General features: G+C 33.7%; 2 protein-coding genes across 14 annotated transcripts; both read left to right on the forward strand.

Moving 5' to 3' along the window:
• Window positions 1–1,812: 1,812 nt before the first annotated feature.
• Window positions 1,813–53,834, forward strand: LOC143252106 (protein phosphatase Mn(2+)-dependent 1K-like). Of its 11 annotated transcripts, none has more exons than XM_076503740.1 (7): window positions 1,813–2,307; window positions 10,878–10,966; window positions 12,647–12,949; window positions 18,435–18,643; window positions 31,473–31,636; window positions 40,452–40,601; window positions 51,868–53,834. In XM_076503740.1, exons 2-7 carry the CDS (start codon window positions 10,947–10,949, stop codon window positions 52,135–52,137), a joined length of 1,116 nt encoding a protein of 371 aa, XP_076359855.1. In that variant the 5' UTR covers window positions 1,813–2,307; window positions 10,878–10,946; the 3' UTR covers window positions 52,138–53,834. The 11 variants fall into 11 exon arrangements, with proteins under 11 accessions (XP_076359855.1, XP_076359862.1, XP_076359856.1 ...); XM_076503747.1 differs by having other exon boundaries at window positions 12,734–12,949; XM_076503741.1 differs by having other exon boundaries at window positions 1,813–2,150.
• Window positions 53,835–65,261: 11,427 nt separating this feature from the next.
• LOC143252107 (Ig-like and fibronectin type-III domain-containing protein 2) lies at window positions 65,262–229,170 on the forward strand. Of its 3 annotated transcripts, none has more exons than XM_076503754.1 (27): window positions 65,262–65,327; window positions 107,990–108,030; window positions 109,778–109,878; window positions 113,533–113,638; window positions 122,392–122,502; window positions 123,682–123,732; window positions 132,363–132,494; window positions 134,703–134,858; window positions 138,998–139,164; window positions 139,395–139,472; window positions 141,836–142,107; window positions 151,219–151,512; window positions 152,840–152,971; window positions 161,401–161,587; window positions 169,490–169,702; window positions 172,105–172,290; window positions 185,508–185,670; window positions 189,164–189,730; window positions 190,051–190,232; window positions 197,966–198,116; window positions 199,794–199,922; window positions 204,095–204,241; window positions 209,523–209,674; window positions 222,352–222,481; window positions 226,065–226,094; window positions 226,624–226,790; window positions 228,333–229,170. In XM_076503754.1, the coding sequence occupies exons 4-27, from the start codon at window positions 113,533–113,535 to the stop codon at window positions 228,468–228,470; spliced, it is 4,041 nt and encodes a 1,346-aa protein (XP_076359869.1). In that variant the 5' UTR covers window positions 65,262–65,327; window positions 107,990–108,030; window positions 109,778–109,878; the 3' UTR covers window positions 228,471–229,170. The 3 variants fall into 3 exon arrangements, with proteins under 3 accessions (XP_076359869.1, XP_076359867.1, XP_076359868.1); XM_076503752.1 differs by having other exon boundaries at window positions 65,287–65,395; window positions 107,990–108,502; XM_076503753.1 differs by having other exon boundaries at window positions 65,299–65,395.
• Window positions 229,171–231,324: the final 2,154 nt, after the last annotated feature.

Here is a 231,324-nt window from a genome sequence, read left to right on the forward strand (position 1 = left end):
CCAAGTGTAAAGTATAAAGTTTGTTGTTAATTACAATATAGGCCTAAAAATTTTTATTATCGTCTTTAGGATTGTACCTATGCCATTTATTTTCCTCTTAAAAGACGCTATTAAACACTACCTTTAAAAAATTGGGGTTTGATAAGTTATATTTGTTTGTGAATCTCTATTTTTAACAGCCTGATTATTAATTCGTTATGATGAGAAAACCCACTTGTAGAGAAAAAAATATATGTAAAAACGGCTGGTATGGATAGAGAAAACTATGTAGAGGAGCGAACAACGTTTCGACCTTCTTCGGTTATCGTCAGGTTCAGATGATCGAAGGAGGTCGAAACTTTGTTCGCTCCTCTATATAGAGTTTTCTCAATCCATTCCAGCCTGATTATTACGTATCACGATTTCAAATAGCCTGAAACTTTTATTTAGAAGTTGACTGAATGTTGATATGTATCAGATTTATGATATTTGCCAAAAATATTGATACGAACAACAATAAATTTCTAATAATTTGTAACAACTAGTTATTACAAATAATGATTTGGATACAAAAGTTTTACAAACCTACAAACAATACTGAGTGTTCTAGCTGGTCTAGAACCGACGTTTTTATCGACAGTTCATCGAGAGCAAATTAATTCAATGTTGATACGCAGGTACACTTCTCTTGACAGAAAACTGCTTCACTGAGAAAAGGTAAGTTTTCACGGACGAAAACATCTAATGATATCTACTTAAATTTCTGTAATTTTCTGATTAATAAGCATTTGTTGCAGTTATAGCTTCCGGGGTTTATCGTATACTAACTGTAGCAAACCAATAAAAATATTAAGCTGTTTCTCCACATGTTGCGCTTTATAAACTTTAAGACCAGGTTCTAGAAAATTCAGCTGGTGATAATTATACTGGCAATCACTAGTGTTTTTAATACACGCATTGTACATTGTCGATTCTTACTCTCGAGAACCTTTTACAAATTTAGAGAAAAGGCAGGTATTTCTCAATACATATTTAACAATATTAGTGGCATGCATTTCTAAATATATATTTAACTGTAACAAACATCAATATTCAAATAAATATACATGAGTAAATCTGTTACACTGATGAATTATGTAACGGCTGTACTTGAGGCAGAAAGGATGAAAAGCTCCCCGTTAGTACAGCGGTAAGTCTACGGATTTACGACGTTAAAATAAGAGGTTCAATTCCCCTCGGGGGGCTGAGCAGATAGCCCGATGTGGCTTTGCTATAACAAACACACACACAAGAAGGAAGATAATCTGCTTTCTCTCGTTGACGCTACCTTGCCTGATTCACTCCGAGAATGCACCGCAGTGACGCAGCGGTATGTCTGTGGACTTACAAAGCTAACAACCGGGTTTCGATACCCGTGGTTGGCAGAGCACAGATAGCCCATTATGTAGCTTTGTGCTTAATTCAAAACAACAACCTTCGAGAATAAAAAAGTGTGTGTGTGTGTGTGTTTTCGTATAGCAAAGTCACAAAGGGCTATCTGCTGAGCCCACCGAGGGGAATCGAACCCCTGATTTTAGCGTTGTAAATCCGAAGACATACCGCTGTACTAGCGGGGGGCGAGAATAAAAAAAAAAAAAAAAGCTGTTCTTCTAAATGATGATAATGTTTATTGAAAATAAATAACAATGATAAATAGATAATTAGTGTTAAAAATAAAACAAAATTAATTGATTATAATTGCAATTCACTTACTTAATCTTGTTCATATCAAAACAGTTTTGATTTTTACGTGCATTGGCGATACAACATAAATACCGCCAAGACCACTTCAACTAACGCTGTATGTGTTATAGTTCTTTCATTTTTAATTTGTCGAACGCAGTACTGTGAGAAAGGCATCGTTGGTACGATAGATATAGTGCAGTTGATGTATTTTTCATTAGTTTAATTTATAAGTCAGGGCAATAGTTTGTGCCTTTTAAACATTATAAAAGAAAGTTGTTAAAAGTTAAATATTGACAGTTATTAAACACCTATGACATAGAGAACTGTTCTATATTTAACGGTATTTGCAGTATAGTTCCTTTGACAAACTTGTTGACTTGCCAAGGGAGATATTACGCTTGAAAAAAGAGGTGGGATGTTTATGTTAGCAGACAGACAAGAACAAGGTAAATGTTTATACAGTGTATGTGATATATGATTCAAATATATATGGTATTGTTAGTGTTATTAAGGTGGTGAAATTTCAGAGCGAAATGTAGCAATTGTTTGGCTCTTCAACTTTTGCATTCATTCCCGTGTGTATGATTCGTACAACTACCACAGGTAAGTTGTAAACTAACTAGAACGTAATTGCTGCTCTTAACAAGATTCAAAATTTCAAACGTGATCGATCAAGTGAAATAGTTGATAAACTCTCTATCTTTTTTTTTTTTTACAAATTTAGTACGAAATTCATTTAAAGTTCTGTATACTATTATTACTATTAGTATAAGTGTATATTTCACTGTACTAAGCCAGTTTTTTATTTTGTTGCAAAAATAAAATGAAGTTTAAAATATGTTAACGTTCTATTCTTTACATGATTTTTGTTGAAATAACGCTACAAATGTACAAGTAACAAAACGCTAATAATTGCTAAGCTACATTTTTGATGAGTGACAATGAAAGATTTTAAGTTGTGCCCTAACATTAGGCTATAAACTCATTTTAAATACTTGTTTAGTAGGGTGGAGTGTAATTACAGCAGTTGTTTTCAAATTGCACAAAATTATTTAGACCCATTTGAAATATTAAGATCAGTTTCCTATCCTCTATTTTAGAAAGTTTACAATCATAAAGGAACTAGGCTTATGAAAATTATTTTTGGTTTAAATTAAAATATGAATGCTAAAGCATTGCCCTTTAAAGTATTGAAAAGAAATTTTCTCGTTTAGTGTGCTAGCCTTTATATTCCAAAAGTTTGAGCTGCTATTTTAGGGTACAACAATTCTCTGCAACACATTCTTGGAGAAGCTGGAACCCTCTGTACTACTTTACATGAACCTCAGTTTCTTGACTGGCATTTTATGAGGCGGATGTGTTTCTCAGTTGCTTTACATGTTTGGTAATTCTTTTTTCAAATCTTTCGAAATTTGTTTATATTAGTTTTGATAAGTTTGCTTTTCAGTTTCTTTGGTGTGTTACTGACTTTAATTACCATTTTCATGCAAATTATTGCAAACTATGAATTTGTGATATGTTGTGATTACCACCATGGCTCTTGCTGGTACTTGTTATACACAAACTTCTATTACTCAGGCCTCACGATCAATGCCTGCTAAGGAATCATGAGGGTTGGTTCATCAGGAGTTGCTTTCTTACATAGGATTTTCAAAATGTCTTGTGTCTTTGCTGGCTGATGACCTTGTTCAGGATGAGGATGATTTAGACAGTTTTTTCCTGCTCTTTCATTTGCTATGGAGCCACATCCTGCATCTTTAGAGGACGTTCATCCTTCTACTCATTTCCTCCAATTAATTACCAGTTTTGTCACATTTTGAATGTTTCTTCTTTTTCCTGCTATGCCTCTTCTTCTCTTTGTGTGACATCTCTAACTTGGATTATCTGGTATTTCCCTCATCACCTAACATTGAAGTTTATGCACAATATGTTTTATTGCAGTTTGAGGGTTAGTATGCCTAGACCCACTCAAGTTTTTAACTAACATGCTTTAGCATTTTATCACACATCAAATCCTTATTAGATCTGAGGTTTTAATCCTTAGGGTTCTGCCTTATTTTCACAGGCATAGTTTTCATGGAATTGTCATTTGCTTATTAACATTTTGTGTTACTTTTTCCTCTTTGCACATTTTGTCATTCTCCAATGATTTTTAAGAAAACCTCAGATCTTTTTGTAGTTGAAGTTTTGGAGTTTTTCTTTAGCCTATTTCCTCCATATCTGATTGCTCTGTTGATGGGACTTATTTGGGAGAGATGTATTGCTTCCTCTCAGGATGGTTCCATTTTGGCATAACTGTTTTTGGGGTTAGTCCTTATTTTTTGAAGTTGCATATTGATTTGGCTAAGTTGTATAATTCTGTGTCATCCATTGTTAATTATTTATCGAAAGCTTCATCCACCAAAGGTGCTTATCCTCATTTTTCACATGCCTATTATGAATGCCAAGCCAGTGTTTCTTGTTCAATTGGGATCTTATTCTCAGCTTTTTGTTTTCCCAAAGAAAACCAGGGATTGCAGACCTGTCATCAACCTGTTAGTTCTAAATTATCAGTTTCAGAATTGTCCTTATTTCACCATGGAATCATTTCTGTCCTTTTGTTGAGTTTTCATTCCAGGTCTCTGGATGACTAAGTTTCATTTCTAAAGAACAAACACTAGATTCTTTTCCATCCACTTCTTAACTTGTTTGAAGGTTCAATAACAGTGCCCCTTAAGACTGCAAGAATGGATTTAAAATAAACTGAAAATATTGTAATCAGCACAGTAAATGTGAGGGATTTCATTCACTTTATGTGACAAAGTTACTTTCAAACCAAGGTGATTCAACAATACTCATGCAAATCTTGTTTTTATACTTTATTTAGTTATGTTTAACTTTATAATAACAACAGATAAGGAATCCACATGAAAAGCAAGAAACAGAACAGTTAGATGGGCCTTTTTTTTATTATTATTACAAATGATGATACTCTAATTTATTTGTCACATCTCCAAGAAGTATAAAATTCAAAAAATAAATATTTTTACATGATTAAAAGATGCACCAGAGAGCATAGAATAATATTTCAAAAGCATATAATATCTCGTAACTATCACAGTTTTTCTGCTTTTCTAACTATGTGACAAGATCCATTAAAAATTTATTTAATCTAGTCAATGCATTTCCTGAGGGAATTAATATTGTACTCAAAACAATATTGAGAATTATATTGACAATACAGAAACTAGTGTAATGCAATACATCATTTGATACATTAAAACCTTGGCTTTCTGTTGGTTATATTTCATATAGTATTCAACATCAGAGAAAACTGTTGACTATTTTTAAAGGGAAGATATAACAAGTAGGCATGGGAAGAGGAATCTGATATTTTATTTTACTGCTGTGTAACCAAATAGATTGAAGTTTTGGAAAAATGTGTTGGCTGAGAGGTAATGATATAATGTTGAATACTTTTCATTGAATTTCATACTTCTTGGAGATGTGACAAATAAATAAGAGAAAAGAAGATGCCAAAAGAGAGAATTTTACTATTCTCACAATATGGGCAATTTAGGAATTTTTAAACATTACCTTATAAAATTTATGGACCATTCAAGTAGGACCCAGTATGGCCAGGTGGTTAAGGTGCTCGACTAGTAATCTGAGAGTTGAGGATCTGAATCCCTGTTACACCAAACAAGCTTGCCCTTTCAGCTGTGGGGACATTATAATATTATGTTCATTTCCACTATTCATTGGTAAAAGAATAGCCCAAGAGCTGGTGATGGGTGGTGAAGACTAGCTGCCTTCCCTCTATTCTTACACTGCTAGGCCCGGCATGGCCAGCTGGTTAAGGCACTCGACTCGTAATTTGAGGGTCATGAGTTCGAATCCCCGTCACACTAAACATGCTCACCCTTTCAGCCATGGGGGCATTCTAATGTGATGGTCCATCTCACTATTTATTGATAAAAGAGTAACTCAAGAGTTGACAGTGGGTGGTGATGACTAGCTGCCTTCCCTCTAGTCTTAAACTGCTAAATTAGGGACAGCTAGAGCAGATAGCCCTCGTGAAGCTTTGCATGAAATTCAAAACAAACCATTTAAATGTGGATTATTCACTACATTTTTAAGCTATACTTTAAACTTTTTATGCGAGTACAGCTAAAACTGGATATTAACCACAACAAAGTCAGCTTAACGTTTATGTGTGTATATCGTTAGTAACATATTTGTAAATAATTTTTTAATTAGACTTGCAGCACAAAATTAACAGTTCTTGAACAGTCACAGTTATTATAAGTCTGTGTTAGAATTTAAGTTTTCTACTCCTTTTCTTTTTTGGTTTTTGTTCTGAGGAGAGAATGAATTTGCTCTTCTAAGTAAGTCAGGAAGATCAATTTGTAGCTTTTTTATCTTTATTAAAAAGTATGGCAGGTGCATACCTTCATATTCCCTTCTTTTCATCCTCCATATTAATTTATTTGCTTTATTCACAAGGAGTGGGTTTTAAAGTTCTGGTCTCTTTTGTTTGGGTTGGCCTAAGTGCAGTACATGTTTAGTTGGGTAGTCAAGACATTTACTTGTCATCTCCATTCACTGGGACTCCAATTTCATCATTATATGGACTGCTGGGTTTTTTCTTACCCTTTCCTGTTTGATATGTTCCAACCATACCTCTTTGCTCCTAGAGGCAGCTTTTGTAGGATAATTGATCAAAATGGAGAAGTCTGTCCTTTCCCCTACACAGTACCTAGTTCACTTAAAGAGTTTTCCTCAATTCCCACCTCAGTTGGGCCCAACCTTCTCTACTTTGTCTTTGGGATATGGAGCAGTTAGACATCAAGGTCTTATCTTCTTATGCTAGTGTGATGTGGGCCTCCTTGGAAGCTCATATATCTTTCTGTTGTGCTGGATCAACTGGTTGTCCTTCCTTCTTATCGTCAGATTAACCTTGCTCAGTGATTGGACAGAAGAAATACTGTGGTTGATGTTCCTCTTCTATCTTGTCATCTAGATCTGCATCTTTTTACACATGCGTTTCTTGTGGGTTGTGGGAAATATCTCAATTCTCTTATATATTCCTTGACTTATGTCTCCTTTCTTTCTACTTCTGATAACAAAAGTGATTACGGTACATTGTGAGATCTCCACAGTGGTTTTATACGTCATCAAGCAAAAGGGTACCACATCTGGGCCCCTATGTATTTGGACACCAGAGCTTCAATTTGGGACCCACAAATACAGGATGCATCTCTCAGCTTGTCATCTTGTCAGTGCTTTGACTCTTGTTGTGCTTTTGTGATCTCATCCATACAATGTCATTCCCACAGAGTGGTCCCTAAATCCTGAAGATTTCTGCTAGTTATGCTTTTTCTTCAAAACCCTTCACACAGATGCATTTGCAGACATCTAAATGATAAACTACCATCTTTCTGATTCCTCATCCTATGGTTTTAGGGGTAGGTTTTTCCCATGAGGAATGGAGAGGCCTTCACATTTATGCCTTCCCACTTATACATTTCTTATCAAAGTCCTCTCCTTCATCAACTTCATTCCATGTCTAATTTTTGGTGGCTCTGTTTTGACCAACTTAGCCTTGGTTCTCTCTTCTGAGACCTCAACAGTTGTCATAACCTGTATCTCTCCCTTTGTCTCCTTCTGTTTTTTGTCACACTTATTCAGATGTCTTTCATCCTACCATTCCTATCCTCTGCCTTCACAGGAGATAGGGTCTGATAATGCATGTTACCTCTGTTTTGTTCTTAGTTTGGTCTTGCACCTTGTCAGTTTTCCAATAACACTGAACTACTTTTCATCAATGTTTTTTTTTTTTCTTTTATCCTTCTATTCTTCACCTTTTAGCAGTTCTTTGCTTGGTTGTTTCATAAGATCTTTCTGTTTCAGTGGTTTCTGGATATAGAGCTGCCTTGTTAAACACATTTCATTTTACCAGACTCCACTGGGTCTTTTCCCATGTTTATCCTCCTGTTCCAGCCCTTCCATGCTGTTCTTTCTCCATGTGCTTATCCTGTGCCTGATTGGCATCTCAATGTCATCCTTTTTGCCTTTTCCAAACCTCCATTTGAACCTTTGGCTTCATGTTTCCAGTATTATTTTTCCTCAAAATCTATTTCCTTTTCTTTTTGGCATACAATCATAGGTCTTGATATATATTTAATACCCTTTATCTTAGTACAAATATTGTGCTCTATGTGTAATTTACCTTTCCAAGAGCCCTGCTGGAACAGCAGTAAGTCTTTGGATTTACATTGGTAAAATGAGGTTTTGATTCCTCTCGGTGGACTCAGAAGATAGCCCAATGTGGCTTTGCTATTAAAAGAAAAAAACCTTTCCAAGACCTAACTGCCAATAAGGTTGGCTCTGTCCTCATATCTATCTCCTTCTATTTCATTTTCCGTATTTATTTGAGGTCAGATCCAGATCACCTCCTGTATCCTGTGCAAGCCATGCAATGCTCTGTGACTTGTATGGGTTCCTGTTGTAGTTCCTATTCCTGTTTGTTTATTCCCTGGAATCCTTCTGTTCATTTGATCTTTTCCCCATCGCCATTATGGGTTAGGTTTGTCCACTTATTAGATTGGTTAACTCTTCCTTCTCCTTAAAAGGGCATTATCTTTATCATGTATCATCTCATCAGATTCGACATATCACCATATCTGTAGTAGCTCATTTTTGTCATCCTCTGGAAATCATCTAGGCTGGAATGTGAACTACTTCTTATATCATTATCACTCATTATGTTCACCATCTAGCTGTGTTCTTCTGTGGGATGTTTCATCTACCTTGTGTGGTGATTCTACAAGCAGTGGTTTGACTAATTTGTAGGCCTTATTCTGTTATCTTTCTCTTAGGGTCTTCCTTTAGTTTGTTATACATTGTGACCTCACATAGTGGCTAGAGTTGCCTGCTCAAGTATGTGTTCCTATAAACCTATATAAAATACCTTTACATTTATGATGGCGTATTCCACAAGATCAGTAGTGGCTCATCTAGTGGTATATATGTATATATATAAACACACACACACACACATATCTTTTTCAGTGTGTAGAATTTAATTCTGATAAATATATAGTGGACTCATGGACTATGATAAGTAAAGCAGAAAGGAATTGCTGCCCATTCCTGCCACTTCTTTGTTTGAATGAATCAGGCATGGTATGTTTCTAACATAAGGTTTGCTGTGTAATCCATTGCACTTTTTCCAATGGGATGTTCCTTTGGACTCATTCGTGTCTTTTGCCATTCCAATTTCCTAGTCTCTGGAGGCTTCCTCATGGGTGTGGAGCACATGTTATAAAGTTCATATTGATTTACTATGTTGAGAAATGGGCAAAGCTGGGAACCATTTTTCCTTACACTACCTGAAAGGTTAATTCCAGATGTGCTGATGTTTGTGAGAGCTAGACCAGGCAGTGCTGGATCATCCTCTTAGTTATATAGCACCCTATTCATACATTTAAGACTAGTAGGTGCTCTCTATCTTAGTAATTCTGGTTCCAGGACATTTCCTTTCTCTGCTCTTACCTTATTCACCTCATAATGTCAGATGTAGAACGTTTGATGCCTTGTTCCTACAATTGGGCAGGAGTTTGGCATTCACCTTGTACTGCTGAGTGTATGAAGTTTTTTCATTGCTCTTATGGTTGAGTTAGAATCAGTATTTTCCTGCTCATAATTCCAGGTACAGGATGGTTACCTGTTGTTATGGTGGAGTTGAAGCTTACACACAAGTGCACAATTCCTGGTTTAGAAGACTGTGATTGAATTAGAAAGTTTGTCTGATAAATGCTATTTGCATACTTCCTCATTGTTATTCTGGTTGCTTTGCAGCATAGCACTCTGTTTCCTTATGAGTGGAGTTGGTGCAAGGTTTACCAAACATCTACTTTTCCTGGCCACCATACATTGTATATTTTTATTTTGATATTGCATGGTCTTCCACTTCATAATTCCAAGAATGTAGTTGAGAAGACACCTAACAATGTTTAGACGAATACCTAAATCTTCATAATTCTGAAAACTCATCATTGGTTTTCTGTTTTTGCTGTGGGAGTCTGGAGTTACCTCTTGCTATCAATTTTTTTCTTCTGTATAATTTTCATGACTCTTCTCCATCTGGAGTCAATTTGTTTCCAGCCACACTTGTACAATTGAGTACTGAGTGTACTCATGTTCATTATTTACACAATTCCATATTTTACAGGGCCTTCCTTTTAGTAAATCTAGACCTCATTTGTACCTATTTCACAACACTAGACTTTTTTAAGGGTAAAAGACACCTGTTCCATTATATTGCAGGGGATCTCTTGTTGTAGCCTACATCAGTCCCACCACCTACTCAGTGTAGAATTCTAGCCATTGTGTGAAATAAGGTGTGTAATGTATCAGAAGACATCATTTTCTTGCAATGAAAATATATTTCAGAAAGATATTTACCAATTCTCATGCACTTCCTATCCTTCCTCCCCATTTCCAGTTTTTTTATCTCTGTTTTTCACATTTGGGCATAATCTCAAAAGTGAAATTCACATAATGTAGTGCAGAGATAGCCAGTTGTTCTAGAAGAGTGTGTTATGTTACTTCTGGTGGAAGATTGTGGCATGTTCTGTCTATGCTAAATGAATGGGTTAAACTTGTAAGGTATAAATGAGTGCATCAAGTGAGAAAATTTTATTTTCAGTGCATTAGAGGTTAGTGGAAGATTGAGAATAGCTGTTGTGTCAGAGGATGCAGTTATTTGTTGGAAATATATTTTCAGTGTAAGAATATAACATTCAATTATCTATAATAACAACAACAGATCACTGCTTTGATTGTTTGATTGACTTCACTACCACTATTCTAAGACTGTTTTCTTCAGTTCTGCTGTTCAGTGAGTTCTTATTATGTTGAATGTGTAACATAAATTACAGTAGAAATGCATTACCTTACATTTACTTTAGTTAAAGGAAATTTGTAATAATTTGCAAATAATTGTGTAACTTGCCAGTTGATCCAATTGAGTATGTAGTACATTAGTATTTTTAATACAGATGAAAATGCCAAATAATTTAATGCTGTGTCTCTAATTTCACTGGACTCCATTAATAACAATCATTTATTTTCTTTTATTTAACCTTCCTATGATCCTGTTAATTCGTCTCTTCTCCAATTACTACCAGTGATCTTGTAAGCTAATCTTGTGTGGTGTGTTATCAATAACCATTTATAAATTCAACTCCACTTAATCCATGGACTTTCCATCATCCAAGTAAGTAATATTCTCAAAAACATTTAACTGAGTAATAAGGCAATATTAACCTATAGTGGATCCATGTTGACTTTCTTTTATGTCATAATATACTAAATGAGTTTTGAAAGCCTCTTCTATCAGACTCAGTAGAATTTTTTTTTTTCCTCTGCAGAAAAGACTTATTGGGTCTATAATTGCTAGGCCAAATCTTATTACTTTATTTAAGAGTAGCATTAGTAGTTACTAATGTTAAGTAAGTTAGTTGAAAAAAAATTAAAATGTGAAAATGGTATTGTAAAATATTATGAAACTGTTACTTTACATATGTCCCCCACTAGTACAGCAGTAAGTCTATGGATTTACAATGCTAAAATCAGGGGTTTGATTCCCCTGGTGGGGTCAGCAGGTAGCCTAATGTGGCTTTGCTGAAAGAAAACATACACATACTTCACATAGTTATTTGAGAATATTTTATTTTTAATTATATTTGAAAATATCCCAGACAGTTTTTTGTATTTTTTTGTATTTGTATTACCTAATGTTAGGTAAGATGATTGAAAAATTAAAATGCATTGGTAGTATCATTAAATATTATAAACAAACTGTTAATTTATGTATTTATTTTAATGTTAGTATGTGCTTTAAAAGGGTTTTTTTCTTAGCAATGTTTTTAACTGTTGCAGGATACAGAATAGAATGTGTGAACATGTGTAAATCCATTCATAATAATTTATGTCCAGAACAAACTACCTGCTTAGATTAAAAACAAAAATCCATCCACTAATGAATATATCTGAACATTTATGTTGTTGTTATTTATTGTTTGTGTTTTAAGTTGTATTTATAATGTTGTAATTTGTTAGCTATAGGGCACAGCATGCATAACATACTAATGAATATACCAAAACATTTTTGTTGTTGTTATTTATTATTTATGTTTTAAGTTGAATTTATAATGTTGTAATTTGTTAGCTATAGGGCATAACATGCATAGAAAGTTCAAAGGATGCAGCATCAAGCTTTCCTAATATATTTGAACATAAATTATAAACATGGTATTCTGTGAATTGTCTTTAGGTTAGTTAGAAAATGAGTTGAAAGATGAAGATTATAAAGTGATTTCAAGATAGAAAGTGACCAGTCAGTGTTTTGGATATCACAGTTACCTTCTATAATTAAGTTGGTTTATTTTATCTTAGTTAAAATTATTTATATCATAAACCTGCAGCAATTTACATCAGCATACAAGCATTCAGGTTTGTAGAAGCATCAAAGGAGAAAATTAACTAATTTATTATTATTGCACTAATAGTGTAAAAAAGAAAAGTCTTAGGTAAACTTCAAAAAAAGTTAATGGGTTTTTATAGTAATTTTATTCGGACAACTCTTATGGAATGTTAGAGTCATTGGTATGTGAACAATTTATAGATGGTTTAATAGACAAGAATATGGGGATGAAGTTCAAGTAAAATAGATGTATGCCCTTGAATAAGATGCTCTGCACTTTATAGCAGGTCTGAAATCCTTTAAAGTTGCAGATAACTAAAAACACCATCTTGTTGCTATGAAACTGTTAAATCAAGTAATGTTGAAACATCGACCTGCAGTCTAAACCTTATTTCTTATAAATTTTCAATTTTTAAATGTGATGTATGATACAATGTTGTTAACTCTTATACTCTAATTTCTCTTTTCAAGGATGTATTCTTTGATTCATAAAGTTAGAAATATTTTTCTGAGATCTTTGAGAATTCATGCAAAAATTTACAACCGTACATCTTCAAGAACACTGGCAAGGATGCTGTCTGATCCTGAAAACAAAGGAGAACGTCAACAACATATAAACTTCGATATATTAGGTACCTGGGATAACAGGATTGATCTTCCAATATTGATGCAGCAAAGTATCAAACTTGGAAAGCCAATACCCCAAATATCAATTAAAAATGTAGGAGTTGCTTCTGTGACAGGAAGAAGACTAACAAATGAAGACAGAGTGTGGTAAGTGAACACACACACTTTTATAGTTATATAAACTTAAATATTCTAACAGTAGTAATAGATTTGATCATTAAAATTCAAGATGTGGATGTTAGCTTTTGCAACATTGATTTTGGTGATTTAGTATGTACAATGAATTTGATTATTAGTTTAAACTTTTGTTGGAATGATTTATGGACACAATGACATAAAAAAAAAACATATTGATGAAAAGTAATAATTTTTTACATTTCTGTGTCACTTGGTTGGTTATAATTCCAGGAATTACTTGTAAAATATATTGCCAATGATTTGATAATAGTTTTCAATTACTAATATATACATATATGAACAAATCACATGTGAGGTTTTCCTCTCAAGGTGAATTTCTGAACATGTTGTGGGGACCCCCAGGGAAGGTTCTGTATCTTCAGTTTACTTCATCTGGGGCCTTAACATCAATATACATGTTTGCTGTGTGTGGCATTCTGTGAAGGAAAGGAGTTGTTTGTTTGTTTTTGGAATTTCGCACAAAGCTACTCGAGGGCTATCTGTGCTAGCCGTCCCTAATTTTGCAGTGTAAGACTAGAGGGAAGGCAGCTAGTCATCACCACCCACCGCCAACTCTTGGGCTACTCTTTTACCAACGAATAGTGGGATTGACCGTCACATTATACACCCCCACGGCTGGGAGGGCGTGCATGTTTAGCGCGATGCGGGTGCGAACTCGCGACCCTCGGACTACGAGTCGCACGCCTCACGCGCTTGGCCATGCCGGGCCCGAAGGAAAGGAAAGGATCCTGGTTTGGGAGTTGTCATTGATGGGTTACATTATACTAGTGACACTAAGACACATCACTTTGGCTTTTAATTTCTCTAGATGGGTGGCCTTGGAGTGGCTCTCCAAGGTTTAGTTGGGTGTTTCTGTTGGACTAGGGTCAACTAACTGCCAGTATTGGATGTTCTCAACAGGTGTTATGAACATGTTTTAATGCTGGTATTTGGGTATAGTGCTCTTGAAACCCTGGCATATCTACAATGTTATTGTTTAACATTGTATTCCATCCCTTCTTAGGGCTTCATGGTGGGTGAAGACGGTGGGCACTGGCTTTTCTCCAATTTTATGCATCCTGCACTCAGTGCCCCCCCTCCTTCAAAAAAAAAAACAACAACTCATTTATAGGAAAGCAACCATGTTTGGAAACCTTTGATAAGCAGTCACTGCCAAAGGCTGCTCCTGTACCTTATTTTTCTTTTCTTTCTACATTTTTTGTATGGTAAATATTTAATCAAATGTCTCCCTTATTATTACCCAAAAGAGGTTAGGGGGGCTTGCTGGTTCTCCAAAGTCAGTGAAGGACCAATTTTGAGGTGGAAATATCTATATCAAAACTCATTGAACTCATGATATCAGAGGCCACTGAGGATATTCCTATTGAATGTACTACCCATACTACCTTGAATTCTTCATATGGAGTTACTGTGGAGAGGGATTTAAAGAATATCCTTGAGTTTGATATCCTTGCTGATTTCTCCAGTCAAGAAGTTTATTTTATGTAATGTAGATCTACTCATAATTTTGGAAATATGCTGCCTATCAATGCTCTTGTATCAGTATTTGCATCACCATATTTACCTACTACTGTCAGGGCAGATTATCTTATCTGTGAGGTACAGTCTTATATTCCTAATACTATCGGGTGTTTCCAGTATCATTGGTTCAAACATGATGAAGCATTTTGTCATTGTTCTTTGATATGTGTTTCTTTTGGTAGCACAGACCTTGAAACCTGTGAATGTTAATTGGACCCACACTGCAGCAGTTGCGAGTCCCATCTTTCATACTTTCATTCTTACCATAAGTAGGTGGAGGAAAAATGGTTACAGTGTTTATGCACTATAAATAATATTTCTTATCTAGAGGTGTAAAAATTGTTGTCCCTCATTCCATTTTGGATATATGCTACTGCACATTGTTCTTATGCCTCAGTAGGAGTGTTGAGTGATCTTTCCATGCCTCCATCAGAGTTTCTCTCACACGTGAAGAGTCTTTTACCCTCCAAGGTACCTGGAGTTTAAAAGTCTACATCTGCACCTGTCTTTGTCTTTGTATTGTCGCATTCAGTGGTTGCTCAAGTCCCTCAATGTCAGAACTATTATTTGATCTTGCCTTATGCACTAGTCTTCTTCTTCTGACTTTTTACCCAGAGGTAAAATCTGGCCTTACACACTATTCAAAAGAACTCAGCTACAATTAAAGTATTTAGTATGTTAAGAGAGGAAGATACGTCAGATAAATTACTAAACACGCTTAATTCAAAAGACATCAAAGCCAGTGGGAACCTTGGATTAAATTCACGACCAACATCTCTTCTACTGCCATTTCCAAAGTCATATGGGATAAGATTTGGAAGGTCGGTGGGCAGTATACTTTTGTCCCCCTTTCAATCTTACTTTCTGTTGGCTGGGAAGATTCTGATGCCCAGGGTATTGCCAATACTCTTGGCAAAATCTTTTGCAGAGTATCTAGCATTCCTGCTTCATCCCCATCTTTTTAGCAATCAAGACTCGGACAGAGCAATCACCTCTTTCCTTTCAGGCTAATCATCTATATGATTATAATTGTCTCTTTACACTGTTGGAACTCAAGCTTAGTTTTCATTGGTCTGGCAGTATGTCAGTTGGACCAGATAATATACACAGTGAGATACTGTGCCATCTCTCTCCTGCTTTTCTTACTATTCTTTTAGTTGTTTTTAAATGGATGTGGCAAGAAAATGCTTTTCTTGATGCTTGGCACTAGGCTATTGTCCTCCCTACCATTCAGTTGCTTTGACAATCTGATTCGAGGAACCAAACAAGATGAACATTAACCATCCTCTGTAAGGTCTGTCAGAAACAAACAACCTCCTCTCGCCCATCCAATGTGGTTTCCAACAACAGCACTCCATGGTGGACCACCTGATTCAGCTTATAAATTTAATCATAGAAGTCTCTCTCTAGTGACAACATCTTGTGTCAGTATTCTTTGATCATAAGAAAGCAAATACTCCCAAATGGAAATAACATCTTTTATTTGTGGAACATATTTCAAACTATCCTTCCATTCCCATATATACGGATGGTTCAAAATCAGATGACTCTGTGGGCTCCGCCATGGTTTGTTGTGGTTCAATGGTAGCACACAGAATTCTCTCTACAGTTTCTGTGTTCACTGCCAAATTGTATGCTATTTCTATTGCCCTGGATCACATAGGAGCTAAGCAGTAGTCAAATTATACTATTTATACTGACTTGCTTAGCTCACTTCTGGCCCTGGAATTACTTCATATTAGTTCTCACCCTGTTCTCATCTATATTCAAAACTAACTGGCCCATTTCTCTTTAACATGTATTTCTGTCCAGTTTTTATGGATACCAGGCTACTTTGGTGTTCATGGGAATGAGCTCACTAACACTACATCTAAGTCTATCTGTTCTGGCACCATCATTGCTGTGTTTGTTCCATATGAAGACTATGGTCCTGTATTTAAGGCTCAGCTCTGCATCAGTTGGCAGTTGACTTGGAGTGAACAATGTGAGAACAAGCTTTTCGAGATAAAACCTTCTGTTGCACTTTGGCCTTCTTGTTTCCATAAAGAAGGAGTCCTAAGTAGACTATGCATTAGTCTTAGTTTTTTGAACTCATAATTATCTTTTATCTGGGACTGATACACCACTGTGTGACACTCAAGTCACAATCTTCAACATTTTACTGTAGTGCTGTCATTATGACTTAGAACGATGACAGACATATTTCATCTGCTGGTTTACCCTTGATGCTGGATTGTGTCTTTGATGATGGTGACACTGTCCACCTCAGAATTGTTTTTAATTTTTGAAGAGCCATTAGACATTTTAATGCTATTTAATTTTTTAATTCGAAAATTGGACTTTGTTTTGTATTTTGTTCTTCATGATTCATTTTACAAGTTTTAATAATTTTACTTTAATATTTTTTTACCAGTTTGGTTCATATAGTCTAGCTGCTTTGCACCATAAAATGCCACAACCAACCAACCAATGTAGAGGTTTTATATATATACATATTTGCATGCTGACTTTATTAACTGGTTGTATGACTTGTAATTTTGTATGTTTACTTATTATTTGGTTGCTAAAGGTGCATACAAATAGAGTTTGCATTGCATGTTTTCTGTTTCCCAATCATTCCTGTAAGTGCAATCATACTTATTATTATTATTTATACAATATAAAATACAATGTAGAAGAAAATGTATGAATATATGTGTTGTGCTTTTGTTTCACTACTGTAATGAAGTGATAAATGTTTGTAAACTTTAATACTATATTAACTTATCAGTGTTGTTATTTTTCATTGAAAAACAATGAGTACATTAACATTTGTAGTTTATCAAATGGTTATAGTGCTGGTGCAACTAAATGGATAAATTAAACTTCTATGTAAATATTTCAAATGTACCAGAACTTTTCACAACTTTAACTGGGACACACATTCAACAGGAAAGTAATAGATGTGGTGTTACAAACATGCAGAAAAAGTAATTCACTCTGAACTCTTAAAAAGTATTATGTTATGGACAACTACCATAGGATTTCTTTCACATGCCACAATCCTTGAATACACATCTAATACTCTGCTAGTTTACAATGCAATAGTCATAATGCTGTTGCCATTATTCTAATTATTCCTGATATTTATATACAATGAAACATTAAACCTAATTTATCAATGATTACTTCACCCAGGTGTTTCCTGCTCTTCACCATGTTGGCCTTTTTTGTACTGGAAATTAAAAACCTGTAATAGCATTGTTCCTAGTATATTTCCCTTACCAATTGGTGAATATGTTTAAGTTCAGAGTATTTTTCTCTTTCCTAAATTTAAAGCTACAGACCAAACATTTAGCTTTCAAACTAAAAACCAGCCAATAATTTGAGTCATTTTAGACTTAAGTATGTAAATTAAAAAAACAAAGATAGTACTATAGTCTGTAGTTTCTAGCACCCTCCTAAGTTGAAACACATACCATGACTAATTGAGAAAGATATTGAAATCATTATCAGCTGTTATTTCTGAAGTTTAATTATATCAACTATCAATCAACAGTTTATGGTACATCTGTTGTACATTATACACCTTTAAACTTGTTGTTGTTATTAGTAACATTTTAGCTGAAGCTTTGTGTGTTTGTACTTCTGATCTTGTGAACTTTGGTACAGGTCAAAGCCCTTATCAGCAGCAATGTGCAGTATGAAAAGTGGGCAGATTTGAAATGCAATTAGATATTCTTACAACTCTTGTGCAATGGAATTAAAGATGTGATTAAAATTATTATTGGGATTACCATCATTGTATTATATTAAATAAAACTTTTTTTCACTGAGCATTTCTGTGTACTTTTTTTAACTAACATTCTGTAGTTTTGTGTAATTTGTTTTACAATGTGAAAAATGTTTCTTTTGGATAATTTTGTCTTGACAGTATCAAAGAACTTCAACCAAACTTGTTATATTTTGCTGTTTTTGATGGTCATGGTGGAACAACATGTGCTGATTTTTGTAGTCAGCATATGGAGCAACATATTCTTCATTGGCTGAGCAGGAATACTATGGACTTAGAATCTATCCTGCAGAGAGCATTCATTGAAGTCAACAATGCATTTGCTCGTAATATTATTTTCATGTCCTCAAGTAAGTAAAAATGCTTTCATATCAACTACTAAGAAATATAGTTACAAGACACACTGCAGTACAAGAGAAAATGTTCTTTCAGTACCATGAAGATTTTCACTGAACACTAAAAACATTGAGATGTTACTGATTTATAGAATTTGCAAAGAAGTAAAAGTAAAAACATCTTTCATCAATGTAAATAAAAACTTTATTTTAATATATAATTAGTGTTTATAGCGTGTGTGGTTTCTAAAGTTGATGGAATAGATTAACAAATTAGACATTAACATCTTTTCATGTGCTGTGACATACAAAATGTTTCCACATCAACTTGTAAAACATTCATTTTATTCTAATAACATTTAAAAGAATTATTTTGTTGTATAGTAGTATGTTTAATGTGAAAGCCAAAGAAAAAAATGTTTAACATTCATGTGAAAGTTAATATCAGGTGTCATAATAATACAGAAACTGATTTATAATGTAGGTTTTTTTTAAAATAAATACCATTATGAACATGTATATCAGCCCATCATAACATTTTATATAAATACATGAATGGATATCATATAGTACATGTATGTTTTGATATCAGTAGATTTGTAGCTAATGATGGTATCACACAAAGTAATTTGATTTAAGATAGTTTACCTGTTATATACCAGAGGTGGAATTAACTGGTGTTTATAACTTATCTTTTGATTTGAGCTTTTGTTAAAGTTTTGAGATGTGCTTTGTTCAAACTGAAGTCGTAGATTAGTCAACAAGATTAAATCATATATAATATATTTAATTTAAAGCAAAGATGTCTGGGTTTATGTAATTTTCAGTAAACCTATTCTCATAAAAATAAAGACTGATAAATGATGTGTGCACACCTCAGTGTGGGTCCTATCTACACAGTCACTTCCAAAACATAGGAAACATTGTGTATCTGTCATTATAACCTGTACCCATGGGATGCTTTTGATTTGTGTAACATTTCTGATTTGACTTGTTTTTGTTTATTAGAAATTATCGTTAACCAGAGGTTTGGAGTTGTTGTATTTAAAGCAGTTCGTCCTTTTGGTTTGATTTTGCCTGACTGTTAATTATCAATATTTTATATGCATATTTAATGAATATGACTTGTTGCTGACTATGTCACACTTCTCCATTACATTGTTCAATCTTTATCATCTTAGTTTATGCAGTTAAGTGTAATTGCCTTAACTAACAGACAAATTGTGTAAACTATAATTTAGCCTAGCGAGCTGATTATAGTAATTCAGAGATGCCAACTATTTCAAATGACTGAGCATAATGATTGTAGACAGAGCCCGTACAGATATAGTACAACCACTGGATACAGTTTTGAGTCATCCATGTCTGTGGATCCATCTGTGGCTAAACTGTTAAATACTGTTAGTAAGTATGCTTGAAATCATTTTGTCATCTTCATAACCCAACATTTGTACAATGTCTGTAGTTTTGGTTCTAGCACAGCCATATTTTTTTGCTATATTAGAGTCTGGGAACATTTTTCTGAATAGATGTCCTGCATGATCGGCTACAGCTAGGCGTAAATTATGAGCAATGACGAATTGCGTGAACATCACTTCTGCATTTATGGTTTCATATTCTGAATTCTTACTCATGAATGTTGTTATCTGCATCATATTTGTCTTCGCCTCAGCCTTCTGTTGGTGAGATGCTGATTTTATATGTCTGGAACAATCGTTTATCCCGCCATGCACCACAGAAAAATCGATGTGACAAACTGTACAAAATGCATGACTGTCACTGACTTTTGATGCAATGACTGGATATTTTGCACTATACTCTTTCTTAAATTTTGATTCACAGTTTTAGTCCTTTTAGATTTGCCAGAAACAAGACAATCTGGTGAACAAGGCCTCTTTTTTTTCCATCTTGTGAACGATTGCATTGGTGTTTCTATGCCACTTAGAAAACGAGAAATACCCATCTATGCGAGCGCTGATTGGCTGACAAGCACTGATGATGTAACTATGGATTTCCCCACGTACCCAGTATGGAGAATCACCGTACTCAAACTATTGGTAGACATCGGAGACAACTCAACTATGAACTTGTATTTCTAAGACTACATAAGACATTGACATCCTACAGTTGGAATTGTCTTTTTACTGTTTCAATGACAACTGGAGACATTATGATGTTCTTTATGTTGCCACCATTTTGCATCAGGTGGTTAATTCTATTTTAGTCTTACATCCATAATTCACAATTAGTAACTTATTGGGTTAGATAAGTTGAAGTTACACACAATAAAGAAAAATATAATAATAAATATTCATGATGTCTGCATGTGAGTCATCTGTTAGTGATGGAATTTGCTACATGTTCACCAAGTGATTTGCAACTTGTGTGTCAGGATTATTAGTTAGACACAGTTCAAAAGGCAGTAAACTCAAGTATAAATAGATGTATATTTTTACAAGCTACTTAAACAGTTGTGATTTCCTGTTTAAATTTGTACTCATTTCAGAAAGAAAGAAAGGGTAATTTTGAATTATTTCCTATTCATTTTATGGTGGTTATGAGGTTAGTCAAATCAAACAAGACTTTTAAAGTTTATGGAAATTTTGCCAAATTTTGTGAAAATGCATTCAGTACCTTAAGAGCTGAAGTTTGTGTTTCCCAGTGACCTATCACAAGGTCACATTGTGATAGGGTTAAGCAAATAAACAAATGTAGATAAATGAAAAATTAAATAAGAAGAATTTAAATCCACAACAAACAACACCAAGGAAAACTTATATCTGCAGTAATTATCTCTTTAAAGATGTTCAGTCTTGATGTTAAACTTTTAACTACCTTAAATGATAGATGAAATACATACATGTATTGTTATTTCTGTTGTCACTATGATTCATGAACAGTAATCATCACTTTCTTAAGTCATTTTTAACATGATGTTGACCTGAGGAGGTCATAATGTTGTTATTTGTTTTGTATTTTAAATAACACTTTTGAATGCCCATATCAGCTGTCTCCATTATATTTGTATATTTATTTGAAGTAAGTTCACTATTATCATGAATCTCATGACTTTTGCCTCTAGCTGTTTCACTGAATGAGATCTTCAAGATGAAGTTGTGAATGATTCCTAAAAATTTGTCATTCTTCATTCACACCATGTTAAAGGAGTAGCAATGGATATAAAGATAGAAATTAGGAGAGTGAGATGTTAGTACTCAAGTCCACAACATTCCACATACATGCCACTCTTCACTGTCTGCTTATCTGCAGTGTGTTTCTGTTTATTGCTCTTGAAAGTAAAGAAGAAAAAATAAAATTAAAAATAATAAGAAGAAAAATAAGGTACTACTATTTGGGGGAAAGTTAAAAACTTACCTCTTGAAGTTAGCATTCCAGTCCCTATTATGGTAGAAAGGCATTAATTGGTAGCCCAATAAACAAATTATACTAGTATGAAGAGTCCCACCCAGTTATCTAAATAAACTTGTATAATGCCTAACCACCACCCTTTAATTTAGTCTACTATCTCACATTCTGGGTTGTCTGCCACTCCTACAACTGGTTGTTGGGGAATACTTGTTCTTTCATGTATTTCATATAGACTTGCTTGTTTTTCTTGGTTCTTCCCCTGGATCATTGGCTCCTCTATTTTTGGGATATCCTGAGTAGGCATGCAATTTTACCTAATGTGTGCCCATCTATGTCTTTTTTTTCTGGCTCTATTTTTACACTGAATAGTTTTTGGAAATATTCCTGACTCATTAGAGTCCAAGGTGAGGACTGTTTGTCAATACTTCTCTCTTTCCTACTTGGTTTTTTTATAGTCCATAGCATTTACCTGCTTCCCTTCCTTGTTTTCTCTTTCTCCAACTTTTGTCCCTTTTTCTGTTTCCTGCTTCCCTTCCTTGTTTTCTCTCTCTCCAACTTTTGTCCCTTTTTCTGTTTCCTGCTTCCAGGTCTTGGCAGCCTCTTGTCAAATTACTTATTGCTAAGTAACCCAGTGCCAATGATACCAGTAACTATATTGCAGATTCTGAGGAGCTCAATGCACATCTATGGTGCAATTTCATTGTTGATCTATAGATACGTCTAGGGTTATCTGAAGGGTTTCCCTCATGTTTTTTTCACTCTAAATCCTTAGTTTTCATTTCTTATTCCTTTCACTCTTCCTTGGGAACCAGTTTTTTGCTATCATCTCTCTGAAGTACTTCTGACTACTCATCTCAATGCTACTACATTATTCATTTGAGAGAGTTTTTCAGCTCCTATCTAATTGAGACCCAGCCTTCTCTTCAGTTGAAATTGATAAAAGTCTTGGTTGTCAACTCTTAGTCCTCTCCTTCTCTTACTAAATGTGAAGTTCCTTCTTTTTGGGAGAGTTCGACTAAGGTTGTTCTCACTTGCACAGGGTGTTGCACATCAAAAAAAATATTGCTTAAATTCCCCTGGACTCGGTTCTTCTTCTCCTTCAATTTGGTGGGTCAGACAGGGTCATCATCATGGTGGGTGTTTTTCTTTGACCATATGCTGATGGGTTGAATCTATTTCCTAATGCTTCACTTTCAGATTTGGGATTGATTCTCCATTCCTTGGATATCATAAGTTTTTGGTTGAGTTGACTCTGCACCTCAGTGTTCTACAGCTTCTTGCTGTTCATTGAGTCATTTCTGAATTTTATATGAGACAAATTAGTTATTATCCATGCTGACATTTTGACTATTGTACCTGCTATCAGTCAACAATGGGGCACTGAAACATGTTTGTTTTTAAATGATAGAATTCCTATTCTGGGCCCATTCACATCTCACACACTTAGTAAGGCATCATGTTCTGAGTACTCTTAATCTTGTTGTAAATCAGTTATCTTATCCTGACAAAGTTTCTTCACATGTGCCCTGTAGATTATGCCAATTCTGGATATATTATCCACCCACCTCAGTTTTAAACCAATTCTTTTTTAGTCTCTGGTTTTGCATCCTATGGTTTTGACAGTAAACACTTTCTTGACCAGTCAAGATTGTTTCATCCTCTACTTTTATACTTGTACTTCTTTGCTTCTTCTTCCTTGAGATTTATCTAGCATCATACTATTCTGTTTCTAGTGCTTTTCATTGCATCTTTCTGACCCATTTGATCATTGTTTCCTGTCTTTATCCTTTTTTCAATCTTTTTCTCAGTTATGACTTCTTTACTACTACTTGTTTTGACAACCTTGGTCATCAGTATATTGCCTTACCTTTCCTGCTTTGTGTGTGGCATTTGTTTGGATTCCCCACCAGTGTAATGTCCCATCTTTCCCATTCAATTCATCATTTGTCCTTCCCTGTGTATCACAGTAAATAGCACATTTTTCATTTTTATTCTCTACATCATGATTACCCCCCTTCCTATCCTGTTGTGCCTCATGCCTTTAACAATTTTACCTTGGTGTTTCACAGTTATCTGGCAGATTTTTGTTTTTATTATTTTATTTCCATTTTCCCTTTCTAACAGACTATTTTCCTCTTCTTTTTTTTTTTTTTCCTTTTTGCTACTTTCACCTTCTTTGTCCACCTTGTTCTAATACTCTTTTAGTTTGAGATCTTCAAGTAGTTCTCTAGGTCCTTATTTAACATCTTGACAAACCCTTGTTTACCTGCTTAGTATAACACTTGTCCTGTACATCCATTTTCTGCTTCTTTTTTCCTGTGGTTGTTGTAGGTTGAATGTTTTTTGCTCTCAACATTTCATATATCTAGTAATGTGCTGTCATATTCATAACTGTGTCCTTCCTTTCAGTTTCTTATTTTTGCTATGTTGCCCATTTCTCCCATTCTCACCTGTTTATCTATTGGACTCTTTCCTCTTCCCAAGATATTTTTCCTATCATCTTTACAGGTTGAATCTACCAGCAAATGGGGTTGGCTTATTCTTTTTCATCTCCTGTCTCACAATGTATTTTTCAGTATACTTGCAAGTTGCATCAGATCTGGCTCTTAACCCTCTCCCTAGTTGCCCACTTCTGTCACCCACTGGGTGAGATCCTCCAGGTTGGCATGTGGACCATGGAACACATCTTCAGACCTCATTACCTTTGTTATTTGACCAATTCCTCTTGATCTGGATACCAAATGCTGCCTGTTACCATTGTCCACAACTCAGTTCAACTTTGAGTGGATAAATGTTTTTATATTTCTTTATTTTTTCACAGTGACTCAGTTTTATGTGTTGAACCCTATTCTGTGGCAAGTGGTGCTTGTCCAGTTATTGTAATCCATAAACTGCACTGTATGGTCTTTCAAGTTTATAACACCCACTTTTGAGATGGGATGCTCCACATGACCACTAGTCAGTTCATCCTCACTGTATAGTACATCCTATATTTGCCCACCTCAGACTCTACTAACACAGGGTCTATTATAATAAAACAGTGTCAGGATAGTTGCTTATCCCTCTGATCCTGATTGAATAAATCTGGCCCATCCTGCTTGTAAAATATGGCTTTGTTGTCACCCATTGTTCTTTCTCCAGTCTTGCATTTCTGAAGATTTCCCATTGTGTCATTTCCTTCTTTAAGAGTGGAGTATGAAAGTCCTTACCATTTTCTAGCTCCTAGCCACTGGGCTGGTGGACCATGAAGTGTGCTCAGTCCCATTCATTTGTGAGTAGGATGGTGGTGTTCTGTCAGTGTAGATGATGTGAACCTTTCTCCTATCATGAACCAGAAGAAAAATACCTGAAACTTCCTGTTTACAGATTGGAAATGGTCTGTCAGAATTCAATTCATCCCTCCCATTATGACCCCTCATCTTACCTCCTATGTATGTCTGTTCTCAGATCTCTGGTGTTGAATTATGGTTGGACCAGCCAACATAAGTCCTCTCATAGACTGGATGATAAATTCCCAATACTACCAGATTTTGGATTTGAGTAAACCACCACATTGCAATACCCTTTCTTACCATTGTCTAGATGTTGGATTCCAAAGTATCCTGGTGCTAGGTGTGTACTGGATTTATACACACACATTTTCCCTGATCAGGATAGCAAAATGAAGCCCATTTTCCTTAGTATTTCTTCATTTTGAGATGAAAATGGTAAGGATCTTCCTTATATTGTGAACCAGAATGATGAATGCCAATACTTCCTAGTTTTGAACTGGAGTTGACTTACTGATTATGATTGGGCACATCCTTGAGCATGTGATGTACCTCTTATCTACCAGAATTAGTGACACGTACTTGCACAACATGCAAAGAGTATGCATGGTTCGTATGTATAGCTGTTTCCCACGAGTGTGTTCCTCCACCAACAGATGTCACACTCCATGGGCATTGTCAGATATCTTCCAAAGGGTACTGCCCATCAAGTTAAATTTTACACTGGTCCCTCTGCTATCAATGTCAGATTCTGAGTATTATGTGAGAGGAAGTAAAGTATTGTATTGAAAATTTAAATTTTTCTACACTGAAGTATGCCTTTGATAGAGATATGCCTCTTCTCACACTTCTCACCTTAAGTCTCTATTTCTGATGCTTACTCTTTTTCCTAATCTCAGAATGAAGGTTTGGTTCTACAGCTCAGAGGAAGCCAGGTATGACAGGAGAGAGTGTCACACTTCTGTTGAGGTCAGGTTGTTACATGATTATTTATTGGATATAATATAGCTGTCCCACATCAAACATTTGAAATGTGGGAGTATCAAGGCTAGTTGTAAGTGCTGATTTATTAAAGAAATGTGAAATATATATTTCTGAAATTAAAAATTCTTTGTCTTTATCATTGAATCAAAGGTATTCAAAACCAGATGAAGATATTCAACCATTTTTGATCCTGATGATAATACATGCTCATTTTTTCATTTTCATTATTAAAAACTAGAAACTCGCAAGCAGTGTCCTCTCTACTGTATCTTTGTACTGGATGGACTGTAAACTCTTCTGAGTACTACTTTTCTGTCCAGCACTTTGTTTTGAATGGCTGTTGGTGCATAGTGTTTGTTCTACTGCCTTATGTAGGCTTATGTCTTCCGTATGAGATGTTACAAATTGTCTAAGTTGTGGCCTGTTGTTCTTTATATGCAGTACTTTCCAGATTGCTGAAAGGCTGTCCATGTGTACCTTACCTGGAACATTGCTCACAAATGCACACATGAAAGTATTTGTAACACTTTAAACATAAAGCACAATAACTATTGGACAATTTGGAATATCAAGTAGAATATGTGTGGTAAATTTGGAATTTACAATGAAATGTAAACCATTGCTTGTAATAGTTGCATACTGTACAAATAAGCAATACGTAATCATTGACATGAAACCCAAGTTTCACTTTTTCATTTTATCATTTATTCAGTCAGTGATTTAGTAACTTCTTATCCTAGTCCTCTTTGTTGAAAGTAGTTTTGCAATACACTATTTTGTAGGTTCTCAAAACAAATATAAACAACGAATATTTGTATTGTTATATTTTTAAAACTTATTACTATGTTCCTTTTAAAAACTATGTATAGTTCTTTCAAAAAGAGCTTCCACCTTAATTTCTAAGTTCATGGCATGGGAAAATCTGTTGTAAGACTGCATAAGTTCACACTAAAAATTACAGTTAAGAGGCAATGACCAAAATAAGAGTTGGCAGTTTTGAATGTAATTTTTGTATTTTATTAAAACAAATATGAATAAAATGTACATCAAAATAAATGTATAAATATATACATTTCAGTTATATTGATTCGAGGTCAGAAGGTCAGTTATATTGGAAGAGGTCAGACAGAATTGTAATAAGAATATACTCATGTACAAAACACAAAACACTGTGCAGATTAGAAAGCAATGTATAGTCCAGTACAAGAACCGACACACAATTCAAAACGGAAATCCACCGAAAAATCACCCATACTGGACTATACATTCCTTGGGACTCAGCACATGAAACAAAACAAAAACTCAACATACTAAGAAACCAAATAAACACAGCCATAAAACTATGCTCACCAGATAAAATTAACGATGAATTAGACAAAATAAAACAATACTTCATCAACATCAATAAGTTTCCTCCACAAACCGTAGAAAACATTAAAATGCACACACCTAGACAGAAAGCAAAATCAACCAACAAAAGTAAATATATCTCATGAATCAAAAAATCACGAAACCATATACTGCTGTATACCATATGTTCCTGACATCAGCAGACAAATAACCAACATTTGGCAAAAATTAGTAACAAAATATGACATTCCAGTTAATACCAAATTTACTCAAAAACCAGGCACAAAACTGAGGTCTACACTGACAAACACCACACCAATATTATTTACAAAATACAATGTGATAACTGCCACGACTTCTATATTGGAGAAACAAGTAGAAAAATGGAAACCAGATTCAAAGAACATAAAAAGTCACCTTCACACGTTTTCGAACACTGCAAGTCAAATAAACACAACATAACCATAGAAAACACTCAAATACTAAATAAAGAAACAAACATAAACAAACGCAAAATTAAAGAAGCCTTACTTATACAACAACTTAAACCCAAAATAAACCAATATAAGGGAACGCCTTTACACCTATATTAATATAAAAAATAAATAAAATTATATATTCAAACATCTAATACCGCCCTCTACGTTCCGACACTCAGTTGCAAAACCCCTTTCAAACATGTGGTCAGCTTCCGGTCAGTTACCTCTTTCTTTGTGAACCTGACGATGACCGAAGAAGGTCGAAACGTTGTTCACTCTTCTATATAAAATATTTTCTCAACCCAAACGAGCCGTTTTTGCATATATATTTCTCTATAAGTGGGTTTTCTTGACATCACTGAGAAGTGTTAATTGTATGTATCTAATATGTTCTAACAATTATTTGCAGTTTCTTAAATGAGAAAAATATTACAGAATAACTTTATAATCTTAAATCCAGTTTTTATTCTTCATTTATTCAATATATTATTCATGGTTAACTTTATTATGTTATTCATTATTTTGTTACTATTTAGGTTATAGTTAGAATGTAACTGATGTACTGAAATGTAAAATTATAATTATAACCTAAATTTTTCTCTGTGGAAACTGAAGATATGAAATTTAATAGAAGTCAATTAACAAAAGAAAACTTAAACAGCCATTCATTAAGATTGAATTTTGGTCAGTGTGCACATAAAATGTATATATATATATTTTGACTACTTAAATAAACTATTAGTTTCTATTGTTGTATGTTGTTTGATGTTTTTATATGTATAAAGATTTCAAATTTGAGGAGTGGTAAATCATAAAAATATTAAATTATGATTAAATCAGCAAATTTGACTTGGTGTTACAGTTAAACACAGTAATTCAGTACTACTTCCTCTTACCCAAAAATATCTCAATCCTTATAAATATTGTTGAAAACATTTTACTACAGCTCACCAGTCTAGACCTTGTCAGTTTTTCATGATTTTATTACATGCTGATCATGTGACTACTCTCTACCACTCATATTGCACCATTTATACTGGAGCAGATAGCTTCTACTATGCTAGAACAATCCTCACTTTCTCAGTTCAAATTCTAGTGTGTAAACATGTTTTAAATCACTCTACATTTGAATACTTTGAGTAGCCAGTGGCTTTTCCTCCACAATGTTACAGAGTGTTCATTCCCTCTTGAAGAACAGGTACAATGTTTAGTCATCCTAACAATGTCTGTGGATGTTTTTTCCAGATGTCAGTATGAGAGGCATCTGCCTCTGCTGGAGCCTACTTGTAATACCAGTTCAGATTTAAGTACACTATCTCATTGGGGTATATGTAAAGCTCTTCTTTCTGATCAATGTCAGTCTAGTATATTGTTTGTAGAAGTGGTCCCATCCTTGGTCCATGGTTAAGCACAGTGTTCCACATCCTCTTTGTGAATTACTATATTATCAGCAGATTTAAGTATTATAATGGAAATATATTTTCAGTTTAGGAAAGTGTTAAATAGTCAGGCTCTTCCTTTGTCACCAAAGTAGTAAAAACTAGACCAGTTGTTCCTCATTAATGGTCCTCAACATGATGAAAAAATGTTTTAAAATATAGGTAGTGAATTATGTTGGTTTACATTGCAATTTCAAATTACTTTTTAAAAAGTTATTATGGTATGAAGCAGTCTACCAAATTTTGTGGTTGGAACTAACTAGATATCTGTTGGAAAATTGTTGGGAACCATTGTACTACACTATGAAATGAACAATTACAGGCCAGATAAGTTACTTGGATGTTTATAAAATTAAAAATGTGGTAACTTAATAGAGGTTTGTAGGTAATTATAAGTTACCTATTAAGCAAAGCACTTGAGTGAAGTTTACTTCTGTCAGGAATCAAAACAGGTTGAATAATTTGATCTCAAGATAATAATAACCATAATCATTACAATTATATGTACATAAAGTCAGGATTTAGTCAGCTGTTACATAAAAGCATACAATGCCCTAAAATTATGTTTTTTATTACATACAACATTTGAATGCAAACAACTAGTATAATTCATTGAACTAAAAATTTCATTAAATGTTAGAATAGAAGAAACTCAGTATTTACAAACAAGATATGTCATGGTTCAGTAATGCTTTTGTGACTTTTCTGTGAAAGCCTCATGTCTGAGTGAAAATCATACATATATAGTTCACACAAGCTCTTTCTTTTAGGATTGGAGTTTCTTTTCAATTGCAGTAATGTTTGTTAGAAGCTGTACTTTCATTTATTCGTAATATTAATTATATATATTTAAACAATAAAAGTGTATATATGGAATTCTAATCGTACTCATAAAATTTGGTACTTGCCTGTGTCCAACAACAGAAAGTAGTAATAAGTTTCATACTTTAAGTTAAAATTCTTTGTGAGTGATGAGAGAGAAGGATGGTTTGTACTCAGTTGGACGAAGCATTGGCTTTCTTAACCAAAGGTCCTGGGTACAAGGCTTACTGGCTTTTTCACTTATAAAAGTGTTTATTAAAAAGTCTAATTAGAGTAATAAACAAAATATCTATTATACAAAAACTGTACATTACAAAATGTGTGTGAATATTATATATATATATATATATATATACACATATATACATACAGGGGCGTAGATCCTGGGGGATGGGGTATACATCCCCCTTCATTTTAGGTGGGGGGTATGGTGCATACAATCAACTCCCCCTACAGTTTGGTATGTTGAATTGTTTTATTACATCACAGGCCTACAAATTGTGTGTTTGTTCTTGTGATTCTTGTGTTCTTACCAATTGAATTACATAATTAGGCCTAGATGTAGGCTTTTCCAGTAGTTGAAATGTACATCTTTAATATAGGCGTGCTTCTAAGCTTTTCGATCTAAGCGATAGTTCATAAGTATCAGTCAGCAGGCCTAAGTATACATGCAAGTATCGTGGCAACAAGATTACTCTGTGACTGCATGTTTACAGCTTTCAGGTTCATGTAATCAGACATTTCCAATTTGCAAATTGAACAGTCCACATAAGTGGTTGCAAAAATCATCCCCTCCATTGGGTGAAAAAAATCCACTCCCCTGTATATATATATATATATATATATATGTGTGTGTGTGTGCACATGCTATATAGAATTTCAAAATAAAGGAAAACTGAATAATGCCCATTTTCTTGCAAGAAGCAACACTGTGGTAAAAGTAATTTGTTATACCAGAAAGTTGGTGACAGTTTACTTTCATAGTTCTGATAATATATAATTGCAGCTTTAATGTGTCTTTAGTTGCTAATTCTTCTAAGAGTTATTAATGACCATTATTGATCATTTAAATACATGTTTCAGTAGACCTCCTTTTAACCAATACTGACATTGTTATACTGTGTCATTTCAGGAGAAGAAGCTGCAGTTTCAGGAACAACAGCAACAGTATGTCTTCTGAGGAACAGCATAGAGCTTGTTGTAGGTCATGCAGGAGATAGTAGAGCTTTACTCTGTAGAAATGGTGATGTTCAAACATTGACAGTTGACCACCATGGAACTTTAAAGTCAGAAAAGGTATAACTGTTGTAATAATGTTTCAGAAAACAGTCATTTAAACAGTGGTAGTATACTATGGTGGCTATATTTAGTTTTATTTTTCTTAAAAGTAATTTCCTTATCTTTTTTCCAAACGTATAAAAGTGCAAAGAATTGAATATATTAGAGTTAAGTGTTTAGGTAAAGAGATAAAATAACTTGGTTAATTTTAACTTCAAAATACTCTGTTGTTTATTTATGTTATTATCTTGGTCATATTTAGCTGTAAGAATAGTTTCAAGTGTTAATAACATTAAACATTACATATGTTTATTTACTTCAGAGTGTGTTTTTCATTCATCATTAAATTTTGATAAAAGCAAACTGCATATATCGTACATAGATTGGAAATTAAACATTTAATTAAGTAATTAATACAACGTATTTAAAATATATTGATATACCACATGGGTACCCTTTATGTGAAAATTGTTTTTAACCATATTTCAAACAATTATCCATGAGATTCGACCAGCTTAAAAGATTTAGGTTAGTCGTAATTCCACAGAATAATCTAACAAGGCATATCACTCATAACAATGCCTTGCATTTTGTTTGCATTATTTAAATAAATATAATTACAACTGGCTAGCTTACTAATGAGCTGTTAAGAAGGTTATAGTTACTATAGCATTAATATCTGATTTTTTGAGGGCTGCAAGCAATTTCCCCAACAGCAGGTTATTGAGATAAGAAAACCTATTAAGAAAGCAAAAGGATATTTTGTTGGCTAGGCTTAAAAATTATTTAATATTCTTGTGTCAAACATGTAACAGTTATGTTTAGAGTAAAGCAAGAGAAAAGCATTAAGTTGTTGTTTGTTGTTTTTTTTCCAACCTTAACAAACAATTGCAACATCAGAACATGTGTGATTAGATATTTTAGAATCTTTGCATATTTGGTATTCATAGATTTCTCACAATAGATATAAAGATATTCACTTTTCATATTGAAAACAAAAGAGTTAGCTAAGACCAATGTTCAGTTTGTTGCTCAAAGTAATAATAGCTTTGTGTTTTGAAAAGTGTGGAAGGGAGAACAAATTCTACTTATGAAATGGATTAAGCCTTAGTAACTTTGAAAACACACAATTTTGGGCTTTTTTTAGTAATAGTCTGGTTTCATAGGAACATATAGTCAAAATTAATTGTTTGGTGTTGTGTTTCTTTACTGTTTAATGAGAGAAGGCTGGAATATTTGGTTACTGTTATTCTTTTCCTAAGCCAAACATGTCTTATAGGAAGGGTGCAGTAGATTTACCTGAATTTACTTTTTCTTTTTCTTTACTGTTTAATGAGAGAAGGCTGGAATGTTTGGTTACTGTTATTCTTTTCCTAAGCCAAACATGTCTTATAGGAAGGGTGCAGTAGATTTACCTGAATTTCTGGAATGGAAAATGCTAATGTTAGATTTACTAATTATTTACCTTGAATCACAGGTGAATATGTCTTTGTATGATACATATTTCAAAAGTAGGTAGAGCTTTTTTTTGATTCATGCTTTTATATGTAAGAATTTTGCCTTACCAATTTTAGTTATAATTAGAGAATAAAAAATGAAAGAGTCATCAGCATTAAGTCTGAAGAAATTGTAAGTACCAGAAGGATTAGACTAATATGAGAAATGGCTGGTTTATGAAAAATTAAATTCTGTACACAGTTTGAAGAAACGATAAATACTAGATCAATTAGACAAATATGAGAAGTGCTACTTCCTACAAAAGTAAACTGTGTTTTATATCAGTAAAAAAGACCTCATTACCTCATATGGTACATTGTAAACTGTTACAATATTTTTATATCAAGAGTATGCAGTAATGTTTTTTAACCAAATATTTAGTGTAATAATTGGTTTACTTGTATTATTCTCCAGTCATGAGAATTGTTCTAGATGTTAAAAGTAAATAGTATTTCATATTTCATTGAATTTCTTCTTTTTTCCTTTACATTTGTTAATTTTTTAAAGTTTTTTATTACTTGCAAAGCATAACTATACTGAAGAGTTTACAAACTCACAAGCCCTCCTGTACCACCACTGTAATAGCAAGTTATTCTAAAATTACATGTGCATTTGAAAGGAAACATCAAGATATCTAAGACTAAGTATTTTGAGTGTATTGTTTATTTCTTGTTTGACTTTATTACAATGTTTCAGTCACTCATGTGGCAATCATCAGGTAACTGTCATCTATTAATTGAAATATTGCATGAACATATTATTTCAATATAGATAACATATATGGTAACACCTGTGTTTTAAAGTATGTTAAAGTTCGCAAAAATTAATGGTTCTCTTGTTTTTCTTTTATTAATGTTGTTTCTGTTGCATAATAATTTAAAGATGCTATTGTTATGTGAATATTGATTCACTATGTTCATAAATGTATGATTGGGGATTATTATGTTCTATAATCTAATGTGTATGTTGCATCCCACTTTACCAATGCTGTTGCATTCTTAATTATAGATGATGCTTCTATCATTAAAGTTGTCAGGATAAATTGTCCTGTGATCTTTGTTGTTAGTGCTTCCTCTTTAAATAAAAATAGCTTTACTATGTATATTGTATATATGATGTGTTTGATTACATGGTTGTAGTATGATAATAAACGTGCTAGTGTGTCTGAGTTTGTGCCTTTTCTTTCCTAAATAAAGTTTTTTTTCCCCTTTCCTTTTTGTTATTGAGTTTGTTTTATACTGGAAACATTTGTAGTGACAATATGTTTAGGAAAGTGAAATTTGTCAATAAATGTATTGGATATTGATTCTAGTTCTTATTGCAGCTGGATGTTACGACTATATATATTACATGCTGTTTTATAAATACACTATAACATGCTAGTTTTTTATTGATTTAAGTAGACTGAGTGGCACTTATATACTTCTTTTATTAGCAGATGTGTGGAAGATGTTTGTGTTAAAACTGTTGGAGTTTCTTTATGTTGTTGTGTTTATGTTATTTAAACCCTGGTTTTCATTCTCTTCTCCAGGAGTGAATTGATGTTAGAGTGAATGTTGTTTACATGTTGTAAAAATGACTGTTGATGATTGTTGTCTTCAATTCCACAAAACAAATCATTGACGTACCTAAACAAGTGTTAATCTGGGTCACAGAATGTTGCCCTTGCTTAGGCAGTTTGTTTGTTTATGAGTTCTATTTTGACGGGTGAAACATGTTTTCATTACAAGGTGAAACAAGTTTTTCAAAGTTTTTAAGATAGGTTGTAATACAATTTTTCAGAATTGTTTCATATCATATTTAGAGCTAGATTTATCAAAGTGTCTACAAGGTCATGAAAAATTAAAAGGTTATAAAATTTAGTTATGTCATCAAATCAAAATTTATTTGTCATTATTGCACACTTGTATTTGTTAGAAATTCTGAAGTAACAACAAATATGATAAGATAGTGGAAAATGTATAATTGAAGTATTGACTTAAATTTAACTTCCATAAAGCCTTTTAGGTGAAGGAAGTGTTTTATTTTGGATATTATATTGCACATGTTTTTCCTTTTTGAATGCATTTATTCTACATTAATTCACTTCTACTCTGTTTAAGGTTTTAGATATGATTCTCTGTGGTAAATTCATATCTATTGACCATACTAAGTATGCCTGGCAAGTGTCATTTTCAAATGAAGTGACATTCTCTACCAGATTTTAATGAGTGGTTGTAAACTGGTTGTACAAAGTTTTCTACAAAATGTATGTTTTATGAAAATAAGTTAAGTGTTCATAGAAGTTGTATTCGTTGAGTTAAATCTCATGCAAAGAGCTAATCATCCATTGAAAGCCAGAAAATGAGAGCTTCTCTCTTTAATGGCCTAACTTCAGATCTATGATCTAAACACAAAAGAATGATCCTGTTACTTTATAAGAAGCTTGCCAACTCAACAAATCTGATCCATTCAGCCAACCACAGTTTACATTTCTAGATACTGGGTTATTCACAATTACTGAGAGATATCCAGACACAGCAGAAATAAAAATATTTGCTTTGAAGCATATTAATTCACGTTGTACATTGCATTCAGCTAATCATTCTGAACACATGTTCAGAGTAATGTTTTCAGATAGTGAGATAGCAAAACCATTTAAAATTGTTGAGTATAAGTCTTACATATTACAAACTTTGGGCTGGCTTTTATTACCAAGAAAAAGGCACTTCAAATACTTTTTTTGTTGTCTTTCAAAATTTATAATACATACTACATGGATTTACACATTCTGATAAAAATAAGTTTAGGAAAAAACTTTTACACTCCATATACATATATAAAATATATATTTGTTTTTATATTATAACCAAGATTTCATCTTTACTATTTCTTCACTGTTCATATACACAACTATTTGAAGTTAGAAATAATGAGACATTGCAATATTTTTGTTGCATACTTTGATGAATCTTTTTATGTTAAAAATAGTTCATAGAGAACAAATAGATTTGCATATCTGGTACACCAGTAATATCACTATAGTTGCAAAGTGCATAACCACCTCATTTTTGAGTCATGCAATTGCCAAAAGTCTTTTAATTGTTATCAAAAACTGTTTTTCCAGTATTACCAGCTTGGTAGAGATCTTTTCATTAGGCATGGATGGACCTTCAGTCAACTGGAAACTGGCAAAAGTAATGTAATTGAGCTTTCAGACAGTATTGTAAACCTTTACAGATTGGATCATGTTGTTCATAATGCATTCAAAACTAGTTTTCAAAAGTAAGGATGAAAGATTGAAGAGTTTATGAGGACATGCTACTATGCCTTCAAAAAAGACTCTCCAGCTCAACATGCTAATTACACCCATGTCACTAGCTGCATCAAATTTCATTTAAAGTTTGTTGGTGTGCAATGAATCAAAAAACTTTCAAGGGGTTAACTGGCATATTTTATGTGTTACCAGATCTAAAAAATATGTTGAAGTGATAAAAACATATTAAAGCTAGTTCATCCAAGATTTTGGCAATAGTTATTAGTAACTTTCAGAATTTGAACCTTTTGCAGGCCATACTTCAGTTCTTTTTTTCTCTAGCTGCAGATTTTGAACCATTCCTCAGATAATTCCAAGGCAATCATCCCTTGGCTTTTTTTCTGTATCTGGAACTTTGAACAATCCAGAAAAATCAATTAAATCTCTGTTCCCACAAGTAGTAGAATTGGTGAAATCTGGATTAGATTTTCTCCAACTTGATCTGGAAAAATCAGGTAATTTGCATCCAGTTTGTAAAGTTGAAGTTCTTGCTAAGAGAGCTCTTCATGGAAGCAAACTTCCAAAACAAACAGTGAAACTTCTTGAATTAAAGTTTTACTATCGAGAAGTTTTGAAGAACTTTGTCAAAAAATTATGAAAAAGAGTCTTTTGAGATTCCTTTTAACAAAATCCATTAGCTGCTTAACCTGGGCCAATCCAGCACCAAGTAGAAAGAGATTTAACTTTTCTTTTGTGTGTATGTGTGCCAAAATAATTGGTATTGGTTGACTAACCTCTACTTTGGCTGATTTAATTTCCAATAGATAGAATGATCTGTTAGGCTCTTACATTTTTCTGGAACAAGCAAAAGCCATTTCCAGATGCCCTGCATCTGCTAAAGATGTTAAGAGTAAACCATTCTGTTTGATTATTTATGTTGGAAAACATTGGCAGTCTGCTCTGGCATAGTGATCTTTACAAAGCAATTCAGTTGGTCCTTCTGATTTTATATAGTAATGTAGAAGTTAAGTGAGGTTTTTCAATTAATAGCAACCTGTTACAGGGTAACCTGAATGAAAAACTTCATCATACTGTCTAGTGCATCAAGCAATGTGCCTGGAGAAAAGTTCCCTGAATATTGAAATTGACAAAAGTGTTATTAATCATATATGTTCTGCTTTGCAAAGGTATGTACAGTATCTTTCACCCTTAAAACAGCAGCTTACAGAGGAAACTGATAAGGCTGGAGAAAGAAGAAAGCTGCTTAACTGATCAAGGTATTGGAAGAAAAAAGGATAAACTGCATTCAGAAACCAATGTAGTAATTCCTCACATTGACAAATAATTGAGTACCTTAAAAAATCTTTAAGGTAGACTGATATTTCTATTGTGTGAATGATTCTTTTCAAATATGTGGTACATTTAAAGGATTTCTTATATTCTGTCTCTCAAAAGATTTATTTTGTCATCTTGGTCATTATTTCTTTCTTTAGCTTTGACAGATATGGCACTCTTGTTTATCATTTTCAGGCCCAGCATGGCCAGCTGGTTAAGGCATTCGACTTGTAATCCAATGGTTGTGGGTTCAAATCTCCATCACACCAAACGTGCTTGCCCTTTCAGCTGTGGGGGTGTTATAGTGTGGCGATCAACCTCACTATTCATTGGTAAAAGAGTAGCTGAAGAGTTGGCGGTAGATAGTGATGACTAGTTGCCTTCCCTCTAGTCTTACACTGCTAACTCAGAGTTGGCTAGCACAGATAGCTTTTATATAGCTTTGCATGAAATTCAAAACAAAACAATTTTTATTATTTCTAGTTTTTCTCTGATTATTTACTGTACTAATCTTGTTAAATTTTCTGTTCTAGCTTTGATTTCTAAGTTAGGAATATTTTTGTGTATTATTGTGTTGCTTTGGCCTTTACTTAAATTTTTTTCTTGCATTGGTATTGAGGTTGTTTTTGATAAATTCACTATATATGTGCATATTTTTTATGTTGTGTTTACTGTCTTATTTTGACTAACTTGAACAGTTTGTTGTACATGCCATCTGAAATGGCATTGGACTAACTGAACAATTTTATTTCAACTTAAGTTTAAAAATTTTGAAAGACTTGTTTCACCTGTCATGGTAAAATGTATGGATAAATTGACAGTCTTAGCACAGGCAGCCTTATGCCTCTTACATTATGTGAATTGTTTATCAACAAAACAAAAAGTCAGACTATTAACATGGCTTTACAACTTCCCACACACTGGTTTAGATATATAACAGTGTATTTTGTGGATATAAAAACAACATCTATCAACAGTCATTTTTAGAACATATAAACAACAATCACTATATTTACTCATTATGAAGAGAATGAAAACCAGGTTTTAAACTGCACAAACATAGCAATAAAAGTGGGCTTAGGATGAAATTCTTCCACATAGCTGGTAATGATAACAACTATATAAAAACAAAAATAAATAATAAATCCATTTGAAAGCTGTAACTTTAGAATTTTAATTTAAAGTGTATTGTGTATTTCTGAGAGACATCCCAATGGGTTTTTTCTTCAGTTTTATACTATTTATTTAAGAAGTGTTGTAACAATTTATTGTGTGCTTTTTTATAAAAAAAGCATGCAATGAGAACAACATTAATAGAAGAAAAAAAAGGTAATTTTTATTTTACTTTTATATTATTCGTGAACTAATGTTTATTTTAACTCAAAACACAGGTGTTTTTGTACATTTTTTCTAAATTGGAACAAAATGCTTGCACAATATTTCACACAGTTGGTTACAGTTATTTGCTAATGGTCACATGAGTGCTTGAAACATTGTAATAAAGTCAAACAAAAAGTAAGTGATCCACTCAAAATCTGTATATCTGAACTTTTGTTTGAAAGGTATAGTGAATGTCCATTTTTCATAACAAATATCAAGACATTTCTATGTGGTCTCAGATCAATGTTTTTGTTTTAAGTTTTATATTTGTCTATTTAAGTAGTGATGTAATAAGTTATTAAGTACTTTGTTTTAGAATTAAAGCATGCAATATAAAAGAATCACATAAATGAAAAGGCAACATATCACTGGTTTCAAATATAAATGTTTCTTTAGATCACAGTTCTCAGCTATTTATAGGGTCTAAGTTTAACAGATTTCTGTTGTACATTTATTTTAATATCTACATTTGTTTCAGTTTAATGCATGAAATATATATTGTTAACTGTGCATTGAGCAAGTCCCATCTGTTCTCTAAATTTGTAGAAGATTCTGAATTTTCAAGAATCTCGCCTAATGTGTATAAAAGGTAGTTGCCTGAAGGCAAAGGGAGACAGTAATAGAATATTGTTGGTCTGTACAGTCAGTAGAATATAAGCCTTGGAAATTATAATTGTGATTAAAGCTTATTAATTGGAAAACTACAGAATTTGAGCAGGAATATTTATAGATTTCGAACATTACAAACTGCTTAACTTCAGTGAATTAACTTTGGACATATTTCTACGAGGACATTAAATATCTTCGTCAGTAAAAAGTCAACTTGTAAGTGGTGTGTGGCCAGCCAAGAAAAGGAAGCTAGCTAGCTTAAGCGAGGTGTAATAATATGAACTCAGAACTAATTTGCTCATTGTAGATCTTGACCGTTGATAAAATATTCAGTTCTAGACTAGAAAGGAAAACTCAGTATAGTTTGTAAAGCTTGTATATAAATATATATTTGTAATAACCATTATTATAAATTATATTGTTGTTTGTATATTAAAATATATTTGTGTTAAGAAGGAAAATTGTGTGTATCAGTCTTGTATCATGAATTTGATACACATCAAAAATTCAATTAACTTCTAAATTAAAATTAAAATTTCAGGGCATTTGAAACTGAAATGCATAGTGCGCATAACATAATAAATTGGAGACTCGTCTGATAAAAGTTGTAGTACATAACAAAAGTCACATGGGAACTTAAAAATAGAATGTTAAATGTAATATTTTCACACAGATTTTATGTCAGAACAAGGTTACATCTCATTTTCTCATTTAAATCATAAAAATATATTAATGCAAGAAGATATGTTTGTAATTATGAGTATATTTCTCAAACAGGAGAGAATTGTAAAGTCTGGAGGGTTTATTAAAACAGACAGTGTTGGAAGACACTTGGTAAATGGACGACTTGCCATGACACGTAGTTTAGGAGATATGGATCTTAAACCATATGGAGTAACGGCACTCCCTGATACTAGGTCAATTCAAGTAAGTAAAATTTGAATTTTAAACTAGTTTACACCAGTATATTATTAGTATATCTGCCTGACTCTAGTATAAAGAAAAAATTACTTTAAGAGATATCTGCCATTTTTGTTGCTGTAGCTAATAATGTGATGTGCTCTTGTATATTTGCTTGTTGTCACATAAAATGTTGTGATGCTCATTACTTTGTATTTTTTATATGATGACCAAAAAAGGGCATTGCTATACAACTCTCATCTTGGTCAGGTATAATTCTACAGAGACTTTCAGTTTCAGTGTTGTCAGCTGTTGCAAATACTAGTCTTTTGTGATATAAAATTTTTAAAATACAAGGTATTTGGAAAGTGACTGTGCACTTATATATTTATTAACAGACATGTTTCAATATAGAATGCAGGAGGTAAATATGAACGACAGTTATAAACAATGTTGAAAGTGACCCCCATTGGCATCAATACAGGCTTGGATCCTTCTTATTTTGTTTCTAAACACTGCTATCAGTTGCTGGCTTGAAATAGACTGAATGAATGCTGTTATCGCTGCTTTCAAGTCATCCAGTGTGCAGGGACGATCTCGATACATTGCAGATTTTCCTGCTCCCCATAATAAAAGTCTGGTGGATTAAGATCTGGTGAGCGTGGAGGCTACACGTCTTTGGAAATAATGCGATCTCCAAAACATTCCTTTAATAACTGCATAGATCTGTGAGATGTGTGGGCAGTTGCACCATTCTGTTGAATCCATGAGTAATTGATTTCATCACTTGTCATCTGACCAATGAAGGTGTGAAGAATCTACGAACAATAGCGCTCGCTGTTTATTGTGTTCATAAAGAAAATAGGGCTAACAATTCAACATCTGTAAATCGCTACCCACACACCAACCTTGAAATCATGTATGGGTGTTTCATGCAAACTGTGAGGATTATCGGATGACCACAATCTTGAATTTTGTGAATTAACGTAACCCGAGAGATGGAACCATGTTTTGCGGTGAAAAAGGTCACATCCAACACATTAGCTGTATTCTCTTTGATAAGTCGGTTAAACCATCTGCAATATTCGTTTTTCATTATCAGTTGCTTCCAGTTCTTGTACTGCCATTATTTTGTATGGGAAGAGCATCAATTTCTTTCTGATGACCTTATGAGCAGTTTCAAGACCAATATCATGCTGCTGAGCTAACTTTCATAATGATTTTGATGGACTCTGCATCACACTGTTAGAAATATCCAACAGTTTCTCCTCTGTTAGCTTTGCTGGCCTTCCACAGCATTTGGCATCATCCACTGATCTTGTTTCCCAAAACTTATCAACAAGGTTACGAACTGCATTGCAATGTGGAACAGGTGTATCTGGGAATTTTTCAGCAAATCGCTGTCACATCACATCTGTGTATCCACCACCTTCTCAGAATACGTGTTCAACAAGCCATACACGTTATTCAGTTGTTAAAACTATACTGGGATCAAAATCTGAAATATAATAAAATATGATTACAAAACTGCACATTGACTTTCCAAACACCCTGTAGTACAGTAATATGTTTGTTTTAGAGTGTTTTTTTTAAATAAGGATTTAAAGCAGTTCTTCAATAATGAGATTATTTTGAGAAATATACCAAATTTTATTTTTTCATACATTTTACACATCATAGATGAAAGTGAAATGGATGGAAATAATACTAGACCTGACTTCTTGTTTGATATATTTGCTTACAAATTACATACTGGCATGGTTAGAAGTGATGCTGGATTTACCTTTTCTGATACAATGTGCAGTATAGTAATATTGAATCATGGAGAAAACATTCACAACTAAATAGCACCTTGTGACTGATTGACATGCACAATTATGAAGTTTCATGATTTGAAAGAATACACTGTACATTTGAAATAAATTAGACATTGACATGTAAGCTTTAATTAGATGATGCAAAATATAACTATTTGTAGACTATATTTTAACCCTTTTGCAATAGGCTGAGTATAATACACAAGAGTTTGTCTACATATTTGCACAGAATAAGTATTTGTGCTATAACTTTTGATAAAGCATGTGTATCTTCACAACGTTTGATAGACTTTTTAGTAAAGATTACAAGTATTATGTACACAACAAATCAGATTTTTTAATAGTTTTACTAAAGAGTTATTTTTGAAAATATTGAGTCTATTTCATTACTGGTCTGAATGCAAAGTGCTTTTATGTTGTTATTAGAAAAATTGTTTGTCAAAAAATATTATTTGCATAATCTCTAAAACCTTTTAAATACATTTCAAACATTTGTTTTTAATAAGGCTTTATATTTTGTTATTTTCCATACTGTAACCATGTGGGATCTGTCGCTTGACCAACCTCACAATCATCATAACAGAAAGGGGATAAATATAAATTATGCTTTTTTCATGCTAGAATGATTAAATATTATAATACAAATATTCAGTCTAAGTAGCTAAAGGTTCATAATGGTTTACACTTATTATATTTTATTACATTGACCTTCCAGTCATGGCCAGCTAACATTACATAACTCAAAATAACACAGTGCATATGCACTCATGTTACTTATCTAATCTGACCTTTATTCTTTCCTTTCTTGGTTGTGTTTTAGTGGACTAGTATTTTGTAATGTACAGTAGCATATGAATTATGTTATATATATATGTAGGTTATTACTGTTTAGATGTAAGTTATTAAAATTGTTTTTCTTAAAATATAGAACAATAAATAAAGAAGTAAAACAAAGAATTGTCTCTTCTAACTATGACCTTTGAACTGAGTTACTGGTGGACATAGGTTGCTAAGCCTTTTAAAACAAAATTTATTTTTAGTTTTATATGTATAGTTTAATAACCAAAAATCATAAATTACTATACTGATACCATAGAATTACACTATTATTTATTAAGTTCAGTAACTAAGATGTATTTAGGTTGAAAAAAAAACACTTTGAGCAGATTAGAGACATAACCTACCTACCTTAAAATCTAGGTTCAAAACAATGTGCTAGTCTTTATACAGATTAAATTGGTTGAGAAAACCACTAAGCTGTCGATTGGTTACTCACATGTCATATATTGAATAAAGTGTATGTAAAGGACTACTTCCAAAAATGGAATGAGATGCTGTGTTTCATTCAGTACATAAGCCGTATCTTAGCAAAATAAAAAGATGTGAGGTGACGTAACCTTTGACCTATGACCCATCAGGAAATGGTTAATTTTCAAAGTAATTCATACCAACTGGAACTAATTTTAACAGTAATTACTTGTCCTTTTTCTATACTCCTATTGACAGCAAGAAAATAAATGGTAATTGTCATTGCTGACGTTAAGTTTGAATTAAGTAAGTAGTTGAGACAAGAATGTGTTTTCTGTAGAATGCCATCTGTAGTCACTGCCTGATGTAAATATATCTCAAAAGAGCTTGATTTTTAATTTTTGTAAAGTGTTTAAGAACAACAAGGATAGCTCATTGCAAACTGTATGATGCAAAAATTTGACAAGGAGGTAACGCTGGTAAAAATTCCAACACAACATTATAAGGAATTATATCCTGTTGAATACATTGATTAATTGGCAAAGAAAAATAAAGATACAGGACTGGAGAGAAAATAACCCATGCCATATTGACTGTTCTTCATTCAAGTATTGAAATGTTAAGAAGAAACAGACTGTGAAAATCACAAGATAAAAGAAATTACCAAATGTTTTATGAAATGTATAGCTCTGGAAGATAAGCCATCTTTGGTTGTAAAAGATGCTGGATTCCACTGTCTTATTAAATGCCTGATGCCTTGTTAAACATTTTTGAGCAGATTGTTTCAGATACTGCATTGCCAGAATTGTACACTGCCATCTTCAAACATGCAGGTGCTGTCTAAAGTGTTACGTTTTACAAGTTTTATTTAGAACTTTGATGTCTCACTGATGTCAATGCTGAATATAATTGCAGAAGAGACAGACATTAATTTTGGTATGATTAAAATTGGCATCAAAACTTAGTTAATAAATCAACATTTGTTATTATATATGGTTAAAGTTCTGAACTTAAAGGGATTTTTTTTTTTTAATCATCAGTCTCCCCTAGTATGGGAACTGAGACATTTGCTTTTGACTTCTCTAATTTATTTACAAACCCTCCAAGAACAACAGAATTTAATGTAAATTACATATTATAATATAGTAATTATTCAGGCAAAGCATAATTTTATAGCCATCAATCTTATTTGGCAACAGAGCCTTGCCTACCTGTAACATTTGCTTTCTGTGTCTGTCATTCCTCTTCTGTAATTTATTTACCAACTTTTTGTAAAGTATGGAATTTAATATAATTTACTTGTGATAATATAGTTATTACACAAGCAAAGCATAATTTTTATAGCTTTCAATCTTTGGTTTCAGAGCAATATATTAGAAAATCAGAACTCTCCTACCATGCACACCTGTTTCACAAATTCCCAGTAGTTGTCTCAAATGTTTAATGTAGTATTATTTATAACCAACAGATAGTCAAAGTTTCAATTTATCAAGTGACTTCTTATATTACGTTCTTTTCTGTACAGAGAATAGTTGTCTGTTTCACTTCCAGGTGAAACAATATTTCAACAGGAAAAACATCATCAAACTTAGCTGAATTTCTAATGGCTCTTATTACGTAGTTAAAAGCTCAGAATAACTGTGATAGTTATGGGACTTTCTCTGGTTTTATATATTATCATTATTCTGTTGTTAGATGTCTTATTAAATTAAATAAAAAGTTATTTACTGAAATAGTACTATTAGTACAAAAAGTAATTATAGTGTAGAAAATAACAGATAAGATTTAAAGTTTTTCTGTAAGAAAGCATTTGATGTTTATTTAGGAGGTTTTAGGGATTATGCAAACAAAATATTAAAATTTTCAGATAAGGAAAAATTATCGTTAATGTACAAAATCACTTTCCACTCAGTGTAACCAATACTCTGAAACCATATTATTACCGACAGAGTTATAGTAAAAATAATTAATATTCTAACTTTTTGTGTACAAATGTCTTAAAGTTTACTGAAAGCTTGCCAGATTTCATGAAGATAAATTAAGTACTTTCAGAATCACAGTATATATACCTCCATGATTATGTGGTGGTTACAATATTTTGTAAAATTTTAAGAGCCATTGTAATGTAGTTAATAAAGTTTTTGCAAAATGGAAACTTTTGAGATGGTACACACCTCATCACACATTTAAGCTATTTTCCCTGTGTGTCTGCTTTAGAGATTTTCATACTAGTAACTTTTAGGTAACCCAACTTAATCTTATGATACTTCTCGTGAATTGCACTATTACATTGCCAAATTATTATGCAGCAAAAACCTTTGACCAGTAGGAAGGTGACACAGCTCTAAGCTCTTGAATTTGTAAGTTTTCATTCTTCTACTTGGTGCTGAACACATCAGAAGTTTAATGAGATTTGTGATGTATAAGCAACCTAAATTCTTTTTTTTCCCTACATGTTATGAACTCATAAGTTCATGTAAGATATAACTACTTGAATAATTTCCTCACACAGATTATGTACCAACTATAACTTATGGAGGCACATTCCTTGGTGACATGGTGGCCATTGTGCATGGGATAGTGAGTTCCTTCATGCATCCAGGACTTTCAGCTCCAGTCTTTCAGGCATTCCTTGCCTTAGTTTTGAGGGGGTAATAGGCAGGTCTGATTTGGTTGTTTCCTAATCCTAACTAATTTCAAATACCCTTTTCTTGACCAGTTACATTCCCACAACTGCAAGCCTTGCCCTTCCAATCTGTTTGATTCTTATATCATTCTAAATCCATTTTTATTGTTTTTACATTTATTACTGCTCTTGCCTGTGTTGAAGGGTGGACTATTTGGTGTCATGTTTGCCTCCAGTATTCAATACTCCTATCTTTGTCTGACCCTCTTGACTATGTTTTACATCTCCTATCTACACCTCAAGTCTAAGGCATTCCACCATGTCCCACTATTTTTACCATCTGGCTGTTTCATTTCCTGAAGGTTTCTCTCTGCCTCTGTTTACAATCCTATAGTCTACTAGCTATCTTTAGATAGGTAAGTTCATTTCCTTTTTCTTATTATAGCATTCACTTATATTTTTTTGCCATTTATCTGGTGGTGTCTCCAAGGGTATATTTATTTTCCAGAACTCCATATTGGGCAAGGCCAATGAAAAACACTCATACCATTTGCCTTGACTCTTTATATGACCACTGTTGAGATGGGGTGTTCCACAAGGACACTTTAGATATTTTCATGGTGTATTTATATAAAGGACTACAGTCCAATCCGACAATATCTATTTCATGGACTATTATGGAAAATACCAGCAACAGGGGGGTGATCTGCCCACTTCCCTGGCTCATTTTTGCTGGTTTTTTTGCAATAGAGATATGTGATCATCCATTGCACTGTCTCCAGTAAAAGACCTTGTAGGCTGAAACAGGATGAGCAAGGATTCAGACATTTTAACTAGATCTCTCTACTGAAACTTCCCCCTCTTGCTTTAAATGGAGCATGGGAGCCCCTTTCGTCTTACCAGTTTCTAGCTGCTGATTGACCTAACTTGGATCTAACTGCTGGGGCTGGACCCAGGGTTACCAATCAGTGGGAAGGAAGTAGGGTGGTGTAGTACAGGTTACCCCTGATATAACTATACTTATAACATGTTAATTGTACCCTACTCCTGCATTTTTCCGTTGCTTAGTTGAGTTAAGTTGAACACATTTCAAGATTCTGCCCCCCTCCTGCAGCTTGCAACTGTCCAATAAAGTTGAGGTGAACATGCACCACTAAACTGTACCCTTTTCCTACAGCCTGGGTTTGCACACTACAGTTGAGGAATTTTTCCTATGTTAACTTGAATTGAAACAAAAATAAACTAATAAATTTTGCCCTTCTCCTACAGCTGATGTCTGTTCAGTCACAATGAGATGTGCACACACATACACACACACACACTGTGGCATAAATCTGTACCCTCCTTCCATAGCAGATATTGATCTGATGGTAGAGTTGAGATAGGGTCCAAACATGCCCCAAGTACACTACATATATTGACTCTCCAACCTCTTGAGTGAAAGCTCTTGGATGACTATTCCTTTTCACTCCTCCCTGCAAAAGATGGAATGTAGTCATCCATGGGTGTACCCCTATGGAGCCCTTTCCATCAGGTGTCACATTCCATGGATTTCCTTTTGGCTGTTTATGAAGGTGCCTCATCTACATAAATCTTTGCACTGACCACTCCACCTTTTCAACATAGGACTCTAGCTTAATTCTGTGAAGATGTGTTTATAATCCCAAAAGTTAACTATTTTTGATAGATACTTCTTCACACATCTTCCTGTCTACTTCCATTGCCCCTTAGTATTCCATCCTTGTTAATGAATGAAGATTCATGAGTGGAAAACATACAGGGAATAAGTGTCAAATTCTCTTGATGGCTATGTTTTGGCTGGTTCAGCCTTGGTTCCTTCTCCTGAGATATTTATAATTCTTATTTCCTCTGCCCCTCTTTCTATCTTATCCTCTCCTTCGTCAACCTCGTTTGAACATCTTCTATCCCAACATTCCCACTGTCCAACTTCACATGTGATTATTTTCAGGTCCTTTACAACAAGACAGGCTCTAACACTGCATGTTACTTCTCTCCTTCTTGCCTTGTTTCAGTTCTCCACATTGTCAGTTTACCAAGGATATTGGAATACTTTTTGTCTTTGGTTTCAGACATGGTTTCCACCATCCTCTTCTTCTGTTCCTCACATTCCCTGGTTTCTAACAAGGCTGTTTGATCAAGATCTTTCAGTTTTGATAGTTTATGGTTATAGAGCAGCCTTGAAAAACACAGTTGTTGTTTTTCTCCAATAGATACCATCAGGTCTTATTTTTTTCTCCTGTTCTGGTCCTTTCCTATTCTTTATCCTCATTACACCTTTTCCTCTGCCACAATGGAATATAAATATTGAGTTGTTGCCTTTTTCCAACCTCCTTGTGAACATTTAACTTCATGTTTCCCATATTGTCTTTCCCTCAGGACTTATTTCTTCTTGTCCTATCTTGCAGTCATCATAGGTCTGACCTACTTACAATGGATTTTCCTTTACTCTTTATCATATTACATGTATTGTACTTTATCAGGACCATTCCTTCCTTCCCAAGATCTGTGCTGCCCATCTTAACCCCTTCTATTTCCCATATTTTTTCAAAGTCAGGTCTGGATCACCTCCTATATCCTGCATAGTGGATCACCTCCTATATCCTGCATAGTGGATCACCTATATCCTGCATAGTGGATCACCTATATCCTGCATAGTGGATCACCTATATCCTGCATAGTGGATCACCTATATCCTGCGTAGCTTCTATGATATTGTGTGACTTGCACAGCTTACTTTCATAATTTCTGTTCATGTTGTTTATTCCATGGAACCCTCAACTACTTGAGAATGATTGCACTAGTGACTGAAACATTGTATTTATTCCAAAAAGAAATTTTCCTTACTGTAAAAAGTTGTAATTCAAAATATTATATATAATCAGTAAGTAATATCTTTTGAAATGTGTTCATTTGCTTAATGTCAATCACCCCACAACTCCTCCTATTCAATTCAAAATACATTTTAATTTGTTTACCCACCCTTTCATAAGTCATATATGTTTAGCTGCTGTATTAGCTCAAATATGATGCTGCCATTTGAGGAAACCTCCCACAATATGTAGTTTTTATTTCATTGTCATATACAACTAAGTAGATATGCAATTTGGCTGCAATTTTAGTGGCAAACTTCACACTCAGCTTTGTTGCTCTTGAAAGCATGTAAATAAAAATGAACTCTCAGATCATAATTATCACTCTCTTTGAAGTTCTTGTAAAGTACTTAAAGGTCTTACCTTAAAAGTTTTACATATTATTTTAAGGATATCCCACTCTTCTTATGTTCACTTAAAAATGCTGGAAACACAAATTTGCTAATAATGGGTGAAATCTCTGCAAGGATTTTTGGTAGTGTTTATTCTTGAAGAAAATTGTTGTAAGACAGTGGAAGCGAGTCAGAAGTGAGAAGGTGCAGCAGTCATGTTTAAAAACTTGGCAAAAATGGCAAAGCAGTTGCATTTTTGTTCATAGCAGTACATTTTACAGTAGAAATATGTTTAAGATTTCTACTCTCTGAAGTTTGCACATTTAATGCAATAAACTTAATAATAATCTTGAGTTTTGCTCTTACAGAAAACTATATTTTTACATCAAGAAGTGACAAATATCCTAAAAATATTTTACTTGGTAATAAACTTAAACACCAGCAATATTTTTATTCTCCACATTGTGTGTTTTAGTTGTTATGGGAAACAAACCAAAATGGTAAAAACTCTGTTTACAATCATTGACTTTTAGAATTTTATTGTAATGCAAGTTTTGTTCAAACTCAACTATGTAAAGTAGCTACTGCAGTAATTGTAAAAGGGTTATTCTATAAAATATTTTTATCTTTCAGTATGTGGAAAGTTTAATATGATTTTGGTTTGTTTTGGGTCTACTAACTTAGCATTCCAAGTTTGGTCTGGATTGGTCAGTTAGTTTAGTAGGAGATGTATCCACAGTCAGACAGAAAGTTTTCCTTGTTGTTGGATAGTTACTACATCACTATGGGTTAATATTTATAGCATGTATCTACACAAAGTTTTACGTTCAACTTGCTTGGCAGAGCTGGATGATAGTGAATATTCTTTGGTACTTGCTTAAATTTAGCACACAGTAAATGTGTGGAATTAAGTGAGAAAAGAACCACGATAATGAAACCAAAACTTAAATTGTCAGAGTTATTTGGTGAAATGTACTGGAAATAGAAAAAGAGAGATAATATGAAATATATCTTTCCTTGAAATGTGTCATCATATTGTTAAGTACAAAGTATTAAAAACACAATTGAAATTATAAAACAATTTGTATGTGTTTAAAAATCAATGTATCTAACTGTTGTTAAAAAATATTTTGTGTTCAATGAAATAAATCTGAAAAACTGAACATTTAATGCATATATTTTTTATAGAATCCTCAAGCATGAGCAAGAAATTTCAAAATGCTTGCATGAAACATAGGTACTTGTATGTATCATAATGTATGTTGTATAACAGTTTTAACATGAAACATAAGTACTTGTATGTATCATAATATATGTTGTATAACAGTTTTAACATGAAACATAAGTACTTGTATGTATAATAATATATGTTGTATAACAGTTTTAACATGAAACATAAGTACTTGTATGTATCATAATATATGTTGTATAACAGTTTTAACATGAAACATAAGTACTTGTATGTATCATAATATATGTTGTATAACAGTTTTAACATGAAACATAAGTACTTGTATGTATCATAATATATGTTGTATAACAGTTTTAACATGAAACATAAGTACTTGTATGTATCATAATGTATGTTGTATAACAGTTTTAACATGAAACATAAGTACTTGTATGTATCATAATATATGTTGTATAACAGTTTTAACATGAAACATAAGTACTTGTATGTATCATAATGTATGTTGTATAACAGTTTTAACATGAAACATAAGTACTTGTATGTATCATAATATATGTTGTATAACAGTTTTAACATGAAACATAAGTACTTGTATGTATCATAATATATGTTGTATAACAGTTTTAACCCTAAAATTATTTAAATTAATGGATAGGTTGTTAAAATACAGATTCTCAATGTAGTGATATATTTTTTGTCATCTATGTGTTTATATATATATACATCCCTTCCCCCAAGTGTGATCTATGTGTTTATATATATGTATACATCCCTCTCCCCCAAGTGTCATCTATGTGTTTATATATATGTATACATCCCTCTCCCCCAAGTGTCATCTATGTGTTTATATATATGTATACATCCCTCTCCCCCAAGTGTCATCTATGTGTTTATATATATGTATACATCCCTCTCCCCCAAGTGTCATCTATGTGTTTATATATATGTATACATCCCTCTCCCCCAAGTGTCATCTATGTGTTTATATATATGTATACATCCCTCTCCCCCAAGTGTCATCTATGTGTTTATATATATGTATACATCCCTCTCCCCCAAGTGTCATCTATGTGTTTATATATATGTATACATCCCTCTCCCCCAAGTGTCATCTATGTGTTTATATATATATATATACATCCCTCCCCCCCAAGTTATTCATCAGATTTATTCAATTTGTTATCTAGATAAAGCATGGGAAGGATGCATTTGTCATACTAACAACAGATGGCATCAACTTTGTTATGAATGATGAAGAAATAATTAATGCAGTAAACAGCTGCCACTATCCACAAGAAGCTGCTAGCTTCATTACTGACCAAGCTATGCAGTTTGCCTCAGAGGACAATGCTACTGCACTGGTGCTTCCTTTTGGAGCATGGGGAAAATATAAAAATGGAGGAAACATTACCATGTATAATTTTGGAAGAAACTTATCTCGTAGTAGTAGGTTTTAATAGTGGCTGATTATAAAACACAATAAACTACTAGAAAGTTGTACTAAACTGATGTTATTAAAAATATGTTCAGTCATTTGTTTTGTCATTATAATTTATGTTTCTCAAATATTATAGTTACTTTAGAATGATTAAACTTGTGTGAAATTTGCTTCAGACATGTATAACGTAAACACATTCATTGACAAAGTTCAGTATAAAAACTTTTGACACATATACTTGTACTTAATACATATATATTAAGTATTCTGCTTGTAAAAATATTTCATTTTAAAATACTTTGTTTAATTGTGTATTAGTTTTGGAATGTGAAAAATGGAGTTACTTCAGAGACAATTCAAAACACTAACATTTTATATTGGTTTCTTTATTACGTTGTTATAAAAGTTAGATATTTAATTTTATGTTATCTTGTATATTTTTATATATATTAGAAACATTTGTGTTTTAAAAGCCTTTAAACGTGTATTCAAGGGTTAAATAAAAATTACAATAATTGTGGCATTCTAAACATTAAGATCCAATTTAAGTGCACTTAAACTCTTAAAATTTTCCATTATATATATAATGGAAAATTTTATATATATGTATATACAGTAGAAAAGACTGCAAGGTGTAGAAAAATAATGATAAAAACTGTTAACAATTGGTGAAATGTACATCTATGACAAAATCATTATTATTATTATTTGTAACATCCTGGGAAGAAGCCCTTCCTTAGGCACGTTAAGTCATGCTACATAGAAAAAAGACATAGAAATGTTGAAGGATTAGAATACAAAGATATTCTAAATTACGTATGTATTTTGTATATTCTCACCCTTCAACAGTTCTGTTTCAGACATTTTTTTTTTCTTTTCTGTGTAACATAAGTTAAAAAACCCGATGGAAGGTTTCTGTATGAAACGTTTATGACTTTATGACAATGCTGTAATTTCTCACACACAACTTTAGTGTCTGATGGTATTATCCAGTAACTGACTCAGTCAAGAGCGCAGCCAAGATATGCATTTTGTCATAAGAAAGTGCGTGGATTCATTAGTACTTGGAACAAGTGTCATGAAATCGTAGTAGTAAGTGCATTCCTCATACATAATGTAAGTAGTGACATATTTTCGAAATTGATTTTAACAGACCATTACGTCTTAAGGGTTGAGTCATGGTCCTGTTGTATTATTTAAATGTTACATTGTTGAGTGAATTTCTGACCAGGTACTGGTTGAATTAACTTGGAGTTTGCAATTCTGATTTGTTCATGAAACTATAGTATTGCACACTGTTTGACAGTCTACTGCACTCATGAGAGGACAAGGATAAACTACCCATCAGCATTAAGACTAGAATTTCATACATTAGAAGTGTACATCCGTGTGAAGTAACATCAGGGGTGATGTATTTCTTAGATGTCTCCATCAACTATTGATGTTATATACTCATCATGATCAAATACATGATGATCTATCTACATAAAGGGTTCAACTCCAGAGGAAATAGTAGAAAACGACTACCACATTCACAGCAGAAATACTCAAAGCCATGTTGAAAAACTGTATTATTTGTTTAAAATTGCGTTTTTGTTATTTGAATATCTTTATCTAAAATGTGTATTTTGTGTTGTACTTAATAATTGATAATGTTTTCTGTTCAGTTTTGTTTTAATCTTCTGTACTGTATCTCTTAATAAATAATTTATCCAATGTAGTGACCTTATTTTATCCATCGATGTGTGAATGGCAAGTTTGAGGGCCTAAAACCCAAAACTTCAGGATTTTGAACTTGAACTAAAAGTAAATTATATTATTTACTAGTGATGTTCCTGTTCTGAACACTAATAATTTACTTTCTTGTGTTCCCGACTCATAATCTGAAGGTCACGGGTTCGAATCCCTGTCACACCAACTATGCTCGCCCTTTCAGCCGTGGGTGTGTTATAAAGGTACGATCAATCCCACTATTCGTTTGCAAAAGAGTAGCCCAAGTATTGGCGGTGAGTGGTGATGACTAGCTGCCTTCCCTCTAGCCTTACACTACTAAATTAGGGATGACTAGCGCAGATAGCCCTCGTGTAGCTTTGCGGGAAATTCAATCCAAACAAACGAAATCCGTGTGTTTCTTGTAGAACTTACACATTCCTCCCTAACAACGTCATGTGATGAATGAAAGCCCATTAAATGGATTCAACATTGTAACTTTCTCGTAGCCCTATACTGAATATAAAATACTGTAATTCGTGTTATTGTTGAGCTATAGAATCAGTTAATTGTACTTATCATACATACAGTCTATTGTATTAGATATATAAAAGTTCGGTTATAGGTAAGTAAAGATAATAGAGCAAAAAAAAGACAAACTGATGTTTCCAAAGATATGAAAAATAAAGAAATGGCATACTGCTAATAGATTTTTCAAAGAATAACAAAAGTATTGATACTGTAATCAACATATAACAAGGTTTAAGAGTAACACAACTAATAACACTTTATAAAGACTGTTTAACGCAAGTAATCCAACTTTAGCCTTTGACGTCATACCCAATATTTTACACACTTCAGAATTGGGTTCTTGAAATGACCTACTTGACAATGTAGACTTCTTGGTGATCCAAGTTGTGCTATTAAAAAAAAATCAAAATTGTTTGTCGAAAGTGAGAGTCACACTAGAATATAATGAAATAATGCCTTTTGATTCCAGTACATGACAGTTAAATATTATTTTTAACTCATTACCTCAGATGAATGCCGAGAGTCGCGGGTTCGAACCCCCATTGCATCAATATGCTCGCCTTTTCAGCCGTTGAGGCGTTAAAATACGACGCTCAATCCCACTATTCGTTGGCAAAAGAATAGCCCAAAAGTTGGCGGTGGGTGGTGATGACTAGCTGCCTTCCCTCTGGTCTTACACTGCTAAATTAGGAACGGCTAGTGCAAGTAGCCCTCGTGTAGCTTTGCACGAAATTCAAAACAAAAACAAATCCTTCACCCAAACCTTAGATAAAACCAAAACTATTTATCTACAGAAATACAACACCAATCAAACAGACCCTAAAAATGAAGTCAGGTAGAAAGAAAAAAAAAAGCTCTTAAAAATTTAAATCTCAGACTTCATTATTACTTAAATGTTTAGATATATCGGAAATAAGGATATGACTACTGTTATGTTACATATTGTAATTTATCTCTGAGGAGCTCCCGATTTAATATGTTACGTATTACAATTTCAAATAGCCGTAAATTTTAATCTTAATTTATAAGTTAATCGAATGTCGATATATATCAAACCTGTTATATTTGCCAACAACATTAATACATACAGTTTTCTTTCTTAACACAAATATATTTTAGTGTACAGAAAACAATACAATTTTTAATGATGGTTATTACAAATAGTAATTTCTATACTAATGTTTTACAAACTTGAAAACACGGAGTTTTCTATATGGTCTGGGACTGATTATTTATAGTTCACGAGAAGTGAATTACAGTGGAACCCCTCTAAGCGGCCACCCCTTGAAAGCGGTCATTCAATCACAGTCCCATTTTTTGATTGCATAATCCCTAATTATGTACTGTGGAACTCCTCTAATCAGGCCAGTTTGTCTCAGTCCCGAAGGTGGCTGCTTTAGAGGGGTTCCAATGTACTTCTATGTTAATACACGAGTACGCTGTTTTGAGGGGAAACATGCTAGCTTATTCACATGTTAATTTCTTCTTTCCCAAACTAAAATATGTAACGTCCTCGTAGAAATAATAACGCCCAAAATTAATTCTCTGGAGATGAACGGTTCGTAATGTTCGAAATCTATAAATATTCCTAGACGAATATCTGTAGTATTCCTATTAATAAGCGTTTATCGCAATTATAGTTTTCGAGGTTTATAGTGTACTCACTGTAGCAAACCAACAACACAAGCTGTCTCTTCGCGTCGATTTATGAACTTTCTTAAGGCGAGGTTTTCGAAAGATCACTTGGCAATAATTTGAAACATGTATTGTTGGTTCTACACTTTGGAATTTTATGTACATTTAGAGAACAGATGGGACTTGCGCAATACACATTTCACAAAAAAAAAAGACGCGCATTTCTAACTCAAACATTACAATTACAACAAATATACATTAGTAAATCTGTTACCCTATTCTTTAATAATTTAAACAGCAACAAAGCTTTCTATCAGTGAAATAACTTGGAAAAACATTTTTACACCAAAATTATTTGATAATTTAAATTGTTTTATGCAAACTATAACGCTTTGGTTATTAGCTTTCCTATATTGGAAAACGTGTTTCTGCTTCAGATATTGAAGATAGAATATGTTTAAGTGTGAAACATTTATCCGAATATCCCTATGTTATAAATAAACAGTTTGTCCTAATTATCATTATTAAAGACATTTGTTTATCACTAATAAAAGATCTATTATGGCCAGATGGTTAGGGCGCTTGATTTGTAATTTGAGGGTCGCGGATTCGAATCCCAGTCACATCAAACATGCTCGTCCTTTCAGCCGTGGGAGCGTCATAATGTGATGGTCAATCCCACTATTCGTTGCTAAAAGAAGTGGTGATGACTAGCTGTATTTCCTCTAGTCTTCCACTGCTAAATGAGGGGCAGATAGCCCTCGTGTAACTTTGCATGAAATTCAAAAACGAACCACTAACGGATGTACACATACAATGCAACTTTGGAGGCTTATAAAGTTTTATATTCTATTTTAGATTTTTTTATTGTTGTTATAGAAAAGCAACATGTAACTTAAAAACATCTGACTTAATATAAATGTCTAATTAAACAATGTGTGAAAAGAAAACGAAATCCTTCAAATGACTGATGAGATTTGAAAGCAAAAGCAATTGTAGTAATAATGTTACCCCTCACCCCGTGGCAGAGCAGATGTTGCGGATTCACACTGCAAGAAACTGGATTTCAACACCTGTGGTGGGCAAAGTACATAAAAAGCCTATCGTGTAGCTTTGAGCATAATTACAGGTACTAATATAAGTAATGCTTATATTTTTGTTCTAAATATGCCTGTAATGGTTGAAGCTATATATTTGTTGTTGATTTATTGTTTCGTATTAAGCACAAATCTATCTGTGCTCTGCCCACCACGGGTATCGCAACATGGTTTCTAGCGATATAAGTCCGCAGGCATATCACTGTGCCACTGGGGGTCAAAAGTATATGAACTGTAAGTATATCCCATGCAGGAAGGAGGAATCTAAGAAAATCTCACGAATAGTGGCCACTCCCACTGAATGATCTATGTTAGTCATCACTAAAGCTATGAAATCTGTATACTTTAAAAACAAAATAATATCTTTTTGCCACATTCTGAATCATTTCTAATTGGTTAAAGCGTATTTAACAAGTCAAAATGCAAAAGCTTAAGAGATTTAAAGGAGAAACAAATAATCTCTTTCAAATTATAGTAGATTTTGTGCTGTTTCACGTTATTGTATAGTTGATTTAAGTTGCAAAATTTAATTTGTAATGAATTTATCTTATATACTCTTTTTTTTTCTTGTAGTATATTAGAATTTTGGTTTTAGTTTTGTCATGTAAGTATAATAACTGATCAGAATTACAACTTTAGTTTTTAATAGTTCAACCAAATTATTGTGCTTTTTGAATTGTAATTCTGAATGGGCTATTCTAGTTATTTTGAATATCTTATATTGTGATTATTTTAGCTATATTCATGTGATTTATCCTAAAACTGACCCTTAAATCCTTTTCATTCCATATGTAGGTGTCATTGGTTTGTTTGTTTTGAATTTCGCGCAAAGCTACTCGAGGGCTATCAGCGCTAGCCGTCCCTAATTTAGCAATGTAAGACTAGAGGGAAGGCAACTAGTCGTCGCCAACTCTTTCACCAACAAATAGTGGGACTGATCGTAACATTATAACGCCCCCACGGCTGAAAGAGCGAGCATGTTTGGTGTGACAGGGATTCGAACCAACGACCCGCGGATTACGAGTCGAGTGCCTTAACCATCTGGCCATGCCAGGCCGTGTAGGTGTCATGACATCTTGTATTCCACCTTGTGTTCCTTTACTGTAAAATCAATTGTAGAAATTAAATATTCATATAGCAATAACTAAATAAGTTATGAAAAAATACTTCCTTCTGACAAACATCAAAAGCCTGCAATAATAACTTTTGCAATTGTGTGGAAATGTACAATGATTGCACAGCATAATACATTATAATCTGCAGGGGTCAACAAAATGTGCTAGTCCCCAGCTGGTACAGCTACAGCAATAAGTCTGCGGATTTACAACGCTAAAAGCAAGAGTTCTATTCCCCCCGGTGGACTCAACAGATAACTCAATGTGGTTCTGCTATAAGAAAAACACAAATATTATCTTTGGCCAGATGGTTAAGGCACTCGACTCGTAATCTGAGGGTCGCGGGTTCAAATCCCCGTTATACTAAACATGCTCGCCGTTTCAGTCATGGGGGCGTTATAATATGACGGTCAATCCCACTATTTGTTGGTAAAAGAGTAGCCCAAGAATTGGTGATGGGTGGTGATGACTAGCTGCCTTCCCTCTAGTCTTACACTGTTAAATTAGGGACGGCTAGTGCAGACAGTCCTCGAGTAGCTTTGCGCGAAATTCAAAACAAACCAAACCAAAATGTGCCCCCCATTGAAGGTGTTATTAATCTGTTATATCGTTTATTAGATAACAGAAAAAAAATATGTAAAACTATATGTTTTAGAACAGATTCAATAGGACCTGTTCAAATACGACCTCAAATCCTAATTTTAACACTGGCTTTTGAAAATACATGAACTTTTCATGATTTCTAATTACATTTTCTCACAAAAAGTTTCGTGCACCTGATGAAGTTTCTTAGATTCTCTTATTTCATTTTGTCTACAAAATGATCAAACAAGTTTATCTGCAATAATCTAACGTAAAAATTGAAACTAAAAATAACACAAACCAGTTTCACAAGTTATTATTTAGTAACATACATTTTACTTCGTGGTGTATTATATGCTATAGATAATGGACAAGCATGTTTCAGTTACGCTATGCTTCAGATAGCCTTCTTATATTACCCTGTAATGTTTTCTGAAATCCGACATTGAAATTCATCAAACACATTTTTTTGTTCGTGAAAATAAGGATTGTTTACTACCCATGGTAACAACTTACATACTTGTTTTTGATTTATTAAAAGCGTCGACCCCTTTGTTACAATTATGTAAGTGTGGTAATTTGAAAGTGCATTTGACCTCTTCTAAGAGGGAAGTCAAATTACAAGGTTTTTTTTTTTTCAGTGCTAATTTTTTTCATTCCACGACTAGAAAAGAATGCAAGAAATCAAATTTTGAAGTTTTGAACATATATGTCTGTAACGTTGAACAGTATTTGTAAAACAAGGGAAAGTGTAATTGCAGAAGGGAAAATAGTTTAGAACATAGATTAATTTTCGACTGGCTACTCGTGTATAGAATTGAATGACAAACGTAAAAACGAGTTTGTTATTAAAAGCGCGCGAAAAATACACTAGAGAACCGCAGCTACAGTATAGAAAATACACTAGAGAACCGCAGCTACAGTATAGAAAATACACTAGAGAACCGCAGCTACAGTATAGAAAATACACTAGAGAACCACAGCTACAGTATAGAAAATACACTAGAGAACCGCAGCTACAGTATAGAAAATACACTAGAGAACCGCAGCTACAGTATAGAAAATACACTAGAGAACCGCAGCTACAGTATAGAAAATACACTAGAGAACCGCAGCTACAGTATAGAAAATACACTAGAGAACCGCAGCTACAGTATAGAAAATACACTAGAGAACCGCAGCTACAGTATAGAAAATACACTAGAGAACCGCAGCTACAGTATAGAAAATACACTAGAGAACCGCAGCTACAGTATAGAAAATACACTAGAGAACCGCAGCTACAGTATAGAGGAACCTTATTTAAAACTATAAACAGGGTAATTTACACGTGTCACGGTTTATAAAAACGACAACAGCAGCTACAGTATAGAGGAACCTTATTTAAAACTATAAACAGGGTAATTTACACGTGTCACGGTTTATAAAAACGACAACAGCAGCTACAGTATAGAGGAACCTTATTTAAAACTATAAACAGGGTAATTTACACGTGTCACGGTTTATAAAAACGACAACAGCAGCTACAGTATAGAGGAACCTTATTTAAAACTATAAACAGGGTAATTTACACGTGTCACGGTTTATAAAAACGACAACAGCAGCTACAGTATAGAGGAACCTTATTTAAAACTATAAACAGGGTAATTTACACGTGTCACGGTTTATAAAACGACAACAGCAGCTACAGTATAGAGGAACCTTATTTAAAACTATAAACAGGGTAATTTACACGTGTCACGGTTTATAAAATCGACAACAGCAGCTACAGTATAGAGGAACCTTATTTAAAACTATAAACAGGGTAATTTACACGTGTCACGGTTTATAAAATCGACAACAGCAGCTACAGTATAGAGGAACCTTATTTAAAACTATAAACAGGGTAATTTACACGTGTCACGGTTTATAAAATCGACAACAGCAGCTACAGTATAGAGGAACCTTATTTAAAACTATAAACAGGGTAATTTACACGTGTCACGGTTTATAAAATCGACAACAGCAGCTACAGTATAGAGGAACCTTATTTAAAACTATAAACAGGGTAATTTACACGTGTCACGGTTTATAAAAACGACAACAGCAGCTACAGTATAGAGGAACCTTATTTAAAACTATAAACAGGGTAATTTACACGTGTCACGGTTTATAAAAACGACAACAGCAGCTACAGTATAGAGGAACCTTATTTAAAACTATAAACAGGGTAATTTACACGTGTCACGGTTTATAAAACGACAACAGCAGCTACAGTATAGAGGAACCTTATTTAAAACTATAAACAGGGTAATTTACACGTGTCACGGTTTATAAAACGACAACAGCAGCTACAGTATAGAGGAACCTTATTTAAAACTATAAACAGGGTAATTTACACGTGTCACGGTTTATAAAACGACAACAGCAGCTACAGTATAGAGGAACCTTATTTAAAACTATAAACAGGGTAATTTACACGTGTCACGGTTTATAAAACGACAACAGCAGCTACAGTATAGAGGAACCTTATTTAAAACTATAAACAGGGTAATTTACACGTGTCACGGTTTATAAAAACGACAACAGCAGCTACAGTATAGAGGAACCTTATTTAAAACTATAAACAGGGTAATTTACACGTGTCACGGTTTATAAAATCGACAACAGCAGCTACAGTATAGAGGAACCTTATTTAAAACTATAAACAGGGTAATTTACACGTGTCACGGTTTATAAAATCGACAACAGCAGCTACAGTATAGAGGAACCTTATTTAAAACTATAAACAGGGTAATTTACACGTGTCACGGTTTATAAAATCGACAACAGCAGCTACAGTATAGAGGAACCTTATTTAAAACTATAAACAGGGTAATTTACACGTGTCACGGTTTATAAAATCGACAACAGCAGCTACAGTATAGAGGAACCTTATTTAAAACTATAAACAGGGTAATTTACACGTGTCACGGTTTATAAAACGACAACAGCAGCTACAGTATAGAGGAACCTTATTTAAAACTATAAACAGGGTAATTTACACGTGTCACGGTTTATAAAACGACAACAGCAGCTACAGTATAGAGGAACCTTATTTAAAACTATAAACAGGGTAATTTACACGTGTCACGGTTTATAAAACGACAACAGCAGCTACAGTATAGAGGAACCTTATTTAAAACTATAAACAGGGTAATTTACACGTGTCACGGTTTATAAAACGACAACAGCAGCTACAGTATAGAGGAACCTTATTTAAAACTATAAACAGGGTAATTTACACGTGTCACGGTTTATAAAATCGACAACAGCAGCTACAGTATAGAGGAACCTTATTTAAAACTATAAACAGGGTAATTTACACGTGTCACGGTTTATAAAATCGACAACAGCAGCTACAGTATAGAGGAACCTTATTTAAAACTATAAACAGGGTAATTTACACGTGTCACGGTTTATAAAATCGACAACAGCAGCTACAGTATAGAGGAACCTTATTTAAAACTATAAACAGGGTAATTTACACGTGTCACGGTTTATAAAATCGACAACAGCAGCTACAGTATAGAGGAACCTTATTTAAAACTATAAACAGGGTAATTTACACGTGTCACGGTTTATAAAAACGACAACAACTTCCATGTAAATAAGTTTCACCTCAACCCAGACACTCTAAAGCTAATTTATTGTAGTAATCCCAATTATTGAGTTTGACAATATGGTACAGTGCCTGCCATGTAAGTTTTCCCACGGTGTTTGCAGATTACAGATAAACAGGTAGGTTTAAAACATCCAAAGTCGAAGAAAATGTTAATCTAAGTTAAACCTACTATCATACTTATGTGCTGATACCACTGTACCCGAAAAAATACCATCTTTCTTTGTATGGAATGTATGTTATTAAAGTGTGGTCTAATGGAAACACACGCTAACCAATGACACAGCGGCATGTCTGAAGACTTACACCGTTAGAAAGTTATAAACCGGGTTTCGATACCCGTGGTTGGCAGAGCATAGATAGCTATTTGTGCTTAGTAACAACCTTAAGACACTACACTTATATAATGGAAATTACAATGCAGAGCAATAATTAGAATTGTCATATAGAACTGCATCAGTGACACAAGGAAAAGTTGTATGGTCAAAGCACCAACAGATGTCGTTGCAACATATAGTGAATACCACCTTGTGCCCTGTGCTATACCACATTAGACAATTACAATGCTAGTCTGTGTTGTATTCTATGGTACAGACATGAAACAAAATTTATTTCCACTGATAGCAACATTGGACAAGTGTATGCTGAATGGTGAATATTATTTTAACTAACAAATATTAGATAAATTTGAAACTTTAGTTTCTGTTGTATTGTACGCTACTTAAGATCAAGGAACCTTACATCTTACTATCTTGCCAGTACTACACACATTGAATACCTCTGGCATCTATTGTTGTGGCTTATTCTACATATGATGTGTTATATTTTAAGATAGAGACGTTAAATATATACGATAATTTTTTAAAACATTTTAATGCTTCACATGTTGTGTTTTGTTTGTTTGTTTTGGAACTTCGAACAAAGCTACTCGAGGGCTATCTGCGTTAGCCGTCCCTAATTTAGCAGTGTAAGACTAGAGGGAAGGCGGTTAGTCATCACCACCCACCGCCAACTGTTGGATTACTCTTTACCTACGAATAGTGCGATTGACCGTCACATTATAATGCCCCTACGAGCATGTTTCATGCGATAGGGATTCGAACCCGCGAATCTCAGGTTACGAGTAGAACCCCTTAATCCACCTGGCCATGCCTGGCCTAATATTGTGTGTCGTATTTACAAACATGACTACTTACTTTGAGATGTATCCGATCTTCAGTTAGCTATGAATATTTTGTGTCGTATATACAAACATGACTACTTACTTTGAAATGTATCCAATCTTCAGTTAGCTATGAATATTTTGTGTCGTATTTACAAACATGACTACTTACTTTGAGATGTATCCGATCTTCAGTTAGCTATGAATATTTTGTGTCGTATTTACAAACATGACTACTTACTTCGAGATGTATCCGATCTTCAGTTAGCTATGAATATTTTGTGTCGTATATACAAACATGACTACTTACTTTGAAATGTATCCAATCTTCAGTTAGCTATGAATATTTTGTGTCGTATTTACAAACATGACTACTTACTTTGAGATGTATCCGATCTTCAGTTAGCTATGAATATTTTGTGTCGTATTTACAAACATGACTACTTACTTCGAGATGCATCCGATCTTCAGTTAGCTATGAATATTTTGTGTCGTATATACAAACATGACTACTTACTTTGAGATGTATCCAATCTTCAGTTAGCTATGAATATTTTGTGTCGTATTTACAAACATGACTACTTTGAGATGTATCCGATCTTCAGTTTTGTTTCCGTACACTGTGTTGTCATTTTGAGACAACAGTTTAATGTTACTTTATGATATATTTTATAGTCCAAATATCGTATAAGCATGATTCATAGTTTTGTGATGTATTCTATGGTTGGACTAGCACTGTGCTAAATTGAATATAAAGTACACGAATAAGTTTATGCAATGAGAGCCATACCAGATTGGTTTATTTTGTTGTGTTTATGAGATACCATCCACTGTTTGTACTAAAGCAAAATTTAGTTTTCCATGGATAACATGTTTTATTCAATATTCCATGTACAAACATAGCAAAGCATACTACTTTGTGATGCATTCAACTCCATAAACACTAAGCATATATGTAAACGTATCTTATGAGTAAAGTATGACTTTTAAGTTTGTGTTATATTCTCTGGTTCGTACGATATACTAGTCTGCTCAACAACTGTTGAACAACTGAGAAGTTTTTGGTATACAAAAGTCTGTGGAGGTTAAACCAGCAAAACACTTTTGATGAAACATTTACGGTATAAATATTTGGCAGTCCTGACACCATAGTTTGCTGTATCATCTATTGCAAAAACGTAAACAACTCTGATACCTTTTCTCATGTATTTATCGTACAGTGGATGTGGACAAGTTTGAAACAGGTTTGTATATATATATATATATTATGATATTGATGCTTTACCAAATTACTTATTATTATCCTGTTACTATTATCGTTTAGTTTTCAGAGTTAATCTTGTTATTTTTATCGTAGCTTCGTTGTTTACAAATACACCTAATGTGTATTTCGTAATAGTTGGTTAGTACATGTTCATGTTGGTTTCATCAAAAAGGGTTTTGGAGGTGTCTAGAAGAATTTTTTATTTTATCATAATCGAAATTCTAAATTAATGACAACGTTTGTCTTCTATTTTGTTTTTTAATGATAAAAAAGTCACCCTAGCCCCTACGTTCACCTGGATATCCTTGGAAGCTCACAGAAAAAAAAAAAAATCATTGACTTTCACCTTCTACAGCATCAACTCGTCAGCTGAGGCTTCGTATATTCAGGTTAGATGGGCCCAAGGCCAAATCTGTAGCAAACGTCACGGCCACAACCAAGGACAACTGCATCTGCCTCAATGATGCACACAGGTAAGCCACGTTAGAATCTAGCTGCTAGAGAGTTTGTCTGGACGCTTCAAACCACTACTGTGTAACAGGTAAAACATTTATTCTATGTTTTGTGTTGCGGGTCATAATAACCTAATATGTGTAAACTGAATTAAATATAAATCATCCGGAAAGCAACACCTCTTCCAAAATTTAAGATTGCGCATACTGAGTGTCTTAAAATGCAATTGCGTAGCGTGTGTGTTATATGTATAGTTTCTTCTTTTAAGTAGTTATATCCGACTTATATCTCTGCGATAATGGCTGATATAACTTTCTGAAAGAATGTTCCCAGTATTTAATGTAGATTTGATTAATTTAGTTATACATATAAGATATTATAAATACCAGTTTCTGATATATCTATGTTCTAACAAGGGTCTTACTTAAAATATTATAACAATATGACTGATTGAGCAAATAAATATTTATTTATAAGTTCTACAGTTTATAGCATTGTCGCTTATTTTCTGCATATCAGAAATATCTGTATATTATAATATGTATGACTCGCTAGAACTACTGCACAATCTTAGATAAGCACCGACCGATGTACAATAAGACCGAAACTTTGTGCCATTACTTAAATAACTCTCGCTCGTCATATTATAAATATACCCCCTTGACTTATGCACCCCTTTTATTCTCTCAGTTCGACGTGCTTTAATCTTATTTATAACAAATTGATTTAGTTCAGTATTTAGACATCCAAAGAATAATTCTCCTCAGCTGTTATTTCAATCTTCTGGTTAGGTTGTACTCTTTACTTTACTTATGGAGATTTAAACCAGAGATCTCAGTTTGTGAGTAGATATGACATTGCGTATTTTTCCAAAAATTCACGAAGTAAGCGTAGGAGTGAGAAACAAGGTCCAAATGGAAGATTTGAAATACCTTCTGTATGTCACTGGAATATTCTCTAACAAAATGAATAAGGTATGAGCTGTTCACACAAAGTCCTAGTGTATTTAATTTTGAAACTAATATTTGCTATAGAGTTACGATCGTGCTGTTGTTACGTATTAAAATTTATTTTGGACGAGTCTCTAACTTCTTATGTTACTTAAGTTACGTGTTATTATTTCAAGTAATAGAAATCGAATTTGAATTCAGTAGTTAATTAAATGTTGACATGAATCAAAATTCTGTTATTTGCCAACAAGATTGATCAACACAATTTCCATTTTCAACACAAACATAGTTTAATATACAAACATAAAAACAATACAATTTAAAATAACGGTTATCACTCATAATTATTACAAATGACGGTTTATATACACGAGTTTTACAAGCTTACAGACAAAAGTGAGACTTATATCCGGTCCAGAACTGAATATTTTATGAATGATCCAGGTCCACGACGAGCAAATTAATTCTGAGTTTATACAGTTACACCTCGCTTGAGCTAGCTAGCTTGAGTGACCTCACACCCTTGCAAGCTGACTTTTTCCGGAGAATATATTAAATGTCCTCGTATAAATTCTAACGTCCAAAGTAATTCACTGAAGCTGAACGGTTTGTAATATTCCAAATACATAACCTTTCCTGGTCAAAATCTGTAGTTTTCCGATGAATAGGCGTTAATCACAATTATAGCTTTTGAGTCCTTCAGCACACCGACTGTAGCTGAACAATAATCTTCTTCTGTCTCTGTTTTTAAACCAATCAAACGAGACTTTACAGCGCTCACCAAAGTTCACTTAGCAACAATACTGTCAATCACTAGTATTACATACGCACCAGTACATTGTTGATTCTTATGCTCAAAAAAATCTACGAATTTCGAGAACAGGCGAGACTTGTGCAATACACAGTCAAGAACATTTCATGACCGAAGAAGGTCGAAATGTTGTTCTGTACTTTATTTTAATTAAAGTTCTAATACACATACCAGCCGTCTTGATAATACAGCTGTTTGTTATTATAATCAATAACACATATAATTAGAAATAGCTTTTGTTTGCTAATGGTAGCACGTTACTGTCTTCCTTCCCTTCTCTCGGTTAATTCGTTCTGTCTCTCTCATCTTCTGATCTTATCTTTCTTTCCTTTATTAAGCTCCTGTGTTTTATATTTCTTTCTGAAACCCACGGCAAACCGTTTCCATTCTATGTCACCTTGCACCTATTTCCCATATGTTGGATAAAAACGTTTAATAATCATATAATAAACTTTTGTCCTCTCTATTCTGGAAAAATTGTGGCCGATCACTGCAATAGATTTCAACACCCTTAGAGAGTGGCTAAAGCTCAGGTACTTTCTCACCTTGTTAACCCTAATCAATATTCTTTAGACCTAACTTTGTATCACATATCTCTTCCTCTATTCAACAGTGTTGGTTATGTTTAATCTTAGTTGATTTTTGTTTATAGTTTTGATGTTATCTAAATTTCCAGCGTATCGTCACATTGTTGTTAGACTGTTTTACCATTCACAATATTTTATGAACATAGATAATTTCACTATCCATAAGTATACTATATTAAAGTTCACAATATTTATATAGATATAAATTATATATATATATAGTTTTCTACATATATACTTATATAGACGGCTGCTTGCTCTATAATCGTTTTCAAATTATTTACAAGTAATGCAATCCCCTAATATCTTAAAAAAAAAAAAACACTGGCTAAAGCCGGCTGATTTCTTGCATCTCTCAACTCTGATGTTCCCTACACTTAACTTCATAACAGTATGAATATAAATTAGGTGTTAATAGAAAACGCTTCTTTGGAAAAACCTTTGCATTGCACACAAATGCTAACACCAAAATTTTTAAACTGAAAGTTAAAAGCTACATCTTGAAAATTGGATATACTTCATCATAGCATTATTTTGTACTCTGCTAAAGCCGTATCATGAGCAAGGATGTGATAAAGTTGTAAGTTGTAGTTATCTTTTTTTACAATATCTTAGATATTTTTAAGCACTATCACTGATAAATATGGTTATTAATGAATCTGTAAAGGTGGCTTTTTCGTATGTAATGTGAAAAGTTCCTGACTTTCAAGTGCTAGTTTCAATTTTTAAATATTTAGGTCCTGTATTACTTTCTCTTCCTTGAGATGAACACGCATTTGTAATCTGAGGGTCGTGGGTTCGAATCCTTGTCACACCACACATGCTCGCCCTTTTAGCTGTGGGGGCGTTACACTGTTACGATCAATCCTACTATTCACTGGGAAAAGAGTAGCTCAAAAGTTGGTGACGGGTGGTTATAACTAGTTGCCTTCTCTCTAGTCTTACACTGTTAAATTATGGTCCGTAAATAGCCTTCATGTAGCTTTGCGTGAAATTTAAAATAAACAAACACACATTCACGTTCGTAGTATATTTTTGTAAACACAAATAAGTATAGACCTGTGATTTTCATACAGATTTAGAAGTAATGGTTTATTGTTTGTAGTGCTACGTAAGATCACATTATCTTCTAACAATACAATTAAACAAAAAAAGCACAAATTATAATAATAAATAAGCAAAGCAGTACTAGTTCCATTAAAAGTAAAAACAGCCTACCTTATATACAGATACCGAAGTTTATTTCGTATTCTTTGGCAAAGTCACAGTGCATTGTTTTTGCAAACAATTTGTTCGTTAGCCTAAAGTAACATATAGAGAAAAGTAGCAAAATTATTATTAATGTACCTATACACATTTATGCATATGATTCTGTATATAGTGGACTGGGTGTGGCCTATGAATTATTGTATTTTGGTCGTGAATTCAATGGTTCATGACTCGTGTCCGTTGTCACAGAAACGCACTCCGCACTTTAGGATTGAGAGTGCTTTATAACAGCGACGATTAAATTCAAATATACGACTAGACAAAAGGAACTCACACGTTGGTGATGAATATTATGGACTAGCTACATTTTCTTTATAGTTTTATAAGGAAATAGCTTTTATGTAGTTTTGTGGGAAGACCCTTAACAATAACAAAACATCTGTGTCTGTTACAAGTTAGTGCTCTATAAAAATGTTCCTTTTATTTAAAAAAATATTTTATAAAAGTTTTGATATAAATCTTAAGAAAACCAATCAATAAGGTCATAAATGCTGTGCCTGAACGATATTAAAGTTTACGTTAAGCGAATTGGAATTGTCTCCTGAAAAATGCCACATTAGAATGAAAACCAGTTGAATTGGAACCGTATCCTGAATGACGCCACATTAGAATGAAAACCAATTGAATTGAAATTGTATCTTGAATGATGCCACATTAGAAATAAAAGCAACTGAATTGGAACTGTATCTTGAATGATGCCACATTAGAAATAAAACCAACTGAATTGGAACTGTAACTTGATTGATGCCACATTAGAAATAAAACTAACTGAATTGGAACTGTGACTTGATTGATGTCATATTAGAATGAAAACCAGTTGATCTGGAACTGTGTCCTGAATGATGCCACTTTAGAATGAAAACCAATTGAATTGGAACTGTGTCCTGAATGATGCCACTTTAGAATGAAAACCAATTGAATTGGAACTGTGTCCTGAATCATCATTAGAATGAAAACCAATTAAATTGGAACTGTGTCCTGAATGATGCCACTTTAGAACGAAAACCAATTGAATTGGAACTGTGTCCTGAATGATGCCACTTTAGAATGAAAACCAATTGAATTGGAACTGTGTCCTGAATCATCATTAGAATGAAAACCAATTAAATTAGAACTGTTTCCTGATTGATGACACGTTAGAAACGAAAACCAATTGATTTGGAACTGTGTCCCGAATGATGCCACATTAGAATGAAAATCAATTTAACAAACACCAGTAAACCTTCTAACCAGCAACATTTGTTATTGTCCTTAACCTATTTGTTAATTTGAGGAATGTTTCGTTGTCTGGAATGTGTATTATCAGACACTGAGTCAGAACAGTCTGTTAGAAATATAATAGTAAAGATCACAACTGTTAAGCACAATGAATACATTCTGTTTCCTGGTTGGATATTTTTAAATCACACTAAACCAGTGAAAGTAAATATGTTATTAATACTAACAGCAAATTTTCTTGCCCACCATCATTGCTATTTTAAACTGTACTGATCTAAGAATATCTATAAGCTCTTAATAACAATGATATTCATTTTACATTTCGTTCTTTTAAGTTAAAGATATTCACTGCTTAATAAGAAAAAAAACAAACTGAATCACAGGAAGCTCACAGGTAAAACAACAACAACAAAACGGAAAATACATTAGTTGCCAGAGGTTAATGTACACTACTCCCACCTAGTTCCTGAGAACATAGAATTTTTCTTTACAATATTACACCTACTATTCTTTACAACACTTGACCTACATAGTAGTAACGCTATTGTTTCATTACTTTTTCGTTTCCTTCGACGAAATAGGTCATCATGCTCTGCTTGATTGTCCTCGTTAGTTGTGTAACTACATCGACAGTTTTATACAGGTAGAACAAAAAATATTTCGCTAACTTAAGATAAATTTCATTCAAAAACCCTTTTAAACAAAATACTTTCACACACATACGTATAAATCCTTTTCTTGGTCGTTTTCCTGGAACTGTTATTTGTTACTCGCCAGAAGAAATGTTTACCAAGATTTAGCAAAAAGGAAAAAAATGCTTAGAGGAATTTTAAAATATTCAGAACAATTATTATTTTACACTTATGGATTGAAATAATTCAACACTCTGATATCGTTACTGTACAATTTCCAACTAAACGGAGATATAACATGTTACCAATCACGAAAGGTCAAACATTATGCACACTGTAAATCAAACGCTATAATTTTATATACATCATCAATACAAAAAGACTAAATATTACATACAACGTCATTACGAAAGGCAACAAGTTACACATACCTTAAATCAAGCAAATAATGTATTACACACACCATCAATCACAGAATATTACGCATTACAAACATCTTGAATTAAAATAAGGTATTGCATATAAATAATTTACTTTAAGTTTCTCTGTATAATTCTGTTTATTGTTACTAGCTAATTAACCGTGTCGCCAGTGCATAAGATCCGCGTGTGACGCATTCTTGACATCATATCTGCACCCTTAGAATGGAGAAAAATAAAGTTCCTCGTGACAGGAAACTGAGGTGAAACGAGAAAATCGTGATCCCTTTCGCAAATCTAATTGCATACAGGACACACATTTTGCGAAGCTGGTGACTGCACAGCGTGTATTAAAAACGTTTTTTCAGTATCATATAAGCAAGTGTTCCATTATAGTATGATCTGAACTTCTAGCTGCTTTGTAGGTGGCTATTTATTATCATTTAAACTTAAGACAGCTTGGCTATACAAAAAAGCGCGTTCAAGATAAAAGTTATGTGGTATATAAAAACGACTGAAGGAACTGACATCAGAATGTAGCCAAGACAATCAACATTATTGGATACATACTTTAGAATTCCTTGCTAAAAACGTAAAATCTATAATTGATTTCAAATTTTATCAGTTTTGTTAACGATATCATAAGTATGAGTTACTTATCACTTGGCGACTTTTTTGTCAATATGAACATAAACAATCATACAAAAAACTACATTATTTCATACTATACGTCAAACAGAACTCACCATTAATCATCTACTTAGACATTTCTTAAGTAATGGCAGTACCAACAGGCACATAATACTTTTCAACCCTTTGCTAGTTGATAAATTACAAACAAAATGGTCCACTGCATTGTAGTAAAGCACAAGAAACATTGCAGATAATCTGTAGCAAATAATAATTATGAAAACAAATCATTTCTACTCCAGTAAAATTAGTTCACCAAGCACGCACTAAAAATGTTTGCGTGGATGGTATACTATACTTTAATCGTGCATATACTCTGGTGAACAAACGTATAATATATGTACACTTACTTGTATTGTATATTTTCTCGTATAGTTCTGTCTATTCATTGATGGAAACATGAAATCCAATATTCACGCATGTGAGAGTTCACCACTGTATTCAAAAGTTGAGTGAAAACAAAAATCTCAAAATCGATTCCGCATGTCCCATCAACAGTCAACAGACTGTGTGTAATATATTGCTCACTACTGTCATAGCTATCACTGCGTCAATTTAAGTAGTTTGTTAGCTATCAGCCCCTATACGTACCTCTTGCTAACTCAGATATGCTTAGCATGCGAGTAATCATTGCACTTTTAACTTTAAAATACTGCTCTGTAGAGCCAGTTAGTATACAAAACATAGCTCTAAAAAGGCAATTCCATAATCTCTAACGCATTCTATAAATAGAGCATGTGGTGAATAACGTCAGAACCACCGGAGACAAGTTGACACACAAACTTCAGGCCTAGTACAATACAAACTTGTCTCTAACATTCCTCATCAACAGAAAAAAACCTGTTATAATAAGGCTTTTAGAAGAAAAATAGTCAACTATTCGAAAGCTCTCGAGTTTTCAGTCTCGTTTGAAAACGCTATAATTAGACCATTCAGTTATCGGCACAATGAGTATATTAACAACAGTTTCATAGTCTTTGTAAGTAACTATAGTGGATTATGGTACTATACATTTCCCCTTATGTTTCATATCCAAGGAGTCTTTTGCTTTAGAATAATAACATCAGATACTACCTCAGTTTGTAGTTTATTTACAGGTAGAAATATTTAATAAATAGTTCATCTAATTTTTGTTTGTGTTTTTTTCACAATTAATTGATCCTATAAATTGCCCATTTTAAAGTTGCTACTAGCCTTATTTGTGTGTATGTGTTTTCTTATAGCAAAGCCACATCGAGCTATCTGCTGAACTCGCCGAGGGAAATCGAACCCTTGATCTTAGCGTTGTAAATCCGTGAAGTAGCCTTCTTTTAAAGCATCATTAGTTATTGGAAATGTTACATTACTCAATTTAACACATTATGAAGATACTGATAAAGAGTCCATAACAATGCTATAAGTGTTCTCATAAAATACCAAGCACAAATCGTTTGCCTTTTGGTACCAAGATGCAATTGTTAAAGTTTGGTATTACAGTGAATGTGAAATCATTTTCTATTCATTGAAATGGCAGTTGGATAAGCAACATCGAACTTCTTGTTTTTCCTGCAATGTACATTTAATTTTGATTTAAACAGACGATCACTAACCTTTATTTGACAACTACTGTGTACGAAGTCGATACCAGTCTTTCACCTTATCTTCTGTTGTTTTTTTCTAATCATCAAATTAAAATACAATTAATTGTTGACTACTACTGCACTGGATACACATCTTGGGTGGTGCTTTACAACTGTAACACAACTTACTACCTTGCACTGTCCACTCTTGAGCAATCTTAAGCAAATCATCCATTCTTATGATATCTTGAGTATCAGAAAATATTAATCACTCTTTCTTCTTTGTCTATACTCTATAGCAATAATTTTGTCACATTTAGTGCACACGATTTCTGTAGTTAACACAATGGTTTATCATAAAAGACAGGACAGAATAATGGTACACAGGTGTGTGCTGCCATGTATGTCCTATATATGGACTACGGTACTGTATTCAAGGGTCGACTCTGCGTGAGCAATGTAGATAAGCTTCTCCAGATCAAACATTCCGTTACTTTTTGGCTGTCTTGTTTCCGCAAGGATTGGGAGGAGGAAGTTGTCCTGGTTAAACTGCTCATTTGTCACAGTTTTAACCCATTGTTTTATTTTATCTGGGAGTGATCCACAAATGTGTGGCCTTTGTGACACTCAAGTCATAATAACCACGATTTTACTGTCGTTAGGACTCTGTACGACGGAACCATTTTTCCGCGGGTTACCCCTTACGTTAGGCATTGCCACCATCGCTACTTGCCTTTTTTTAATTTTTAAGAGCTAATGGCCTTTTTAATTTTATTTAAGTTTTTAGCTGCTCTTTAACTTTCTTTTTTTACCTTAATTCATTTTTACATTTATAACGATTTTACTTTTACGTATTATTTTGCTAGTTGTTTGGCGCACATAGCCTAGTTGCTCTGCGCCAATAAAAGCCAAACAATCGACCAAGCAACCACAAGTGTTTGAATAAAATGTACAGCATTCTGTTAATAGTGTTGATCAACTGGTTCACCAAGCACATTAAAAATAATACTGCAATCTATAGTTATGCGATCAACACTTTCATAGTTCTTGATCCACCGTTTAAAAGATCCATTTGAGACACTTTATGTCAGATGGAAGATGTTTTACCACTTATTTTATTCTTCTACACATGCTGTCGTCATTGAAACACAAACCACACTCTTCCAGCATCCCTAGATCATCAGTAGTAACATGACCAACATGAAATACGAATAGCATGTAAAGAAAGCCTTAGTCTTTTTTTCCTGTTGTACATTTGTCATATTTCTCCACAATTTTACAGCACTCACACAAACAATGTGGTTTTGAGCCACCTCTGATGAAAGAGGAGTACACACTGAACCTACAACCAATGGCAGTACCTATAAAAAGGTCCCTTCCACCTCTTGATTTTTTTAACATTTTTAAGAACCATCTAATGGTCAAATTTCCATACAGGCAAATAACTATTTGTTTATAATTCCACTATTATATCCACTGCTGACATATGGTAGCATAATGAGATGGAAGAAAAGGAATTGCTGATTTAATTTAAACTAAGTAATGCATGACTGTGTTTTAACATTGTCTGAATCATCAAGCTGCTCTTTCCTTCATTGATGTTATCCACTTTCACCACACGATAAAAGATCTGAAAAACATAAGACATCTAACTGCTTGTAGCATGAATCTAGGAAGTGTTCATTAATACGTACAATTTAGTAAATATCACTTGCCCTTTTGTTCTTCCTATGAACATGCAGTACCTGTGGTTTTGATACACTTCTACTTTGTCTTGTTGTTAAATTATTCTGACTATAGATTTCTGACTATTGGTTTCCTGTCAGGAAGTTCTTTACAATTCCTTTAGCATGATTCTCCTGGTCTATGACAATTTCATCTTTATTGTATCTATGATGATTTCCACAGTAACAAATTCAGTTGCAACTAGGTATGCTGTGTAACAGTACAAATAGTTCTGGAATAGGTTCTTTAGGCACGGGTAGCTTTATAAGGTCTGTTGCAAAGAGTGGACCATGTGGCTAGAAGGTAATCATTTTTCAGTTACAACCTGGAAGGTTTTTGCCAGCTGAATTACTACTTTTTATATTGATTCAGTTGGGTAATTGAGTAAAATTATAAACCTTTTTATATGCAATGCAGTGGAAATTTTCCTGCATGGAATTACTCTTCATAGTACCCACAGGTGTATCCTGTAGACAACCCATCATCAGGAGCAGGATATTGTTCTATGTACTTCAGCAGCCATTACCCAAGTATCAACAGTAGTCAGTTGAGTGCAGTAGCACAGTTGTATACATTCACATTTGTAAAAGAGTTTGTTACATGACACGCAAGAATATCAGTATGCTCTAAACACTTGTTGTGATACAATCTAAAAGTTGTTTTGCAGGTTTGAAGAATTTTACTTATATCCAAATTTACAAATCGTGCAACATAATCTAATTTTGCACAGTCGATGCCATAACATTTGTAATCAGCTCTTCTGACCCTGTATAATATTTTGATTATTTTCCTGATGTTAGATTAATAAGGTGCAAAGTGATGTAAAAATAGCAGTTTACAGCCACAAACATTTGAATCAAGGTAATATGGTTTGTGTGCTCTTCTAGATGTTGATCATATGTATCCAACTATGTACACTCACCCATTTGCCGAACATATTGCTTGGGTTCTAGTTCAGTTCACTTACTATTATTGGTGGATATGGTTATTTCACCCATAAAAATTTTTCACCATTCATAACTCATTCAAGTATTAGTTTCACTCCCACAAGCACTTTTGTTGGATAATAGAAACTTAATCTAAAGAGCATTTCCATCTTTACTAAAATCAGAACTGAAATAAAGTGTCTGGAAAAATAAATGTTAGAAGTGTGTAAGTTTTCTTCTCATACAATTTTATGTTTGAAACTCCTTCAAAGGGTTTTCACAATGATACCAACATTACATTTCTTAAATGTTCAAAATATGCAATAAATTCATGATGGTTAGTCTCGATATTACAATGAAGATGTTACCAAATGTTGTGTTGCAAGATGCTTACCTGCAAACATTTTGTCATCCATCTTTCTAGCTTTGATAAATATTCTATTATGACTGAAGGTATTGTATATCCTACTACATTTCTTACAATTTTAATTTACAAATAAACTCATGATTCAATGTTTCTCTACTAATTTTTTATACGATTTTTCTACATCTCTCTTTTCTTGTCTCTACTAATCACATGGTATCTGTAATAAGCTTGTAATATTTTTCTACATCTCTCTTTTTTTGTCTCTACTAATCACATGGTATCTGTAATAGGCTTGTAATATTTTTCTACATCTCTCTTTTTTTGTCTCTACTGATCACATGGTATCTGTAATAGGCTTGTAATATTTTTCTACATCTCTCTTTTCTTGTCTCTACTAATCACATGGTATCTGTAATAGGCTTGTACATCTCTCTTTTCTTGTCTCTACTAATCACATGGTATCTGTAATAGGCTTGTAATATTTTTCTACATCTCTCTTTTCTTGTCTCTACTAATCACATGGTATCTGTAATAGGCTTGTAATATTTTTCTGGCTGCATCGTTTTTTCATAACATATCACTTGTTAATCCTTATAGTTGGACCTTAATGGCACGCTAGCTTCATTTCAGCACGTACACCTTCAGGATTAGCATTATACAGGGTGGCCCGTAAGTCCCTACCCATCCATATGTTAGTATGTTATATTCAATTACGCATGTATTATAAATTTGTTTGTTTGTTTCGAAATATGGGCAAGGTAAGACCATGTTTAGGAAAATGTCTCACAGAACATGGCGTCGCATAATATTATGCAGCGAGAATGAGGGACAGCACACAGATACACTGGATACATAAGATATATGGATGGGTAGGGACTTACGGGCCACCCTGTACGTATCTCTAGTACATCCTGTCATGCGTAATAGATTAGTATAATATTTATCTAGTACCTGACGCTTTACCAGGGATGGAATACAACATCTTGCTCATACACGATTTAGTTTTGGGCTTAAATTACCTTAATAATATTTATGTCTAATACTTTTATAGGAAGCTGAAAGTAATAATACTGAAATCATCTAAGCAAGTTTGTTTTGTTTTTGTCGGAGTTTCCTGTATGCTTTTACTTTCTACTACTGTTTACCACTACACTGTGATTCGTGCACTTGAAACATGTTTGAAAAAGTTAGCCTGAAGTATGCTCATGTGTTGGTGATTGTTTGGTTGCGTCATTACGACAAGGAATCATCTATATTAACAACCGCATGTCCAGTTGACGTATTACAGCCTGGGGATAAACATTTTGTGTCAGTTGGGCTTTAAATATTAAAACCACTATCTTTCTCTGTGCTAACTAGACATTCAAAAGACATATTAAAGGTAAAACGGTTTTGTAAAATTGGCAGGTATATTTATGTTACTACGTATTTGTTTACTACTTTTCTCGAATAACATATTTACATGAATACTGATGTTTTTAATATACATATTGCTCTCACAGTTAGGACACACTGGACCAGGATTACTCTAAACCCCCTCAGAACAATGAAGGAACACAGCACCATCAATAACGTATTTGCTGCTATATTATTCCACGTACTTTGCCGTGTGCTTGTCATACAGTGATGATCAGCAACGTATAAAGCTGAAAATACGTTTTTAATACCTGTATAGTGGACCGTACACATATAATTGTTATAAATGTATTTAACAACAAAATTTCCTCAACGTTGTGATGATAGCTCTAGGCACACACAATACATTATTCCTGCACTTCAGTAGCGAGTAATAGTCAACACATTTCTGACAATAACCACTTACAAAGCTTTTATGTTAGCAAACAGGTATGAATAAGTTGTGCAGAATAATTACACATTCTCGGATAGTGAATAGTGAATAATACTGGAAAACAAACAAACAAGCCTTCTGGTGGTATGGTTAGCAAGCTACAGTGCACAAAAATATGGGCTTATGTGTATGGTTTGTTTGTTTTTGAATTTCGCGTAAAACTACACGAGAGTTATCTGCGCTAGCTACCCCTAATTAAGCAGTGTAAGACTAGAAGAAAAGCAGCTATTCAACACCACCTACCGCCAACTCTTGGACTACTATTTTACCAATGAATAGTGGGAATGACCGATACATTGTAATGCCCCCAGGGCTGAAAGGGCGAATATGTTTGGTGTGACGGGAATTCGAACCCGCAACCCTTGGACTATGGGTCGAGCGTAACAAACACGTCGAATACATGAATCTTGGGAGTTTAAACAATCTAAATTCCATCCACTGGCGCTGACGATTTAAAATTTTACAAAGGTGCGTGGTATACGAAAAATAAAAAGCCAATCACTTTACAAAATAATTACTCATCAGAATTTCACTAATGTTGCACAAAGACAAAAATAATGGTAGTGTTTATCCCTATAAAATTTGAGGAAAATTTAAAATCCAGACTTTGTTTTAGCTAAAGCTAGGCCACAAAACTTATGGCTTCTAGCCATAAACACTTGCCAGTAGTGTAAGCAAGATGAAAGTAGTGATATTAATTTTGAAGTTATCGGACCGATATTTAGACGATGGCTGAGGTTTAAAAATTATACACATGTGCCACAAAATTAAATAGATCTTTACAGGTTGTAAGGAGACGGAGAAATAATAAAGAAAATGAAACAAATAATAATATGGTCAGATTCGGCTGGCAACATTTCGGAAACGGTTCCAAGGATTCGTTTCATTTCTGATGCGCTAACCCTTAATGCTTTGATAGTGTATAGTCTCGAATATCTAAGGTGTTGCTGTTATAACGAGTACGTTTCAGAGGGGCTGATGTTCGTACACCATCACGTCTTGTAAAATGACTCGATAGCGGTCGCCGTTTTTTGGCACGCACGTGCTTACTTTTACTCGGACTCGTGACCCATTAGCTGTTCTATATGTGGCTATTCATACTTCTAGCTCTGTTGTGGATGGCTAATTATTGTTAATTACAAGAAATATATAACATTAAAACAAACAATTATCTGTTCGATTTTAATATCTATAACGAATTTTAATACGAGTTCGATATCATAAAATATATATTACACATACTTTGCTTAAAAATATTGTTAATTTGTAAGAAAAAAATAAGTTAAAGTATATGTTTTTAGAACGCATTCGACGAGATCTGTTCAAATATGATCTCAAATCCTAATTCTAACACCGGCCTTCGTAAGTACCTGAACTTTTAGTGATTTTAGTTAGATTTTCTCATAATAAGTGTTGTGCACCTGTTGTAGTTTCTTGGCTCTTCTTATTTCAATTATCTCTCCAATAATCGAACGTAAAAATGAAACTCAGAATGAGACAAACAAGTTTCACAAGTTAATATTTAGTCGGATTTCAGCATTGCAACATATCGACGAGGTATGGTTTCAATGATTTTTTACAGATATTTCTGAGTGATTGACTGAAAATATTCCTTGAATATTTAATAAAGTTCGTCTTCCATGTTTGGTTTTTGGTCTTTCATTAATGGGTTTAATTAGCTCGGCTCATAAATTTTCAAACGGATTGATATCAGGTGATTGGCGTGGCCATTCCATAACATCTATTCTCTTATTTCTAAGATATTTTTAACGACTACACAATTGCAAAGAAACTTGTTTTATCATTTTGGAATTAGATGATCCAATGAAAACTAACTATTCTATTTGTATTGCAAGTTTATGTTTTTATTTTTACGAGGATAGGTTTATTGAAAATTACAAAAACCCAGACATCGTTGCTTTAACTTACAGATTTATAGGGGATTTAATTAGTATAAATATTCCTGAGATAAATAATTTGTTAACGCTATTTATCTGGTAGAATTGAAAATTGAAGATATTTTAAAAAAAGAAAATAGGAAAATGAAACGAATAATATAGCCAGATTCATTTAATGCATATTTGTAAACAGAACTGTCCTATTAATGAATTCATAACAAATATTAAATATTTTAATGGAACTATGGTGTACAGTGTAGTAAAATCAAATGTTTGAATATTATTTACTTGTTCACAGTATCTTAAATATTCTAGAATGAGTTGATTATTTTTATTATCCTAAACGTGTGTCTTTTATTACTAACACTTATATTTTTAGTTTTATCCAACAAAATATTAAGTCACTTATTTAATGAAATGGCCAGTTGTTCGTAATGAACTAGAAATAAATCTAAATTTCATTTGAGATTAATGGAGTTTAGGAATAGCATATAGAAAAGGTAAACCTACAAAAGAATTTGATTTAGGATAAAGTTTTTATTAGCTTTAATGAAATTATTACTTTCTGCATGTTCAGGCTGCTTAATGTGCATTTACTGTTGATTTCTTTCATCATGCTTAAAATAATAAATAAACATTTTACGAATGAATCCATAATTACAGTTAGTTTTAGCAATGACAATTATAACATTTTTTGTAAGTCTTGTATTTTAACTGATCAAACGATAAATCTATATGATATTGTTTAACATTTTGTACAGGATAATTTAAATTATTATTTTTTAAGTAGATAAAATTTCCATTTCAAAATCCATCTAGGTGGATAAGTTAAATTTCAAAGTATATTCCTCAATATTGTTTTCAATAGATCTTAGAATGCTTTGCTTATTACATTTTGTGGCAATTCTGTAATTAATTACTTTTTGTGTTTTACATAATAGTTTATCTTTCGTAATTTCCAAGTTACCAGTAATAATATATTTATGAAATGTATCAAAGAATAAACTACTTTCAACTCACAAGTGTAAGTTATTAACTTCATCTACATTTAAACTAATTAAACAACTTTAATAATTTTATAATAGTGAACTAAGTGGAATTTCGTACTTATAACTAAAGGTAGTCTGTAATTTTTACTTGGAAAAATATTGTTTTTATAGATTAATGAATAATATTAGAAATCTGCAAGAACTTGAATACACTGTGTTTAAAATGAATTACTAAACATAAAGTTTTGCTCAGCAGTTTTTCATTTTCAAAAACTGATAGATCATTCACATTTAACCGATATTTTATAACGCCTAAAAGTAAGTACTTTGCATGATCGTTTCGAAAATAAAATAAGTTATTATATAAATTAATGTCATCTAAATTACTACAAAAAATCAACACATTTTCATTACTTGTCTTTTATCTCTTATTTTCTTACTTTTACGAAAAAGTTATCTATAAAGAAAAAATAATATATATAATAATCATGACTCAAATTATTAAAATTTCGGTTTAATCCATAAAGATATAATATTCTTCATTTCAAAATATAGAAGTTCTCTTGTTGAGTTCTATTAGTATTTTCATTAATAATTTCTAATAAAGCTATCTTAACAGAGGTATAAGTATAAATTTTAAACGCATTAATTCTATGGAGTTGTGTAAATTGTTTTTAACTTAGGATCTGTACAACTTTATATGTATTTGTAATGGATTTGAATTTTTATCCATATATTCCATATTACGTTTAGTACAAGTTAATAAATAAAGTACGCTATTTATTTTACAGAATGAATTTGTATAAGTAATAGGATTAAAAGTGCTTAGAGCAGGATGTGAGGCATATTTTTCTGTAACATTTTATAACATTAGCAGCAATATAATTACCTAAACCAGCTCGTTATTCTAAATTATAGTTTGCGCAATTTGTCTATTAGTTAAGGCAATGACACCTAGCTGTCGAACGCCTTAACCACCTGGCCATGCCGGGTCTCATCATGTTACAGACATTATCAAATGTATTATGTGAGATTGAAAACTATATTGTTATCGTTAAAGATGTCAATCTGTGAGAAAGATACGGAAGAAACAATTACTTCTGATAGCTCTCCTCTTTTGGGTTGAACTTTGTTAGATGAACTCCTGGAAATAATGTGATAGAATGAAAGGGAGAACATTTTTCATTCACATTAATTTCTTTATTACTCGTTGTTGCTGTGTCATAGTATTAATTATGAACATTTATTTATAAATATAAAGAAGTGGCTAATTCCTTAGCTAATTAAATTTAGATTCAATTTATTGCTTGTCAATAAATAGCAATAATCTTGTATATCTTATACATAATGAGCTAACTGTTTAACAACAAAGACTACAGCATTATTTCATATCTTATTCATAATGAGCTAACTGTTTAACAACAAAGACTACAGTATTATTTCCTCTTCATTTTTATCTTGACAATAAAACTGCCATTTTATTTGAATAGTAAACTATTTATAAACGAGATTATTAAAAAGCGGTGAAGAAACATTTTTCGGACAGTGGAGTGTAGAGGTAACTTTCCTTGCCGTGTGCATAATATACGTTCTTTACTTTGAGAACATATGTGTAAACATACAAGCATAACAACATAAGTACCAATTGTGTATTTTAAGATATACTTTTCAGTTTCTGAAGTACGACACTTGCTGTTAATACCTTATTAGAAATTATTTTAATGTACAAACTAAAGAATATTCTTGAAGATACAAAATTGGTATTCTTATTATGTATGTGTTTATATTTATTTGTTTCAAATGAACAGTAACAAATAGTTTTTAAAATATTTAAGTATTTTTATTTTATTCCATCTTATCAGTCATTTCCTTTAACAAACTATATTTGATTCCTTGTATATGATGTTCTTCTTCATTGTATATTTTCTTCTTTGATATCTGTCGAATCCAATAGTAACACTAGTTGTGCACATCTCGATGGCTCCACATGTGACTTTGCAGTCCAACGCTGAATACACATAGGTGGTTACAAATAACAAATGGAAAGCTAAATCGTGGTAGTAAGATTATGAGTCGTGGTATTTCTCTCCTACGGTGTCAAGACATTGTTGGTGGTTGTCCTCTAGTTTTGTGATGACTTTGTTGGTAAGTGAACATCAGGTGGTCCCAAAGTCTTCCAGCTGGCGAGGATGTATCTCCGACCACTTGAAGTTATATTTTAGAGTAGCGTTATGGAGGTTCTTGGAATGTCTTCAATTGTGTTTGCCCTGCTTCTGCTCTCCATAGATGGATGAATCGGAACTCTGATTTCCTCCACCCAGATAAAATTCCCAGTCTCTCAAGGTTGGGCTTTCAGTGACTCAATGCTAGTTACATCTCTTCTACTTTGTTCTTTGTTGGTGAGCTCATGAGGAATTGCTCAAGTTTTTTCACATATGTGTGGTAGAGGGCCCATGTTTCATAACTGTAAAGCAGTGACATGAAACTACTGCTTTGTATTCGTTTAGTTTCATAGACAATCGGATATTTTTTTATCTAAGACTCTGATGCGCAGTCTTTCTAACGATGGTTAATGAGATATAGTCAAGGATCCAATAAGCCAACCACTTAGGTAAAATCCTTTGCGTTTTTCAGCTGAGCTCTTCAATTATGATGGCTGGTTTTGGTGAGTTAGTGTCCTTTCTATGGTAAGGATCCAAAGGTAAACACATTATTCCTAATGTGAGTCAACATATGACCTGTATAATGAAATTTTAACATCTTTAGACTTGCACTTAATATTTCTGTAGATGCAACCAAAATTTCTATTTGCCTTAGCGATAGTAACAACACATTGCTTGGAAACTGATCAATTAAAACCCCAAGATCTCTTTCTTTCATAGTACTGTTAATTCAAATGTTTCTGTAAAGTAATGTCATCCTCCTGACAGTAAACAACACCAAAACTTTAGTATCATCAGCAAGTTTGGATAACTTATTGATCATTTCTTCATCTATGCCATTCATTAAAATCGAAAAGAGCAAACGTCCAAATACTTAAAATACTAAACAAGGAACACACAACGTTAAAATCCATACACCATTAAAAACATTTTAATACAGGACAATTTATGGACTCTACATGCTTCAACATTGACAATATCATCATTGGGAATGAACATGCAACATGTAAGTGTCATGTTTATCTATTTTTAGATAGGTCATGTGACCTGTGTGTAAGTTTAAGTTTTTGAATAAATGTCAGAGGAGATGCCCGCCACATTCTTACACAGATACTTTTCCAGACCTTTGTATACATTTAATAACTCATTATATTTTTTAAAAACTTTATTATTTATAAAGATTCATTAATATTATTTTTTCGAATGCCCTTAAGTACAGTCAATATTACTGTCTTTCCCGTAACATTTTATATTCTAGTATGGCTGAATGTTCAGTTTTTAATTTTTTACACATCCATTGTGCTCCGCTAAACGACATTTTAAATTAAGTTTTTTATCCAATATAAACGCTTCCACATTCACATTCAATTTTATAAATTCCATTAGTGACAATTTATTTTTCAAGTCTTTTTGTTTTGTACAAATCTCAAAAATTTTATGAACATAAGTTTGTGTGTTTGTGTTTTAGCAAAGCCACAAAGGCTATCTGCTCAGCCCACGAAGGGGAATCGAACCCCTGATTTTAGCGTTGTAAATCCGGAGACATACCGCTGTACTAGCGGGGTGCTTGAACATAAGTAAAGTGCAGACATATTTTGTGTTTCAATATGATACGATTCCCATGTAGTGGAATAAGAACAGATTAATGTTCCCGATAAATATTTCAAAATTCCTTTTTTCATTCCAAATTTATTGATACATCTATAAAAGGCAAATTATTATTATTTTTCTTAATTTCGTAGATGAGTTGCAGGGAAAGCTTTATGCTATTCAAATAGCTCACAAACTCTGTTAACGCCTTCTTACCATATCTTCACACACACCAAGAATGTGCCATTTAGAAACCTTATCCAAGTATCAGATTCATATTTTGTTTCAAATGTTTCACTATATAAGTGGCATAACAATGGTAAAAAATTGGGATCCCACTGTTAACTCATCATTTTATTTATTAAAAGTTTTGTTTGGTTTGTTTTGAATTTTGCACAAAGCTACTCGAGGGCTATCTATGCTAGCCGTCCCTAATTTAGCCGTCCCAGTGTAAGACTAGAGGGAAGGCAGCTAGTCATCACCACCCACCGCCAACTCTTGGGCTACTCTTTTACCAACGAATAGTGGGATTGACCATCACATTATAAATCCCCCACGGCTGAAAGGGCAAGCATGTTTGGCGCGACGGGGATGCGAACTCGCGACCCTCGGATTATGAGTCGCACGCCTTAACACGCTAGGCCATGCAGGGCTATTATTAAAAGTACTTTCACGAACAAGGCACCCATGATTTGGGCTGTAGGCAGACCTTGATATATATCACCGTTATGGAATGAGCTAAAATCCTTATTTTTAGCGTTTTCAGGTGTAACTAATATTCCACAGTGTTTTATGAAAAAATCACAAAATTAGTGATGCTCCCTTAGTGCACAATAGTAAACTTAGTCTTTAAATCACAAAATTAGTGATTCTATCACAAGTTGTTGACTCCCATAGTGCACAATAGTAAACTTAGTCTTTAAATCATAAAATTAGTGATTCTATCACAAGTTGTTGACTCCCATAGTGCATAATAGTAAACTTAGTCTTAAAATCACAAAATTAGTGATGCTATCACAAGTTGTTGACTCCCATAGTGCACAATAGTAAATATGTTTTTTGGTGGACATCCACCTTTGAAGATGTACAGGTGGTGTTGTGTTGTTGACCTACTCCCTTGACCTCCTGGCTAAGATCAAGCATAGTTTGTTATGTTATTAGATATTTCTTGCTCTTTGTTTTTAGAGAATATACAAAGGCCTTGACCTTGGAGTCATCCTGATCCAAGGTAATCTACTACTTTCACTGCAACTCAGTTAGAGTAACGTTGGACATATCGTACTATAGGTTCTAGCTGCAACTCAGTCTTCAGTCGACGAAAGCGACATCTAGCTGTTTCAAAAACTTGTTCTCCATTCTTCAGTATCTCTTTCACTTATTTTAATGCCTTCATACTAACGAATGTATAACTTTGAATACGTTGCTTTGGCAGAGCTTGTTGCACATCATTGGCAAATAAGAACAGTTTTGTCTTATTAGTTTTTTTTTATAAATGTCGTTTCCCATCATGTTCGTAAGACCACCTAGATCTCCTGAGAATAACATGGTGCACAGAATCCGTGATACAATCGTGCAGAGCACATGCAATCGATTGTTCTTGTCAAAAACACTGAAACGTGATGCCTTTTGTCCAATCGATATTCTTCATTTGAAAAGTTTGATGCTATTGTGGATATCAAACAACTATCGAATTAAATGGACATCAATCCTCTGACCTGTTGGAATACTAAAACAACGCCTTGAATGCCTTTCTTTCACACTCTATTCTTAGATGTCTTGTATCGTTTCTTCGTTATTACAAAATCCAAATGATCTTCAGCAGTATTAATACATATTTCCTCTTTATCACTGATGTTTTCTTTCTTTAATTTGCTATGCGGCTGTTTCCCACCTGCTTTTCGTGCCATTTTGACCTCTGGGTCTAAACCGTTGCATGCATGAGTACTGCATATATGCACATTGAACTTACAAGCTATTTTCGTCTTTTTCTGTATCAACATTGCTTTATAAATACAAGATCAGTATACTTATTCACTGAAATCGATAGCATGTCGAAATTTATTCTGTGGTCAGCCGTGGATCTGGTTTCCACGAAGAGTACAGCAATCGCCTGCTTTTTGTCTAATCAGGTTTTGGTTAAAGTGTGTGCCAATAAACAAATGATGCGGAATTACTTGAAAAATTGGGTTCTGTCAAGTCTTGGGTGCCTGGCCCGTGGAAGCGTTGCTAAACACATCGTTTACCTGAAAAAAGGAATTTTTATCTACACCTATGTTATTTTAATTATATCTATTATTTCAGCTGCTACAGTTTTTTTTTTTCTTTGCTTAGCGTTATGTTTGCGGACTTACAACACTAGAAACCGAATTTCGATATTCGTGATGAGTAGAGAACAGATAATCCTTTATGTAACTTTGTACTAAATAACAAACAAAAAATATTTTGTAACAATATTTTTAGAGAAAGATCTAATTAAATTCTACTGGAACTTTCGTAAATAATGACACTAAATCAAACAACACTAGAAAATTTTTCTTATTCAAGTTTATATTCTTGATGTTCTGTACAAATTCTAAATAATTGTTAATTGTATATTTATGTTTATCTCGAAAACAAGAATATTTCTGTACTACTTATTTGGCTATTTGATATGATGATGCACCTAAAGTAGTCATTAGTTTTATGGAAAAATCTGAAATCTATAAAATAAAATTTGAATGAGTTTATATTAGACAGATAACTGAAAATAACGTTCAGCAGAACATAAGGGATGGGTGTAAAAAATGAAAGAACTGAAAATTCAATCATAACAGAATATATACAAAAATGAGCATAAAATATTCTGCGAAAAACTAAATTTCTATCCAGTAAGCCAACCTATTCCCGACACCAACAAAGATAACTTTCAACAAGCATTTTTTCACCAAACGCTACTTGATAGTCCAGATATATCAAACCCACATCTTTACCCTCATCTACAAAAACAGTAACCTCTTCAAAAGTGTTGAAAAATTAGTATTACAACATTTCTCCCCTGCGAAATCATGCTGACAACCAAATGTATTCCTGGAAGTGATGTTATTCTAATAGGCGCATAATTACTGGGATAAGTTTTATGACTTCACTTGAAAGTAGACATAAGATCAGTAAATTTCCTATCACTATTTAGAAGTTAAAAAATAGTAGGAAATAGCACATTTACACAGTCCATAACTTTCTTCTTAACTTCTTTGGCAAATATTATGTGGCTCAGAAGCTTCTTCATTTTTAAACTTTACAGATTTTTCTTAATAAGTTCTGATTTAATGTGCTTATCTTGTTTAATATTGCTTCCATATAAAACTGTTTAGAATGAATAATTTGCTCAAATATTCATTTGTAAAAATGCTAGAAAAGTGAAATTTAACAACCTAGGCTTTCTTTAATAATAAATTGTTACACTTCCTGTGTCATCTTTCCGACTCCATTCATACCCCTAACGTTTTGTTCAGACTCCATTCATTCCCCTAACGTTTTGTTCAGACTCCATTCATACCCCTAACGTTTTGCTTTCTCATAATGTATTGAAAAAAATCGTTAATATTAATTTTTACATTTTCAGCTCTTACGTATTATAATTTATATCGAACGAGCCTCCAATTTATTATACTATTTATTGCGAATTAAAATATCCTAAAACTAAGTTAAATTGTAATTTAAGTTCACAAGTTAATTAAGTGTCGAGATGTATCAAATTCATGATATTTGCCAAAAAGATTGATACACACAATTTTTTATACAAATATATTTTAATTTACAAACAATAATAAAATTATAGCAATAAGATATACAAATGGTTATTAGAAATAATGATTTATAAACAAAAGTTTTACAAACTTACAAACAATATTGAGTATTGTATTTAATCAGGAACTTCTCTGATATCTTATCGAGAATTTAGGACTAACGAACTAATTCTGAATTGGCATAGGTACAATTTACTTAACGGGGAGCCAGCTAGCTCTTCGCTGATCATACGTTGACTTTTACCGTTGAAATTACATCATGTCTTCGTAAGAATACTCTTGTCCAATGTTAATCCGCTGAAGCGAAACAACTTATAACGTTCCTGGTCAAATATCTGTAGTTTCCCGATTAACAAGCGTTAATCACAGCTATAACTGCCGAAGTTTATTGTATACCAACTGTAGCAAACCAACAATCTATACTGTCTCATAACATTACGTTGATTACATTTTATATACTTTGAGAGAAGAGTTTCTAGAAATTTCAACAATAGTGGTAATCGTCGTATTTACATAAACACATAATCCATTGTTCATTCTTACACTCGAGAATCTTCTACAACTTTAGTGGATAGACGGGAATTTCGCAATACGTGATATAACAGTATAAGTTACATAAATTTCTAAATATATATTTAATTGAAACATCGATATTAAAATAAATGTAAATCAGTTTCACAGCCAACCTTTTTTCGTAACTTCTTTGTGTTCCTACTTTCCCGTTTGGTATATTCTCTTGATCTTCTATAATTTTCCAAATCTCTTATCATTACTGTCAGTTGAAACTTCTTAAAATTATAATACTTTTCTTTAGTTACATCTACCATACTCTTTATGACTAAATCTGGTTTTCACTTGCAGCCACTCTGTGTTATAAGAAACATATCTATCTTCAATATTTAAGAATGTATTTTTCAAACCTTTTTGCCATTAATGAGTGTCATCAATATTAATTGTCCATCTCACATTAGATTATTATTGTTTTACCCTTTTAACTTTTTGAAACTTACAACTAAAATATCATTTTTTTATCTTCCTAAAGAGCAGAACATCAAATTTAATTGAACAATTACTATTTCCACTAGACTTCCCTCAATTTCTACCCTATCAACCATTCTTATACAAGAAGTTAACCCTAAATCTAAAATATCATTGTTCCTAAGCAGGTTTCCTAACCAACTGCTGAAGAAAGTCACAGTGAACACTTCATAAAAATCTGCCTTCCTCATGATTTGACTCTAGCATTTCCTAAGTTATTAACCTGAAATTAAAACTTCTCGGAATTATAGCTTCATTAAGAGTTGCATTATTTTTATCACCGCAATTATTACAAATAATATTCGAAATCTAGAAATATTCCTGATCAAATATCTGCAGTTTGCGAATTAATAAACGTTACTCACACTTATAGCTGCTGAGGTTTGTAATATACCAATTGTAGCACACCAACAATATATACTGTGTCTTGGCGTTCTTCCTTTATAACTACTAACAAAGACACCAGTTGATTCACTCACTGCTATTAACTTTGATATCCTCAACTTGAACACTTCTTCGCTCTCTTTTAGCATTCTTTGTATTTCAAAGAAATATCGGTAATGAAAATTTTCTAGATTTAGCCAAGTTTCACTTATCACATCAAAATTTCCTGTTCCGACATGTTCTCTAAAGTCAATGATTTTGTTTCTAATATTTGTATTATAATAACAGTAATTTAACCTATCATTAAGACTATTTTGGTACTTCGTAACCCGTACATTTCTGCACATTTTATTTTTTCTTCATTTTTCTAGCCCTCTACAGTGTCCAGTCGTAGTTTACAGCTTTTCTTACAGGTTAAATTAATAGCACTTGCATATAAGCCAGTCCTTGTATATGCAAATCATACATTCCAAAAAGGGTTGTTTTTTTTTCCCCACTGAGCGGATCTAACAAGTCCGAACAGCCAATCTCCTCTCACTTATACATTAACCTAAGTTTAGCATTTAGCTCTAGAAGCCTATTTATGATTCCAGCCCTACAAGTAAGTCTTGTTAGTATCTCAAACTGAATTCAGTTTTATAGTCACTGTCTTCGTATTTATTCTTACCAATACCTCCTCTGACTTACCTTTCCCCAAACCATCAGATCTTATGTGCAATATGGATACTTTATCACTGTTAACATTCTTTACTATAACATTCTGATCTGTCTGCTTTATCCTCCATCACCGCCCCTTGATAGCGTAATCTTATTATTCTCTCCACGTTTACCCCACAGACTATCCTATCTACATACAGGGGCGTCGAGAGGTAGTTCGGGCCCGGGAGACAGTTATGTCTCCGAGCCTCTTTTTGAAATCTTCATAAATTCATGGTACATTCATGGGCGTATGATTTTTTTCTCTGGTGAGGGGGAAGCCAAATGTATTGAAAATTTACATTTTTTTAGGTAAAGCGATTTCCTGCAATATTTTATGAAGTATATTATGGAAATCAGAATGCATTATTCTTTATCCCATATTTCCCCGGGCCCCCTAATTGACGCCGAGCCGAAGGACTGTAGTCCCGCCTGACCCATCCTCTCACCAAGTCTGTCCACACACCTACCAAAGAATCATCTTTAACAATAACCTCCTTACGTTTTCTATTCCCATCCATTTGTGTTTCTTTTGTTACTTTTCCGTCCCACAATTCATCATCTGCACAAGCTTAAGGCTAAGAACTGTTACTTAACATAATCGGTTCATCATAATTAAAACCACAACTACTATTAGTACTGTTTTTAATTTTCTGAAAGTCATTATTAGTCACCGTAAACATAGATGCATAAACTTAAGTTATTTGAATCCTCTTGCTGTTTCCCACAGTTTACCCTGGTACTTATCACTGCCGTATTGAGGAGTTTAGGATTCTTCCCATTTCTTCTCTAACCTAAAAACTCTGCATACAAATTTTTCACCTTCAGAACTAACTTCTTTAAGTTCACATGCCAATCCAGAGGTCCCAAATAAAATCCATTCCTGGCACTTGTCGCATCTTACAAACAGTAAGTGCTTAACATATACAATACTTTTAATAATTGTAGCCTCGTGTGTGGTTTGTTTTGAATTTTGCGCAAAGCTAGCCGTTAACTTATTTTGTGGTGTAACACTAAAAGGAAAGCAGCTAGTCATTTCAGTGGCTCAGTGATATGTCAGACGGGTGAAAACACTAAAAACTGGATTTCGATACCTGTAATTGGAACAGCACGTATAATACATTTGCTGGCTTTGTGCTTAACAAAAAATAAACAAAATCACTAACTTAATCTTTTCACTAACGTAATTACGTTTACATATATATCCATTCCTTTCCAGTGGTACAGCAGCATGTCTGCGGACTTACAACACTAGGAACTGGGTTTAAATAGCCCGTTGTGTAGGTTTTTGTTATGTACAAAAGATAGGAAGTTATCACAAAAAATAGATGTTCCCAAAACCGACTAAGCCTGCCATTTAAAACACTTAAATAAAATTGACAAAAAAACAAAAACTGTTGAGAGGCTTAATTTCTTTGGATCTCCAATAAAAGTCGCTGCTCATATATACACTGCACAACAATTTGTTTTGAAAAGTTTTGCTTTCTAAAAGGTTTTTGCTGATTGTGACAGGTATCTGGTGGATATGCACAAATATAGTTTTGGTTTTGCTTCATCACGTAGGGAGAAATAGACAGTTAACTGTTTACCGGCAATAACGTATTTAATTGCGTTTATGTTTCTAATACGTTATTAAGTTCAACATAATTAAAAGTGTTTTGCTCCTGATTTTCGTTTGTATTCAATGTCCGGTGCATCACGTTGCAGAGTCCAACAGTAATCAGTAAAGCATTGACGGATTCCAGTTGCCCTGATATCGTTTTTCCATTCTAGCAAAACTGAATATTTCGATGAAACGGTACGTGATGGGCAAATTTGGATGTGAGTTTCGTGATCAGCAGTCAAAACTCTATAAGGAACACCCAACAGTGTTCAAGAAGCAAAACATTTGTTGTGCAGTGTATATTAAAATATGAAAGGGCGATTTTACAGAAAAGGACAAATAAGTATAAATCAATAAAGTCGATCCTTTGATTAAAGAATGTGTGTTCGTGACAGTTTTTATGTTCATCTATAAAACGTATCTTAACAAATTTTTATTACTACTTTATTACCAATTTCTTTCTGTTTTTTGTCTTTTATCACCTCTGGAAGCCTTGCTTAAGATAATAATATAAGAATTTGGCTATCTAACACTTGAAATAACATAGTTATTTAGGTATACGCTGTGTTGTTGTAGTATTCGGATGTTACTACTAAATATCATACTTTGCCAGTTAAGACATTTTACATCCTATATTTTTTATATTGGTCCGGCATGGCCAAGTGTGTTAAGGCGTGCGATTCGTAGTCCGAGGGTCGCGGGTTCGAATCCTGCTTGCACCAAACATGCGACCTTTCAGCCGTCGGGGCGTTATAATGTCGCGGTCAATCCCGCTATTCGTTGGTAAAAGAGTAGCCCAAGAGTTGGCGGTGGGTGGTGATGACTAGTTGCCTTCCCTCTACTCTTACACGGCTAAATTAAGGACAGTTAGCGCAGATAGCTCTCGAGTAGCTTTGCGCGAAAATTAAAAACAATGGAACTTTTTAAATTGAGGGGCTTTGATAGTGAAAACACACAGATATAAACATTTTGACTCTACTCAACGGAAAATCCATTAGTTAAATATATCAGTCATTTTTTAAAGTGATATTTACATGCTAGAATAAAAAAAGTTTAAACGTAAGAAACTGTAAGGAAATACAGAAGAAGTAAATGTCAAAGTATTTGAAAAACCTGTTTCTCCAGTGTTATTGTACATTAACGTACAGCACATGCTCCAAGATTCGCTGACAGGTAACTTCAAGGTCACTCTTACTTTCCTCGGCCACTGATCCAACTTTGTTGGTTCTTAAATTTCGTTCTCATAAAATGAAATATTAACTTCATATTTTATCGAAATATCGCGTAGATTGAGCAAAAAAAAAATGTCATGTTTAAATTTCGTTACGACCTCTATATTGGAGAAACAAGTAGAAAAACGGAAACCAGATTCAAAGAACACAAAAAGTCACCTTCACACGTTTTCAAACACTACAAATCAAATAAACACAACATAACCATAGAAAACACCCAAATACTAAATAAAAAAACAAACATAAACAAACGCAAAATTAAAGAAACACCTTTATACCTACATAAATAAATATAATCAAACGTCTAAGCACGCCCTCTACATTCCTACACTCAGTTACACAACCCCCTTCAAACAGTTTATGTTTGAGTGATGTAGTCCACATTTAACGTATCATTGTACAGTTATCTATTTTATATTTCATTTTCATAACATACTTTTTACAATGGTCGTCCTAAAAACGACACTTAATAAAAGCTTTAAAGTCCACGTAATAAATTAAAATAGAAACTCACAGTTTCACTTATTTGGCTTTATTATTTAAATACATATATTCATCTACCCATATAAATATGATTTTTCTTGCCAGAATATTTCATTTTACATATATTACTTTACAATGTTCATTTACATATGTTTTACAAAGACCATCAGTGCTTTTCTGGGCAGATGATGTTGTTATTACAAGGTCTTACAAGGGATAGTGTTATTTTATTTGAAAGATTTAACTAAAGATGTGTTTCTACAGTTTCATATGTTTGTTTGTTTTGAATTTCGCGCAAAGCTACACGAAGACTATCTGCGCTAGCCGTCCCTAATTTTGCAATGTAAGACTAGAGGGAAGACAGCTAGTCATCACCATCCACCGCTAACTCTTGAGCTACTCTTTTACTAACGAATAATGGGATTGACCGTCACATTATAACGCCCCTAACGCTGAAAGGGCGAGCTTGCGACGGGGACTCGAGTGAGCTCCATGAGACTTTAACACATTAGATGTTTTGCTTTTACAATTAAAACCTTTATTTAAACGAGACAACTATTATAACACTGTTGCACACAGTACTGTGCAAAAATGTTAAGACAAAACAGAAATTAGATCTCACGCTACTTTCAAAGAACAATGAAAGGTAAATCACAGATAAAGTATCAACATTATTGTAATCTTCATGTTTAGTACATTAGAAACTCAGTGGAAGTGCTTGAGTTCAGTAAACAGTTAATATTTTTTGTGTCCCACTTTTTCCTTTAATAACTGCAGACAGTCTTTCAGGCATTGTTGCAATATATTTAATCAAAATGTCCTATGAGAGTTTACTTCAGATGTCTCTAATACACCCCCATAAGTTTTCTTTGGAAATAACTTTGAGTTGTCAATTTTGTTTGATTTACCAAACTTCAGATCGGCTCAATTTGATTTAGATCGAGACTCTGGACCATTGCATCATTTGAATGATTCCAGCAGCTTCTTTCTTAACTAAGTAATTTCTTCATAGGTTGGATGAGTTTTGGAGTCAATATCTTGTTAACAGTAGAATTATTTACCAATAATACAAAAACTACTGAATATGTGATGACGGATTAATATCTGATGGAACTTGCGCTAGTCCATTATTTCATCTGTTTTTCAAATACCTCCTGTAACCTCAGTAGAAAAACAACTTCTCCAAACGACCATACTGTCTTCCCCATGCAACATGGTAGGTGATATGCGTTCAAGTTAGTATGTTTTACCTTTCTTTCACTGAACGTACAACCTACGTTTTGAACCAAATATTTCAATCTTGGAATCACCCATCTATAGCATCATTCATTTTCCAATGATCAACAGTCCAGTTTTGTACTTTTTAGCAAAGTTAAGTTCTCTGGACAATATTTAGAGATAGAAATAAAGGTTTTTAAGCTGCTACACGACAAAGTGTTCCATTCTCATTTTTTCATGCTGTAGATTTGGACACTTTTCTATCATTTAATCATGCTTAAGATCAGTCTTCCTTCTGTCCCTAAAGCTGTACAAACGAAGATATTTAACATCAGTATTACCGTGTTTAGGTGTTCTGTTACTTTCTTTCCTATTTTCAAATCTACTTATCTCGGTCTCACCATCCAGGATGTATTAGACTGTTTGTGGAGCATTTCAAGTCTGCAGCAATTTGTTGGAGAATCCAACCAGAATCACTAAAACTTTCATGTTAACTCTCTGCTCTACTGACAATTCTTTTAGCTTTTCGGCCGTGACATGAAAACAAAACTCAATATATAGTGTTAAACATTGTTTTTAGCAAGGGATTTATTTGTGGAGTGCTAATAAGTTACTTTTTTCTAGTATATACCGGTACCATATGCTAGCTTCTCTCTATATAGTTAACACACTGCATAGAGTACCATGACAGTTATTTCAGACACTAACTTTGATCAGTACGGCTATACAAACAGAATGCTCATAACATGCCCTTGGTACAGGTATATATGGAAATTCCAAATAATGACAAGTATTCTCACCCTGGCTCATTCAGTTGTCAACAGGAATCAGCAAAACATTACCATTGTGTTGAAATTTACATTCTGTAACGACATGGAAGAATTAGGCCCATAAGATACAAAAAATGTTTGTCTTAACCCTTTTGCACTGTAATGTATGTCAGTTTTTATTATACGTATTATCTGTTATTTAAATGAGGCAAATATTATAATTATACATCACTTTACTTAATGTTAATGGGCTGGAAAATAATCAGGTTAAATGAAGTGAAGTTTTGAAAGACACAGAAGTAAAATATCTGGTTTGTCTGACAGTATTGTAGAAAAGAAAGCATTTCTTGTTTTAGTCTTAGGTGAGAATAAGGGTCAACGTAATTCTTGATGACGAGAAACCCACTTGAAATAAAAATATATCTCATAACGGCTGGTATGGGTATTAACACTTTTACTGAAAACCTGAAGATGACCTAGGAAGGTCGAAACCTGTTAATACCGATACCAGCCGTTCTGAGATACATAAGGGTCAACGCTTATGCCATTAGTTAGTATGCATCAGTAATATGTTGAAATAGCCAACTTAGTTTGAATGTTCGTGACACTGTTCATTCAGTATTAATGACAAACATACAGTAGGAACCATGTAAGAATATTATCTACATAGAACAGTATATGACCATTTTGATAATCACAGTTTAATGAGTTTTTAGTCCGTATACAAATAGTTTCAGTCAGGAAGAAACGGGCTCTGGACAAATGTTTGTGAACATATTTATAGTGAGGTAAGATTTCCGACAATAGTAAACCTTTAAATTTTAGAAATTAACTTAAAGTTAAACATGATATTTAAATAAGCATTCTTTATAGGACGATAATTAGATAATTGTAAAAGTATGTAGGGTAAGTTATTGGCCGTGATATTTGCCTAGTTTAAATAATGAATAATACTTATGATGAAACTCATATGTGTAGCAATGTGATAATAGTTGTCTTAGTGAAATAAAGGTTTTTTGCTCGTAAAATCAATACATTTAATGTGTTAAAATCGTATGGAACAACAGAAACGCTGTTTTTAGTTACACCTTTCACGTAAATATCACTATCCTTATTAAGACCATGTAATGACAACATCATCCGCCCATTGAAGTTTGTTTTGAATTTCGCGCAAAGCTACACGAGGACTATTTGTGCTAGCCGTCCCTAATTCAGCAGTGTAAGATTAGAGGGAAGGCAGCTAGTCATCACTATCCACCCCTAACTCTTGGGGTTAGTTTGTTTTGAATTTCGCGCAAAGCTACACGAGGACTATCTGTGCTAGCCGTCCCTAATTTAGCAGTGTAAGATTAGAGGGAAGGCAGCTAGTCATCACTACCCACCCCTAACTCTTGGGGTTAGTTTGTTTTGAATTTCGCGCAAAGCTACACGTAGGCTATATGCCCTAATCGTTCCTAATTTAGCAGTGTGAGACTAGAGGGAATGCAACTAGTCATCACTATCCACCCCTAACTTTTGGGCTACTCTTTTACCAACGAATAGTGGGATTGATCATAACTATATAACTCCCCAACGGCTGAAAGGGCGGGCATGTTTGGTGTAACGGGAATTCAAACCCGCGATTCTCATATTACAAGACGAGTGCCTTAATCACCTGGCCATGCCGGGCCGCCCATTGTCTTAGTCTTTGTAGAACATAGGTAATTGACGATTATAAGGTAACATATAGGAAATATTTTGTCAAAAATTGTTTTACACAATGAAAATATAGATAGAGGAATATAGTTTGTTATAGCCAAAGACCAGCTGAAACAAAAAGAAAAACGCTGTACCAACTGAAAGCATCCCAGGGTACAGGTTATAATGTGGGATTATAAAATGTACCTTAATTTTGGAGGTTACTGAGGAAGTAGGACCCCAAATTGCGGTGGGGATACACCGTCTATCAGTTTTATCCTCTGTTTGCCAGTCTCAGATAAAAAAATAATGTAAAGGAATTACTTTAAACCATAAAGCAAAACTAATAAGATTGTAAGTTTATATGTAAAATTATTACTTAATAGTCAGAGATGTAAATAAACATTCTTTACAGTACGATAAATATGAAAGGTTTGTTGTGAAAATCAATGATAGAAACTAAAATTATACTCAAATATGTTAAATGTGTACTAAATCATAAAAATATAAGCGGTTACCTCTTTTAATATTTATAAAAACAAAATATTTGGTGTGATAAAACTTTTGAGTAGTAAGTTAAACGTGTTATTAACATATTCACCTATAGTAACACACATAATGCTGATAAATATATAAATGAAATATATAAACAGAAGGTGGCACAAGCTGATATCTGTATACAGTCATACAGGACTACCTGACTAGAGAAACACAATCCACTTTGTAAAACATACGTATCTAGTAATAGCATTCACCTATAAAAAACCTTTGTAACATCATCTTTCTTTGTAAAACACATATAATACAGTTAAATATATAAGTGAAAAATATAAACATAAGTTGATACACATTGAAACTTGTACATAATCCAACAGAAGTATAGTAACACCATCCATCTTTAAACACACACAATATGTTTGAGTCCAGTAATACCGCTAGTTTAACAGAACCGTCTATAGAACTTCAATAACACAACCCACTTATTTACATTATCCACCCATAGAACTTTAGTAATACTATCTATCTTGAAACACCATCCACTATATAATTTGTTATCTTATAATGTTTGACGAAGAAAAACATATTTAAACAAAATTAGGTTACAATACCACACAGACTTTGTCAAAAATGTTATAAAAAAATCTGAGAACAAATTTTCGGAACAATAACCACCAAACATCATTTGAATATCAAAAGTAAGTAATTAACGTCAACTAGAATATTAATATTTAGGCTTTAGGGAAATATCTGAAAACTAAATTTAAAGTTGTTTATAATTATATCAAAACCATACAATTTTTTTAAACTTCAATCACGCCTGACCACAAGTTAAAAGAATAGAATTTCCTCTGACAAGTTGTGAAAAGGTTTATGTCAGTAAAATGGGTTCAAATTTAGGTATCATTCTCTCAAAACATAAAAAGGAATTTAAAAATATTAAAAAACAATTATGTATTTACACAAAAGATCCCGCTCATTAAATAAACTGGAAATCAGCCACATTACGTGTTAAACAGGAAATTACGTCAAAAGAAGAAGTGTGGAAATCTCGTAATTTGAAGGTTGCGAAACTTCAACAAATTTGAAGGTTCACTTGAAGTTGTACTTCTTCCTGATGTCATTTGGGACTTGGAACTCCTTAAAAACAACCGTTAAATTGAAGAGGTCACGTGAAAGTACAAAGTTACATAATGGATGATTTGTATTGTGCTCACTAGGGTATCTCTCCTCTATTATTTTGACAAAATATCAGGAACACGTTATGATTCTTTATCATATTGTTTCCAAGAGGCGCCAATTTTACAATTGTAATTATCTTTAGAAGTCTTTACGGGACATTTTGTGAATAAGACTCTTCCCAACCCCAAATATTAGTGTTTAATAGTTCCTTGTCTCTTCCCCCACTGAACTGTTATCTTCTTTTCAACATTCGGCGTTTTTTCAATCTCGAGTTAAACATCTACCAAAACCAAGAACTGCTCATAAAATTCTGAATCCAACATAACCTCAGACCCGCATAAACTTTGATACAACAATGAACTTGTCTTTCCAGATCAGTGACACCACTTCACTGGGTATTTATCTTCTGAACTAAATTAAAACAAACATTTTCTTTAGCTACACAAATAATCCAGAATTATCAGAAAGGTTTGGCTTCAATATTTGTTTAATGGTTTGGTTTGTTTTAAATTTCGCGCAAAGCGATTCAAGGGCTATCTGCGCTAGCCGTTCCTAATTTAGCAGTGTAAGACCAGAAGGAAGGCAGCTAGTCAGCACCACCCACCGCCAACTATTGGGCTACTCTTTTACCAACGAATAGTGGGATTGACTATCACATTATAACGCCACCACGGCTGAAAGGGCGAGCATATTTGGTGCGATGGGTATTCGAACCCGCGACCCTTGGATTACTACTCGAACCCCTCAACCCACCTGCCCATGCCGGGCCATTTGTTTAATTCCAGTGCACCTGAGCTTTCACAAAGTGTTATAACACCAATTTAATTTAAATTCAAGACATTTGCATTGGCAAGAATGTTTCCGGCGATAAGAAAATTTATAACAAAATGTATTATTGGTAATTCAACGTAGGAAATTACGAATTCTATGTTCACAATTTTTTACTCAATATGCTTTATTGCATTTTGTATTACTACTGGTGTAATTTCCATTGGTGCCGTTACTGTAAGTGCTATTTTTTCAACTTTGCGCGGGTTCGAATTCCTGTCACACCAAACATGCTCGCCCTTTTAGCCGTGGGGGCCTTATAAAGTTAGGTCAATCTCACTATTCGTTGGTAAAGAGTAGCCCGAGAGTTGGCGGTGGGTTGTGATAACTAGCTGCCTTTCGTCTAGTCTTACACTGCTAAATCAGGGATTGCTAGCGCAGATAGCCCTCGTGAAGCTTTACACGAAAATAAAAAAACAAACAAACAATTAACTTTGCGTTATTTTTCTTGTCAAATATTGGTTAATTTAAACCCAAGTTTAATTATGTTTATTGCAGAAAAGTGTGGAATATCATAGGAGTATGTTAAGTTGCTTAGTTGTCTTCTCTCTGGTCTATCAGTTGAAAATTACGAATCACTAGTGCAGATAGCTCTTGAGCATCGATCATGAATACCACGTGAAACAAACAACATGAACTTTATTATAGGGGGTGCCGAAAAGCCACTAGATTTGTGTTGGAATGTTCTTGAACTTTATCAAAATGAGTGACACTGAGTTATAATTATTTCTTTTTTTTCATATATTACTATGTATTCCTTTGCAGTATTGAAGTATAACTCAATTCTGTTTTCTCCGTCTACAAAGTGTGCCCTAGCGGCTAGTGTATCCAAACTATAAACAGAATGATTTATAGTTCATGGACAATTGCTACAAGGTGCGCTTCTTATTTTAGGGCTGTGTCAACATTATAAGAATCACAAACAAATTCAACCACTAGGCAGACAAGATTAGATCGTGGTGGATGCTATTGACAAGCTGCTTTCATTTGACTCTGTCAGCTCAAAATTATGGATGGCTATTCAATGATAACTGTATGTGTTATTTTTTGCGATAATTCTGGAAAACATTTTCTGCTTAATGAATATAGTGCACTTGATTATAATTGAATTACGCTCAAGATTGTTATTAAGTAGTTTAAATCGTAATGGATTTACTAATGTGTATTTATTTTAACACCTATATTTGTTTCAGTTTAATATATGTTTAGAAATGTATGTTATTTATATTGTTATATGTGTAATACACAAGTCCCGCCTGTTCTCTAAATTTGTAGGTGATTCTCGAGAGTAAGAATCAACAATATATGTTTTACAAAAATAATAGCATATCGTTGAATATTGTTAAACTTTTGAGAATGTCGCCTTAAAGTTTATAAATCGAAAAACCAGAGTATAGTTGACGAAAATATTATTGTTTGATCGCTAGAGTCGGGTATACTAACAAGCCTCGAAAGCTGTACTTGTGATAAATGCTTACTAATCGGAAAATTACAGATATTTGACCAGGAACGTTTGTAGATTTCGAACATTACAACCAGATTAACTTCGAACGTTAGTATTTTTGTGAGAACATTAGATATTTATGTTCTTCTGTAAAAAAAAAGATTATAAACCGAGTTAGGCCAAACAAATATAGAACTACCTAGCATTCCCGTATAGTGTAATGTATCAACATAAAAGTAATTCGCTCGTCATGGCCTTAGACCGTCAATAAGATATTCAATTTCAGACCAGATAGAAGACTGAATATTGTTTGTGAGTTTCTAACATTTTTGTATATAAATAATTATTTGTAATAATCAATATTATAAATTGTATTGTTGTTTGTATATTAAAATATATTTATGTTAAGAAAGAAAATTGTGTGTATCAATCTTATGGGCAAATATTGTAAATTTATTGCATATTAACAGGTAATTAACTTCAGTGATGTCGAGAAAACCCACTTGTAGAGAAATATATATGCAAAAACGGCTCGTTTGGGTTGAGAAAATATTTTACATAGTTCGCTCTTCTATGTAAAATATTTTCTCAACCCAAACGAGCCGTTTTTATATATATAGGTAAATTAACTTCTAATTTAAATTAACATTTCCAGCTATTTGAAAGCCTAATACCTAACATACAGATAAATTATAATGCGTAAGAAAATTGACATTAATTTGATAGGAAATTTCATTAGTCTAGTTTCTAAATGTGGCCTTCACAGAAAATCTTACGGCATTAGTTTTAAATACAACCGAATGAAACTTCAGGCATTCAACTTTCGAATGCCGTTAACTTCAGGGTATATCTTCGGCTTGGAACTCTAAATTTACGATCTGAACACGTCTTTCCGATCTGAATATATGGATATTTTGCTTTGGAATATTGTATCGCACATCATTCTAGAAAGCGATCTATTTTTTGTGGCATCATATCAAAGAAAGTCATTGTAGTTCAGATACGCGGCGTTCATCGAAGCATGCGACTTGTTGACTTACAATTTAGATTATTCTCTGTAGACTTTATTATTTGTCAATTTTAGTATTTTAAGCTGTACAAAGTAAACCATACTTTTTCTATTGCTATTAGAGATTAATTATTGATATAGAGTTTTTAAGATTCGTACATTTAAACATAGTTACATAAAGTAGCCTATTTTGTGTCTTGGATTGTTTGTTTGTTTTGGAATTTCGCACAAAGCTACTCGAGGGCTATCTGTGCTAGCCGTCCCTAATTTAGCAGTGTAAGACTAGAGGGAAGGCAGCTAGTCATCACCACCCACTGCCAACTCTTGGGCTACTCTTTTACCAACGAATAGTGGGATTGACCGTCACATTATAACACCCCCACGGCTAGGAGGGCGAGCATGTTTGGCGCGACTCGGGCGCGAACCCGCGACCCTCAGATTAAGAAGCGCACGCCTTAACGCGCTAGGCCATGCCAGGCCCATTGTGCTTTGGCAAAAAACAGCAAATGTTGCAGAACGAGCTTATATTGCGGGCACGTGTCAGAACAGAAAAGAATCTTATTTTTGTCGTTTTACATAGATTGTGTTCTCATTCAGTGGATATTTATAATGTATTTTAAAAGCCTTCATAAAACTCCGTTCCCGTCATTGTCATTATAAGGTTTTACAACTAAATTCTTCATGGAACTCGGATTTTTTTACAAGAGTCTTTTCGTAAACTCTTTGTTCTAATAATTGTTTTCTGTTTTAGTTAGTTTTCGCAATAATTACTTTATTAATGTTTAAGTTGTTGAACAGTTGCCTTTTTTCTTTGTTATTAAACACAAAGTTTTACAATTGGTTGCATGCGTTCTTTACACTTGAGAAATCGAACCCCAGATATTGGTATTGTAAGTCCGCAAACAACTGCTCACCGAACGTGGAATACACAATTGATCAACGTTTAAAAGATTAGCAGCAGACATTTAGAGAGTAGTGTAATATGTTTATAAAATGTAATATTTAGTGTCGTCTTCGGCATTTATTTTCCAAACTTTAGAGGCAATTCCGTGGTTTTTATCTCCAACAAATACTGTAATTAATAGTTAACTTTTCTGGACCTAAATGCACCAAAGAGTATGTGAATAGACAATAAATAGTCACTTTTTAGGTTTGGGAAGTGATGTGATAGGTCTATAAATGAGAATAACCACTTGTAATGAAAAATCATGTAAAAAAAATTAGGCCAAGGAAAAGAACTGTAAACGCTGGTTACAGTGGCATATAGAAAAAAAGGTTTAACAATTACCGTGCATGATGTCATCACGAAATACGGTGTTTCTCACAAGATCCGTACCAAACGTATTTAGGTTAATACTTTTAAATACGAAATGAGAAAGACATTTTGCCACAGAAAAGACAACACGAAAACCTGAAACTTTTACAAAATGTAATAATAAGTTAAATAATAAAATTGTAATCAAAACTGAAATAACCTGATAACAATTTTAAGCAAAACAAGCTGAGGCTATATTTTATTTTTGAATAGAAGTTGGGAAATTTGGGGGGAAAGTGTTTGAATTTCGAAAACTACTGAAATTTCTGTAATAAAACTTGGAGGTTCTGCATGATTATAGATATTTTTATTTTATTCAAAATGTTAACATCATAACATTTTTCATTATAATAACAAAGACACCCTTGTACAACAAGAAATTATATACTAACATAAAACATATTGGTGTGAGAGACGTGCTTTGAACATTAGTGAAACCAAGAAACTGTAACTTTAATGTAACGGTCGTGACTACAGAAATAAAAGTGTCTGTTTCAAACAATGCAAGAAGTAAAATCGGCATGCTAATGTTTTTAGTGTCAGGGTGTTCTATTCATTTTGTCAACTTTTGTAACGCGACGCTTTATTAAGAAATTTTGAAAGCTATCAATACAGTATACAATAATAGTTCATTAACATGTGTTGTGGTGTTTTAAGCAGCGTTACATTCATTATTGGATGTATAATATGATGGGAATGCAGCTCTAAAAACTCATGAAAACAGTAAATGAAATGCAAGTAATCAAACATATTTGTTAACTGAAAGAATGCTCAGTTGTTCTTTCTGTCGCTGTATTAGTATTGTAACTTACTAAGGAAAGGTAAAAAAAAAGTTAGACAGCAAATTACACAAAAAACTGAAAGTAGCAAACATGGTATACATCTATATAGCTTGAATATTTCCTAGAACCGATATATCATTAGTTACGTGTACGTGTACGTGTCCTAATGTTTGATAGTTCAATTGGACAATAGCTTATGTACACAACAAACAAACCAAATCAAAGACCCGTGTTTGTTAGACTTAGATATTTATAATTTTAAACTCGAACCACAGGAAAGTTAACTAGACAGTAGCATCTGCCACCTAAATCAGTTATTCGTAACAAAATAACGGGTTTGACGTTATACAAATGCGCTTAAGGACAATTATATCGAGTCAGCCATCTTTGTATGCCTGTATGTCCAAAGTTTATTGGATCGGCTTCGAAATATATACTTTAACAAACGTTTTCACAGGTTCAGATTGCAATCTTATTATTTTGGAATATTTTCATTGTAAACATTGTAGGACACATAAGCTAATAAATACCACGCCTCAAAGTAGGGGTCAAGTTCGCTTATTTTTGTGTGTATGTTTTGTCGCCTTTAAGTGTATAGTATTACCGTGTCACGTAAACAGTCTTCTAATGACACAAGCGGCTCAGCATGGTCAGGTGGTTAAGGCACTCGACTCGTAATACGAGGGTCGCTGATTCGAATACCCGTCACACCAAACATGCTCGCCCTTTTAGCCGTGGGGGCGTTGTAATGTACGGTCAATTCCAATGTTCATTGGTAAAAGACGTCCCTCTAGTTCCCTCTAGTCTTACACTGCTAAATTAGAGACGGCTAGCGCAAATAGCCCTCGTGTAGCTTTGCGCGAAATTAAAAACAAACAATGACACAAGTGGCGATTTGTTGCTTTATTTTCAGCACGTGTCTACTACAATCCTTGACAGTAAAATAAATTACAGAAAATAAATGTAAAATGGTTAACAGTTCAAACTCTGAATAGAAATACTTTGAAACTTTGTGACCAATAATAAATCAAAAAGACACGGCTGACTTATCCCTGAGATCTCCTGTTGACAAGTTTCTCTGTTATGGCAACACGAAACTTCAAACAAAATGAGGAGCCATAAAATTTCAGAAGTATAGTGTACAACCAATGTGGAATACTACTTTAGTTGGCTCATATTTTATATTAAAGGTACCTTGGTATAGAGAGCATTTGGGCACAGTCACAAAGGTGCCCATAATGTCGAGGTTCTACTGTATATGTTATGCCTCCCCCTGTCTCTAGGAAAACGGGGAAAGTACTTGAATTTAATCATCAGATTTTCTCATTTCCTGTTCTTGTATTCCTTTGAAATCTGATTATAGTTTCTACAGGGTGGCCCTTATGTCCCTACTCATCCATATATTGTGTCTAAACAACGTTATAATACTAATGATGAGTTGAAGGCAGCTGTTACCGCGGCATTTGGAACAATAACCCTGCTATGTTGAGGAAAATGTCTCACAGAACATGGCGTCGCATAATATTATGCAGCGAGAATGAGGGACAGCACACAGATACAGTGGATACATAAGATATATGGATGGGTAGGGACTTACGGGCCACCCTGTAGATAGTTGTGTCAGGTTGTTACTTGTTTACTTACTTGTAGCAGATGAAAGGTGACAGAATAACAACTGTCAAAGTTGTTCAAAGTTTGGAAAGTCAAAAAAACAACAACAGACAAGTTATGTAGCTTGAAGAGGGTTGTGAATGGTAAACTATGTAACATAACCGAACCGCTATATGGCCATAAGGAATCGGCAGTGTGCTGCTGGTTCCTGATAAAAGCCGTGTAATACCATCTTTGAAAATGATTGTTACACTGATCATTCTCTTTTTGGATTAGGTTTGCTTGTTTTGGAATTTCGCACAAAGCTACTCGAGGGCTATCTGTGCTAGCCGTCCCTAATTTAGCAGTGTAAAACTAGAGGGAAGGCAGCTAGTCATCACCACCCACCGCCAACTCTTGGGCTACTCTTTTACCAACAAATAGTGGGATTGACCGTCACATTATACGCCCCCACGGCTGGGAGGGCGAGCATGTTTAGCGCGACGCGGGCGCGAACCCGCGAACCTCGGATTACGAGTCGCACGCCTTACGCGTTTGGCCATGCCAGGCCCTTTTTTGGATTAGGATACATCAGAATTGCTAATTGTTTAAAAGTATGATGACGCTGGAGACAGCTTAACTGGGTAATGAAAGAAATATTATGATAAGTTTAACCAGGGGTGTAGTGCTGCCGAAACACATCGGAGCAACGTTTCGTCATCTGAAATCGGAACTGAATATCGGCACTTCAAAAACTAAAAATATTAATGTAAAAAACTCATTCAACTTACACTTGAAAATAGGTATCGTTTATAAGCAAACACTTGACCAAAGGTCGATTTTTTTTACCTATTCGTGTTGGCAGGATAGGAGGTATGCAAAGTATTATTAAAATCAAAGTTACAAATATTATAGTGCAATTGAAAACATAATGAATTAATAAGGCATGTGATTTTAAAACTTCTCTTAATGTTTAGTGATTTTATTTGGTATACAGTTGTTGTGTTTTTTGCTTTGATGCTTAATTTAAAGGAAGTTGCAAGTTTTTCTCGCTACTATTTGAGTATTCAATTTGGCTTTAATATACGTAGTCTCAAATGGCTTGTGTTGAATATGTTTTCTTTATTTAAATTGGACTCAAAAACTTGAAATTAACCGTTGAGATCTTTGCCATTATTATGACGTCACACGTTTGACATATTTTGGCAAGTCTCCTACACCATTGAGTTTGACATAGTGATAAATATACAAAGTTTCTACAACGTTCTTTAATTATTATATTTATAGAGTGAATTTAATCTGTTATGTAGCTTAATGTTAGAATAACAACAGCATAAACATTGTACCATGATATAAATTAATTTCACTACACACTCGATATGATACTTTACTAAATCAATTAGCTTTATAAAAACTTGAAGCCAGTTTAAGTTTTTGTGTTGTTTTCTGAAAATAAAATAAGAGCATGGAATTTATAATTTTTACGTTTTTTTTATTTGCTTTTTAGGAAGTTCGCAGAAACACTTCCAACCGAAGAGAGATTCCAGAGTGAGATATATTCAGACTGAGATAGTGTATATCATTCTTGAACTACCGTAGCTGTTTTATCAAATTATTCATATAGTTAAGATCATATGCAGTAAAAGCTGTCAAAATACATTCTATTAAGCCGATAAGCTTCACCGAAGTCGTGTTCATAATAGCTTTGGACCTACAAAACTTATATAAAAGAATTAAACTTTAAAACCAACAACGAAAAGCAAGTTAAAAAAAAAGAAAAAATAATAATTATAAGGAACAATAGTAAAAATTAGTAAACTCAAATACAATTATTAAGCTTTAGGAAATTTTAAATATCGTGGTATTATTTTGCCACTAAGCCTTGAGCCTAACCTTGACTGCAGGTCGAGAGTTATGCAATAAAAAGCGAGGGAAATTGTTTGTCCCTAATAGCGTATGGTAACGAAGATGCTGTTTCCAAAATCTGCTGTACTCCTCTTAATACTGGAACTTGTTTGTGGTGAGTAACATAAAACAGCATTTTCAACATTTCTTATGACTTAATGTAGTCACTGAAATATTTGTATTTCTCCCTCAGACTGTAAAATGCTGGTTTGTCTCATATTTTTATGCAGTAAGCAACCCTTCAAACACAGCCTTGAATGATAAGTCAGGGTTAAAGTGTCGATGACACCCACAACCAAGGTCGACGACATTCTCTGCAGGTAGTGTGATGTCGTTGCCCGTGTCGAGATAAGGACACACTTTACCTTCAAAATGTTCAGTTCTAGAATAAGGTTAAAGATAGATTTTATAACTTTTAATGCCGAGCACACTTTCAAACTTTGAAGAAAAAAAAGATGCTCAAGAATATAATAAGTCATAGTCAGTGTTTGTATGAATGAAAGAACATAATAAGTCATGGTTAGTGTTTGTATGAATGAAAGAACATAATAAGTCATGGTCAGTGATTGTATGAATGAAAGAACATAATAAGTCATAGTCAGTGTTTGTATGAATGAAATAACATAATAAGTCATGGTCAGTGTTTGTATGAATGAAAGAACATAATAAGTCATGGTCAGTGATTGTATGAATGAAAGAACATAATAAGTCATAGTCAGTGTTTGTATGAACGAAATAACATAATAAGTCATGGTTAGTGTTTGTATGAATGAAAAAAACATAATAAGTCATGGTCAGTGTTTGTATAAATGAAATAACATAATAAGTCATGGTCAGTGTTTGTATGAATGAAAGAACGTAATAAGTCATGGTCAGTGTTTGTATGAATGAAATAACATAATAAGTCATGGTCAGTGTTTGTATGAATGAAAGAAGATGATAAGTCATGGTCAGTGTTTGTATGAATGAAAGCATTAAACTAAATTTTAATGAAATTATTTTTGGTTAGCAGTTTTTCATAGTACATTAATAAAGAGTTACAAGTAGTCAAATGTGTTATATTTTCTTCATTACGCGTTCTACTACATATTAAAATAAATATGCCGAATTTTAAAAGTTCATATATGATAAAAATAACGAGTGATGCGTAAAATTATGTTTTATTTATTATGAGGAAAAACTGATACTGTAACATTTCAAGAGCCGGATATTTCACAGGAAAAAAATGTATTGAGTTTGAATTTACTTTGAAAATAGAAAACGGTGCCTGGAATTATTTTGTTTATGTTTGCTACGCCAGAATGAAAGTAGAAAACCATTTTATGTTTTATGTGTTTTGGTGTCGTTGTTTTTTTTATAGATTTAAACAGTGTTTGTTGCTTTTTTCTAGGTGAACCTAGTATAGAAACGACAGCACTCGAGCCCGTGGTGGTGAGTGAGGGGGATGCAGCTTATTTGGACTGTGTTGTCACTAACATAGGCAATTATACAGTATGTAACATTCTCTGACTCTTACATATGCTTTTGATAAACCAGTTTTCAAAACTGGGTCAAATGTGCATTTTAACATCTATACTATACTTGTCAAAAAGCGTTATTAAAAAAGAAAGATTAACTGACTCTTACAAAAAGAGCAGGAGTCATTGTAAGTGACAAGAGCTTCTAGATGACTTTGGTATCAGTATTGCAGAGTTAAGTTTTATTATCCCTTAATGATCCCCTAGGTGTTGATTCCTGTATGTGGTGAGGGGATCTCCCAGAGAAAGTTCTATTCTGTCAGTTTACCTCCTCTGGGATCTGAACATCCAACCACCTGTTTACTAAGCGTGTCGATCTGTGAAGGGAAGGATAGAATCGTGGCGGTTGATGTGTCCAACCCTAACACACTGCTTTGCCCTTGAATTTCTGTAGACGAACGTCCTTGGGGTAGCCCCTCCAGGACCGATGTTGTGGACATTGTGTCTGATGCTGGTGTTTGGGTATAGTGCTTACGAAACCATGGTGTTGCTGCAACGTCCTTGTTTAGCATTGTAGTTTGGCATGGTGGGTGGGGTCACAAGACAACGAAATATTCCTTCTTTACTGTGGATCCTCCAAATAAAAATAAAATAGTGAAAAACAGACCATAGGTAAACAACCACATCTTGAAGATTCTGAAGAGCAATCTTCAACTTCTTCAACGCATGTGCCTCATTTTCTGATATTACACGCTTTACCAGACAAATATTTAGGGCAAATATCTCCCTTTTTTATTAAGTAGGGACTAGAAGGGCTTGCTGGCTCTCCAAAGTCAGTTAAAAAGCTACCCTCTGGGGACACCTTGGTGGAAACATCCATTCCAAAACATAGTGAACTCCTCTTGCATTCAAAGGTCATTGGGGATATACCTATTGAGGTTACGTTTCATGCTATTTTGAATTCGTCACGAGGAGTTATTGCTGAGAGAGGTTTGAAGAACATCCCCAAGTCAGAGATCCTCGCTGATTTCTCCACCCAAGCCGTTTGTGCAGTGAGATGTATCTATACTCGTAAAGATGAAATTATGATGCAGACCAATGTCATAATTTTGAAGCTCATATCACCACGTCCACCTGCCACCCTCAAGGCAGGTTATCTGAATTGTATAAATTATTACCATATATTCTGAGCCCTCTCAGATGGTTCCAATATTAGCAGTTCGATCACTCAAAAATATCATGTCGTCGTTCCTTGGGATGCCCTTGTTGTGGTGACAAGGACTATAATGCCTGTGAGTGCGAAATAGACCCTCATTGTATTAACTGTAGTGGCTCTCAACCATCTTACTTTTGTTCATGCCCTAGGTGGGTGGAAGTAAAAGAGATACAGTGTTTGAAAATGGTTTACAACATTTCTTACTCCAAGGCCGAAAGTTATTGCCAAACACTTAATCTCGGATTATACTGCTACACTACATCCCACTGCTAGAGTGGGAGTGCAGACAGATCTCTCTGTGCCTCTGAAAGAATCGTTTTCAAACCGCGTAAAGAGTCTTTTGCCTTCCATGATTAAGAAAGTTGATGAATCAACGTCAACAACCATCTCTGTTCCTACCATTCCTTTCCTGGATCCACTTTCTTTGGTTCTGGGTTTGGGCATTTCCTTGGATCCATCTTATTCTCTGGCCCCGAGATGCAAAATAATTCAGCTTTCACGCTCTCACTCGCTGGAATCTTCTTCTAAGACAGAAACCGCCCACTCGACCCAGGGCAGGATCCATGCTACTGTTGCAAATGGGCTCTATGTCGATGACTTCCACATCTGTGTCAGTCGTCGAACATGAGATGTATTGAGGGCAGCTTCAGCAAAGTTCTTGGGTCTTATCTTTGACCGTAAGCTGACCTTTATATCATACATCAAGCAGCTACAAGTTAAGTGTACGAGAGCACTAATTATCCTCTGTGTCGTCTCTTCCACTTCTTGGGTAGCAGATCAATGTTCTTTGCTAAAAATCTCTAATGCCCTCATTCAATGAAAACAGGACTGTGGATCTCTGGTTTATAGCTATGCTAGGATCTCAGCATTGAAGATGCTTGACCCCATTCATCATCAGAGGCTTCGGCTCTGCACAAGGGCTTTCCACACTTTTCCAGTCCAGAGTTTTTACATGTAATCTCATTAACCTCTTCTACACCTCCACCATTTTCAACTGTCTTCAGTGTATGGTTCACAGCTTCGATCCTTACCGCAACATTCCACCTGGAGTTGTGTTTCAATTTCTCAGTGGGCCATGCTTTTTCAGAACAGGTGATCCGCCATTATTCCTTTTGGCCTTTACATCCAGGCACAGTTGGATAATTCGGGTCTGTCCTTATATGGCATTGTTGTACGTCTTTTATTTGTCAAACATCTTTCTAACCATCCTTCCATTTCCATTTATATGGATGATTCAAAATCATGTGACTCTGTGTAGTGGTTTGGTGGTTGTGCACAGAATCCCCTCTACAGATTCTACATTCACTTCCAAATTGTACATCATTTCTCTTGCCCTTAATCACATAGAAGCTGAGCAGTACTCGATTTCTACTATTTATACTGACTCGCTTACCTGTCTACTGGCCCTAGAATCGCTTTACATTAGTTCTTACCCTGTTCTCGCCGATATTCAAAACTGACTGGCCCATTTATCTTTAACATCTACTTCTATTCAGTTCTCCTGGATACTAGGCCACGTTGGTATTTGTGGGAACGAGCTCACTTACACTGCAGCTAAGTCTGTCTGCTCTGGTGCTATCACTGCCGTGCTTATTCCATATATGGACTATGGTCCTGTATTCAAAGCTCGACTCTGTGGCAGTTGGCTTGGAATGAGCAACATGATAACACGCTTTCCCAGATAAAATTTTCTATTGGACTTTGGCTGTCTTCTTTCTGTAAGGATCAAAAGAAGGAAGTTGTTCTGTCTAGACTACGCCTTGGTCACAGTTTTTTAACTCATCGTTTTCTTTTGTCTGGGTCTGATGCACCAATGTGTGTTTTGTGCAATAGCTCACATTTTACTATCGTGCCGTCGTTAGAACTTTGAACAACAGCAACATTTTACAAATGTTTTATCCACAAGTTTAACTCTGACACTGGACAGTGACATTGGCGATGGTGATACTGTTCACCTTTCAAATGTTTTTGTTATTTTTTCTTGAGGGTCATGGCCCTTTTAATGCTATTTACGTTTTTAAATAAAAATTGGAATTTGTTTTGTTTTAACATGATTCCTATTTACAAATATTAATAATAATACTTTATCTTTAATTTTTACCGGTTGTTTGGCACAGACTGTTTTGTTTTGAATTTCGCGCAAAGCTACACGAGGGCTATCTGCGCTAGCCGTCCCTAATTTAGCAGTGTAAGACTAGAGGGAAGGCAGCTAGTCATCATCATCATTCACCACCAACTCTTGGACTACTCTTTTACCAACGAATAGTGGGATCAACCGTCACATTATAACGCTTCCACGGCTGGACGGGCGAGCATGTTCGAAGTGACGGGATTAGAACCCGCAACTCTCGGATTGCGAGTCGAGTGCCTTATCCACCCGCCCATTGGCACAGATAGCCTAGTTACTTTGCGCCATAAAACGGCAACCAACCAACACTTATTGATTATTTTATGGTATTCTGTGTCTTTTAGATGATCTGGAAAAGGGTTGGTAATGGAAAAGCCACTTATGATGTTCTGACAGCAGGGAACATAAGAGTGACAACTGACCAAAGAATTTCTGTTATCCATGAACCAGGTAAGTACTTTGTATTTACACCAAGAATAGTATTACGTATTATAGTTTATCTCGGAAAAGTCTCCGATTTATTATGTTACGTATTACGATATTAACTAACCGGAAATTTTAATTATAATTTAGAAGTTAATTCAATGTCAATATTTATCAAATTTATAATATTTGACTACAAGATTGATACATACAATTTTTCTTCTTAACAGAAATATATTTTAATATATAAACAGTAATACAATTTGTAATAACGGTTATTATAAGTACTTATTACAAATAATGATTTGTGTACAAACGTTTTACCAACTTATAACTATGTTTATTCTCTATCCAGTCTTGAACTGAATACTTTATTGACGGTTTACGAAGAGCAAATTACTTGTTTATTAATACACAGATATATTTCACTTGATGGGAAGCTAACTAGTTTCTTCAAATGCGAGTTTTTTCTTGACGAAAATATCTAATATTATCGCAGAAATATTAACTTCAGAAGTTAATTCATCGAAGTTAAACGGTTTGTATTGTTCGAAATCTATAAACGTTCCTGGTCAAATATCTATACTTTTCCGATTAATAAGCGTTTATCGCAATTATAACTTCTGAGGCTTATAGTATACTGACTGTAGCTGACCAACAATAATATTCTTTTCAACTGTCTTTCAATGTGTCGATTTATAAAACAATATTCGAAGATACGCTGTTGTTTTCTTAAAACATATATTGTTGATTCTTACTCTTGAGAATATAGTACACTGACTATATTAAACCAACAACATATGAAACTGTCTCTCCGCGTTGCGTTTGTTGCCTTTTATAAGTTGTAAGACAAGATCCTCGAAAGTGCAATTGGCAATAATACTGGTAGTTATTAGTATTTTACATACATACCTCGTACACTGTTTATTCTTACACTTGAGAATTTTCTACAAATTTAGAGAACAGGCGGGGCTTACGCAATACACATTCAACAATATAAGTTACATACAAAATAAGCAGAACAAACTTGAATTACAGTAGAAAGCGACATTTGTATTTTGTTATTACACTGAAATTTATTATCAGTTGCTCCAAATGTTAAAACTGATAATATTGGAAAATAAGACGCACAAAATACAAACTAGAAATAACCGGTATTTTAGTGAAGCCTTCTCCAAGAATAACAAAATTACTTTCATTCAGTACAACATTTCATGATTTATAAAGTAAATTCCCTTTTAGGATAATTATAAACTATCGTTGAAACGTTTGAGTAAGTCTATGAAAGTAATTTTAGAAGTAGGTTACAAAATAAAACCCTCAAACTCTTACACGTAAATAGTCACGACATTTTGACATAATTATTGATGTCATTATTGTGATAACATCATTATTGTGTTTGTAGTTAGGCGCAAAGCTACACAATGAACTATCTGTGCTCTGCCAACCAAGGGTATCGAATCCCGGTTTCTAGTTTTGTAAGTCCGCAGACACACTGCTAGGAGGGTATCCTTATTGTGTAAGTTTATCCTATTCTGACAATCGTATACTGTAAGTTTATGGGGGCATTCTGCAATGATGTCCTAAAAACAATAAATGATAAAAAATTCAGTTTATTGAATTAGTGTTATAGATGTAATGCTCAAATGATGTAGATGTAATGTTCAAATGTTATTGATGTAATGTTCAAATGTTATTGATGTAATGTTCAAATGATATCCCTTAAAATACATTAAATTAAATGTTTTAACTTTAGTTTTATTTAATCATACGGATAGATGGATTGTGATCTGTTGGCAAGCAAAATCATCTGGGCTTGAATAAATAGAATTATCCAGAAACATCAACCGGGATGTTTTTCTGAAGATCATTTTTTTATCAGACAAACGTATGAGATGGGTCGATACGCAAGTATCATTCTCTTAAGATATACACAGCGTAAAAAGACAAAATAAACTTATTGTAGTTTTTTTCCTATACAAAATAAGCTTGTTTTGAATATGGTGGGTTACCTAATGATGCCATGTAAACCTGGTAAAATGTTGTGAATGAAATAAACAAAAAGTATACAACGTAAACAAATAAAAACTATACATTTAGCAACGTCAATACGTTGTTGTTTACAATCCCTATTTACTGGTTCGTCCGTAAAAAGAGAGTAAGCGTACTGTTGAAACGTTTTTTAATTATATTTAATGTTTCATTTTTATAACTAAAATCAATACTTTAATGAGACAGTTAATGCATTAAAGGCTAACTACAAATCTGAACAGTTAATCTAGGATCGTAATTTCTTATATAACATTACAAAATGTTGAGAGACAATAAGGGTCCTGTTGGTCCATCTCGGCTGTCCAATCCTCTAGGCCTAACCGAAACGATTAAATAAAGACTAAAACCAGCCTTCGTGATTCACTTACTTGTCTAGCTTTCTTCTAAACGTATTCAAATTTACTACCTCCGCAACATCCCATTCCATATTCCAAACAGTTTATTCGAAAAATAAAATTGTCACAGCTGAAGACGGCTTTTACTTTGCCTAAATGTATATTTGTGTTCCCTAGTTCTATAATTCTCCCCATTAAATAGAAAAAAATGTTGATGCATCAACATTATCAATTTCTTTTATTAGGTTGAGGAATAATTCGTGAGCGTTTTTAAATAATTTCATTCAAGCATTACATGCAAGACTATACAATACTTCAATGCATGAACACATTACACCCAAAACATTTATTATGATACTTTATTTCATGTAATACCTAGGTATATAGTATGCATTGTTGTAAACGAAATTGCAAGAAATTAAATGCGAAAAGCAGATGGTGTCGAAAATGCTCGATTTTGTCCACTTGACATTCCATTTAATGAGCTGAAAATGAAAGCAAAAATTAAAGACATATGAAAATCAAACACACCATCTATTAGAGCAAAAAATTATCTACCAAATGACATGAAATATTTTGTGAAAGCGTTTCATTTATGAATATATTTGTTTAACTTGAAAAAACGCTCACGAATTATTCCTCAACCCAATACAATCAGATCTACTCTAACTCTTCTATTTTCAAGAGTAAACAACGTTGAAGACGTTAATATATCCCCACATAACAACCACTACGTCCCAGGTACCATTTTAATAACCCTCCTTTGATCTCTTTCCAACAATTCAATTTATTTCCTAAGCTCATCTGACTTACTCTTCCTTTTATCATTAGCGACTACATCCAGAACATTTATTGATCTGTGCAGTAGGGTAGCATAATCTAACCATTTTTTTTCCTATTTACACTTGAACTTTTGTGAATAAACGTTTTAGTAGGTGTAACAACAATCTTATTCAGAGTTTTTGATTTTGCTTACATATGTTTATGATAGTTTTTCTATATGGATGCATATATTATTTTATCAAACACATTTGTTAGAAACTTGAGTGATAAATTCATGGAATCTAATCAGGTAAAAAGTATAAAAGAATTCTACTCTAACTGTAATCTTCATCAAGAGCTTGTTTCATACTGGTTGGGAACTTTACACTTCGTGGTGTCAAATCTATACTAAAACTAATAGTGTACAGGTATTATTTCTGTTTCTATTTAACAGTTATTAACGTTGGAATTTGCTACAATTTATTTTCTAACAATTCTGAAACTTAGCCTACTCGTACTCATTCTGACTGATCACGGCTTTTTACTAAGCTTTTGTGTGTCACTCAGTTTAAAAGTCAGTAAACATAATTTATTGATTCTTCCACTTTAAATAATGTTGCAAAACACTAAATGTGTATTCATTATATTCTATTTTTCAACATATGACGGGACATGTTCAATAATGAAGTGTAAAAATGAAATTCAAAATAACATAAACCACTATCACAAGTTAATAGTTAGTCAGAATTCCATTGGATTTCCATACTGCTTCACACCAAATTGGCATATTTTTAATGAGTTTGTACAGATATTCCTAACTGATCGACTGCCATCCTTCCTTGAGTACTCCAAAAAGTTCATCCTCTGTGTTTGCGATTTTTCGTTAATTAGTTCAACTCAGCCCATAAAATTTTCACTCATATTGATATCACATGACAGACCTGGTCATTTCTTAGCATCGATTCTCTTATTTCTAAGATATCTTTTAATTACTTCACAATTGTAGAGAAACTTGTTTGATCATTTTGTAGACTAATTTGTATAAGAAGATCTAAGAAACTACAACAGGTGTACAACACTTTTTATGATAAAATGTAACTAAAATCATGAAAACCTCAGGTACTTACGAAACCCAGTATTAAAATTAGAATTTGAGACCATAGTTGAGCAGATCTCGTCGAGTGCGTTCTAAAAAATATAGTTTAATACATTCTGTAAAATGAGCTATTAACAGAACAATTTTGAAAATTAATTGATAAAGCTTAAAAGGAAATTTAAATTAATGTAAATTATCCAGAGATGTAAAAAACATTATTTTAACATACGTTTTAACAATACGTGTTTACATATTAAATGTTAGAAAATATAAAATGTATGCCATGTAAACTACATATATAAGTGAAAAGTCTAATCAGTGTGTTTAATGTATACTCATTCATTACTTAAAAGGTACAAAGTGTCATTAAAATAGTGGTTTTATTTACAGAAATGAAACAGATGTTATAAAAATATCTCAGCTGTATGTTAAAATTGTTAGTAACACTATTCACCTACATAAACCCCACCTGTCTTCGTAACACTCATATGTTATAATTAAATATATAAATAAATACTGTAAGCATAAATTTAGGCAGGTTGAAATGTGTAGGCAGTCCTATGGAACTATAGTGATACCGTCTGCCTGTAGAAACTCCATTTGTCTTTATAAAATGTATGTAATACAATTAAATATATAAATTAAACCTATAAACACAAGTTCAGCAATTTGAAATCTGTATTCAGTCCCATAGGACTGGAGTCACACTGTTTGCTTGTAGCAACATTATCTACCTTTTAGAATCTTATGGAATACTATTAACTATATGTAATCAAAACCTATAAAGTTGATAATAACGATAAGGTCTAGAGATTATTAATTTTCTCAGCACAGGCTCTGTGAATTTGATTGATCACGTGACTTCTATGCACTATTTTAAAGTATTTATAGATTTAATGCTTCTAACTTTCAATATATTGTGAAAATCTTCACAAAATTTTGCAGTCTTTCAGTTAATATCATAAGTTTTTCACATACAAGAAATCACATTTTATGAAGCATTTTAATAAAACAAAATAAAGATTTGTCCACTAATGTACTGAGTATTTATTTTGAATAATCTGTGAGAAATTAATTTTCACGTTAAGATTAAAAATACTTTTCCTCACCTTAAAAGTAACAAATTTCTTTTGTGTTATCCTAAATATATTTTGTACGTTTTATTAGTAAACCCTTATACCTATCTGTTATTTTACCCACTCTATCTCAAAATGGAATTGGTCAGTTTGACCGACCTCGTAACCGCCAAAAAATCGAAATAAACCTACATTACCCTAATTTTCTTTCTGGAAAGGCTTCAAATTGTAGCAAGAAACCATATTCTTTTGTTCAAAGTAGCTTTAATCTCTTAACAGCATACATCTATTTATAATTAAATTTTATCGTTTTATTGCCCATTTTCTTACCCGATTAAGCATGAAAAACAAGAATTATAGCAGTTACAAATCTAATTTTTACCATCATTTGTCGATGACATTTAAGTCTTCTTTTTTGTACTAATTGTTTACTCTGGTAGTAATGTACTAAATAATTTTCATTTAATTAAATAATGCACCAAAGAACAAAGATTAATAACATACAAAACAGACAACTTCTTCTAGTCAACTAAAGTTTTTCTGACTTTCTAAATATACAACAAGAGCCATTACAAGTTCATCCAAGCTTGTCATTGTGATTCCTGTGAGAACTGAAGTAATATTATAAGTGAAATTGACGCATATCTGTTCAGAACCCCACGTAATACAATACACCATTTTATAGTTGAAAACTATGACTTTCTATCGGTTATAGGTAATTAAATGTAAGCTCTGTTAAAAATCCAGAAAAGGAGGCTGTGACAAATGGGTGTGGTAGTAGAAATCTGGTTTTCCATTTGATAGCTATGTAACCATACAAAATTTAATGCTATAAAAGTTATGGCAATGAGGATTTTATAGTGAGTAATTTACAAAATATTAAATATAACACTTTAATCGTTCCTATAAAGTTGATGGCATGTTGACATACATTGATATCTGTTGATCTTTGTTACCCTTTGGTTGTGCACTCGTGCTTGCTTATCATAGGTGATTTCATCATCGTGCTGGTTCTCTGGTAATGTAACTTCTGATGTCACTTTGTGCAACAATGACTCCTAGCAATGCGCCAATAGCAATGCACTCTTTGGTAATAGACAACTCCAAGTAGTCAAGTGTCATGTCTGTAGACAACATCCGCCTGTCAAGTCATGCCCTAACTATTTACATCCAATTATTACTAAAAAGTAAAATTTTTCTTATAAAAATGTAGTTTACAAATGATTATTTCCAAATTATTTTATATATATATATATTATATTTTATTCTAAATCTTATAAAGAGACATGTTTTATTGAAAAAATACATTTCTTTTGTTACATAAATGATAGTAAAAATAATTTCGTTATGAACAGTTAAACATTTCTTAGAAACAGCTCATCACAAAAAGATTAATAATTTTCTGTAAAAGTCAAGAAAAATCAGCAGTGAAAGTTTAAATACATTATTACTTTCCAAGTAAGTGAATTCTTCAGTGGTGCTTTTAGTCTTAGTTTAACGTTTCATTTTATATTCTTTTGATGATAACATATTTTTTAATATCCTAGGAGGGTATAAATCAAATATCCAAATATCAAGTGATTAACCTAGTCATTAATGTACCTCACTTATTCTCTATGCTACTTGTGAAGATTCCCATGGTCCACCTCTCTAGTCAAAATGTTCTGTATTATCCTTACAGGAAAGCTAACCACAATTTATTTGTAACTCATATATATTAGCAGTTTACTATAAGAAAAATATTTTTGTTTTCATACACTCGATATCTTTTGTTTCTCACAATGTTTGAAACCATGGTGTTGTTCCTAATCTTACATCTCATATATTTATTGACTTCTGTGTTTAATGAAACTGTTATGATTGTTTGTAATGTCTCTTCAGTTATATGCAAAACTGGACCTTTTGACTTGCTTTTGTAAACTGTAAAAATTAAAATAAATATACACATATTTATATATGCGAATGTGCTGTGTTAGATACGTATGTCTTGTTGCTATTTATTTTTATATGATTATTGAATATAGAATGTATATCTAGTAAGTGGCCATATTTAGAATAGTTCCTTTACATTTCCTGGGTGTTTGTTTAGAATTAAGAGAGTTTGAGCTTTGAGTTATATTTAGAAATTTCTTGAATATTTCTAGTAAACGCTGGCATTTTATTTATTGTCCATAAGTTATCTGACACTTTTTATGTGTGACAAATATGTTTTCGAATATATTGATTTAATTTAGCTTAATAGATTTTCCTTCTGTATAGTCAACCAAACATTTTAAATACACCTAAAAGATTCAGCTCATATGGAAATGCAATTTCTAACTGGTACAAAAATATTAAATTCTTCTGGTATTCTCAGGTGTATTGACTCCCCCTAAGAGTGATTAAGTATGTTACACATAATAGTAGGAAATTTAACAAAAAATATAATATGAAACAAATCTGAATTTATAACTTGAACTAAACTGGAAGAATGAAAGAGATGGATCACAATGTGTAAGAAAATGAAACAAGCTTTATTTTTATTACATGCACAAAAACAATTAAAACACGACGAGTGCACAAGAGATGACATATTTCTTGAAGTTAACTCTTTAAAATACTGTTAAAGATGGCATTATGCAGAAAAAACAGTAATACTATTTTTAAAGCATGTGTGCTATCCAAGTTGCTGTTTCTCATTCCCATAAAACATTAAGCAAGATTATATTGACCTGTCACAATAAACCAAACATTATACATATCCTCCTCATGAAAAACTGTGACACAGAACAATAGGTAGACAGGACAAAATAAACTTAATGATTTTTATTAATGACAGTCTACGTTACATCCAAAGACGCGTGCATATGTCGTAGTTTTGAAATATTAATCACAATGGTAAGAAACGTCTTACATGCATGTATACTATTGGCAAACAATTGTTCAGAATTGGGGCTAATAATAAAATGATGATAAGTTAATATATTTTAATATCTATTTTTACTTAAACTTCAAAATTGAAAGCTGCAAAGTACGTCTTTTTATGATGGAAGAATTATAATATTATTAATGAATAAATAGGCCTACGTCCAAAATAATTATATGGAAAAAATGTTCTGTTAGTAGTTTGATTATTAGACCTATACATTTATGTGCTAGTAAGATAAAGACCAAAAATTAATTTCTATGTGCTTAGAACACAGAATGTAGTTCGAATTTACTTTATTTAAATCAAATAATAGTGTTGAAAATGTTCGAATTTCAATGTTTATGCAATTGGGAACTGAAAATTACATTTGTTGTGAGAAAATCAATGATAGCAGTTAGTTTTTTTTAGCGTGTTCAAAATTTTCGTGCTAAGCTACAAATGAGGTCTATGCGTACAAACAGTAAGCTTTATTCTGTTAAAAACATTCTATGTATTTTTTATTTAACTGAGAATTCAGAAATGTATACGTCTTTTTTTTTCTTTTACTTCAGGTCATTCAACTTGGATTTTGAAAATTTCCTCTTCGACAGAACAGGATTCCGGCCGATATATATGTGAAGTGAACACAGCATTACCTCTTAGGGTTTACAGAATTCTTACTGGTAAGCTTTCATCTATTTCACTCTTTTATTGATAAATATACAAAAATAACAAACGTTCTTCTGTCTACAAATTATAGTAATGATGTTCAGCTATCGATTAAATAACAAAATCGTATGTAATGTTTCATGTTAGCTTTTATGAATTTAATTGAATTTAATCTATGGTAAATGACTGTTCAAATAACAGTTATTGTTCGTAGTAAATCCCTTTTTTCAACTATATCACTTGATTCATGAAACATAATTATCTTCTCTCACAGAAAGCTACATTTGTAAGAAATATTATCATTAATTTGATATGAGGGTCAAAGTTTTATGAAGCTAGACCATTTACAGTAGGTGTCTGTGACTTGTTGGCAATAACTTTGAACAATGAACGGACAGCACACAATCCAATAATACATTCAAAATAAGTCAAACAAAAATTCCTTACACTATAAGATATTACGTAATCTAAAACTGTAAACAGTTCTCTTTTCTTTTTGTCTAAAGTCTACACAGGCTAGTTCAGTTTCTTTAGAAACCAACTGACAATATGAATTATTTTCTCTGCTATGTTTCTTACTATACATTCTGCGATAAAGTTACTTACCTTTCTATGTTTGTTACTACAGTTGTATCCACAATGTATGTCTGTTAATATAATACCACAGAGAACTAACTTTAAATATTGCCTGTTAGGGTTAAACTAACAACCATTCAGTCTGACTTCACTTTAAATAACTTAACGTTTTCTGACTTGATATAATTTGCACTTATTTGGTGTCCTATACATACATATATTGTTCAACAGAGGTCTGTAAAATTCCCCAAACTATGATGTAGCAATGCTCATTTAAGGTAACTAGAAGAATACAGAATGTTTGAGTAATGTGACTTCAATTTACAACGACTAAACTACACACACAACACACGACTTTTACAGAGTTACATAACGAAATTTGTAACGACTCGATTTTGAAATAAATACTTTTAACGCTATTGTTATAAAAAGTAAATCATCATTGTATGTAATATCACCAAATAAACTAAACAATAACTCTTACACTGAACAGTCTTGCATATCCAACAATTAGCACTGTGTATTTTAATGAAACTAATAAAAGTGCTTTAATAAAATAATTAATAAGGAAACGTTTTAAGTTTTATTGGTCTAATTTACCGTTGTTCTTTTTGTAGTTGTAGATGCTCCAGTCAGTACACCGTTTTCAATAAAGCATAATTACAAAGGTAAGCTACATATATTCTTTGTAACATGTCATTGATGGCCACATTCGTTCTTTTTAATATAAGTTTCAATGATTCAAACAATTTCCTTTTATGTATACTGTTTGTTTGTTTGTTTTGAATTTTGCTCAAAGCTACACAAAGGCCATTTGCGCTAGCCGTCCCTAATTTAGTACAGTAAGAGTAGAGAGAAGGCAGCTAGTCATCACCACCCACCGCCAACTCTTGGGCTACTCTTTTACCAATGAATAGTGGGATTGACCGTAACATTATAACGCTCACACGGCTGAAAGGGCGAGCATGTTTGGTGCGACGGGGATTTGAACCCGCGACCCTCAGATTACGAGTCAAACTCCTTAATCCACGTGGCCATGCCGGGCCTCATGTATACTGTAGTGGTATTTCTGTCATTTCAAAGAGAACGAGGATTTTAAAAAAGCGGAATTTTATTATTATTTACGTTTTTTGTGTTTACTTCATCTTACAAATGTTAAGGACCACAATTTATGTACAAAAATCACATTTTATATATTTCCTGTGCATGAGGTGTTTACATTTTACCTTAAATCATTGTCAGATTCATTAAAAATATTATTGATTGATAGTTGATATAGATTCCTAAACGTTAAGGCACAGAAGCTGAACTTATGAGTCTGTATTCTTTTTTGTTATTTGATTCCCAGCAACCATATTACAGATGATTTTAGCACATAGAGCCATACTGGTCTTGCACCTGCGTGATAAAGGCAATATAATATTAGTACAGAAAACTTGTAAATTAAGACTGTTCTACTGAATACAGAGAGAATCCTGGTCGACACACAATTATTTGCCCAGAGAAGAACTTAACCACATACTTCACTATTAACCTACGTATCATACAGTCCATCAATTACATATATGATATAACACCTCCTGTTTCAGTTGGTACACATCCAATTCTAATGATCACAGACAGTTTTTTCAAGCGATTATTGAAATTTAAAAGCCACTACAACCTTTTTCCAAACCAATGTCTTTCATGCTAAGCCTTCAGACTCTTCATTCAATCTGTTGAAGTAAGATGGGTTAGTTCATCAAATCAAGCCCGACTCATGCAACAGAAGAATCAGCTCTTTTGTGTTGTATGAAATCAGACTGATAGCAAGTTCAAAAAGTGCTAACATTTGTCACATCATCTCCTCTGAAAAATATACTATGTCGTAAATGTCATCCCATATTTACAGGTCTTCAAAGATTGGTTTCGTTGGATTCTGTTTATACCCTCTTCTGCAGAGACAGAATCATTCTGTGTTTTCTGAAAATTTTCCTGAGGCAAATCACATGTATCACTTAATCTTTTATTCAAACCAGCCATGCTATGTGGTGGTATCCATATGTGAAAGCATTCAAAATATGTTATATTTCATTGCAACATTAGTTTTTCCTTCATAAGCAAAGCACGATTCAAAAGTTGATGCAATAGAAATATCAGTGGATTCAACCTCATTTATTTAATAAGTGACCATTTACACGTATTGTACCTTTGTGTCTGGAATACATACTTGGCATTTTGTTCTGTACAAAGACGTCTTCTAAATCAACGTAAGCAAAATCATTGTTTTCTTCTGTCTAAAGGCTCCGTGCAAGAAAATGGTTATGGTTAAATGCCAGTTCTTGGAATCTAATACAAAGGAACAAAATCGCTCATCAAAAGAGAATAAGCCAACCATTTTACTCTTTTTGATAACATATGTATCTTCCTAACCCAGAACTGTACACAGAAGAGTGTTGGACAATCTAATACAGCGTGTAATGAGGAGGAATCTCGAGATAGGTTTTCACAGATCTTATACAGATGTTCCTCCAAGATGAAACATGAATTATAGATGTACAAGCTGAAAATTATACAGTCGAGTCAGATTAAAGTATTTCCCATCAGTTAGCAGGTAAAACCTATTTAATTCTACTTCACCCAATATGTTTACTATTGCATGTATGTTCTTCGAAAGATTAATCCCATCCATTTTGTTATCATTGCTATGGCTTTTGATTTTTGCATCTACCGCTTTACATAAGTCAATACAAACAACATTCCGTCCAGGTTTTATTTAAACACTACAAATAATAATACTAAGAATAATAAGTTATTGGCTCATGCTTCAAATGGTATGAAAATTCATAACATTCTTAGTTTTATATACATTACTTGCATGCTGAAGAAAATTCGTAACATTCTTAGTTTTATATACATTACTTGCATGCTGAAGAAAATTCATAACATTCTCAGTTTTATATACATTACTTGCATGCTGAAGAAAATTCGTAACATTCTCAGTTTTATATACATTACTTGCATGCTGCATAATATTCATAACATCCTTAGTTTTATATACATTACTTGCATGCTGCAGAAAATTCGTAACATCCTTAGTTTTATATGCATTACTTGCATGCTGAAGAAAATTCGTAACATTCTCAGTTTTATATACATTACTTGCATGCTGAAAAAAATTCATAACATCCTTAGTTTTATATACATTACTTGCATGCTGAAGAAAATTCGTAATATCCTTAGTTTTATATGCATTACTTGCATGCTGAAGAAAATTCGTAACATTCTCAGTTTTATATACATTACTTGCATGCTGAAGAAAATTCGTAACATCCTTAGTTTTATATACATTACTTGCATGCTGCAGAAAATTCGTAACATCCTTAGTTTTATATACATTACTTGCATGCTGAAGAAAATTCGTAACATCCTTAGTTTTATATACATTACTTGCATGCTGAAGAAAATTCGTAACATCCTTAGTTTTATATACATTACTTGCATGCTGCAGAAAATTCGTAACATCCTTAGTTTTATATACATTACTTGCATGCTGCAGAAAATTCGTAACATCCTTAGTTTTATATACATTACTTGCATGCTGAAGAAAATTCGTAACATCCTTAGTTTTATATACATTACTTGCATGCTGAAGAAAATTCATAACATCCTTAGTTTTATATACATTACTTGCATGCTGCAGAAAATTCGTAACATCCTTAGTTTTATATACATTACTTGCATGCTGAAGAAAATTCGTAACATCCTTAGTTTTATATACATTACTTGCATGCTGAAGAAAATTCGTAACATCCTTAGTTTTATATGCATTACTTGCATGCTGAAGAAAATTCGTAACATTCTCAGTTTTATATACATTACTTGCATGCTGAAGAAAATTCGTAACATCCTTAGTTTTATATACATTACTTGCATGCTGCAGAAAATTCGTAACATCATTAGTTTTATATACATTACTTGCATGCTGAAGAAAATTCATAACATTCTCAGTTTTATATACATTACTTGCATGCTGAAGAAAATTCGTAACATTCTCAGTTTTATATACATTACTTGCATGTTGCAGAAAATTCGTAACATCCTTAGTTTTATATACATTACTTGCATGCTGAAGAAAATTCATAACATTCTCAGTTTTATATACATTACTTGCATGCTGAAGAAAATTCGTAACATTCTCAGTTTTATATACATTACTTGCATGCTGAAGAAAATTCGTAAAATTCTCAGTTTTATATACATTACTTGCATGCTGCAGAAAATTCGTAACATCCTTAGTTTTATATACATTACTTGCATGCTGCAGAAAATTCGTAACATTCTCAGTTTTATATACATTACTTGCATGCTGAAGAAAATTCGTAACATTCTCAGTTTTATATACATTACTTGCATGCTGCAGAAAATTTGTAACATCCTTAGTTTTATATACATTACTTGCATGCTGAAGAAAATTCGTAACATTCTCAGTTTTATATACATTACTTGCATGCTGAAGAAAATTCATAACATTCTCAGTTTTATATACGTTACTTGCATGCTGAAGAAAATTCGTAACATTCTCAGTTTTATATACATTACTTGCATGCTGAAGAAATTTCATAACATTCTCAGTTTTATATACACTACTTGCATGCTGCAGAAAATTCATAACATCCTTAGTTTTATATACATTACTTGCATGCTGCAGAAAATTCGTAACATCCTTAGTTTTATATACATTACTTGCATGCTGCAGAAAATTCATAACATCCTTAGTTTTATATACATTACTTGCATGCTGAAGAAAATTCATAACATTCTCAGTTTTATATACGTTACTTGCATGCTGAAGAAAATTCGTAACATCCTTAGTTTTATATACATTACTTGCATGCTGAAGAAAATTCGTAACATTCTCAGTTTTATATACATTACTTGCATGCTGCATAATATTCATAACATCCTTAGTTTTATATACATTACTTGCATGCTGCAGAAAATTCGTAACATCCTTAGTTTTATATGCATTACTTGCATGCTGAAGAAAATTCGTAACATTCTCAGTTTTATATACATTACTTGCATGCTGAAAAAAATTCATAACATCCTTAGTTTTATATACATTACTTGCATGCTGAAGAAAATTCGTAATATCCTTAGTTTTATATGCATTACTTGCATGCTGAAGAAAATTCGTAACATTCTCAGTTTTATATACATTACTTGCATGCTGAAGAAAATTCGTAACATCCTTAGTTTTATATACATTACTTGCATGCTGCAGAAAATTCGTAACATCCTTAGTTTTATATACATTACTTGCATGCTGAAGAAAATTCGTAACATCCTTAGTTTTATATACATTACTTGCATGCTGAAGAAAATTCGTAACATCCTTAGTTTTATATACATTACTTGCATGCTGCAGAAAATTCGTAACATCCTTAGTTTTATATACATTACTTGCATGCTGCAGAAAATTCGTAACATCCTTAGTTTTATATACATTACTTGCATGCTGAAGAAAATTCGTAACATCCTTAGTTTTATATACATTACTTGCATGCTGAAGAAAATTCATAACATCCTTAGTTTTATATACATTACTTGCATGCTGCAGAAAATTCGTAACATCCTTAGTTTTATATACATTACTTGCATGCTGAAGAAAATTCGTAACATCCTTAGTTTTATATACATTACTTGCATGCTGAAGAAAATTCGTAACATTCTCAGTTTTATATACATTACTTGCATGCTGAAGAAAATTCGTAACATCCTTAGTTTTATATACATTACTTGCATGCTGCAGAAAATTCGTAACATCATTAGTTTTATATACATTACTTGCATGCTGAAGAAAATTCATAACATTCTCAGTTTTATATACATTACTTGCATGCTGAAGAAAATTCGTAACATTCTCAGTTTTATATACATTACTTGCATGTTGCAGAAAATTCGTAACATCCTTAGTTTTATATACATTACTTGCATGCTGAAGAAAATTCATAACATTCTCAGTTTTATATACATTACTTGCATGCTGAAGAAAATTCGTAACATTCTCAGTTTTATATACATTACTTGCATGCTGAAGAAAATTCGTAAAATTCTCAGTTTTATATACATTACTTGCATGCTGCAGAAAATTCGTAACATCCTTAGTTTTATATACATTACTTGCATGCTGCAGAAAATTCGTAACATTCTCAGTTTTATATACATTACTTGCATGCTGAAGAAAATTCGTAACATTCTCAGTTTTATATACATTACTTGCATGCTGAAGAAAATTCGTAACATTCTCAGTTTTATATACATTACTTGCATGCTGAAGAAAATTCGTAACATTCTCAGTTTTATATACATTACTTGCATGCTGAAGAAAATTCATAACATTCTCAGTTTTATATAAATTACTTGCATGCTGAAGAAAATTCGTAACATTCTCAGTTTTATATACATTACTTGCATGCTGAAGAAAATTCGTAACATTCTCAGTTTTATATACATTACTTGCATGCTGCAGAAAATTCGTAACATCCTTAGTTTTATATACATTACTTGCATGTTGAAGAAAATTCGTAACATTCTCAGTTTTATATACATTACTTGCATGCTGAAGAAAATTCGTAACATCCTTAGTTTTATATGCATTACTTGCATGCTGAAGAAAATTCGTAACATTCTCAGTCTTATATACATTACTTGCATTCTGAAGAAAATTCGTAACATCCTTAGTTTTATATACATTACTTGCATGCTGAAGAAAATTCGTAACATCCTTAGTTTTATATACATTACTTGCATTCTGAAGAAAATTCGTAACATCCTTAGTTTTATATACATTACTTGCATTCTGAAGAAAATTCATAACATTCTCAGTTTTATATACATTACTTGCATGCTGAAGAAAATTCATAACATTCTCAGTTTTATATACATTACTTGCATGCTGAAGAAAATTCATAACATTCTCAGTTTTATATACACTACTTGCATGCTGCAGAAAATTCATAACATCCTTAGTTTTATATACATTACTTGCATGCTGAAGAAAATTCGTAACATTCTCAGTTTTATATACATTACTTGCATGCTGCAGAAAATTCGTAACATCCTTAGTTTTATATACATTACTTGCATGCTGCAGAAAATTCATAACATCCTTAGTTTTATATACATTACTTGCATGTTGAAGAAAATTCGTAACATTCTCAGTTTTATATACATTACTTGCATGCTGCATAATATTCATAACATCCTTAGTTTTATATACATTACTTGCATGCTGCAGAAAATTCGTAACATCCTTAGTTTTATATGCATTACTTGCATGCTGAAGAAAATTCGTAACATTCTCAGTTTTATATACATTACTTGCATGCTGAAGAAAATTCGTAACATCCTTAGTTTTATATACATTACTTGCATGCTGCAGAAAATTCGTAACATCCTTAGTTTTATATGCATTACTTGCATGCTGAAGAAAATTCGTAACATTCTCAGTTTTATATACATTACTTGCATGCTGAAGAAAATTCGTAACATCCTTAGTTTTATATACATTACTTGCATGCTGCAGAAAATTCGTAACATCCTTAGTTTTATATACATTACTTGCATGCTGCAGAAAATTCGTAACATCCTTAGTTTTATATACATTACTTTCATGCTGCAGAAAATTCGTAACATCCTTAGTTTTATATACATTACTTGCATGCTGCAGAAAATATGTAACATCCTTAGTTTTATATACATTACTTGCATGCTGAAGAAAATTCGTAACATCCTTAGTTTTATATACATTACTTGCATGCTGAAGAAAATTCGTAACATCCTTAGTTTTATATACATTACTTGCATGCTGCAGAAAATTCGTAACATCCTTAGTTTTATATACATTACTTGCATGCTGAAGAAAATTCGTAACATCCTTAGTTTTATATACATTACTTGCATGCTGAAGAAAATTCGTAACATCCTTAGTTTTATATACATTACTTGCATGCTGCAGAAAATTCGAAACATCCTTAGTTTTATATACATTACTTGCATGCTGCAGAAAATTCGTAACATCCTTAGTTTTAGATACATTACTTGCATGCTGCAGAAATTTCGTAACATCCTTAGTTTTATATACATTACTTGCATGCTGCAGAATATTCGTAACATTCTTACTTTTATATACATTACTTGCATGCAGAAGAAAATTGATTTTTTAGAACTAATATCTGAAACAAAATAACATGGCTTGTGGACTTAAGGCTCATCCGATATCATGTTTTGTTTTTCTTCGTATTTCGAGAGAGAATAAACAGTTAATATTTCGCCTCTCTTCTATTGTTTTCTGTCTTTGGAAATCCTGCTCGAAAATGTCTACTAATGTGTTCGTAATTAATGAGTGTAATATTTTATGAAAGTATTAACCAAATGTTTCTAGATGAAGTGAAACTCAAAAATGCTCATCAGTGCGTTAGTTTGTCATTAAAGTAATTTTAACGTTTTGAAAGAAAACGAGAAATATTTGTTTTAATAAACAAAGTTAAACAACTAGGCATCCCCTTCATTGTCTGGGAAATAGTGCGTGCTCTTTGGAATTACGTCATTAGGCCGAAACATTCATCCAGTATTAAATTATAGTAAAAACTACAAGAAAATTTAATATACTGTGTTGAGTGGTGTTCAAGGGTAAACGGTTACTATTTTATTAATAAGGTTCAAAAAATGACCGGCGGAACTTTTGGTTTGGTATGTTTCGAATTTCGCGCAAAGCTACACGAGGGCTGTGTATGCTAGTCGTCTATAATTTAGCAGTGTAAGACTAGAAGGAATGCAGCTAGTCACCACCACCCACCGCAACTCTTGGGCTCCTCTTTTATCAACGAATAGTGAGATTGACCGATACATTATAACACCCCAAGGCCGAAAGACGAGCATGATTGGTGTGACGGGGATTTGAACCCGCGACCTTCAGAGTCGAGTTTCTTAACCACCTGGCCATGCCGGGCCTCTGCGGAGCTATCTGGACCTATCTGAATTGTCTCAGAATACACTTGGTGTCGTTTTAACGCTGCTGGATAAATTACATACAGAATGAAATGCATTTACTATTACAATTACATATTTTTAGGAAATGAAAACGTTGGAAGAAAACAATCAATTTATTTTAATTTTATAAATACTGTAATTAAAACTTACGTACCTTATTTGGTGGGATAGTGTTAAGCGTAGCTTGACACTTTGAAATGGATGTTAAAGATAATGTTATATTTGTAAAATCCATTTTTAGAAAATATTATGTTAATTTCAGATTGCTGTGTGAAAAATGGTGTGCCTAGTTCTTGTCTTAGTCTATGTAACTTCCACGATATTATTTTGGGATATCAACCAGAACCAGGCGAATGTATGGATTATGTTAAAACCATCGTCTCCTGTTTAGCAGGTGAGATTATTTAGTGCTAGTAATAACGTAATTAATTTATTTGTAAGTTGGAATACATTTACGGAAAGGTGCATATATGTAAAGCACAATTAATATCTAAGTAGTTAGTTTTGATATTTTAGCTTTATACTCCGAATATGTATTTGTTTATTGTTAACAACATTGCTTTCCTGTATATATATTAGTCAAAAAAATAAAAATAATTTTGATGGCAAATAAACTTTTGTTTATTATAAGTTTGTTAGAACTATAATTTTACACCAGAAAACTTAATAAGTGACTCAAAAGTAGCTGTTTTTAAACTCGGCTGTCTTTTCAACGCACTAGAAAAATAAAATAAAACTACATGATAGACATTAAACAGAATGATATTATTTGATTTCGAACAACTTAGACCAGTATATAAGGAAAGAGAAGTACCTTCACTGGATGGCTGATACCTTGATTTGTCTGTCATATTGCTTTTTGTATAAGGTTTGTTTTGAATTTCGCGCAAAGCTACCCGAGAGCTATTTGTGCTAGCCGTCCCTAATTTAGCAGTGTAAGACTAGAGGGAAGGCAGCTAGTCATCACCACCCACCGCCAACTCTTGGGATACTCTTTTACCAACGAATAGTGGGATTGACCGTCACATTATACGCCCCCACGGCTGGGAGGGCGAGCATGTTTAGCGCGACGCGGGCGCGAACCCGCGACCCTCGGATTACGAGTCGCACGCCTTACGCGCTTGGCCATGCCAGGCCCTGTTTGAGAAGAAATAGTGATTCAAACAATTTGTGTATGTCATAAATGAATGTTTTTGAGAGCAAACGAATTATTAAAAATACAAAGAGTCAGAAAGATAACTCACGATGTAATAACCGATGAAAATAAAGATAGGGTTAACATAATTGTTGGGCCTGGCATGGCCTAACGCGTAAAGCGTATAATGTGACGGTCAATTGCACTATTCGTTGGTAAAAGAGTAGCTCAAGAGTTGGCGGTGGGTGGTGATGACTAGCTGCCTTTCCTCTAGTCTTACACTGCTAAATTAGGGACGGCTCGGTGCAGTGGGCTAACAACCTACTCACTTAAATACTTGAAGAATCCGCAAGCAATTGCGGCCCTATGTTCCTAGATGGAATCTAATGGTGATAACTAGCTAACATAATTGTTAAACTGATTGAGAATTAAGGTATTCATGTTTTCATTTGAAGTGTTTTTATTAATAATTTCGTGTCGAGACTACATATTCGTAAACATGTAGAAATTACTGTTCTAAACTATATTAAACATGTTTTTTTTTAAATCAGAGGTTAGTGTGAATGGACACATCTTAGGTGATTTATGATTATAACAATCAAATAGAACTTCCGCTGGTCCTGCAGAATACTATCACTTCTTATGTTTATGAATACGCTGATTCGTCTGAAAGGGCTGTAATCCGTTATATAATCCGTTACTCTTTTTGTTTTATCCAACAAAGTTTCGTAAATAGCTATTACGAGTCATAGTTACGTTTCTTCTAGACAAAACACAGAATAACAGTGTTTTTAATGATTCAAATTACATAATCAAATATGCTCACTGGCTCTAGCTAGAAGATGACGTTTGGTTTTGTTGATGTAGGTTTTTGCTAACATGATTTAGAGTGTAGTTATGTTTAATATGTAATAGTTTACTGGATCAGAATCGTTACTTGTAATGGAACAGATTGTAAAAGTAGAGGATCGTATAGCTTTCAGACTACGTAGTTATCTTTAAGGATTCAATATTAAATTCATGCCGTAATTATTCAGAATGTTGTTTCTAATTATCAGGGTAACATTATTGCTAATATGACTCCAAGCACGCTCAACTGTTCAAGATAAAAACCGCATACTAACTGATATTGTTTAGAACACAGTTATCTGAAATGGAACAAGGCCACTTTTTTTTTAAATTGAATTGAACTAAAGTTATTTTTCTCATACTTCGACCAACTATTTTATCCAAATTTCAGTTGCGTTTGGTTTGAAACGAAGACATGTGAAAGTAACGAATATTGTTTTGTTTTTTTAACCGCAAAGCTTCACAGTTGGTTTTTCACGAGTTGTTCTTTCCAAGGAATGGAACTCCGGGTTGTAGCGTCCACAGTCCGTTGACTTTCCACTGACCCTCTGTGGAACTACACTATTTTTTTATACAGAAGATTTCTTTTTTTACTTTTAAAAATACTTTTTTTTTCAGATGGGCGAGATCACATGCCCTGTTGCGTAAGAGAAAACATTCCTGAGATTTGTCGGTCTGTGTGTATCGGAGATTATCAGATCTCTACAGTTTTACAGCACTATACTTGTGTTGACTACACCATATCAACTCTTGCTTGCGTTGCGGAAGGAATAGGTAAGAAAGAATCTTTTATTTTAATCTTAATAACACAGGATGATTAAGTGTTCACAATTAATTGCCTTGTGTTTATAATTGCTCAGTAGATAAAAGATAGAAATAGTTGTTTCTATGTTATAGCATGGAAAAAATTAAAACTACGTTTAATAATAGGTATAGGTTAATTATGAATATTCGTTGGAAGAACATGAAAATCTGAAATGTTGATAAAATCTTACATAACTCTGACAAAATGTTGATCATTAGGTGTCAACCCTCATAAGATCCAGAAATAGTGTATTCGACGTTTTTGTACTGTGAAAATCCAAACTTCCCAGTACATATGATTTATATATAATAATGCCATGAAGGACCCAAGAGAAACAACACAAGATTTCTACAAGCTCACTCTACATATAATCTGTATATAAATAATGCCATGAAGGACCCAAGAGAAACAACACAAGATTTCTACAAGCTCACTCTACATATGATCTGTATATAAATAATGCCATGAAGGACCCAAGAGAAACAACACAAGATTTTTCCAAGATCACTCTACATATGATCTGTATATAAATAATGCCATGAAGGACCCAAGACAAACAACACAAGATTTCTACAAGCTCACTCTACATATGATCTGTATATAAATAATGCCATGAAGGACTCAAGAGAAACAACACAAGATTTCTACAAGCTCACTCTACATATAATCTGTATATAAATAATGCCATGAAGGACCCAAGAGAAACAACACAAGATTTCAACAAGCTCACTCTACATATGATCTGTATATAAATAATGCCATGAAGGACCCAAGAGAAACAACACAAGATTTTTCCAAGATCACTCTACATATGATCTGTATATAAATAATGCCATGAAGGACCCAAGACAAACAACACAAGATTTCTACAAGCTCACTCTACATATGATCTGTATATAAATAATGCCATGAAGGACTCAAGAGAAACAACACAAGATTTTTACAAGCTCACTCTACATATGATCCGTATATAAATAATGCCATGAAGGACTCAAGAGAAACAACACAAGATCTTTACAAACTCACTCTACATATGATCTGTATATAAATAATGCCATGAAGGACCCAAGAGAAACAACACAAGATTTCTACAAGCTCACTCTACATATGATCTGTATATAAATAATGCCATGAAGGACCCAAGAGAAACAACACAAGATTTCTACAAGCTCACTCTACATATGATCTGTATATAAATAATGCCATGAAGGACCCAAGAGAAACAACACAAGATTTTTACAAGCTCACTCTACATATGATCTGTATATAAATAATGCCATGAAGGACCCAAGAGAAACAACACAAGATTTTTACAAGCTCACTCTACATATGATCTGTATATAAATAATGCCATGAAGGACCCAAGAGAAACAACACAAGATTTTTCCAAGATCACTCTACATGTGATCTGTATATAAATAATGCCATGAAGGACTCAAGAGAAACAACACAAGATTTCTACAAGATCACTCTACATATGATCTGTATATAAATAATGCCATGAAGGACCCAAGATATATAACACAAGATTTTTCCAAGATCACTCAAATCACAATATTGCTTACAAATGAGCGAATACATAGAGGCCTCTGAAACAAACCTTGTAGTTAATATTTCTATTAAATGAAATAATAAATATAAAATAGATCTACCTAAATTATTAATGGCTTATAATAATGAAACCTGTCAAGTGTTAGTATTGTACATATAGACTGAATGCTCCGGTTGGATTACCTTTCTTTACGATACTGACCTGCACTTGGCAAATAGTAGTCTTTATAACATGACGGAGTAGCTGTCATGTTCAGTACTGGTTCATTCAAGGTTCGATATTGTACTGGCCAAATAAAAATGATGGCAAAGTCTATTGTTCTATTTGAATCAACTTCGGAGATTATGAATGTGATAGATTGTTGTTGCATATCCTCCAGGATAGCCATTGTTTATCAGTATATAAATGTAGCATTGTGATGTAATCGCGGTCAGTAATAATGTTTTAGTATATTATGGATGTTATTTCCTCTCCTAAACAAATCAAAGGACTTACACCTTTATCAGACCATCACAGCATTTCCAGTTGCCTATACTGTTGAGACAACATAAATACAATAACATATCACATGAAAGTTTCATATTTTTCACTCCACTGTTTGTAAAGAAAGGATTAACTCTTCAATCTACTTCACATGTCATCAGTCATTCGTTATTCACAATTTTACTTTAAATATCACTATAGCAATGTATTATTATTTGCACCTAAAATATGTTGTTTTAGGATGCATATAAAAGCTTTCAAATGTTGTATCTCTTATACAGTTATAAACAGTCATATAATAATCCTGACCACTGTTAAAAGGAAATGTAAACAGAAGTCTGTTGCACGTCAGAACCTTTACTAATTGTCTTTTCTCTTGGTCAGTCATCGTGGTATATATATTTCGTTTCGATTTTAGTGTTGGTAGACTGCAATACAGATGTCTTGAAATACATTAAGATTGATACTCCTGCTGAGGTTGGCACCCACTGTCACGTTAATTGGAAATTTGAAAGGATCACTGAATTAACACATTTGAGACTAGCTTTGATATAAGTACGTTCAAGCTCACGCATGTCACATAATTGGTGTGCACTATCTATGTAAATAAATGACTTGTTTGTGTCAAAAAAGTTCTTAATAAATTGGTCAGTTACCATAAAGTATATACACCTCTGGTGTTAATAATTATCTGTGTTAGCCGTCCCTAATTTAGCAGTGTAAGACTAGAGGGAAGGCAGCTAGTCATCACCACCCACCACCAACGCTACTCTTTTACCAACGAATAGTGGGATTGACCGCACGTTATTACGCCCATACGGCTGAAAGGGCGAACATGTTTGTTGTGACAGGGATTTAAATCCACGACCCTCAGATTACTAGGATTATTTTTTAAATCTTCTTTATTGTAGAGCATTATATTTTAAATGTTTTTTTATGGCAGAGCATTATATTTTTTATTGGATTTAATAATTGTGTCCACCATGTTGATATTTACTAATAAACATTTCGATGTTTTTCTTATGGCTTTATTAAATGACATTTCAAAATCATTGGGGAGGCATACCTTTGATTTTACTGCCATTACACTATTCTCCTCTCAAAAATGGAGTTCATCCTTAGGCCTTATCCCAGGGTTATGGGACAACTACTAGTTGAATGCCAGTTTCTATGTTAAACTAGTTATTTGAATCAAGGAACTCTCACTTCAGACAGTTGCTTTAGTCTTACGTTTGTTTGTTTTGAATTTTTCGCAAAGCTACACGAGAGCTATCTGCGATAGCCGTCCCTAATGTAGTAGCGTAAGACTAGAGGGAAGGCAACTAGTCATCACCACCCTCCGCCAACGCTTGGACTACTCTTTTACCAACGAATAATGCGATTAACCGCACATTATAACGCCCCCACAGCTGAAAGGGCGAGCATATTTGGTGTGAAGGGGATTCGAACCCGCGACCCTCAGATTACAAGTTGAACGCCTTAGACCACCTGGCCATGCCGGGCCTAGTCTTACGTAAGAAAAAATTCAATGTAAATTCAAATTATGGGCTGTTTTGATTAATCACGCAAATTTACACAACGGCCTACGTACGGTGGCAATCCTAAGTTCTAAACTAATAGACTAAATGAAAGAAAATCTAATGAAAAGCATCCACTACCAACCATTTGATTATTCTAATCGAATATTGGAATTCCACTGACAGTTATATTTATATCAACCACCAAAATTTTATAATAATATTCCAAAATGAAACAATATCATTTTCTCGCAATAAAAATATAAATATTAGTTCGGCATTAAAAACAAAAGGGTAACTTACAGCACGTGTTTGTATTTTCTTTCAGCAAAGCCAGATCTGGCTATGTGCTGTTTCTACCGAGGAGAATTGAACCCCTGATTTTAGCGTTGTAATTCGGTATTCTTACTGCTGTACTAGTGGGGGCGACGGGTAACTTATAGGGTAACTAGAAAGTATAATTGCAGTTTCTAAGTAAAAAAAAAATATATAAAATGTATGAGTTGAATAATACGTATTATTGATATTAAAAGCTAACTTAAACATGTCTATTTAGATATACTGCCAGGTTCACCACAAAATTTTGCAGTTAATCCATTATCGAGTGATAAAATCGAAGTGACGTGGACAAGACCTTACCAGCTGATTAACGTGAACCATTATGAGCTGAATGTCACTAAACTTCATTCATTTGATGATCTGGGCTACGTAATAGTTAATGAGGTGAGCTGAACAATTTTTCAGAAAGAATCATATAAAATTCCATAGCTGCACTGAACGTTAAAACTTTGGTGCCAATAGCAAATCTGACTTCAAATCAAATAAAGCAGACTGTAAATTATACATGATATATATAGTTATTTTACAATATTGTATTTTTACTGATAACATTGGTTTAAATCAGCTTTTAAACATCCATTCCTGAAAACTGATGAACTTTTATTTGATAATAGGATACTGAAAGCAGACACAAAGAGGGGAAATCTGTGGTATCTGACCAACAAGAAGGCATCTCTACCAGTATTCACGTGGTCAGTTTAAAATATTAATTATTTAAGTATGATATCCCTTATTGTTTTCCATATATTCTTAAGTAGTGTTAATCTTTACTATATCAATTCGTCAAACAGGTGGCTAAACTCTACAGAAGAACAAAAAAGTGAACGTTTTGTAAATTGGAGTGGAAACAAGGTATTTAGTGCATGAGTGAGGAAACACAGTATGTTAATATAACAGTAAGTTGGCAAACAACGGTCTAAATTTGGCAATTCTGAGGGAATCAATATATCCTGTGTATTTTCATCTGATGATAACATCATCAGAAGCTACTCAGTTACACCATGAGACTATTTCCTTTTGTGACTAACTAATCAGTTGGTGTGAAAAAGTTAAACGTGTTTCTTAGAGTGTTCTTTTCTGAGTTTTTACATTGTCGTACTGTAGTGAGTGAGCTAAAACATTTTTGCATAAGTGTTTTTATTTTTCTTGGTTGATTAACTACTCGGGCAGTTGTGAAGGATTGTGTGTGTTTTTCTTATAGCAAAGCCCCATGGGGCTATCTGCTCAGCCCACCGAGGGGAACCGAACCCCTGATTTTAGCGTTGTAAATCCGGAGACATACCGCTGTACTAGCGGGGGGGGGGTTGTGAAGGAATTAGGCTTGTTACACAATATGTCTTCCTTGAGTGATTAAATTATTAGGCACAGATGAGTTACAAGCATAATGAGTGATATATAAAGAACATACTACATCTTTCGACGAAACATTAGTCTGTCATGTTCAGAGCTGAAGAGGACAAACCAATGTTCTGTCAAAACATATAATTTGCATTCGTATAATAAACCGTTTATTGTGGTTATAAATCGTTGTTTTTCAATTTACTATTAAAGTATTTAGTGTGTTGAAGTTAAAAAACAAGTGTTAAAATATACAAGATGTATTTACTAACACGAGACATACCTCATAAAGTATAATATACGTGGATAATGATCATCAAAGACGAGACATTTTAAAAAAATAGAATTAAAACAAATTGGCCTAACTTTAAAGTAAATGTAGAAATTTGGAATACTAACACGCAGATTGAGCGGCGTTTTAAGGTAAATGAATACGCGTTACTTAAGACTTTTTGTTTTTTTGGTTGAGGTCTAAAACAACACTAACTCAAAATATGTTCAAAACCCACGAGCAAAGCTTAATATCTCCTTCTAGTATAATGAGACTGAACGGACTCTTACACAATTAAAATACGTGTCCACTAGCCTATAATAGTTGTAAGAGATGTGAACATTAATTAACACTCAACACCTCACACAAATGACCCAGAAAGTTTTCAGATAACACTTAGTTGCACCTACATTAAACACTGCAGCCATAACAAAACTTTTCAGATACCCGTTACAGGTGTACATCCTTTTACTTTAATACAGAATTTTAAAATGTATTTGTGTATATGAAACAAATTAATTATTGAATAGTAGAATTATATAATTGAAACTGATTTGTTTTGAATTTCGCGCAAAGCTACACGATGACTATCTGTTCTAGCCGTCCCTAATTTAGCAGTGTGAGACAAAGCAACTTGTCATCACCACTCACCGCTAACTCTTGGACAACTCTTTCGTTGGGATTGACCATCATTTATAACGCCCCCACCGCTGAAAGGGCAAGCGTGTTTGGTGTTACGAGTTAAATGCCTTATCCACTTGGCCATGTCCGGCCGTTAAAACTGTGACACTAGTAGAAAAGTAAATTTCATTTTAATATACAAACATTGCTTTAAGCCTAATGACATTATCAATTATTCCAGTAACTACTCTGCTCTGTTAGCAACGATTCTTAAAATCATTTATGCGGATGGCAGTGTAAAAGAAAAATATAATTAACTGATCTTTATTCTTTTTGAAATAATTATTATCATTATTAAAACTAAATTAAAACTTCATAGTTGAATAAGTAACAATTCAATAGCTTAAGTAACAGTATTTTCGTTTTCGAGACGTCTTGTAATTTTCAGGAGTAACTTGTGAGATAGTTCTAAATATGATTTTATTTCTAGATGTACTCCAAGCTGTTAAGTTTAAGTATTGACTGAAATTTTGATGAATCAAACATAAATAAATACACTGTACTTTCATATTTTAAGCGTAATAGTGATAGTTTTCTGAATGTTCTTTATAAATGATCAAAACATTCTCACTAATTTTGAATGTATTTGTACATTATTGCCCTATATTAACATTTGATGAGTGTGCCATTATCCACGTTGTATTTCTTGAGGACGTTGTTACTTATAGAACTATTTGAAAAAACTCTCACTGTAATTATCTTAATTTTACACTCCAGCATAGATTACTACTCTGACTTTGTATCCATTAAATTATCGTGTCTTAGGTTAACGGGAACGAATCAACCATTTTGTTGAGAAACTTGCAACCACAAACGATGTACGAACTGTTTCTCACTGCAGTTAACAGATACGGTAGAAGTCTTCCTACTTATAGTGTTCGGACACTTACATTATCCCCAACTTCTGCTACCAGAGATGCTGGAAATTTACTACATCCTCAACTACCAGATATCCCACTTTGTTGTAAACAGCAAGGAGTGAATGTGGATCATTGTCTTCAGTATTTGTGCAATCCCGTATTCATTGAAAACACAAAGTGAGTAATTTTCTTTTTAACAACTATTTTAAATGCTTAGATGTCTATGAATAGTTCAATTAAATGATGAGGCAGGATATGATCTTATAGCAAACATGGTAGGTATTACATTTGTTAATTATATAAATGGTAGACGTCACATTCGTGAAAGGAGCGGATATGATATATATCATCTCTGTTAACGGATCTTGTATGACAGGTGTCTCATCTTTCAACATAACAGAAACTGCAGGTATCATGTTTGAAAACGATACAAACACATGATGAATATCACATTTTGTCAATTTTAAGAGGCATAGTAAATGTCTTTTCTGTCTATTAAACAGATTTTCCAGATTCTGTGATACTCTTAAAACTACATCAGCTGTGAATACATAGAATATCACCCGACACCACACGTCCCCATAAGGGATGTCAAGCGCAGTCTTTTATTACACCTGGAGAACGTTTCCACTGTACTTGGACATTGACTTTCAAGATCGTATTTAGTTTCTTTGTTTGTTGAGAATTAACCACAAAGCTACATAATGGGCTATCTGTGCTCTGCCCAACACGAGTATCAAAACCCGGTTTTTAGTGGTGTGAGACCACAAACATTCCGCTATATCACTGAAGGGTAATCATATTTAGACAAACCAAAAACACTAAAGTCCAGTCAATAAAGCTGCTCTGGTGTTAGTGCTTGTGGGTGAACAGTATATATATACATGGTGAAATAGGATTATTGTATTCTTTTGTTTCTGATTGAGGGTAGTCTGAAGACGCCACACAATACACCTCGTGCTCAATAACTGATACAATTGGTTTAAGTCGTCGACATAGAGTCTGTTTGCAACAGTAGGAGGAAGTTATTTAGTGATAGCATTAATTTTCATAGTGCAGTGTGACATTCAAGACACAGTTCTGAGCCCACACGGAGTTGGAACCTCCAGTCCATTAAAAAGTTCTTTACAAAACTGAGTAAATGGCCACGCAACCCACATGTGTTAAGGTCTCGAAAAATGCCATATCTCCACGTAGTATCGTATGCCTTCTCAAGTCCAAGAATACAAAAATAAGATGTTGTCGCTTGAGAAAGTCTTCCCTAATTAACGTTTCAGGTCAAATCAAGTAGTCCATGGTGAAGTTCTGTTGTTGAAACCCACACTGGGTGGGCGAGAGGAGGTTCTTCGATTCAAAGAACCAAACAAGATGAACATTAACTATCCTCTCTAAGATCTTACATAGACAACTTGTTAAAGCAATTAGACGATACTTTGAAGGAATCTTGGGATCATTCCCAGGCTTAGATAAAGGGAGGATGAGAGCCCAGTACCAAGCATTAGGAAACACATCCTATTGGCAAATCTGGTTACAAACAACCAGAAGAATAGCAAGAGAGGCAGGAGAAAGATGGCGCAGCATCCCGTTGTGAATATAATCAGGTCTGTCTGGTATACTGCCAGATTGATGAAGAGCAAGCTTTAGTTCATTCACTGTAAAGGGGTGATTATAATCATAGACACGAATGGCGAAAAAGGAAAGAGGTGATCACTCTGTTCGAAACTTGATGGCCAAGAAGGTAGAGGATAAAACAGAAATACTATATGCAAATGAAAATCTTTTGCCAAGAATATCAGAAGTTCTATGGGCATCAGCAACTTCCTGCCATCTGAGAGCAAGATCGAAATGAGGAGGGAAGTATACTGCCCACTGATCTTCCGAATCGCGTCCCTTATTTGGAAATGATTGTAAAAGATATACTGGTTGTAAAGTTAAGATATCCCTGGTCTAATTTTGAGCCTTCCTTGCTATTTGGAAGGTAGGACTCCACCACAGACAAGGATACTGTGGAAAACGTTATAAGGTTTTAGGAAAGGTTTGAGTAGCCACCTTAACAATACAGTCAATCACTGCTGCCACGCAGTCGTCTATCGATGGCATAGAGATTATGGCAGGTTCAAGCTCCTATAGAGCAGTGAAAGTGAGCCAATTGGCCTGGTTTAGCTTCCACCAAGGCACATGGGTCGGGTGGCAATGACCGAGTCTAATGTTTTTCAAAAAATGATCATTTCCCCATGGATCACTGTCACCCCTCCAAGAAAAGTAAAGAAGAGCAGATAAAGAGATCAGTAGCAATAAAAGATTGACTAGGTGTATGAAAAAAGAACCAGTATTGAAGAAATACAACACCTCCCATCAATATCAGCATCATCCCATAGGAGATCATGTCCATTAAACTCACTTGGGATTAAAAAAGATATGGCAACTGTTGAATGAGAGCATTAAGGTCTGATTGATGATAGATCTCTCAAGGAGACAGGTAGAGAGTAAAACACTGATGGTACAGCCAATGAAAACATGGATGACTACAGCCTCCAAAGGTGTATCAAGTGGTAAAGAGAGGATGAGCACATGCTTATGGAACAGCAGTGCCACCTTTCTATGCATTCGTTCTTCACACAGTTTTATCATTTCCGTTCAAAGAGAACTGCCGAAACATGACTATATTGGGAGGTTTCAAAAACGTTTCTAAAAAGGAAAGACACGCAGTATGACAAAAATAAATCAAACCCTTAATGTCATCCACATTAGAATGGAAACCTCGACAATTCCATTGCATCAAAGTGACATTTTTGCTTAAGTGGAAGAGAACTGGGTCGAAATCATTTCTGTTTATAACCACGTCGTTTTTATTTAATAGAAGGAAGTCCAACACCCTCTATGGATCCTGGATGTAGAGTCTAGCGACTGAAGACATGAACGAATCATCGTTCTGCATTTTGGGGCCGAAGAAGGAGATGTACCTGAGCAGATGCCAGAGCTAAAGCAAGTTGATCTGGAGAATCTCTGGAAGGAATGTGGTGAGAGTGGAAGGCATAGATGTTGACTTATCAATTCTTATAACCATGGAGGGCAAATTACTCTTCACTTGTTTGGAAAATGACTCTGTCAGTGGCAGAGAGATCTGTCTGCACTCCCACAGGAGCAGTGGAATGGAGTGTAACAACATAATGGAGTGAAAGACAGGAACTTCTGAGCCTGGGGATAGGGAACATTGTTCAGTTTTTAAATGTTGGACCTCTTTCTTCTCTACCCCCTTAGGGCATGAAAGAAAGTACGAGGGGTGTGAACCACTACAGTTAACAAAGTGAGGTTCCAGTTTGCAGTCATTGTGTTCTTTGCCACCACAAAGAGCACATGTTAGAGAACCACAACAAGACGGCTTTGAATGACCAAAAACCACTGACACTGAAAACATTTGGTTTGCAGTATATGACCATACCTTACAGTTTAAGTAACCTGCCTTGATAGTACCAAGTGAATGTGGCGATATGAACTTCATAATAAGAACATTTGTAGGTAGCATAATTCCATTCTTACGAGTGGAGATAAGGCGCACTGCAGAAATGTCTTGGCTTGAGAAACCAGTGAAGATTTCTGACTCGTGAATGTTCTTTAAATGCCTTTAAAAATAATTCATCTTCAGGGATTCAAAGTAGCATAGGAAGCAACTTCGACTGGTATATCCCCAATGATTTTTTAATTCAAGGGAAGCTTTGTGTATTGTGGTGTAGATGTTGTCACTAAAGTGTCTCAACTTCCTTACTGACTCAGGGGATCCAGCAAAACCCTCTAACCCCTTCTGAATGAAAAGGAGACATCTGTCCTAATGCTTTACGAGATAAGGAACGCATAATGAAAAGTCGAGGTGTGGAATCTAACTGTAACGGTGACTGTGCAATATAGTCGTCCATACAGGTCCTTTTCTCATTATCTGTTTTTTCATGGATGAGAGTATCCATAACAAATATAATAAGTTTCAGTGCCGCACTGACCCCACCCATTATGAATCCTTACAAAGGGATGTACTACAATGTCAAACAAGGACACTGCAATAACGCCAAGGTTTCGTGAGAACTTTGCCCAAACACCAGCATCAGGCACGATGTCCTCAACATCCGTTGAAAACGTTCAACACTGGTAATCGGTTGACTCTAGCTCAAGAAAACCAACCGAATGACCCTGAGAAGCCACCCCAAAGACATCTGTCTATGGAAATTTAAGGCCAAAATGGCATGTTGGGGTTGAAACCCTCAACCAGGATCCTCTCCTCGCCTTAACGGTTTGCTACGCACGGCAAACACGTGGGTGGATGTTTAAATCCCAGAGGAGGTAAACTGAAAGTACAGAATCTTCTCTGGAAGGCCCTTTTACTGCGTACAGGAATCCATATCGAGGGATTCTTCGCAATCATCGTTAAAGTTGTTGAAAGTTATTCTGTATAATGTTAGAATCCTCTTCTTTATAAATGTTGGAAATCCTTTTTCTGTCAATTCTGTGAATTGTGAAAACGCTTTCCCTATGAATTTTGGAAGCCTCTTTTCTGTCATTGTTGCAATTTTCTTCTTGTCGATGTTGGAATCTTATCTTCATATTTTTGTGAAATCCCTTCTTTGTCAGTGTTGAAAATAGTTTACCAACGAGTTTCCTTTTCTATCAGTGTTTAAAATAATTTCTCTGGCAATACCGAAAATCCCTTTTTTGTTCGTACTGCAAATTGTCTCTCTATGAATTTTGGAAATATCTTCTCTGCCATTGCTGGAAATCACTTCTCTGGCAATGTTGGAAATCCTTTTCTGTCAGTTTGTTAAAACATGATAGGTCCTAGATACTTCCTACATGTGCTCATGTTTTACATTTAATTCTGAAAAGAACTGTTTAAGACTTATGTTCCTTAAACAACGGATGACACTCTTGAGAAAATATATTTTCAACTTACAAAAAGTGTCTTTAAGAACAGATTTCTTTTTTCTTTTTTTAAAAAAACAATTCTATTGTAAGCCACCCATTAGAAAAGATAAAATTTTCTTTTCTCAGGATAACCAGGGGTGCTGTCTGTTTCTTACGCGAGTATACAACCAGTCAGAGCTGGAGCCTATATTTTCTACTACACTACCAAAACAATTATAGATAACAAACGATTACTGATTATCAGGGATTATATCTTTAACATTAATACGTATATGTATGTAAATCTATTCTCGCAACAGATTTATACATTTATCTTGTTTCTATGTTGTTAAGCAAATAGTCTATCTATGCTGTGCCTACCATGGGTATCAAATCCAGAATTTTAGCGTTATAAACTATCGGACTTATCGCTGATCCACTAGGGGACAAACACTGATCTAGTTTGCATCCGTGAATGGATCAAGCTATGTACTGAGATACATAGCCTGAAGTCTTGTTGCCACAGAAATGACCTTCGCACTTTTAGAAAGGTCAAATCCCAATATTTATCATAAGAAAACTAGTATCTGAGATGGTGATGGTTGCTTTTGACTATCTGTATTTGTGTAGTCTGTCAGTTCGGAATTAGGAATGGTTATGTGCAGATAGACCGTACCCAAAGTTAAAGCATTTTTCTAACATATTTCGTTTATTGTCCCACAGACCATACTTAACACTGTTACCATTGGTTTCTTAAGCACATAAAGCTTCGGACTTCAGTAACAGGCAGTTTGATATTAATACTAGATATTGTTTTTATTTAATTAAACACTCGACGTTTTGCTTTTTAGATTCATCAGGATTGTTAACTAAAATATAAACCGAAACTGACAATATAAAACGGTCCGGCATGGCCAGGTGGATTAAGGCGTTCGACTCGTAATCTGAGGGTCGCGGGTTCGAATCACGGTCGCACCAAACATGCTCGCCCTTTCAGCCGTAGGGGCGTTATAATTTGTCGGTCAATCCCACTGTTCGTTGGTAAAAGAGTAGCCCAAAAGTTGCCGGTGGGTGGTGACGACTAGCTGCCTTCCCTCTAGTCTCACACTGCTAAATTAGGAACGATTAGGGCATATAACCTACGTGTAGCTTTACGCGAAATTTAAAAACAAACAGACAATATAGAGCTTGAAATGGATTACATAATGAATTATATTTGAATCTATAACGTGAATGTGTGCAGCATGTGTGCAGACATATTAACTAGTTGAGCTTATTGTTGAAATAATTTATTGTTACTTGTAGCAAACAAACATTTTGTCATCGTTAGAGGAAAATAACAAAAAATAGGTTAAAAATATAATAATTAAAATTAAATTGTAGGCACCATCCCACCCCACCGCTAGTACAGCGGTATGTCTTCCGATTTACAATCAGGGGTTCGATTCCCCTTGGTGAGCTCAGCAGATTACCCGATGTGGCTTTGCTATGAGAAAACACACACACACGCTTTTTGGCGCTGCCTTTTGTTTCTGGTAGTCTGTGGCCGTATTTGTTTGATGAGAAGAGTTTCTTTTTTTAATTATCTGTCAATGTACATGGTAGCTTTGGTGAGGATTTGCACAGCGAATGATTATTTCATGTCAGGTGTTACTTGTCCATGGTTATTTAAAAGTGATTTGTAATTGTGCTTCTAATTGTTATGTATAGAGTGTCAATATGCTATCCTATCCTCTTGTGTAGGGTTCTTCTGGTTTCTCGTGTGTAGTGATGATGATAAATGGTACATATTAGCTGGTAAACAACATTGGAGATAAGACACTCATACTTAGATTCCTGTTGTTGTTTGTTATAAAGTCCAGTAGAGGTATCGAAACTCGGTATCTCAGTATAAATCTGCAGACATATCTCTATGTCACTAAAAGGCATTAGGTTGCAAGCACGTTTTTGTAAGACAGATGACTTTATTACAATATCAGCTAGCGTACTTAGATTTTGAAAGTTAATTTTTCAGGATTGAACCTGAGCATTCAGATTTCCTGATTATAGTTTCTATTGTGTTGCAGATAGCGTTGTCAATTAGAGGTGTTATAAAAATAATAATTTTTATGTTATATTTGGAAAATGCGCCCCTCAAATCAGGGGTTCGATTCTCCTCGGTGGGCTCGTCAGATAGCCCGATGTGGCTTTGCTATACGAAAAACACACACACTTTGGAAAATTAGTTGTTATTTTTTGTTTATCTGTATTTTCTGATGTTGGAAGTGCAATACTGATTTTCACGCGTCATAGTTCTTGAAATTTTATTCGATGTTGCTCAGAAGAAGTAATTTTAATAAAGAACGTCTATAGTTATTTTCATTGCAGTGCGATCAGTTTTGTTTTATTCTCCAATAATTGCGCGCTTTTTGGAAACTTTGGAACGATGACGTTGAAGTTAAGGAAGAACAGTTTTCTAATTACTCGGTAAAACGAGGTAGATTGTGTATTATTGTATAACAACGTTAAGAAAATCTATATTCCTCTTGTCATTCGTATCATTCACAGTGAATTAAATCTTGTAGTCTATAGAATTTAGTCTAACAGTTGGATTACAAACATAAAAAAAAACACCACGGTTCTACAGTCTAAACACATCATAGATCAGAGCTAGTGTTGGTGTCTTGACGCTACTTGTCGAGTACCGTTGTGGGTAGGGTGCTCGACTCGTAATCTGAGGGTCGCTGGTTCGAAGCCCCGCCACATCAAACATGTTCGCCCTTTTAGCCATGGGAACATTATAACGTGACGGTCAATCCCACTATTCGTTGGTAAAAGAGTAGCCCAAGATTTGGCGGTGGGTGAGATGACTAGCTGCCTTTCCCTTTAGTCTTACACTACTAAATTCGGGACGGCTAGAACGAATAGCCCTCCTGTAGCTTTGCTCGAAATTCAAAAACAAACAAACACTAAATGAGGTACATCCTTGATTCGCGATAACAAGTCTTGAGTAGTATTTACATGGACTGGAATAGACTTTAGTTACAGCACCAAAATTAGATGCATAAGTAATACTAACATGTGTTGAGACTATGGGTCTTAATGGCATATCCACTTTATGTTCCTTTGATGAACAGTATAATTCTGGGATGCGGGTATTAGACGGTTTAATTTCATTCAGTATTTTCTTATGGATGGTACTTGTTTTTGTAAGATCATACGTAATCTCTTTACCTTTTGTATTCATTTTATCGATGGGTTCACTGTTACGTATTCGATAATTCTTCTGGTCTTTAGATTGTATTTTGTTCGTAAATGTTTCTGCTGGTGACTTTACATTTGTTCAGTTCCATGATGATGATGCTATTATCATTTTTAAGCTTTTTAAGGGCTAGTTCTCTTGGGAGATTTAAGTTAGGCTTGGTTTGATGGTACCTATGATTTTTCGTACGTTGACCACGTTATCCGTAGTGCAGCCTCGCTAACCCTAACTCACATTCTTAACCTCACAAGAACAACAGCTCATATTGGTTTCTTGATTAAGTCTCACTGCTATAAGATTGTCCCTAACGGTTCTCAGAACCATTTCAAATTACCATATCTTTTAAAGGAGAATCAGAAATCACAGAAAAGATATTTCTCTTTCATTATGAATGACTCAATAATGACGCTATTTGTAAAGAAAAACAAACATCTAAGACTAATTCATAGAAACTAAATATTTTAAATATTTCCCAAGAAAAGTTTCCCAGTTACTACTAAACTTTCAAACCAGTTGCGTTTAAACACGTAGTATTCTCTAAAACAATCTTTTTATTCTATTCAATGTGTGTTTGTATAAAGCAGCTAGTCATCTCCACCCACCGCTAACTCTCGGGCTAGTCTTTTTATCAACGAATAGCAGGATTGTCTGAACATTATAACGCCTTTTCGGTTTCATTTTTCTACACGTTAATATCATATATGCTATTTGCTGCATTTCCAATTGCCCGAATACTTACTTATATTCCTTAATGAATTATCAAATATTGAATAAAAACATCAGACTATATGATACAGGTCCGACAACACCGTATGTTATGTATTTACAGAATTATTTCCTTGAATCAATAATTTTCATTTATGACACAATCTTTTCATGTTATTTGTATTTCATAATCAAATTCGACATTATGACATATTTGACTCTCTTAATGGCATTAATTTTAAAAGATGCATGATAATATCAGCGTATTTTCCAACATATAAATGTTTAGTTGTATATCACTTTTTTTTTTTGCTCAAAATGTTCAGGTAAAATAAGTCATGAAATCAGATAAAACTTAGTATTAATTCCTGAAAGACAAAAAATCTTAATGTTCCATTTTTATCCAAGTAATCTGTTACAAATTGGTGATAAAAGTTGTATTTTTTTTACAGCATAACTCAAATAGTGATTTGTGCCCCTTTTGTCAATGTGACCTTCAAATGTATGGCTGGCGGCGTTGACCATACTTCCTGCTGCCAACATCGGGGCGTGCCAGAAATTTGTTTAGAGTTTTGCAGTGGACATGTGAAGAGTATTGATTTTCGCCATTTTATATGCCTCGAATATATGTCCGTGTACAGTAACTGTTTATTGGACCACTACAGGGTATTACCATCTGCACCTCAGAACCTGACATTGGGTAGTATAGATTCCAAATGGGCCATCTTACTTTGGAGCCCACCAAGGTAACGCTTTGATATTATAAGTTTTACTTTATGTAACAAATCACCTCATACTAAGAAATTTTAGGTAGACTGTATCTAGTAATGATGACACTCTTTTGTTTGTATTATAAATAAACCATGTAAAAACAATTCATTACAATGATTCTTTCACTTTAAGCATTCCTTCCAACATCTTAGGTTTAAAACACGTAATCACTTTTAGGCTTAAAACACATAATAATTTTTAGGCTTAAAACACGTAATCATTTTTAGGCTTAAAACACGTAATCGTTGCTATACATAACGCTAAACTCAGATTAGCGTGTATGTCAATATTAATAATAAGGTATTAAATAATGAGTAATATAATAATAAGAATTTAAAAAACAGACAGTCAGAGAAAGTCAATAGTATCAGAGAACAACGATAGCTTTTGGTTGGTATTTTAGTGGACTTAAAGAAATAAAAATAATAACATATGGATTTTCGGGGAAAGATTTTTCTAAATTTTGTGTCGTTTCTATAGCATCTTTCATGGAAGTCCTTACTCGAGTACTTTTTACATTTTTCTCATTTGCTTGTTCTCGTGATTTGTTGTAACTAGGAAAAAGGATCGTATACAATGTCCATCGTATCAATAATTAATCTACCGTGATAGTATTAATTCTTTTGAAAAGTATTTTAATATTACAATTTACGAAGATAGATTTATTGAAAATATATACTTGTCCAGTCAGTGATCATTAATAGCTCATACGTTTTAGAAGGTTAAGAAAATACGTGCCTTCTGCAATGTTAACAATTTCTGGAAACAGAAACAGTTAATTAATTATAAATAAGTGTAAAGCACTGATATTGGCCACCTCACAAATTGACCACCTCATTTATTATATAGCTTCTCCTCTGAAGTACAAAGACCTGCTAATTCCAGAAATTCGATGACTATACAGTTCTCCTTGAAAAAGAAAACCTCACTTTGTTTATATACATGAGTCTGTAAAAAATTGGGGAGTTCTGTAACCGGGTTTATATTACACACAATTGATTAAATTATCAATCTACTTTTCAAAGTCAGTGATTACTTTTCGAAAATAAGATATAATAATTAAAAGAATTAATAAAGTAAAGTAGGAATCATTCATTTATGGTTAAAACTTATGACTGACAAGTGATGAACATCAGTTTGTATAGTTTTCTATTATTTATGAATAACTTTTATCATTATTAAGTATCCAATAACAGAATAATATTAGATGTACTTTGGTTTTGCTAACTTATTTCATTTTATATGTTTAGGGTAAGAAATATATAAAAGTTAGTCCTAGTAAATATATATATATATGTTCAGTTATCTAAGCCATACTGTGAAGCAATATATTCTCCATTGGCGAGAAGCCAGAGCAGATGGGGTTCCGGCGTACTCTTTTAGAGTGAACGTCAAGTCACCATTCCTTTTTGATGGTTTGAAACCCAGCACAAGGTAATGAAAAAATATTCTGATCTATAGCTTGGAAGTATTATAAATTTAGTTTAAGGTTACAGTACATATTTATACGAAAGGTATTTTCTTATGATGAAACTTTGTGTAAAATGTGTGCAAGCTCAAAAACTTCAAAAACAGAGTTTTGTGTTTATTTGATCACTCCAAAAAAAGCTTCAATATAAAAAGAATTATATTTATATTGTGCAATAAAAATATCCTAATAAGGAAACTTATGTGTAGATTTACAGTTTAGTTTTTAATATCTGAATTAGTTTAAATAGCTTATATTTTATTAGTATATACCAACAGAGGGTTTTACCAGGTTTATTGAACTTTTTTATGTTCCTTCCTTTGTGTCACAAAACCGTCTGCGTAGAATTAAAACCGTCTAAAAGTAAATATGGAAGTACAGAGAAGACTATGTTACATGCACATAACTGAAGGCATAACTTATGTGACGTCTTTATAAAACAGTACAAAAAATCACTGCCAACACAAGCATGCCTTTAAAGTCTGTTAGTGTTTAAAGCAGTGATTCTCAACCTGTGTGCGGCGAGAGATTGGCAGGTGTGCCGTGATGTTTTTTGAAACACATTCAACTTTCTTGGGATTTTACAAGCAAGTCGAACACATCAGTTAATGAAAGCTACTATAGAGACACTCTGAAACCTTTCAAAACATTTGAGAGCACTGAGAAGTTCATACTCAAGTTTCATTCTCGACTGCAACGGTTCGACTGTTAGTTTAATTGTGGCACAACAAGCGCTTCGTACGTCATAAATGATGCATCAAACAATCAAACTGCTTTCTGGAACAAGTTCTCATTCTGCGGTGAGCTACAGTTACTACGCTGTAGGTAGGAATTTTATATCAACTGCAGAACTTCGTGCTTATTGTGTATGAATTAGCTCTATCATTTATCCATGGAAAAATATTTAAGTAAGTCTGGGGCTGCAAAGGAAAATGTGTTGAATCAAAAGCAAGGAATCAAACGAAAGTAAAAAAACGAATACATCGAATACGGTTTTATCGCTTTGGAATTGAAACATTCTCAATTACCATTCTGCCTACTCTGAAATGCAGCTTTATCAAACGAGGCGCTTGTTCCTAGCAAACTGAAGAGATACTTGGAAACAAAACATTCAGCTGTGAAGGGTAAACCAAAAGAATACTTCGAGAATCTCGCGCCTCAACAACATGAACGATAAGGAAGCTTGTGAACTACATGAAGCTGCCCGAAAAAGAATTGATTGCAAGTTATAAGGTTGCTCAGTTGTTGGCAAAACGCAAGAAAGTGCATACGGAGGCCGAATCAGTCATTGCGCCAGCGTTAGCAATCATCATTGAAACTATACTTGGAACGTATTCCGCCAAAAAGGTTAAGCAAGTTCCACTGTCCAATGACAAAATTTCGCGCAGAATTGTAGACTTGTCGTTGGATTTGAAAGATCAAGTTTGCGAACACTTCGAAGCGCCTGAAGATGAATTGTCTCTGATATGGTCTCTTCAAGTTGATGAATCTACTGACGTTAGTAGAAAAGCCCAAGTTCTGGCCTTCGATGAAAAGGTGACGCTGTGGAAGAACAAGATCTCTAAAGGAGTTCTTGATTGTTTTCCTTCTGTTAATGAATGTCCGTCAAAGAAGAAAATTGTCCCTCAAATTTTGAACACATTAAGCGACCTACAGTCCGCACTAAAACATTACTTCCCGTCAGTTGCTGTCGACGAATATAACTGGGTCACCTATCCATTCGGAATCAACGAGACAACAAATCTTACAACTGAGAAGGAAGAACAGCTCATTGATTTACGAAACGACAAATTTTATCAGTCATTGTTTCTCGAAAAGAGCTTGGATGAGTTTTGGATCTCCATTAAAAATTCATATCCTGCAATCAGTTCAAAAGCAGTTGAAGTTCTGCTTTCATTTGCATCTTCGTGGTTTTGCGAAATTGGATTTTCAGCATTGACTGAAATTAAAGCCAGAAAGAGAGAAAGAGATGCTTCTTACAGTTGATCATGAAATGCGAGCTTGTTTGTCTACGTTAGAGCCTCGCTTCAATTTGATTTGCTGTCGGAAGTAGGCAAAAGCGTCACATTGAAAACATATATAAAAATACAAAGTTTTGATTTTTCTGCTATACCACAAAATCGTTAAAAAGCCTTAGAACGACACTCACGGCCAAAACAAGCGATACTATTGTTAATGTGCAGATGACATTAATATCGCTTGCTTTGGTCGTGATTTTCGTTCTAAAGCTTTTTAAGTTAGCTCTTCTGTGTTACGTGTATCTAAACATGATGCACAATGACATTATTATCGCTTGCTTTGGCTGTGATTTTCATTCTAAGGCTTTTAACGCTTGCCGTATAACGTGTACCTAAAAAAATCGTTAGGGATTTCCAGGTATGTCGCGAAAATTTTCAGATTGTCGTAGTGTGTCGCAAGTCAGAAAAGGTTGAGAACCCCTGGTTTAAAGGATGTATTGGTTACTAGAATATAAAGTAACATAACTCACGTATTATATAACTCCAAGTTAACAAAGGTTTTGTTTGTTTTGTTTCGTTCACAGCTTCAAGATTATTTACATGGATTAAAGTGTTTCCTTGAAAAAATATAACATTAAAAATATATTATGCTGGAGTTAAATGCTTACTATTGTTCAGCTTGTAATATTATGCACCATTGCACAACTTTATTCCAAATCTGTAGTTTTATGGTATATTAATATTAACACAGTTTCACCTTATAAGAGAAAATAACTTTCTCAGCCTTCACACTATAGATTGTATTCATGTGTGAATTATTTAAGTTGTGAAGATAAATCTCCAGATTGATTGTAACAATGTAAATATTTCAAATGAGGTATTTACTGGTGCAAAGAAGAGCCGAACGTTTCATAGAACTTTTGATTAGAGCATCCCCAACAGATCTTACAAAACACAACTTACACTTACTAGCCTAGGAAGTTAAATTAAGGAAGCCATACAGAAATAACATATATCAAACAAGCAAAGCACCAGTACCTTATGATGTGCTTGTTTGTTTGTTTGTTTTAGAGCAAAGCCACATTGGGCTATCTGTTGTATTCTCCGTGTGGAATCGACTCTTGGATTTTAGTGTTGTGAGTTCGTAAACTTACCGCTGTCCAATCGGGTACTTTTTGTTATACAAATGAAAGCCATCAAAACAGCTACTAGAATGTTGTAACAGCTTTTAAACAGATCTGCCATGAGGAAGAGGTACTGATAGTCTGATAAAGTCTGATAGAAGATTTCTGAATGACCTATTTTCACCAATGAAGTAAAGATTTTGAGTTAAATAAGTCAATGAGACTATGAAAATTCCTCTATGGTAAACCTTACTTTTTAGAGCAAAACATGTCATTTTGTAAAAAGCGATCATTACTGCCATTGTTCAAAAAAATGACGTCATGTAAATAGCCATTAAAATATATACACTTCAATCTATGAAATCATGAGTAGATTTTCATAGCTTCAGCCAGTTTAAAGAAATTCTTGATAAACCTAAAATGTTATAACAGATATACACGTATCTGTGACATCACTTCAAATAGGCTTGTCTCTCCTAAGGGCGATCAGACACAGGTCTAAAATACCAAGGGTGTTTGGCTGTCGGTATATTAATTTTTTACATGAGTAAAATGATTAGTGTATGTTTACAACGTATCAATATTACGTTATCAAGAATGTCGTAAGACATTCAGAACACCTGCACAAAAGTTTGGAAATTTTAAAATTTTTATATCTGAATGCACAAAGTAAGTCAGATGAAACTGAGCCTGATAATTCTGAGTCGATGTGAGATACATCAAACTTGACAACGTAAATAGATTTCTCTTAACAATATCATTATATGACACAAAACCTGTTAAATAAATTTCCTGAGAACTTAACATGATAAAAAGGTCCAACTTTCATCATATTGTTCTCATAATTCATAAAGATTACTGCCTATGGATATGCCAGTTAAAGAAAGTTTACAAATATCAGTAGTTATCCTCGCAATTGGATAACACACTGTCAAAACACGACATACTTGTGTGGATTCCATAACATGTAGAAGAATGATGACGTCATTGTTCCACTAAGTGGAACCCGCATGACACATTGCTAAAGGCGTGCCATGACAGGAGGGAGTTTCATACTGCCAGAGGATGTGTTACAAGAGCCATGGGTATATAAATAGTTCTTGAGTGAACCACCAGTGCTTGAGAATGTGTTATAAACTTTATGGTCACAAAATCTTAAATTAGTAATGTAATCTAATGTGCATAACGTTGTGTTTACAGTTTTGTTTCATAAGTGAAACGACCTTCTGTTTATATTTTATGCACACCTATGTGATACAAAGGTAAATGGTGTTTCAATAGATGAATAGTGCTACTAAAAACAATCTTAGCACAGTTCTTAGGATCATCTACTAAATATAATATTTTACCCAATTTACCTTGTATAATTGTATAATTATTTATCAGTTTATGTATAAATCGTTTCACTAATTCATTAGTTGTAATGTTTATGCTTATATATTTAACTTGCACGATACATTTTTTGGTATTTCTAGAGTTTGAGAATGTTACAATCACAATTAATGTACTGATCACAGTTATCATTTTTATATCTAATCATATATTTCGGTATCTTTAAACGTCCTAACTGTTTTACTAGTTTGACCTCATAGTTTAAATACTCTATTCTTCAACCCATAAAACTAATATTTTTATTGTTCTTAACAAAATATTTTGTTTCATACATTTTACTTTACACTTTTCCTTTCCAATAATTTTTAAAATGTCGATAGAGTTTCTGTTGGTTGATAGTATTATTATAGGCTGATGGTTTTATAAGTGTACTGTGTGTGTTGTACAGAGGTGAATGGTGTTATTATACATTTATAGAACTGCATACAGATTTCAACTTGTTTCAAGTTATTTGTAGTTTTAATTTATACATTACATATGTGTTTACAAAATTGGGTGGTGTTACTGGGTGGATTGTGTTACGAAGGTTCCATATGTTTATGTTTTTTATCAAGTGTGTTACATGAGTCTTAAAAAAGTGGACTGCATTACTACTGTCCCTTAGGGCTGCAAACAGATTTTGCCTTTCCTCATCTTATATTTCACAACTTTCACATACATACGTTTTACATGGTGTTGCCAGGCGATGGTTTTAATAAAGTCCTATATATGCATTGTATTACTAAAGGTCAAATTGTTTTAAACATGCCATCAATGTGTATATTCCAGTATAGGTCCTACATAAAATCCAATATTTCAATAAGACAACAACTATAGCATATTGTGCACATATATTATCTATACCAGGGGTCACCAAACTTTTTTCACAGGGGGCCAGATTACTTGGGGAATGAGAAGCACGGGCCACATGATCATTATATTCAATACTCATAAGTTAGAACGAAAGCTCTCTGTAAAAGACTTAACACTAAGTTTAGGATGCTACATTAGCCATGTGGGAGTAGCATGCAATACACACATATAATAAAAAACAAACAGAAATACAACCAACATTTTAGTTTATCAAAATATTATCAAAGAAGGTGGCATTAGCAAAAGCAATTGTCACATCACGCATAGTGAGTACATATCTGATTTTCACTAAGCCGCAAACAAGTTAGTGAGATTTATGAAATTGGCGTTTAGCTTTCAAAATATCTTCAATGTTCGGTTTTGAATTGCTGCATCCAATCATCAGAATTGCTTTCAAATGTTCATCATTCAACCTTGATCGATGTACCGACTTCACATACTTCATTTTTGAAAATGCTTGTTCACAGACATAAGATGTTCCGAACATTGATACCATACCAGATGCGAACTGCTTCAGCTTTGGAAAATCATCTTCAGGTATGCAGCTGTAAAATTCAATAAGTTGTCCCTCTCTGTGTTTTGCTTTCAACAAGTCATTTCCTTGCAAATCGATGACCTCCAGCTGAAGTTCCACTGGCACGTCATTAATGACACAATCAAAAGGATTCTGAAAAAGGAGAATGTCACTTTCGATTCTGTCGAGATCCGAAAATCTCTCTAAAAATGTTTATTTAAATCACCAATATCTTTTTCTGAAACTCCAGGTTGACATCTTCTGTGATTCCAGCATGAAACTCATTGAAACACTGAAAATGAATGCGTCTGGTTATATTAACATATTAAATCGTGATGAATGTGTCTGGTTATATTAACATATTAAATCGTGGTGAATGTGTTCGGTTATATTAACATATTAAATCGTGATGAATGTATCTGGTTATATTAACATATTAAATCGTGGTGAATGTGTCCGGTTATATTAACATATTAAATCGTGATGAATGTATCTGGTTATATTAACATATTAAATCGTGATAAATGTGTCCTTTTATATTATCTTATTAAATTGTGATGAATGTGTCTGGTTATATTAACATATTAAATCGTGGTGAATGTGTCCGGTTATATTAACATATTAAATCGTGATGAATGTGTCCGGTTATATTAACATATTAAATCGTGATGAATGTGTCTGGTTATATTTAAGACATGGATTGAAAAAAAGTAAATGAATTTAGTTTTCATTCTGTGTTTAATCACAGGTAAGTTTATTAGTTCCTATCCATGAAACGTTCTGTAGACAACTTTGTCCAAAATTTATGGCAAATATGTAAATATGTTTTACTTTTCGTAATTTTAAGAAATATAATAACTTTGATAATAATAAAAACGTTCTTGACAAAATACTTTAGTACGTTGCTTCTTACAATAAAAGATGTTATCTCCAGAAAATACATATTTTTCTTTCACATTTTATAACCTATCATATTTACTTTACAATTAAAACAAACTGTATGCACACCATAACACTGAAAATGAAGAACAAATTTTTATGTCACTGAATCGATAGCCAATAAAATAAATTTATCTATTTTTACATTTTACAGAGAGCTACATGTACATAAAATTGTCTATATTTGATGACACATAAATTATTTTCTGTTTCTAGGTTACTACTTTCTGCTTTGACCTGGAACTCACGTATTTGTTATTTAAATATAATTTTACAAATAAAAATCGCCGACATCTACACACAGAAGGTGTAATTGTTTAAAGATATACAAATAACAGTACTGCCGGTTTTAGAGTTTGTGTTATGTTCTTCGAAATTATCTGAGGCGCAACTTTCTGTGACACGCTGACAACTCTGTAACCTCAGGTATTTAGGACTAACACAAACTAAAATTTTTATGTATTATAAGCCATTGGATTGCTAAGATTGAATTAAATTTCATACCAGTCTTGTACATTTCAGTCAGTGTACAATTATTTTTTATTTTACACTCCGTTAGACTCTTTTTACTGAACTTTGTTCATTAATCACGAATATGTCAACAACCATTATTTGACACACAAACGTTTCTCTATAATGAAATGGCAATTTCATTTAAATACAAAATTCTTTTCAAAATACAAAATTTGATTTCATTTCATTAAATGAAATGGCAATTTCATTTAAATACAAAATTCTTAGCCTAATATTAATAACCTTTCAAGTTGCTCTGGGGCCTATTAGGCCCCACTTTTCGTAGGAGTCTTAAAGATGAAAATACGCTATCACCCACCAGTCGTTCACTTGTAAACTATCTGCACACCCTCTGAAGCCATTTCGTAATCCTAGCAATACACTCTCTGGCAGTATGACAACTTTCCTTTTCTTGATGACGAGAAACCCGCTTGAAATAAAAATGTATCTCAGAACGGCTGGTATAGGTATTAACACTTATTGATAAGCGGAGAACGTGTTAATACCCATACCAGTTTTGAGATACAACTTTCCTTTACATGTCGTCACTGGAAACGCGCCCTCTGGTTCCACGTCATGGAATTATTTGCTGGGGTCGACACATATGTTTCGCTGTCTGGTGGGATTAAGTACTAATTATTCATCTTCTCTAGTTATCATGATAAGAATTTAAAAAAATGTGTTTTTTTGTTATGTTTTATATTCTGATATCCAGGACTTACGATGAAGAACAAGGACAGTCAGTGGTGTCAAGTTTACTACACAGTAAAATAGTACTCAAATATCCTTGGAATGTACATGAAAAGCAAGCAGTCCATCAACATTATTTTAAAAACCATCCGCTTTAAAATATACTTGACTTCTTCTTGCAAATTAACATTAACTATGGGTACAGTTTAGGAAGTTAAGACTTTACTTATATGTGTTACTTATATTTAAAATAGGTTGAGACGACAACGTAATTGATATATTATAAATAAAAGTTAACCTTGAAGGCATTATTGGTAATTAGTTACCGACATAATATGCTGTAAGATTGTTTGGCCTGCTGGTGAAATCCAGCAGTTCCATTAATGCATATTTTTAATCCGTAATATCTCCAGGTACGAAGTTTATTTGGTGGCTGAGAATTCTTATGGAACAAGTGAATCTTCTTCTCGTCTTCTGTTTACAACTTCTTCACAACAGCCAGCAGAGGTACAGAGAAATCAAGTTACGGGATATAACGAAACAGATTGTTGTGTTCGTAGCAGTGTAAAACAAGCATGTTTACCATTGTGTACTTACGAGGTAAAAGTTTAATTACAGTGTTGTTTCTATATAATATTCTGCCTTTATTTCTAAACATACAAAAATAACATCACATTTTTGTTATTATTGTTTTTAGTGATATAACTGTAACAAAACTGATCTGCTTTTCAACGTGTCAAATATATCAAGTGGACTAAACGTAACCTGTACATTTTTGATACGAACTAAAATGATTATATTTTTGTGTGCGTCGAATCTGCTGATACTGCAAAGTCTTATGTGGCATCACATTTTTGATCACTGTTTTGGACTGTTTATCTTAACGTAGCTACTTCAGTAAGGATAATTTTACCGTTCTCTATGTGGTTATTATTTCAAATTTCACGTCCGTCTTTTTAAATTCAAAAATATTGTAGCTTTCACAAAAATGAGCGTGAATCTCACCAAGTTTGAATGAAGGTATACTGCTCTTTATTATTATATAATATATATTAATATTTAAAACATATCTAGATTCTCAATGGTCTTACTACTTTGAGGACAGTTCTAATTTATAGTAATATTTAATAAAGACGTTGTTAATCCATTATTAATACTGTACACAATTCTTTCCTTATCGGGAACGTTTTAGTTCTCTGCATAGAGATATTCCTTTCTCATAATGCGCAGTATCATTCGTTTCTTTACTGTGATATAACAGGATGAGCCAAACTGAGCATTAAACAACTCTGCTCTTTGAATCTTTATTATTAACACAAAATTTTCTCTTATTAGTCTTATTTAATTATTAAACATTATATACGAAACTACAAGTTTATGTAATACAAACATTATACAACGATGATTGCAAGGTTACTTAACAAACAACACTATATGATGGACCCGACATGGCCAGGTTGTTAGGACGGTTAACTCGTAATTTGAAGGTCGTGGGTTCGAATCCCTGTCACACCAAACATGTTCGCCTTTCCAGCCGTGGGGGCGTTATAGCGTGACGATCAATCTCACTATTCGTTAGTAAAAGAGTAGCCCAAGAGTTGGGGTTAGGTGGTGATGACTAGCTGCCTTCCCTCTAATCTCACACTGCTAAATTAGGGACGGCTAGCGCAGATAGCCTTCGTGTAGCTTTGCACGAAATTCAAAACAAACAAACATTATATAATAAAGACTACGGATTTGATGAATATAAATTATTATCTCACAGAAGTTGTAATTTTGATTATTATAAAACATTATAGGACAAAAATGACAGTTTTAAGAAATTAATTCTGACTTTTTTCGGCACACATACCGTCAATGTGAATATTCGCGACCCGTTGCCACTAAATGCGCTCAACATTTTTGGGTCATGGATGCGCTAATAAGAGTTATAGTCAAATGCCATTATTCTAAAAAAGAGAGTTAGATGTGGGTGATGTTTTCTACATGCTTTTACAGGCCTTCTGTATTTCCAAGTACCAAAAATAACAAAATGAACCATTGAAAGCTTCAGATAATGTAATGCTTTAATATACGGTCTTTTTTTTCCAATGTAAAAAATAATATATTTACTCGAGTTATATATAACACGTAGCTATAATGTATACTCTGTTATATGAATCATATAGATATATTGTATTAGTAATTACAGCTGTTCCATGACAACCTGATAGTACAGCGTATATATACATATACTGATACTAATGTTTGATATATATATATATACTGATACTAATGTTTGGTATATATATATATACTGATACTAATGTTTGGTATATATATATATATGTATATATATATATATACTGATACTAATGTTTGATATATTTATATACTGATACTAATGTTTAATATATATACATTGATACTAATGTTTGATATATATATATATACTGATACTAATGTTTGATATATATATATATACTGATACTAATGTTTGATATATATATATATACTGATACTAATGTTTGATATTCTAGAAATACGAAACAATGTTTTTATGAAAAGATCACCTAATTACACCGTTCCTAGCACACGTGGATCATACACTAATATCCAGAGATTAATTCTATAAGAAAGCTTTCGAGCAAATACAAAGGAAACTTGTGCTTGTTCGTGGAAACATGTGCTAGTGTTCCTAAATATAAAATAAACCTTCTAAAATCGCATTCTGATACGAAAATAGCCGACTCTCAGCAGCTTCGTTATTTTACCATTGTAAAGTGGAAAGAATACTTCTGTAGTTGAATGTTATTTATTATATTGTAACAGTGAAAGATTTGTTCTTTAGCTTCGTGCAAAGCTACAAGAGGGCTATCTGCGCTAGTCATCCCTAATTTAGCAGTGTAAAACTAGAGGGAAGACAGCTATTCGTCACCATCCACTGCCAACTCTTGGGCTACACTTTTACCAACGCATAGTTCGATCGACCGTAACTATGTACCGCCCACACTGCTGAAAGGACGACCATGTTTGGTGCGATAGGTATTCGAACCCGCGAGCCTCAGGTTACGAGGCGAGTGCCTTAACCACCTGGCCATGCTGGTCCATATTGTAGTAAGAATATCCATTTACTTAAACCTATACTTTACTTATAAGAAGAAATTAAATAAACAGTATCTTTATTTCCATGTCGTCCATCTTACATGTGTCGCAGGCTACAGGTCCTATTTAAAAACCCATTAATTTTGATTATTTATTTATATTATTAAATTCTTAACTGAAAATATGCAGGTAACGTTCAGATGTTAAGTTGAACATCGATAGTTTTAATCTTCTAGACATACAATATTCAGATTCTTAATAGAGTACAAAGTTTTGTTTAGTTTCACAGACTCAACGTTCAAATTCATAGTTCAGAATTTAACTTCCTTTTTAGGTTTGACAAATCTAACATTTAGATTGTTAATATGTCACCTAGTTTGTTCAGTTCCACAAACACAACATTTAGATTCTGAGTTTAACAATAATTTATTTTTATTCTGATAGATACAACATTTATATATTTAATATAGCACTTTTGCGTTTGACGGATACAACACTCGGATTCTTAGTTCACCACTTAACATATGCTTTAGTTTGCCCGATGCCATGTTATCTGTTTTTTAATATAATAATATATATGCACTATATCCAGTCTTATTTTAGTACCTAATTTCTTGTTGATAAATACAACATTCAGTCGTCAGTGGAACATCAGTTTTCTTTATTAATTTGAAACAAAAACTATGCTTATCTTTATCTGAGCACCGAACATATTTTAAGTGTTTCAATTGTATTGAACAAATCATTTCTTTGGTATCCATGTTTTAGTTACAAATACACATACAACATGCGTTTTCTTCAATAATACATGCAACTTCTTTCAGAGTTGGCAGATATGCGTAAAATGTTACGTAACTTTATTTTACGTTCGGTTTGAATTTTGCGCAACGTAACAACAGGGTTATTTCCGATAGCCGTTCCTACTTTAACAGCGACAGACTAGAAGGAATACAGTTAGTGAACACCACCCAGACTAGACATATAAATATTTAATTAATCACACACTTGTTTTGTGCAACAGATCCAAAATAGAATTTTTAGTTGAAGCTTAAGGTAGGTAATAATAATTCTGTGATATAATAGCTTCCAGATTACGTTTCGACCTGCTTATGCAGATTTTTATAAATTGTGCTCTGGTACTCATGTAACTGAGTAGCCAAATTCTTGTTTTGACTGAAACAAATCACTGCATAACTTGCTTTGTTTCTGTATTTTAATTTTATGATACATGAAAAACGGACTTTCAAATTTATGGTCAGCACAGCATAACCAGCTCATTATGTAGCCTTGCACTTGACAACAAACAAAAATATATTAAAAACTGTCCATAACTCCAGATTTATCTGTTCATGTAGTGGAAGAAAGATAACTGTCAGTAAAGTGAGTGCACACCACAATTATAATTTCTGTATTCAACCCCAATTCATCACATTTTTGACTAACTGAACGAGTGTAATAATATGTATTTTATAACTCAACTGGTCGGGCAGCTATATTTTATTAAGTCAAAAGTTATCTCGAACAACGCTGGTTTAGTTGCTTTTGAATTTCGCGCAAAGCTACACGAGGGCTGTCTGCGCTAGCCTTCCCTAATTTTGCAGTTAAAATTAGATGGAAGGCAGCTAGTCACCACCACCCACCGCCAACTCTTGGGCTACTTTTTACTAACGAATAGTGGGATTGACCAAAACATTATAACTCTCCTACGGTTGAAAGGGCCTGCACGTTTAGTGGGACGGGGATTCGATCCCGCAATCCTCAGACTACGATTCGAGAGCCTTAACTACCTGGCCATGCCAGGCCTCGCTAGTTTACTCACAACACCGTGTTCAGTACGCTCTGTTACTTTTGTCATGTCAGTAAAGGTCAAATATCTCAAGTTCATTACGTTTTAATTTTATAATCAATTTATCGTAGTAAGAATTACCACCTTAAACAATGAAATGCAAGCAGATATTTATGATATTTAGGGCTCGAAGGCTGAGTTTTAGTTTGCTTATTAATACAAGTTATACAATAAGTTAAGAAATTTTCTTTAATAACAGTTCAGAAAAATCTCAGTATAAAGGTTTTAGCGACTGCTGTCTTAATGTAACTTATAGTTTTTAACTAAAACTCTAAAAACCGGGTAATTATTCAAGTTATGTTTTAACATTTAATTCAGATGTGAATAATATTGTGGCATTGTGTTTACTTCTTTATTTGTTTTTACACAGTGGACTTCTTTAATGGTTATATTGCAGATTTCTTTTCACGAGGGCCTGGCATGGCCTAGCGCGTTAAGGCGTGCGCTTCGTAATCTGAGGGTCGCGGGTTCGTGCCCGAGTCGCGCCAAACATGCTCGCCCTCCCAGCCTTGGGGGCGTTATAATGTGACGGTCAATCCCACTATTCGTTGGTAAAGAGTAGCCCAAGAGTTGGCGGTGGGTGGTGATGACTAGCTGCCTTGCTTCTAGTCTTACACTGCTAAATTAGGAACGGCTAGCACAGATAGCCCTAGAGTAGCTTTGTGCGAATTTCAAAAACAAACAAACAGTTCTTTTCACGAAGCGTAAAATTGACAATAACATTTTTGACGTAGAAGCATAATGCATTATTTGATTTGTCTTTGGTGAAAATAATAGAAATATTTAATATAATCATGTTTAAGTAATGTTTTGTGTGAAATATCATACAGGGTGTTCAGAAAGTAACTGTGTACTTATATATTTATTAACATACATGTTTGAATATAGAATACAGGAGGTAAGTATTAATGACAATTATAATCAATGTTGAAAGTGAATACGTGTTCGACGAGCCACACACGTCCTTCAGTTGTTAAAACCATACTGGGATCAAAATCTGAAATATAACAACATATGATTACAAAACAGCACAGTGACTTTCCGAACACCCTGTATAATGGTTACTAAACTAAGGACATTGATACCAAACCTTGCAGTCCAAAGTGAAATTGGAGGAAAATATTTATTATTCAAAACACGTTCCTTCAATGTATGAGCGTGGTATCTTGTTCTGTTTAGGTCTGAACGGTTTGTTTTGAATTTCGCGCAAAGCTACACTAGGGTTATCAGCGCTAGCCGTCATTAATTTAGCAGCGTAAGACCAGAGGGAAGGCAGATAGTCATTAACACCCACCGCCAACTCTTGGGTTACACTTTTACCAACGAATAGTGGCATCGACCGAACTATATAACGCCCCTACTGCTGACAGGACGAGCGTGTTTGGTGGGATTGGAATGTTCGTCCTGTGCTGTTGTTGACTGGGCCGACAGGCCACCCGGGTGTACAATTTCTTAGGCTTATAAAATTACCGGCTAACCCTAAACTACTTGAGATTAAAGAAAATTACAGAGAAGAACATAAAGTTCGAGTATGTTGTAGCATTTTACAAGAAATGTGTTTTTATACACGAAAACAAATGTCACTGATATCAAAACATAAAATTAATTATTGCTTGAAGAATTCTCATTTTATTTTGTACATAACACTATCAAAATAGAAAATAACTTTCTGAGCAAGATAGCTTTTGTACCATAACACTATTAAAATAGAAAATAACTTTCTGAGCAAGACAGCTTTTGTACCATAACACTATTAAAATAGAAAATAACTTTCTGAGCAAGACAGCTTTTGTACCATAACACTATTAAAATAGAAAATAACTTTCTGAGCAAGACAGCTTTTGTACCGTAACACTTTTAAAATAGAAAATAACTTTCTGAGCAAGACAGCTTTTGTACCATAACACTATTAAAATAGAAAATAACTTTCTGAGCAAGACAGCTTTTGTACCATAACACTATTAAAATAGAAAATAACTTTCTGAGCAAGACAGCTTTTGTACCATAACACTATTAAAATAGAAAATAACTTTCTGAGCAAGACAGCTTTTGTACCGTAACACTATTAAAATAGAAAATAACTTTCTGAGCAAGACAGCTTTTGTACCATAACACTATTAAAATAGAAAATAACTTTCTGAGCAAGACAGCTTTTGTACCATAACACTATTAAAATAGAAAATAACTTTCTGAGCAAGACAGCTTTTGTACCGTAACACTATTAAAATAGAAAATAACTTTCTGAGCAAGACAGCTTTTGTACCATAACACTATTAAAATAGAAAATAACTTTCTGAGCAAGACATCTTTTGTACCATAACACTATTAAAATAGAAAATAACTTTCTGAGCAAGACAGCTTTTGTACCATAACACTATTAAAATAGAAAATAACTTTCTGAGCAAGACAGCTTTTGTACCATAACACTATTAAAATAGAAAATAACTTTCTGAGCAAGACAGCTTTTGTACCATAACACTATTAAAATAGAAAATAACTTTCTGAGCAAGACAGCTTTTGTACCATAACACTATTAAAATAGAAAATAACTTTCTGAGCAAGACATCTTTTGTACCATAACACTATTAAAATAGAAAATAACTTTCTGAGCAAGACAGCTTTTGTACCATAACACTATTAAAATAGAAAATAACTTTCTGAGCAAGACAGCTTTTGTACCATAACACTATTAAAATAGAAAATAACTTTCTGAGCAAGACAGCTTTTGTACCATAACACTATTAAAATAGAAAATAACTTTCTGAGCAAGATAGCTTTTGTACCATAACACTGTTAAAATAGAAAATAACTTTCTGAGCAAGACAGCTTTTGTACCGTAACACTGTTAAAAACGAAGAACTTCATGTGCAAGACACTTTTGTACCACAACACTGTTAAAAACGAAGAACTTCATGTGCAAGACAGCTTTTTTACACATAAAGCTTCACGAAGAGCTGATTATGTAAATACATGGAGAGAGATACAAGTGTTAGGGATACTAATTGTGTTTCATTTGATGTGAGTTTTTACAAAGACTTTTATGTTTGTGTTTGTAATATTATGTAGTGATCATAAAATCCAGCTTACTTCCAGTTTTCTTTGTTCGGTGAGAGGAGAAATCTTAATGGCTCACGCTGTATTTTCTATTGTAAGAAATTATCATTTTCATACATCTAAGTGTTTAGAAACCTCAAATTTTATACTCATTTTAATTAAACAAACCAATTTGTTCATTGCAGATGTAAAACTGTGAATTCTAAAACAGTATTGTTGATGTAATATTTAAAATTTCTATAATTTCACAGGTTTATAAGTAATTTATCTTACTAATGTATTTTGTGGTCTGTACTTTCAGTACTATGTCATAAGTTCTAGACTTACATATAGTATTTACTTTTCTATTTACTCGATGTTTGTGTGTATTTTCGTTTTACTGTTAACTTTATTAAGGTCGTTTATTGCTTAAAATAGTTTTCTTATTTCACAACTCTGCGAAAAATGACTTATTGTTAATATGTTTGTAGATATAATACGTTAATTTTGTAAATAAACCTAGTGGTGGTTTTCATCAGGTAACTTTGTCAAACCTTTATAAACTGACATTACCTTGTTTGGATGAAGTTGGCACGGTAATTCGATGTACTGCTGGTGGCCGGGATCACGTATCATGCTGTCAGCGGCGAGGTGTTACCAGCAGTTGTTTAGGTTTGTGTGCTGGAAAGATCGAAATTAGCTCAGAGAATAAACTCCGGAAGTGTCAAGCTGATCTAGGAAAGATACTTCAGGTAATTAAGGTTATACTTTATACATGCTGTCTACGTAGGCGTTTTAGAATAAAACATGCATTTAAAACCTTTTGTCATTTTGTCTTTCACCAGCGTGAGAAATACACCTCACACCCCAAAACAAAAAAGCCTGAAATTCCTTTATAAAGTTACCATGGTAGTGTGCAATGATATGTTAGAATGAATAATAATTGTTTTAAAAGTGAAATTTTTAACATTTCATTAAATAACTGGAAATACGTAATTTACTTTCCGTCAATTTATGGACTATTTTTTCAGTAGTTTATGAAAGAGCTATACAGACTTTCTGTGAACAGATTTGATTAGTTGTAGGTTTTAACCTTTGTCTCACTATTAATATCCTCGAGTGCTTTGAACTATAGGGATAATTATAGCAGTACGTTTGTTTGTTTTTGAATTTTCGCGCAAGCTACACGAGGGCTATCTGTGCTAGCCGTCCATAATTTAGCAATGTAAGACTAGAGGGAAGATAGTCATCACCACCCACCACTAACTCTTGGGCTACTCTTTTATCAACGATTGACCGTAACATTATAATGCCCCCATGGCTGAAAGGGCGAGCATGGTTGGTGCGACGGGGAGTCGAACTCGCGACCCTCGGATTACGAGTCGAACGCCTTTACCCACCTAGCCATGCCAGACTATTCTAATACCCATACCAGCCGTTATTACAATACATTTTAACTTCAGGCGATACTATATGTTTGGTGTTTTTTTTAAAGATTTATTTCTTCCAAGGGAATTCTCTGAAGTTAATGAAACTGTGTCATAGTTAGCGATTTAAGTTTTTTAAATGATCTGTATCTTTTTAATTATATTTAATGTTGTAGCTCTGCCTTTTTCAGTTACCCAGTTATATACCAGCTATACCAATAACACTGTTACGCTTAGATTGTTTTATTATACTTTTTATTAAGTTTCCAACTTATAATGCAAGGTTGCTTCCCACAACTAGTATTTAACAATTCGCTTTACCGTCACTTTGTTTAAAATATGTATTGTTAGTCTTGGGTAACAGTACAAATATGTATTGTTAGTTTTGGGTAATAGTAAAAGAGACATCAGTTAGAACCGGGGGTGCTACAGCCCATCACTGTTACAAATTTTAGTGATATAGCGACTATAAAAATTATATTATTAATATATTACCTGCATGTCTAGCCAAGCTCTCTCACTTTGTAATTCTCTATAAATAAAGGGTTTTACTGTGAATTAATGTAGACTGTATTATGTACGACAGACAGCACTTAACCTGAGAATCAGTTAACCCAACCAAACTTTGTGACTTACTTTACAATGACTATTTGTACATACATTATTTTCGTTATTCTGAATTTCGCGCAAAGCTACTCGAGGGCTATCTGCACTAGCCGTCTCTAATTTAATAGTGTAAGACTAGAGGGAAGGCAGCTAGTCATCACCACCCACCGCCAACTCTTGGGCTATTCTTTTACCAACGAATAGCGGGATTGACTGTCACATTATAACGCCCCCACGGCTGAAAGGGCGAGCATGTTTGGTGCGACCAGGATTCGAACCCGCGACTCTCGGATTACGTGTCGAACGCCTTAAAACACTTGACCATGCCAGGCCTTATACATATAAGCGCTATTCGTACTATTCCCAGAGATAGTATTCTCAGACTTACTACTAAGCCAATGGAGGGGTTAGGAATTTATTCTCTTCAATTCCTAAGGAACCGATTATTGACACTTTACACAGAATATGGCCTGGCATGGCCTAGCGCGTAAGGCGTGCGACTCGTAATCTGAGGGTCGCGGGTTCGCGCCCGAGTCGCGCTAAACATGCTCGCCCTCCCAGCCGTGGGGGCGTATAATGTGACGGTCAATCCCACTATTCGTTGGCAAAAGAGTAGCCCAAGAGTTGGCGGTGGGTGGTGATGACTAGCTGCCTTCCCTCTAGTCTTACACTGCTAAATTAGGGACGGCTAGCACAGATAGCCCTCGAGTAGCTTTGTGCGAAATTCCAAAACAAGCAAACAAACAAACAAACAATACACAGAATAAGAAATTATCCTTACATTTTAGAGATAATGTATATTCTTGGCATTATATACTGAAGCCCTAATAAAACTGTTATTTGAGTAATATTTCTTGTGTAAAAAATCAATTTGAAATTGTATTTTATTTTAACAAACTTGACATATTGCTTGCGCAGAGTCAATTTTTGAGAAACTCCTATATTGTTCTGTATTTAATAACTTGAATTCAATGATTCTGATAAAAGAAGTTAAAAAACAGAAAGCAAATTATTACACTTTTTTATTACAATTGGGTTGAGGAACTGACTATGAATATTCTTATTTTAGCATTTAATTTGTTGATATGAGTAGCAATTATATCTCTTAATGGATACTTCAGTGCATGGAGGAAGGCACAGACGTCCAGCCCATGATACCCCAAGACGTCCACATCACTCTTGTAACTACTACTACTGTCCATTTGAGATGGTCACCACCAGGAAAAGGACCAGATGTAGTTGGTTATCAGATCCGATATCAGTTAACCCCAGAAGGTATCCCTCTCAAACCACTAGAGTTCACAAAGGTGAGAATCTGTTATATTAGTTGAGGGTGAATAGCATATACATTCAGAAGAAATTGTTTAAATTGGTTATCTTTAAATCATATCCTTATTGCAATTTAAAATTGTGTTCGTACAAACTGAATGACGTGTAATTGTTAATTAGGTGAAATTTAAGTAAATTAACAAATTTACAATAAGTAGACGGTAAAGGAAGGAAAGTTTTAAAGCACATTTACTCACTTTCATATATATATTGAGTGTCTGTGTTGAGTCATTTACTTTACTACTATGTTGCAGCTTAAATAACCACGTCCTGCTCTGTCTGACAACTATAAAAATTGAAAATAGCTTTAAAAAGTAGTTTTTCATTGTAAAAGGCTCCAGCATAATGCTGGCATGCTCGAAGCACCTCAATCATCTCTGCTTGCCTTAGATATATAATGGTTGAACTAGAAGTGCGAATGGAAGCCTTATCTTGTGAACCCGTAACCTTTCGTCTTTGTTTATGTACAACTCCAGTAGTTCTGTTTAGAACAATGTGACCAGAACATTGTTTTGATAGTAAGCTTGACCTCCGTATACATTTTCCTGTTTTCTAACTTGTTCCTGGTGAAGTATCCAGCAATTATCATGAATTCTTTCGATTAAAAACTGTTTTACATATCGTGTACTGCTTTTGGATAACTTTTTCACTTATTATTTTGCACAAAATGATAAGAGACTTGCTACATATACGACTTGTTGAGTGCCACCACTTTCTCCAGTGTTCCATATTCTTACCATTTTTTGCAATTAATCTTCTTTGCCTGGATATATCATGAAGGCCCGGCATGGCCAGGTGGATTAAAGGGTTCGACTCGTAATTCGAATTCCCGCCACACCAGATATGCTCCAACTTTCAGCTGTGGGGGCGTTATTATGTGACGGTCAATTCCAATATTCGTTGGTAAAAGAGTAGCCCAAAAGTTGGCGGTGGGTGAAGATGACTAGCTGCTTTTCTCTCTAGTCTTACACTGCCAAATTAGGGACGGCTAGCGCAGATAGCCCTCGTGTAGCTTAGCGTAGAAAGTACAAAACAAACAAACAAAATGTAACATGAAAGTATCTTGTGCACAAAACAAACAAACAAATGTAACATGAAGGTATCTTGTGCACACGTCTCTTATGTCACTTTTCAGATTGACATACCTCTTCAATATGTTGCACTACGTTTCTTGTGGCACGTGAAAGACTTTTAAAACTGACTTTTGTGTTTATGTATTCCCACCTGTTGCAAGACACCACAATTCGAGTATAACTTGTTGCAAGTCTCTTTTTGAATAATCCTTATTTGTCCATACATATATACAAATATATTTATACACTGTCTGCCAAAATCTTAAGGCCAATAAACATAAAGACAAAATATGCATTTTGCGTTCTTAGATTCAATTCGAGTAGAGCTTCGAAAGATGAAAATAAGAAAAGGGAAAATAAAAATAAAGAACTTTTTAGCATTTAATAGCGAAAATGTGAACACTATGAAATTAGCCTAAATACTAGCTGGTCAAAAGTTTAAGACCATATCAAAAAGAAGTCATAAACAGGGTAGTAAATGCCTAACAAGCGGTCTCAGTAATGAGTTGCACGGCCGTCATTGCGAATAACTGCAAACATTCGCTCTGGCATGCGTTTGCAGAAGGCTGGCTGGAATGTTATTCCAAGTGCTGAAGATGGTTTCACGAAGATCATGTACTGTTTGGAATTGACGTCCATTTCTATAGACTTCCCTTGCCATTCACCCCCAAACATTTTCAGTGGGGTTCAGTTCGGGCGAACACGCTGGATGGTCCAAAAGAATCACGTTATTTGCCATGAAAAAGTCCTTTGTCCTGCGGGCATTGTGGATTGCAGCGTTGTCCTGCTGAAAGATTATTTCCACACAAGCGAGGGCCTTCAGTCAATAAGGATGCTCTTTCTAATATGCCATTGTAGCCAGGGGCTGTTTGACCCCCTGTATAACCTGAAGCTCCATTGTTCCATGGAAGGAGAAAGCACCCCAGATCATGATAGAATCTTCTCCACTGTGTCGTGTAGAAAATGTCTCCAATGGGATATCCTTATCGTGCCAGTAACGTTGTAAGCCATCTGGACCATCCAGGTTAAATTTTTTCTCATAAGAGAACAAAACCTTCTTCTACTTTTCTACATCCTATGTTTTTTGCTTCTCAGCAAAGTTAAACCGAGCTGTTTCGTGGTGTGGAAGGAGACGTGGCCTTTGGAGACGTTTACGGTTTTTAAAGCCTTTCTCTCGTAGATGCCGTCTTATTGTTCTTGAGTTGCATTCTGCGCCCGTAAGAGCCTTAATCTGGTTGGACGATCGGCTGGTGTTTTGCCGGACAACCCGTCAAATCATTCTGCTAAACGCCGGCGAAATTTTCTTGTGTTGAACACTTGAAGTTCTCGTTCCGTATCTCTCAGGGTCTTTTAAGAAATTTGACACGTTAAGAGAGACCTTGCTTTTGCAACTCGACAATTCTGCTACGTTCAAACTCTGTCAACGTTTTAGCTTTTGCCATGTTTTTACCCAGTGTAACACAGGAGATGTTGACAATGCTAATGCTTGAACACAGATGACTAAATTTCGTTACGTATTTACCGATTAACGCTTCATTTCAGTATGGTCTTAAACTTGTGACAATCTAGTATTTAGGCTAATTTCATAGTGTTCACATTTTCCCCATTAAATGCTATAAAAGTTTTTTATTTTTATTTTCCATTTTCTTATTTTCATCTTTTGAAGCTCTACTCAAATAAGTGGTTGAGTCTAACAACGCAAAATGCATATTTTTTCTTTACGTTTATTGGCCTTACGATTTTGGCCAGCAATGTATATGAAAAACCAAGTTAGAATTCACTTCCTTGAAGATTACTATAAAATAAAATCCAAAAAGTCTAAAAACTTAAAATAATTGTTATTCCTTATCAGCTTAGCATCTTTGTATACTTTTCATAGAAATCAAATAAAATCGGGAACAGTAGACACACGTACATAGAGAACAAAACTGTAAACTTACCTACCCCAAGAAAAATAAACTTTCATAACTACACCAAATTTGATACCATTTTCTCCTTTTTTAATCTGGTGTTCGCTGGTTATTAAGCCTATTGACCATTTTACACCATAAAATACCTACAGACTAGCAAAGATGAGCATCTTTATGTAGGTAATAATTCTACTAAATTATAATAGGATAGTGGGAAAACTTGTTTGTTTTGGAATTTCGCACAAAGCTACTCGAGGGCTATCTGTGCTAGCCGTCCCTAATTTAGCAGTGTAAGACTAGAGGGAAGGCAGCTAGTCATCACCACCCACTGCCAACTCTTGGGCTACTCTTTTACCAACGAATAGTGGGATTGACCGTCACATTATAACGCCCCCAAGGCTGGGAGGGCGAACATGTTTAGCGCGACGCGGGCGCGAACCCGCGAATTACGAGTCGCACGCCTTACGCGCTTGGCCATGTTAGGCCTAGTGGGAAAACAACTAGTTATTTAAAGGGAATAAACAATTGGAATAGAACAGAGAATTTGAAACAATATAATAATTTCGCTTCTGAGTTACTACTAGGCATTAGAGTATGTGACGCAATATACAATAGTAAAATAAGTGGAAAAGCTAGATTGAAACAATTAATACAGTATATGGGCAAAATTTCGAAACAACAAGTATTTGCTTATGTTGACAACAGAGCAGAAGCAGATTAAGTACCATAAGAGTAATTACGGAACGTGGATTTTCAGTCCATGTAGAACTTGTTTGTTTGCAATACGCAGTTTCTAGCAGTGTGAGTCTACTATGCCGCTAGGGGGCATATCTCGTTGTAGGGGTGATGTTGAATGGCATAGGTAGACAATCAAGAAAGTGAACAGTTGTTTCCAGCTTCCTGCTACATACTCTAAAATCAATCTGAAGAAATGTTCCACTCAAATTTTAAATAATGTGGAATATAAGTCATTAGTAGATACTGATATTCCATCTTCTGATTGAGTTGAGTGTTTGAGCTGAGTGCTATGTAGGAATTCCAAGAGTTGTACAAATATACACTGATTCTACATGAAAACCAATATCCATAGTTTGTTATTTTCAAAGTTCATTGACCTATGTTTAACCTCCTTTATAAGATTGTTTGTATAGTATGTGTGTTTTGGATGTGATTTAAATGTAGTAATTCTTAACTCTACCATACAGGTCTTTCTTGAACCAGATTAGAGTTAAAATGATTAGTTTTTTTATTGAACACCAAAATTAAACGATACTCAATCCAATTGCTCATAGAAGAAGGATAAGAATGGGCCTTACCATGGTGGAGGCTCTGCTAAGCCCTTGAATATCAAACGTCTGGTGAAGTGAGAAGACTAGAGCCTGAATTTATGAAGGAATATAAGCCCTTTATCTGAATAGTAGGTGACAATGTCAACTTACAACTCATTAACATTTTGAGAGATACCAAAGCCTCTCAGTCTTTGTTACTGGAGGGCGTTCTACCACTGTCTGAGAAGTCTTCAGCTGAAGCCTTCTTATACGGGTTGTAGAATTAGTTTTTATGAATGTTTCCCTCTGTGTTCCGAAATGGAAGTCAAACATTGTTTCCAGACTTGAAACGGTGTATGTCTGGTCTACTTTTCAAGTTGAAAGTGTTTCATTATTGCTAGGCAATGACCCAGTTGGCAACATAATAATCACGAACTTGACTGTATCCTTGGAAATAACTTCAGGATATTTATTCTGGGTGTATATACATGGAGATAAAAGTTCTCAGCTGAAGAGATTCGTGATTACACCAAAACCATTGACCAAAGAGTTGCTTAAATAAAGGTTTAGAAGATACCTTCTTCAGTAAACTCAATGAAGATGAGTTTACTTCTTCTATGCTTAGCATTATGATGATCTCAGGTGTGAGTTTCTCTCTACACCAGACATAGACTTCAAAGCAGAACCATTGAGCCAGAGTAAGCTTATTGCTGAATAGAGAAAGGCCATGAAGTGAGTGAACTACGTCAGAGGTCACTGTTGTCTGAGAAAGCAGAGGAAGTTGCCGTATGTTATCACCTTGATAATAAAGTGTTAATGTGAATGTTGAGACCACCTGATGTGCTAAGTGGGGATGAATAGAACATTACTCCTCAGATAGTTGTTCCAAAAAATATATACAGCTTAGCCCATGATATGTCCAGATGGAGTCACAAGAATATATTATTGAAATTAAATATATTAAGAATAAGGACAAAGTTATTGCTGATACATTATCAAGTGATGGTTGAAATGTAGCTAACACAAGTTTACTGCTTGGAAAGGTTTGTTTATGTAAACTTCTGAAATATATCAGAAATTTTTATTGTATTAAAACTTTAAGGGGAAAGGTGTCACGTAGTAGTATTAATAATAAATGATAGTACTGTAATAGTTAGATATAAATCCTACTGTTTTTAATATTGAGCTTAATACTTAGTCAGAATGTAAAAATCAAATAAACCTCTTCAGTATCTTTAGCATAATTAATATGATTGATTCTCACTAAATAATCCTGACAGATACGCTTTTGAGTATTCTGGAATGCCCGTAATTTAGGCCTAAGAATCTATAGAGTGACGAAACTTTGTGGAATGCATATTGGACATCAGCTAACTTACTAGAATTTAGTTTTTCACAGAAGATGTAATGACATTCATGTGCAGACATTTGCATAGTGTAGAAGTTTCTAGATTTTTATGATAGTATATAAAAGTAATTTCAGTATTGTGTTTGACAAGTAAAAAGAAAAGCTGAACTTGTATTTGAGGGTGAAATTAGACTTTTTAAGGCATATTGCATTCAAATATTCTTGATTATGATAAGGTCAGTTAATTTTTGGTAATTTTGGGGTTGTATCAGTATTGCTTCATAATTGTGTAAATATTATCACTGTAAAATTATTGTGATTTAATAAATTTATGAATAATTATTAATGTAAACTGGTTCTGTTCTCTTGGTTCGTTCCACTATCGATAATTTCTATCTTAACAATGGCCTGACACCTAAATCAAGCCAATGGCCTCAACATATATCTATTTTGCTTCTGTCATCCATCCATAAATCACCTATTTTGAATTTTACACGGTACTGCTTGCGAGTTTATAAGTGTTATGTTGCTGACGCTGTTTATTTGTGGTTCACTGTTTGCAGCTATTCAGAGAAAAGCTTGTTTTATGGCTTTTATCTGTATCTTGGTATTGGTTGTATGCAGTTTTAATTATCCATCAGTCTTATGCAGAATTTGGTTGCCGCAGTAGATCTCTGTGGTGTAAGAATCATTTGGAACTTTGTTGACAGGTGAATATCCACTATTGGTTTCACATAAGTGCTAGAAAGCTTTTCTTCTCTACTTTATGTCCAATCTCTACATTATTTTAAAATGGATGATTTCCAGAGACACCAGTGACACCATATGTTTTGTGTGCATGAAGTTTCTAAGATGTTGTGGTGACAGATTAAGTCATTGGTGGCTGTATAGCCCCTAGACACCCACAAATGTTTCATGAGGCAATATTTAGACAGCCCTCTAGTTAATTGGTATCTCTCAGGTCATTGTAGAATTAGGATGTCCCAGTTGAAAAGTATAGTGGTTTGATGATGGAATAAATTATCTTTGCAGTGCAAGGTGCTAATGACGAAGTTTGCTTGTTTGCACTGTTGGTGTTCTTCAATGGTGCTACTGAGACTTGCAAGGTGTAATAGGGCCTTGATAGAGTGGTTGAAGTACATCCTGTGTCTACTAGTTGTGTAATATTAAAAAATTGTGAAGTTTACATAACCTTGACATAACACAAGAGATATGACACTGGAACTACAGATAAATGCACTTGATAGCAAAATTAGAAATGAGATTAAACTTTTAAAGCAAAACAACTGGGATAATGCATTCTTAATACAACTGGTATGGGTGTTTAAAACTAATTAAACTAAAGTACAGAACAACATTTTGACCCTTTTAGGTCATATTCAGATCAACAAAAAGAGTGTGAAAATTTTTGGAAGAGACTAGAAAAGTTACTCAAAGATAACCTAAATTTATTCGGACAAAAAATGTATTTTGTTTAATAGAAAAATCGGAAACTGGTAACCTAATACAATCAGAATTTGAAAATCATTTTGAAAATTTACAACTTATTTATTTTGTGCTTTGTTATTCTGTGGATAATATCTTGAAAAATAATAAATAATTGCTATAAACTGTGAAAAAATAGAAACTGTAAATGATGTTAGATGTAAATTAGTAATGAAGTGATATTTTTAATATGTTGTGTATAAATATTAATAATATTCACAATAAGTGATATTTTTAATATGTTGTGTATAGATATTAATAATATTCACAATAAGTGATATTTTTAATATGTTGTGTATAAATATTAATAATATTCACAATAAGTGATATTTTTAATATGTTGTGTATAAATATTAATAACATTCACAATAAGTGATATTTTTAATATGTTGTGTATAGATATTAATAATATTCACAATAAGTGATATTTTTAATATGTTGTGTATAGATATTAATAATATTCACAATAAGTGATATTTTTAATATGTTGTGTATAAATATTAATAATATTCACAATAAGTGATATTTTAATATGTTGTGTATAAATATTAATAATATTCACAATAAGTGATATTTTTAATATGTTGTGTATAGATATTAATAATATTCACAATAAGTGATATTTTTAATATGTTGTGTATAAATATTAATAATATTCACAATAAGTTATATTTTTAATATGCTGTGTATAAATATTAATAATATTCACAATAAGTGATATTTTAATATGTTGTGTATAGATATTAATAATATTCACAATAAGTGATATTTTTGTACTGTTGTTGGTGAAGTTTTGATATGGTTAAGTATTTTAATAATCAAAGAGGAATTCTTAAAAAAACATGAACTAAAAAGTATAAATTAGAAGGGAATGAGAAAATTTAACGTAGGAGTAATAGGAGCAGGAAAATAAATTTTAGTGTTTTTTTCATAAATTTAATTTTCGAAGGTGTTGAAAATGTATCATTTACTGTTCGGGTAGATGATCATAAAAGTTTAATATTTCCTATTTATAGACTACTAAATTATAATTCTTATAATTATATTATAGATTTGGGAAATAATGGAGTGACTTAAAAACCTGTATGCATATAGTATATTTTGGCTGCATAAATATTAATATTAAAGGAAAAACAATGCAAACAGTAATCTGATAAATGATTATTATAATTTGTTACGTTTAATGTATTTTAGCTAAATATAAACGTTAACCCAAGATTATAATAGAAATGTGAAAAGTATGGTAAATCATGTTTAGATCACATTTAAACAAGACTAACTACGAGATTAAGGAACATATGTGATGTAATAGTATTGTACTGGTAAATTTTAAATTATAATAGAAATGTGAAAAGTATGGTAAATCATGTTTAGATCACATTTAAACAAGACTAACTATGAGGTTAAGGAACATATGTGATGTAATAGTATTGTACTGGTAAATTTTAAAAAAATGCAAAAACAATATAAGTTAGGATTTAAAAAAAAGACTCCAATAATGAAAGACCAATTTGAACTTGTAACTTAAAATAGCTGAAAGACATGTATGTAACAAAATGTTGAACCTTATTTAAAATAATAATATGACAAATAAATATAAGTATGGATTTATAAAGAATAAAAGTACCATATTCCTCTTAGAAAAAAATTAAAGTGATGTGAATTTAAAATCAAATCAAAATAAATAAACACTTGTGTATTTTATTGATCTAAGCACAGGATTCGATACATTAAATTGTAAAATACTGTTTGATAAATTATACATAATAGTTATAAGGAGAATCTACATTATCGATTGATAAATTATTTGAATAAAAGGGGTGCTATAATAGGAATTTCGACAAAAATTAGTGATCCAATGACTAAAATATGGTGTTGCAGTAGGTTTCATTTAAAGACTATAATATTTAATCTGTTTGTTGATGATATTATAAACATATATTTTTAAAGAGCAAAATATATTTACATACAGATGATACAGCTTTAACTATAACTCATGCTGATGGTAAAACTGCCAAAGAAATCCTACAAGTACAGTTCAATAAATTAAAGTATTAGCTGAGTATAAATGAAATCTCTGTAAATAGTGATAAAGCAAAACTATGACAATTCACTCAAATTACACAAACAGTGTTAATGAAAGAAATTCCAATGTCATGATTAAAGGTGTAAAACTTAATATGAACATTTATTTGTACCAACTAAGCAGATTTTTATTGTAATTGTATGTATACTGAAAATGTTAATAATAAGACATACTTGGAACTAATTACAAATAATTGTTTTTAGTTGATCTAAATATATTAGTATTATCTGTAATAAAGTAAGATCTATTATAATGACATTATGAAGGATATGAGATATTTTACCAATTAATAAAAAATATATATTTATTCATCTTTAGTATAAATTGTTATTCATTATGGGTTGACGTTATGTGGCTCAACAATTAACATTCACTATGAAAAATTAAATATAATTTAGAAGGAAACGTATAAGTTGATCATTTTGGAAGAAAATAATGAATTTAGTACAATTTTATAGTGACATGAAATTATAAGACATCAGTTATTTGATGTATATGTACTTATAGATATTATAATTATAAATTCCTCATACAGTGCAGATAATAAAGTGTCAAAAATCATACTGTAGCATTGGAAAATAAACATTATGAAATTACAAATATAATAAGAAAAAACAATAAAAAACAATAAAATACCACAAATGTAACGAATCATCTTCCTAAAAATTATTTTTCCAATCTACTAAAATCTGAAAATTAAAGGAGTTGTTATTAACTAATACTGGCAGCCAGCATGAGAAAAATTTATTAAATGGTAATTTATTCGTGTAAGGTGGATATTATAATCAATTTTTTATTCAGTATTTAAGCACTTATTAATGAGAACAGTGTATTAACGTTATATGATATTATTTTTGTATTGTATCAATAAGATTTTAATTATAATCATAAAGAATTTATATATGATGATTATGATAGATTTTATATTCAGATTTTGCATTTCATAGACATAAATGGTAAGTTATAAAAATTATTTATTGGTTACACGAGTTAAAAATTTCCAACTGTAAAATATTAGGTCCCACAGGATTTCATTTTGGACACATTACTGAATAACTTATGTGTTAACGATATAGTCTTGAATACAACTCATATTTGTGTAAAGCTTAATAAACAAATTTTACAAATACTTTTTGATAAACTAATGTTTTGGTTAAATATAGCTGAACTTCATGTAAACTTAGATTTGTACTGAAATCCTGAATACTTGTTAAGAATTTACAAAAAATTAATAATGATATTTTTTCAAGTTAATGCAGCTCTATGTAAAGGCTGTTCTACCTCCCATAATCTTCTCAAGTTTGGTCTGTCAATTATTCTCAACCCAAATGTTATCAGTATCGAAGGGCTCCATTAAGGGTTTTATTGGCTCTAAGCTTTTCAACTTATAGATGCCCCCTCTACACAGAACCTCTATGTACAATATATTAATAGTCATAGATTGAGGCCCCCTAATTAGTGTGAGACCATGTGCTTCAGCCCAGTAAGCCTATATGCCCTTTGTCCAGGCTTTTCAGTACCATCTATGGATTACCCAAAATGGGGAAAATTTTGCGCCATTAGAGTGTAATAGGTAAAAGTAACTTAAATCCTTACCATAAATTATAAGTTATTCACAAAGAAGAAAGCTACCATGAAAATAACCCTAATCAGTCACTTCCAATGTTACCAGGCTTCATAAACCTCAGAAAAATACGTGGCTCAGACTCGAAGAAACAGAAGTGTTTGCTGTTCTCCTTTCAGAATCACACAACATATTCTTATTACTTATATATTATAGCCAAATGCTGTCTGTCTGTCACAATCCGTATTTCATAAATTGTTAATCGTAGAAAACACTATATCAATTTTTTTTTTCGAAAATACAATACAGGAAAATTATTAATTTTGTTTGAAATTCCTAAAATTACATGTTGATAGCAAGGTAGATCCATTAGTCTTCACGTGTATTGAAGTGCAAATCTGAGGGAAAATCATTATGAACAAGAAGTTTCTTTTTTGTGAGGGAGTTTCACGAAAAAACCGAAACTTCCCTCAGCGACTGATTGAAAGAAATATTTTAAAGGTAGGAAAATGAACAGAAAAAAACGCACAAAGAAAAGAGCATATTTGAGTATATACTTATTGTGGTTTATATGTACATGTTCTAAAAACGTAGAGGTACTCAGCTTGGTGAAGTGGTTTTTTTTAAACTGTGTACATGTAAACATAAAAAAAACGACAAAACAGCTCAAATAAGTCCCAGTACTAGTACAGCCTAACAAAATAAGTTCTGGTACTAGTACAGCCTAACAAGATAAGTCCCAGTACTAGTACAGCCTAACAAGATAGTTCTGGTACTAGTACAGCCTAACAAGATAAGTCCCAGTACTAGTACAGCCTAACAAGATAAGGTCTGGTACTCATAACCTTTGTATACCAGTAGAATTTCGCCCCTGTATGTGTATATATATGTATGTATTATTTTACACGTTGGTATTATATACATACAATATTTTACTACGTCCAGTAAACTGATTTTAATTGAACTGAATATCTTCCCTTTGGCCCGGCATGGCCGAGCGTGTTAAGGCGTGCGACTTGTAATCCGAGGGTCGCGGGTTCGCATCCCAGTCGCGCTAAGCATGCTTGCTCTTTTAGCCATGGGGGCGTTATAATGTGACGGTCAATCCCACTATTCGTTGGTAAAAGAGTAGCCCAAGAGTTGGCGGTGGGTGGTGATGACTACCTGCCTTCCCTCTAGTCTTACACTACAAAATTAGGGACGGCTAAGGTTTCTCCTCCTGGTTGGGGTTATGCGGTAGGCTAACAATCTACTCACTTAAAAAAACCAGCCTGTTAATGAATCGGCAAGTGATTGTGGCCCTATGTTCCTTCAAGGAATCGAGAGGCATAATAATGAATAATAATAATAATCTTCCCTTTGGCACTTTTTTTATATAATGGCAGCTGCCAAAAAGCTCTCATTTCAGAAGCAGTCTTTTCTTGTGTTCATATGTATGTAAAAACGGCTCGTTTTGGTTGAGAAAATATTTTACGTAGAGGAGCGAACAACATTTCGACTTTCTTCGGTCATCTTATAACATATATGTTCTGATCCAAGAGATAGAGTTAACTACACATTTTGTATTTGCTGATTACAATTTTTAGGAAATTACTATTGAAATTTTTAGCGGAAGCCTCCTAATAACATTTATAAAACACATTCATTAACTACATTTGTTTTGATTTCTGAAAAATGTTTGAAAGAAAAACAAAGGTGAGAACAATGGTTTTAATTACTTTTTATTTACCTAAGCACACCTGGTCTCTCTTCATTTCTCACCTATTGTGTTCTTGTCTTCGGTTTTCACATTATTTTCTGTCTGTGCATATTTCTTCAAAGCTTAAATCACTGTTTTAGTACAAGTAATAAACTATCTTGTAACACTAAATTTGGTATTTTCCCTTTTTTAAATGGATTAGGTTTGTTTGGTTTCAATTTCGCGCAAAGCCACTCAAGACTTATCTGCGCTAGTCATACCTAATTTAGCAGTGTAAATCTAGAGGGAAGGCAACTAGTCATCACCACCCACCGCCAACTGTTGGGCTACTCTTTTACCAACGAATAGTAAGATTGACCGTAACATTATAATGCCCCCATGGCTGAAAGGCGAGCATGTTTTTGATGCGACGAGGGTTTGAACCCGCGACCCTCAGATTACGAGTCGAACTCCTTAACCCACCTGGCCATGCCGGGCCTTTTATTTGGATCCTAAACGTTTTGTTCCAAAGCTTCTTCAGTTGCATTCCAATAAATTGTTTCAGTGGAATATTCCTGAAGACGTTGTAAAGCAAAACATTTAGTGTCTAGTTAAAGAAAATTTGTGTTACGAGGTCATTTACTACTAGTATTAAAATGTCTTTTATGCACCAATATGCACTACAAAAATTAAATAATATATCATTATTTTAACGTAATTATTTTTATTATGCCACACCTTGCACATTCTGGTGTAAATGAATTTTATTTTGTGTTTCTTTAGTTTGTGAACACTACAAAGACAACAACAGTCATCGCTGGTCTACAGCCAGGGACGTATTATAGTTTCTATGTCTTATCATATAACAATTATGGATTCTCTCTTCCTTCACTTGTTGCTGTAGTTAGAACGTCTCTTCTAGAGAACAAGACTGATCTAATAAAAGGTAAGTCACTAAAGTTTGTGAAGGCCGAAACAGTAACTCAAAATCAAATATTTTTGTTGTCTTTAACTGTAGCAAATGAAACAATGCACACAAATATATCAGATTTTTCACAAACTTTTTATGGCTCGATCTGTATGAGGTACAATAATAGCATATTTAAAGACAGGAATTATAACAATTACAATAATAGTATTTATAATGTCTGGAATTACAGTTATCATGATTGAATCTATAATAAGCTTGTAAAAACAACAACCAATATTCGGTAACCATAAAAACAGTTGACTGATAGAATTACTCTGTCTCTGAAAATAAATTGATATTGTACCATTGAAATTACAGGATGTATGATAAACAGGTTCCTATATCATACTTCAAAGTACTCGATTATATAATTCATTATAATAAACACCTGCTTACGTCCATGGAAATAAAAAGTTGAATCAAACCTTTAAGGATTTTGAAAAGCCGAAAACTCAGCTTACTCCCAAGACTGTACCACCAGGTAGTTGTTTCAGTTTGTTTGTTTTTAATTTCGCGCAAAGCTACACAAGGTCTGTCTGCGCTAGCCGTCCCTAATTCAGCAGTGTAAGACTAGAGGGAAGGCAGCTAGTCATCACTACCAACCTCCAACTCTTGGGCTACTCTTTTACCAACGAATAGTGGGATTGACCGTCACGTAATAACGCCCCCACGGCTGTAAGGGCGAGAATGTTTGGTGCGACCGGGTTTTGAACCCGCGACTCTCGGATTACGAGTCGAACGCCTTAACCCACCTGGCCATGCCAGGCCTTGGTTGTTTCAGTTAGCTTAAAATAAATATTTCATCGCTGGTTGACTTTTGTAATGAGTTGTAGTCGGAACTGGTAGAACACACAATCTTTTACAGGAGTTTAAGAGAGAGTCGATAATTTCCTGAAATGTACGTGATGGGTTTGCACTTTTAATTTTAGTAAGACTGGGTGTGAAAAAGACCAATTTTATGTTATAGATTTATGTTATGTTATATTATAGACTTATGTTATATTATACCTGAGTGTTTTTCTTCATTCATTTGTTCACATAAACAAAAATATATCCATAGGCAACAAACTTTTTTTGTTTTACCTAAAGCTTGTTAGGCAAGACTTGAAATTGTGTTGAAACTATTGAAAAACACCCGTCAGATTCAATATTTAGTTTAGTACAAATATCTCGCTGTATTCTCGTCCGTGCTATTCGTCAGACTTCACTAGTCAGTAAATTAAAGAACGTTCAGACTACATATACATGTAAATTCTATAAGAATGTGAGACGCGTAGGCAGATTGAACAATACGAAGTACAACGCACTGATTGATATAGACAGATTTAACAGTACGAAGTACAACGCACTGATTGATATAGACAGATTTAACAGTACGAAGTACAACGCACTGATTGATATAGACAGATTGAACAATACGAAGTACAACGCACTGATTGATATAGATAGATTTAACAGTACGAAGTACAACGCACTGATTGATATAGACAGATTTAACAGTACGAAGTACAACGCACTGATTGATATAGACAGATTTAACAGTACGAAGTACAACGCACTGATTGACATAGACAGATTGAACAATACGAAGTACAACGCACTGATTGATATAGACAGATTTAACAGTACGAAGTACAACGCACTGAATGATATAGACAGATTTAACAGTACGAAGTACAACGCACTGATTGATATAGACAGATTTAACAGTACGAAGTACAACGCACTGATTGATATGGACAGATTTAACAGTACGAAGTACAACGCACTGATTGATATAGATAGATTTAACAGTACGAAGTACAACGCACTGATTGATATAGACAGATTTAACAGTACGAAGTACAACGCACTGATTGACATAGACAGATTGAACAATACGAAGTACAACGCACTGATTGATATAGACAGATTTAACAGTACGAAGTACAACGCACTGAATGATATAGACAGATTTAACAGTACGAAGTACAACACCGTGATTTATATGTTGGTTATACCTAGGAGAAGCAACATAGGGAACTGGAGAAAAGTTTCCCTAATTGTTGAACTTATTCACTTTTATATAAAGTAATTATATCATTTGATATAACTTGAATCTTTTGTAATACCACACCTTCATATGGCTGACCCCTTTGTCCTAACTTTGCTATTTTTGAACATGGAAAATATTTTACTAACTTGTTACTACGCTCTTCACATTACTGTTCAGTGATGTGTCTATTGCAGGGATACATAATTTTATTAGTTTGTTAAACTTCTATGTATGCTAGGGATGACAGAGGCTTTAGTCACTTGCGTGAGAAAATGTAGCATGTTCTCTGATTTCAAATCACGATTTTTTCGGATACAAAATAACGTTCATAGAAGAAGAGACAGTTGCAAAGGTTATTGTTAGTTTGCGAACTGTAAAACTTTTACATTTACTTTCTGATGTTGAAAATGAACTTTAAATTATTTCCCAAACGTATGTTGGGCAAAAATACTTAATTAATGTGCCTCGTTTTGACAATCTAGTTATGGACAGAAAAATATTACGCGTATTGTGACTCCAGTTGCCCAGATTACAACTTTTTTAACTCCTGAACCTATGTTTGAATTCTACCTGCTTTTAATAGATAGTATGAAATTACTCCACTGACCACAATCATCTTCTAAACCATGTACTGTATACTTTAAATATACTGGCTTTTGTCTCTCTTTATTATTTTATTGGTTGTTATTATCAAAGTTATTTTCGGTTTTTCATTATTTCTTTCTGAAGTTTACAAGTTTTATTTAAGCCTATATAAAACACACACTGACTAGATTTAAAACTATGATTCAGTGCATTACGCTTCACCTTACAGATTCCATTGTTTAATTTTTTTTAAGTTATTTATAAAACAGTAAATCAATAGCTTAACTGTAACTGATTGGTTACATAAAACTGGAGCCCGGCATGGCCAGGTGGTTAAGGTACTCGACTCGTAATTCGAGGGTTCGAATCCTCGTCACACCAAACATGCTCGCCCTTACAGCCGTGGGGATGTTATAAATGTGAAAGGTTAATCCCACCATTCGTTGGTAAAAGAGTAGCCCAAGAGTTGGCGGTGGGTGGTGATGGCCAACTGCCTTTCTTCTAGTCTTACATTGCAAAATTAGGAACGACTAGCGCAGATAGCCCTCGAGTAGCTTTGCGCGAAATTCAAAACAAACCAAACCACATTTCTGTGGCAGATAATTCTATATGACTTTATTGTTTACAAAATGATTAAATAGATGAATTGCGTGTTTTTGAAACAGTCATTGACAAAGTTCTGAAAGACGTACTTACTACAAAAAGTAACAACACTGTGATGTTTTACAAACATTTTATGATTATTTAATGTTTCTGTTCATACCATTCCGTAAATGTCTCTTTACGTACATGTAAACTATTAAATATATAGTTTTGCTATCTTTATCTCGAACTCTCGTTATATTTCAGCAAACCTAAGTCCTCCTCATTCTGTCGTTGTTAATAAGGGAGAGATGAACAATGTGTTGATAACGTGGTCACCACCGGAATACGTTCCTCTTGAGGCTTCTCTCTATTACACTGTCTACTACCAGCCTGCGAATCAAACAGAATCACTGATGGATAGCAACACTACCATCTCAACAGTCTACAACTCAGAAACTGTGGGTAATTTGAGTTTCAATACACAGTATGCTGTTGCTGTTCAGGCACACACAGAAGAGTTGGACAGTCAGTTATCAGAAGTTGTACTTTTCTGGACAAATCCAGCTGTTGCAGCATTTGTACATCCTCCCGTTATCATTCCATCTGGTCAAATAATGGAAGGCTCTAATATAAGCATTCTCTGCGTGGGTATTGGTATGCCTCTACCGACAGTTTCAATATATGTTGATGGAAAATTGTGCATTGAGGATCAAAATCGACATCTCTCATTTACGATTCCTTATATTCGTCATAACGTCACCAGTGTTAGCTGTTACGCTGACAATGGATTCGGTCACGGAGCTCAAAGCACTCGGCGAATCTCAGTAAATTGTATGTTTATACAAGTTTGTGTTTATATTTCTTCTGTTTTAAACTAATACGTAAATATTACATTATATCATAAATAATAATAATTTGTATTCATCAACGTATAATTATTACAAGGAAACAAAGTGACTTTAATATTTTTGAAACCAGTTATTTGAAATTCTTTCTTGGACGAACGAAAACAAAACCACATTTTCGTAAGTCCTAAAATTTTCTAAAATAAATATAATATATATTTGAAATATAAAAAAATAAAATAAATAAAAAAAAATTAAAAATAGTCTTTAAAAATAAAATATATATTGTTTTATCTGTTTTAAAAGTTCGGCCCTATATTCGAGCAATAACACCAAACGTCCAGACAGCTCAAGGTTCTATTGTAATATTAAAATGTGAAGTGTCTGCGTTTCCTGAGCCAAGAATACTCTGGTACAAAGGGTCTGATCAAAAACAACCAGTTAAAAGAGGAGACAATACGAAAATGGAACTTATACCTAAAGATGAGGTGAGTACCTGTATAGGTGAAGTGAAGAAAACATGTCATTGGCTACTATTCAGTGCTTTACTTTATATAGCTGTAGCTACAAAGCACATTCAAATGTATCTCAGGACAGCTGATATGAATATTAACACTTTTACTAATAAAGCAAAGAACAACGTTTCGACCTTCCTAGGTCTTTTCAGGTTAATACCCATACCAGCCGTCCTGAGATACGTTTTTACTTCAAGTTGGTTTCTCGTCATCACGAAAGTACGTTCACATCAATAGCATGTTTGAGAGTTGATTGTAGTTCAATGAGTTTTAATGTGTGGATAAATTTTCTTATATTGAAATTTTGTTAAGGTGTTTTCCATCTATCAGTATTATCTTCATACATTTATATAAGAAAATATATTTATAGTTTTGATCACGGCTGTCTGAGACCGAAGTACAACATTAATTTCCATAACTGATTGTTTTAAGTGGCAAAGCAGATCATGGTTTATGTCACATAATATAGGTATTTTTCTTAAACACATTACTACGCTCATTAATAAATTTGTTTGTATATTTTTGGAATTACGCACATAGCTACAAGATGGGTTATCTGTTTTCTGCCCGCCACGTGTATCGAAACCCGGTTTCTAGCGGTGTGAGTCTTTAGTCATACCGCTGTGGCCCTGGGGTATTCTTATTAATAGAAGTAAGCTTACATGTTCTGTAAACAAACTAATATGATATTTAGTAAGCTGTTTTTAGGCTCGTTACCAGAATAATATAACTGAAACAACTGGAAATAGATGGTTTAAATTTAACAAAACTATACAAAATTAATAAAAAAAAAGGACACGAAAAACGTGTATTCAGTAAATTGAATCATTATTTTAAAATCTGTTAACTTTTTCAAGAATACATGTTACTTGAATGATATAAAGGTGTAGACTTGGTTTACTTAGTTTTAACAAAGATCTTGTAAAATGTCACCAAAGATTGATTTAAAAAATCTCATCTCTAGGCCAGTAAATTAGATCGCAGGGTGGTTTGACGTAGGATTGTTTGTTTGTTTTTGAATTTCGCGCAAAGCTACACGAAGACTATCTGTGCTAGCCGTCCCTAATTTAGCAGTGTAAGACTAGAGGGAAGGCAGCTAGTCATCACCAACCACCGCCAACTCTTGGGCTACTTTTTTACCAACGAATAGTGGGATTGAGCGTCACATTATAACGCCCCACAGGGCTGAAAGGACAAGCATGTTTGGTGCGACGGGGATTCGAACGCGCGACCCTCGGATTACGAGTCGAACGCCTTAACTTATCTGGCCATGCCGGGCCTTTGACGTAGAATAAGAAGAAATTTGTTATTAAGGAGTCCAGTGAAACTGGATCCTTGTAACTATTGAAGTGTGTAGGGTTATCCATGTTAGGGTCTTTACATTAATAATACTGATAAGTAAGTAAATATGATACTCGTAATATCATTACTGTAAAAAACTTGTTGTGGTAGTAGAGAATGACTTGAATCGGTGGGTTTAGTTGGATAAATTTCAAATGCCATGTAATGTATGTGGGTTATTATAATTTAGATTACGCTTTTAATGTAGTAGATGGAAACCCATTCAGTCGAAGGTAATAAAAACCTCTTAGCACAGTGGTGGTTAGACCATTCAAACGATGTGTTGAGATAAGCAACACTAATAAAATCTTAAGGTTTACTTAAAAGCGTATAATCATTAAGCCAATACAGAAACTGTCAACGTACAAAGCACTAATTTAGCCTTACCTCGAATACTCCGCCGTTTTGCTCTCATTATCTAAGAGAGGATATTGGTTTCTTATAAAGGATTCACAGGAGGGTTACTAGAATAATTCGTGGGGTGGAGGGGTTATCCTAGTTTAACGTCATATCTAAGTTATTTGCATTTGATTTGATTTTTAAAATATAAAGATTATAGGGGTATTGATATAATAAACTCTCCCATTTCTCAGTGCTATATTCTGAAGACGAAAGGTCACAAGTTTAAGATCTGAAAAAGGCATGCTAAGCCTCTCCAGTAAGGCTGTTTCACACATGTGTAAATATTCTATATTATCCTGACAAAACAGTCATTCCTTGAACTATTTACTTAAAATATACCTTAATATACATGCATTAAATACAGTGGATGTTAATGTGCTTTCAAATTATTGTGGTCTCCTGGTTGGCAGCAGTCTACGGACTTACAATATTAATATCTGTAATGACAATACTCTAATAACTAAATAGTATGATTGATACTGGTTCTCTGTTATGAATAGTATGATTAATACTGGTTCTCTGTTATGAATAGTATGATTGATACTGGTTCTCTGTTATGAATAGTATGATTGATACTGGTTCTCTGTTATGAATAGTATGATTGATATTGGTTCTCTGTTATGAATAGTATGATTGATACTGGTTCTCTGTTATGAATAGTATGATTGATACTGGTTCTCTGTTATGAATAGTATGATTGATACTGGTTCTCTGTTATGAATAGTATGATTGATACTGGTTCTCTGTTATGAATAGTATGATTGATACTGGTTCTCTGTTATGAATAGTATGATTGATACTGGTTCCCTGTTATGAATAGTATGATTGATACTGGTTCTCTGTTATGAATAGTATGATTGATATTGGTTTTCTGTTATGAATAGTATGATTGATACTGGTTCTCTGTTATGAATAGTATGATTGATACTGGTTCTCTGTTATGAATAGTATGATTGATACTGGTTCTCTGTTATGAATAGTATGATTGATATTGGTTCTCTGTTATGAATAGTATGATTGATACTGGTTCTCTGTTATGAATAGTATGATTGATACTGGTTCTCTGTTATGAATAGTATGATTGATACTGGTTCTCTGTTATGAATAGTATGATTGATACTGGTTCTCTGTTATGAATAGTATGATTGATATTGGTTCTCTGTTATGAATAGTATGATTGATATTGGTTCTCTGTTATGAATAGTATGATTGATACTGGTTCTTTGTTATTTTTTAATATTCACATCATCGTCTTGAAAGTGATGTTACCATAACGACTTATGGAAACTTAAATTATGAACATTCAGGCTTACAAAGCTGTTTATATCAACAATGGTACTTTAAGATTACCTACTAGCACCTGTTTGAATACAGTGCAATACAGAGACAAAAGTTAGAGTTAACTTACAATTCAAAGCTACATTCAAATGACTCTCTTTTTCCATGTTTCAGAAGAAACATCAAACTTTTATCAAGTTGCTGGAATGTGTCATGTTCACACATGGTCAAACAAATTTTTTTTTCAGTTGTTTAGGCCTCATACTTGCAAGAAATTATCTCCCAGTGGGATAGCAGTAAGTCTCCAGATTTACAACGCTAAAATCAGGGATTCCATTCCCCTCGGTGGACCCAGCAGATAGTCCAGATGTGGCTTTGCTATAAGATAAACACACATACATGCACGGAATTTGCCTTCCTATCACCAACACATGTGAAGCATGTGCTCTAGCAGTTTATGTTAAAGTACATATCTCATATGGTTATATACACTTTGTTAGCAATAATTTCTGGATGGAAGATGTATTCCCTAGACGATAGCCTGTTTGAACTTTGACAGTAGTAGTTGTAGTCCTGCATGTGTTGAAAAGCTGGTCAAGATGCTGCACGTTCTCATAAATTGGTGCTAAACTTTTCTTGTTGGTGATACTCGTTATGTTATAAGTAGTAGTCTTTGATATTGGTGTGACTCGGATTTTGTTGTTTCATTAAACAAATATCCTTTTTCAGAAACAGGCCCGGCATGGGAAGGTGGGTTAAGGCGTTCGATTCGTAATCTGAAGGTCGCGGGTTCGAATCTCTGTCGCACCAAACATGCTCGCCCTTTCAGTCGTGGGAGCGTTATAATGTGACAGTCAATCCCACTATTCGTTGGTAAAAGAGTAGCCCAAGAGCTGGCGGTGAGTTGTGATGACCAGCTGCCTTTCCTCTGGTCTTACACTGCTAAATTAGGGACGACTAGCACAGATAGTAGTTTTTGTGCGAAATTCAAAAACAAGCAAACAACCTTCAGAAACGAATGCGACTGAAGTGAGCCCTGGTATCTGTATATTTATTTGGCTACAATAATTCAACAATGCACTACATATAAATTTCAGGACAACAATGTCATAGTTCTTTCCAAGGAGTAATGTTGTCCTCAGATTTATATGTAGTGGCATTGTTTAATTTCTGGAATCCCACTGTAACCAAATAAATATATCGGTGCCAGGGCTCACTTCAGTGCAGCATTACAGTGCACTGACATATGCAGTGTTTATATGAAAGAAGATTAGCCATTTTTATACCAAGCAAGCTAAGTATATTTCAGTAATTTAAGAAAATATTATTTTGTTTATGTTTTTTCATTGTTAAGCATAAAGCTACACAATGTGCTACCTGTGCTGTGCTTACTGTGGGTTTCATTAGTGTTATTAGCCTTCAGTACTCAGCCACTGGATAGTAATTTGTATTCAATACTTCTATAATTTAACAAGTACAAGTAATAAACTGTGAAAAAATTGTCTAATAACAGAAAAGTGATAAAAATATTCTCTTCACAAAAAGAAACGCAAAAGGCAAAATTTGAGACATATTGTTAACAAGTTTATTCCGGGTAGTTCTGTATGACATGTGTGAAACTTTGCACATTCACTGCTGAACATCCAAAGTCTGCAAAGGCGAAGTCCACGCTTACTAGTTGAAGTTTAACGTCACTCAACGTCAATAACGAGTATGCTTCCCGTGAGCATCAATAACTGCTTGGCATCTCCTGCCCATAGAAGCGATGAGATGATGAATCGCATCCTGTAGAATGGCTGTCCACTTAGCCTGCAAAGCTGCTGCAAGCTGAGGTAGAGTCTGCGGTTGAAGTTGTCGCCGTCGCAGACGTTGGTCCAACTCGTCCCAAAGATGTTCGATGGGGTTTAAATCTGGTGATCTGGAGGGCCAGGGAAGAACGTTGATGTTGTGGTGTCTCAAGAAGACAGTGGTGAGTCGGGCTGTGTGAGGACGGGCGTTGTCATGTTGAAAAAAACATCGTTGACGTTCACCATGATGGGTTGCACATGGGGCCTAAGAATCTCGTCGACGGTTGCGTACGGTCTGATCGGAAATCCTACGCAGCCCTGGTATGGTTGAGGCAGTAGACGTCGCAGTGGTGGTCCTATCCCGAAGGTGACGTAACCGGATGTAGTCATCTTGTGCGGGCGTGGTCACACGAGGTCTGCCAGATCGTGGACGGTCACAAGTTGATCCATGTTGTTGGTGACGATTCCATAGCCTTTTGATGGTGCTTGGGTGGACATTCACAACTCTGGCAACATCTGATCGAGATTCTCCTGCTTCCAAGCGACCAATGGCGTTGTTGCGTTGTGCTTCAGTCAGTCGTGGCGTAACTGTATTGCGTGTCGATGGCTTAACACTGAGCTATGGAAACCGAGAACCCGTCACTTTTATAGGGATTTTGCACATGTCGCACTTGAAGAACATGCAGATCTCTAAAACAAATTAATTGGACACGAATGCGTTTTGGCGAAAAATCCGATGTTTTCCTCCGTTTTCAAAGTGCACAACTTTTATTGTCATTTTGGTCTGACAATCAGTGCCTTAACACGTGTAACATCACATACTTGTATATAAGTTGATAATTTTAGTACTAAACTTTACGTATGATTTTTCCGAGATTGATGGAATCCTATTGATGTTTTCCGTTCATTTAGTCAAGGAGACAGATTTCTGTAGACATATTAAATAAAACCGTCAACAACTGTCACTTTAATTACAAGTTTAACCTTTATATTGATGCTTCTCTTTACGATTTCCCATACTAGCTTAAATTATAAACTAAATGTAAAACATACGCAAATCACTTAAGCTGAAATATCTTAATTGAAAACGTAATTCTAGCCTATTAATATTAAATTGCCATCAGAGTGAACTACCGACTTAAACTGTAAAACCTGCATTTTCGTATCTATTTCGTTTCAAACTACAGGGTGTTCGGAAAGTCACTGTGCAGTTTTGTAATCATATGTCTATTCAGTCTATTTCAAGCCAGTGACTGATAGTGGTGTTTAGAAACAAAATAAGAAAGATCCAGGCCTGTATTGATGCCAACGGGGGTCACTTTCAACATTGTTTATAATTGTCATTCATATTTACCTCCTGTATTCTATATTGAAACATGTCTGTTAATAAATATACAAGTGCACAGTGAGTTTCTGAACACCCTGTAATTATGCTACGTTCAAGTCCTCTTGTTGATACAGCCAAAGAGACAGAACTATACAAAAAAATGGCTTCTTAAAATGCCTCATCCATGCTATTTATTAACTGTAATAGCAAAGAACAAATGCACAAAAGTATGATTTCTTGCAAAAAATACTCGTTACTTTTTTGATTAAATCATGACACATCATCAGGTGCCCATTTACCAAGAATTATATAATAGGGGATTGCATTATTGTATAAGTGGTTTTGTCTTTCAATATATAAAATATTATAAATTGCATTTATTGTTTAGCTGTTTTCCACAGTGCATTACAAATCTCAAACATTACTGTCTTGATACTGATTTATCTATTTCATTTATCATTACACTACCCAACTGTCTGTCATATGACAGTAAACATTTATAAAATTTCTCTTCTGAAAATTAAAAATGTTATAGACATTTTCTACAAATTATATTGTAGTAACAATATATCTATGGAGAATGTTTTTTTCCAGTATTTCACAATAACAATTATGTATATCTGGTCATCTTTGGCAAGTTTTCTATGATTATAATTTTCACTTGCACATATACAAGGTTTTCGGAAAGTCACTGTGCAGTTTGAAAACAGCGATAACAGCATTCATTCAGTTTATTTCAAGCCAACAACTGATAGCGGTGTTTAGAAACAAAATAAGAAGGATCCAAGACTGTATTGATGCCAATGGGGGTCACTTTCAACATTGTTTATAACTGTCATTCATATTTACCTCCTGTATTCTATATTGAAACATGTCTGTTAATAAATATATAAGTACACAGTGAGTTTCCGAACACCCTGTACAATGTAGAAGAATGGAGAACCACATGTAAAAATGAAAAGTCTGAATTTATTTATTTTTTTCTGTTTGTTGGCAGACAGACAAATTCTCTGTCAGACACTACGTGTTGTAATTTAAACACACATAATTTTGAGTATTTTTGTCAGTACTTTATACACCATATTATGTTTCTGATATGAATCCTTTTAACGAAAATCGAGAGCTCATAATTCCTATAAAGATTATGATGTACACGTTTTAATTTTTTGTAATAATAATAATGATGTATCTGATTAATAAAGTTTGGTAGCTTCTCATTGCAACATAGTGAGTCATAAAGGGTATCATACGTAGACATCTTATAAAACGACAGCTTTTCCATGATGGATTTCAATTCACCCAGTTATCACATACTTAGGTGAAACGTCAGTAATCGAAACTGTGGTTTTAATGCTATAACAATAACTTGTTAAATAGTAGTTTTGGAAAGTCGGGAATTGATGAAGATATTAAATTTTAAAAGAAACATTTGTTACAAATGAGATAAAGGTAAGAATAACAGATGTCATAAAACACGACATTGTTAAACAGGCGATTGATGATCCAGGTAAGCAAATTTAAATGTTACTTAAGTTACAATATATTTTTCGGTTTATTTTCCCTTCTTGAAGGTTCCAGCAACATACATCTCGAGTCTCGAACTAACTAACTTTAGAAGCAATGACGCTGGAAACTTTGTTTGTTATGCAGAAAACATTCATGGAGTAGCCAGTGTTACCTTGCATGTTCAGATAGAAGAACTTACTGTCTACAATACCTCAGGTAATCTAAAAAAAAACAACACAGATACTTAGTGTAGTATGTATGTAATGTAGATAAAGAACGTATTGGAAGTATTTATTAATATAAATAATAGTCTTACGACAGTTGGAGTTACTGACACATATCGTTATATGTATTTTATAATTATAAAACATTAAAGCTGTAAACCATAACACATTAACATGATTTTTAAAAAATTACTATAACCAGCTTGCTGGGCTAAATTATAGTTTAAATTTAATGTGTCTAGTTAAGGCTATTAAACGTAACTTCATGAAGTTTGAACAATGCAATGGAAGGTGCGACATAGTCAGCGACCATTCACATACATTGAATAAATTTTAGTGAAAGTAAATAATTTATATGTAAATGAAGGTAAATGAATAAACAAAGTCACGAGGAAGGACTGTGTTATATATATATAAGATAGATAGATATATAGTATATGACAGGTGTATCCAATCCTTCACCCAGACTCGACATGGCCAGGTGAGTTAAGGCGTTCGACTCGTAATCTGAGGGTCGCGGGTTCGAATCCCGGTCGCACAAACATGCTCGCCCTTTCAGCCGTGGGTGCGTTATAATGTGACGGTTAATCCCACTATTCATTGGTAAAAGAGTAGCCCAAGAGATGGCGGTGGGTAGTGATGACTAGCTGCCTTTCCTCTAGTCTTACACTGCTGAATTAGGGACGGCTAGCGCAGATAGCCCTCGAGTAGCTTTGCGCGAAATTCAAAGAAACAAACAAACACTTCACCCCTCTATGCTATTATATAGATGGTAGCTAGACTAATATCGAGGGGTTAGGATCGTTGTCGTGCTACTTAAACGTCTTAACATCTCGTTGCAGTATAATGATCTTTCTTTGTTATTTGATTTTTTGATCATCACTGTTTTCAATGAGAAACTACCTTCGTACATCTAGCATGCAAACAGCGAAAGGCGGTAAAGATGTGGAACGTTGTGGGCTTAAACAACCATATATTTTTTTTTTTCAGGAAAGCAATATTTGTTACAAATGAGATAAAGATAACAATAATAGATGTCATAAACCATGAAATTGTTAAACAAACGACTGAAAATCCGGGTTAACTGTTACTTAAGTCATTCTTTCTGTCATATTTTTTTAATCATGTGAGGCCGACGAAAATGAAGTTAAACTGTATAGACTGTGGACCCCAAATGCATGTGGTGTGTGTTTTCTTACAGCAAAGCCACATCAGGCTATCTGCTGAGTCCACCGAGGGGAATCGAACCCCTGATTTTAGCGTTGTAAATCCGTAGACTTACCGCTGCACCAGGTGGGGTAACTCCCTTATGCAATCTCACTTCCACCGGCACTTCAAAACACCCCGGCACGTTACATAGTGACCCATATGATTATTTTTGTGGTCATTTTTTTGTGGTTGCACTTTTGTTTTTGTAAGTATATATATATATTCTTTTACTAATTGTTTCCTACTCTTCACACACGTGCATATACGCTCGTGCGTGTATACGCTTTTCCTCCCAATATTTTTTTTCTTGTTATGAATACGTTGAAAGACGCTAGAAAATATCTGTATGCCATATGTATATATATATATATATATATATAATGTGTAGACAATAAGTTTTGTAAGAAAAAGATATATGTATACATATATGTCAAATGTCATGCTTTATCTCTACTTCTAGTCTGTTGTCAAGAACAGAATGTAAGTCAGGAGTGTAGACACACCTGCTCGTTTGACGTTGACATACAGGCAGCATTGGGAAAACCAGAATGTATTAAAGATCTAGATAAACTAATGTTTTGCGCGACAGGTATGTTTCAGTTTACAATTAAGTAAATATTGAAATTTTATGGTTAATGGTATTTATTTATTTTTCTGTTAGTATTTAATTTCATATCCGTTTTCATTAATTTATTTTCGTCCCGCGTGATGACATTCTACGTTGTTGTTGTTTTTTTAAGTTTTGTTATTGTTTAGCTAATCTACCTTATCAGGTGACAAATAAGTGTAAGACTTGTTTCTCAGTAACATATTTCATAACTATATTTATTAAAGACAGTCTTACCAAAAATTATAGGAGTGTGCTTAGTCTAAACAGAACACTTGGCTGACTAAGAGTTTGGATCATCTGCTGTTTCCACAGTGGAGAATCGAACCCTGAATTTTAGCTTTGTAATTCCGTAGACTTACCGGGGACCCTGCTAAAAGTTAGCTCAGTGTACCAGATATTATTTTAAATTGTTGATTAAGAGCGAAAGCACGCTTCAGTTATTAAATTGTAATTTATAGATTAGCGCATGCTCATAAGTTTAAACAGTTTCGTCGTCACACGACTTAGTTCTCTATTTTCCATTATTTCCGATATATGAGCAATATATATATCAGGCCATCCCGTAAGTAATGTCTGATTTTAGGTTCAGAAAAAGAGAAAGGATTTCAAACGCTTTTAATGTTATTTAATCAATAATGTATGTTCCATTATTATTAATTACTTCCTGACAATGATTCACAAGCTTCTGAATAACACTTCTATAAAATTTTCGGGGTTTGGAGGAAAAGAATGTAGAGAGGATAGTTTTGACATCTTCATGTGTTCCAAGCTCTTTTCCATCAAGATAGTTCTGTAATCTTTGGAATAGATGATAATCAGATGGAGCAAGGTCTGGAGAATAAGGAGGACGTGGAAGTTTTTCCCAGTCTAGCTCTTCAATCTTTGCAGATGTGATCCTTACTGTATGGGGCTGTGCATTATCCTGGTGTAACACAACACATTTACAATTGATCAAAACAGACCTATTTTCTTTCAGTACAACATTCAAGCGCTTTAACTATTGACAACAGAAGTCTGATGTAATCGTTACATTGAGTGGCACCAACAATATCCCACTAAACGCTTAACAAGACTTTCCTAGGATGGAGGTCCATTTTGGGCTGTGCTTTAGCCAGTTCACCTGCACTGAGCCATTGTTTGTGGCGCTTAACACTTTTATAAAATACCCATTTTTTTCATCTCCACTCATTAATCTGTCCAAAAAAGGTGCAAATTTTCATTTTTCTAGGTCCTTTCCCCGGTGGTCACAGACATGCCCTTTTATTATTATAAATATACGTGTGAATTCTTATATAATAATAATAATAAAGTGGCATGACTTTAGCCTTGTATATATTATTAGAAACTAGAAATAATGTATTTTAACAAAAAGGCGTATCCATGTGTGCATTACAGAAAGAAATGTCTAATTCCAGACCTTTCAATGTCATTGTTCTTTTATTTTGTCACTTTTAAGACTGAGCTTGTTATTTGCTCACGTGCCACTCTCTCCTGCCCTTTGTATTTTCCTAAGAATCAAAGTTGAGTTGGATCTTTTAGTAAATATTAGTATGAGCTAGGCATTCCTGCAAAATAATCATTGTACAAATTTTGATTTACACGTTTATTTATAAGTTGTAGTCTAAAGCAACAAAGTTTTATTAATTTTAACTGTATGGTACATTTATTTTTACTTCAAGTGAATATTATATAGAAAGTAGTAACTATTGCTATTTTAAATTGTTTCTATAATAATAAATGATTGGTTAAACTGCAAGTCATTTATTTATCACATTTAGTTATAGCAAAATTATTTATTACCCAGTTTATTTGTTAAAATTAGAAATATGAATGAAAACAGAACAACATACATCATGGTTAGCATAGCAATATATATTAAGCCAAACATAACTAATGACACATGGGCTGCACACACACATATATATACATTTATAAAGTAGCTTCCGTGTTAAATTGTGTAAATAACTTATAAATGTTATCATGAACGATCTGACCATTTCCAAAGATAATTTTAAAAAGTATGTTAAATTTTAAAAAGTGAGAAATGAATATTGAAGCAAAAACTATATTACAGTATGTTAAAGGTATACTGAATCATAAAGAAAAGTACAATTAACCATAAACTAATAATGTAACTGTCTCTTTTAATATTTATAATAACAAAACATTAGGTATGATCCGAATCCATTTTAATGACAGAAAGTGTAAAAGTATTTAAAGTTAATTATTAGGTATGCTATAATACTTCCAGTGTTTAAACAGTGGATAAATTAACTTAGTATGTATGACAAAAATTGGCATATATAATATATTTGGATGTAATTGTAGTTTTGTTAAAATAATTTTTTCGTGTAATATTTTAAAACACGTAATTAAATCTAGACTTTGATGACATAATCACGTAATGAAACATAGTACGACGTTGTTATGGTCCTGTTGCCAAGTTATCTGCCAAGTTGTGCCATCCACCTATAGAAACAATATCTTTCTGACTATAGAACCTTAGTAAAACTATAGGCCTACTAACACCTATCTGCCTATATAATACATGTAGTGCAGTTAATTTTATGTAAAAGAAAACTGCAAATATAAGTTGAGGCTAGTTTTTATGTGCAAACTTATAAAAGTAAGACTGTTTGTCTATTTTACCTTAGTAGCACCGTCTGCCTGTAGAACCTTGATTATGCTGTCCACCTATACAAATATAACCCACCTTTGTAAAACACAAATAGTACACTTTATAAAGTATTTCCCTACAGAAAAACTAACCTTAGTAATACCATTCGCCTTCATAAAACACACGTAATACATTTAAATATATAAATGAAAACTATAAACATAAGTAGAGACGTGTTGAAACCTGTATGTAGTCCTATGGAAGTGTAGTAACTCTGTCAAATACACACGACGCACTTTATAAGGCCATCTGCCTATAGAATATTAACAACAGCATCCACCTAAAGTAACAGTATCTAACTATGATATCACCCCTACCCGTCACTTTCTGGTACTAATCCATGGAACTATGATTCCTAGCAATATGCTCTCTGTTGATCAACACTCGAAATGTGGAGTGACGTGACATCTCCTAGCAACATGCTCTCTGGTAGCAATCTTCCGTCATACAGTGTCATAACAACTTCTGACCCTCTAGTGCCCCTTTGCGGAACTATGATGTAACTACCTCTTGTGCGTGAGTTTATGACATCATCATCTAACCCTGACCTATAGCCTGAAGCAGCCAAACAGCGTGGTGTAACATCGGGATAACTACAATTTGCTATAAACCACAAAGGTTGACAATGGGCTATCTGTTCTGTATTGGCCCCAGCGACACAGCAGTGTGTCGGTGGTCTCACATCGGTTTCGATACCGGTGGTGGGCAGAGCACAGATAACCTTTTGTTCTGTGTTTACCACAGGTAATGAAACCAAGCATTTAGCGTTATAAGCTTTCTGGCTTATCAGCTGCTTCTTAGAGAAAAAGATATGAAAGTTGTCTCATGGTTCATACCGTATAAAACTGACCCTTAATCGTTACAAAGTGGCCTTGTCCTGGTTGTGTTTTAGTGAACTAGTAATACTTTGTAATATAGAGTCACATTTCAATTATTATAAATTATATATAGATTATTATCATTTAGAAATAAGAAATAAATATTTTCTTAAAATATAGAGAAAAATATAAAGATATAACGCAAACAATTATCTCTTCTAGCTACGACCTTTGAACTCGGTTGCTGTTGAGCGTAGGTTGCTAAGCATTTTAAAACTATGCACATGGAGGATGTGAAACGAAAGATTTTTAAGGTTTTTTATATATATACAGTTAAATAACCAAAAAAATCGCAAAGTACTATATCGATCTAATAGAATTCCACTATACGTTATCAAGCTTAGTGACTAAGCTGTATTTAAGTCTAAAAACGTCAAATTTTGACCAGACTAAACACATTCTTATTCTAATAATTCTACTTAAGTATTTTTGTAAACGAAAAGTTTTTTTATTTTGAATCATCGCACACTGTAAATCTACTGTTTCCAGAGCAGATGAACAAAGAGATGGTAAGCAAATTTGTATCATATTTAACACTAGCCTTGTATTACCCGCAGATTGTTGACATTTATAAATGTTAATGTGTACTTTGACAGATGGACGTGACCACAGAAAGTGTTGCAAGTATCGAAGAGTGCCTAGAAGTTGTTTAAAGTGGTGTATTGGAAGGCCAGTCTTCAGCGCTCCGATGTGTGTTCTGATGGCAGCTAATGACATCGTATCATGTTTTGAGGAGGGTAAAGGTAAAGAACAAGTGTTCTCTCCCTGTGTACTACGATTTATCATGTAGCTTAGATATCTTTAAGTAGTTCTAGTGGGAGAATAGAGATTTTTTGTACTTTACGAAGTTTTAGAATATTTAGCCGTTTTTAGGCTAATATAAAAACATGTTTATAGTCAGAGATATCAGCCACTAGTTGCATTCTGTCATGATATAAATTAAAAATTTTATTAATATAGCTTGCTTTTGAGTTTTGCTCAAGGCTACTCGAGGGCTACCTACGCTAGCCGTTCCTGTTTTAGCAGTGTAAGACTAGAGGGAAGGCAGCTAGTCATCACCACCCACCGTCAACTCTTGGGCTACTCTTTTACCAACGAATAGTGGGGTTGGCCGTCACGTTATAACGCCTCCACGGCTGAAAGGGCGAGCATGTATGGTGTGACGGGGATTCGAACCAGCGACCCTCGCAGTCAGGTGCCTTAACCACCTGGCCATGCCGGGCCTATTAATGTAGTAAATCTTAGATTAATTAAAAGGTTTTTAACAAACTCGTGTAAAAATTACAATAGACTACGTGGCTATATTAACATCAGTAAGTAACTTTGATAGATGTGTAACATTTGCGTACTTATCATTAGAAGCTGGAGCTTGAAGTATCAATAAACAATTTATTTTAAATGATGAACTCTTTTTGGAAATGCGTTAAATCACTTTTGAGTGCAATATGTTTTTACAACAATATGAACCAATCATCGGAAAATGCAAAGATGAAGCTATCAATCGCACACTAAGTGGTTATGAATATGCTATGGAACACCGATATGTTCAGAATATATGTTTTGATTAAATTTCAAAACTGCGTCAATAATGAAAGGTAATTTATGAAATTATTATGATTTTTGTTACATTTTTTATCTTCCATATTGTAATGTATATATATATTTGCTGAATGGAGAACGCTAACTTCTGATCTTTTCTTACCAGGGGTGTAGATTTTTTACACCCGATGGGGAGATGATTTTTTGCAACCACTTATGTGGACTGTTCAATTTGCAAATTGGTAATCACTGATTACGTGAACCTGAAAGCTGTAAACATGCAGTCACAGAGTAATCTTGTTGCGACGATACTTGCATGTATAATTAGGCCTACTGACTGATACTTACGAACTATTGTTTAGATCGAAAAGCTTAGAAGCACGCCTATATTAAAGATGTACATTTCAGTTACTGAAAAAGCCTACATCTAGGCCTAATTATGTAATTCGATTGGTAAGAACACGAGAATCACAAGAACAAACATACAATTTGTAGGCCTGTGATGCAATAAAACAATTCAACAGACCAAACTGTAGGGGGATGATTGTACACATCATACCCCCCACCTAAAATGGAGGAGGGGATGTATACCCCCCATCCCCCTCAGGATCTACGCCCCTGGTTCTTACAAATGAGCAACCAATTTTCTTATTTAGATACTTTGTTCTTCATTAGCCCTTGGTAAGATATTAAAGAAGTTAAAATGGACGACAATGTCATATTTACCTCTGGCATGCTTACGTATACTCGGCTTAGTGGTAACTTTAGGTCAGCATATCCATTAACTCTTGTTAACAGTTTTATATTTGTTTTTAATGGAACCAACGTGAACTTGCTGAGAGCGAGAACAAATAAAACTGTAAACTACAAAATAGGATAATAAAGTCGAGATTTTGTTCTTGAATTTAAAGAAACATCTAAGGCGACAGTTAGGCTTAAAGACATATTAATTTTCAGCTGGTTCTTGATAATATTAATAAGAAAAGAATGTTTTCCCATGTAAGGTAAACTAACAACCAAAGACAATGAATATTTAGGTACGTCAGTTACACATTATGTTACTACTTCGCTTATTTAAATACCTGTAAAGATGTTTGTTTATGAATTTCGCACAAAGCTACTTTAGAGTTATGTGCATTAATCGTTCCTAATTTAGTAATGATAAATCAGAGAGAAGGAAGCTAGTGGATACCACCCACCGTCAACTCTTGGACTATCGTTCCATCAATGAATAGTGAGATTGAACGTTACATTATATTTAAATATTAGACCATCAGGAGTCAACCACGTATACTTTTTATGGGTTATCAAAAAATTCGCAAATTCCTTGCGACTTACGGTATCAAACATTAAAACTTACAACAAAGCTATGGTTGATTTTTTGAAGAAGTTCTCTAGAAATACATACAACCTAGAAAATGGTTTTGAGTGTTCTCACGAAATACAACTGTTGAAGTGTACGTTGTGCTAGGCTTAAAAAAGTATCATTATACACATGTGTACCGTTGGAACAGATCATAAAGTTGAGTTTTTAGGTTTTTTTTAATTTCGCACAAAACTACACGAGAGCTATCTGCGCTAGTCGTCCCTAATTTACTAATGTAAGACTAGAGGAAAGGCAGATAGTCATCACCACCCACCGTCAATTCTTGAACTACTCTTTTACCAACGAATAGTGGGATTGACCATCACATTATAACGCTCCCGAGACTGAAAGGGCGATCATGTTTGGTGTGATGGGGATTCGAAGCCGTGACCCTCGGATTACCAGTCGAGCGTTTTAACCACCTGGTTTTGCTGGGCCTAAAGTTGAGTGCTGATTTGAAGTACAATTACAATTACAACTAATTGAATATTCCAAAATCAATGATTTTATGTTTCTGTTCTAATTTAATGAACTTATTCACTAAAAGGTCTTAATTTGTTTTGCATGGACAACACTATGATCAAGACAACGGCGTTGTATGAATTCAAGACAAAAGCTAGTTCTTGCCGATCTGTTTTTTATATTTTCACTAAAACCAATAGTTGAAAATCTGCCAACAATAGTTTAAAACTATACTACCATCACAGGTATGTCACTTATATTGTACATCTGAGATATTTAAATGTGTGAAGTGTTGATATAACATGGATAATTGATGTACATAAATATTCTTTGGTTGATGGTTTACTTTATATGGGTAATTATTCTTTGATTATTAAGAATCAGCTGAAAAGAATTATTCGCAGAATATACCCGAAAGCACAGCTATTTGTCTATTTTAATTTGTTTAAGAACTTAGCCAGAGGCGATGATGAACGAAACTTCTAAATAAAAGCGAACTTGCACAGTTAGAAGATGAGGCCCGAATTCTCAGTGTAGCAGCTATAACAGCATATCTCTAAATTATGTACTATTAGTTTATAATAAAACTGAAATAAACTTTCCAATATATTATTTTCTTCTCGTGTTTAAAGTGTTTAAATCTTGTTGTACATCGAATTTTGTACAGATAGCTGTTGTTATTGTTGTTCTGAATTAACCACAAAACTACACGGTGTTTTCCCCACTACGGTTATCAAAACCCGGTTTTCAGCGTTGTAAGTCTGCAGGCATACTGCTGTGCTACTAGGGGACATTATACTGAGAAAATTAACTATTTCACGTGTATGCTAATATCAGTATTTGGACTTAGATTGTATAAAGATTATTTCAACTGTATTTACAGATAATATTATGTCTACACAAGTATAATGATAAAATTATAGAAAGGAAACAAACAACTATAATAATTTTTAAAATACGTTTGTTTGTTTGTTTTTGAAATTTCGCACAAAGCTACTCGAGGGCTATCTGTGCTAGCGTCCCTAATTTAGCAGTGTAAGACTAGAGGGAAGGCAGCTAGTCATCACCACCCACCGCCAACTCTTGGGCTACTCTTTTACCAACGAATAGTGGGATTGACTGTCACTTTATAACGCCCCCACGGCTGGGAGGGCGAGCATGTTTGGCGCAACTCGGGCGCGAACCCGCGACCTTCAGATTACGAAGCGCACGCCTTAACGCGCTAGGCCATGCCGGGCCTTTTAAAATACAATACAAAGCTTGTAACGCGCGTGTACCCGATTAGATTTTATTACAGATATTTTGCAGGATCACCTAACGATATTCAAAATGTTATCAAACAGTCAATATAATTTTACAAAAGGAATAACTGTCTTAATAACCTGTTAATCTATTTTTATCATATTACTTGTGAATAAAGCTAAGTAAGTAGATGTAATTTACTCGGATTTTGAGTACATTTTTAAATAATTTAGGTGCTAGATGAAAAGAAGAAAAAGCTGTTATTAATGACTCATTTCAGTCCAACTGAGTTAATACAACAAATGGTGCCTTCTGGGATTGTAGATATTCCTTACTTACAGTTTTATCATTGGAATATACAAAAGTTTTTTTCTTTGTTGCTGTTATAAAAAAATTGGATCTGAGAGAGTCAGATGTGGGTGGGACAAAGACAAAGAAAAGTGTATTTACTTATGAAATGTCGAATCCCCGTCACATCAAACATGCTCGCCCTTTCAGCTGTGGGGGTGTTGTAATATAACCGTCAATCCCACTATTCGTTAGTAAAAGAGTAGTCCAAGAGTTGGCGGTGATGACTAGCTGCCTTCCCTCTAGTCTTACACTGCAAAATTAGGGACGGCTAGCGCAGATAGCCCTGGAGTAGCTTTGCGCGAAATTCAAAACAAACAAACAAACAAACTTATGAAATGTGCAAAATCATGTATGTAAGTTATTAACATGTAAAATTTAGTTACGAATAATTTCAATTTTATAAATGAAGAATATAATATTCGTGTAGTAGTTAACACAATTCTTAAGCCTTAAAACAGTGTGCTGATGTAAGTGATAAAGTTAGCATACTTTTAATGATGCTGGTTTACTTATGTCACAGGTTTCATTTAAATTATTGTACGATTCAATTATGTTCTTTTATCTTGAAAAGGAAGTCACTTTGGAGAAGATTCAAGGAAGGATAACTAAAATTATTTCAGGGAGTGATGGGTTATCACTTGAGGACAAAATAGGATCTTTAAATTTGTTCTACCTTGAAAAGAAAAGAATCAAGGTGTTCTAATAGAAATTTTCAAAATTATTATAAGCTTAATGCATCAGAAAGTTTAATATTCGAAATAAAATGTAGAGGATAGAAGGACAAGAGAACATAGATTTAGAGTTTGGACAGAAAGGGCTATTTCATCAATCGTAGAAATTTCATTTTCCCAAAGAGAACAAATCTCTCATAGGAGACTGAAGTTGTAATATTGCAGGAGTTTAATAAAAGTGTCAATGAGTGTTTGGGGAGTCAGAGTTTAATATTTGCTGAAGGAGATTGGGAGTCATGACATTCTACATGCAACAAAAGGTACATTGTCATCCAATACTTACAAAAAATATTTTAATAACTCATTTTAAGACTGTGCAATTCTTTTTGACAGCTGTCATACCTGGACCTCCAAAAAATGTTCGTGTAGCCCAGCTCAGCCCTAGAGTGATTCAAGTGAAGTGGGATCCACCTCTTCAAAATCCCCAATTTGTTGAATGGTACCGAGTCATCTGGAAACATGAAGGCTCAGAAAGCAGGTCTACAGTAAGTCTGATTTCTATATTCTAGCTACAATGATTAAGTTTTAAAAATTAAAAGAATAACTACCCATGTTAACGGGAATGCACTTAATTATGTTCTAAAAGTAATACAACCACTGTAAGTATAAAAAAAAACTTTAATTCATTAATTCTATATTTAATTATATTTTTTGTTTTTCGAGAACTAGATGGCGCTTGTATCTCGCTGTTGAAAACTTTTATCACAGCTAACGTTTTTTTATTGATATCGAACAAGACGACTAATTTTGTTTTAGTATACTGATTACAGTTTTAGTTTCAGTATTTAGCATTTCTGTTACAATTATTCAAGTATATTTCACCTTCACCAGTTTGTCTTTATACATATATTTTACAATGTTTCTTTGAGTAGAAGTTATCATTACTAAAGGTAGTGTTACAAAAGCAAACATTGTTCATAGTATTTTAACACACTAGCTATTTAGCCTTCACAAGCCAAGGAGATAACTATTATAACATAAATCAGTTTTTGTTTTACATTATTTAAATGAGGCAGTTATTATAACCACAATTTTCTTTATAAGCTTTTATTATCCTGAACAGGACGCTTATTTACCTCTCTATGTATTATTTCCTTTTGCTATAACTAAATATAATAAATGAACGACTTGCTGTTTAACTTTACTGTTACCTAGAATAGCAACACGCACTATTCACTTGATATTATATATAAATAGAACTTTGAGATTGTCTACTGTCAATACTACAGTTTGTTAGGAAATATAAAGGTCGTCACGTGGTCACACATACAAATAGGGTAGGCACTGATGTCAAGATAGGTGACCGTTAGGATATAAAAAGGTCATCACGTGATCACATATTACTATGATAAGATTACGTAGTTTGACCCCATGTTTTTCTAAACTAAAAAACACTTTCGTTTCTACACCTAGGCATTCTATTCACATACCTTTCAAAACTTCATTGAAACTTGTTAGTTTGCCAAACACACAAACGAGTATTATCATAACAAAAAGACTCAATTATAATTATATAATTAATTATAGTTCGTCAATTATTTCAAAGAATTTGAAGCAACATTTCTGTAACATGAATTATCTTTTCAATTAAAAATTATATAATTGATATACAGTTTTCTTATATTAAACTAGCGTTTCTTCAGAGCCAAATATTCTATCTTGTAAGTAAAACTAACAGGCATCACACATACATTTTTGTACCATAAGCATCATAGTTTATAAATTTACTGAAATAGCTTTCATACAAATTACGCCCATATAACTGTTTGTTCATTCCAGTTTCATATGTTTTACAAAGGCTGATATGATGGTATGGCTAAGGTTCTATATGCAGATGGTCTTACAAGATGTATTATATGATAATCTCGTATGGTTGCATACACTCTTCAACATGTGGAATTATATATAACTGCACACGTTTTTCAAAGGTTGATGGTCTTCCTGTGGGCAGACAGTGTTGTTATTTCCTGATCTATAGGCATAAAATGTAAAATATCTCATCAATACGTAGAATTCGGTATATGTGTGTGTGTGTTTTTCTTATAGCAAAGTCACAAAGAGCTATATGCTCAGCCCACCGAGGGGAATCGAACGCCTGATTTTAGCGTTGTAAATCCGGAGACATATCGCTGTACCAGGCTCGGTATATGTCTTAAGTAAAATAAACATTTTAAAAAGACACCTGTTATACCACATTATGCACACGTATTATTCATTATTTGATCTACTATTCATCTACAAGACACTTCACTAATCCATTAGTTTTTGCTTCTATATTGAATCATACTTTTTATTGGCATTTTTCGTTTCTATATCATCCAGAAAATGTTTATTCTTTTCATCTTTAACTTTTATATAAGTCAGCAACGTTTAAAAGATGTATGTATTAATAGCTACTGTTGTTACCTCTTCGTCTAGAGCTCGCTTATTACTATGTTCAATTTGTTTTCCGTTGACATGATCTATTTCGACTTATTCCTGACATGAGTCATATGTTTCATATTCACTGACTGGCTTGATAAACAGGGCAGGACGTTAAGTTTAGAAAGTTTTGACCTTTTACGTTTGCTAAGCAGGTTATACTTTCATTTGAATAGGCCCGGCATGGCCAGGTGGGTTAAGGCGTTTGATTCGTAATCTGAGCGTCGCGGGTTTGAATCCCCGTCGCACCAAACATGCTCGCCCTTTCAGCTGTGGGGGCGTTATAATGTGACGGTCAATCCCATTATTTGTTGGTAAAAGAGTAGCCCAAGAGTTGGCGGTGGGTGGTGATCACTAGCTGCCTTCCCTCTAGTCTTACACTGCTAAATTAGGGACGGCTAGTGCAGATAGCTCTCGTGTAGCTTTGCGCTAAATTAAAAAAAAAATCGTTTGAATGTAAAACGCTTTATCTGACTCAGTTTCTCCAAAAGAAAAAGTGGCCAATATGTTTTTAACATTATATGAAAACAAAAGTTGAAGAAATCAATTATAATCACTATCTATAAGGGTGGAGAAAACAAACCTTCAAAACGTTGTTAATATATAACAAAAAATATATAAAAGTGTATATTTTCAGATCTGTTCAAATATGATCTCAAATCCTAATTTTAACACTGGCTTTTGTAAATACCTGAAGTGATTTGAGTTACATTTTCTCATAAAGTATTGTACAGCTGCTGTGGTTTCTTAGATCTTATTTAGATCAGTTAGCCTACAAAAGGATTAAACAAATTTATCTCTAATAATCGAATGTAAAAAATTAAACTCAAAATAACAAAAACCAGCTTCACAAGTTAATATTTAGTCAGCATTTCTTGGGTTTCAGTATTGCTTCACATCGACGTGGTGTGCTTTCAATGAGTTTATACAGATATTCCTGAGTTACTGACTGCCATCCTCCTATAGGTATTTCAAAAAATTATTCTTCAATGTTTGGTTTGCGGCCTTTTTAAATTTGTCTAACTCAGCTCATAAATGTTCGATCAGATCGATGTCAGGTGATTAACCTTGCTATTCCATAACATCAATTCTTTGATTTGTAAGATATTTTAACGACTGCACAATTATATATAAAGATTAGGGGAAGCTACCCTACTTGATCAGGACAATTAATAAATGAAATAGTAACACATGGGCAAACTTAACATGTATTGACTCTCAAATAGATGAATTATTTTCCTCCAAGATCAGGAACAGTTTTAAAAAATCTGCTATCATAAAGCTAATTTTCTTTGCATATGACCAATCAGAAAACAGTACATCACGAAACCGTTTTATAAAACAGCAAATGGTTTTCCTGGGATGACCAATGAATAAGGAGTAGCCACTCTGGCTGGACTTTTATTCATGCTCTCGACCAGATTTAATATTAACCAAATTAGAATTCTAGGGAGATTTACGAATTTCGTGAAGACGAAATATGCTGTCAGAGAATAATATATGTTGTATTTACCTAATAATATACGTCACAAAATACACAGGTCTTTATTTTATAGGATTCACTTCAGTATAATCTTCTATTCTTCAATAGACTCACTCACACTTTTCTTGTCTAGAGAACAAATACGTTAATAGATATCAAGCAGTCACTATAAGATATCCTCATCCATCATGTCACTGTATAACCCTCTTCCTCAACCATTTTCAAAAAGCCAATATAAGTAGCGACTCATAGATAATTTAATTCGGTCTCAGTACTTAGTTTTCACCTATATTAAATGTATAAGACAAATTAGGGTTAACGGATGCACTGTCTTGCACTTACTGTAAGTAATGTAATTTTGCCAAATATACGTCCAACTTAATAAGTCATCTTAGTCATTCAGCAGTACCTAAATACAACTGTAAGTACCCAAAAAACTTTACTAAGCAAATGTTATATAAGTAATTATTATTACCTTTGATGTATTTAGTTTCACTAATAAAACTGCTTTGATGGTTCTGGTTCAATATTCCTTCCTGGTCTTATATTTTGTAAGTGTAATTCATTTTTGTGTTTTGATCGACTTTCTCTCAAGCACTGTCTCGAAGTTTTTGAATAGAATAGTTTTCTTCTCAGGTTTCTTCCAACTCCCTAAACTTTCATTCAGGGTATCACTGATATCACTCTTTGATGTCTCTTCCCTTGAGCTCTTGTAGTGACTGAAGATGTCATGTCAATCTTTAATGTGTTTAGTTCCTCCAGGTTTATCCTTTATATTAGTAAAAATAATTATCATTCTGTATCTTTGCTGTTACAATACAAATTTTACATTTCGCCACCTATGACTAAACTGGCAATTACTTAGTTTAACTTCACTTTTTCACGTTTACTTTTACTAACTTACTTTAACTTAATCTTTTTTATTCAACTCTATATTTGCACGTATCTATAAGACGCGACAGAAAAATATAGAAATATGTAGCCCTATAATGACAACAATATTCACATAATGAAATAAATTTAGAAGATTCGAGTAAGATGACGTCAACAGTATTACAAAAGCCTAGTACAACAGTTAAATTGCATACACAATTGTACGGCTCGCATCGAGTTACGCAACAAAACCTATCACCCTCAAAATAATTACCCTTTAACACTTGCTATGAAAAGTAAACAACCATTAAGTATCAAATCACTTCAAAACAAATAACAACTCTTGAACTAAACAGTCTTGTACATCCAACAGAATTATAGCTCACTTTTTACACCAGAAACCCATTATGATGAAACTGATCTTATTTCCTTTTACTGTGGTAAAATAATAAATGAGGATTAGAAGTTACCAGATGCTCAGATGATGTAACTTCACAAGCTTCCTGCCACACTTCGAAACCTACGAAGATTTACATTACATGGACAAAACTACGTGGACACCCCTTCTAATTAGTATGTTCGGCTATTTCAGCCACACCCATTGTTAACAGATGCATAAAATCAAGCATACAGCATAGGCAAACATTGGCAGTAGAATGGGTCGTACTAAAGAGCTCAGTGACTTTCAACGTGGCACTGTCATAGGATGCCACCTTTCCAACAATCAGTTCATCAAATTTCTGTCCTTCTAGAGCTGCCCTGGTCAACTGTAAGTGCTGTTATTGTGAAGTGGAAATGTCTAGGAGCAACAACAGCTCAGCCACGAAGCAGTAGGCCACACAAGCTCACAGAACGGTACCGCCGGGTGCTAAAGCGCGTAGCGCGTTAAAATCGTCTGTCCACAGTTGCAACACTCACTACTGAGTTTCAAACTGCCTCTGAAAACGAGGTCAGGCCAAGAACTGTTCGTTGGGAGCTTCATAAAATGGGTTTCCATGGCCGAGCAGCCGTCACACAAGCCTAAGATCACAATTCGGAATGTTAAGCATCAGCTGGAGTACTATGAAACACATTGCCATTTGACACTGGAGCAGTGGAAACGCGTTCTCTGGAGTAATGAACCCACTTCACCGTCTGGCAGTCTGATGGACGAATCTGGGTTTTGCAGATGCCAGAGAACGTCACCTGCCTGAATGCATAGTGCCAACTATAAAGTTTTGTGGAGGAGGAATAATGGTCTGAGGCTGTTTATCATGGTTTGGGTTTGTCACTTTAGTTCCAGTGAAGGGAAACCTTAATGCTACAGCATACAATGGCATTCTAGAGAATTGTGTGTTTCCATCTTTGCGGCAGCAGTTTGGGGAAGACCCTTTTGTTTCAGCATGACAATGCCCTCGTGCACAAAGCGAGGTCCATAAAGACATGGTTTGCTGAGGCTGGTGTGGAAGAACTTGATTGGCCTGCACAGAGCCCTGATCTCAACCCCATCGAACACTTATGGAAGGAATTGTAACACCGTCTGCGAGCCAGGCCTTCTCACCCGACCTTACTAATGCTCTTGTGGCTGAATAGGAGCGAATCCCCGCAGAGATATTCCAAACTCTAGTGAAAAGCCTTCCCAGAAAAGTGGAGGCTAATATAGCAGCAAAGGGGAAACCAACTCCATATTAATGTCCATGATGTTGGAAAGAGATGTTCAACAAACACATATGGGTGTGATGGTCGGGTGTCCACACACTTTTGGCCATGTAGTATGTATGAGAAAAGATGCTGAGAAAGCGAAAATCACAACAATCCCATTCGAACACATACCTATTAAGTCCCCTACTTCAGCACCAATAAATTTTTGAATCTTTGCTCAGCTTGCGCATGGTCTTGTAAGCTGACGTACATGTACAATAGAAAGTTTGAGTAAAGTTGTGAAGAGTTACCAGTTGCCTTTGGTCTTCTTGAAGAAGCTTGCTAGAACAATGATTTGAGTGCCAGAGAATAATGCGTAATTGTGGACATCGGAATAAATTCGATGGACGATGAAGGAGGTAGTTTTAAAGGCAGCTGAGACTCTAAAACATCTTTTTTTTTATTAATTGAGGTTTACCTCTAACTGAGAAATCAGTTACGGTAAAATATATGTTGGCCAATTTGCGAAGTTGTTTCCAAAGTATGTTTACATTTCACTCGACTTGTATCAGCTAGTTCCTAAGTACATAATGTTTGATGATTGTACCAAACAATAACCATTACTTGATCACTCCAGTTATAACTTTACTGTGAACTGAAACTTTTCAAGAACGTGTCTGCTCTTTCATTAAAGGATTAACCACGCAAAATTAAGAGCTAATTTAATTTTCTAAAAAATAAAGTAAACAAAGTAATAACTTTTCTTATATTTGTAATCGGGAACTTTAATACCACTTTTTACTCAAAAGTAAAGATTGTGTCTTCGTGTCATAGCTTGGTCGTATTATCGAAAATTTGGTCCTGCCATAGTTTACTTTTTGGTTTTGCGAAGTCACATATTTTGTTTGTTTTGGAATTTCGCACAAAGCTACTCGAGGGCTATCTGTGCTAGCCGTCTCTAATTTAGCAGTGTAAGACTAGAGGGAAGGCAGCTAGTCATCACCACCCACCGCCAACTCTTGGGCTACTCTTTTACCAACGAAAAGTGGGATTGACTGTAACATTATAACGCCCCCACGGCTGGGAGGGCGAGCATGTTTGGCGCGACTCGGGCGCGAACCCGCGACCCTCAGATTACGAAGCGCACGCCTTAACGCGCTAGGCCATGCCAGGCCCACGAAGTCACATATACAGTTAATATTTATTGAACAAGGTGGATAGGTGTACTAAGTTTCCTTTCCTATTTTTAATTTATTTATATTAATATATATTATTTATATGGAACAGAGGCACTGAATATATATGTTTCGGCCCGGCATGGCCAAGCGTGTTAAAGCGTGCGACTCGTAATCTGAGGGTCGCGGGTTCGCATCCCCGTCGCGCCAAACATGCTCGCCCTTTCAGCCGTGGGGGCGTTATAATGTGACGGTCAATCCCACTATTTGTTGGTAAAAGAGTCGCCCAAGAGTTTGCGGTGAGTGGTGACGACTAGCTGCCTTCCCTTTAGTCTTACACTGCTAAATTAGGGACGGCTAGCACAGATAGCCTTCGAGTAGCTTTGTGCGAAATTCAAAAAACCAAAAAAAACAATATATGTTTTATTTTACTGCCGTAAAAATGTACTCGCAGCCTTGTTTTCTACTATTTCTAAACTGCATACATTTGCCTCCATTCTAATTACAAAAAGAATCGTAATTTGCCGTCAGATGCCAGTTTTGTGATATTTTTCCTGGCATTTCCATTAATTTAACCTTGAAACGTTCTGAAGGACAATCATTGTTTTATATCTCTAAATCGAGCCATGAAGGCATATTCACATTCCATTGTGAAAGGTTTGTTTGTTTTTTAATTTCGCTCAAAGCTACTCTAGGGCTATCTGCGCTAGCCGTTCTTAATTTAGCAGTGTAAGACTAAAGGGAAGGCAGCTAGTCGTCACCACCCACCGCAAACTCTTGGGCGACTCTTTTACCAACGAATAGTGGGATTGACCGTCACATTATAACGCCCCCACGGCTGAAAGGGCGAGCATGTTTGGCGCGACGGGGATGCGAACCCGCGATCCTCAGATTACGAGTATAACGCCTTAACCATGCCGGACCCCGTTGTGAAAGTATTAGTTGTATATGTCTCCCCATAAAATACTTTATATTGCTTGTCAAAAGTAAGTCTTACAAATACAGTTGTATCTGTATCATCAGTCAGTCATTGTAAGCATAAAACACTTTTTATAAAAAATCAAACACCTTAAGTAACATTCATCGTACATTTATTTGTTCATTTTCTGCGTTCACATAAATAAAATGAATACGAACATATTATACCTGCCTTATTTTTTAAAATTTATTTTCAGATCACTGTTATAGTGTGGTTTTCAAATCTGTGGTATGAATAAATATAAGTTTCATTTCGGGCTTTTCTTTATGATTCCAGACGTTTAACTTGCTTTCTTATGGAATCTATAAGTTCATATTAGGACACATTTTGATAATATTGTTTTGTATGAAATACATTCAATAAACTCTAGCTTTTAATATTTTGCTTTCATAGGCCTTTATAGAAATAGTTATAAGTACCAATAAAACAGGAATGATGAATGGACTTTATAGAAATAGTTACAAGTACCAATAAAACAGGAGTGATGAGTGGACTTTATAGAAATAGGTATAAGTACCAATAAAACAGGAGTGATGAATGGACTTTATAGAAATAGTTATAAGTACCAGTAAAACAGGAGTGATAAATGGACTTTATAGAAATAGTTATAAGTACCAATAAAACAGGAGTGATAAATGGACTTTATAGAAATAGTTATAAGTACCAATAAAACAGGAGTGATGAATGGACTTTATAGAAATAGTTATAAGTACCAATAAAACAGGAGTGATGAATGGACTTTATAGAAATAGTTACAAGTACCAATAGAACAGGAATGATGAATGGACTTTATAGAAATAGTTACAAGTACCAATAAAACAGGAGTGATGAATGGACTTTATAGAAATAGGTATAAGTACCAATAAAACAGGAGTGATGAATGGACTTTATAGAAATAGTTATAAGTACCAATAAAACAGGAGTGATAAATGGACTTTATAGAAATAGTTATAAGTACCAATAAAACAGCAGTGATAAATGGACTTTATAGAAATAGTTATAAGTACCAATAAAACAGGAGTGATGAATGGACTTTATAGAAATAGTTATAAGTACCAATAAAACAGGAATGATGAATGGACTTTATAGAAATAGTTACAAGTACCAATAAAACAGGAATGATGAATGGACTTTATAGAAATAGTTATAAGTACCAATAAAACAGGAGTGATGAATGGACTTTATAGAATTAGTTACAAGTACCAATAAAACAGGAGTGATGAATGGACTTTATAGAAATAGTTACAAGTACCAATAAAACAAGAATGATGAATGGACATTATAGAAATAGTTACAAGTACCAATAAAACAGGAATGATGAATGGACTTTATAGAAATAGTTATAAGTACCAATAAAACAGGAGTGATGAATGGACTTTATAGAAATAGTTATAAGTACCAATAAAACAGGAGTGATAAATGGACTTTATAGAAATAGTTATAAGTACCAATAAAACAGGAGTGATGAATGGACTTTATAGAAATAGTTATAAGTACCAATAAAACAGGAATGATGAATGGATTGTATAGAAATAGTTATAAGTACCAATAAAACAGGAGTGATGAATGGACTTTATAGAAATAGTTACAAGTACCAATAAAACAGGAATGATGAATGGACTTTATAGAAATAGTTATAAGTACCAATAAAACAGGAATGATGAATGGACTTTATAGAAATAGTTATAAGTACCAATAAAACAGGAGTGATGAATGGACTTTATAGAAATAGTTATAAGTACCAATAAAACAGGAGTGATAAATGGACTTTATAGAAATAGTTATAAGTACCAATAAAACAGGAGTGATGAATGGACTTTATAGAAATAGTTATAAGTACCAATAAAACAGGAATGATGAATGGACTTTATAGAAATAGTTACAAGTACCAATAAAACAAGAATGATGAATGGACTTTATAGAAATAGGTATAAGTACCAATAAAACAGGAGTGATGAATGGACTTTATAGAAATAGTTATAAGTACCAATAAAACAGGAGTGATAAATGGACTTTATAGAAATAGTTATAAGTACCAATAAAACAGCAGTGATAAATGGACTTTATAGAAATAGTTATAAGTACCAATAAAACAGGAGTGATGAATGGACTTTATAGAAATAGTTATAAGTACCAATAAAACAGGAATGATGAATGGACTTTATAGAAATAGTTACAAGTACCAATAAAACAGGAATGATGAATGGACTTTATAGAAATAGTTATAAGTACCAATAAAACAGGAGTGATGAATGGACTTTATAGAAATAGTTACAAGTACCAATAAAACAGGAGTGATGAATGGACTTTATAGAAATAGTTACAAGTACCAATAAAACAAGAATGATGAATGGACATTATAGAAATAGTTACAAGTACCAATAAAACAGGAGTGATAAATGGACTTTATAGAAATAGTTATAAGTACCAATAAAACAGGAGTGATGAATGGACTTTATAGAAATAGTTATAAGTACCAATAAAACAGGAATGATGAATGGATTGTATAGAAATAGTTATAAGTACCAATAAAACAGGAGTGATGAATGGACTTTATAGAAATAGTTACAAGTACCAATAAAACAGGAGTGATGAATGGACTTTATAGAAATAGTTATAAGTACCAGTAAAACAGGAGTGATAAATGGACTTTATAGAAATAGTTATAAGTACCAATAAAACAGGAGTGATAAATGGACTTTATAGAAATAGTTATAAGTACCAATAAAACAGGAGTGATGAATGGACTTTATAGAAATAGTTATAAGTACCAATAAAACAGGAGTGATGAATGGACTTTATAGAAATAGTTACAAGTACCAATAGAACAGGAATGATGAATGGACTTTATAGAAATAGTTACAAGTACCAATAAAACAGGAGTGATGAATGGACTTTATAGAAATAGTTATAAGTACCAATAAAACAGGAGTGATGAATGGACTTTATAGAAATAGTTATAAGTACCAATAAAACAGGAGTGATAAATGGACTTTATAGAAATAGTTATAAGTACCAATAAAACAGCAGTGATAAATGGACTTTATAGAAATAGTTATAAGTACCAATAAAACAGGAGTGATGAATGGACTTTATAGAAATAGTTATAAGTACCAATAAAACAGGAATGATGAATGGACTTTATAGAAATAGTTACAAGTACCAATAAAACAGGAATGATGAATGGACTTTATAGAAATAGTTATAAGTACCAATAAAACAGGAGTGATGAATGGACTTTATAGAATTAGTTACAAGTACCAATAAAACAGGAGTGATGAATGGACTTTATAGAAATAGTTACAAGTACCAATAAAACAAGAATGATGAATGGACATTATAGAAATAGTTACAAGTACCAATAAAACAGGAATGATGAATGGACTTTATAGAAATAGTTATAAGTACCAATAAAACAGGAGTGATGAATGGACTTTATAGAAATAGTTATAAGTACCAATAAAACAGGAGTGATAAATGGACTTTATAGAAATAGTTATAAGTACCAATAAAACAGGAGTGATGAATGGACTTTATAGAAATAGTTATAAGTACCAATAAAACAGGAATGATGAATGGATTGTATAGAAATAGTTATAAGTACCAATAAAACAGGAGTGATGAATGGACTTTATAGAAATAGTTACAAGTACCAATAAAACAGGAATGATGAATGGACTTTATAGAAATAGTTATAAGTACCAATAAAACAGGAATGATGAATGGACTTTATAGAAATAGTTATAAGTACCAATAAAACAGGAGTGATGAATGGACTTTATAGAAATAGTTATAAGTACCAATAAAACAGGAGTGATAAATGGACTTTATAGAAATAGTTATAAGTACCAATAAAACAGGAGTGATGAATGGACTTTATAGAAATAGTTATAAGTACCAATAAAACAGGAATGATGAATGGACTTTATAGAAATAGTTACAAGTACCAATAAAACAAGAATGATGAATGGACTTTATAGAAATAGTTATAAGTACCAATAAAACAGGAGTGATGAATGGACTTTATAGAAATAGTTATAAGTACCAATAAAACAGGAGTGATAAATGGACTTTATAGAAATAGTTATAAGTACCAATAAAACAGGAGTGATGAATGGACTTTATAGAAATAGTTACAAGTACCAATAAAACAGGAATGATGAATGGACTTTATAGAAATAGTTATAAGTACCAATAAAACAGGAATGATGAATGGACTTTATAGAAATAGTTATAAGTACCAATAAAACAGGAGTGATGAATGGACTTTATAGAAATAGTTACAAGTACCAATAAAACAGGAGTGATGAATGGACTTTATAGAAATAGTTACAAGTACCAATAAAACAGGAATGATGAATGGACTTTTTATTTTGTAAATTACAAATAGTGTATGATGACATACAATAACATCAAATCTGTTATAACAGTTTTTCAAACTTGTTACAAAACTCGCTAAAGTATAACGGAATAAAATGAACAAAAGTTTACATTAAAATAATTGTGTTAGTAATATGAACATAAATCTAACTGTTTAATGGAAGAGACAAACATCTCATGATTTCCCTTGTTTTAAGGTTGTTAATTTGAAATTTTTTTTTTTTTTTATAGAACCAAACCACAAAAGCTGCACTTCAAGTCAACAACCTTACGCCTGGTATTACGTATCAGCTTTTTGTGAAAGCAGGAAACCATTATGGAATTAGTGATAAAACAAAGCCTGTTAAATTCACTGTCTCTGGTATGTATTAAACTAAAATATGACTAACATTCATGGTAATTTGTACATGTTTATTACCTACAGTATAATGTTAAAAGTTTACTATACCGTTTCACTTATGAGGTTAAGTTTTAAATATTGTCACTAATGGGTGAAGGATACACATATAATTTCTTTATATGCACATTGGAAAGTTCATTACATTATTGTGTTAATGTGTGCTTGCTATATATCCACTCTACTACACATTTTCTCTGTGTATTTATTGAGAAAGGGGTGTATATACGAGTGTTTTAATTTTTGCGTGGGTGTGTGTTCTCTTATAGCAAAGCCACATCGGGCTATCTGCTGAGTCCACCAAGGGGAATCGAAACCCTGATTTTAGCTTTGTAAATCTGTAGACCTACCGTTGTACCAGCGAGTAACATAACGTTTGTGTTTTAATGGAACAGTTTATGTTATACGTTGTATAGATCTTTTCCACTGATGCAGTACAAACTAAAGCGTGTTTCACAGATTCTGGTAAACATACTAGCTTGCATTAAATGCACGTTTTTGACATATTCGAATAAGTTTACGATTTTTTCCTCCATGTATAGAGTATAATAAAGTCTACTTTGTACTGTATTCCCTCAATAAAAGGCTTAAGTGTTAGCGTATGAAGATAATTTCGATGTGACTGTGTGGTTTTTTAGAAAATGTTTTTTGTTAACAATCAATATAATTCTGATATTCTTGAAACACGTGTATAATTACAACTAAGATACCCTCTGTTCTATCTCACCCCATAAGCGTTGTACGATAACTTTTTGTGTTTGTTTCTGAATTTCGCGCAAAGCTACACGAGGGCGAACTGTGTTAGCCGTCCCTAATTTAACAGTGTAAGACTAGAGGAAAGGCAGCTAGTCATCACCACCCACCTACGACTCTTGGGCTACTCTTTTACCAACGAACAGTTGCATTGACTGTCACTTTATAACGCCCCCACGGCTGAAAGGGTGAGTATGTTTGGTGTGGCGGGGAATCGAACCCGCGACCCTCAGATTACAAGTCGAGTGCCTTAACCACCTGGAAGAAAAGAAAAGGGAGATACTTAAACATTATGTAGTTTAATATTCCACTTTATTATATTTAAAGATTAAAAGAATTTCAGAAGATGTTTTTTTTCTGTTAGTCTGACAATGTAATGAAGTCGATTTGGACGAAATATCTTACGATTTCACGAAATGTTGCGCGGCCTATCATAAGTTCATTAAATGGAGTACAGAAAATATGAGTATGCTTTCTTACAGCAAAGGCCACATCGGGCTATCTGCTAAGTCCACCGAGTGAAATCGAACCCCTGATTTTAGCGTTGTAACTCCGTAGAGTTATCGCCGTATCAGCAGGAGACCTGAAAAAGTATAAATGAACACATAAAGTTTGGTGTGGTTTATCTTGGCGTCTATGACTCGGTATTGATTTCTCCATGTAAACAGCTTTATGTTAATGCATATGTAACTGTACTGATTTGTACAATCAGTGATGAAAAAACTAATTTAATGTAAACAGAGTAAGCCCTTTACTGCTTATTGCCTATTTTACTTAGCCGGGGCCGTCTACAAAGAGTGGAGTACTTTATATTAAAATTAATTAGAATATGTAAGACAGTAAGTTGCATGATAAGAACCACAGGTGATATAAAGTTGAAACGAAAAGTATCGAACTACATTTTGACATTTGAGATTTTCGGAGGTTGTGTGATGCCACGGAAAATTTATAATTTCTTTGTGAAAGATATATAATAGTCTTTCCCGACACAAACTAGTAATACGTTCAGATTGTATTGTGTTCAGATAGTGGACTTAGAATTGTAAGATGGAAATATTCTTTGTATTTAATGGTTTTGCATAACAAAGGAATTTGGTTTGGTTTGTTTTTAATTTCGCGCAAAGCTACTCGAGGGCTATCTGCGCCAGCCATCCCTAATTTAGCAGTGTAAGACTAGAAGGAAGGCAGCTAGTCATCACCACCCACCGCCAACTCTTGGGATACTCTTTTACCAATGAATAGTGGGATTGACCGTTACATTATAATGACCTCACTGCTGAAAGGGCGAGCATATTTGGTGTGACAGGGATTCGAACTCGCGACCTTCATATTACGAGTCGAACACCATAACCATCTAACCATGTTGGGCCTAAATGGAATGTGAATCAACATTAGGCACCAGAAAGATACATGGAACAAATCATGGTGAGCAAAGTGCGACGTGTCGTAACTGGTGGGAATATACGAATATAAAGGGTAGTGACAAAGGCCGACCACGAGCCGAGCCCCAAACAACAGTATGCAATATAATCAAAAAGAGACTTCTGTAAAAACGTTACAAGTCGCTAATACGCAAGTTATTTTCGCGACGTATCTGTCAGTCATCGCTTACCTCAGGAAATTAAAGACTTGCTGGTTAACTCGCCTCTTTAAACCGTCGTTCTTGTACGTTGAATAGATTATAGAAATTTTGCAAGGAGGAACAGTTTGACTTGAACATAACAACCTTACAAAAGAGTATCTTGGAGTTGAAACTGGATTGCAGATCTTATCGTAAAATAGAGCATGACCGACCAGGAATTTTAACGATATAGTGAAGTTAAAAAATATGTTTCATATGACGTCCTCAGCCATTGTGTTCACATAATATGTGTGCTACAAAACATGTTAATTTTAACGACGTAATTTATTCTTTAAACCACATTTTGTATTTCTAATACAACTTATTGTGTTTTTTTTTTTTTTTAAACAATGCACGTTGAACAGCTTATTAATTATTCTTATGCAGAAATGTAATTGTGCTATATACTAAACTTATGATGGCATATACCTATAAGTCATTTTTAACTTACTAAACTTTTCCAGTTTATTTTCTTCTAACGTTTATTATAAGCTCATTTAAAGTAAATACTAGCATTTACAGAATGACTTAAAACATATCTTTCTGGTTCTGATGCGAAGCAAAAATATAAAGAAAACATCATATAACAAAATATGGTAAAACAACTAGCAGGCTCGGCATGGCCATGTGGTTAAGGCACTCAACTCGTAATCTGACCATCGCGGGCTCGAATCCCCGTCACACAAAACATGCTCGCCTTTTCAGCTGTGGGGGCGTTATAAAGTAACTGTCAATCCCACTATTTGTTGGTAAAAGAGTAGCCCAAGAGATGGCGGTGGGTGGTGATGACTAGCTGCCTTCCCTCTAGTCTTACACTCCTAACTTAGGAACGGCTGGCACAGATAGCCCTCCAGTAATTTTACGCGAAATTAAAACAAACCAAATATTAGCAACATTTGAGTGAGATTTAATTTTAGGTTTAATTATAAATAATTACTTACTCAGTAAATGCGTACAATTTATTTTTACCAACGTGTGTATGTATGATAGAGAGATACGTCAGTATCGTTCGAAATTGAGCTGGTATGGTTTCCTTTTCTAAGTTCTACAGAAAGAATAATACAATGGTTAGTACTTTGAGTAGTGTTTAAATTTTCGTCAGATATTGTAACGTATATTTGTAGCAGCAAAGGAAAATATTTAGTTACTTATGTGAACACTTCTTTTTTACAGATGATCCAACTTTCTTGAAACATTCAGATGGTAAGTCCAATAAAGCATTATGATAACTATAGTTTATGATGTTTCAATTAGCAAAATACAACCAAATGTAAAGTAACCCTGCTGTTAATATACATTGGTGAATTATCCACTTTTCACCACAGAAACAGCCACTAAACAAAAAGCCTTCAATCTATCAGTAATGATACAGTCTCTCCTTGTCTTTACAAAAAGCTTTCAATCTATCAGTAATGATACAGTCTCTCCTTGTCTTTACAAAAGCTTTCAATCTGTCAGTAATGATACAGTCTCTCCTTGTCTTTACAAAAAGCTTTCAATCTGTCAGTAATGGTACAGTCTCTCCTTGTCTTTACAAAAGCTTTCAATCTATCAGTAATGGTACAGTCTCTCCTTGTCTTTACAGAAAGCTTTCAATCTATCAGTAATGGTACAGTCTCTCCTTGTCTTTACAGAAAGCCTTCAATCTATCAGTAACGATACAGTCTCTCCTTGTCTTTACAGAAAGCTTTCAATCTATCAGTAATGATACAGTCTCTCCTTGTCTTTGCAGCTGCAGCAGACATCGCTGTGAAAGTAGTTAGTTCTATTGTGGCAGTTGCATTCGTAATTCTATTAACGGCAGGTGGAGTCTGTGTTTGGAGACGGAATAAAAAACGGGCATCTACTGGAGTGTCTTTTGAAAATCCAACATTTCTGAAAGATAGCATCTCTCTACAGGTAGAATATGATTCATCACTTTCAATCATTATATGTTCAAATATAGTTATCTTCTAAGCGTAAATTACTTGAAACTAATGCTTCTTCAAATACTTACGAAGAAATCGGTGTAATATCATGCTTTAGGAATTTAACAACATATGACTTTAAATGATATCTGTATTTCACAACAATTTAGTTGTGCTCCTATATCAAAGGACTGTAGTAAAGAAACATACATACATTTTTATGTGTAGAATACAGGTATGTTGCTTACAACTTAATACAAATTGACGTTTTTAAAAAACCTTGACATTAGAGCTGAAACGTTGGTTATAAGTTAAAAAAAAATATGTCCGTTTTTGTACTGTAGTCCTTTGATAAAACTGTAAGCTTTGCAGCAAAACTTTAAAAAGAAACAAAGGTTTATTTCAACTGCAGTCACAGGTTACACTGTGACTTCAACATCTTTATTTGTAATTAAACACAAATATAGAATAGGTTGTCTGTGATCTGCCTACCACGGATATCGAAACTGGTTTCCAGTGTTACAAGTATGCTGACATGCCACTGCGCCGTTAGGTGGCACTTCAGTATGTCAAAGATACTTGATTTTGCCTTATTACAAACGGAGAAATGAGATAATTTTTACTGAATAAATATCATAACAACTTCAAAACTGTTATTTGTTAAAATTTAGAATATAGTACACGGAAGAATTATGTGCACGCTTGAAAACGTTATATAGTACAAAGTGAATCTGAAAAAAAAAACTAGGCGCATTTAACATAACCGTAGTTTTAAAACTAATAGTTTAGGAAAAACTCATCTTCACTCGAAGTACAACGGGAGGCATTAGTTTGTCAGCTTAAGCAGAAAGCGGAACAATGGACCATCCCGAGTCGAAATCCTGAATGGTGTTCATGAACCCTCATTTATAACGTTTGGTCAACGACGGTGTGGAGGTTGTGAGAGGGGGTCATTGGTCTATTTTTAATTCTAATGAAGTTTCAAGCAAAACTGTTGTCATAGTATTTAGAAGATTTGAAGAAACGTTTGAACATGGTTTACGATGTGGCTTGAAACTCATTGCTTGGTTGTGTAAGGTATAACAGTATTTGAAGGAACCTAAAACTAGAGGTTCAAGTGGAACTGTTGTTATAAGTAGTCATAATACATTATAGCTTTGTAATATTAAGAAAAAAATGAGCTGAATGAAACTGTCATAAAATATTCCTCAAATCTTGTCAGATGCATAATTATGACGTATTTTACCTCTAGGGTCATAATTATTCTAAATATCACAAGATAAAATCAATGCAAATTAATTATCAGGCGTGATCTTCAAACTTTCATCGAGAAATGTGTTAATTTCGCCTCTGTTGATGAAAATATAATTTTGAAATCTATTATCTCACAATATTATATATTTTCAAATGTGTTTTTCTTTGTGTATCTTTATGATTTAGGACCATTTCACCTTTCATAAAACGTTTCAGTACAATTTATATATCCAGTTACGGATAATTCAATTATTGTTCACTATGTTGGTGTGATTTTCAGAACACAATGCCACCGACAAATGAAGCAGGAGTTGACAAAATCGGTGAACTTGGTAGTGGACAGTCAGACAACAGTGAAAGTCAAGTGAACAACACCCGAGCTATTTCTAATCTGTATGAAGAACCCAAACACATATGAGAAGTAATTATACAACTTAATAATAATAATAACCGTTTGGAGACTCCTAAATAAGTTCTGCTATCTTTTAATTTCTCGTTTTAACTAAGACATATCTCGGAGTAACCTAAAGGTTGGCAAGTTATTCAAGAAGTTTTCCAGTGGAGAAGAAGCGATTATTTCTCCAACACATTGAAGTAGCGGATATTCATCAAACATACCAAGAAGTTTGTGAATTTTATTATATTTCATGGTATACAACGGAATGTGGTTAAAACGTTGGAACTGTAAAATGTTTCCATGTTGAGATATAATACTTGAAAATGGTGTAGGGTTCAAGGGTAAGAAAACAATATGAAACTCAGCATCACGTATTTGACTTTTTTAAAAATTATCTAAATGAAAAGTGAATTGATTATATACATTAATGTTTGTTTTTATATTAACTTGAAAATTATTGAATGTAATTTACTAATTAACTCTGACCACTCAGTCTTCACACGAGTAAAAGTTTTCGAAAACTCGTAGGTCAGTATCGCATGCGTAAGTGCCACAAAGTTGTTATTTGTGAGAAAAACTGATTACATAATATCACATCATGGAGGTAATAAACAATTAATTACAGGTAATATATCGAAAATTATGCAACGAAAACGTTTTCTCCAAAATTTGCATAAAAGTGTTATTACTGAAGCACAATAAAGAGTGAATATACCTAGAATTTTGTGCTTGTTGATTTGTATTGATTTCGAGTAACAAGTCTTCATGAGAATACACTACATATACAATTGTGTTAAAAGTTACTTCACTGAAAAAATACTGGTTATACTAACTATAAATATAACTAACCGAGAATGTGATTCTCCAAATAAATCGAACTAGGAATGACACATGATGTTTTATTAAGTCAGCCATTAGCACTGTCTGTTGCTAATCGTTGTTATTACAAATCATAGTTAACAAAGAAAACTAGTCAAATATTATAGTTATTCTATTATATTATTAAATATTGTAAATGTAAAAGGGACGAATGGGGATCTTCAAAAATACAGAAACACGATAGGTAGCTCAAAGGTCGCATATAAAGTAAATAAACAGGTTTAATGTTTAAGACATTAGAGTTTAGCAGTGTGAGACTAGAGGGAAGGAAGCTGATCATCACCACCCGCCGCCAACTCTTGGGCTATTCTTTTACTAACGAATAGTGAGATTGACCGTTACACCAAATATACTTGCCCTTTCAGCCGTTGCGGTGTTATAATGTAACGATCAATCCTACTATTCGTTGGTAAAACAGTAGTCCAACAGTTGGTGGTGGGTGTGTATGACTAGCTGTCTTCCCTCTAGTCTCACACTGCTAAATTAGGGACGGCTAGCGCAGATAGCCCTCGAGTAGCTTTACGCGAAATTCAAAACAAACCAAAAGAACCTAAATTTGCAGTTGTTAACGTTTTCAAATTTTGTACGCAACTATACAAACGCTGTTTTTAAACAAGAGGATAACTTACAAAATCAGTCATTTATGTAACCATAATTTTTATAAAAAATTAAGAAGTTCCAGAGATGCTTAAGAACATCAAAATCGTCCTACACTAAAATAAAATGCAACGTGTGTCCTGTACTCAGGACAGAAATTTTGAAAAACAAAATGTTCAAGAAAACTTGTCCTGACCGTTTAATGTAATAGGAGAATGCAAAATAATAACAAACATCTGTGAAAAAGATAAAAATTGTGTTTACGAAATTTTAAATACAAACTCTAGTCAAACACGAGATATTATAGACCATATTCTAGTGCTTACTTTAGAAAAGGTATCCTATTAGTTTCGTGTAAGCTATGATTTATATTTCAAACATTATACTACAAGATAAAACTGTACACAGCAATACCGAAGAGATACCCAGGCTATCCTACAGGCCTTAATTTTTGTCACCAATTAACTCGTGTAACCATTGGTAACGTCAAAATTACGTGATAAATGTTTTCAATTATTTTATTAAGCGATGAATAAACTTAGTTTCAGTAACTGTTGAAAACTTGCAAATACAAATACGATGTCATTTGACAACTATGAATTTGTGTTAGTTGAAAACTGACATATTTCACTCTTCAATATCTAGAAAAAAATTTGTTTAGGAATAATCAAATTTTTGGTGCAGACCATCTCTATATTTAGCTAAAGTTCTTTCGAACAGGATATAATTAGTCATAACTTGCTTGAGTTTCCGCTTCAGAAAAAGGTTTGTTTTGAATTACGCGCAAAGCTACACGAGGGCTATCTTCGCTAGCCGTCCCTAATTTAGCAGTATAAGACCAGAGGGAAGTACGATAGTCATTACTACCCACTGCCATTTCTTGGACTCCTCTATTACCAACGAAAAGTGGGATTAACCGTCACATTATAACGCTCCCACGACTGAAAGGGCGAGCATGTTTGGTGCGACGGGGGATTCGAACCCGCGACCCTCAGATTACGAATCGAATGCTTTAACCCGTCTGGTCATGCCAGGTCAATAAAAGGTGGAGACGTAGTAGAAGCATCTTAATGCTGATTACATCTGGATATTTTAACGAGTCTTATGTATACTTTTATAACTATTTATTTCCTTAATTCAAGTTATACGAAACATACCACAGATTTTACGGAAAGAGTTGATGGTTGGTTGGCGCAAATAAAATATGCTATCTGCGCCAAACAACCGCTAAAAAGCATAAAAGTAAAATTGTTATAAATTCTAGTTATAATTCGATTTAATGTTAAACAAATTAGGATAACAGAATTAAATAGGCCAATGGTTCGTAGAAAATTAAAAATAAAATCAAGTCGTACAGTATCACCATCGACGACACCATTCAATGTCATGGCTAAATCTT

The sequence above is a fragment of the Tachypleus tridentatus genome, chromosome 6 (assembly GCF_004210375.1).
Source record: "Tachypleus tridentatus isolate NWPU-2018 chromosome 6, ASM421037v1, whole genome shotgun sequence".
In the NCBI taxonomy this organism is placed as follows: Eukaryota; Metazoa; Arthropoda; class Merostomata; order Xiphosura; family Limulidae; genus Tachypleus; species Tachypleus tridentatus.

Bases quoted from the DNA above. Each gene is read 5' to 3' on its own strand.
- LOC143252106 (XM_076503740.1), top strand. From the start codon at position 10,947: ATGGACTTTCCATCATCCAA. The intron at 12,950-18,434 runs GTAAGTGAACAC...TTGTCTTGACAG, and splicing joins ACAAATGAAGACAGAGTGTG to TATCAAAGAACTTCAACCAA. The intron at 18,644-31,472 runs GTAAGTAAAAAT...GTGTCATTTCAG, and splicing joins TATTATTTTCATGTCCTCAA to GAGAAGAAGCTGCAGTTTCA.
- LOC143252107 (XM_076503752.1), top strand. From the start codon at position 108,439: ATGGTAACGAAGATGCTGTTTCCAAAATCTGCTGTACTCCTCTTAATA. The intron at 185,671-189,163 runs GTAAGTCACTAA...GTTATATTTCAG, and splicing joins CAAGACTGATCTAATAAAAG to CAAACCTAAGTCCTCCTCAT. The intron at 199,923-204,094 runs GTATGTTTCAGT...GTACTTTGACAG, and splicing joins ACTAATGTTTTGCGCGACAG to ATGGACGTGACCACAGAAAG.